This window comes from Elgaria multicarinata, chromosome 6 (genome assembly GCF_023053635.1).
Source record: "Elgaria multicarinata webbii isolate HBS135686 ecotype San Diego chromosome 6, rElgMul1.1.pri, whole genome shotgun sequence".
Lineage (NCBI taxonomy): Eukaryota > Metazoa > Chordata > Lepidosauria > Squamata > Anguidae > Elgaria > Elgaria multicarinata.
Genome location: NC_086176.1, coordinates 98784394 through 99072751, shown reverse-complemented (window position 1 = coordinate 99072751; position 288358 = coordinate 98784394). Strand labels below are relative to the sequence as shown.

At 43.2% G+C, this 288358-nt stretch overlaps 2 protein-coding genes across 4 annotated transcripts; one reads left to right on the top strand and one right to left on the bottom strand.

The window, feature by feature from the left end:
- The first annotated feature begins 78443 nt into the window (after nt 1-78443).
- EGFLAM (EGF like, fibronectin type III and laminin G domains) lies at nt 78444-92852 on the top strand. Its single transcript, XM_063128674.1, has 6 exons — nt 78444-78728; nt 84255-84333; nt 85533-85676; nt 89597-89680; nt 91064-91167; nt 92330-92852. The coding sequence occupies exons 2-6, from the start codon at nt 84260-84262 to the stop codon at nt 92482-92484; spliced, it is 561 nt and encodes a 186-aa protein (XP_062984744.1). The 5' UTR covers nt 78444-78728; nt 84255-84259; the 3' UTR covers nt 92485-92852.
- Nucleotides 92853-96420: 3568 nt separating this feature from the next.
- On the bottom strand, nt 96421-211327 carry LIFR (LIF receptor subunit alpha). Of its 3 annotated transcripts, none has more exons than XM_063128136.1 (20): nt 211273-211327; nt 164895-165051; nt 158108-158231; nt 154492-154655; nt 151105-151268; nt 146384-146558; nt 142398-142688; nt 140081-140210; nt 139053-139210; nt 137408-137553; nt 134348-134525; nt 128579-128649; nt 126337-126547; nt 116657-116833; nt 113604-113705; nt 111947-112114; nt 109298-109450; nt 107123-107216; nt 105335-105410; nt 96421-104031 (listed from the first exon to the last, which is right to left on the bottom strand). In XM_063128136.1, the coding sequence occupies exons 2-20, from the start codon at nt 164977-164979 to the stop codon at nt 103390-103392; spliced, it is 3309 nt and encodes a 1102-aa protein (XP_062984206.1). In that variant the 5' UTR covers nt 164980-165051; nt 211273-211327; the 3' UTR covers nt 96421-103389. The 3 variants fall into 3 exon arrangements, with proteins under 3 accessions (XP_062984206.1, XP_062984207.1, XP_062984208.1); XM_063128137.1 differs by lacking the exon at nt 211273-211327 and adding an exon at nt 201122-201246; XM_063128138.1 differs by lacking the exon at nt 211273-211327 and adding an exon at nt 200336-200396.
- Between the last annotated feature and the right edge of the window lie 77031 nt (nt 211328-288358).

Sequence of the window (288358 nt, the reverse complement as noted above, 5' to 3'; positions counted from 1 at the left end):
GTATGACAATTACATAACCTTAGACATGGCTCAGTAGCTATTTGCAGTTCTTTGAAAACAGATGTTATATCAACATAGCTGAGAGATATCACAACAAGCGCATTCTTTCTTTGGTTTCTATGAAAAAGTGAAGGTAATATGAATCTACATAATGTGTTAGACCTAAAAGGTTAAGCGAAATTCTTGGGCCAGATTCTAGACTTATAGTTCTGCCTCCTTTTGTCCCAAGCTGTTGTTCTGTCCCAGTACAATAAGAGCATAAAGCATGGAATTCCATTGTAAAGTAACAGCACTACTTTATGCATGTCTACTCAAAAGTAAATCTCATTGATTTCAAGTATGTATAGGGTTGCATGCTTAGAGTCCAATACACCAGTTTGCATGATTAAAACACCCCACTTCAGGTAGTTTAAGCCATAGTGAGCCACCGTGTATGCCAACTAGCATTTCATATATTCAAGCCCTAAAAGGTGTGTGTGTTGTTGTGTCATTCAAATCTGGCCACCATGGGTTATGCCAGGGTTAAACAATAGACCATGGATTGTGTGAGGGTTGTTTAACCTCTCTCATAACCCATGGTGTCCAGGTTCGGATGACACAAAAAAACCCAACCCAGTTGGGGGTTGCCTATGCAAAATGCCATGGCTCACCATGGCTTAAACAATCCACGGTGGGCGTTTTGATCGTACAAACCAGGTCATTATATTAAATACAGAGTGTGCAGCTCTAATTCTTTCTTCCTTTTTCTCAAAAGTATACATGGTTCCCCAATCCATATTGGGACCACAGTGCATGGCAGAGGACATTTAATCCTTCCTTTCCCGACTGTAAGTCCCTTGAACAGCCCTCCCTTGAACTTGACAGTTAACAATAGTAAAGAGAAATTCTATTGGTTGTGAAGAGGGGACAGGTTCAAGGTCATGGCTGGGGATGGAATGATTAAACTTCTCCTCTCAACAAACTGTGGTCCCAATCCAACTTTGGTCTCCTGCACTTAAATTTGAATAAAAGAAAGAATCAAAAATACATTTATAATGTTATGTATAGTTTGACCCTGCATCTTTAAAAAATAACAATCATGGAAGTTTTTCATAAAAAGAGAGGAGATGCAACATTTTGTATTCTTCCCCCTTTATTTCCCTTTTTAAAAAAGTTGCACAAAAAGTTTTTGGGTGGATACTCTTATTTCCTGCATCTTCTTATGCTCTGTCATTTCTTTGAGACAGATAGACTGGGTCCTCCTCTGGACATTACACTGGATTCACTGAACTGCACAGCATTCAGTATACAATGGAGAATGCCTCGGCAGCATGCAAGTACCATCACGGGGTATACTGTGAGTATTTATTTATTTGTTACGTTTCTATACTGCTCAATAGCTGAAGCTCTCTGGACACTTCACATAAAATACAGCAGAATAAAACGTAATTTAAAATGTTTAAAAGTTTGTAACTACAATATCAAACCAAAGAAGAAAACCAGCAGCCATGCAAATATTGAAAAATACAGCAACAGATTTAAAAACAAGAGAAAATCAAAGATAAAAATGCCTGGGACAATTAGATGACAACAGGTGCCAGGTGAGCTTCTCTGGGGACGTCATTCCAAAGCCAGGGTGCCACAATGGAGAAGACCCTCTCCTTATTACCCAACCACCAGATTTCTTTGGCATGGGCACCTCGAGAAGGGTCTTTGAAAATGACCTTAGGGTCCAGACAGTTATATATGAGAGGAGACAATCCTTCAGGTAATTTGCCCTCAAGATGTTCAGGGTTTTGAAAGTTAATACCAGTAATTTGAATTGGGCCTAGAAACTAGGGTGACCATATTTTGGAAACCAAAAAGGTGGACAACATGGTTGGCCCCCAAGTGGGCGTGTCCAGAACCAAGGGGGCGTGCCCACCCGAACATAGCCTTGGTCACATGTCTGATTTTACAGCACACATTTAAGACAAATCTACATAGCATCTTAATGTTAAAATCACTGAAATAAAGAACAAGTGAGAGATTCAATGTATCTGAAATTAACTTCACTCACTCCTACTTTTGTAGGTTTTGCTGTACTTTGAAGCTTTTGCTATGCTTTGTGTGATACAGTCTCCCCTTCCCTCAAATATCTTTTCTGACTGTGTCTTCACTCATTGCAAGCTGCTGTTGTTGTTAACAGGGTTTGCTACTGGCCGGCCGGATGGCTGGCTTTTTAAAATTTCATTTTTTTAAAAAAGCTTGTGTATAATTGTCACAAGTTTCTCTACTCTAACATTAGGGTGGGTGTTGTGGCAGTTTACCTAAAGACTGGAGATCCCCTTAATGCCAAGGGCTGAAACTGCTCAATATGCAAAACCCCAAAGAGGAGGTTTGACAACCTGAGTTCGAAGGATATGGCTCCAGCAGTTTTAAAACACAATAATTTTAAAACTTTGAACTTTTAAAAAAATCCTAAAAAAAAATGGATGAACAGATCTGATTCAAACCTGGCATGGCTAAATCTCTCCTTAAGAGCTATCATGGTGCCAACTTTCAGCTCTTTATCTTTTAAAAATGTCATTTATAAAAAATAATTTTAAAACCTCAAACTTTTTTAAAAAATCCTAAAACTCAATGGATGGACAGATCTGTTTCAAACTTGGCATAGCTAAAGTCCTTGTTAAGAGCAATCGTGGTGCCAAGTTTCATCTCTTTATCTTTAAAAATAATATCTTTTTTTAAAAAAATTAAATCCTTAAATTTTAAAAAATTCCTAAAAATCAATGGATGAACACATCTGTTTCAAATTTGGTATGGCTAAAGCTCTACCTAAAAGCTATCATGGTGCCAACTTTCAGCCCTTTATCTTTAAAAATGACGATTTTAAAAATAATAATTTTAAAACCTCAATTTTAAAAAAAATCCTAAAAAATCAATGTATGAACAGATCTGTTTCAAATTTGGTGTGGCTAAAGCTCTACCTAAATCCTATCATGGTGCAAAGTTTCTTCTCTTTATCTTTAAAAATGACGATTTTAAAAATAATAATTTTAAAACCTCAATTTTTTTAAAAAAATCCTAAAAAATCAATGGATGAATGGATCTGTTTCAAATTTGGTATGACTAAAGCCCTTCCTAAGAGCTACCATTGTGCCAAGTTTCATGTCTTTTTCTTAAAAAATGACGGAGTTATAAGCATTTTAGTTAATTCCCATTAGAGCTGCTCTTTGAAAAAAAATCCGGATTTCCCCTCCCCCCTCCCGGATTTGTCATCGAAAAACCGGACAAATCCGGGCAAAATTGGTCATATGGTCACCCTACTAGAAACAGACTGCCAGGCAGTGCAGATCACAAAGTACTAGCATAGTATGTTCATATCAACCATTGACAATCTTGCTGTCCTATTTTGGACCATTGTCAAAGGCAGGCCCATGTATAATCCATCACAGTGATCCAGAGTATTGGATACCAAAGTGTGGATAACTGTAGCTAGGCTATCTCTGTCCAGATAAGGATATCTTTGGTATAGGGATGGGAGAAATCTGTCCAGGAGCGGAGTTCCGCGAACTTTAATAAGCTAGAGTCATGGACCATCTCGTTCCCCTGTGAACTGACCTTAGTTGATCTGCATCAAGTTGGTTCAGTTCAAGGAGTTTTCCTTTTAATTTTTTTTACATAAACAGAAATGTATGCAAATTGCATGGAGTAATTTGTGTGATTTATCCAAATTCTGTCCATAATTTGCATAATTTGTGCAAATTGTGGCTGAAATTTGTGTAAATCATGCAAACAGCAGCCTGCAATTCGCACTCATTTCTATTTATGTATTTTTTTAAAAAAAAAAAAGTGGGGAAACTTCCTGGATTTTGGGAAAAGCCCAGCAAGTCAGTTGCTCACTGGGAATTCGCCGAGCCCCAAAAGGGCCACACTCCACAGCAGTAAATTGTCATAACGGCCTAAGATGATAGTAGGTGGTCCATGCCTCTGGGTCTACCAGTGCCTTTTGTGGCAATGCTGGAACCAAGAGCTCCTCCACCCCACTGGCTAAACATTTGATTTTTGCTAAAAACAGTCTGTAGGAAATAAATCCTATGCACAGCATAAATTCCAACAGCATGCAGCATCATTTAAAATGAAATGCAAGGAAGGAAAGAGGCACATTTAATCTGAGGGTCAAGACAGACACAGGCAGCAACAAAAGCAATTTTAATGGAAAGCTGGAGGTGGGGGTAACGTGGGGAATGCAGCCGTGGCCTGCTCACTTCCCTCAGTGGTGCAATGTCTTGAGCCGGCCTTGACCTGTGGCATACTATTCAAAGTGCAGATACTTCATACAACAGGGTCCATCTTATCTGAGGTCTTAAAGCAGGGGTGTTGTGTTGTTGGACTACAACTCCCAGCAGGCCTAGCCATCATAGCCAATAATGAGTGTTGTAGTCCAACAACACCTGGGCTGCCACACATTCTCCACCCCTTTATTAAAGGAAGAGCAAGATGTGACTTTGATACATAGGGCTCATCTACACCAAGCAGGATATTCCACTGTGAAAGCAGTATATAAGAGGCAGGAGCCACACTACTGCTTTGTAGTGGTATTGAAGTACACTCTGTTGGTGTAGATGTGTCATGGGCCCTAACAGTTGTCAGTGCACTTCAGTACTGCTATAAAGCAGTAGTGTGGCTCCTGCCTTTTATATACCGCCTTCATAGTGGAATATCCTACTTAGTGTATATGAGCCCATAGAGAAGGTGAAACTAACCCAGACATACTTGCCTCAAGAGTTGAACGGCAGGGAGGATTTGAACAAAGTACTCTTTCAAAAACTGCTCTGCATTAATGGAGGAAGGGGAATCTCCAAAGTAATATTTATACTATTAAAGTTATATTTAAACTAGTGCTGGGCCGAATCCTGCCCCCTATTTTTGAGAACTTTCTCCCTGTGTAAGAGGCATTATTTTTTTCTGGGGTGGGTGAAGAAATTCAGAGCATTTTCTCCTTGGGGAGGGGTACAGGCTTCCACATACCTTTTTTAAACTATAGCTGATTGCTGAGGGCTGTCTTCCTATTTTTTAGTTTTTTTAAAAAAACCACCCCCTTTCCCCTTGAGATTTGGAGGAGCCCAGCAGTTCTTACAATACATATGGACAAAACAATGCCCTGCAACTGACCAGCCATAACAGTTTTAGACAAAACAACAACAACAACACATTTACCTCATTGATATAGCAATACCTAATGACAAAAATGTAGTAGGAAAAGAGGAGGAAATGAGAGAAAAATATACACCACTGGTTATTGGCAGTTAAAGAACTATGGCAACAGCAAAAGGTTACACTTATTCCATTAGTCACATCAGTAACTGGCATCACATCATTTTTTTTATTTTTTTTAACTGAAAACCTTCAGAAACTGAGCTTATCAAAATACATCCACACCAACATCCTGAAAGCAGTCATACTTACAGCAGTTCTATAGTCAGGAAATTCCTGAATCAGTAGAAGACAGTATGACCTGGCATTCCCTCCATGAGTGAGAAAAGGGAGATTAACAACAACAACAACAACAACAACAATCCCCATCATTGTTGTTGCTCTTCCTAAAGCACTTTCAAAATCAAAAAGCTGTCCAATAAATCAGCCCTGCCTGCAGGCTTGCAAGAACCATGAAGGAAGGAAACACAACAAAACACAAATATCTGTCTGTAGTTTTGTGTAGGGTTGCCCCTTTCCAGTTCTGAATGGGGATGCTGTCACTTTAAAAATCTGTGCTTTAAAAAAAGCATAAGCAAGTCTGGATTTCTCTGCTTCTGTATATGTGCACATTTGAAGTCTTTGGTGGTCCAGCTGTCCAAACTCTTCGGTGTTGTGCTCAAGCAGTGTTAGTTTTCAAGCGGATGGGATGTAGAGAAGTCTGTTTTCATTTGGACATTGAGGGGCAGAGGAATGCCGACCTTTCTTGCCTTTCAAGGAATGATGGCCCAGTAGTGGGGTAAAGGATGTGGGACCCCCAATTTTGTCAGTGAAATACGTTTGGATTTCCTGTTCACCTTTGCCTTTTAACTAACTAACTGTTCTGACAGAATCAGACAACACACTCACCACCATTTTGGACATGCTTCTATGTGATGTGATAGAATTTAACACTGGTTTTAAGTGTTGTGAAGCGTGCTAGTTGGGTGGAGACATGTCAGTAATTTTAGGTTTGGTTTTCACTCCCCCCCCCCTCCACCCACTTTAAACTAACGTGTCATTATATTTTGATGAAAACTAGACAGGTTTGTCTGGTTATAAAAATCCTGTTAATTTTCTCTTCATTAATGTAGGGTAAGAAGGACAGGACTCCTGTGCCTTTAACAGTTGTGAAGAAGAGGGAATTTTGGCAGGTGCAGCTTTTCTAATCCCTACATGCCAAATTGTATTCGCTGCAGTATCAGCTTCTACACAACTATCAGAGTTACAGGATTCTGTTTTTGTTTTGCAGCTGGTCATTATACTTAATGACCAGTGGATATACACTCAGCACACAATCCTATACATATCTACTTAAAAATGTCTCATTTTCAGTGGTACTTACTCTCAGGTAAGTGTGTATAGGATTACAAGGGAAATGTATTTGTATGTGTCTGATGCTTCACATTTCTGTAGCACACATACATTAATATATTTGCTAGTGGGTTGATCATTTTGGTTACTATCACTGACTTGTATTGTGCTAATTTATGTGAATTCTTATTCCCGTACCTAACTCAACTAACATCTTCTCAAGGTATATTATGCCGAGGTCAAGCCTGATAAACCAATCAGACAGCAGTCACATGATGTGCCTCTCAGTCTGGACATGCTCAGCATGGTGAGTATTTGACATTATGTTTGCATTCTCTTCCCCTCCTTATTGTTTTATTATGATTTTATTAGAATGTAAGCCTATGTGGCAGGGTCTTGCTATTTACTGTTTTACTCTGTACATCACCATGTACATTGATGGTGCTATATAAATAAATAAATAATAATAATAATAATAATAATAATAATAATAATAATAATGTTTATGTACATTGTTTGAGCTTCTTGTACAGCAATCATCTGACCCACTGAGTTTTATCAGCTTTGCTTTTGTCCTCCATTTTTTCGTTTTCCTTTTTAAAACATCGAGTTTGAGAAATTGAAATCTGGGGAACTTTGCTAAATTAAAAACATCTCCCCCCCCCTTTACACATTGACTTTCAGCACGGTATTTTTATTATGGAGAAATCTGCATGCATGTGGAAAATGGTATGAGTAAATGAACAGCCACATCGGGCATTCACATTGAACTGTATCATGTGGCATCAATCAGAGCCCTTCCATGTGCAAAGGTCTTATTAGGGTGTGTTCACACATCCCCCATTTTTGGGGGAGCAGAAATAAAATAGAACAAAAGAGAGCTTTAAACTGTAATACTGCTTGATCTGTATACTAATAGAACTTGAACATTGTGGGTGGAATTTAAAAATAGCAGACTTCCGATGCTTCTGTTTGTTAGAGAATATGAGCTTTTAATTCTTTAAAGGCAGACGCCCCAGTTCTTTCAAGGCAAGTGAGCATGCAAACCCCCCAGAGAGCTTCGGCTATGGGGCGGAATATAAATGCATAAAATAAATAAAAAATAAAATACATCGAGGACTAGAACCACCATATCTTCATTTTTTCTCCTTTGCCTGCTACTTCCTTTCTGAAGGATGGGAGATTTCCTTCACTCTTGCCCTCAGCCTCTTCTTCTTCAGACCTAGGATTGCCAAATAGTCAGCTGCTGTGTTTTTAACAGGTGCTTAATATGCAGATGTTAATAGCAGGTGAAACTATCATGGCACGGAGCTGAATAGTATTACTTGCTAATTTCTACAGAGCAAGCATCCATTAGAGACAGCAACGGAGCTGGTCCAAAAGTTGGCACAGACTGCCCAGATCCCTTCTGATGCTGCAGCAGCATACTTGAGCAAAGTATCCTGGCTACTTTACTTACACCATCCTAATCAAGCCCACATCTTATAAGGGACAGCCCAGAAATATTCTAGTTTCGTTTGTCCTCTCACAGACTTTGGGAGATTTTCACTACCAAGAATAGGCTAATTTTGGGACAGATTGATTGCACTCATCTGATGTCTGCTCTATTTATTTATTTATTTATTTATTACATTTCTATACCGCCCAATAGCTGAAGCTCTCTGCGCGGTTCACAAAAATTAAAATCATACTAAGACAATCAACAGGTTAAAAGCACAAATACACAATACAATATAAAAAGCACAACCAGAATAAAAACCACGCAGCAAAATTGATATAAAATTAAAATACAGAGTTAAAACAGTAAAATTTAAATTTAAGTTAAAATTAAGTGTTAAAATACTGGGAGAATAGAAAGGCCTTCAGCTGGCGACGAAAGGAGTACAGTGTAGGCGCCAGGCGGACCTCTCTGGGGAGCTCATTCCACAACCGGGGTGCCACAGCAGAGAAAGTGCTGTTGAGGGCTTCCCCTCCTTGCTTCTACCATCACTGTTTGATCTTACCAGCACTCCAGAGTCCTGATAAGTTCCTTCCCCACAATCCCCTTTTCAATATTCACCTTTCTTTTCCTAATAATTCCTTTTCTCTCTTTCTGCTATTCATCTTTCTCTTTTCCTTGGCTGACAAATAGCTTTACTAGCCCAGCCCACCTCTGGGAATAGCGAGGTGTAGTTGTTGTTGTTGTTGTTGTTGTTATTATTATTATTATTATTATTATTATTATTATTTATTGCATTTTTATACCGCCCAATAGCCGAAGCTCCCTGGGCGGTTCACAAAAACTAAAACAATTCAAAGTGTAAAACAAACAGTATAAAAACATGAGATAAAATACACACATTAAAACGAATTAAAACATACCATCAAAACATCCTGAAAACATTCTAAAATTTCACTGGATAGGCCTGCCGGAATAGTTGTTTCAGAGGAACAGCAGGGAAGGCAATCTGGTGGCTTCCCGATATTTTGGACTGCTATTCCCATAAGCCCCAGGAACATGGCCAGTGTTCAGGGATTATGGGACTAGTAGTCCTAAACATATGGAGAACATCAGATTTCCTATCCTTGAATTTGCACAGAGGCATCTGCAGCTGTGTGAGCAGCCTGGCTGGCACTGAGCAAATCAATTTCTGTTTTGTACCTGTGAAATGTATAATCCTGGGGCTTTTACCAGCCAAGGTCCCTTTCTTGCAAGGGTAAAACTGCTTTCTGTTAGTGCTATTATAGAAGAAAAGGGAATGATCTCATAACTGCAATATCTTAATTACTTCTTCCCTTATACTCGTTACTGGGCACTCACGGATTCCTCGGAAGTAGCTCACATGACGTCGTCTGCCTCTTGCACACCTTCCGTCCCTTCTGGTCTTCCTTGTGATGCAAGAAAAACCAGAAAAACTACGAAATATTTTTTAAACCGAAGTTGCTGCTCTCTCCTGCTGTGTGTGGGAGAAGCAGCATGTTCACTAGGGACTGAATGACCCTCGTGTACCTTGTTTACTTCCTGTTTGAAAACAGGAAGTAACTGAGTGTCCATGGACAAGCGATGGCAGCCAGCGTTTCTTCCAAGGTGTGATGGAGCTTTTGGTCTCTGATCAAACCTCCAACCCTCTTTGACTAGCCGCAATACTGCTTGTTTAGGCAATCTGATGCCCTCCAGATGTTTTGGATAAAAACTCCCATCATCCCTGGCTATAGGTAGTGCTGTCTGGGGCTTATGGAGGTTGTAGTCCAGTGCATCTGGAGGACACCAAGACTGCCCCTGCAATAGTGGGATGAGTGTACACACATAGGCAATGGGCAGTATCCAGTTGGATATAAATTATGCTGCACAAGTGTACAATAAGGAACCTCTAGCACAACACCAGCGTGTCAGCTGGTGTGATGGGTTTTCTGGGGAATCCCATTGCACCAGTTAATGCTATTGGCATTGCACTAGAAATCTCTTATGTTAGTGTAATGTAATTTACTTTAGCTCTCCTGTCCAATTGGATAGTTTCCAATAATAATAATAATAATAATAATAATAATAATAATATATTTATTACCCGCCTCTCCCTCTGGATCGAGGCGGGGAACGACACTCTTTTTACAATACGTAAAATTAGTTAAAAGAGCATATAAAACCAATACAATATCAAAATAACAATCACAGAATCTTAAAAATCTTAGGTTTAAAATGATGCCCCATCAAAGCTTTTTAAAATCTCTAAAAATGGCTGCCTTCTTTCCCTCATACACCCATAAATTCATTGTTGTCAGGAGAGAGGCAAAGAATGGCCATAGACTCATAGTATTGGAAGGGGCCTATAAGGCCATTCTCCAAACCCCTGCTCCGTGCAGGAATCCATGGCCAGGATTGTTTTCTACCATTTCAGGCTGCTATGTAGCTGTGACCCTTTCTAGAGCAGCAGTTCCAAAGCAGTTTCCTCATTTGTCTGTTACTGTATCTATTCTACATTTACATGATCTACGTAATGTATAGCTGTTGCATTCATTTTGTATATATCACTTTGTAAATACTGGAGCCAGTGTGGTGTAGTGGCTAAGGGGTTGGAGTGGACTAGGCACTGGTTACCTGGCTTCTAGGCACTAGTTACCTCCAGGTTGGATCACCTCAATGCCCTAATGTGAGGCTGCCTCCGAAGATTGTTTGGAAACTTCAATTGGTGCAAAATTAACTGCCTGGATGCTAGTGAGGCCAGAAAAACTACAGCACTTCTACGCCAGTTGCACTGGGTAGAAGTATCTTTCTGGGCCAAATGTAAAGTGTTGATGTTAATTTTTATGGGACCAGGTTACCTTAAGGAATGCCTTTAACCGTCCTTTCTTGACTAACCCAAGATCTTGGGTGCCTGCTGGTAAAATCAATTTGTGACAGGACCTTCTTGGTGGTGGTCCCACAGTTGTGGAAACATTTGACAGTCTCTTGGTCCTTTAAGAGGACTTTAAAATACTACCTTTTTATTGTTGCCTTTCCTAAAAAGCACTGATGACTGAGTGTTCCAAAGCAGTTTCCTCATTTGCCTGTTAATGTATCTATTCTACATTTACGTGATCTACGTAATGTACAGCTGTTGCATTCATTTTGTATATATCACTTTGTGTCAGTGTGGTGTAGTGGCTAAGGGGTTGGAGTGGACTTCAAAAGATCCGGGTTCTTGTCGCCACTCGGCCATGGAAACCCACTGGGTGATTTTGGGCCAGTCACAGACTCTCAGCTCAACCTACCTCACAGGGTTGTTGTTGTGAGGATAAAATGGAGAGGAAGAGGGTTATGTACCTTGAATGAATGAATAACTTCTGCTCATATAGACTATTAGTTTAATCAGCATTTTGTATTTGATGTTGCTGCTTTCTTAAGTTCTTTTTTTTTCCTCTTTTCTTTTTCTTCCAGAGTCAAATGGATGGGCAAGCAATTTTTGTAAGTACTGTATCGCTGGAGATTTATAGCTCACTTCATATGCAAATGTATTGTTAAGGCATAGGAGAAATCTGCGTTCAACCTGACAATGCCAATCAGAGGCGTAATAGACCAGAGGTTGTTGTCTAGACAAAACTTAGTGACCCTGTTCAGGTGACATACTAAGCCATGGTGGTTAAGCATTTTGAGCTAAACATTATGGCTTAGTGTGACCTGTGATTCATGACATAGTGTGTTGTGTGAACCATTCCCAAACATAGTGGCTACATAACTATGGTTTAAACAAACTCACTAGCCATTTGCTGCAAAAACATTAGCAGTCTAACCGTGGCTTAGCACGTTGTCTGAACAGCCCACTGACTGATACAGCATAGTAGGTAAGCATGTACTGTATAGCATAGTGGCTAAGCATGTAAAACGCATATTGGGAAGATCTTAGTTCAAATTCTACTTCAGCCATAGGTGTGGTATAGTGGCTAGAGTGTCAGACTGGGAGTCGGGAGATCCAGGTTCTAGTCCCCACTCAGCCATGGAAACCCACTGGGTGACTTTGGTCCAGTCACAGACTCTCAGCCCAACTCACAGGGTTGTTGTTGTGAGGATAAAGTGGAGAGGAGGAGGATTATGTACGCCGCCTTGGGTTCCTTGCAGGAAAAAAGGCGGGATATAAATGTAATAATAAATAAATGGCATAACATAACATAAGAATATAAGAAATGCCCTGCTGGATCAGACTGAGTGTCCATCTCGATCTGATCCAGCACTCTGTTCCTACAATGGCCAACCAGCTGTTGACCAGGGACCAACAAGGCAGGACATGGTGCAACAGCACCCTCCCACCCATGTTCCCCAGCAACAGGTGCTCACAGGCTTACTGCCTTGGATACTGGAGACAGCACATAACCATCAGGACTGGTAACCATTGAATGCCTTCTCCTCCAGGAATTTATCTAACCCCCTTTTAAAGCCATCTAAATTGGTGTCCATCACTACATTTTGTGGTAGTGAACTGCTAGATGGCCTAAGGCAAATCAGTATTTCCCTGCATCAACCCTCCCACCTGCAGCATGGACATAACAATCCTGGCTTACTTTACAGAGTTGTCAAGATGACTGACACGTTATTTGTCTTTGAAGCAGATTTAACAGATTAAAGCATTATATAAGCACTGTTTTATTAATTTCAAGTTTCATCTGTCAAAGTGAGCTTTTACGATTAACATCCACAGTAGGGCAATACTTTTATTAGGACCAATTAAACTGTCACAAAACAGCGAGCAAGCTTTTGAGTTCTTCATCAGCAAAGATGGAGGTGGGGGCAGGAAAGCTGACATGGTGTTAAAGCCATAAAGTTTGCATTCGTCACAGTCTTAAGATTGCACTTAGTGTACAATCCTATATATGTCTATTCAGAAATAAGCCCCATTGTATTCAGCCTCAAGTAAGGCCAGATCTACGCCAAGCAGGATATGACACTTTGAAAACCGTTTGAAAACTGTATATGGAGTGTGTCCTAGGCCCCAGCAGTTGTCACTACTGTTATAAACAGTATTAAAGCAGTAGTGTGGATCCTGCCTAAGTCTTGTTAGGATTGCAGCCTCAGCTGGATGTGGCTCTCCTAGATGCTATTCAGGTTTCAGGTAACACCTAGGGATGCTTGGACAAAGAAAGATATGAAATGGCTGATTCCCCATTTTTGAGAATATAAAATCTAATAGTTCCTTGGATCTGTCTCCAGCAGACTAAAGCAAAAAATGGTTGCTTATAAGGTGGCGAACAGACGTAAAGAGAAACAGTTCTTACAGTAGCAAAGCTAGAGATGAATTTTAAGTGCGGCACCAGGTTAAAAAAAGAGAGAGTCAGAGGTAGCCAAGTTGGGTAGCTTTACCTAGTGGTTGGAGCAAATGTACCCTGAAAGAATAAAGTCCTGTCATCTTTTGTTGCAAGCCTTTGGGTGGGGCAGGATATCATTCATCTATAATAATTGAAAGAGGATGTGTGTCTGACCATTTGCACCGTAGTGCTGAACTATAACACCTAGACACCTGAAAATTGACAATCTAAGGAAACCCTAGGGGTGAGCGCCTCAGAGTTATTTTGTTTTTTAAAAAATGCATTAATTAATTTTAAACAATTGTGTCTATGTGTTTGAAGCCTGCAGCAAAACATTTAATCACTTGGGGTAGATTTCCTTAAGCAGCAAATAGCTTTGCAATCCATATACTTTGATGCCAGGGGAAATTAGTAGGCTGAGGGATAGAGTTATTTACCTGCCCCCTTGCTGTGGGGCAGCCCCTTCAGGGAAACGGAATGCACCAATCCCGGGGGCCTGCCTGTGGGTGCTAGTGGGCATGGCTTCACTTAGACAAGGTGGGCATAGTGTGTCCAGTCCTGCTAGCTGTGTAAGTTTGGTTGGAGGCTTCACTGTATCAGAGTAAGCATCATTACCCACCCCATGCATAGAATCATAGAATCATAGAATAGCAGAGTTGGAAGGGGCCTACAAGGCCATCGAGTCCAACCCCCTGCTCAATGGAGGAATCCACCCTAAAGCATCCCTGACAGATGGTTGTCCAGCTGCCTCTTGAATGCCTCTAATGTGGGAGAGCCCACAACCTCCCTAGGTAACTGATTCCACCGTCGCACTGCTCTAACAGTCAGGAAGTTTTTCCTGATGTCCAGCTGGAATCTGGCTTCCTTTAACTTGAGCCCGTTATTCCGTGTCCTGCACTTTGGGAGGATCGAGAAGAGTTCCCTAATATTAAATAAAGAAATGCAGAATGGAATAAATGATGCAAACCATGTCTGAGAGAAGTGGTGTCTTCTCCCTTACCATTTCCAACCCCATACGCAACATTTACGCCCAGCAGCTATCCCCAGTTGTGGTAAATGATCATTCTGTCGTTTTCCTTTTCCCCTGTGAGAGATGAATTATTTTCAAAGAGGCAATGTTCCAATAGCTACCGTGTGGCTACTTGAGAGCTTGGACTCCAGAGTTCAAATCCTGGCTTTAGTGAAGGAAGTGAAAAAGAATTCTTCCCTTCATTGTTTTGGTGTAAATGAAAAGCTGTGGAATGGTCTTAATATGCACACCGACGACAAGGGAGCTAACAGAAGGAAAACAATAAAACACAGTGTGATTTGGCAGACAAATCATTAGTTTTCTGCACCTGGAAAAACTATTTCAAGCCATTGCTGTGTTTTTCCATGCACTGTAAGGAAGACTTGAAGTGTGTGGAAATTACAAGGGTGGGGAATGGGGGAAAGATTGAAAAAAACCCTTGTAGAATGACTCTAACATCTCATAATTGAAGTTTCATGTGCTCTTATTTCAAGTTGCTCCAGACATTATTATTTATCTATTTTTAAAAAATTATAAGCTGCTGTTTAAGGTACACCCTCCCAACTCCTAGGCCAATCCTATGGTCTTACTGTGCTGAACAGCTACTATGCCTTTTCCAATGCTGGCGTAATTTAATTGCCATCCTAGGCACTCCCAGAAACAAAGTAAAAAACAAAATAAAAGCTAAATGAAATAAAAAATATAATAAAAGCTGAAGTTGCAACATCAACAGACTCTCCGAAGCATCCTTACACACCCCACTGGTACCCACTCATGACATTGCACACCGATGACACCCTTCATTGGCCGTGCATAGAAAGCACCAATCAATACATAGCACCAGTGCAGCACTATAATGTTGTCATCCTATCCTGTCCAAAACCTCTTTACACAATGCACAAATAGGCTGCTAAATTGAGATGGCTCAATGATTCAGAAGGCAGCAACTTATCTGTGGCCACAAAGTCCAGGAATCTCCTCAGATAGGGGCTTGAATCCCCAGGTAGCCCAAATACCAGCTAGCAACTATCCCTTTTGATAAGGAAAGAGTTAGAGCCAAATGGGGGAAGAGGAGTGGCATTCCAGTTGCAACAGCGAGTTGTAGATCTATAGCCCAGTGGCTTGGAAGACTCCTGTAGCTGTGAAAGCACTCTGAAAAGATGAGGCATGGTACCTCTAAGGGCTCTGAGAAGTCATTCCTCTTTCCTTCCCAGATTCACTGTTCTGCTTAGCTCATTGTGCACAGTACTCCTTTAGTGCTAAACAGTGGAAACTGGTGGGTCCAGTTTCGGTGGAGCTATAAAAACATTCTGGGTTTCAGCCAGAACTATTTTGGGGGTGAGGTTTAGCACCTTAGATAGCTCCTTTAGGGTTCTGGATAGCTTAAATTGAAATCCAGAATGGATTCACAGCCCCACTGAAGTCAGAGCCACCAACCTCCATTGATGCTAAATGCCCCATTGCCAAAGTCCCAACCAGCAGATTCCCACTTTTGTGCACCCTATGGGGAGCAACGCTAAGGCGTAATTTTGAGGTGTCCAAGCCAGAATGGACAGAACCATAAATGGTCAGAATGTGTAGTGGCTGAACTTCCCTGCACTGTCGCATTTAGGGAGTGGAGGGTGAGGTGTCTCTCTGATTCCCTAGTCCCAACAGCCCACCTTCATCCCATCACCACCGTCTTCTCAACCCTTCGCAGAAAATGAAGCCAAGCTCTGGAAATGGAGAGAGTGTTGCACAAATGTAAGAACTGCTAAAGTCCGGGGCCAGAGCTGAAGAAAACTTGGTGAGCTTCACCGCTCAGATGGGTTCTTCCGTCGTCCCTGTGCCTGAGCCTTCCCACCTCGTGCCACACTGAAGCTTCTACTTCGCCTGATAGATGCTGCATATCTTTATTCTGAAATAGCCTTTCCTCTACAGGTTTAAAAGCTGACAAAGGATGTTAGTTGCTTTGACTCGAGCAAGAATGGCCCAAGGCCATTCAAACAAGATGGTGCCCCCTCCCATTCGCTACAAACAAAGGCAGCAGGCTAACTTAGCGGGTGCAGGGCGGGCTCTGTGGCTTTTAGGTCTCTCCCATCCAGCATCTTGCTAACACCTCCCAGCATTTGCCGCCTAAGGTGACTACCTCACTCTGCCTAACGGCAGGGCCAGCCCTTGGCTAAGGTTTTACTTGTACAATATGATTTTCCCACAATATGTTATCAACAAAATATACCTGTGCAGCTGTTAGCGGGTGGTTCTTCTGTCCGGCGAGGTGATGTTTGCCCTGTCCTGGACGGGGTTGCACTCCCCCTAAAGGATCGGGTCCGTAGTTTGGGGGTGCTCTTGGATCCAGAACTGTCACTTGAGGCACAGGTGAACTCAGTGGCAAAGAGCACCTTTTATCAGCTCAGGCTGATATACCAGCTGCGCCCTTATCTGGACAGAGATAGCTTAGCTACAGTTATCCATGCTCTGATAACCTCTCGTTTGGATTACTGCAATGCGTTATACGTGGGGCTGCCTTTGAAAACGGTCCGGAAACTTCAACTGGTGCAAAACAGGGCAGCAAGGTTATTAACAGGGACTGGCCGGCGAGATCACATTACGCCAGTCCTTTTACAACTTCACTGGCTGCCAGTCCAGGTCCGGGCCCAATTCAAAGTGCTGGTATTAACATTTAAAGCCCTAAACGGTTTGGGGCCAGGTTATCTGAAGGAACGCCTCCTCCCATATGTACCTACCCGGACCTTAAGATCATCTACAGGGGGCCTTCTCCATGAGCCCCTGCCAAAGGAAGTGAGGCAGGTGGCTACTAGGAGGAGGGCTTTCTCCGCTGTGGCACCCCGGTTGTGGAACGAGCTCCCCAGAGAGGTCCGCTTGGCGCCTACACTGTACTGCTTTCGTCGCCAGCTGAAGACCTTTTTATTCACTCAGTATTTTAACACTTAATTTTAACTTAAATTTAAATTTTACTGTTTTAACTCTGTATTTTAATCCTATATCAACTTTGCTGTGTGGTTTTATCCTGGTTGTGCTTTTTATACTGTATTTCGTAATTGTGTTTTAAACTGTTGGGTGTTTTACTGTGGTTTTAATTTTTGTGAACCGCCCAGAGAGCTTCGGCTATTGGGCGGTATAGAAATGTAATAAATAAATAAATAAATAAATAAATAAATAGCGTGTGACATGTAAGGCTGTGAAATGCAGGGTGCCTTAGTTTCCTGTTCATACATTTTACATGTAAGTGTTAATAGAAAGAAGGGGCATCCAGTCCCCATTCAGGCATTTAACTTCTGGAGGGCCTGGGAAGGGAGCTAAATGCTGAAAACGAACGCAACTCAAACTAGGAGTTTTAGTGTTGCCGAAAAGACAAGAATGGGGGTGAGGGGGGTGGCTGTGTTTTATCATTGGCAGGTGCTGGAAAATACAAACCATCCATAGCAAATAACATTTAATTCTGAAGTGCAGTTAACAAGGCCTTTATCCAAATCCCCCTGATTATTAGGACAAGCTAAAATCCACAATTTGGTTCTGTTTGGGGAAAAATAATAATCAGAACATCTGTTTCCATTGTGTCCTTGTGGGCGTCGACGAGGTTAGAATTCCACTTTTCGCTGCTGCAAGGTTCTCCTCTCTGTGGGTTTAAAATTAAACCAGATCACGCACTTCGTTGCCTTTTGATGCTGTTGTAGGAGGATGTTGTGTAACGTTGCTTTTAACAGCAGGCCTCTGTGAGCAGTGAACAAACGTTCAGCACCACTGTTTGAACTGTGCTGAGGGATCAGTGTCGGCCAGATTTAGAGCTCTCCTTTGGAGGGAACTTCACAGGGAAAGCACTTGACCTTGGCTCTGTGTATGTGTGTTTTATGGTTGTTGATAAACTGGCTTTCCTGTGATCCTTCTAAGTCAGGGATGCAAACTCTGTCTCTCAGCCAGAGGGCCAAATTCCATTTCAGAGGCGCTTTTCACGGAGCCACGTTCCAATGGTGGTTGAGGACAAAGCCAACGGGACCAGGGCCAAAATATCAAAAAATACTAGTACATTTTAGTTGAAAGCTCTTACTTGGGCAGGATCTACAGTACTGCTTTATAGCAGTATTGAAGTGCACTGACAACTGTTGGGGCCCATGACACGTCTACACCAAGCAAGATATAATACTATGAAAGTGGTATGAAAGCAGTATATGGTATGTGTCAATGGACCCCAACAGTTGTCAGTGCACTTCAATGTCACTATAAAGCAGTAGTGTGGCTCCTGCCTCCATATACCGCTTTCATACCACTTTAATAGTGCAATATCCTGCTTGGTGTAGATCTGGCCTAAGTCTTTGGGGAGGCATTTCAACCTTTTAAAATAGGGGAAACTGCACAAAAACTGGGGAACCACCAAACAGTATGTGGTTGTGGGAAGGGTGTGAGCCCAGGGTAAGGGGGAGTGGCTTCCTGGGGAACTCTGAGGTCAAGCAGGATATTGCATTATGGAAGCGGTATGAAAACAGTATATAAGAGGCAGGAGCCACACTACTGCTTTATGTATTGAAGAGCACTGAGAACTTTTGGGGCCCATTGACACATACCATATACCGCTTTCATACCGCTTCCATAGTGCTATGTCCTGCTTGGTGTGACTCCTGCCTCTTATATACTGCTTTCATACCACTTTCATTGTGCTATATCCTGCTTGGTATTGATCTGGTCTGAGTATCAGATTGGGACCTCTGGAGGGCCGTATTTCACCCTGGGCCTGAGATTCGCCCCCCTATTCTAAGGGTACATCTCTGAAAAATACTAATCACAAGCTGAAGCTAGATGTGATGCTGACAGCAGCAACTCTGCGTTGAATTCTTCTTCCTCTGGCCATAGCATGTAGTTAAGGAAATACAGGATGTGAACTCATCACTCTGCTCCATATTGTTAACTGCTGCTTTTGTTGTGCGCGAAGAGCAGTGAGTTTATCAAGCACACAAGCTGGAACACAGTCTGCCTTCAAAATCCATACATTTCTGAAGTTTGCAATGCAGTTCACAAAAGAAGAATTCAAAAAGGAATGACACTGAAATGGTGTGCAGAAATAAAACTGAAATGGTGTCCATTGACGCAGTGGGGCGAAGTGCATGAATTCTGGAGGCTTCAGGAATTGTGCCCTCCCCCCCTCCGCCGTTGTGTTAATGGTGGCTGCCATTAATGCAGTGGGGGGGGGGGAAGTAGGCAACTTCGGCAGCCAGGGTGGGCTGCTGCCAGCCACTCACTGGGCCAATCCTCAGAAGGGTCTCACACGGCCTGGCGAGTGGTGGGTGGATGGCTGCAGTGAAGGGCGAGCGTCTGCTGAGGTGGGCGCGGGCAGTTTTGCCCACCCCTACTAATATGTAATCAGCATTAGAAAAATTAGAACCTGGGTGAAAATGAGCTTCGCAGATTTGCCCATCCCTTCCTATCATGTGAGTCTTCCTGATCCTTCTCTGATCTCACCACCATCTGAGGTCAGGGAATGCCTTCTCGGTCATGGTACCTCACATCTGGAATGCTCTCCCCAGAGAGGCCTACCTGGCATTCACTGTTATGAAATTTCATTTCCATGAGAAGACTTTTAAAATAAATATATATATATATATATATATATATATATATATATATATATATATATATGCAGATGTTTCATGACATCAAATAGTTATTTTAATTGGTGTTTTATGCTTTCTCCTTGGTTTATTGTTGGTCTCTGCTTTTTCTGCGTTATGTGTTTCACTATGAATGTTTTTATTATGTAGTTTTGTTCTTCTAACGATGTGCTACCTTTGGAGATTATGCTGAAAGGGGACTTATAAATTTCCTAACAAACTCAACGTGGGGTTGCTGTTTTTAGCAGCAAGCCATAATCAGTGTTCTATCTAGTTTTGGCACAAGAGGGTTTTCCTAACCCTGCTGGACTACACAAAATGTTACTTTACTTATAGTTAAATTAAACAGCAATCTATCTCCCTGCGTTTTATTTATTTTTAAAAACCTTAATCTCTCCTTTCCATTCCAGGATGTTGTTATTGGAGATTTGAAGCCGGGCACCCTCCATCGTGTAAGTGTAGGAGCTTATGGCTGGGCAGGAAAGGGACGGCCCAGCATGCCCAGAAATGTTACAACTTTGTCGCAAGGTAAAAGCTGTGGGAATAGCGTTCCATTAGAGATTCCAATGGGGCAGAGCTAATCCCAGACATTTCATTCCCCGCCCCCCCCCCCGGGCAGGTAAACACATGGAAACAGCAAGAAAAACGTCTGTACAATGAGCAAATCGCAGATAGGGTGGGGGAAGTTTCAAAGGCGCTGTTCATCCAAGGGCAAGATGTAGTTGCAATGGCAAAACAGACAGGAGTATTATTAAAAATTCCAAAGGATAAACACAGTGTGATGCAGCGATGGGACAAAAATCCGCCTGGGCTTGCAAGGGCAGTGGACATCCCTGCGTCCAGCCCTCCCGAGCCCCAACAGATGCACCTGGTAGTTTCCCCCCCCCCCCCCAATCGCTGGCTGCAAGACAAAGGGGGCGCAGGTCCATAGAATCAGTTCCACCGGACCTGAGCGCACTCTTTGTCCTTTACCCCGTTGTGTTAATGGCGGCCGCTATTAACGCAATTGGGAAAATATGCAATTTCCCCAGCCTTTGGGAAATTGTATTTCCCCCACCACCACACAGATGGGGGCCTTAAAGGCCCTATTAAGAGGGCCTTTAAGGCTCCCATCTCCCTCCACTGTAATGGCGGCGGTCTTGGGGAAATTGCATTCCCCCCCCCCCCGTATTGATCATGGCCTTAAAGGCCCTTTTGGATTAAAGGCCCTTTTGGCAGGGGGGTGGTGTCTGTGAGGCAAAGCACTCACCTCAGATTTGGGCTGAAGCAGTGCACAGTCCTACTGAAAATGCATTTTAAAAAGTCACAAACTGATGCAGAAGTGGGATAGAATGAACTGAAGACTAGAAAAATGAGAACTGGAGAGAATATAAAATTGACAGATTTGTCCATCCCCAGGGGAAGAAGAGCAGTTGGGCAACAGGGAAAACGCCAGCAACGCAGGAAGATGTGTTCTACTGTTAGACAATTTTACTGTTAGTTTAGTACTTACCCTGAGTGGCAGTGACTTTCCAGGGTTTCTAGCAGGCATATTTCTCAACCTTATTTGGAGATGTCACGGATTGAACCTGCAAGCAAAGTATGATCTCCGCTGTTGAACTACAGCCTTGAACTACATCCACGAGGCCTCGGAAGATAAAAAGGGGTGCAAGAGCTAGAGGCAAAGAGAAGCAAGGAAGAAAGCCAAAAACTTTGAAATGTTGGGGGTTCATTATTTAATTTAAAATAATAGTCTTACAAGTGAGTTTTGATACAGCAAGAAATATCCTGGATTTGTCCAAAAAGACTGTTTACATCAATATATATTGGGATTTGCTAGAACATGCACTTTCTTTTGTCTTAGATAAATGTATGCCTCCAGATCCACCTTATCAGCCTCAAGTCGTTGTTGTTTCTGACTCAGAAGTTGCTCTGTCTTGGAAACCAGGACCTACTGAAGGAAGTTCCCCAATTCAGTACTACACTGTGGAGTTTATCAGGTGATCTCCCCACAAACTTTTTTCTTTTTTTAATAGAAAAAAAAAGCAAATTAATTTGCATTTGAGTGCCATCATGGTTCACATGGGTTGATAATTGTGTAAGGATGTCATTAATCCTGGTGAAGTTGGTTCTCATTTATTCCTTACTTTGAATGGCTTGGACCTGCTGCATCTCAGCTCCAGAATCGTTTGAATGAAACAGATTATCTAGATGTATTTTAATCTGTCTTTAGGCCTATTTTGGAGTCTGAGGCAGCCTTGGTCACCTTAATGGATGACTTATGCCAGGAACTGGATGTGGGAAGTGTACCCCTCTTGGTTCTGCTAAACCTCTCAGTGGCTTTTGATCCCATCAGTCATGGTGTTCTTTCGGCCCAAAAGAATAGGACTTGGAGGCATGATGCTACAATGGCTTAAGAGGTTCCTGAGGGCCAGTTTCAGAAAATGGTGCTACAAATACCTGTTTGGCATCTTGGCCAGTTACCCATGGTGATCCTCAGGATTCTGTCTTGCCCTTCATGCTATTTATCATCTATATGAAACTGTTGGGGAGGTCATTTAGAGTTTGGGGGGTGGGGTGTCACCAATATGCAAATGATACCCAACTCTTTCTCTTTCCTTTTCATCTCATTCTACTGAGGCTTTTGAGATTCTGAGCCATTGCCTGAACATGGGCTAACAAACTAAAACTTAATCCAGATAAGACAGGGATGCTCTGGAAGGAGCTAAACAGAGAATTGTTATTCAACCTCTGTTGGATGTAGTAGGACTCAGCATGAAAACACAGGGTCATGGTGTGGGGATTGTCCTGGATCATAGAATCATAGAATAGTAGAGTTGGAAGGAGCCTATAAGGCCATTGAATCCAAACCCCTGCTCTTGACCCTAATACAATTGCATTTTGCATATTAAATTACCATTAACTCTCACATTGAACTGCATGCCTTTATGTATACACATTGCATTCTTGTGAACAGAGCTTGCTTTCTGCAAGTAGACACGTATATTCATGGCTGGCACTGAAGAGTTTAATTCTCACAGTTTGACAGCTGTTAAAGATGTGTGGTCAAGGTACTTCTCCAATACTCTTCCATTATATCCCATGCATGGCTTGTCTTGTCTTCTGACTCATGTTCCTGGCTGTCATTGTGAATCCTCCCTCTCCCAGTTTAAGGGAGATCAACTGTGTGAACACCCACACATACACACCTGTATTCCATTGTATGTGTTCATTGGCTTGTTCTCTATTGGAATATTTGATGGCGGCCTCATGAATTTTGACTATTAGATGCCAAAATATCCTATTTTCATACTTACTTCGTAATTAAAATATCTTGGGCAGATTTCAGCATTTGAGCTATTGTAGAAATGTCCAAACTATTTTGATATCTCCATGAATCATCCAGTAAAAGTTCAGTGTGTGTGTGTGCGCATGTAAGTGTATATTAATCTGGAAGCCTGATCTATACAGAGCCCAATCAAAATAGATTCTTTGGATTACCAAGATGATACTAGAACACTTGTGAAAGGAGTGACCGTTTAGTGATAGAAAATAGATTCAGAATAAAACTACAAAGAAAGCTCACACATCTCTTCAGTTATCACAGCTGAATATATGCCGGAGGCCCCAATCAACATCACACGAGGCATCATTCCCAGTACCCAAAGTTCTCCAGACTGGTTGTGCACATTTCCCCCCATGGAGTGAGACCAAATTTTATACCCTTTCCCAATATTTTAGAACATGTAGAAAACATGAGACGAAGGTAATGAGTTACCTTTCCTATGACTAAGAAGTTCCAATATTCCAACACTGGGGTGGGAAAAAGAAACCCTCTTCATCTCCCCAGAGAGATAAAACAGTAAAGCAAAAAGAGGAAATTAGACAGCTAGCTTACTAACTTACATGAGGATTATATTCTTATCAGTGTCAGACAGCTAGCAATTCTTAACACGTGCATTGGTGCCTGCTTGATACCAATCTTCCTGTGTAAGAAATCTGTGAAGTTGCCCAATGTATGTGGCCTACTCTTAAGAAGCAAGAAAAACTGACCTTTATTCAATACTTGATAATAAGAAGCATATGGGACACTGTGGCTCAGTTCAGACAACACATAAGTCAATGCAGTGGGAAAACTCCACTCAACAGTTGAGTTTTCAGGGGGTACTCGCCACACAGCATGTTCTAACTCCACCGTTGTGTTACTGTGGGCTACCAAGGAATTGAGTAAAATCTATTGCAATGTTTGATTGACAGTTCCTCCACCTTCTCTCCTCCCGATGGTATCACATCAGCCGTTTCTGCAAACAAATAATAATCCTGGCGACTCTCCTAGAGTGGCATTCCTTTTGCTGCTCGTGCCAGAGAACTCTGTAGACAGTGGGAAAAGTCAACTCAACTCAATGGAGAACTCCACGGAGCCCACCACACACCATACAACACAATGGTTGTGCAGGAACTCTCCTCTGCCCAGCGTGGATATTCTGTGTGAAGTGTTTCCCCCCAAAAAAACCCTCCACCATGGGGTGGAGTTTTCCCTCCAGACAACACAATTCTCAATGATGGTGTAAAAACTCCACTGTGGAGTTCTAAAACCACCGTTGAGAAACGTGTTGTCAGAACTGAGCCTGTGTCAGTTCAGCACCCGACCTGACTCCTCTGGTGTCAAACTTATTACAAGTGTAACATCCATGCATTTCACTCCTGTTTTATTAACATAACATGATTAAGATTTTAAAGTAAATAAAGTAAAGATATCTCATTCTGTCATGCTTTTATAACTCTTTCATTAAATGCACTGAACTAAACTTGACTAAATCATTTCTAATCCAATTTAAAGGCTTGTCCACATTGTGTTCCTGTGTGGAATGCTGGTGCTGTCACACAGTTTTCTCTGCTATCAATTCAACTGCATTCAAGCTGGTTTATTTTTTATTTTTTAGTTCTGCAATTGAATTTATCCAACTGGTTGCCAAACTTTTTGCTTGTGTAACCCCATTCTGAAACTTGCATCTTCCCATGACCCAAGGCAACAGCATGATTTGCAAGCCAAGAAACTGTACCTTAAATATGTTTTAGAACACTGACAATGTTTTGTAATGTGACTCTTGGGCTTTGGTGGTCTGCAAGGATTGGGCTGGATCACATGTGGACGTTGTAACTTTGACCTCCAAATCCTCACCCTGTAGTTCAAAAATTGTGTGCTTTAACATTATGTCAGATGTCTCCAAATCCCTTATTTAAAATGCAATACAAAAAGCACGCAGTCACTGACACAAAGAGCAATTTACACTGTGGTGGCCATGGAACGAAGTCTAGGAATGAAGCTGGAGCTAGTGCAGAATGCTGCAGCTCAGCTGTTATATGATGATGATGATGATGATGATATTTATTTGTATCCCACCTTTTGCCCAAAACTGGGCCTTAAGGCAGCCTTACAAAATTTAAAACATATACATTTTAAAACCTAGGAAAAGAAATATACAATATATTTTTTTAAAAAAATTGTTGTCTGGAGCACACAGTGACTGTGTGCTCTTTCTAGCATGTAACTCCTCTGCTGAGGGAACTGCACTGGCTGCCTATTCACTACCTGACCAGGTTTAAGGTTCTTGTACTAGTGTACAAAGCTCTAAACAACTTGGGACCAGGATACCTGAGAGAGCGCCTTCTCCCTTACCAACCTGCATGGTCACTGAGGTCATCCGAGGGCCTGCTCCCGGTGGTTCCACATAGACCCATCCTCCAATTGGAGTCCACTGGGGATAAGTCTTCAGCGTGGTGGCCCCCCCTCCTGTGGAATTCCCTGCCTATGGAGGTCAGGCAGTCGCCAACTTTGTATGCCTTTTGGCACCTCCTGAAAACGTTGTTGTTCCAGGAAGTCTATAAATGGAAGAGTGGTTCAGTGGGTTGGAGTCAGGTTCTAAAATTGTATCTTTTGCCATAAGACAGGCAAACATTTGCATCTATACAGAGTTCCATATGCACTTTACTGTGTACATGAAGCTCATGAGTATGCAGGTTACCCCCAGTCCATTGATGGAGAGAAAAGGAATGCATATGTACACCTTCCTAACTTAATATAAATGAATGTAGCATTTATTGCTTGTTTATATGGCTTCATGTACATGGGCAGGTCTACAAGGACAGCAGTTGCAGGTGGAGGAGCTCCATGTGTACATGGGAATATTAAATGAGTTTACAGAGCAACCCTCTGGTCCCTGGGAGGGCATCCCAGGAGCCATAGAATATGCTGGATTTACCTACCCCCAGCGATAAAAAGAGCTACAACCCCGGGTGGGGGGAGGATCTACAAGGGGATTCCCACCCACCCTTCCTAGCTGCAACAGAAGGCTCTGCAGTAGTTCCTCTTCTGAGGTCACTGTTGCAGCCTTGGAAGTAGAGCTGCCACTGAGCTTCTTGACCTTGGAAAATGGGCAGGGTGGGTAGAAAGGGGATGTGATGGTGGGCAGACAGGGGAGATGAGAGGATGTAGAAATGCTGGATCCATGTCCCTCTCTGTTCCCATCTCCACCCAGCAGGATAAGTAAGCTAAATGGGCTTAGAGGCCTGTCTAGCTCAAAATAACAAAACCTGTTCCAACAAGAAACTTGCCCTGTCCTGCCTGGCTCTTGCTGGCAAGGCTTGGGATAGGCTGAGAGTTCCTTGTGCTGACAACAATAAGCAATATCTAGAAGCCAGTACACATGCCGAGTGCATTCAAGGAAGCCCATTCTAGAATTAATTTTAATTTTACATTCATTTTGCATAGTCCCATCCTAGGACTGAACTATTTATGAATGGACATGGGGGATGGCATAATTGAAACCACCCCCACCTCAAAAGGTTCCCTGCACATACAAAATTAACATTTGAGGGACAAGATTACTCTTGAACCCTTCTGCCTGACATGCTACTATTCCACGTAGGGATGGGCGAAATCACCCTGGTCTGGGTCACACGCTGCTCACCAGACCCCCACCGGCCAGCTGGCCCTGCTTGCCACATGCAGCTTGCAGGTGCCCAGTGAGTGGGTAAAAATGGCAGCTTGGAATTTTCCACAAAGGCTCATTTGTGCAAGTCGCAGCCATAAAGTGCCCATTTATGTGGGGTTATAGGCATTCATGTACTATTTACACCTGTAATCTTGCATAAATGGCCCTTTTATGAAATAGGCCAAGCTGCCATTTTTATGTTAAATGGTGTCTCGACAAGGGATTGGGGATTCCTGCACGTGCTCAACTCGGCATGTTCTGAGTTAAGCAAGCATGGGAATCCATAGACTAGGGTCTAGGGCTCCAAGCTAGCTATTTCTATACCGCCCAGAGAGCTTCAGCTATTGGGCAGTATAGAAATGCAATAAATAAATAAATAAATTTCTTGCTAGGTCTTGCGCTCCAGCTGGATGGCTGCGTTATCCCTGTTTCCATGGACATTTTTTTTATATATATATATATAAAATATGTGGTTAAACGTTTGGTCATGCCACCCCCTACTGTAGACTCAACAACCAAACAGCAGATGTTGTAACAGATTTCCTCTATTGCTTTTAAAGACTTGGAGTGAATTTTCCTGGACGTAAAAGGTTCAGTCCAAGGGCATTCAACACTTTAATCTGTTATTAAGGTCTATTTCTTAACAGCTGCCACTGTTAAGTTATTAGAGGCCTTGAGATATCTTTAAAATAAACACAGTCCATGGGGAAGAATTGTTTTAAGTTCTCATTATCTGCCCGAGCCAGAATCCTGGATTCCCCTGGCTAATCTGGCAGAAAGCCCTTTCCCAGAAAGCATATAACCAGACAATTTAAGCAATCACAACAGTGGCCACTTCTGCATTGCAGAAAAAGAAGACATGCTTCACCAATAAAGAGGGCAGAAGAGGACAGAAATTTGCATAAAATTTGCTTATGCTAATTTATATGTATGGACAGAAATATAATTTAGAAACTTAGATTTAAGTAGGGATACAGTACATCTCACAACAATGGGAAGGCTGACGAGATGACTTGGGAAGGATGAATCTATCAACTTTGCTTTCTCCCTCAGTTGAATTTTCCAGATCTCTGGCGCTTTCCATCCCAAATATGAAGAAATCTGCAATTTTTGGAAAAAAATTAAAAATGAACTGAAACTAAATTTTCATCCATTAGCACTAGCCAAGTTCAATAGCTATAGCTGTTCAAAGCACGGAAAGGACCATATTATATTATATTTATTTATTTATTTAGAATATTTATATACCGCTCCCCATTGAAAAATTTCGGAGCGGTGTACAAGGTAAAATGAACATAAAAACAGAATAAAACAGTTAAAACAAAATTTAAAAAGAAGCAAAAATCAGAAATCCAAGGCTGCATGTTAAAGAAAGTTAATTATATGTGCCTGTCATGTAGCTGTTAAAGATGAGAAGCATGTTAGAAAAAAGCAGTGGCTTTTTTCACCGCACTAATTTAGCGTTGACATAATTGATCACACAGGGATTCACTCTCAAATTTAAGATCTAAGCAATCAAAACCTTGGGTCTGGATGGATGAATCTGTCAGTTTCTCCCATATTCATTTTTTTTTAAAAAAATCTCAAATTCTCTGTCCTTTATGTGAAGACATTTGCAAATTTTGTGAAAATCTTACCAAAAACTTACTGAAACAAAATTCTCATCCATCCTTATAGATGATCTTAATCAGCTGTTTTCTGAATGTAGCATTGTTGTGAATATCCACCTGGGTCCATGAGGATAGGGGGCACCCTGCATCTGGCCCTCACAGGCCCAGGTGTACCTGCCTGGTTCTAGGAGGGGCCTGTGCCCGAGTGTTCCCAAGCCTTCAAGATCACTTGGGCATGGACCCACCCTGACTTCTGGGACATGGTGGCCCTTTGCTCCTTTCCCCCCACTCCATTAATGGTAGCTGGCATTAATGCAGCAGGGTGAAATATGGGGCTGGGGAAATTGCATATTTTCTTCCTCCACTCTAATGCTCCCTCCACTCCATTGCCATTCTAATGCCTCTGGCTCCTTGAAGTGGGGCCATGTGAGTAGGGGTCGGTGAACTCACAGGGGGTCCCCAGCAGAGCTCTCCAAACCATATTTAAACATGGGTGTTGCGGTCCGCAGGACTCCCAGACCCAGTCGGGCACTCATCATGACAACCCTAAATTTTAATAGGAGAAAAACACACACAACATGAAAAGAGTTGGGGCTCTCAATTTTGAACAATTGCTTCCTAATACTTCAACATGTGAGCTGAGGTTGAATTCATTTATGGTTCACCATTCTGGAATCTTGTTAGCTATAGAGCAGCATATAAATCCTACAAACCTTTTAAAAGCCCTGTGAAGATTTTTTTAAAAACAACAACCACCCAAAAGCAAATTATATAATTTAAGGCGAAATGGCCATTGACATGCTGGTATAATTTTCATTTGACTCACCCATGTTTGGAGAGACAGTTCTATTAATAAAATTGGGCTTTAGCTATATGTTTAATGGAGATATGTCATATCAATAGCCTGTGACTTACACACAGCAGACTATTTTTCATTATATTTGTGAACTCACATTGGATAATTACTATGATTCATAGAAGTGCAAAAATGTTCTCTACCACCACCTCGGCCCCACCCAAGAGCTGTATTTGTTGGTTCAGCTAAGTATAAACCCTGCATTATGGACTTGAGAAAAGTATTACACATTTCGGATTGCTAGCAGATGTTTTTATTGGAAATTATTTCCCCTCATTTTTTAAAAAACTTTAACATTGCACCCTCTTGCAGCAGGAAAAAAAGTCTTTCCAAATTCAGCTAGACATTAATCAGTAAGAATGGTTGTAAAGGGATAAAACAGATGGTACAAGTTGCACTTTCTTGATAGAATTCTCCTCCCAGATACACCTGCAGGTGTTCGGTACGTAGTGGTTAATATATTTGTGCCTGATGCTTTTCAGGACTGTTATGGAATTTCTATCAAAGCCATTTCAGAGGAGAAATTGGTCCTCTAAGCCTTCTTGATGATCTGATCACTGGGGCGTCTTAAAACATTATATTATAATCTTTTGATCTTAAAGACATTGTGTGGGCTGTTTGGTGGACTGGGTTTTTTTTTTTAAAGTAGGCATTTATATTGCTGCTATAGATAGGCCAAGCACTGAATTTGATGCAGGACAGGTGATATGATTTTGGTGGAATTATCAGGACTTCATATAGATTCTTTTCAGCATGCTAGACCTATCCACCAGAAGAGGTGGATAGAAGAGGTCATCTGGTATTTATTTATTTATTGCATTTTTATACTGCCCAATAGCCAAAGCTTCCTGGGCGTTTCACAAGTAAAAGAAAAGAGAATTAAAATAAGTAAAGACATTTACACCAGCTGTTTTTTTCTTTTCTTTTTGGAGACTTGACACATTTCCCTAATGCATCAAGCAGCATCTTAAAATAAGATTGCCCCCAAATATCTGGATCCTACTGTATGTTAAAGAAGAATCCGTTATATGTACAATGCTATTTTAACAAGCAGGAGTTTTAAGCAATGGAAAAATGCCCATAAAAACAAAGGCTGCTGTTAAACAAGAAGGGGAACAGATGCTCCTAATTAAGAGAAACAGAGGAGGCCTCAGTTTGGATCAGAAATAAAAGCTGAGCAGTCAGATAGGTACAGATTAATAGGCTGCCCCTTTCTTATTAGGATGGGAAAGGCATCAGGAGAGCCAGTGTGGTGTAGTGGCTAGTGTGTTGAACTGGGAGTCAGGAGGTTCAGCTTCTAGTCCCCACTCGGCCATGGAAACTCATTGGGTGCCTTTGGGCCAGTCACAGACTCTCAGCCCAGCCTACCTCACAGGGTTGTTGTTGTGAGGATAAAGATAGAGAGGAGGATTATGTACACCGACTTGAGTTCCTTGGAGGAAAAAAGGCAGGATATAAATACAATAAATAAATAGGAGACAGCTCCCTCTTAGAGTAGGCACTGAGGTTTAAGAAAAAGACAATATCTTAGGCTATTGTGTAGAGATTTTTGTTTTGCTTTTTAACTGCTGTGTCTCCGTAACTAAAGAGTGTGGTTTCTCAAGTTCACAAAGTACTGACCGATTTGACCAATTTGGAACGAACAGTTGCAAATTGCACTCTTTATTCCTGTGTCCACCCTGTGTCTTGCTCAGTGGAAATTACTTTCAAATGATTCCATTGTCATAGTATTGACTGATAAAAGAAGTCACATGAGTCAATTTTGGCAGTACCTTTGGGCTACAAATAAATAAGAAATACACATGCTGGCCTTGTGCTATAATTTTCATTAAAAAATACCCCCAGAGTTGTTCCCAGCTAGTTCCATAAACAATAGCAGATCTAAGAGTTGACGGTTATTTCCTGCCATAAATATTACAAGGACATCCAAGAAAAAGGGATAGCGGCTTAATCTTATCTTTAGAAATCACTCCAGTCCCTGCTATTTTAAGAGCCTTTCATATCAAACGCTTTAATGAATTGATGTGGTGTTCAGTCCTGTTGACCCCACACATATACAGCAGCCTGAGGGCTGCCCTATAGAAGACAGTATAGTCTCCTCTGGCTGGGCTGTCTTCATTGTACAGCCTTGCAGGCAGGCTAATCTCATATCAGTCCTTCTACAGGCAACATCCCAATTCCCGGACCTGGGAACCACCAGCCCACAAGGTCTGTGTCTTATTGGGATTTGGCCTCAGTTTATTAGCCCTCATCCAAGCCACAACTGCATCCAGGCACCAATTCAGAACATGCACGGCCTCTCCCGATTCAGATGTTACAGAGAAATAGAGGTGGGTGTCAGCATATTGGTGGCACCTTGCCCCAAATCTCCTGATGACCACTCCCAACAGCTTCATATAGATATTGAATAACATTGGGGACAAGATGGTGCCCTGTCCCCAATAGAGGATGCCTTCAAAGAGAACTGTTCTCTGGTAGCCTTTCAAATAGAGGACTGCTTGTAAAGTAGGACACATGGCCTCACTACCAGGAGAGCAAGAGGGTTGTTTCCTTGGTGTTCATAGTTGGGCTTTTCAAAGTTTTCTTTCTGTTTTGATTGCCTCTGCCCTTGTCTCCTCTGCTCGGAGAGTACAACTTACAGAGATATCTTATTATTTATTTATTTGTTACAGTGTAACAAAGAAAAGGTGAGTATGAGAGACAGGTCTTTTTCTCTCTGGTCTGGTTCAGACAACATGCTAAACCATGCTGCTTAGCCACAAAATGGTTAATAGAATGCATTAAGGTCAATGTATTCCCTTAACCATTTTGTGGTTAAGCAGCATGGTTTAGCGTGTTGTCTGAACCAGGCCATAGTTGTCTAGGAACAGTCATTGTAGTAGAAATTTCTACAGCTCCCCACGCCATAGAGTTATAGGGGTCGCTGCAGTTCTAAGGTGCCACAACTCTCCCTCCAGATTCTGCTTGGGGGAATATTAGGGATTTACAATAATTTTTATTCACTTCACAAATCATCCCAACATTTTTTTTTCACACATTCCTGACTTTGCCAACGCTTTTGAAACATGTGTATTTTTAAAATCAAATGTGTGTTTTGAAATGTGCATTTTTAATTTTAAAACCATGCATTTTCATGCTTTAGACAATGAGGGAAAGTGCACTTTTGAAAATGTGTACTTTTCCTGTTCAAAATGGACAATTTTCTCATTAGAACAAACTAAAAAGCAGGTCACAAATAGGAGCAAGCCAAACAGAGTTTTGAAGTGAAGTTCCAAGAATTTCAGTAAATTTGAACATCCTTCATTCTCCCATTCCCAGGGAAAATCGCCATCTCCTCTGATTGCACCCCACTTCCTCACACAAGAGGGAGCAATACAGCACCTTCCCCCTAGCTGAGCTCTCAAAATTCAGTGCAAGTCTACTGCTGGTCACAAAAAGGACCAGATCCACCTATCTGCCTCATTCAAATTCATGTTCAGTATTTTATTTTTCTACACAATGTGAAAATGTGACAGCTTATGAGACTTAATGTTTGACGATTACCAAAATCAAAATAACAGAAGGATACCAACAAGTCTAAAGCAGTCAAATTTTGAGCTTAAATTTCACAGTCAGATTTCATGTTAGATTTGCAAGTTTGGCAAATCTTGAATATTTGCAAACTTTTGGCTTCCTCTTTAGTTACTTGACTCAGCTAACTTGAATTATACTTTATTCTGTTTGTTCATCCTAATCAGGCCTGATCTTGATACCAATTGGACAGTAATTAAAGAGCAGATCCAGATGGACTCCATGGTTCTGAAGGGGCTAACTCCGAACAGCAAATACCAGTTTGCAGTCCGTGCAGAAAATTCATTCGGATCCAGTCTACCTAGTGCTCCCAGTGACACTATCAGAATGTTCAGTGAGTAGATGACTCTTCTTTAATTGCTAGGCATTCAAATGATGGAGAAAAACTCTGTGGCCACTGAATGTAGTTTGAAAAGGCAACCTCTTCTTCTCCAGTCCCCCAGCCCCTGAATACCCGAGGGCTGGCAGTTTCCAGAATTCTGTAAAAGTCAAGCCATAGGTGTAATTAAAGAAAGCTCGGGGCTAAAGGCAGTCTTACGCTGCTCTCATGCAGCTAAAAGTGTTTCATTTCTCCATCACTACCTAATGCATGTGCGTGTGTGTGTATATATATATGTTTGTGCCAGCTTCATACGTAATTGATAACCAGCATCTTGGGGAGAAGTAATACTGACAAGCATATTGTTCACCTCTTCCTGCAGCTCTTTAAAACGGAATTCTATATCTTCCATGCATAATTTAAAAAGTACCACAGAAAAAGACCAAAGTAAATCTCTAATGCTGAGAAAGAGAGTTGGAGGAACTTGCAGTTTCAAGCGTTGACTTGAAGTTGACTTGGATAATGGCATGAGTCAGTTTGCATCTGGGTTTTGATCAGAGCGAAAGATGGATTTTTTGGGGGAGGGGGCATTAGCTCTTTCAAACTAGGCTTGTGCCTGTTTTGATGTTTTCAGAACACTCTAGAAATCCCTTGACATGCTTGAATTTAGGGGGGACCCATAAGCTTTGATGTGAGAGCATCAAAGTTACGTTTATTAAGTCACTTGGGACAGGTCTGTTGCTGAAAAAGCAACCCCATCTAGTGCAACATACCCCCTAGTCCTCCTGGTATAATTGTTCTGCATTTTGCACTGCCCTTCTCCATGTTTTGATGTTTTCAGAACACTCTAGAAATCCCTTGACATGCTTGAATTAAGGCTGCCATTGGTGGGAGTTGGGAAACACACAGTGTAATGTCATTGGGACATTGAGTAAATTGTACTATATAGGAGGGTGGGCAAAAAGGGTATCTCAGTGGTAGAGCACTTGGTCTGCATGCCGAAGGTCCCAGGTTCAATCCCTGGCTTCTCCAGGTATAACAAGGAAAGAATCCTGCATGAATCCCTGGACAGCCACTGCCAGTCGGTGTCAACAATACTAGGTTGGATGGACCCATGGTCTGACTCAGGGTCTGATTAAGGCAGCTTCTTATGTTCCTATATTCCTAGAGGTAGACCTGGATCTCCTGGTAGATCTCTGGGTGATTTGCAGCAGATTGACAAGGATGCCTGGCACCCAATTGTTTAACAACAGCAGCATCAAAATAATTTATACTGCTGAAATGAAGGAAGTATGGGAACCACTGGAGTGGTTTTTATGTGGAAGGATTGTGAGTTCCATTCAGTTCTGTTACTCATAGCCAATCAGTGAACTCAGAATTCTTTATTTTTAAGAGTATGTCTTTTGTACCAGGCTCCAGTTGGTGGATCTCAGGGTTCTAGTGAAAAAACAAAGTCGATCCCAGAAGCCTGAATTCTGCCCAATATAGTATGGAGAAGTGGGAAGCTCAACACAGTGCTGCTATTTTTCTTCTAACATATCCATTCTACTCTCTCTGTGTATAACAATGAAATCTTGCAAGTTCAAGATAAATGTTGAGTAGAATTCAACAAAATCATGGTTCCCCCAGCTTTTTTTTTTTTGCGGTGGAGGGAGGAAAGCAAGAGTCTGACTGACCAGCATTGCAATATTAAACCTGCATTCTGATATTTGTGAATCTTGACATCAGTACTATTTTTTAATCTGATCCTTCCTTTTATACCAGCTACTTTCATCTCCTTTGGTCTTCATCCCTAGACTCATTGGGACACCTTTGTTGCTCATTTCATTGAATCTTCTGAATTGTTTTATTTATCGAGATTGCCTGGGTTTAAATTTAACTTCTGAACATCATGTTTATGGAAAACGCTGTGAAATTACAATACACTCTGTGAGATTTGTAGTCTGGAGATCTTCACAGAAGGTCATCAAACCTTGTTGCCAGATGGACACTCTTCCCACATCCTGTTTATCTGTAGACACAAATGTTTTGAATCCTTTTGTAACCAAAGATAAAACTTTTTTTTTTTGGCTCTGCTATGTTGGATAGGATTGGCTCTTTTCTAAAACAGAAGCCCAATAATAGCTTATGATACTAAATATCTAGATATAGATATGGATGTTACATTTAAAAGCCAGTGTAACCGAGAAATAGAACCCACTTGGGTCTAGGCATGAAAAAGGTTGATTCATAGTGGTTGGGATCACATGTTCAAGGAACAACTGTAATCCTCCCTCCGCCGTTGCCGCCACCAATGGTATCCCCATGTACATCCCTTTATACAGAAAGGAATTTAGAGGGAATAGTAACAGGCAGATCTTGGAAATTTGGCTACAGGGAAAGAAGAATCTATCCACCCTTAGCCCTGAATGACTTCGCCCTCATTGTCCAAATGTCCTGTGTGCGTGCAGTGCGTCTATGTACGTTCCAGCTGCCCAAAGGTCTTCACAGTATACACATCCTCCCTTCACACATACCACCCATCATGATGATGGACAGTTTTTCAAGTAATAAACGAATAGCAAGAAGGAGATCCAAGAAGATAAGAAGATCCAAGAATGCACACCTTGAAAGTCCAAGTCAATACATAAGCCTTCAACAGGGCATACCGTCTTGGGTGTGCTTTAGCCTTTGTGGAGTAAGCAGCCTGCTGCTACTACTACACTTAGCAAGCGTAATAAGACATTTAGTCTTTCCCAGTTTCAAGGCCAATAAATTTTCTCTTAGTTTCCCCCCCCCCCACAATGAGGCAAAGTTTAGCTGTATAGACTGAGAGCTCAGTGATTTTCCGAATGTAAGTGACTTGAGCTTGCAACAGTGGCCTCTTAATAAAATGGCTTTGTAAGCTGTTGATCAATACTCAGTTGCCACCTAATTAGCAAGAGCAAGAGATTTGCACTAGTTCTTATTTATTTTAACAGAGTTTGTTTGATATAAGCTAATCCTTGATTATTTGGAAAGAGGCTTTCTTTTCTTAATGTCTCCCCTGCAGGGTTTTCAATTCATTATGGGCACAGGATTACAAGGTTGGTAGAGCGTCTTAAATAGGCCTCAAGTCATTGCACACGGAGGACCTGTGTGAAAGAACCTTGTAATGAAATATAGCAGGCCCTTAATTGCTATCGTCCATTGTTTTGGCATTTATAGAATCGCCACTACTTTTACAATAATTGATTAGCTACCCATTATGGACTAGTGAGCTCTTCATCAGTTACATAAAACAGCATCTCATTCTCACTCCCAGAGTAGTAGACTACTTACTTGCTTTCTAAGGAAAGACAATAGCAATGCTATTGATGCATCACATGACATGATCAGACAGGAAAAATGATGGAATGAGAAGAACTGAAAACACTGCAGGGTAACTGATAGTTTCATTTTCATGGGTGGAGACACCAAAATATGGGGACACAACAAAAATACATGAATTTGGCACTTAACAATTGCATTATAGTTTTGGTTTTTGAATATCTCTTTGAATACCACTATGAAGAGGAGCCTTCTATGATGCTGAAACTTTCCCCCAGAGACTTGAAAGAAGTATGATAAAACATCACTACCTGTTATTCATGCTTTCTGTCTTAGTATTGTCTAGCAAGCTTTTGAATGACTGCAAAAACATTTTTTTTTAACTAGAAACCATATAGCAGGATAGGTGAAAAAAATGTCTATAGCGTGGTTAATGATGGACATATTTTTTTTCCTTTTTGCATGAAAATCATATGTATTTTTCCAACTGTATGCATCAATTGTGCACATCTTTGAAACGTGTGAATTCTATTTGTGCACGTTTCAAAATGTATGGATGCTGTTGACCATGGTTTGTTTGTTTTTGTCTGTGAAACACATTGCAAGCTCAGAAATATGCAGACTTTGACTGTAGATTGCATCCAGATCTGTGTTTGGTCTGGAAGGTGCAAACTGGGTAAATCCTGATCAAAACCATTCTGAAACAAATTTCTCATACATCCCTAAATTAGTGCGATATTCCATCTTTTGTATAAGGGGAAGGAGGAGAGAATGGGCCTTAGCTAGACAAGACGAAATCCCGGGGCGATCCCTGGGATCATCCCTGTGCATCCACATGATGCACAGGGGATCCCGGGATCAGGGGAGGATGATCCCTCCCTTGCCTTGGGATCTTGCCCTCGCCTTTGAGCCTGCTTTTTCTGCAGTCTTGGGATGATCCCGAGACCGCGGAAAGTGTGGGTGGGCATTGCGGGTTGTTCCGGTTCCTTGCGGTTCCTTGCGAGGAGCCGGGATCCATGCACCCGCATCAGGGGTGGGGTGGGGGGGAGGGGAAAAATTAAGTTTAAATTTTAAAAACCCTACCTTTTTGCACATGAGCATTCATGCACTCTTCTTCTTTAAGAAAAATAAAGAAATGGCGGCTGCGACGTCCTCTCCCTTTGAGGGCATTGTAAGCCGCGTTTAAACGGGGGGTGGGGTGGGGGAGATCTCGTGATAAAAATATTGCAAGATCTTCACCCTTCTGTTGCGTAGACCGGTAGGTCTAGCTGAGGCCTTTGTTACATGGGAATAACGGTGCTGTTGGTAACTCACTTTTTGTTAAGAAAACCTCATTCAGTATGCAATTCTGCATAAACATTGCTCAGCTAGATTGCTCACAGAATCCTTAAGTAAACAATCCCAAGGAAGCAATACTTTGTATACTTACCTGGGAGCAAGTTCGACTGAACACAGTGGGATTTTTTTAGAATTGCATTACAGTAGCTTAAATTAAACCAAGACTGAAATCCTAAGCATGCTAATTGCAAGTCTAATGAGGCTCCAGTGCCATCTTTGACCCACCTCCGTCCTACCCCAGAATGCCCCACTAGTGGTGTTGCTGCCAGCAGTGGCTTTACACCCACAGAAATTTCCTACTGGCAGAGCTGTTCTCCAGTGATGACGGGTTATTCCACTTCATCCTAATCCCCTTCAAACAGCTGTCTCAACAGGATTGCACTGTAACTCAGGAATAAGCCCCTTTGACACGGTGGTACTTACTTCCAATAAACATGCCTAGTTGTGAAGCTCACAGAGTATCTCAATAAAATGGAAAAGCACATACCTATCCCTATTTTATTTATTTGTTCATTTTAAAATGTCTCACTTTAAGGAAAATCCAAAGCAGCTTATAAAAAAGGTAAAATATACAAATGGCAATAAAAGAAATAGAGCAAGGAATCAAAATGTGGGTAAAATGATCAGACATAACAGTAAAAGCAGAATTCAGATAACAAGAGCAACCTCCCCCCTGCAAATATCTACACTTGCTCCATACCTGGCTATCAAAAATGAAGGCTAAAATAAATTTTGTGCTACAGAAAAATTCATCAGGGTTCTGGCTCGCAAAAAGGAATGGAGCTTTTTAGATCATTTCTAAGGCTGTATCTATATCCAAGTGGACACGTTGAAGAGAGTTTCTTATCCTTTGTGTCAAAGTCTCTTATTTCTTTCTATGAAGTATTTTCTCGAAGAAGGTCCAGAACCTCTTTCTTTTTCTTTTCATAAATAAATCATTGTAAATATATCAGGAACATTTGGCAAAGGGAAGGGGGAATTGCGTGCTGGTTGTCGAGGCTATTTCTCAAAAACAAACCTCACGGGATTCCTGCCATACTGCACCTTGTATGATTACTAGCTCCTGATATGAAGCTAGAAGAAAGGAGAGGGGGGGAAAGATGAGCTGGGAGGGAGCAGCTGATGAGAAAATTTAGTGTGGTTGCTGGGCCAAAGAGGATTAATTTTGGAGGCAAAAAACAGATAAGCGAAATACTGTCCTTTTATTTATTTATTTATTTATTTAAGCATTTTTATGCCGCCATTCAGCCCCAAAAGGCTCTCACGGTGGCTTACAAAAGTATTCCTTGACAGTCCCTGCCCACAGGCTTACAATCTAAAAGACATGGTACAAAAGGAAAGGGGATTGGGAGGGAGGAGGAGGAGGGGGAAAGGAAAGCAAATTCAGGCACTACAATCTTAGTCACAAAGTTCAGCAGTGACAGTTAGCAGCAGGAGGGACGGGGCTCTCAGCTGGAGCTGGACCCAGGCACGATGGAGAGGTGCCTGGCTGCTGCTTCCTCCCTCGTTGGTGGCCTCTGCAGTGATAGTTGGTAGCAGGAGGGAGAGGGCTCTCAGCTTGAGCTGGACCCAGGCACAATGGAGAGGTGCCTGGCTGCTGCTTCCTCCTTTCTGAACTGAGACAGTCTATAGGGCTCTACTATCACATGATGTTCTTTGCAAGGAGCAAAGGATTGATATTTGAGAGCATTTTAATTAGGGTGCCATATGAAAAGGAGGACAGGGCTCCTGTATCTTGCAGCTCTAACTATTGTGATGAAGAGGGAATTTCACCAGGTGCTGCATGCTTACAAATGACACCTGCTGAAATTTCCTTGTCTGTACATGATGTTAAAGATGCAGGAGCCCTGTCCTCCTTTCCATATGGTCACCCTCTTTTAATAGGGGTTAGAAGCCTTTTAATACACTTTAACTGCATTGCTCCATAGCCACAAGCCTAAAAGTTGAAGAGACAGAGCAAGGTGGGTTTTTTTTTTAATGCTTGTGGCTGAAACAGGGTTGTTTTTTCTTAATCCACGTTGATTTTTGTATATGCAGAATTACTCTTCTCAACACGGGGTAATACAAAGTGCCCTTTTGTGATCATATGGCAACGATCCTGTACTGAAACCATATCTATGTGACCATAACAGATTTGTCTTCTCAGGCCCAGAAGAGGTAGGGAGCGGAAGCTACGGGCATCGGTATATCACAGACTCTGAAAATGGCGATGATGATGGAATTGACATTGATGATTCAGACTATGACATTTACATTGATGAGGTAAATCCAAAGGTGTCACTCTGGCATTTCAGTTCCTTAAAGATTTTTTGATGTAGTATTTAGACAAGGAGGTCTGGCAAAGATAAGGTACAAATATATAAACGAAAGCACACTCTGGTGACATATAAAGTTGGTCTCTGTATGTATTCATTTGAGTCCGTCTGAAACTTTTCTGCCTGTGAAACCTTTTCAAACGACACATTTGCATTCACCGAATGTGTGGGTGGAGGGCCTACGTGAAAGATTGAGCAGAGCCTAGACATTAAAAGCAGAGGCTCCGTTCATGCAATTTGGGGGGGGGGCGCCTTTTGCGGGGCTCCCAGCTGTGTGGACAGAACCTACACAAGCATGTATTTTATTCTAGAATTGTGTGAAAATGGCTTCTTGACATTCTCTAACCTATTTGGGGGCAAAGAAACTTATGGACAAGGACCATTTTACTATGGCCCTTTCTACACCTAAGGATTATCCCAGGAAAATGGAGGGATCGTCCCTGCATGCTCCCGGGTTCCACTGTGTGTCATTTGCATGCACAGGGATGGTCCTGGGACGATCCCGGGGGGAAAAGGCAGGTGTGGAAACGGCCTGAATTTCTTGAGGGGATGGAGAAATTCTTTGGATAGTATCTTGGGGGTGGGACTCACCTTTAGCTGAGGAAGTAACACAGCTTTTTTTCCTATGGGAGGAGGGAGCTTTGCAGCAGTACAGGGGTAGCCCTACCATTGGGCAGAGTGAAGCAGCAGTCTCAGGTAGCAGATGGTGGAGAACAGGGACCAACTGCAAGGTGTTGGATAATTGTGTATGGTGCACAGTCTGTTTCTGCTGCCCTTAGATGCAGTAGAGGATGCTGTCCCATCACTAGTGCTGAGGTAATAATTAATTGCCAGTCCAATCACTTTTTGTATATGGAATTGCGGGGGCGGGGGCATCTTATCTATGCCTCAGGCAACAAAATGCTTTAGGTCAGCCCTGCAGCAGCTTAATACTCCAGTGTATTTCTGTGGCACTGTTGGGTTGTGGTGGAAATGATGGCCGCCACACACACACAAGTGTAAAGTGTTTAGAGAAAAAAACCTGCAAAATGGCCTTATTTTTCTTGGGGAGGAGAAATGAAAACAAACAAATGTAAATGTCCTGAAAAAATGTCTTTGGCTCAGCTCTGCACCTCAACACAGAGGTCATGAACAGATACAGCAGGCATAACACATTCGTTCACTGAACATATGAAAGTGCTCTCATGTTAACTTCATAAAGCTCTGGGATAGGCTCACATCTACAGCAAGTGGGATAGGTGCTTAGGGCAAGAGTTCATGTTGAGATAAAGGAGATATTAGGAGCTGCCTTATACTGAGTGAAACCATTGATGTGATATTATAGTATTGTGTATTTGAACAGACACCGGCTTGTTATTCTTTCCTATTCCTGCTATGTGAGATCCTTTAAATAGAGATGCTAGGCGAAGCATGTGTTCCATGACTGAGCTATGGCCCTTCAACTAAGCCAACCACTTGTTCTAGCTAGGACAAGATGGTTGTGCATGCCTGGAGGAGACATTCTTTTCCTGGTTACTATTGCTTGTGTTCTCTGGGACTGAACAATTATAACACATTCTAGACCTGCTTCCTAGTGAGTATTATGGCTGAAACATGGGGCTTGTCTACACCTCGGTGTAGAGGGAGGGAGGGGGAGGATTGTTTACTCACCTGCTTCCGTGATCCTCCCCCAGTGTCTTGACGTCCCAGAATGAAAGAGGGATGTCGCAGCCGCCATTTTTTACCCTCTTCAGCAGTGACGGAGTGCAATTGCACTCCACTGCAACAGTAAGTTTAAAACAAGCAAACAAAATGAACCTGCTCCCCCCCACCCCCATGGGCACAGAGCCTCCCCATTATTATTATTATTATTATTTATTTATATAGCACCATCAATGTACATGGTGCTGTACAGAGTAAAACAGTAAATAGCAAGACCCTGCCGCATAGGCTTACATTCTAATAAAATCAAAATAAAACAATAAGGAGGGGAAGAGAATGCAAACAGGCACAGGGTAAGGTAAACAGGCACTGGGTAGGGTAAAACTCCCCATACAGCTCCGTGCTCATTTTCAGAGCCCCCCTACTCATGGGGAGGAAAGGAAGAGGCAGGAGTGGTGGCCACACTGCCCTCAGCCCACAGGATGCTCTCAGGCCCACTGGAAACATCAGGTTTTCTGCAGTTCCAGATATCCTGCGGAAGGCCCGTGGCTGTCCCCACCTTTCCCCTTGATTCCCTGTGTGTCACATGGACGCACAGCGACACACAAGAGACCAGCCCAGATTTAATGGCTAGTGTAGACATGCCCTAAGTCACTTTTTTCCTGACCTAATAAGTGACTGAGCATGTTCCTTTCCTAGAGCTAACTAGAAAATCCTCGCACAGATTGCAAATCAGTCTGATCAATGGTTGAATGCTAGTAACAAAATTCATCAAAATCTGTAGCATTAGCCTCTAACTCTACTAAATGTATTGTTTGTTTATTTATTTCTATCTATCAGCTCAAACCACTTCCTGCTATCAAAGGAGGAAACCGGAAATTTTTGGTTGAAACCAAGATCTCGCAAGGGTCGAGCGCGAGGCTCCTTTCTAGGCGGCTTTCAACAACTTCATATCCTATTACTTCCCCCACAACAACTACACTCCAACCACGTACCACCAGGGCTCCCAGCATTACTACTAAGGCCACCAGGAGGAACAGTGGAGCTTCCATGGTACGGCAGTCTGACCAGTCCTGCGATGAAACCATCTGCTCTACCGACAGCTTTTGCGTCAATGATTATGAGCGGAGTGGCTCCCGTTGCCACTGCAACCTCGGCAAAGGAGGAGAAAGTTGTTCAGAAGGTTGGTTCACTTGGAAATCTTTGGCAGTCCTTGGGTATGTTTAGCAAGTCGCTTTACTTAAGAGTAGTAAAAACTATACAGCATCCCATATGTTTTGGTTTGGTACTTTAGTTCCTGAATGGGCATGCAAGACACATAGCTGGTCAAAACACATAGAATCATAGAATCATAGAATAGTAGAGTTGGAAGGGGCCTAAAGGCCATCGAGTCCAACCCCCTGATCAATGCAGGAATCCATACTTAATCTGGAAATAAATTATTACGTATCTACTATCTTGCTTGAATAAGCAGCAGACCTTTTGAGAGGAGATATAATTTTAATGTCCAGATGTTTGAGACAAACAACAGAAAATGATTGGGAAAAAAGCTTGGAAAAAGGAGGCCAAGGGGAGACCTGATAGAGCTGTACAAAATTATGCATGGTGTGGAGAATGTGGATAGGGAGACATTTTTCTCCCTCTCCTATAATATTAGAAACAAGCACTGGTTCTGGGGAGCATGTTATTCCTTTCCTATACCAACTACACTGGCCGCTCCTCTGTTTCCAGGTGCAATTTAAAGTCCTAAATGATTAAGAAATTCACAATTTTAAAACTGCACAATTTAAAGTGTGCATTTTTAAAAGTGTGCACACTTTAAACCTTCAACATTTTTTTTTAAAAAAAACGCATTTTCATGATTTAGTCAATGGGGGAAAGTGTGAACTTCTTTAAAAAGCACATATTAAGAAATGCATAATTTAAAAATGCACAATTTAAAATGCATTTTTTAAAAATGTACACTTAGGGGCGGCCAAACTTGGTGATCATTCACCCTTTGGGCACTTTTGCTGCCCCCACGAACTGGGCCTTGTGAGCCCCCGCCGAGCGCTTATGAGGCTCACAGTCAGGAATCATTCCTTTCCTTGTCCAGGTTAGTGTTCAGAACCGTGGAGATGGTAACGGGGAAACCACGTTGATGGGGATCTCGTCCCGGTAGTAGCGATTAGCTTTTGATTGTTTTGGAATTTCTTAAAGCCTATAGCTATTGGCCATCAGCTGTATGATTTTATAGGTGTGTAACCACTAAGCTTTTTGCCGTGAGATTTGCTGCAATGAAGAAGTCTTGTTGACTTGGGTGTCCCGTGTCAGTTTGCCAGAATGTGTGCTTGCCTGAGGGACCGGGAAACCTGACACTCGTGAGCACTTGATACCCGCCCGCACTGGTCCATTGTATCAATGGCAGCCACTGAAGGGGGAAAGGGCGTGATGCCGGAAGCTAGGGTGGACCCATACCCAAGTGCTTGTGGGGACTTGCAAGCACTTGGGCATGGTTTGCCCTTGTGCCGGGCATGCCCGGTTGGATCTGTGAGGGCCGGACGTGGGGGTTCTGCTATCCTTGTGGACCCAATCGACACTCGCAACATCCCTATTTACACTTCAAAAATGCAGTTTTAAAAATTCACATGTTTAAACTTTCACATTTTCATACTGTCATCAATGGTAGAAAAGTGCACAGTTAAAATGCACATATTAGAAATGCACAGGTTGGTTTTTGTTTTGTTTTTAAAAAATACAGTTTTAAAAATGCACTTTTTTTAAAAAAAATGTACAATTTAAAGTGTGCATTGTAAAAATGTGCTCACCTTTGCAAAATGCACACTTTCCCCATTTTAAATGCATACAGTCCCCTTTCGAAGAAACCAAAACAAGCGGTTGCAAATGAGAATGAACCGAGCTTTGAAGTGAAGTATGGAGAATTTTAATGAGCTCGAGCATCCCTGGTTCTCCCATCCCTAGACTTGTTATTTATGTGAGTTACTCATTTCCCAGCAACAAAACCTAGCAGTGGCTCACTTTACAAAGATCAGCAGGATGAGGAACAAACCCAATCTGTTGTGTCTCGGACATGTCCAAGGGGTGTGAAACTGGTGTGGGTTCTTCAACCACAGGTAGAAGAGAATCAGCTGGGAAAATTTAAAGGGAAGTCAGAGACAGGCTGTGAATTGCTCTCGTAAATAAATAGAAGCTGTCCTCTAATGCTAAAAATGAAATTATTGGTTTTATTTGGAGCTTCACTTATCAATACACTGTCATTGTTGCCTTTCAGATGTTAATGTTGAGTATCCTCAGTTCTTTGGCTACTCATACATCACTTTTGAACCTCTGAAAAATTCCTACCAGACATTCCAAATTACTGTTGAATTTAGGGTAAGTGTGCACAGCCTTGAACCAATGAAGCCGTTTTAAATGTGGTATAAAATTTCGACTAATGGAGTAGAATGTGCTTTTATAAGTCTCATTGCGGAGCGCGATGGTGGAATTGCATTGTGCAGAAGCAGGCAGAAAGTGGTGCTGGGAGCTATTAGAGGGTCCTTGAACTGGCAGCAGAGAATGCGGCTTGGCCTAGGTTATCGGAGCTCTGGTACACACATGACTCATATGGAGCAATTCAGCACATGTGGATGTTCCCCACAGTTTTTACACCCTTTTGTATATGGTGTCATCTTGTTCATTTGGTTCGACGTAGAGAGGGTGCTACTTACTATGTCCTGGAAATATATTTGTTTGGGAAAATTTTCCTAGATGTGGAAAGAATTTCTTGCAAAACCTGGGGGGAATCACTGTTGAGAGGCATTGCTGACTCCTGCAGGTGGGTTTTGTTTTTGTTTTTTTTACGTTTTCCTTTTTAATATTTTATTAAATACATTGAACGCAAAAATCAAGAATGAAAACAGAACATTATTATTATTATTATTATTATTATAAAACTATACCCCTCCATCCGGTCCATGCGAGCGCTCGCCAACCCTGTGTTGCCACTCACCCCCTCGGACCCGCTCGCTGAGTGCCCGAGCACGCAGTCCAGAGCTGGCTGTCCCCATATTGAGCTGCCATTTGCATAGAAATGGCAGCTTAGGGATTTCCGTAAAAGTTGTTGTGCAAAAGGCAGCCATAAAAAAGCCATTTACGAAACATTACCTGTGAGCTGTGGGCATGGTGGAAATCTGCCGGATTTCTGTACCCAGTCGGGCACTCGTGACATCCCTAATCTTGACGCACTCAAGACAAAGTGCATATATTTGTAAAAAGTGCATACATTTGGAAAAATGTGTATATTTTGAAGAATGCACACAAAGGTGCTTTGGGTTTTCATATGGACTTAAAAAACACACACCTCACAAATCGATGCAAAGTTTGTGATGGAACAAACTTAAGGTTGAAGAAATGAGAAAATGTAAGAAATTGAGCTTGACAGATTCATCCATCCCTCGGAGTGTGAGTGTTACTTGCCTTGTGTTTGCTTTTGAACACACCAGGTTGAAGCAGAGGATGGCTTGCTTCTTTACTGTGGAGAGAATGAGCATGGGCGTGGCGACTTCATGTCAGTGGCAATTATCAGACGCAACATTCAGTTCCGGTAAGCGTTGTCGAAAAATGGCTGCAGGCTTCTTTAGTCTTCCCAACCTACCTGTTGGTAAAACACACACACACATCATCATAATACTGGGTCCTATCAAGGGCATGTGACTGGGAAACCATGTCATATAATGTAGTCAGCAATGTTTGAAAATCTGCACTAAAAGAGAGCCCAAATTATAGGGATTTCTTATCATTGTAATTATAAACATTGAGATGGATGCGAAATTCTTGTTATGGCAGTAGAACGATATTGCTTGCAGATTGGGGCTTTGGTGTTCTGTTTTTCCTGCACATACTCCAGATATCTTCTGGTGGTCCCCTAACTCTGGAGCAGATTTGGAGGATGTGCGGTGTGTGTGTGTGTACGTACACGGAATAATTCCCCTTCTGCAAGCGGTATCCTTCAGTCATCAGTTCCCCCATGACTGTCCAGAATGATACAGTCCAGCAAGAGATATATTATGTGGGGCTACTAATTGAGTACAGTAAGTTCTGGGCACTAATGGAAAACCGTGACAGTTAAGCTAATGGTGCCTATCATGCAGATGGACCTTCTAACCCTGTTCCAGGGCAATTTCAGAGAAGCTCTTGAGGACCACATTGTTTTATTGAATGCACCCCAAATCACAACAGGTGAAGCCAGAAATATAAAATACCAGCATAATGTATCTTAAGGTTCTTACTAACAGGACCTAAGGCTTAGGAGAAGCATTTCAGTCTTTCAGAACGGGGGAAAAATGGACAAAACTTGGGGAACCACCAAATGACCAGTATGGGGGAAACAGGCTGGGGCCAGAGAAGGGGCATGGATACTTGGGGAAGCCCAGAGGGCCAGATTGGGCCTCCAGGAGTGCTTGATTGGGGACCACCCCTTCTCTAACTTCAGTAGTGATTGCAGTGGATATTCCAGTAGCCACCAAAAACATTTCTTCTCTTGGCACAATGCCTCCTCTCTCCCCACGTTTTGCCTGCTCCTTTAATGTTCACGAGCCCCACCAGTGCCTGTGCACTCCCAACAGTTTGGGAGTGCAAAAAGGGAAGAAAATGACAATGAACATAAGCATTAAAATCAAGTATTGATTTACAAGGGTTTGGATCCAGAATTCTTGTTCTGCTGGCAGAAGGATGCCGCTTGCAGAAGATGACTACCAGTAGGAGGAGTGTCCCACCACCTATGGGTCAATCTACACATGTAGTTTCCCCTGATGGGATGTTTTCCAATGTAAAGCAGCTGTTGGGGTGGCAATTAGGAGTGGGGGAAGGGTGGATGAAAAGAGGTTGTTTGCTTCTTTTCCTCTCAAAATCCATGCCCCATCCCCCCCCCCCAAGTTTACTTCCTTGAGGAAAAAAGGCATGGGGATTTTTATGAAAGGAAACATGGACAGCAGAATAACACGTTAAGCATCCTTTCCCCCATCCATTCTTCTGTGCTAGTGATTGCATCCTAAAAAGAAAAGTCAAGGGAAGTCCACATGGCATGTAATGCAAAAGTTGTTGCAGCCTCGTTATAGTGACAAGACACCTAAGAAAGCAGCTTTTAACTCACCTGGCTGCCCAAGCCACTCACCTGGTGGCTCCTGATGGGTAAGCATTTTTTAGAGGTGGCCAGTCAGAGGAGCTTTTGTAAGCTGGGAGAGAGAGCTGCCTCCCATCAAAACCTTTCAGACTGTCAGAGTGCCACAAATGGTTTCTGTTTGGCATGGTGGGGTGGGGTGCTAGCAAATATTTCTAATACAGTGGAGCTATTTGCAAGGCTGGTGTTGCCTGTTTGAGCATCTATACCTAGAATCTTTTCAGGAGGACATCTCTGTGACTGATGTCTACTACAAAGGTAGGAGCCCAGGCAGCGATCTCCTACAAGTGAAGCAAGAAGGGGGTGGGAATCCATATTTCACACTTGTGCATCTTTGTGTTGGCTGCTTCTGAGACGCCTCACCAGCTGCTTGAATTTCATATATAGAATACCGGTAGTATTAATACAGTTCTGCTTCTCAGCAGGGAGTCAGGAGAATTCTCAAGCTAAATGGTTGTGATGGCAGCAAGTCAGATTCTAATGTTGTGCATCTCCAAGTGATTTCTGGGGGTTGGTGTATTATACCTGTCTGTAGAGGATGCAGAAAGCTCAAAGTCTTCTCTTTGGAAAAAGGAAAGAGACTAAAGAAGATTCTTTTCTTTTTGTCCACATTAAAAGATAGATGAATGGCCTGGAAATGCCATTGCAGCATTATTAAAGCTAAACAGGTGTGGACCTGGGTAGCGAACTGGATGGAAGAGCAGTCAGTATATTGTTAATAGCTAAATATGTATTAACAAAAAGGTAAATGTAAGCCAGGTTCCTGGGCTGTTTTTGAATATTCAGAAGAAGCAGAACACTCACTTCAGGGGGGCAGGATGGGGGAAACAGGGGCTAGGATGAATTAAGTCTGGTCATTTCATAACAGATTGTCTCATTGTCCTGTAGGTTCAACTGTGGTACTGGAATTGCAGTAATTACAAGTGAGAAAAAAGTTAAACTGGGCAATTGGCACAGTGTGACTGTGTTCAGAGATGGACTGGAAGGATGGCTTAGGCTGGATAACAACCCTCCCGTTTCTGGTAAATCACAGGTGAGTAATTTTGCTTGACAAACAATAAAGAGTCTTGTGGCTAAGGAGGTAGGAGACGTTTGTTTCAGTTCGTTACAACTGGGATTTACTCACTTCAAGCCTTCTCAGCCAAACGCAGACTCAGACTCAAGCTGCAGTCAAAGTCTGTACGTTTCGGAGTTTGCAATGTGATTTGTGGAGCCCCCCCAGAATGTGTTCAGCATCATAGATAAATGAGCTAAAACACACTTTAATCAATGGGAGAAGAATGTGTATGTTTCAAAGATAAGCACAATTGCTGTGTACATTTGGAAAGATGCACAAAGTAGTATACACAAAGGCCTAATCTACAGCAAGCAGGATATTGCACTATGAAAGCAGTATGAAAGCAGTATGTAAAAGGCAGGAGCCACGCTATTGCTTTATAGTGGCATTGAAGCGCACTGAGAACTGTTGGGGCCCATTGACACATACCATATACCGCTTTCATACCACTTTCATACCACTACATCTTGCTTGGTGTGGCTCCTGCCTTTTATATACCACTTTCAGACTGCTTTCATAGTGCAATATCCTGCTTGGTGTAGCTTAGGCCTAAGTGTCCCGCGAAAAGGAAAAGAAAGATTGCAATCTGAGATGGACGCGAGATGGAATAAACTTTGAGGTGAAATTTGGAGCCTTGCTAGACGAGGCCTTAGCACGCTGTGAGGCCTGGATTCCCTGCTGTGCATCCAGATGACGCACAGGGGAATCCGGGGTCAGGCCACGCTGAAGCCTCCCCTAACGTGCCATAAGCGAAGTCGCTTATGGCACGCCTTTTCCGCAGTCCGAGAATGGAACGTCTAGCAAGGTCTGTGGCTTTTTGCATCTACTCGCTTACTCGCGAGTAGCTGGGAAAAGCCATGGACTGGGCACAGCGCTCACAGCACAGCGGGCTGGGGGGGGGAAGGCCGGACCCGGCAGGAGAGGGGAGGTAGAAGGCCGGGTACCGGGATGGCATCGGGGGAGAGCGGCACGGGCATGGTATAGGGGAGAGGGCGGGCGGGCATGGGCATGGTATAGGGGAGAGGGAGGGCGGGCACGGGCATGGCATTGGGGAGAGTGGCACGGGCATGGTATCGGGGAGAGGGAGGGCGGGCACGGGCATGGCATTGGGGAGAGCGGCACGGGCATGGCATCGGGGAGAGGGCGGGCGGGCGGGGAAAGAGTGGCCAGGGAGGCATCGGGGATGGCAGGGGGGGGGGAATCAGGAGCAGAGGGGGCTTAATTTTTTAAAAAAGGCACTTACCTTGTCCGGCGGCTTCAGGGCACACGTGGCCCCTTTAACAACAACAACAAAAAATGGCCGACACTGCAGGGCTTCCGTAGTCCCTGCGTGTCGTGCGTCTAGGAGGCAGGGCGGCGCGCCCCGCCTCCCTGCTGGCTTATCCGGCATGGTCTAGCAAGGCCCTTGGAGAACTTCAATAAACTCTGGTTTTGCTTGTATGTGCATTCCCTACTTGTGGCACCTTACAGACTTACAGATTTATTCTAGCATAAGCTTTCATGGATATCGCCACCATCAGATGCATGGAGTGTTATAGAGAGTTTCAGGTTTTATATAAGTACATATTTGTGGGGTGGGGTAGAGGGAGACATTTATAAACAGTGAAGTTTGTAATTACAATACAATTGTGTGGGTGTGAGGGAGAGAGGGAATTTTTAGCAATGAGGTCAGAAGGAAATTAAATGAAGAAAGTACTGACAGTGACAATTACAATATTAACAGCAGTCATTCACAGTACAATCGCTGCTGATAACAGAAACATCCTGACACTGACTTGGAGGAGTCTCATCTCTGTGGTTCCTTCTCTGCACTCCCACAGGCAGAGCAGATTAACATCACAGAAATATTAAATATAGTGAAAACTAAGCTTCTGAGACTTTTTTTTACAACTAATAGAAAATTAGATAAATCACATGAGGATTCAACAGTTCTACTATCACCAACCTCTAAAGTGCTTTCTTCAGTCTGTATAATTTTAAAAAATCAGAGCAAGATGGAGCATTTAAAATTATTGATCTCCAACCTGAGGAAGGACTGGTGGTTAAGCCTAATGCCCCTATATTAAATGCTGATCTTACTTGCTCAAAGAACTGGGTTGGTTTCCCGTTTCTGCACCCTCATGAATTAGGCTTACCTCTTATTTCTAATTCTCCTCCTAGGTCTCTTAATAAGCAAATTTTACCAACTAAGAATGACTAAGTTAATTAACATACATGGTGTCATAAAAATCCTTTATCCGGATTCAAACTTCTGGTGACAATTACTATAATTATTGTTTTTGTTGCTATTATTATTATTGTTATTGTTATTGTTATTGGCCAAGTTTTTGAACTTGGCCATTTCTATTAGATCCTCTATGATTACTTGTCTTTTTAATAGCTAACTGTACGCTCAGTCTTTTTGTATGTAACTTTTGTTGGAATGGTCTATTGACTGCAATAAGTTGTTGTTGTTGTCATCATCATCATCATCATCATCATTAATTTGATTTGTACCCTGCCTTTCTACCAAAAAAAGACACTCAAGGCAGCCTACATAATTAAAATTGATTAAAACAATACATTAAAATACAATAAAAACATAACAATTACAAGGGGGTGAAATAATAATAAAAAGTAAAGAACTAAAAATGGCACCTAACCCAATAGAACCACTTACAAAAATGGTCTTTGCCTGCCGGCAGAAAGAATTAAACCTAACTCACAAGTGGTTTCTGAGTTAATAATCTAATTGCCACTGTCAGTACTTTGTGCATTTAATTTCCTCTGACCGCACTGCTTACAATTCTCTCCTCCCGACCCACCATATGAATAGTACATAAACCTGAAACTCTCTATAACACTCTAGGCATCTGGTGAAGTGGGTTATAGTCCACAAAAGCTTATGCCAGGGTAAATGTATTAGTCTTTAAGGTGCCACCAAACTCTTCATTGTTTTTGTTGCAATAGACTAATGTAGCTACCTCTGGAAATTCTGCTTAGGAAAGTGGGTACCGCTTTGACCATATTTTGTTCTGGAGTAGCTGGAATCACAACCAGGAACAGCAAACACCTGTATTCTCAGAGGGCCGCTCTTTATTTTAGGGACAGAATAATCTAAACTGCTCATGCCTTGTGATGTCCCTGGGGGGTCATTTGTACCCCACCCCAGCCCCCTTCTTGCCCTGGCATCCCAAATGTCACTAGGCAAACCTAATTAGATGAAAGTTGTTGCTTTAGCTTTACTACTGGGACTGAATCCACCCTAAAATATCCCCAAATCAATAGCTGCCACCTCCTACCGAGTTTAAGAGTAGTGCAACAGGTAAGTATTATGGAGGCAAGGGAAAACGTTTCTGGGATACAGCTCGGCCAACTTCCACTCTCTAATCAGCCGACTCCCCTAGAGGGTTAACACAGCCTGTTGCAGTAATGTGTGTGAGAGAATAAAAGCATTAATGTAGGGACGGAATAAGATTAGTTAGAATCTCTACCCCAACCACCCACTCCAAGAGTAAAATGTATCAGTTTTCTTAGCCAAGAGCAATTTGGTTTATGAACGAAATCAAAGGATATAGAATTGCAATCCAGGAAATAAATAGTGACAAATTTTGGTTCTAGCTTCTAACATTTGCCCTAGCTGATATAATACACAGGGGAATTATATCTTAAATGGCTACAGAGATTCCATAGCAAAAGGCAATACTTGAGTCAGAGATAAAAAGCCCTTTTTGGTGTGTAACTCCTTGTATTCTGTCCAGTGGGCATTAGTTATTGGGCAGATTAAAAATGTAATCAATCAATCTGCACTCCTTGTAGATGTTGCTTGCAGTGTCATGCCCAGAGAGCATAGCTTCCTCTAACTCCAACTGAGGAAAGACTTACAGAGCACTTAAGGAAAGACTTACAGAGCAATCCTATAGGGCTGTAAGAGGAAGAAACCATGGCAGACAAACCACTACTTCCTAAATTGGATGCAAGGATGGTGGGGGGGGGGGGCATATCTCCCCTACTGCATTAACGGTATTAGTGGAGGGAGAAAATATGCAATTTCCCCAGCCTTGGGGAAATTTTGTTTCTCTCCCCCGCCCCCTGCACGATGGGGGCCTTAAGGGCCCTCTTAAAACCTTGGATTAAGAGGGCCTTTAAGGCCCTGATTCGCCCGCAGGGCAAAGGCAAAGTGCACTTTCCGGGGCCTCTGGAAAGTGTGCAATTCCCCCTGTGCAGGAGAAAGTGTGCAATTCTCCTGGCTAATGGCGTGCCAGGAGAATTGCGCAATTTCTGGAGGCCGCAGAAAGTCTACCTTGTCTAATGCTCAGCCAGCCCGGCTCCTAGAACAGTGCTCGGTGAACTTGTGGAGTGAACACCCCATGAGTTCTCTATCCCCCAGTGGTGATTTTTTTACCCTTAAAAAAATGTTTTTCTTGCCCAATTGTCTTGTAAAAAAACAAAACCCAACCAACCAACCAACCCCACCCCACTGGGAACCGTTCTATAGTTTTTCCCCTTGCCTGGGGCGCATCCAGGGTATGAGGGGAGCTTTGCATCCAGCAGATCCAAAACCCCTCATGGAATGCCCCCCATTTTTACTTCTTATGCAGAGCCGAGACAGCTTTCTGTCACTGATCAAAGAAGGATGGGATGGGAAACTGACTAGGAACGCTATGTATACCACTGAGCACCATGGAGGAGAAGCAGGATATACAGACAATAAATACATAAGCTGAACGATTTTCTAGCCAGATTTCCTACTTGTGTATTGTCCCCTTCCTCTCTCTTGTAGGGTCAATACAGCAAAATTACATTCCGGACTCCCTTCTATCTTGGAGGTGCTCCTACTGCTTACTGGCTTGTGAGGTCTGCAGGTATCAACCGTGGTTTTCAAGGCTGTGTTCAGTCACTCATTGTCAATGGCAAGATCATCGACATGCGGCCCTGGCCTCTGGGGAAAGCACTTAGTGGAGCAGATGTAGGTGAGTGCAATATGATTTTCATTAAATGTATAAGAGAGGAAGAATGGGTTGCCTGCTCCCATCTGGAAAATCCAACCAGCCTGTCTAAGGCTGACTGATTTGTCTTAAAGGTATATTTTCTTTGCTTTTCAATGGATCTACTTCAAGTCTGTCTCTGGCCATGGCTAGATGACGGGGTTGGAGGGCGATAATCTTGAGATTTTATGATCGCGAGATCGTCGCTCTTGTCTACACGTGGCATGCGACATCGCAGCTGCCATTTTGTGGTGTTTTTTGTTTTTTTTATAGAAGAAGGAGTGCACGTGTGCTTGTGTGCAAACCGGTGAGTTGTTTTTTTTTAAAAAAAAACCCTCGTCCTCCCCCCACCGATGGGCACAGAGCTCCTGAGGAGTTCTATGCCCCATGCCCGGGTGCTGGCTCCTCGAGGTTACTTGCGAGGAGCTGGGACAACCTGTGATGCCTGGTCACACGTTCTGCGGTCTCGGGAACATCCTGAGACCATGGAAAAGTGGGGGAAAAGGGCCTGCTGATATCCTAGGGCAAGGGAGGGATCATCTCTCCCTGCTCCCGGGCTGCCCTGTGCATCATGTGGATGCACAAGGACGATCCCAGGGCAAACCCCGGTATATCGGCTGGTCTAGCTATGGCCTAAGTCTGGATCTAACCCATAATCTTAAGAATAAGTAAAGTAACCAAGCAAGAGCCTTGAGCAAGATTGGACCTTTCTTAGAAAGGAGATGGATTATGGCAAATGCTAATGTACTTGACCCACAACTGAGATAGCACAGAGATTTTGTCTTCTGTTTCCAAAATGTAACTCCTGGAAGTTGGCAACATTTCTCTACTGTCGAAAGAAACCATAATAATTGATTCAACAAATGTTGAGGTGCTTGGGTTGAGGAAGGAAGTCTTTTGATACCTTTCTACTTTCTCTAACTGTATGAGATCTCACGGTTTGTAGAAAGAACCCTTTACCAAACCCAGAATGCCTATGATGGAATTTCTTCAACTTTGTATTTTCTCCATCTGGATTTATATCAGTTAAGTGGATAACCTGGGTGGCTTTAGAGAGATTTCGTCTATGTATGTTTGAAATTATGATTCAGGAGATAGAAATGAGTAAAAAGAAAAGAAAAGCCCTCCAAAGATCGTCATTTTAGAATTGTAACCCAACAAATGAAAAATAACAAGGGCAACAGCCATGAAATTTATTTATTTATTTATTTGAATAAGGTTCACAATTCAAACAATTCATTATTATTATTTTTTAATGGACAAGTAGAAACTAGGGATGTGCTCCGCTCCGATTAGGAGCGTAGAAGCAGTAGCGGATTGGCCTGCTCCGCCTTACCCAGAGGCGGAGTAGGAGCGGACCGCGGACCCCCTAGAAGCAAGGCGAAGAGAAGCGCCCATTTTTCGGAGCTCCGAGTTCAGGCGGAGCGCTCCGGTCGCCATCTTGAAAACATTTCGCCATAGGATTGCATTGCGGCAAATAATCGCGCATAACTACGTTGTTTTTGAAGCTATCATTCTGGAAATTCTTGTGCACAGAGAGTCGTGGATGGGGGTCATTTTGAGACCACTCTCAACTTTTTGCGTTGTCTGGGTCGCGGGCTATATTTTTGTGAAAATCGGGTCAACCGCGCGGCTCAAACTGCGTTTTCGGCTTTTCGCCCATAGGATTGCATTGAGGGAAAGAATCGGGGATAACTGGGGGGGGGGTTACGCTATCGTTCTGGAAATTCTTGTGCACAGAGAGTCGTGGATGGGGGTCATTTTGAGACCACTCTCAACTTTCTGCATCATACGGGTCGCGGGCTATATTTTTGTGAAAATCGGGTCAACCGCGCGGCTCAAACTGCGTTTTCGGCTTTTCGCCCATAGGATTGCATTGAGGGAAAGAATCGGGGATAACTGGGGGGGGGTTAAGCTATCGTTCTGAAAATTCTTGTGCACAGAGAGTCGTGGATGGGGGTCATTTTGAGACCACTCTCAACTTTCTGCATCGTACGGGTCGCGGGCTAGACGTTTTTAAAAAATCGGCGGGAAAAATACCTTTTTCAAAGGGCTGAGGGGCAGAGTCAGCTCCCGGTCATGATGATCCCAAAGTTGGAGGAGGGCATAGGCAAAACAGGTAACTTGGGATTCTGGGAAACTTCTCTTTCTTCATCTGAACGGGCTTTTCCCCGTGTTTTTTAACACAGTAGCCCCACCAAATGCACAAACACAACCTGAAATCATATACTAAGCCAAGAATAAGAGATAGAAACACAGCACTGCTCCCCACCCTAACCTTGGGGAACAACTGAATCGATGTGGTGCAAGGGGATGAGCTCCCCTAGGGCATCTCATCGTGGACGTGCCCCCACTCTCTCCTGCACTGGAAGGCCATTAGAGCCTTCCAAAGAGAGTAAAACGGTGGAGCAATGCCTATCATGAGTTGAAGTGAATGGTCACTTTTCAGTGGTGGAGCAATGCCTGTTCTGAGTCGAAGTGAGCGTTTTACTTCTTCTCAGAGCTGTGGCTGTCAGTGTCTTGAACTGGCAGCTACTTCCCCCGCCCCCGGGCACGTCCCCCTATTGCTGGTAAAAGACAGATATAGCCTTTTAAAAAAAGTTCTTCTTGTTGTTTATTGAGCAACACTGCTGCTTTTAATTCCACCCCTCCTTTGTTTATTGATTGATTTATTCCATTTTATATGCATTACTGGCTTATCCTTGGCTCACTTCCTTATGCCCCCAGAAATGCCAGCTGCATGCCTGCCTGCCTTCCCTCCCTCCTCCCCTGCCCACCTCGCAGGGATGTTGTGTGTGGGGTGCCCGATTTTCAAAAATTCGCCAAAAATCAGGGGATGATGGGATTGCTTTGAAACTTGGCATGCGTGTGTATATCCCCATGAGGTGTCATGGTGCCAAACATGAGGTTTCTAACTTGAACAGAAAAAAAGTTGTATAATTTTTTAGCTTTCAATGCAAGCCTATGGGGGGGGGGGAAACGGAGCTCCGGATCCGGATCCGGAGCTCCGGGCGGAGCGGAGCGGAAGTGGGCGGAGCGGGGGCGGGGCGGAGCGGCCCGATCCGGAAAATGGCGGATCTGCAAGTGAAGCGGAGCGGGGGGTCTGTGCACACCCCTAGTAGAAACTAAACTAAAAAACAAACCAACCCATAGGTTAAGCGTTTTGAGCTAAACTAGTGTGTTGTGTGAACCATTCCTAACCATGATGGCTACATAACCACAATTTACTCATGCTCACTAACCACTTGCTGCAAAAGGGTTAGCGGCCTATCCATGGCTTAGTGTGTTGTCTGAACAGGCCAAAATTGTTCACATGAAAATGGCTGGTTAACAAGCATATCTACAAGTCTGCAAAATGGCTGATGGATCCCAAGTCTCTGGAACTGTTTCCACAAAATCTAGTCACCTGCACTTTCAGTTCCTGAAGGAAGGCTTATATTCGTCATCTTTAATACATTGTTGCCTGGGGACCTGTTGAGTTTCATCAGCATCCCAGCCTGGAACAGAATAGAGTCCCTGGTTTGAGTCCTTGGTTCGCCATAAGGTTTGCTGTCCAGTCAAGTCTTTCAGCCTACCTGTCTTACAAGATTTGCCCTGAGCCATTGAGTTAGGGTGGGAAAGAAATATAAATGAACAAAAGCTTCATATTATAAACTGATCAAAAGCCTTCTCCAAGCGACTGCACTGTGTTAGTGGTTAGAAGCAGATCCAAAGCCTGATTTCAAGTCTAGTATTCCTTAGATAAAAGCTCATCCTTTTTTGTCTTCTGTATTTTCACAGACTGTATCAAAGGAGGGCAGTGACCGGTGTCAGACATATTAGCAATTGCTGCACTGCCCTATGGATAAAAAGACCAGAGATCTGTGAGATATAACAAAACTAATAGAGTGGCCTAGAAAGCAAACACTGAAGAAAATGAGCCCTTGGAGAAGCACAAAGATCAATTTCACGACAGAGTGAGAATCTATGGAAAACACATAGAGCTGGAAACTTATCAAAAGTTCTCTCTGATCTGTATCTCAGTGGGAGAAGTTCCCCAATCCCTTCAGCAAGCACATGCATTTATTTATTTCATTTATAGGCTGCCTTTGAGGGTGTCCTCTTCATACCAGGCACTCGCAGCATATTAAAATGCAAAAGAAAAAAATACAACGTAATACAGTTCTATGCACTTAAAAGGGAACACATTTTTTTGTTTGCTTTTGGCCATGCATGATCATTTATCATCCAAATGATGCACAGGGACTCCCGGGGGCATGGGTTTTCCCAGGGATAAAGAAACCCTGGGAAAACCCAATTCTTCCCGCGGTCTCGGGACTATCCTGAGACCGCAGGAGGTGTGGGCACCCATCCCGCCTGGTAAGCATGGCACCAGACATGGGCACGGAGCCATGTGGCGCGGCTTCGTGCCCATCAGGGGTGGGAGGGTGAGCAATTCTGCCATCCCTGCAATGGCGGGGGGGCAGTTAAGGGGTGCGCAGTCAGGGTTTCCCCCCCCACACACTTACTTTTTCGCTGGATCGGGGCCCCACTCTTGTGCAACCGGCTAATCGGGAAAAAATGGCAGCTGACTGCTGACATGCCTCTTTCCTCCCAGCACCTCACGTGCCATGTGTGCACCCTGGGGGAGGATCTTGCGAACAGGATCTTGCGAGAATCTCCCCCCTCCCTCCCGGAAGGCTGGGAGGTCTAGAAAGGGCCTCAGTCCCCATCCTAATGTAATATAATAAGAACAGGGACAAACCAGGATTTGAGAACTCACATTTTCAAGTTCAGATTTCTATCTTTCTCAGATTTGTGAGCACTTCCCTCTTCAAAGTAGAACCAGGTTGGCTTTAAGAATTCAAAGACAGACTTTCAGTTCATATTTTTGCAGCCTTCATTAAATTCAAAAGGAGACCATGTACAGCCCATGTTTTATATTGTCCAAGGAGTCTTGAGTGCCCCAGTTTGAAGATTAAAATGCTCATGTTGATTGACTGAACAGATGGGAAAAGAAGAGGTGATCAGTTGATGGCATATGTCTCAAAATGTCTTTGATTGAATTAGTGGGCTTTTTTATTCCTAAAGCTTGAGAACTCAATTTAGTCTCCTTGATGTTTCCTTTTCAGCATGTTATCAAGGCTGTCTTTCACGCTGAAGGATTTGTTGCTAATGGCATTTATATCAACTTCACTCATCAATCTTCAGTTATGTGATGAGCTGTATTTTATTAGTGAATAGGTTGACACCCTTTGGCTGCAATCCTGTCTATGCTTACGTGGGAGTAAGCCTCATTGAACGCAGTGGGATTTACTTCTGAGTAGATGTCCATTGGTTTGGGCTGTGAGTCATTCAGATTGGCTTGAATTGGGTGCATGGGACTGCCAGGGGTGATGACTGATGTGTGTAACCTATGAGTTATCACTGCAAACAGGGTTTTAATAGTCAGTATTTTGGAGCTGTCCCATTCCTTTGGGAACCATCCAAGAGAGACATTGTAAATACAGTGTTTTCCCTTCCCATACCTTGGGAGGGAGACAGTGTAAAATCCAGCTTTCTATCCCGATGGAAGCCCTTGATGAAAGGTTGCAGCATAGACTCTGATCGTAAGAGGGAAACAGGAGGTGTGAGAGACTCTGAGGATGGTGCAGCTTTAAAGTTACTAGCAAGTCCCTGGGGTGACAAGTCCTAGTCCAGCTCAGATATAATTATGGAATTTTCTCAAGGGAAATTTTCCTTCGCTGCAAATAGAATTGCTCCTCCGAGGAATTTGAACCAGTTTCAGGTTTGAGATTGATTTCAGAGATCAATTACGGAAGAACATGAGCTTTATTGTTGCTGTCATATGTGTACATTGCCATAAGGTAATCGAGAAAACTCAGACCCAGTGCGTATATTTACCAGGGCTTCTGCTTACTTCCCGTGGTAGAGATGTGCACTCCCCGTCTCTTCCTTCCACCATTGAAATAATGGCAAATCTAAGGTCTAAGCTACACATAAATGAGGGACAGAGAGATCAGGCTATTTCTGGTCTGTGTGAATTTGGTGAGTGTTCATTCATAGGTCTGTTCTGTCCCTTTTCTTCTTTCCCTTTCTGTATTAATGTGTGTGTGTGTGTGTTTTAAAAAAATCCACCCAAATATTTGTATTTAAATACACATTTTAAGGCATCTTCTCCAAAAATATACATTTCAAAATGTATTTTCTCTCAAAGTATGCATTTATAAACGCATTTTGTCCTAAAATGTGTATTTATATGCATTTTGTTGTTGTTTGAGCTGAAAAATCCATATCGCAAAATTTGGAGAAATGCAAAATCTGAAAGAGAACTGGGCGCCAATCTGCACATTTGTATGGGGACGTGAGGATCACATTCAGATTGTATAGGAATTCACAAAGAAGGAATTCCTCAAGCATCCCTTATTATCCCATGGGAGACCCATGAATACATCTTCTGTCATCTTTTTAGGAGTGGGTGAACTCCCCCTCAGCTGCCACAGCATTGCTGCCACCGTCCACCCCTACTTGCTTGGCTGCAGAAGACTGTTCTGAGGCTTGGCTTGGCCGCCATTAATGTGGGGTGGGGGAAGTGCACAATTTTGGCAGGCAGGGCAGGCTGTTGCCAAGCACTCACGGAGGCCTCATGTGCACTCAGGCTTGTGCCAAGTGCGTCCAACTGGGTCTGGGGCATGGACATTTATTTATTTATTTATTATTGCATTTATATCCCATCTTTTTTCCTCCAAGGTGGTGTACATAATCCTCCTCCTCTCCACTCTATCCTCACAACAACAACAACCCTGTGAGGTGGGTTGGGCTGAGAGTCTGTGACTGGCCCAAAGACACCCAGTGGGTTTCCATGGCCATGTTGGGACTAGAACCCAGATCTCCCAGCTCCCAGTCCAACACTTTAGCCATCACACCACACTGACATGGGGTGTGTGTGTTTCCATTAGACTTCCAGACCTAGTTGGGTGCTTGCAACATCCTTACATCTTTTATTTTCTCTAAAAGTAGTCATGCTCAGCCATTGGTTTAGGGGCAAGATTCAGAGGAGAGGGTTGGCGGTTATATGACTCGTGATTCCCATGGGGAGAATTTTTTTTAAAAAAAGCCCTCCCTGCCCGTAGAAAACTAGATACAAGGAGCAGGACTGGCTCAAGATATTTTGCTAACCCAATGCATAGAACCCAAATCAAAACAAGTTACCTTGGCATGTAAGGCAGAAAAGCACAAATAATTCTCCCATCTTTGACATAAAAATACAGCAGCAAATAATGAAATAACTAAAAATTTGCTGTCCTTTTATGACAACCAAACCTGCTGCCTGAGGCGGCTGTCTCACTTTTCTTGTAGGAGGGGGAGAAAAAGCAGGATTCTAAACTATTATTGTGCTGCGTTTTGCTAAGTTTAGAGGTGCTGAACTGTCTAATGTCCCCAATGTTAACTAATAAACATATCTGACTGTAACTAAAGTAATTTGTGATGCTATTTACTCTGAATTGAAATAATACAGATTTGGAATGCCTATATAATATGTTTTTCCCCCAAGCCACATTGGGGGCTTGGATGTCTCCCTCCAAATATGGTTCAAGATTAGGCTTGATAGTCTAAATTACACATGGTCCCCTGAGCTTAGATATTCAGCCACTTAATTCTGCATTATCCTGACTTTTGGAATATGGCACTTGGAAACTTCTACTCAATTGGTGCCTTTAGATTTAAAAACGAAAGCCTTCGGAAATTTTCAGCCCATGTAACAATGGCTCTTCAGAGGGGAGGGAAGGAGGCCAGCAGAGGGCCATAACAGCTTGTATCTTGGCCTCTCTGGTCTTCTCCCCTCCACACCTACTGGAACGCCGCCTTTCCCTGTTTCTGAGGTGGATTTTCTGACCTCGGAGGTCAGCTGGCACAATTCTTTCTGCACCAATTATGAGGGGACAGGGTAGATCTGACCCCTCCTTCCAAGGTCAGGGCACTGTCTCTGCCCTCAGAGGGGGGAACCCCCAGTATCTTATGGCCAGACAGACAGTGTCTGGGGGCCATAGGATTGCTCCCTTAGAGACTTAATATTAATAGCATTTTTCAACCTAGACTTTAGTGGGCATAAACTGCACCAGAATATTGTTGGACCAAGGACATCTCGGATCAAATTCCTGCTCAGTGATAAATCTTCCTGGGTGACTTGGGCAAGTCACACACTCTTAGTGTAACCTACCCCATAGGGTTGTTGTGTAAACAAAATGGGATGACTTCCCTGAGCTCCTTAGAGGGAAGGGTGGGATGCTGTTTTGAAAAATAATAAGGAAAATTCCTAAGCATCAGAAGTTAGCTTTTAGCCCTCACCCAGCATTTTACCTTCTCAGACCTTTAGGAATTAAAATGTACATTTTAATTCCTACCGTTCAAACCCTTTTCACTGAGGCGTATTACTAGAATGAAACAAACTGCTTCTATTCATATTTCTATTGATAGGATATTCATCTGTGGAGCTGTGTCTGCTTTTAGTTACTATGCAGTGTGGGGAGAGATGGTGTAAATTACTAGTACTTTTTTTTTAAAAGAATCACCTTAAATGCACATTTTGTAAGGCGGTGCGTGCTGAAATATTTAAATGCTCTTCAAAAGTATCTTTGAGGCATTCAAATCTGTCAGTCTTTGACAGTCTCCATACTGTTACCTGCAGCCATCTTCCTGTTAAGATGGCAAGATGATAGAGAGGTTGATTATAAAAGCCCGTATGTTCGCAGTATGGATTACCTGCCATGCAGATGGAGCTGTTAACAACAAGCAGTGTAGCAACTAATAAGCTTAGACACTGTGGCTTAACACCTCCAGCTCTTACTGGAGCTTCCCCTCAAATGTGGAAGGAACAAAACTGCACTTAAGATAATTGAGGTTAAACAAAAAGATGGTACTTATAACCTAAACAGTCTGGTGACGTTTGAGGATTTGAGCAGGCTGTTCATGAGAACAAGAAGCTAATGAAAAGTGGAGAACACCAGTCAGTCTGGGCAAGTGATCACTTCTAGAAAATCAATGTGATTAGCTCCTATTGGTGCCATCTTGTGAAGCCTCCTTATGACCTGGAGCTCTGTCACTTAGATTTACATGTTACCCAGAAAGAGTTTCATTTATATGGCAGATTTGATGTTTGTGTAAGTAATCGAAAACAAGTAGCTGAATTAACCCATCCCTCGGGTAACTTGGATGGCATATAGTGCAAAATTGCTGCTAGAAGGGCTAACACAATTCTGAGCTGCACTAGAAGAAGCATTGTATCAAAGATGCATGAAGTCCTTATTCCTCTCTACTCAGCACTAGTGAAATCACACCTGGAGTATTGTGTATGATTCTGAGCACCACATTTCCAGAAGGACATTGGCAGGTTAGAACAGGTTCAAAGGAGGGCAACAGAGATGATGCAGGGACTTGAGGATATGCCCTGTGAGGACAGGCTGAAGGAACTTGGGATGTTCAGTCTGGAGAAAAGAAGACTGAGGGGAGACATGTTAGTATGCTTCAGGTACAAAGAAGGGTGCCACAGGGAAGACGATCAAGAACTATTTTCCATTGCCACAGAAATTAGGACCCAAAATAAGTCACAACTATTTAGATTTAGAATAAATATAAGGAAAAACTTCCTGGCGGTAAGATCTGTACAACAGTAGAATAGTCTACCTGCAGTGGTTGTGGGTTCTCCATCTCTGGAGGTTTTTAAGAAGAACTTCTCATGGATGGTTTAATTGGTTTTCCTGCACATTGCAGAGCGTTGGACTAGATAATCCTTGTGGTCCCTTTCAATACCATAATTCTATGATTCTGTGACATAGGAGCTCATGTTCTTGCTCTGTTTTTAGGTGAATGCAGCAGTGGCATTTGTGATGAGGCTTCCTGCATAAATGGTGGCACCTGCACAGCAAGCAAAGCTGATCGGTACATCTGCCTTTGCCCACTTGGATTTAAAGGTCGCCATTGTGAAGAAGGTGAGAGGATGACTAACTTCTGGTGTCTCAAAATACATTGCGGTGTTTGTTATGTTTCAAAGCAATGTGACGCCTTCCAGATGTTTTGGACTACAACACTCATCAGTCCTAGCCAACATGGCCAATGGTCAGGGATTAAGGGAAGGGTACTCCAAAACATCTACAGGGCATCCAGTTGCCTACTCCTGTTTTATAGGATGTGTCCAAAACAATTTTAATTAGCATCTATTGAATATTAGATGCATTCCAATGCTCAACTAGCTTGCACAATCTATGCTGCTGAGCATTTGCTAAGGTCTCGCGCCTCACTTGCTGCCAGGGCGTTCGACTGGGTTTGTTAGCACTGGATGTGTGGGGGGGGGGGGCGGGCGGGGAGAGTCCGCTACCCTCACAGATCCAGGCAGACACTCGCGACAACTGTAGATTAGATAAACAGTATTGACAGACGCTATATTGCCCATCACGGGTCAATCGGAGTAGCTAATCATGAGGTTCCTGATTTCCTTCTTAATGGGTAGCAAAGTCTTATAAACGACTAACAGGTCTAAAAGTAAATTTCAACTTTGTGTTGTTAAACATCATTGTTTATATGTTAAAAGAAGGTGATATACACTTTATAATAAACCACTTGGTAGGGTGACTATATGGTAAGGAGGACAGGGCTCCTGTATCTTTAACAGTTGTACAGAAAAGGGAATTTCAGCAGGTGTCATTTGTATGCATGCAGCACCTGCTGAAATTCCCTCTTCATCACAACAATTAAAGCTGCAGGAGCCCTGCCCTCTTTTGTATCTGGTCACTCTAGTATAGCTCCTGCAGCTTGCACTGTTGTGATGAAGAGAGAATTTCGCCAGGTGCTGCATGCATACAAAGGACACCTGCTGAAATTCCCTTTTCTATGCAACTGTTAAAGATACAGGAGCCCTGTCCTCCTTTTCAAATGGTCACCCTAATCTGTTGGCTAGTTTGACTGGGTATCGGCAGCAACTCTTACTGTTAAAATTATCTAAATACTTTATCACTTGGTTGGTAGCTCTCCTGCCCTTTTGTTAACATGCAAATAAAAATAGCAGGGAATCGTTCAAGCTAATTGTGAGGCATTTAGAGAATATGTGTTTACTTCACATTGTACAGCTTCTGGAATTGATTTCTGCAGTGAAATGTTAACTGTATAATGTAGAGAGAAAAAGTGGCACAGCTAAGGGAGACTCTTTTGCTTTCTTGAAGTCTTGAAATAATGTGCTTGTTTGTCGTGCTGTTTCAGCTTTTGTCCTCACCTTACCTCAATTCAACGAGACCTTGAAATCCTTTGCTACCATCCCTTGGCCTTTACAACCACAGAACTACCTTTCCTTCATGGAATTTGAGATCACATTTCGCCCTGATTCAAAGGATGGCGTTTTTTTGTACAGCTATGACACAGGCAGCAAAGACTTTCTGTCCATTAGCATGGTGAACAGCTATGTGGAGTTCAGGTTTGACTGTGGTTCAGGAACTGCTATTATCAGGTAAATGTGATGTATTTATTATTTATTTAGGACTAATTAATACCATATACTTTACCATAAAGAGCATCTGAAGCAGCATAGTGTGTTTTTTTTTTAAAAAAAAAATCTATTTGAGCTCATTATAGCTATTGTTCCAAATTCTAGAAAACTGGGCATACTAATGAGTAGGATTCATGACAAAAAGCCACGTGCCACCTTAAGGTCTAACTAATCTATTATGGAATGATCTGCCTCTGTGTGTGTGTGTGTGTGTGTGAGAGAGAGAGAGAGAGAGAGGCCATAGCTAGACCTAAGGTTTATCCTGGGATCATCCAGGGTTCGCCCCTGCCTGAGCACTGGATCCCCTGTGTGTCACCTAGATGAACAGGTTTGACCCCTGGGTGATCCAGGGATAAACCTTAGGTCTAGCTATGGCCAGAGAGACAGAGAGAGACAGAGAGCCAACTCAACCCCACCCCAAATCTCTCTATGCCAGCCAACTCACCCCCCTCCGTACCCCCATGGACTTGGTTTTCTTCTTTTCCCCATGCCCTCTTTTTTATCCCCCATTGACTCCATCCACTGTTTCTTCCTCTCCCCTCAAGGCCCTTCCTCCACTCTCCCCCATCCTGGTGTCTTGGGAGTGTTGCCCTCCCCCAGACCCTATCCAGACTTTTTCCTACTCTTTCCCACCCTTTCCTTCTTCACTCCAGCCCAGCCACCACTGGTCTTTCTCTCTCCCCTCCAACAGTGCGCCAATGTCCAATCAGGGTGGAAGTGGGTATGTGCAGCAAAGGCCCAACAGGGAGCAGCACAGGATATGGCATCCATTTTAATCAGTTTTGAAAATAAATAAATAAATAAATAAAGGAATTTGGTGCAGAGGGGAGCAGTTAACACGGGAGGGTGCTATCACAATGTCGAGTAACCCCAGAATTTCACTGTAAAACTGCTATCTTCATTTATATTACCATATTATATTATATTTCATTACATTGCATTATGTTGCATTTTCTGGGACAGAAAACTTTAGAATATAGTGTGAATGAATGAATAGTTTATTTGTTTGTAGCACAAAGACCATTACAAAATACAGAATTGCTCACATATAGCAACACACATTATTTAAAATATTCAAAATATTTGAGGTACAATCCTTTCTCAGCCAAGGAATCAGTCAGTGGGTCACTCTAGGGGTGCTCCATTTGTCTGAAGCACCCACCCTTTGCTATCACAATAGTGACATACATGCCAAAGTCACAAGGATAATTTCAGTTATTACATTATAATCTAAAATGCTGGCAGTCAATATTTTTAGAATATATTAATTTTGTCAAACCCCTGTCAAACTATATTCTGGGAATATAGTTCCCAGAATTTTATAATGAATTCAAGTCATAGGAAATTGTTTTATACTATTTGTCCATCTAGTATCATCTGCTCTGACTGGCTGGCTGCTGCTCTCCCAGGTCTCGCAGTTTGAGGACCTTTCCCATCATTTTAACTTGGGGCCTTGCTAGACCTGCCGGCTTACGCCGGCAGGGAGGCGGGGCTGAGGCGTGCTAACGTTAGCTCGCCTCCCCCAGGCTACCACACGGCAGACGCGTAGGGACGTCGCGTCCCTGCGGTGTCCGCCATTTTTATTTTATTTTAAAGGGGCCGGGTGCGGCCCGAAGACGGCGGACAAGGTAAGTGTTTTTTTTTTGTTTTTTTTTACGGGGGGGGGGGGGCGAAGGCTGGGAGGGTGGGTGGCAGGGTGGGTGGCACGGGGGGAGGGCGGGTGCGATCGCGCCGCGCGCTGCCCGAGCCCGGGCAATGCCTGGCATGGGGCAGCATTGCCCGGGCAAGCGCCGCCCCATGCCAGGCATTGCCCGGGCGGCACGCGGCGCGATCGCTCCCGCCCTCCCCCGTGCCACCCACCCTGCCACCCACCCTCCCAGCCTTCCCCCCCCGCCGATGGGCACAGCGCTCCTATGAGCGCTGTGCCAGGTCCGCGGCTTTTCGCGGCTCCTTGTGAGTAAGTCCCTAGACATTCCCCAGCTCCGGCCTGAGGCCGGAGCTGGGGAAAAGGCGCGCCATAAGCGCATTGGCTTATGGCGCGTTGGAGGAGGCCTCAGCGCGGCCTGCCTCCGGATTCCCCTGTGCGTCATCTGGACGCACAGCAGGGAAGCCGGGTCAGAAGGCACGCTAAGGCCTCGTCTAGGAAGGCCCTTGGAGATTCCAAGGATTGAATCTGGGATCTTCTGCATACAAAACATGGCCCCTCTCCCTGATCTGTGGTCCTAGATAATGAAAACACTAATTGTGGAAAGCAGGAAGTCTTTCATGACAAAGACCTGTGCTGGAAGGAGGACATAATGTACATATTGTTCCTTATTAAATAATGAGCCTCATCTGCTTTCTTTATTACATATTGATCTGAGGTGATTATTATCCTATTATGTATTGATTTATCCAAGGTAATTAAATCCTAATTGTTATTAAACAAAGGCCAGGAGAGGAAAGAATGGCTAACGCTGGCAGATACTGTAATTAGAAAAGAGACAGCAAAGGGGTTGTTTACTAAAATGTTTTCTAGCATTTCTGAGGAGATATTTATATTTGGAGAAATGTTAAGCGCTCATCAGTGACAAGGTGTGAAATACAACATGCATTTGAAATTTAAATTTGTGCGTTGTTAAAACTGAAATGTCATTTCAGCTTCTTCCGCAAGACTTTACTAAATGTAACATGTCTAGCGGGAATTAAATTTACATCTCTTCATTATATATTGGCTGTGGAGTCTTTTTCTGTTCTCAGGTTAGTGACAATTTATAAAGATTACCTCAGTACTTTTCAGATTCTTCCTGTGGGATGCCTGGCACTGCCATTGCAAATTACAGCTCTTTCTCAAGGCCTCTTTTCATAATTAGGATTGTGCGGTGACTGGGCATCTCCAGAGAATGCCTAATGTGCATTGATATGGATATAACAATAACAGCTTCTGTAAAACATATGGCACAATCATTCCACTCCAGAAGATCCCCGTGAGGAATCTTTTGAGTCTTCCCACCCCTCTTCCTCCATTCCACTTCTTGCAAGCCATTAGGTAGGCATGCGTGGTGCTGGTTGCACTTAGAGATGTCACGAGCACCCAACTGAGTTCAGGAGTCCAACAGACACCCCGGGGTCCGTCCTCCTGGACCCAGTCAGGTGCCTGTAGCACAAGCACAGACCCACGCTCGAATGGTTGTGAGGCCCAGCAAGTACTTGTTCACCTACCTCTCACTCTGGCCCAGACAATGGTGATGGTGAACAGGAAGCAGAATAGATTCCACAGCTGATTTTCTCCCTGGCTTTCTGCCTGTCAAGCAAGGAAGTGGTAGCAGTGATGACAAAGAGTAGGAGAAACAAGAAAAACTACTAACCATATGAGAAGCTGGTGAGAAGGTAGACTCACTGAGGGAGGGGCCCCGTTCAGAGTGTCTTGCCCTAGGCCCCTGAAAAACCTGGAGCTGGCACTGATGGCCCTAGCAGACATGTTACTCTGATGATGATGATGATGATGATGATGATGATGATTTCAATTTATTTTTGGTATTTGGGCCAAAAGGTCAACAATGTAGGGGTTTGGCAGACCTCTCTATGGAAGGCATTCCTCATTCTGGGGGCCACCCTTGAAAAGGCCTGCTTACAAGTAGCCGTCTACCAAATCTCAGTATGTGGAGATTCTCGGAGTAGGGCCACAAATCATAAATTCAGAGCATAGTAAAGTTCTTGCATATTTGCTTGTAGTCCTGCTTTTGCCAAGGATAGCCACCAGAGAAGGTAGTTCTATACTACAGTGTGAGGCACAGAAAAGCCTTACCATGAAGGGAAGACCCAGGCCATATGTGGAGAGCAACAGCAGTATGAACCAAGATGAAATTATTAGGGAGGGAAGCATCACACTGACTCTTAAAGGAGGTGTTCCATTCTGTGCTGCTCTTCTGGAACCTGTTGTGAAGGCATGGAGCTGTCTTATAATGAGCCAAGGCATTAATCCATCTATTTATTATTTATTATTAACTTACCTGCTAAAAAGCCATCAAGGTGGTGTACAACAATTTAAAACAATACAGCCAAAAACAATTATAAAAAAGAACATTAGAAGACATTAAAACATTAAAACTACACATTTTAAAAGGCAAAAGGAGGAAGATGCATCTTTTCACTCTTTCTAAAAGTCAAGAGAGTGGGGACCAGTGGTAGTTCTTAACGGAGCCCATTCCATCATTTGGGGGCAACTCAGGAGAAAGCTCTTTCACATGTGTCTATGAAACAGGATTCTGAAGGTAATGGGGGCCTCAAAAGGTCCTCACCTGCAGATCTTAACACCTGGGCAGGTTCGTAGCAATACAGGCAGTCCCTTAAATATCCAGGTCCTAGGCCTAGTGCTTAAAACCAACACCTTGAATTATTCCTGGAAAGCAATTGGTAAACAGTGCAGATCTTTCAGGACAGGTGTAATATGGTCCCAATATTGTGCACCAGTTTTGCGGTATTGTTGACTCTGGCAGCAACACTCCATGGCCTCTGGAAGAACCTTTTCTTACTTACCTATCTGGTGTTCTTTAACTCGCGATGCCAGGATTGATCATGGAACTTTCTTATGCAAGCAACTAGTTCAGGACATAAAGTTAGAAGAGCAGTGCTGGACCAGGTCAAAGGCCTAGGTAGTCTAGTATTCTGCTTCTACAGCGACCAATCAGATGCCTGTGAGAAGCCCCAAAGCACGGACTGAGAACCATAGCACTTTCATCCTAACACCGGTCACTGTTGAGGACTGCATCTCACACTTTTGCTACTATGTAGTACATATCAATATTCTGACAATTCTGTATCTTGTGGAAATACAAAAAGTCTCAACTTCTAGATGTGAAAGATGGTTTTTACAAATGGAAGTGAAGGTATGGCATATTGTGAAGTTCAATATATGTAAAATTGTCAGGGTTCACCTGTTCCTTGGTTTGCTCACTACTATGTTACAATCCTGTTATTTTTCATTGCATGCAAACGTGTAACTCTTTCTTTCTTTCAAACGTTGCAAAATCTTTAGGCTTAGGATATATTGTTCTGTTCCCTTTTTTATAATAGGAGTGAAGAACCCATCAGTTTGAACCAGTGGCATGAGCTCAAAGTGTCTCGCACAGCAAAAAATGGCATATTGCAAGTTGATCAGCAAAGACCAGTAGAAGGAATGGCAGAGGTAACTAGGGATGAACAATCTGTCAAACTGTCAGTTTCTCTTGATTTCTCATTTTGCCAGTCTTCAGTAAGGTTCATTTCAAATTTTGAGATTTTTTTTCAAGTTCTCATTAAAATTCATATGCACGTCAGTGTGCATTTCACTTAATATATGCATTTTTGCAAGCGTTTTTTATAATATAATGCATTTTGAGAATGTTATTTTTATTAATATATGTATTTTTGGTGGGCACTTTCCCGAATATTTGCACTTTTGGGCATATTTCTTGATTGGAGAATTCCATTGCAAAATTCAGTTTTGTGACTTTTGTAGGGTAACTGAGCTTTGGTTCGCCTAGTGCTTCATTGAAAATGCTAAATTAGGTAAGTTCGCATTAAAATGTGAATCAGATGAATTTCTCTTCTTAATGGAAGGTTTTATTCGTGTATTGCCCACCACCACCACACCCACACTCACAGAATGACTTGATTTTGAATCTTGGCCTTATTCATGTTTTGTGTCTTTGTGTTGGAAGTTTTTTGCTTTGCTAATCAAAAATAAAACAAACCGTTCAACACGTTTTTATCAAAATATAATTATGCTGTGACAAAATAAGGCCAGTGACATTGGGTTGTGATAACTGATGCATTCTGTCCAAAGTACAAGGGGAAATTATAACTGTATTACTGACCCCAGCAACTCTCATGGTTATTTATGGTACATTTTTTAATTATTATTATTATTATAGGGAGCTTTCACCCAAATTAAGTGCAATCCTGACATATTTATTGGTGGAGTGCCAAGTTATGATAATGTGAAGAAGAACTCTGGTGTCCTGAAACCCTTCTCTGGGAGTATTCAAAAGGTATGTGTGTTTCAAAATAATGTATTTGTTATTGGCTGTTGGTTTTGCTTGTTGGGCTGCGTGCAGACTTAGCCATTGCATAGCAATTGAAATCAATGGGATTTTAGTTAGTTGTTAAGTCCCATTGATTTTCCCACTGATAACTAGGTCTGGATCCAACCAGTAATCTGCCCTTCCTGAAAAGAGTGCAAAACTGACTTGAGGTGGTGGGGTTCTTCAGTTGTCTCTTATCTAAGGTACTAAGCAAGCCCAAATCCATATTAATTTTAGAGTCAGAACTTCAAAGCATTCTGTGTTACAAATATGCTGTATGTTAATTCACTTATTACTTAGGCCTTAGCTAGACCTAAGGTTTATCCCGGGATCGTCCCAGGGTCATCCCTGTTCATGTAAATGACACACAGGGGATCCTGGGAGCAGGCAGGGATGACCCCGGGATGATCCCAGGATAAACCTTGGGTCCAGCTAAGGCCCAAGACTACCACTGAATATTTATTTTTTGGCACGTAAATCCTGAAACACTAAAGATTCTTCTTGATACGTTCTTTTAGGATTCAGACAACCAAATGTATCTATTCTTTTATTTATTAATCAAATTTACATACTGCTTTCAAGGGGCGAATATAAAGTACAGTGGCATCAAAACAACAGTAACTAGAACAATAAAATAATGCAATGCAAAATTAATCAGCAGTGAAACTTGGGATGTGAGTCACTGGGAAATCCAGCCCTTTTGGGGCTCGCCAGATTTCCGTGGTGCCCCCGACTCAGCTTTCATTTGCAAAGCAAGCTGCGGGTTTCTTCACAAAATTTGGAAATCTCTTCATATTTTTTTACATGTGTGTAACTAGCAATTTGTGCAAATTACGGCTGCAATTTGCACAAATTGCTATTTCATAGAATCATAGAATCATAGAATAGCAGAGTTGGAAGGGGCCTACAAGGCCATCGAGTCCAACCCCCTGCTCAATGCAGGAATCCACCTAAAGCATCCCTGACAGATGGTTGTCCAGCTGCCTCTTGAAGGCCTCTAGTGTGGGAGAGCCCACAACCTCCCTAGGTAACTGGTTCCATTGTTGTACTGCTCTAACAGTCAGGAAGTTTTTCCTGATGTCCAGCTGGAATCTGGCTTCCTTTAACTTGTGCCTGTTATTCCGTGTCCTGCACTCTGGGAGGATCGAGAAGAGATCCTGGCCCTCCTCTGTGTGACAACCTTTTAAGTATTTGAAGAGTGCTATCATGTCTCCCCTCCATCTTCTCTTCTCCAGGCTAAACATGCCCAGTTCTTTCAGTCTCTCTTCATAGGGCTTTGTTTCCAGACCCCTGATCATCCTGGTTGCCCTCCTCTGAACACAACACAAATGGAACACACATACACACCCTGAACATCTGCAGATTGGCCTGACTCACAGAAAAATGAGCCAAAGTCCGGGGTGGGGGGGCGGGCTGAGCTGATAAAAGCTCAGCAAGCTCATCCCTCCAGATGTATTCCACTGACATCCCTAAGTGAAACTACACTCTCTACTGTGTGCTACAAACAATAACTGGCTGAGTCACGCTTCAGGGAGGGCCTGTGTGAAGAGATAACTTTTAGGAAGGTGTCTAACATCAGAACTGTGTGTGGGGAGGCCCGCTTCCAGAGGGTGGGCACTGCAACAATAAGGCTAGATCTACGCTACTGTTTTATAGCGGTATTGAAGTACACTGATAACTGTTGGGACATGTTACGCATCCCGTAACGTGCTTTCATAGGATTATTTCCTTCTTTTTATTCCATGTTATCCAAAATACCACCACAACAAGTAGCATTGTGTGTCCTACGAGGTATGATTGGATATTGATTTAACACAAGGTGTAGATCTGGCCTAAGATGACACGCTAAGCCATGGTTAGACTGTTAACCCTTTTGCAGCAACTGGTTAGTGAGGGGTTTAAACCGTGGTTATGCAGCCATCATGGTGAGGAATGGTTGACACGGCATGCGAAGTCATGGTTCACATGACACGCTAAGCCGTAATGTTTAGTTCAAAATGCTTAACTATTGTGGTTTAGGGAGTCGTCTGAAAAGGATCTAAATGATCTACTGCAACCTCAGAAGTTAATGATGTTAACATCGATAGGCTTATCTGGTTAGGTGTATCAACTTGAGAAGATGTCGGTTTACTTCTCTTTTTTAAAGGCTCTGAGAGGTAAGTTATAAGGCGACTGCAATATTCCATTTGGTTGCACGTGCCCCTTGCAATGAAGAATTAAAAACTTTGTTCATATGAAATTCTTATCTCACTTGTACAAGATAAGCCATCAGAAATAGTCCTTTAGGCTTGTAAATTGCTAAGCATTGGGTCATTTGGAACTTTATGAAAATTGTTAGAATGTCGTTTCTGTGTTGTTGTTTTGCCTTTCAGACCGTCATGTGTGCTAGGCATGCAGGCTAGCCGGCTGTAATGGTGGGAATTTCATTTCAGTTCGGTTTTGATAAGAGTTTACCAAAATTCAAACATGTCTTCATATTCAGGCAGAAAGAACTTGAGATTTTTAAAATTCAAATACGGGAGAAACCAAAACTGACAGATTCATCTACCTGGGCACATGGCTTTGAGTGGTTAGCTCTTAAATGCCTGGATTTGAATCTCGACATGTTCAGCCATGTTTGTAGCACTGAATTAGGATTACCACCCCTTTTTTTCTGACAGACTGCTAATGTTTAACAGCTATAATCTTTAACAGCTTTAAATGGATACTGTTGTTTTTATACTGTTGTTTTTATGCTTCTGATGGTTTTTAAATTTTGTATACTTTTTAATGTTTACTGTTTTAACTTTTGTGAACCGTCCAAAGAGCTTCGGCTGTGGGGCGATATATAAATGTAATAAATAAATACATAAATAGCAGGCAGGTACAAAATGGTTCCTCTCCATGTACCTATCAAATTTGGCCGGTATAGATGGGTAAAAATTTCCAATCAGTTCATTTTTCATAAGAATTTACCAAAATTCGCAAACTTCTTTATATATGTGATGGAAAGAACTCAGGATTTTAAAAATTCAAATACAGGGGAAAGTGAAACAGACAGATCCATCCATCTTTACTTGTAATATTGTTTTTGTGGTGGCTAATAAATATTGTGAAAGTATTTGAGGTGGCTGGACTCAGCTGCGTTCACCTCGGTGGGCGCTCACCCTGCTGCCTCAGCCACCCACCCCTGCTCACAAAGCCCCAGCGAGTGGTCCGCAGCAGCCTGACCATGCACCAAAATTGTGCACTTTCCTTTCCTGCATCAATGGCAGCCATCAATGGCAGCCGTCATGCAGGAAGGAGAAATGTGTTATTTCGGTGCATGGATGGGCAGCTGCCTAGCACTTGCTGGGGCTTTGTGAGTACTTGTGTAGGAGGTCTATGTTCATGTCAAAAGTGCCCATCTAGGTCCGAGGGGCTGGACCCAGATGGGGTCCACAATCAGGTGCTTGTGGTATCTGTGGCGTTACCTCACAATTGATGGCATTGTATATGTCTGGATTAGTATGTCTGGTAAGTAGGGAATGTTAGAACTGAGTGGGTGTGGTTTGTGATGTACCGTATTTGTTCGATTCTAAGTCACACTTTTTTCCCATATAAACATCTCTAAAAACGGTGTGCGTCTTAGAATTGCGGGTGAGATTATTATTCTTAGAATCAAAGCTTTTTTTTCTGTTGGTAGTACTGAAATTAGTGTGCGTCTTACCATCGATGGCGTCTTACAATTGAAGAAATACGGTAATAGGTGGAGGGAAGAGGAATATATAGGGAGTGTGTTGGGAGTTTGTGGGTGAGTGTGTTTTAGGTTTTGTTTTCTTGTCTTTATTTGTAAAGTATTTAAAGTAAGGAGTTTAAATTCTAGGGACTGAGAATTGGTGTAAACAGGGAGAGGTGGTTGGTGTGGGGAGAGTTTAGATTAGGCAAGATTGAAAGTATTATACTTTTTATTTAAAGCTTTTAAATAACAATAAACTTATTATTAATTTTTTAGGTACCAAATACCACATGTCAGCTTGGCATTATTTGCCTGCCTTACAGTTATGAAACACCCCCACCAAATTATACCCACAGTATATTTAGAGCAGATCCTGTATTAAACCTGTTTCCCTCATAGCTAGGGGAAAGGTTTTAATTAACCCTCCCTCAGGTTTTCAAGTGGTGGTGCTTGGCCTGAGAAGGGTTTATGCGACAGGCCTTGTGTAAGGGTTTGTTACGTCACAGCATCCCTGTCGTATAATTTGCAGGGATGCTCAAGTGGAAGGCAGTATCAAAAACTGAGTCACATAGCTGCTTTAGGAGGACAGATTTATTGTATAAATATGGCTCAGGAGGAAGTCTACTATGAAAAGAGCATCCACCAATAAGTTTCTTCCGCTGCAGTTTTGGCTCACAGCAAAACCACAAAAAAATGCTCTGAAGTTCAGGCACAAAGTTCATGAATCTGACTCAACTTTAAAAAAGAAAGAAGAAAGATCTTAAGTAGCTTTGAGTTACACAGTTCATGCATGTTGTATCCTCTTTTCCATCCCCTTGAGAATAAACAATGGAATCCTCTGGAAGGCTGTTCTCAGGAAACATACTGATGGAAATAAACAGATGTTAGACCAACCTCTACAAACAGTCTTTTCCTTGAACAACAACCAACCTTTTTAAGGTTAAGATATTGAGCAATAAATACAGTAAGAGAACAACCTCTTGAAATAGAAAACCTTTGAAACTTTTGTCTTGTCTCTTTAACAAAGATGGTTCTAAATGATCGGACAATAGACTTGAAGCAAGATTTCACATCTGGAATCAACCTAGAGAACACAGTTCATCCCTGTCTGAATGCGCCCTGCACCAATGGGGGCTCCTGCGTGCCCAAGAAAGATAGCTATGAATGTGATTGTCCGTTGGGTTTTGATGGGCAACACTGTCAGAAAGGTAGGAAAAGATGTTATATTATTATTATTATTATTATTATTATTATTATTATTATTATTATTATTATTTTGCAGGAAATGTAGCATTTCTATCTTGTCAACACAAGGCGATAAATTTCTGTAATTCTTTCCTGAATTTTGTCATGAGATTGGAATGCCCTCCCAAATGTTGTGTTTCTTTTCTGGGTCCTTCTCACACCAAAATGGGCATTTTACAACTTGAAAAATACAAAAACATTGATGCTGATCCATAGGCCTGTGTTGCATTCGAATATGAAGAATTCATATAATCCCAATTGCAATGATTAAGGGATAAAACCTATGCATGTTCAGACAGAAAAATGTGCATCATATATTAGCATTCCCCAGCCAGCCATGCTGGCTGTGAAATGCTGGCTGCTCCGGGAATTTTTTTCTGTCCAAACCTGTATAGGATTTCATCCTAAATCGCTATAGTTCTGTATAATATAATATGTATATTATAAATTATATGCTATATATAATATATAGTATGTGAAGTGCCTGTACTCTTGTAGTAGATTGAAGTTTGAAACTTCCAGTGATAGAATTAAAAAGCTCTGTGCCAACGCATCAGAGAGAGAAGATTTATCTTTTCTTATTCAGTGGGACTTAACTCATGCCCTTAAGCAAGGGGATTTATAGGCCTTGTAACTTTATCCTCATTTGTGTTAACCGCCAGTGCTGCAATGCGACCTCTAATCCTTTGCTACACTTTGGCTTCCTTGTAATTTGACAGCAAGAGCAAATCCTTCCTCAGTCACACATCAGAGACCACCAAAGAATTATTTACAAAAGGAAAAGGTTTTCTGTTCCTCTGTACACAGAGGAACGAAGAACTGACATATTTCTTTGGAGCCAGAAAAATTCTGAAGTCCGTTGAAATTCTCAAAATGAAGCCGTATGAGAATTTACGCCACTAGGTGGCCTCCTCCTCCTTCCATATGTGTATGCATCTCAGCTGAGCAGGACATAAAAGTCTGTTGATCTCCAAGTGGTTTTGCATTGAGTGGCAAACAGGTTCCCTGCAATAAACACATGGACTATGAAGAGCAGGGGAGTGCTCCCATCGTATCCAGCCCACATGGTTGATGGTCAGGGGTTATGGGAGTTGTAATCCAAAACATTTGGAGGGTGCCAGCAAGTTGCCTAAATATGCACTAGTAGTAGATTGCAGTTTGAAACTTCCAGTGATAGAATTAAAACACAGTTTCCACATGAAGGCAAAGCCAACTTTAAAATTCATGAAATTCTTTTGGCTTTGATTAATTAAAGCTGAATCCATTTGAAAATGGTCTCCTTGTTTAGATAAAACATTGGCCTAGTTCAGACAAATAGTAATCCCCCACCATCACACGAACTTTGTGAAGCTGCAGGGGCCTTGGCTGGGCTTTAAGTCCAACAGTGCTGGCATGAATGAACTTTTATGAAAAGCAGCTCTGCCACATTGGGTGGGGGGACATGTGCATGATCTACACAGTCCTGGTGGGCCTTTTTGGGCTACCATGATTGTGCAAGTTGCAGCTGGGCTATAAACCGCACAGAAATTCTGGTTCTCACAGATTGCGCCGTTTCATAGGGATGTTGAAGAAATCTATTTCGGAGGCAGAGTTCGACTGGTTTTCCTGGACTTTGTTTTGGTTTCTGCTGCAATGCTTGACTCTACAGCTAGTCAGGCCAGTTCGTGAACTCTCTGGGAATTTTGCTCATTTTGGGGGGGAGGGGGCTGGACTTCTGCAATTTCCCCAATTTTTCAGCAATTTGCACAAATTGTGGCTGAATTTGCACCAATTGTGACTGAATTTGTGTGATTTATGTAAAGTCTGCCTTGATTTGCATGAATTGCCCAGAAATTTGTGCAGATTGCAGACTCAGCCTACCCACCCCAACACTAAAAATGTGCAAAAAGGTTTCCAGAATTCAGAAAACAACCCATAGCTCGGCTTGCAGACATAAAGTGAGTCATACATGGTGCGGAAGTCTGTCAAGCCAAAACAGACCAGATTTCCCAGCGATGGACCTCGCTCCCTCTGCCTGAGTGCTTCAACGCCACAAACGGCAGGCTGCTGTTTTTTTGAACTGTACCCTGTTCTTATTCCATTCTGTAATGATGCCATGTTTCATCATTATGAAAGCAAAAAGTCTCAGCTCTTTAAAACTGGCTTACTTAAAACTAGACTTTCAAAATGAGGATTCTTTTTTTCTTTTGAAAAGTAAAATCTGAATGTTCTTCTGCTTTATGCTGACACACTGCAGAATGTGGAAATTACTGCTTGAACAGTAAGTAAGAGCTGTGAAACGTGTTTGTAACTGTGTGTGTGTCTCTGTGTGTCCCTTGCTCCATAAAGTTAGCAGCATGATTAAAACTGCTTTGTGTGAACTGTCTCTAGATAACAGTACAATGTAATACTGCAGCAGTGTTAGGATTAGACTTATAAATAGACATTTGCCTTGCTGTCTGTGACCGGTGTGAGAATTAATTCCAGTAAATGTGGGCAACTGGCCTAATCACCATTGTAGAAACTAGTGCTGAATCTGCACATCCAATTTAAAGCAAAAGTACATTTTAGGGAGAGCTGGAACTGGCTAGGTAGCCAACCCCTGGAATTGAAAGTCAAATATTACTCATGCTAAGAGTACTCCAGAAATGTGTAGGTTTGCTGTGGGTGCATGGAAGCCAAGCTTGTTTTGGAAAAGGTTTTCTAAGATTGGTGACAGCAGAGAAAACAGCTTAAACTCATGTGGCTCCCATCTCATAGATGTAATTTAATTCCTTTCATCCATCCCTTCCATCTGTCCTTGCCAAAGAATTCAAAACCTGAATCTTGGGATCATATGGATGAAAAAAAGAGAAATGTGCTTAATTTTGTATAGTGTGGCCTAGTCACAGAATCTGAAGTCCATGAAATGGGAAGGTTAATAACTTTTAGCAAGTTCCTGCCACTTTCAATTCCCATTGGTTTTAGAGTGACAGCTACAAAAATGTGCTTAATTTTCCCATTGCAATCAGTGGGATACCCATGTTTATTTAAGCCCTACTGTTTTCAATGGAACTTACCCTCTATGAGTATGTTTAGGATTGCAGCCTTTGGAATACTTATGTTTGGCTTGAATTATGCTCAAAATATAATGGAAATTCTTATCCTTCTTGCTGAATAGCTCTCCGTGACTCAAAAGCATTCATGTACCAACACATGGGCAGGATGTACACTACTGCTTATAACGGTTTATAATGGCTTTGGCAACTGTTCAGGCCCAGGAGACATTACATATACCGTTTTAAACCGTTTTTAAAGTGTTGTATCCTGCTTGGTGTAGATCTGGCCATGATGTTCCAGAAATACATTGTTCCTTAACAATGCCATACCTTTTGGTCCTGAACTCACATTTGGAGAATTCCCTGAAAATTGCTGTCTTCTCCATATTATCTATGAGATTAACCCAACTGCAGTACAAACATCTTATTTTGTGCTGTATTGGATTGTGGCGTTTATACATTGGGAGAGTGGCAATCCTCAACACTATTTGCCAGTAAGTTCCAATGAATGCAATGCTATATGGCAGGGATGCAGAACCTTCGGCCCACGGGCCTAATCCAAACTGCGGTGCCTCCGCAACTGGCTCCAGGAGACTTGTGACACCTCAGTGGACCCTGCTGAATTGGCATTTCAAAGCCCCGCCCCCTTCATAAACTCAGCTCCTGCCAGGAATTGAGGAGGAGGCGGGGAGAGGAATACCCACTGTTATCAGAGATCAGAATAGTGGAGGCTAGTGGCTCCGATTTCGGTAGGGCTGTGAATCCATTCTGAATTTCAGTCAGAGCCAGCCAGAACGCTAAAGGAAATATCCAACATGCTGAACCCATTTTGAGGATAGGGTGCAGCAGCTTGGACACAAACCGGGTTTACAGCCCCACTGAAATCAGACCCACCAGCCTCCACTGGATTTGCGATAAAAGTGGGGATTTCCCTGTAGTACTTTGCTGTAGTTTGGCTTTTAGACCCCCCAAACTTTCACTGGGTTGCATTCAAGGACAAGGTGTCTGGCACTGCAGTAAGAAGCACAGCTGTGCTATGATGTCTTGCACCACAGGCAACTGAATGCATAAAAGTAATCACTCATGTGCTCCCTCTAGCCTGCACATGCCAGGTCCGCAATCTCTTGCAGAATTTGGCATGCTTAAAGCCATTGGTTTAAATTGGCTTAAATGTGCCTACCTTGGTGCTGAATTGCGGCTGTTCTAGGGGAAAGGGACTCATTTATGCCTCTTGCACATCTGGTCAGAAAGTGCTTGGCGCACGTTATCACCCTGGACGTAGAAAATGCCTGGCTCTGTACAACCCAGAACAGAAGAGAAAATGTTCTCAGGTGCCTGCAAAAAACCCACCCCTTTTATTATTCTCAATGCACTTCAGAAAGGACTTTCCTTTCTCAGGGGCTGCTTATCTTTCTCCAAAGATATCGCAAAGAATTCCTTCCAATGCTTCATTTTAAGATGAAAGAAACATTGGAAGGATCCTTTCCTGAGAATATTTTCTCTTCTGTGCCTTCCCCTCATGCTGTTTCCTCTGTACAACCCAGGCCTTCTCTTGAAGCCTGCGAACAGCCATGCACAGTGTAGCCTGTGTTGTGTGGATTGCATTGCGTTGTGACAGAACTTAGTTTTGGGAAGTTCCTGCTTCAGCCACATTGGACATTTTCCCTAATTTCATTGCAGATGAAACAGCCATTTGCCTACCAGGTATTTTCATATTTTGTTACCATGCTTTTTCTTCCCGTGCTTTTACTCTGTAGCTGTTCAGAGAATGGCAGTATTTTCAGTGCAGAGGAAACCCAGGAGCAGCAGCGGCAGGCAAAAGCCCAAACCAGATAACTTAGGAAGTACGCTGAAGGCCAAACTGTACATGATGCAGAAGATTTAATTATGGGTCTCCTGCTGTTTGTTGTGTTTTATATTAAAACAGGCCTACAGTTCCAAATTTGATCAGGGCAGTGGCACACGATGTTTAACCCTATGCAATTTTGTGAACTAAATCATCCACTGAAGCTGTTATATGGCCCTATGGGGGAACATCAGAAGCTGCCTTGTACCAGATCGGAGTATGTGTCCCTCTTGCCCAGTATAGTTTACACTGACTGGCAGTGACTCTGTCCAGGGTCTCAAGCAGATGTCTTTTCCATTGAGCAGGGGGTTGGACTTGATGGCCTTGTAGGCCCCTTCCAACTCTGCTATTCTAGGATTCTATGATACCTGCTACATTATTATTATTATTATTATTATTATTATTATTATTATTATTTATTTATTTTATCTAGAGATGCTAAGGATTGAACCTGGGACCTTGTGCATAGGGATGTTGCAAGCACCCAACTGAGTCCAATGGACTTCCCCGCGTCTGCCCCTCCAGTTGGGTATCCATGATGCTCAAGCGCTTGCTAGGCCCCAACAAGTGCTTGGCCGCCGGCCGCCCTCGCTACCCAAAATAGCGCACTTTCCTCCACTATGTCAATGGGGCCTTTATGGCCACCATTAACACAGCGGGGGGGGGGAGTGCGCAGTTTCAGGAGCTTCCATTGTGCACACAGCCAAGCCTCAGAAGAAGCTTGCATGGCCCAACAAGCAGGGGTGGACAGCGGTGGTGATCGGGCAGACACAGGTGAGTTTGCTCACCCCGACTTCTACATGCAAAACATGTGCTTTATCACAGCTGTATAGATACAACAGCTTTTGTGGAGGAATTTAGATTTGGGGAACAGCATGGGGAGAAAGGGTTAAATACCCACACAGTCCTGCCAAACAAATTTGGAGCACCTTCTACCTGTCTTAAAGGAACAAACATCTCTCCAAAGTAACAGGAAATAATCAAATCTTCACAAGTCCTCTGTGGCTTTTGGGCTTAGAGATGGGCAGGAAAAACAGGGAAAGTCTGAAAAGGGAGAATAGAACCATTAGACATTGTTTTTTCCTCCCTTTTTTGTTGTTCTATTTTTAGTGTTCCCATAAATGACTAATGGTCGGTATGTGTAACTGACCAGTTGAAAACCAGAGATGAAAGTCTATGGTTCATCCTCAACATATTGCTAAAATGACAGTCAGCCCCAATAAACTGAAGTGGAGGCAACAAAAGCAGACATAAAAATAAGTTAGTTTCACTTTGAGGAAGAGACAGCATTAGCAGATCATGTTGTTGATAGATCTTGGGTTTGGCAGGCATCCCGGAGGGCGTGGGGTGGGGTGGGAAGATGGGATTTTGAACAGCTACCAATTGAAAAGTTACTCGCTTCCTTTTTGAAGAGGGACTTGCTTCCCTGTACGGTGTTTAAGGCATTGTGAGAAATATTGCTGCCCATCATGAGCTGCAGCTTGCTGAGTGTGAATAGCTCCATTTGAAGCATTCCATAGTGTGGTGTAGTGGCTAAGGTGTTGGACTGGGAGTTGGGAGATCCGGGTTCTAGTCCCCACTCGGCCATGCAAACTCACTGGGTGACTTTGGGCCAGTCACAGGCTCTCAGCCCAACCTACGTCACAGGGTTGTTGTTGTTGTGAGGATAAAATGGAGAGGAGGATTATGTACGCCACCTTGGGTTCCTTGGAGGAAAAAAGGTGCGATATAAATGCAATAATAAATAAATAAACCCTCCCTGCCAATGGATGTACCAAGAATGATGCACAGACTCACGGAGGAGGAGGGACATGGAAAAAATAGCTTTTGCATTGCCTTTTCCTGGAAAGGACTGGTGTGGTTCTTCAAGCACTCGTGTGTTCAGCTGAGTAGATTGTTAGGAGAGCTGAGCAGGAGGGTTGGGCAGCTTGTGGCCCCCAGATACCTTGGCTTACAACTTCAATCATCCCTCAACATTGGCTCTGCTGGCTAGAGCTGATGAGAGTTGTAGACCAAAACATCTGGAGGGCAACAAGTTGGCCACTCCTGGATTAGGACTTGGGGCAATGCCTCATCTTGAAAAAAGAGGTAAAATCTGACCAGTGCCTGTGACAGTGCAATTGCTCTTCCATGCCATGAACCACAGTACTGACTGTTAATTCCTGGCTGGACTGAGTTATTATTTTACTTGGAACTCTATTTGCAGACGATACGTTGCAATTTAAATGGGGGCAAAAGGAGTCTGGGATTGTACAACTAACATATGTGGCACTGGAGACTACTCCTATCTCTTTTCCCAAGAGCCATCTGTATGCCTGCTCCCAAACACGCATACATGGGTATGGTATTCCATTGACCTCTTCAGATGATTCTTCATCTCTGAGTACTTCCTGGACTGACATCAAGGGTGGGTCTAAAGATGATGCAGATTCTCATTTTTCCCCCCCTGTTACTCTCACTGCAGATAGAACTAGTGGAGACCTCCATGTTTATTTGAACATGAGAAGTTCATCCCCTTGTGAGAGAGTACCCTCTTTCTGTCTCATGGAGGGATGGAGAGGAAATAAACATGGGATCTACCTAGTTCACATGTTACCTTCTTCCTCTGTTGAGAGGAGAAGGAAAGGACTGTGGGAAGACAGCAGGTAGTCCCCGGTGTCCTCCATTCTGTAGAATCGTAAGGGTGAAAGTATTGGCCTGTCTGAACAGCTCCATTACTCCTAGTGGCAAGAGATTTTTCTTGCCACTGTAGCAGGATGGCACTTTGGGTCACATTAACAGGAGCATTTTGACTAAATGTCTTGTGCAGGATCATGGTCGTTGTCCTTTCTTCTTACCCTATTAATAGGAACTTTTTTATACATACAACCTACTTTTCCATACAATCTAATGTTTTAATATTGGCCTTTCTTTTTTTTCCTAGCTGTTATGGAAGCCATTGAAATCCCACAGTTCATCGGCCGAAGCTACCTCACATACGATAGCCCAGATATACTTAAAAGGTAAATTGATATGACCAGAGCCTGCACATTTATTGTAGTGGTATAATCCAAGTAGTCCCGTGTGGGGAAATCCTTGTTGTTTATTAATTCTCCACTCAAGCGATTTATTGCACACTCACGATTGGTCACTCACTGAAGTTTGCCGGTCCTTTGCCTGATGTTGTCAACCTCCGATGCCTCGCCTACTGTCTTCAACTGGGAATCCGTCATTTTATAAAAACCCTGAAAATGCAGTAATCAATAGAAAATGTACTATAAAACAGCACCATCTACTGGCAATAGAGTTGAATCATGTGGGAAAGTATTGGCAAAAACAAGAGGGGGAGAACGTGGCCATGGCTAGACGAGGGGGTTTGAGGGTAACGATCTCGCAATTTTATGACTGCAAGATCGTCGCCCTTGTCTACATGTGGCGCGTGACATCACGGACCCCATTTTGATTTTTTTTTTTTATGGAACTTACTACCACAAGATGTAGTGATGGCCACCAATCTGGATGGCTCTAAAAGTGGGTTGGATAAATTCCTGGAGGCAAAGGCTATCAATGGCTACTAGCCCTGATGGTTGTATGCTATCTCCAGTATTTGAGGCAATAAGCCTGTGTGCACCAGTTGCTGGGGAACATGGGTGGGAGGGTGCTATTGCACCATGTCCTGCTTGTTCATCCCTGGCCGATGGCTGGTTGGCCACTGTGAACAGAGTACTGGACTAGATGGACCCTTGGTCTGATCCAGGAATGCACAGGTGCTCAAACAGAAATCGTAAGGTTGTTTTAAAACACACACACACACCTCGCCCCCACCCCTGATGGGCACAGAGCCCCATGCCTGGGTCCCGGCTCCTCGTGGTTACTCGCAAGGAGCTGGGACAACCCACAACGCCTAGCCACAGGGTGATATCCTGCACCAAAGGAGGGAAATCAATATTCTTCAAAGGGGGAGGGCACTTCAGCTCCACATTTTTTTAAATCCAGTTGTTAAACACTTTTCAAACCAAGCAGTGCTTCGTTGTTCTGAAAACTAAATGGCTAAATCTAGATTTTTAGGTAGGGAAGTTCCAGCTAGAATTGTAGCAAAAAGACCTTACTGAATTAGCCCTTGTATGTTTGAGGAGGGGTGATTGATTTCAGAGGTACGTTCACTGCACCATCCAAATCTTACTATATACATCTCAATAGTATTTTCTTCTCTACTAAATAGAGTGTCAGGATCGAGAACAAATGTATTTATGAGGTTCAAGACTACACTGATGGATGGTCTCTTGCTGTGGAGGGGAGACAGCCCCATGAGACCCAACAGCGACTTCATCTCCCTAGGTCTCCAAGATGGCGCCTTGGTCTTCAGGTAAGTGTGTTGCAGCCTTTGTCTACCAGTTTGCTCAGGTGCACATCTGCAGCTCTGCTAGTTACACAAGACCACCCGTTCACTTCAATTGCAATGTGTGTGCAAGCATCCCTTCATGTATAATTCAATTGCCAATTTCACTGAAGTGAATTGGGCAGCACATATATGAAATCTCTCTCTCTCTCTCTCTTTTATTTGCTTAGAGAAGGCTTGTTCAAAAAGGGTCAGAAAGGATTCAAATAAACCTAGCTTTTCTGGTTTTGGGTGGTCACTTCTCACCATGGTGAGAGGAAGTAGGTGAGTAAGCAGTGAAAGAATACAGGCCTACTCCCATTCTTCCCCTGGGTACAACCTTAGGGTCTAATAATACATGAATGGGGGCACATAGAGTTCTGGGTGGTAGAACTTAACTGCCCTTGAATTTCCTATTTCCTATTCATACAAATCTCCTACAGGATCAAGAATGAAATGAGGGGCAAATGGATAGAGTACATACGCTTGTTTAGTCCCATGGGAAAGCGCAAGAAAATGAGACCTACCTTGCCATTTGTTTTTACTTTATTTAATCCCCTCCCTGTCTCTGTAACTTAACAGACCATTTTCCAATTCATTCTCAAAAGCAGTTGTTCCTTCTTACAACAACGAAATGTAAATTCAGGAAACGACAGACAGTAAAACTAGCACTTTGTCCTCCGGGGAATTTTTCCAACCTACTTCAGTGCCTCAGGAGATTTTTGAGGTGGCACTCCCTCTGTTTTCCTGATGAGATTATGAGTTTGTCAAAGGGCCTGCTGTTGCTTTTTGTTTATTTTCTTTTTCAGGTTAAGTAACTGCAGAGTCTTTGGGGAAAGCAGTTGCCTGTTAATAGTATGATTAAATCAGGAAACAATGCAGTAAAATGTGAAGTCCACGGTGCAGTAAAAATGCACTATAGGATACCTCTCAGGCAACTTAATGTGTGTACAAAGATATTCTTACGTGTGTGTGTGTGTGTGTGTGTGTGTGTACGTGCGTGCGTGTACACACCTGAGCGGTGCGCCCGAGCAGTGAGAAGTTTCAGGGATTCTAGTGCTCACTTGAGAAGGTTGATTGATTGCTTATAGCACTAGAGACTTATAGCATTTTTGTGATAAAAGGTTTATTTACACATATATACAGGCTGAGAATTATATGAGTGTTCATAGCATCAACATTCCAACAGATTGCTGGTTCCCATCAGACTTCTAGAGTGCCATAGGATTCCCTACAGAGACCAATGTCAGCTATCTGCCTCCTTTTCACACATCGTTCCAGCACAGACTGACTTATTGCTGCACACTCAAGACAACAGTTGTCCTCTCACCTTGTCTAATGAGGAAAAATATTAGTCTTCTCCACAATCACTGATGACTTCTTGTGCAATCCTAGAGGTATTAGATCAGAACACCTACACAGATAGCTTTACTTAGAGAAATCTTGGTGCCAAGGATTACAGAATTGGAAGGGATCCTGCATCTCTTTGTAGTCATAAGCACTGGGCTTTAAGGGACCCCTGAAAGGTCATTCAGACCAATCCCTAACTCATAACAATATATTATGAGCACTTCGTGATTAAAATGATAACTTCTCCACTCCTCTGAAACTCTCTCCAATTTTGGCATAATAATTTACAGTTTTTTAAGAAGCCTAACCAAACCTGACTTAGATAACGTTCGTTCTCAGTGGAACTTAGAACTGTTTCCCAATTAAAAAAAATGACCCAATGGCACAAAACACTCAAGTTCATTAAATTCTCTTTTTAAATCCTCTATTTTAGAGTTGCTAAGCCTTATTCAACAGAAAACTCTTTTACAGGTACATTGATACACCACTAAATTCCGTAACCTTGGTTTTAGTAAGAATGATGTCTGTTGCAGCTGCCATGCACCAGGCGCCAGTCTGGCTCACATGTTCTGGGGATGCCCCCAGATTGCTCAGTTCTGCAGGACATTGTAATTTGAATCAATGTGATATTATCTGCTTCACTGACTCATACAGCTAATAATGTAATCCTGGATTATATACCAGCTCTACTGGCACTTCCCTAAGCATCAAGTACAATGGATCCAGCGGGCAGCTCTGGTTGCCAAGAGGATCATTTTACAACACTGGAAATCTCATATCTCTCCCTTTGTGGATAACTGGGTCAGCGATATGCTGGATCTTTGTAGATGGGATACTCCTGACACCTCCACTTCCATTTGGCAAAAGTTTCCATATATCTCTGCGCAGTGGCTTCTTATCACCTTTATTTCATTCCTAAGATGATTGTACAGTTGCATTTTCTCCCCTCCTTCTCTTCTTCCTCCTTTTGCCCCTTAAAAGAAAAACTGCCTAGATTGGTAGCATTTATTTTTATGTCATTCTGTATGGTGAGTCACGGATGGATCAAAGGACTCTTGTTGGCTTTCCTTGTTTTGTACTCAGTATTCCGTTTGGAAAACAATAAAAAATTTAATCATTTAAAAATAATAATGACAAAACTGCACACATTAGGAGAAATAAGTACAACAATTACAATGAAATGTACTTGTGCTTCAAAGGGTTTGAAAGTTGTAAGAGATTTGCTGTCCTTAATAATAATACATCATTTATAGAAGAGCCCATAAAGATGTCCTGGGAATGAACTCCCTCTTCTTGGCAGAATAGCTTGGTGGTCATTATCAGCCTTCCAAATGGTAAAGAAGATTTTACCACACAGAACTGGTGGAGATATGTGGTAAAACCTCAGTTATGATGGGCACAATGCCATTTTCTTGCGGTTTCCTGTGGTTAATATTTCAAAACTTCTAGCTTTCCACAAAAGAGGAACTGAAACTGCGCTTGAAATCAGCCAAGGATAAAATACTCAATGTTGCAAGAGCCATAGTCATGTTTTTTCATGAAATAACAAATGTGGAATCTTAATTTCAGAAAAATCAGGAGCACATCTGCTCACTTAGGGGATGAGAAATTCTCTTTGGGTTCCTTGTGTTGCTTTTTTTTATTTTTTTATTTTTTATGTATTATATTTATATCCCACCTTTTTTCCTACTTAAGGCCCAAGGCAGCATACATAGTATCATAGAATCATAGAATAGTAGAGTTGGAAGGGGCCTATAAGGCCATCAAGTCCATACCCCTGCTCAATGCAGGAATCCACCTTAAAGCATACCTGACAGATGGCTGTCTAGCTGCCTTTTCAATGCCTTAGTGTGGAAGAGGCCACAACCTCCCTAGGTAATTGGTTCCATTGTCATACTGCTCTAATAGTCTGGACATTTTTCCTGATATCCAGCCAGCTTCCTGTAACTTGAGCCCATTATTTTGTGTCCTGCACACTGGGATGATTCTCCTCCTCTCCATTTTATGCTCACAAAAACAACCCTGTGAGGTAGGTAGGGCTGAGAGTCAGTGACTTGCCCAAAATCACCCAGTGAGTTTCCATGGCCAAGTGGGGACTAGAACCCAGATCTCCCAACTCCCAGTCCAACATTCTAGCCACTACACCACACTGGCTCTTACGAAAGACATCTGGATTGCTGATCTTAGCTGCATATCTAATTAAGATTATACTGGCAAAAAATATGTAATGTTTTAAAAGTAATGCAGAAAGGAAAAATTGAAGATATTCAGAATCAAGTTGACTTTTTAGAATTTGTAAATGTTTTCTTTGAGCATTTGTGAATGCTAATGAATATATGCAGAACCCAATTTTGAGTGAGAACCTTAGTTTTTGAAGTTGAGGGACTCCAACTTCTCCCTTCAGTGTCCAAAATGCCAAACTCAACAATTACCAGGATAGTTGAATCATTATGGCAAGTATCTTTTTTTTTTTTTACTTGAGACCTGTTAATTGACTAATAAATATAACTGATGGTGAACTTTCTGGAATCACATGAGCATTTTCCCTTTGGTTTCAGCTATAATCTGGGCAGTGGCATTGCTTCTATACTAGTGAATGGCTCTTTTAATGATGGCAGGTGGCATAGAGTGAAGGCAGTTCGGTAAGTTGTTTGTATATGACATCCGTGGTGCTTTACTAAGAAAAAGAAGTGCAGTGCTAAAACCCTCCCTTACCTTCACCAGATCTTTCTACCAAAACAAAACTGACACCTTCTCAGTGTCATCTAGTGGAGCTTTGCTGAGTGGTTCGTGGTTAGGGATGGCATGAGCATCCCTCACGGATGCAGTCGGATGCATCTGGATGCAAGTGCAGACCTGTGCCCAAGTGCTCGCAGGCCCCCTATAAGCACCCGAGCATGGGTCCACCCTGGCTTTCAGGATTGTGTCTTTTCTCCATGCTGCGTTAATAGCGGATGCCATTAATGCAGCGGGGGGGGGGAGAGAATGTGCACTTTCCAGAGGCTCTGGAAAGCACACTCCCCCCTGCCCCCGTTCATCACAACTTGGACACCACCGTTAAATCAGTACCATCTGTAGAGGTATCCAGAACACTGACTGGATGAGTTTCAGTCCAGTCGATCACCTGTGTGCTTGGCCTTGGGCATTTTTGGCTTATTAATTAATTAGGGATGTCACGAGAAACTACCTAGGGGTGGTGTCTGACAGATTCCCCTGTGCCTGGCCTCCCGTACCCTATTCACCGAGCTGCAGTGCACTCATGGACCTGCTTGGCAAGTGCCCTGTGATTTAGCAAGATCCCAGCAGCCGCCCATTCTCCGCCATTGTTGTGAAACAGCGCTAGCTCGGGAGTTTCTGGGAAGGTCATGTTGTGTAGATAGTGGCCATAGAGAGGCCATTCATGCAATATTGCAAACGTGAATGGAGCATTCCACAATTTATGTAGAAGTAACTGCTTTGTGGATGCAAATGGCATAAAATATACAAATTGCAGCCATAATTTGCCCATGTTCTCACCGTTTTTTGAAGCCAGAAAATGCCCTGCAAAATCCGGAGGATGCACCAGGGTTCCGGGAAAATCTGGTGAGCCCCAAGTGGCCCAGATTTCCCTGTGACCGACACCTCCCCCCACCCCCCAGGACCAGACGTTGAGGGTTTCACCCATCCCTAAATTAGCAGAGATTAAAATCAGAGCTGGAGAATTCTCAGTTTACCCATCCAGTCCCCAAAGGCCCTCCCCCACCTTCTCAAAATCCCCCCAAAGCCCTCCTTCACCCTTGCTTTAAACAAGATGTAAATGGCTTGAGCAATAGCTGTAATACTTGGAAAGGCTATTTGTCTGGAGAGGTACTGGGATTTTTTCATGGTATACTACCAGCTAATAGCAATTTCTAAATACGATCACCCGATACAGGAATAACTCCCTACTATAGTACTGCATTTGATGTGGAAGCAAGAAACTTTGATAGTACTTATTCATGTTAAGTTACTAAGATAAAGTATGTATATATTTTTGTTAATTTAAGGGATGGACCGTCTGGGAAAGTAACAGTGGATGATTATGGTGCTAGAACTGGCAAATCACCAGGAATGATGAGACAATTGAACATCAATGGGGACCTATATGTTGGTAAGTTTATCCTAAGTTTTCTTATCCAACTTAATTGCAGAATTATGAGGCTGGTTCACACAATACATGCTTATCACCTGATGACTAGCCTCACAGATCAACCACAACAAACAGAAATTTCATTTCACCTTCAATATGATCACTTTTTTAATGGAGGCAATTCACACATGCATGTATATCTTGATATCAGTTCGGTGTCTCATCTCTCGCAGTTGAATGTGTGGATCAGTCTTTAGTGCTTTGAACAATTGGCTAAACCAGGTTTCCTTAGCCTGAGTCCTTCCAGTTGTTTTGGACTGAAATTCCCATCATCCCTGACCATTGGCCATGCTGGCTCGAGCTGATGAGAGTTGTAGTCCAAAACATCTCATGGGACCCAGGTTGGGAAAGGCTGAGCTAGAAAAATTGTATGTAGTCATATTGTCCCACTAGAAAAGTAAGAGCATGACAGTACTTTTATTAGGACCAACTAAAACACCACAGTATATAGTGGGCATCCTATCAGGTACTTCAGAAGATTTTGTTATTGAGCAAGTTAAAAATATAGGGTAGAAGCCAACACTCCCAGTGCGCCAGTGGGACTCATTGCTAGCACAATGAGAAGCTAGCAGTTCATAGAGTAACCCTGGAAACAAGCCAAAATCCTTGTTTCTGGAACGGAACAGAACAGGCCAGCCAAGCTCGTAGAAGGGAGTTCCGCTGACCTGTCCCATTTTGGAAACTAGCATTTCAGCTAATTTGCAGGGTTGCTCCAGGAAGTGCTCATTTCCTGTTGTGCTAGTGGTGGGCTCAGCTGTTGCAACTCAATAAGCAGAGGTGCTGCAGCAGTGTTGGATACTGCCCATTATAATTTTAAAAAAAATCTTCTCTGGGTCAATTTATAAAAATGAACAGATTTGTAATCTATTTCACCATGGCAAAGTCACAGAGGACTTGTGAGGATACTCAAGATCAGAAAACTGTCACTTCTCCATGTGCCTTAACAATAGGATGGGCCTTCGGTTCTGTTCTGTTCTGATGTTGGTTTTTACCCTACTTAATGGATTTCATGTTTTAACTGTTCCGTTATGAGGGCCCCTTTCATGGCCAAGAAGTGGCATATGAAATTCCCCCCACGCCCCACAAAATACATCTTTATGGACTCCGTTTCTCTCTTTGGCAGGTGGAATGAAGGAGATAGCGCTGCACACAAACAGACAATATATGAGGGGACTGGTGGGTTGCATTTCCCACTTCACGCTTTCCACAGATTATCATATTTCACTGGTTGAAGATGCAGCTGATGGGAAGAACATTAACACCTGTGGGGCAAAATAATGGATGGAGGACCTTCGCAAGGAAGAACCTTCCTTACACGAACTGACCTTGCACACAGGACTCCTGAACGAGGCTTGGAAGCAAGAACCCAAACGGAAATGAATGCATACAAAAAGAGGGGGACCACTTTCTACTCTCCTTTCCTTTGGATATTGTGCTCTCTCAATCATACTGAATGAGCCAGGAGCATCACACTTTACCTCTACTTGTAATTAGAGCACAGTCCAGCAAATCCACCATGTTGTTGCATAAGGCTGGTGATTTCCCTGCTGGGCCCCATGTAGAAAATTTACATTTCTGCCAGATCTATCAGCCAGTGCCAGCTTCGGACATGTACAGCTGATAAGCCACTTGCATCTGCAACAGACAACACATGCGCTGAGTTAACAATGGATGTGCTGCAGCGTGTATTGGCTCACCGGCTACAAAGTCTGGGCTCCTGTGGGTTGGAGCCTTACCCACAATGCTTCATTGCAGGGAGAGATCTGAGGCCACTATCTAAACTTTTCCAGTGTTAACCTCTCCATTTCCATCTGTTCCCCAGTACCTCTGTTTAGTAATACTATGGACTGTCCAGAGTTAGAAGGTGGAACATAGATAGCAACACCTGCTGGGAGAATCGGGAGTCCGCCACATTTGGGATGTTACCTCCAGCAACAGCGACTGCAGACTAGCATAGTCTGTTAAAATCACAGTGCTCTGCTTTGAAGGAGAATAGAGCTCCCCCATTCCCATATATGCACTGAGGTCACACCTTCTACAACCTACTACTCCTGCTCATTACACCCTAGCTTGATTAATTGGGACAGGGGAGACAAACAGCAGTTCCCATGGTCAATTTCTGGACTGTTCCACAGGTAACAGAGCTTTGCATGCTTGAATGATCCTCTAAGTTAGCATGATGGGGAGAAGGATTGTAGTTTTCTACATATAGGGGATTTTTTTATATAGAGATACATGGGGAGAATTCATTCATGCAATATCCCTCCCCCTTTCCTGCAGGAACAGGTTTAACTATGTGTAATGCTGATTGTTTAGTCTAAGGGCTCATCTACACCAAGCAGATATTCCACTATGAAAGTGATATGAAAGCAGTATATAAAATGCAGGAGCCACACCACTGCTTTATAGTGGTATTGAAGTGCACTGGCAACTGTTGGGGCCCATTGACACATACCATATACTGCTTTCATACCACTTCCATAGTGTTATATCCTGCTTGGTGTAGATGTGTCATGGGCCCCAACAGTTGTCAGGGCACTTCAGTACCAGTATAAAGCAGTAGTATAGATCCTGCAGTGCACTTCAATATCGCTATAAAGCAGTAGTGTGGCTTCTGCCTTTTATATACCACTTTCATAGTGGAATATCCTGCTTGGTGTAGATGAGCCCTAACTCTTCCTTTACTTTCACTCTTATCACTGCACGATGAACATCACCAGAGAATGCTGGCTTGTCCTCTTAGCTCTTTAGTCCAACATCCAGACATAAATCTCATAGTGAAGGAATTGGTATTTTGCAGTGATATTGAGGCTTTGAAGGAACATGTTGTTGGCCGACAGAGAAGGTTCTGCATCAGTCCAACTTACAAATATATATATATGATGTCATGAGTAGCTGAATGACTGTGCTATGCTTCACAAAGAACTTCTTTCTAACTGAAGGAGCAGTGTTGACACTCCTAACCTTTCCAGCGTGTAGTGGCACAATGACTGTAGCATCCAGCAAACGGAGTGGCGTATTTTGAAAGAGCTGTATTTATGTATCCATTATTCTACTCCAGACACAAGTTGTAATTCTACAGAAAAAAATAACGATTTACAGTTCCGTTCCATCCTAATGTAAAATACACAAAAGTTAAATTCCCTTCCAGATCATGCTGTTTGCTGAAGAGAAAGGTTCTATTTAAAAACTCTACTTTTTTAATTACAAGCAATGAAGACCAACCACCACATTTTATAGCACTAATTTTGTACTTGTATATTTTTATATAGTATCAGCTGCAGCATTGGTCAGCTAGATAATTTTGCAAAAGGATTATGTTTCTGACACAGTTTAGCATGTACATTTCCCACCCCCAGAGGAGAGAAAAGTGTAGTGGGGCAAGGAAGTTTTCAATTTGCTAATTCTACAGTTTCAGTGAAAATATTTGTGAAATGTAACTGGTTTTACAATCTGTCTGTTTTGGAGGTGGGGAAAAGTAAATTTAGACAGCTGAAAATGTACATTAATGGAGCTTTACTGGCTTGAAAGTATTGAAAAGCTGTTAAATTGTGCTATACTATTATACTTTGGCATCAAGTCTCTTCTTTCCTTTTTTTTAAAAACAAAACTAACAAACGGGGCAAAGGAACTTTAGGTATAACTGAAGATGTGTGGATTAATTTCAGAAGTATAACTACAATGTTGAATGATCAATGGGATGCTATGAAGTACAGGAATATTTCAAGACAAGACTTGGAAGGTTTTATTCCATTTTTAAGTCATCAGGATTGCAGTGTGAACAGTGGTTTTAGATGGAGTCGCCAGGAGAGGCTCTGAAAGCCAAGGAAAAAAACCTGGAAATCAACAGCCAGACTTCATGTTCTGCAAAGGGTAACATAAGCTCATAGCTTAGTGAGCTTGCCAACGTTCATGGTTACCCAATTCAGAATACACATTTGTGCAGCTTCCAATACATGAATGTATTACAAATCGAACAGCATTTTGGTGAGAAGTTTTCTTCAACAGCTTGAAATGTACAGGATCTTGTTTAAAAACATTCTTCACCTATAAATCTTAAGTCTATTTTTCTCCAAGTCATAGCTCAGTTATTGGACCCAGAAAATGACTCCAAAAGGATCCATTTAAGGATCCAGAAATCTGTGGGCAACTCCTGGCCAGCTCCAGAGCCTTGAATAAGGCTAGTTATGCAATTCAAGCTTCCCCAGACCAGACCAGTTTCCTGGGCTTCAAATCCCTGCTGAGTCTTGAATCATAGTGAGTTGCCTTAGGCAAGCAACTATGAGGGGTTTTAGATGGACTAGCGGGTGGGGGAGGAGTCACATTTCCTTATCATTGCTCTGTTTCCTGCTTCTCTTCCGCAATAGGAATGAGCAGAATCACATGGGGAAGAAAGCAGCAACCACATGGCCCATGCGGTTTAGTGGGACAGAGCCCTCTAGTGGGTGATTTATAGCGCAATCTCTCTTGCACACAGCAGGAAATAGTGAGAGATATTGTTATAGTTCAGAAGAGTTGGGTTTTCGGAGACTTCTTTTGTAACAAAAACAAACACCAGTAGCAGCGGCAGACTGGGCAGGAGGCTCATTGCATCATCAAAGTGACCCACGAATATCCATGAGTGTCCCGTCACGAGCGTGCTATAAAATGCTCATCTAAAGGAGCTCTTATAGCCCTTTTCAAACATTCCCCCTGGAAGTGTGGAAGAGGAAATGGAACTGGGCAAGCTGGTTATGTCAGATGAATGCTTATGGATGTAGATTAGTGAGTGTGGCACACTAGTCTTGGGAAGGGAAGCTCTAGGCACAACCCCCTCCCCCTCCACTGAAGATATAGGGAGAAACTCAGGCACTCTGTCTAACCTACCGCATACAATTATTGTAAGGATAAAGTTGAGATGAAGTTCAGAGGAAAAGATACAAGTGTGATCATTTATTTCAGCATTCTAAATTTCTGGAAGTTGTCCAAAACCTACTTTCAGTCAATTCTCTATACTTGGTAACTAAACAAAAATAAAGTGGTTTCTTTGTTTGTTTTTGGGGGGGCTAGAAAGGCGTGGGGTAGAACCTGCTTGAAATTACTCAGTCTAGAGATATGATATTACAATAGGAAGATATTATTTCTACGACAAATTTATTGAGCTTTCTGAGGTTAGCTATTACTCTCCCGCTGAGACCAGCATGAATTGAGAAGATTCTACATGCACAAACAGAATGAGGAAAAGTAGATATAATCTTCTGCAGGCTGTGTAAGAAAATACATTTATTAAACTCCATGACAATATTCTAGCCAAATAATAATTATAATGATACATGCAAATTACAGGGATAAGCAGTACATTGCCATACAAATAGACAGGCAAACTGGCTTTCTGTTCATGCTAAATTTCGTATTTTAGTACTATATCACTTATACAGTTCGCTACTCCCTCCTCCCAATTGTGTTTCCCCAATATTATCCTCCACTCTAGGTGCCTACTTAAGTGATTTTACCAGGAAATACATAGTTGCTAAATGTCTGGTTGTCTCATATTGATGGTTACAAAATACACTGACCCTATGCATAGATGCCCTGTGCACACATACTGAAGATATTTAGCACAGAAACAAGCACCAATCTCCTCTTTAGCAGGAGGCACGGAACATGTTATTGGATTGCCTGTATGTCAGTGAAAGTCTGGGTGTCATGCATACCCACAGTACTAATTTTGCACTAAAGTACTCAGCTGGGAGCTCCTGAAATTCGCAATTGGGCATGCCCTTCTGTTCTTGGGGTACAAGACAGTAATGAGTTACCAATCTCTGAGGGCACAGAGTGAGATTGAAAATAGTTTCAAAAAGACATCTCCGAGATTGAAATATACACAGTAGAATAAAGAGTACATTCGTTTGTATACATGATATAGGTTTGCTTAGGAGACAAAATTATACCTGAGCCATCTGGCAGCAAATCGCCAAGTATAGCAGCCCAATTTACACAGATAGGAAGCAAGGCTAGGTATGGTCAAATTGGTTGCAGAGTAATAATAACAACAACAACAAAACATAGGCAACTTTGAGTTTTCCAGTCTGTTCAGTATTATAATATCATTTAATATTTCGAAAAGCATAGAGATTAACTTCACATCCATTGCATATATTTAATGTGCTATTTACATTCTTAATAAAACAATCAGAATTTACTGAGCTATATAAAACATGTATTATACAAGTAACAATTCTGTACTTACAGTGATCTTCAAAAATCCCACCCCCATCCCATTTCTGCTCCCACCCTAACTCCCCACCCGATGTCTTTCGAGTCTCTGCTTCATCTCACTGCAGGAGATTTCACATTCACCATGGAAGCCCTCAAGGAGGCCACACAGCCACAGGGAAAAGCATCAAGAGAGAATTTCAAAAATCTCCCTATGCTTAGAGTGGTCAATTCACAACCCATTCACAGTGCTGTAGTGCCACTGACATTGGTGCAAGGCAGTGGCTTGCAAATGGCCGACCCATTAGCAAACGCGTTCCACATTGACAGATCTGCCGAGGAACCCCTGTGAGCCTTGTAGACAATCCTGTGGCATATTTTAATGGCCAGGGTTGTTCTCAGTTCGCTCAGAGCATATCCCTGTTTGGTATCACCCCATGTGAATTGGGAGCACAGCCATTGCCAGGAATATCAATAGCGGATCTTCAGGGAACCTTGCCCACCACAATAGCTGATATTTTAACTTGAGGAACCATAGTTTGAAAACCACTCTTATAAGTGCTCTGAAATTTGTTCCCCTTTTAAGGGTTTGTTTTTATACTTCTACATCTGAACACGCCAATGACGAGCTAATCCACCCCACAAGCACAATCTAAACAGCAAGTGTTGAAACACAGCGACCCCATGGTTCACAATGTAATTGAAATCTATGGACACAACTCATGACCTTTAGTGGCCCAAAGCGCTAAAGAGACATGTTTACATTAAATCTTGAGTGCAATATATAACAAGCCCTACTGAGCTGAACGGATACTGCCCAGCAGAGTACTTCTGGGGAAATCAACTTTTTCAGTAGGGCTTTTCTGAAAGAGCGGAAGTTACCTCTTTCCTATTTCCCCTTTCCTTCTTCATTTCCATACAGGAGAAACCTCTAAGACAGGTGAGCAACGTGTAGTCCTCTGGATGTTTTAAGCTTACAACTTCCTCATCATTGGCTATGTTGGCTAGCGCTGATGGGAGTTGTAGGCCAAAACATCTGGAGGGCCACAAGTTGCCCAACTCTGCTCTAAGAGATGAGTTGCAAAATAATCTGCATGCAACTCTATGGCAGCTTCCACATCTTTTTGTGTAGCATTTTAGTAGCCATCTTTAGTAGCCAAGTACAGAAAGCATCTAGGGGCATGTCTACAACAGTTGTTCTCCTGGGGATCGACATGACGCACAGGGGATCCCGGGGGCAGGGAGGGAAGATCCCTGCATTTCCCCGGGATAACTGGGACAGCTTTAATCCCAGACTGTTCCCGCAGTCTCGGGATTGTCCCGAGACTGCAGGAGTTGTGGGCAGCTATCCCGGTTTTGTCCCTGCTCCTCACGAGTAAACGCCAGGAACTGGGAACCAGGCACAAAGCATGGAGCTCTTCTAGCACTCCGTGCCCATCAGGAGTGCGGAGGGGAGCGGGTTGTTCTTTATTTACCTTTTTATTTTCACTGGAGCGCTCATGCACTCCAGCTGTTTTTTTTTAAAAAATGGCTGCCACAACAGGCATGATGCAGCTGTGTGTGGACTGAGGAGGAGGATCTCATGATCAGAAAATCACGAGATCCTCCCCGCTCCCTCCCGGAACACCAGGAGGTCTAGACATGCCCTAAGAGAAAGACAGGCAGACAAGCCTTTTTCCAAACACTTCCTCCCAGCTAGTGAACGCCTAGATGTCTGCCAAGTAAATGAACAGCTTGTGTGGATGCCCTACAGTGCCTCTTCTCTACCCTGTTGGGAGGCAGAAACCAGTAATGGGCTGAAGTTTCCATGAATGTTGACATCCAGGCCAGAAATACTCTTGGGCAACTTCTGATGGTACACTCTAAAAATAGTAGGCAATAATAAACAATCAGAGGTATAATGCACATTGGTGTAGCCCCTCCTGCTTACAGTAGTAAGGGCAGCCCAAAAGTTTTGCAAGTGTTAAGTGGCGGAATGTACTGCCCCACCTCTCTTGAATAGTCTCCGCTGTTGCCCAGTTCACGGTTGCCCAGAACTGAGAGGCAAATGGATTGTGCCACATTGCAAAATGAACCCAAGATGGTTACATAAAAGGGAAGAAAGCAATCTGTGGGGGGTGAAAGCACACAACGTTGTTTTCAAAATTATAGCTTACTACATCTGATAAAATCATTTTTGTGAGGTATATCATATGCAGGTTACTAAAAATGTACATCCTAAACACTTCAAAAATGCCATTTCAAACAACAACTATCCCAAACTGGATTCACAGTCCCTTCCCTCCCCATTAGTCAACACAAAGTAACAAAGATATGGTTTTCTCATAGTGCCATTCAAAGTAAATTCTTAACCAAAAACAAAAAACAAAACCCCTATAAGACATATGGCTCAAAAACAAACATACTAAAAAGCCAATAGAAGCTCTAGAATTTTACTGAATGGTATTCTGTATTATATTTAAAAAGTTTAAAGAGTTAACAAAAGGAATTTCGGAATACAATTGCCCCTACCCCCTGAAATAAGTGCAGCAGATTATATAGAAATATGCTTCTCAGAAGTGCTCTAGAAAAAACAAGTATTCCAATTCAGTCCTTTGGTTTGGTTTTGGTTTGGTTTTGCTATCTAACACATTCTTCAGAAACTAGAGAACTTTTAAGGACAGAAGGCAAGAGAATTAAGGCCTTGCATGAAGCATAGACCAAGGCTTCAGGATTTCTATTGATGCTGATTACCAAAGTTAAATAGCACCTCAAAAAGAATAAAAACTTGGCATGGAAGACTAGAGGAACATTTTAATCCCCCCCCTCCCCAATATTTCACAAACTAGTTCAAAGAATACTTGTACTGTGCCCCAAAGTAGTCCTGTAGGCACTGTTTTTGTATTGACTTCAATTGAATTGGATAAGTTGGTCAAGGATTGAGTTAGGGTGACCATATGGAAAGGAGGACAGGGCTCCTTTACCTTTAACAGTTGTATTGAAAAGGGAATTTCAGCAGGGGCCATTTGTATGCACATAGCACCTGGTGAAATTCCCTCTTCATCACAACAGTTAAAGCTGCAGGAGCCCTGCTCTCTTGACCAGATACAAAAGAAGACAGGGCACCTGTAGCTTGAACTATTGTGATGAAGAGGGAATCTCACCAGGTGCTGCATGCATACAGATGACACCTGCTGAAATTCCCTTTTCTATGCAACTGCTAAAGATATAGGAGCCCTGTCCTCCTTTCCATATGGTCACCCTAATTCAGTTCAACTGGATTGGGGGTGTATTTTGCAACATTTTAATATTATATTAATTGTGTGAATGCCATTCACGTGCAAGTGCTTTGTTGTACAAATAGCAGCCCCAGGGAAACCTCAGGACCATGGGAGGGGAATGCAGGGAAAGTTGCATGTTTTTCCCCCCTGCAATTCTCTGAAGGTACCATTTGCATTTCATCAAAGAGCTTCCTTTGAAATGCAAATCAGTACCTTCAACTAGAAATGAGTTACTTTCCACCCAGCAAAATGATTTGAGACTCCTACTGGGTGAATTGATGGTGATTTCGTCACACATTTTACCACAGAAACACCAAAATGTGTGGTAGAATTCTCCCAAATCCAATTCCTGAAAAAGCCCTGGAAAAACTGTATTAAAAGTAGATTAAAAAAATAAAGGACACTGCTAATTAAATACACCAACAACAACCTTCAGATTTCAAGGAACGTTTGCTGTTGCCATCAGCCAATGTAGGTAACTCAGCTACAGTCCCTGAAAATAAGATCAACAGACTACAGTTCAGCTGAAACAGATAACAAGGATATTGATCAATACTGGAATCCGAGAGTGGGTTTCCCAGTCACCTCAAGTAACGAAGGAAGAACCCCCCACATTAAAGGCACTCTGAAAATGTGACCACTTTCTGAAGTATATGAATAAGGGTAGGAAGTATATTGAGCCAAAGGTGGCCTGTAGTGGTTCCCCATCCAGCCCACAAAGGCTTGAACTGGATTTATAGTATAAATCAAACCTAGAAACGTCCATCAAGTGTTTGCTGTATATCTTAAAATGATCATCCAAATATGGTAAACCTGAGCATTAGCTAGAATAAATGAAATATCTCAGAAAGCAGCTGGAAAACACGGGGCCATCCCATAGTTTACAAGAAAACCTCCAGCACAGCTGAGCTAACATGCAGGTTTCAGGAGCTCAAAGTAGAAGGAGGCCTAGCCCAATGGTCTCTTAACTTAATTTCTAAAGAATCTGCTACATCCATAGTGCTGAAGGGCCAGTTGCCAATGAGGAAATCTGAAATAATGCTGCAATTCAAATGCACATATATCTAAAAATGCCACTTCTGTAAGTAGTGTGGAATTAATTACAGACTAGCAATAGCAAGAAATATATTGTAAATGCCTAAGATATTTGATTTAGCTTTGTTTGAAGACTGTAGTCCATCTGATGGTATCCCAAAGGTCTCTATTTGAAATGTTCGGTGACAGTTTTAAAGGACAGTTCAATGTAGGATTTTCAGAGTATATGTATAGAAGCAAGACCTGCCCTCCACTTGTTATACCTGGAAATATTTGCACGGAAATTCAAAGATGGCGGTGGGGACTCCATTTATGGCGATTCATAGCTAAAAGTATTCATGGCTTGCCATTGCCTCATGGATAATGATTTTCCACGGAGACTACAGATGAAAACTGTTCCAAGTTTGTCCGGGTGATTTTAAAATGGAGCATGTGCAGAAGATTTTTGGAAGACTGTTCCTAGGCAGTCTCGCTTGTAGATTTCCCCTGGAAACAGACACTGATGGGATGGAGAGGTTTCTTGGAACGCATACATCTAACTAAGGCCTAGTGTTCATCAGGGCGCTACACCTGTATCTATCCTAGCGCCTGTAACCACTTCAGACTGGAGGTTTAGGCTCACATAACTGAATGATCCTTGAAACAACAAGCAGATTATTCCACAGCATAGTAGCATCTCAGGGAGAAAGTGTCTAGCTTTGCATGATTACTTGAGGTCAGAGATACAGCAGTTATGTTTATATTATTATTTTTTTTAAAAAAAAAAGATTGGAAAAATAAGATTGCTTTAAAAAAAAAAAGCTAGAAGTTAAACATTTATCTATTCCTGTCTGAGATTTCAAAATCAGTGTTTCACTTGTTTTTGCACCCCTGAGTCAAAACTATTGCATATTCATCTATACAGTAGGTACAGAAACTAGGACCCAGGCTTGTAAAATGAACACCATAGACAGTATCCTCAGCCGTAGCTGAGGCTGTGACTGGCAAGCTACCTAAGCTGGAGATCCCCCATGCAAACTGTTTTAGTCCTGCAGACATCAAAAGGGAATGAATTGCCTTAAGCAACAGGGTGCTCTACAGAGCGATTTTGAGGACTAGCGCCTTAAAAACATAAATCAGTGGAAGTACTGTAGTGTTTGGCTACTGTAGTGTTTGGATGCCCAAAATCTTCAAATTGTTTTTTAAAAAAACTACTTGATTTAACCACAAGGGCCCAGTTCTCGACACACCTACATACACCCATACCTCTGAAAAATCCACATGGTTGTGTCTGAGGCAACCGGCCATGCTTATAACAATACACACACCCTCCATCCCAGTCTCTTATTTAAAATAGGAAACCATAGAAGTAGTCATAAACACAGATTGTTATGCCCTACTGAAAGTGCAGCAGGCAGGGGGAAGAACGGACGGTTGAAAGGTAGACACAGACCTCTTGCTGTTCTTTGGCTTCAGAAAGGGTTAACCCAAAACACCGATCCTTAAATGAGGTGCTCTGAATTAGCATCTTTGCCATCCATATAAATGACCGTTGCCATTTCCTCTGCAACTTAAGCAAGGTTAACATTCAATTTCACTGAAATGAAATGATAACCACACACACACACACACACCCGGGGTACAGTGTCTCCGAGGCTGTTAAAGCAAGTTCCAGCAACCCCGTACTTCCGGGACTACTGCGACCACCCTAACGTTAATCGTTTAGTTTGTTGTGAAAGAAGTTAGTGAAGGACCAGCCTGTGTTAATGGCTTTGGGAGAGTCTTCATCCTCTTTGGGAGGGATCAAAAACTGCCGGGAGTTGATTGAACAAGGGCTGCCAAAGGAGGCGTTTTCGTTGTTGCTCTCAATGGAGCCTGGCGAATCCGGACCGCCTGCGTTCCAGGAGGGTGTATTCACTTGAGGTCTATAGCCTGCAGCGTTGTCCAAGTCCTCTTCTTCTATACATGAGGTTTCCTCCACCTTCCTTAAACTATTAACGGGCAGCTGCATCTGTGGTTTGTAGCCTGCTGCAGCCACACAGTCGACTTCTAATTCTTCCTTCGGTTTAATCTGATCCGGATACATCGACTGGATGTCAATATAAATAACCTGGGAAGACCCTGCAGATTCATCTGCTGGTGGATTTGAGATCTCCTCCTCGATGATCGGTGGGCAATAGGAGACAACGATGTGGCTCTCTGTTTCTGAGTCAAAGCCATCTTCAGGATGGTCCTCCACCACCGGTGATGTAATGGCGGTGTCCTCAATCTTTAGGCATGAGGACTGTGTTTCAACAACTTCAATGTTATTGGGAGTACATGGATTCATCTCCAAGGTTTTAGAATTAGCATTCCCCTACAAACAGAAAAGAAAATTAGCTAACCATGAACATCTGCAAGTTTTAACTTCCTTTCTTTAAGACTTCTTATATAGAGGTCTTCTCTTCTGCCATACACAGAAGGAAATACATTCCAAATCCAGATGTCTTTTTCAAATGTTAGTCTTACATAAAGCTAACAGTTAAATTCTATATGTGTCTACACAGAAATAAATCCTATTGTATTCATTGGGTTTACTCCAGGTAAATGGGTATAGGACTGCAACCTAAACACTGCAAATTTAAGTGAATTTAGAGGTGCACAAAATTATGCATGATGTGGAGTATGTGGGTAGGGAGACATTTTTCTCCTTCTCCCATAACACTAGAACACGGGGTCATCCCATCAAGCTGATTGGTGAGAGATTCAGGACAAATAAAAGGAAGTATTTCTTCACACAGCACATAGTTAAACAATGGAATTCACTACCACAAGATGTGGTGATGGCCACCAATTTGGATGGCTTTAAAAAGGGGTTGGATAAATTCCTGGAGGAGAAGGATATCAATGGCTACTAACCATGATGGCTATGTGCTACCTCCAGTATCTAAGGCAGTAAGCCTATATGCACCAATTGCTGGAGGAAATGGGTGGCAGGGTGCTGATGCACCGTGTCCTGCTTTGTTGGCCCCTGGTTGATAGCTGGTTGGCCACTGTGTGAAGAGAGTGCTGGACTAGGTGGACCCTTGGTCTGATCCACCATGGCACTTCTCAGGTTCTTAAATTTCACACCACCAGTTACAATGGAGTTTAGGACAATGAACAAGGGGAGGAACTCTTTCATCAGTAAATATCAAGAACAATTTTTCTAACATAGAGTGATCAATGTTTGGCCTCATCAAAAATCCAAGTCTCCAGATCTGCCTTATACTGAGTCAGACCCTAGCCCAGTATTGGTGACGCTGACTGGCAGCAGCTCTCCACGGTTTCAGGCAGAGGTTTCACCAGCTTTATGTGGAGATGCCAGGAACTGAACCTAGGACCTTCTGCATGCAAAGCATGTGCTCTACCACTCAGCTATGGTCCTTCTGTACTTTAGGCCAGGCCATTGTACCTTATTCCTTTTAGGTGTCTTTTCTGTTCCTACCTCCATCTCCTCAAGAGCTGACGCCATCTTTTCCAGCTCATCATGATCATGAACAATCTCATGTGAAATCGAGCACAATGTCCTTCAACACTAAAACTGGACTCACAGAGATTTCCTCAATTCCTGCTCCCTCTACTTACATCTCCCAAACACCTTCTAATCAAGTAACAGAATGGAGAAATTGAACAATTACCTCTGGATCCTTCGCAAACTCCAAAGCTTTGCAGTTCTCAGGGTTTGGAATGTCAGGATAGAAAGTTTCTTTAATCCTTTGGAAAGAAGAACACGGACGTTAATATCAGGAATCTCCACCAATTTGTTATATAGTATCCTGTGCATCATAATTACAGTGATGTTTTGATTTCTTTCTCCTGTCATGGCATCAGCATCTCAGTTTTAAAAATGCAGCATGCCATTTATATTTCAACCCTAACCAATAATTTTGGCTCTCCCATCCCCCGGGAACTGGAAGTTTCTAAAGGTTACTGTGGGTGGACACAATTCAGTGAGCTTTAAGGGGTGGAGGGTTTGGCTTACTTTTCTTAAATAAAGTGCTGAGCTTCCCCAGTCCCCACCCCGCCCACTGCTTTTAAACTTTACATAAAGGGCTTGAGTGGACTAGAAGGCATCTTGCTGCTTTTGATCATTTCTGAGGTTCAGAGAAAGGTCTGTGACAGCCCCAGAAAGCAACAAGAGACATCACACAGCCTTCTGAGACTTTGCAAGGGTTGGCGCTAGAGAGAGGAAGCCCCCAGAGCAGAGGGAGATTTCCCCCATGGTCACCCTGGGCTTCAGAAAAATTTAGTGTGACATCACACTATGGTCAGTATCTAAGGTCTTCCTCCAGGTGCCTACTCCGAGGGCAGCTCGGATGATGGCAACAAGGGAGAGGGCCTTTTCAGTGGTGCCCTCCCCCAATTATGGAACGATCTCACTGACGAGGCTCACCAGGCGCCAACATTGTTATCTTTTCAGCGCCAGGTCAAGACTTTTCTCTTCTCCCAGGCATTTAACAGCATTTGTTGAGTTTTTAACTGACCCAGAATAGTTGTTTTAAATGGATATTATCTGTTCTGTTTTTATGCTTTTTATGGTTTTAAAATTTTGTATATTGGTTTTTAATGTTCAGTGTTTTGATCTTTGTAAACCACCCAGAGAGCTTCAGCTATGGGGCGGTATATAAATGTAATAAATAATAACAACAACAACAACAATACTAATAATCACAGACAAGGCCAACCTCTGGGAGAGAGGCAGAGTAGTTAGCAACCACAAATGTTGGTGGGCTGCCAAGGCCAATCAAACCTGTGTGGATCCCCCTTTCTGGTACAATGAATATGAGAAAAGGTAGAGAAACAAGAGGCTGGCCTGACTGCATAATTCTCCCAACTGGAGTGCACGAATGAAGCCGCATGAATCCAAGAGATGTGCTCTAAAATCCCTCCCAATGCCAGATAATGTATTGGGGTGAAACAATGCAGGGAAAGACGAACCTGTCAATTTCGCTTTCTCATTTTTCTAATCTTAAATTCAATTCATCCTGAACATTGAGATTTTTTTTTTTTTTTTAAGGTGAAAATCTGTATGCGTTTTTGGATGCATTTCTCCTAATACATGCATTTTTGTCCCAAACTTTGCCTAATACGTACATTTTTTTTTTTTGCAAGCAGTTTTCCTAGTAGAATGCATTTTTGAATGTTGTTTGAGAACTCTGCGAAACTTCAAGAGGTGCAAATTTCAAAACATAGTTTAGTTTCAGTTTTTTTATATATTTGTTTAAACATGTGAAATTAGGGAAGTTCATGTCAAAATGTGATACGAAGGTATTTCTCCTCCATTCCTACAAGAATGTACCTCTTGGGCTGTGTAATATCCATTTAGTTTCACTGCTCATCTCCCTGTTTCAGTTTTATATAGCACCAAGGGTTTAACGGACAACATCATCCAAGACAAAAAGTTTGCTGAATGCAATTATAGTTACCATTCTCTCTTCCGGTAGCAAAAGATACTGGTCACTACTGCCAATGCAACAACAATGGCCACTGGGATGAGGATGGCAATGATTAATCCCACAGCTGAAAAAATTAACAGACAAAAACTCATAAGACAGCGATATTTGAAATAGCCAATCTTGTTTGTTAGTCACACAGGTCCAAATTGCAGACTTCCTACAGTGGCTTGAAAACTTAAGCAAATTTCCCAAGAAATGGCTGATCGCCTGTTATATAGCTTATTGACTGATGAAAATGGCATATTTCCCACCTGCTGCCTATGCACTGAAAACATTCTAAACTACTGCATTATTCTAAGCATTACCTGCTAGAATTATTTGCCCAATTCTTGAGAGATGGCCACTACTAGAACTCAAATGAACCACCTAAACACACACACACACACATACGCAGGCCCGGTGCTGCCATAGAGGCAACTTAGGCGGCCGCCTAGAGCGCCAAGCAAACGAGGGCGCCGAACAGCGTACCCGGAAGCTGCTCTCCTAGAGCGGCTTCCGGGTGTGCTGTTCCAAAGCTGCCGCCCCAGCCTCTGCCCAACCCCAGCGTCCCGGCTCCTTCGAAGCCAGGATGCTGGGGTTGGAGGCGGAGGATTCAGTACGGCGCGCCAGGAAGCCACTTCCAGGCGCACTGCTTCAAAGCCTCTGCCCTGCCCCCCAACCCCAGCGTCCTGGCTTCAAAGCCGGGAGCGGGAGGCAGCGGGCGGTGAGTGGGCGAGCAAGGGGGGAGCATAGCGGTGAGCGAGCGAGCGGGGGCGGTGGGCAAGCGATGGGGGGAGCCGGAGCATGTGAGCGAGGGGGGAGCCGGAGCAGCGAGCGGGCGGGCGCGGCAGGCGAGGGGAGCAGTGAGTGAGTGAGCGAGCGGGTGGGCAGGCGAGTGAGGGGGCGGTGAGTGAGCGAGCGGGGGGGCAGCTTCAGAACGCGCCTGCCTAGGGCGCAATATAGTCTGGCGCCGGCCCTGCACACACGAATCATCTGGAGAACAACTCCTCCACAGAAGTCCATTGCTTAAACTTTATATTCCAGTAATATAAACTATAGAGTTCTGGATGCAAAGTAGAAAGCTTATGGACAAATCTCTCTCTCTCTCTCTCTCTCTCTCTCTCTCTCTCTCTCTCTCTCTCTCTCTCTCTGTGTGTGTGTGTATTTAATACAGAGGACAGTTTTACACTCAGTGGGCTTTTTCTGTCTATATTGGATGGAGCATTTATCAAACTTTCCTGGACTGTTAAGTTATTTCTCAGCCTTCTGTCCTAAACAGGACTTACAGCTTTTCAATATCAATACAGAGCAGGGAACTCCGGCCCTTTTGGATTGTTGGACACATTTGGAATTTTGTGAGCATGTCATGGAAACGCTCACAAAATGGCTGCCATGGGGAGGGGGGAATCACCCCTTCATTAAATGGCTGACAGGGTGGTCACGGTTGGTCACAAGGCACTAATTTAGCAGAAGGAAAACTGCTGAGACGGAAAAAAAATACACCAAGGGAGTAACTTGCCCAAGAAATGAAATAATGGCAGCGGTGAATCTGAGGTCCAATACACAAAACCACTATTTTGAAAGCAAATAGTGATCAATTTGAAGCACGCAGGACTCATATATATATATATATATATATATATATATATATATATATATATTCAGGAATAAATTAGAAATCAGGAGAGGGAAATACCCTGATGGATGCCAAGAACTGGTGGCCACAATCATTACATTAGACACCCCATAAACAAAGACATCTCTTATACAGAGCATGTATGATCTCTACTACTTTCTCCTCTGTTAAATTCCTCCTCAAAAGCCACTTTTTCTGCGCAGCTTTTGGCTTAATACTCAACACCGAACTGTGATCAACCTTAAGTATATGCAACTGTGCTCTCTCCCACCTGTCCCCTATTGTCTCCCTCACTGCCCGTATTAGATTGTAAGGTCCTTGGGACAGGAACCCGTCCACTTTTGTCAGAAATTCTACAGAGTGCCACTTACACTGATGATGCTGAGCAAACACAGCTTTCACATTTTAATAGATTTAACGGCTATTCCAGAATGTAGTGATGTTGTACTGGGCACCATGCCATTCTCCCAATAGTGCCAACTGGTCACCATCATCCCCAACCCCAACCTACAAATGCACGGACCACTGACCATTCTCCTTGGTAACCACATACAAGTTCCTGGCAGGCCCAAGTCCTCCTGCCGTGTAGCTTCTCAAATTCAGGTGGTAGCTGGTTTTCCCTTGAAGGCTTGAGATTTTTAACGTTTTTTGGTTTGGGTCCGAAATGTTTGTTACTCGGTGGCCTGGTGAAATAAAACCACAGGGAAAAGAAATGGGGAGAATAAGAATAAAACAGTAAGAATTGGCAAGCAAAACATATTAGCCATAAGAACAGACTGACGTGGTATTTGGTAAAATGAGCTTTACGGGGAGGTTAAGAACATAAGAAGAGCCCTGCTGGATCAGACTGAGGGTCCATCTAGTCCAGCATTCTGTTCACACAGTGGCCAAACAGCTGCCGACCAGGGACCAACGAAGCAGGACATGGTACAACAGCACCCTCCCACCCATGTTTCCCAGCAACTGGTGCACACAGGCTTACTGCCTTGGATACTGGAGGTAGCACATAACCATCAGCTTCCTTTTATTTGTCCTGAATCTCCCACCAGTCATCTTCATGGGATGACCCCAGGTTCTAGTATTATGGGAGAACGAGAAAAATGTCTCCCTATCCACATTCTCCACGCCATGCAGAATTTTGTACACTTCTATCATGTCTCCCCTTAGCCTCCTTTTTTCCAGGCTAAGCAATCCCAGCTGTTGTAACCTTCCCTCAGAGGGGAGATGCTCCAGCCCCTTAATGCACACATTGCTAAAAATGCAGCAGCAACTTGCCTCTTTGGCAAGCCACCTGGAGGGGATGATCAGCATGATCCCATTTTGATGTTTGGCCACTAAATTGGCCCTGTTTACATGCATTTGACTGACACCGAAAAATGCAGGATGGTTCCAAAAATCTCCTTCTCCAAATTACTCCCCAGATTTGGGGGTCCTCAGTTGCCTGGCCTTTTATCTGAAGGGGAACCAATGCAATACGGACCCACAATGGCACAGAGTGGTGTGCATGTGCAGTTTGTCATAAGCTTTCCTTTCTTTCATCTCCCTCTCCTCTACATTACCATTGCACACATACACAAAAAAACCTCCGTAGAAAAGTCATCTGGATGGTATGTACCAGCCTCCCCCAACCTGGTGCCGTCAAGATGTGCCAGACCAGAATCCCCAGAATCTGCCAGCCAGCCATGCAGCTGGGGGGTACTGGGAGTTGTAGTCCAACACATCTGAAGAGCACCTGGGCCAGATCTACACCTTGCATCAAATCATTATGAAAGTGGAGTAAAAAGCAGGAATTAACACTATGACTGTGGAATGTGCAGGTTGGGGAAGCCTGGTATGTAATATCGTGTCAAGGTTCTTTTTCTGTGGTGATTCACCATTGCCCAGCTGCACTTGTGCGCATCAGTAGTATATGCTACATACAATCACGCATCAGAGATTGTATGTGGTCCTGACCCAGAAGCAATCAAAATGTGGTCATTTATCCAACTGAACTAGAGTAGCATGGCTAAAGAACAAGTTAAATTTGTCAGGGGCAAGGCGCAAAAAAATAGCATCTCACCACATGTTACATATACACCTTGCAGTAATTTTTATGACTTCTTATTGGATTGGACACTACCATCACGTTGGACACTACCACCTCGTTCTGCACAGGAATTAGCAGGGCCATGGCGATTCAAAATGTGATGATATTGCTTCTTGTAATAAGCACTTGTAAATGTCACAGTGGGGGAGGGATACTCAGGCGCATATAAAGCAACATTTTCAGCAGCAGCCCAGTGACTTGCTCTGGTCCTCAAATGAAAAGTTTTGTTGCCACACGAGCTGAGGATTGTTATGCATATTTCTACCTCTACAGTGAATATCACCAGACAGCAGCCCTTTTTGAAACATGGGGCCTTGCTAGACCAGGCCTTAGCGCGCCTTCCAACCTGGTTTCCCTGCTGTGCGTCCAGATGACGCACAGGGGAATCCGGCGGCAGGCCACAGTGAGGCCTGGTCTAGCGCGCCATAAGCTAAGTCGCTTATGGCATGCTTTTTCCCCAGCTCCGGCCTCAGGCCGGGGCTGGGGGAAGTGTGGAGACTTCCGCGGCTTTTCGCAGCACCTCGCTTACTCGTGAGGAGCCGCAAAAAGCCGCGGACCTGGCACAGCATTCATAGGAGCGCTGTGCCCATCGGCGGTGGGGGGAAGAAAGGGGAGGGCAAAGGATGGGAGGGTGGGTGGCACGGGGGGAGGGCGGGTGCAATCGTGCCGCTTGCCGCCCGAGCAAGCAGCCGAGCGGCGCTTGCCCCGGCAATGCCGCCCCATCCCGGGCAAGCGCAGCTCGGCTGCTTGCTCGGGTGGCGGTGGCGCAATCGCACCCGCCCTCCCCCCGTGCCACCCCCCCCTCCCAACCTTCACCCCCCCCGGGTTTTAAAAATAAAAATAAAAAAGCGACTTACCTTCCCGGAGTCTTCGGGCCACCCGCGGCCCCTTTAAAAAAAAAAAAGGCGGACGCCGCAGGGCTTGCGTCCTCCCTGCGGCTGCGCCGTCTGGAAGCGTGGGGGAGGCGCGCTAACATTAGCACGCCTCGGCTCCGCCTCCCTGCCGGCGTAAGCCGGCAGGTCTAGGAAGGCCCATGGTTTGTTAAGAATCATATTTTGCAAGTGATAAGAGATGGTCAAATAGTATCATTTACCTGGCTCAAAATCCTTTGGCTTTGCGATGCCTTCCTCTCCCTTGCCAAACTGAAGCACATAGCCTTTTAAAAAGCCCCGGAGATCTTTGACAGGTATGTCGTCCCATTTTATTAAGACAGAATCTGAGGTGGCAATCTCCACGTTACAAAGAGGTGCAACTATTGGATCTGGATAGGAAGCAAATACAAAAGAAAAGATAGATTTTGTTAAAAAAGAAGAAGATACTTGGACCATAAAAATACATCATACAGAAAATGTCCTCCATTGGATCATCTTAAAACTGGGAGTGTCTATACTGAAGTAATAAATGCAGTTGGAATACAAGCCAGAAACAATTCTGGATAGGTTTATTATACATAGCCCTGCATACCCATGGTTATTTCAGAAGTGGTTGAATTCTGAAACAAAACCACCACTACCTTCCAAGGTGAGGAATAACAAAGTTCCTGGTGTTATTTCATTGCTCATTAACTCAAGCTAGCATTTACTTGCACTGAATTCTAATGAGATCAGCCCACGCTAAAATAATGACCATACGTTAACCTAGCAGGATACATCATGTTATTAAAATGTAGTGAGTGGTGAGAAGAACCTTACTCCTCCTCCTTTTAGCTTGCTTTGCTCAGTCATTACAAACTTGAGTATATCTACAAAAACTGATGGTTCTTATTTAAAACACTTCTCCAGACTCAGGAGCCAATTTTATTCCAACCTACAATGTATGAATTACTTTTAAATTTTTGTTTTATTAGGGGTGGACTAAATTTCATTCATGGGAGAAGTCCTTCAATAAACATAATGGCAACTTTGGATCCAATCTATATATACTGTACATGAACTTCTACTACATCTATCTGCTCTCCTCCTGTCTCATTTTCAGCGTTCACCTCTCTCTTGGTGTCAAATCTCTCTCTGCTTCACATGGGGCCTTGAAGCCACAAGGGCAGATATGCAAATCACTCATGTTTCCTGGGTTGCCATTCTCTGGCCCTGTTCAGAAGACACCTTAAACCATGGCTTTAATCACAGTGACTAAGCCAGAAAGCTGGGCTGTGTTCAGAAGACACCTTAAACCATGGTGAATAAAGCAAAAAGCCTTATTCAAAGATGGTTTGTTTGTTTGTTTGTTTGTTTGTTCATAACATTTCTATACTGCCCAATAGCTGAAGCTAGGTTTGGCCTTGCTGGTGCAAACCACATTAGGTAAACTCACAGTCCAGTTTTTGATCAAGCTGCTGAAGACCAAAAAAACACACCTTAAGCAAAGGGCAAGGAAAATGCACTTTTATATAAACCAACGGAATGTCACCATGAAGAACCTTGACGGCGGGCATCCGCCATCTCGAAAAAAAACCTTGTGCAGTTTGGGAGGAAGAAAATGTAACATCCTTTAAATGCCTCCCGAAGAAACATCTTTTCACACCCTGGGCTTTAAACTTTTACAGTTTTATATTATGTTTTGATCTGGTATATTTTATGCTTTTAATTGTGAACTGCCCAGACAGCCTCAGCTATTGGGCAGTATAAAAATGTAATAAATAAAATAAATAATAAATAAAATAAACCAATTTGTTCTTATTTCACATCCTGGCTTTTGTTCAATAAAACCCAACCATATTAACATATACTTTTTAACAAAAAGAATAACGTGCTTACTCAATTCTTGTATGTAGCCATCTATATATTTCAGTAGCTGATATCCATTGACATTGCAGCCATAGACAGAAAAACGGTAGCGGACTCCTGGCTGAAAGAGAGCTGCAGGAGAGAAACAACAATAAAATATCTCTTTTCTAGTGTCATCATGAGCCTAACATGTAAATGCACATTTTCATGAGAAATAGTTTCAAACCCCCTGCAATACATGGAATTAGTAGAACACTGTAAATATGGATATATTTTCACCACCTATTTGAGCAGAAGTAATAGAAAAAGCAGTCCATTGAGGATTTTAATTATTAAAAGGAGGGATTTACTTCTTTAAGGGTAAATATTGCCATGCGCAATGAAAATAAGATGTCCCAGCTTCCCCCAAGCAAATTTGAGATTCATCCTTATTTATTTTTTGTTTGTTTGGTTTCTATTCTGCCTTTCTTCAAACATAACTGCCTCAAGATTTAACAGACTCAATAATTTTGTTTGGTCCACATTTTTAAGTGAACTGACCTGAATTTCACTTCCCAGGCTAATGTGCAAATAGCAACACAATTATCCCCTCAGTTTTCGCACTAATGCAAATTTTGCAATATAGTTCTCAGCTCCAAAAATGTGCATATAAAAACGTGCGTGTTAGGTTAAAATGCTTACACAAATTTATTTATTATTTAAATGTGTATTTTAGGATAAAATGATGTGGATTTCATGCGGGATGTTTTTTTTTAAAAAAAAATCAAGATTACAGGTTGATGAGGAAAAGGGATAAAATGGACTTTTGAATTTATACATGCAACATGACATGGACTGAAGATGTTCTGGCTATCACTAGGAAATGTTTTTTTTTTTTTGAAAACTCACATCAGGTGATCAGAAGTCCTACAATAGCTGCTTAAAATTTACTGTGCAGTGCAATACAGTAGTCGCCTGCAGACCTTGGCAAGTGGTAGAACCTGCTTTTCCCATTCGTGCATTTCTTAGTGACTGCAGAGGGCTTAGCAATACTGGGATTAACTGGGTGGCCACCCTCCCCATGCATTTACAGCAGTCTTCCCCAACCTGGTGCCCTCCAGATGTGTTGGACTGCAGCTCCCAGCATCCCCCAGCCAGCCATGCCTGCTAGGGAATGCTGGGAGTTGTTGTCCAGTGCATCTGGAAGGCACCACATTAGAGAAGGCAGAGTTATAGGGATCATGTAGTAAGCTTATTTATTTATTATTATCTTTAAGGAAAAGTTCAGACGTGCATATCTATTAAAGATACAGTAAAAACATAGTGAACAACATAATATTAAATATTCCTTTATAATAATCCCAATATTGTGTAGAGTTGTACATCTTCAACCTTACTGTTCCAATACATTATAAAAAAATTGTCCATCAATAAAGCAATTTTCTTGTCTTCCTTCTCTAATTTTAACGATGTTTGTTAATTTAATCATGCATACAGTCCCTTAAATTCTTTTCCATTCCATTTAAAAGTGACACATCCTTTTGTTTCCATTTCTACATCACAGCCATTTCAGCTGTCAACAAGAGGTAAATTATCATTTTCACATCTTCCAATAAAATGTTCAGTTTCATATTACGGAATACCACCACCAAGGAATGCAAAGGTAACTGATAACCTAATATTTCTTTAGAATCTCAAAACACAAGCTGAAAAAAAACCCCTAAAATTGTAGCGTTTCCAAAAATTATGATATTTATGCATCAGATAGCAAACTTTTAACTGGCTATCACTCAATTGTCTGATTTGAACCAATGTGTCATTTGAGAATACTGAGATGCCCATCAACTTCACGTTGATTTCACTCACCCACAAGCTATAAAGCACCCCCCCAATAATCAGGGGCACATTAGAAAGGTGTGTGGGTGGGAGATGCAAGTAAAGTGAAGAAAGAGGCTGAAAGCTGTGGCAAATGGTGCATGCTCCAGTTGCAGAATTAAAATTTCAGAAATTCACTTAGGTAACCTTTAGCAGTGCACTTGCATGGCAGAATGAAGCCAAGAAAGAAAGAAAGAAAGAAAAGGGAAAAGGAGGGGCAACGAAGATGATCAGGGGTCTGGAAACAAAGCCCTAGGAGAGACTGAAAGAACTGGGCATATTTAGCCTGGAGCTAAACATCAAGCCTGAAGCTTGATGGGAGACATGATAGCACTCTTCAAATATTTGAAAGGTTGTCGCATAGAGGAGGGCCACGATCTCTTCTCGATTGTCCCAGAGTGGAGGACACGGAATAATGGGCTCAAGTTACAGGAAGCCAGATTCTGGCTGAACATCAGGAAAAACTTCCTGACTGTTAGAGCAGTTACCTAGGGAGGTTGTGGGCTCTCCCACACTAGAGGCATTCAAGAGGCAGCTGGACAAGTATCTGTCAGGTAGATTCCTGCATTGAGCAGGCGGATGGACTCGATGGCCTTATAGGCCCCCTTCAATCTCTACTATTCTATGATTCTATGAATGGGGAGATCTGGTTACCCCATTCTGTTCTTTCCTTCCCTAACCCAATACCTTTTGTGCCTTATACCAAGTCAGATAATGGTCCATTTGGGCTACTCCAGTCCATCTATCGTAGCAGTTCTCAGATAAGTCTTTCCTATCAATACTATCTGAGTGTCAGGATACAACTTGGGGTTTTGTGCGCCCAATTACATGTGCTACCAACACAGGGATAGCCCTACCATTGGGCAGAGGCTGCCATCTCAGATGGCAGATGCTGGGAGACAGGGAGTGGCAGTAAGGCAGTGAAAGTAACTGCTCTGTGTGTGCCACATGGCCTGCTCTGTGCTCGCAAAGCTAGCCTGCTATCCTCTGGTGCAACGGAGGGCTCTGCTCCATAAGATGTGTTGAAATAAGATTCAATTAAACATCCGGTCAGCTTCTAGACATGAAAGGTCAAGGGAGGCATCCTCTCATCCTCTGCTTCAGCCAACAAAATGTCTTGGACCATCCCTGCACTCAACAATGGATCTTCCTACAATTCTCGCTTTCATTTGCAAACACAGTCCTTCATCGGAACAAAACGCTAAACAGTTTTTTGTTTTTTTTCTTACCAGATCTGACGACAGCATTTGTCACATTTGACGGAAACCTTTCCCAGTAGACAGTGTCACAGGGCTCGGGCCCATGACACCACCGCACCGTGTAGCCACAGGTCACGCTGGGGTCAGAATGCCAAGTGACGTTTATTCCATCACCTGTTGCGACGCCATTCCCTGTTGGGGCATCATCTGCAACATGGATCAAGTTAAAGGTTATTCCCTGGGGCACACCCAAATTTCCCAAATTGTTCAAAACTGCTTATTATTAAAATGTGCGTAAGAACCCAAGAGCATCTCCCTTTGGCCTAATACAGGAGTGGGAAACATGTAAGTGACCCCCTGGTTTTTATTTTATTTTTAATGAGCAAAGGGTGCACCATATCAGCTACAGAGGACTAAAATGGTCAAATACTCTCTATTCGGCCATGGTTAGGCTTCATCTAGAGTACTGCATCCAGTTCTGGGCTCCACAATTCAAGAAGGACGCAGACAAGCTGGAGCGTGTTCAGAGGAGGGCAACCAGGATGATCAGGGGCCTGGAAACAAAGCCCTATGAGGAGAGACTGAAAGAACTGGGCATGTTTAGCCTGGAGAAGAGAAGATGGAGGGGAGACATGATAGCACTCTTCGAATACTTGAAAGGTTGTCACACAGAGGAGGGCCAGGATCTTTTCTCGATCCTCCCAGAGTGCAGGACATGGAATAACGGGCTCAAGTTAAAGGAAGCCAGATTCCGGCTGGACATCAGGAAAAATATCCTGACTGTTAGAGCAGTACGACAATGGAATCAGTTACCTAGGGAGGTGGTGGGCCCTCCCACACTAGAGGCATTCAAGAGGCAGCTGGACAGCCATCTGTCAAGGATTCTTTAGGGTGGATTCCTGCACTGAGCGGGGGGTTGAACTCGATGGGCTTGTAGGCCCCTTCCAACTCTGCTAGTCTATGATTCTATGATTCTATGAAATTTAGCTTCTGTGCATTTTGGCACTCAAATTTAACCCTTTTAGAGCTTCTGAGAGTTATAGAGCAGTTTGCTTCTGAATTTTGGTGGCAAAACAACTATTTAAACTATCATCATCATTATTCCCATCGCAGTCCACTAGAGGACAAATTGTCCCTGGACCTCCTACCACTGGACAAAATAGATCCACTTCCTGACATTAAAGCTGTACAAAATCTAATTCCAAATATGATGAGGTGGGCTCCTCCATAACCTCTCATCCGTTCTCTTAACTGTTCCTTTGATCGCTTCCCCTCCTCCCCCAATGTCTTTTCAGGTGACCTTAGACGAAAAGGACCATGTCACTTGAAGCCACTTTGTCAGTAACAGTAGGTGCTGCGTCCATCTCCGCTTGGAGACAACCTGAATTTGAGAAACCCCTGTGTGAAATGGATAGAATTGCTGTGATCATATTTTTCAGCTTTGGACACCTTGCTTGACTCCATGAGCAGGAGCTGCAGATTTGCATACTACCACATTTTAGAAAGATTCAAGCATTATTAGTCCCTACCAAGTATTTAAGAAAATATTGTCATGGGGAAAGCTGTCTTATTATTCTGTCTCTTAACAGCTGGTTTTGCAGGCTTAAGAACACACTCAACAATTTTTTTCAGAAGTCATTTGGTACACCCATCAAAAATTTGGTTATGTTGGGGAAACTTGCAAACAACTGGATTTAGTTCTAATAGAATAGACTTCCTGATCATGGTTCTCTCCAGATATTTAGGACAGCCACTCCCATCATCACTGACCACTGTACATGCTGGCTGAGGCTGATGGGAGTTGCAGTCCAAAACATATGGAGAGAACTAGATTGGAAGGTTAATGGGTCTACACTGGCTTAGAGAATCAGTTCTCTAGCTCAGCATTATGAACCAGCTGATAAGAGTCACAGTTCAGTTTAACACAAAAGTGCATGGAACACTTCTTCAGCCTTACCCAACCTGGAGCCCTCCAGATATGTTGGACAACAGCTAGCTGGGGAATTATGGGAGTTGTAGCCCAATACACCTGGAAGGCACATCTGGAAGGTACCAGGTTGGGGGATGCTGCACTACCTGAAAATAAGTCAACTGAAATCAATAGAACTTCCAAGTAAACATTTTCATGATAGAGATGTTAACAGTATGAACATTTTCCCCATATGGCTTGGCTGGTAGCTAAAATAATATGCTAGATTGCTGAGTCATGCATGAGCTGCTTAGCTTGGAACAGCATCAAATACCAAATATAGACCTGAACTGGCATACTACAGAGAAGAGGAGGAGGGAACACTGGTTAGCTATTGAGCTGAATGCAAAAGTGAGTTCCTTTTGACTAACTGTTGCAGAATTGCAGGTAGAAGTTTGTAAATCACTCAACCACACAGACTAGATGGACCACGTCAGTCCCACAGAGTTCAATGGGGCCTAATCACAATGAACAGGTATAGTATTACTTCCTGAAGAATCTTCCCTGCACAACCTAGATAGATCCCTTCACAGATGGAATGATTTTCACTGCCCCTGCTCCACCTGGGGTGCAAGAACATCTTCCTGGGTGATCGGACAACTTCTATATGTTTTGAGTGGTGGTGGTGTTCCAAATGCAAACTCTCCCCCCTACACACGCACATTTGAAAACGCATGCCTTATTTGGGTTCATTCCATAGCCCCTTTGAGTTTGAGGGCTTACTCAAAGTGGGGTTTTGCCATCATCACCACCTCTGCTAATAGCTCTTCTTTGCCAGTTTTCCCCTTTTCCCAGCAAACTCCCTTTAACCTTGCAAAGTGAGATGGGTTAAATGAGGGCAGGGCAGGCTCTCAGAAAAGTGCCTGTCTAACCTATACCAAGCTGAAAACGATGTTCCCGGAGATGCTCAGATGCATTATTTTCTGCCAGTATCCCGGCAGATTAGAGTTAAATGGGCACCTGTCTCTGATCCCTCCTCACCACCAGTTACTCCACCCACTTGGGCACAGGTTAGGTAAAGGGGACTGCCCAAAATCCATTGGTTTTTAAAAACTATTATTAATTTTCCTTTTGAAGGGACAAAAAACAAACACCAACTCTTTTCCATTCCAAGTTGACACTTAAAAGAGCCCAAATTGTTTTCAAGGTGAGATGAGGTGAGTATTACACTTCACTGCTTCCACAGGCATATGATATCCACCTACGACGTCCAGCTATAGTATGTCACTGATAGCCAGAAGTGAAATATTTTGGTCTTTACTTGCTGTTTTATTCCTGCCCTGATGAGACTAACTGCAGCAATAGCACTCCTTTCTAAGTTAGCCACTTACATCTCAAATGAAAACTCATACGATCACACACAAATACACCATTATCTTTTGTAGGCATTCAAAGCACTTGCAGAATGCAAAGAACCCAGTCTGAAGCGACTGCCAGCTTATTTCTCACGCAGCTTTCTGGATGAGTCACCTTCCACGACTACGATCCATGACTCACAATGCTTCAGAATTGAGTTATAGCATGAGTAACACAAAGAGAGGCAGGCAGTCATTCAGAAAGTCCTTTCTAAGAAGCGTAAGACGAGGCGTGAGGATTGCAGCTGTTCACTTCAGTCAGAGACACAGAACAACATGATGCAGAGCAACCTACAGCTTTGCCAGAAAGAAAAGTTCCTGGCTGCATCACTCAGCAAGGAAGTTACACGACTCTTGAGGAGTTGCGTTGACTTGTGCAGCTAATGTTTGCGAATAAACGAAACAAAAACTCATGCTTCAACGATGTCAGAACATATGCAGGTATACCACAGCTTTTCTAACATTCTACATCAGAACATTTTCCCAGACCCAACAATAACTAACCCTGAAATGATTAAGAACGTAAGAGGAGCCATGATGGATCAGACAAAGGGTCCACCGCGTCCAGCATTCAGTGAACACAACGGCCAGCCAGCTGCCCACAGGAAACTCACAAGCAGGACATGAGTCAACAGGATCCTCTTCCCCATGTTCCCCAGCAACTGGTGTACATAGGCTTCTGCCATGAAATCCCCACAAGTTGCTGGGATGTGTGCTAGGGGACATGGTCATTCAGGTAGGCTGTGGTAGTAAGCCTGTCCTTAGTTACAAGAGCCCATAACCTAAAAAGAATACTCAGCATCAGTAATGGGCCAGCTAATAAGAGACATAAACAAAGGAACCAGGTCCAGTCATGATCCCATCTGTCAACCTTCTTCCTGTATCTATTCAGGCAATACCATTTGCATCAGGCATACCACCAAAGAAGTAATGTGACGGCCTGGGGCAGGGTGGGCAAAATGGGGAAATAACTTTATTATGTGGTGATAATTTCATCTTTAATGTGCCGCAAGACCCCTTCTCCTTTTTGCGTTTGCTTTAATTTATTTATTTATTAAATTTATATACCGCCCCATAGCCGAAGCTCTCTGGGCGATTTACAAAAGTTAAAAACAGTGAACGTTAAAAAGTATACAAAATTTAAAACCATCAAAAATATAAAAACAAAAGTATAAAACAACAGTACCCATTTAAACAACGATAGTTCTGGGGTCCATTAAAAAACAAACAAACTTAGCCTATGTTGTTAAATGCTGTTAAATGCCTGGGAGAAGAGAAAAGTCTTGACCTGGTGCCGAAAAGATAACAATGTTGGCTCATACAATTACAACCCATTTGGAATCGGAAGTACATGAATGCAAATCTCTCTCTCTTGAAACAAAGGATGTCTATTGTCATCACAGAGAAAAACTGTGAACTGCGTCTAGTGATACGTACACATAAATGGGATGTGTGGAGAAAAGGATTTGGGTCTCACACAAGTCACAGCTGGAGTGGAGGCGAGATAATTTTTGGATCTCTTCCTCCCCTGGGATGCAAGAAAAAAAAAATGTGAATCACAACAACCATTGCAGCTGAGCAGGAGTTTGGTTGGGTCAAAGCTACAAAAATAAATGGAACAGAGGAGAGGAATGGCATTCCCCCCCTTTAAAGTCCACATCTGGCTTTCAAGCCATACTCATTTGGTCTGTAAGCTGTCCAATGTGGCCGGAGAGCTGCAGCACAGATGTTATTTTCCAAAATAAAGGATTTCTCTATGGTTTATGGCATAGACAATAGCCTAGGTAGATGTCCAGATGTTTTAGGCTTCTACTCCCAGAAGCCCCTTTCAGCATGGCCAATAGTCAGGAATTCTGGGAGCTGAAGTCCAAAACATCTGGAGATGTAATTCCTGCCCATCCCCTGGTCTATGGGACACAATGTTGAAGTTCGAGGGTATCAAAATAGAGCTCTGGACCAAAATATTCACATGGGGGAACTGTTAACAGGACACAAGGTACCTCAGTGCTGCTGCTTCTCTCTCAAGAACAACCCACAGCCCCACAGCCAGTTCTACCATCCCACAGGCACACTGTTGCTTCTTCCTCCTAAGGGATGGAAAGGTCACCTGAGATTGGCTCACAGAAATGGATTGACCCTGGTCCTTTTAATGGTCACACGTTGAAGTAATCAAAAAGCCAAATCCTATAAAAGCGTTCTTTCCCAGCTCCTATAAAAGCGTTCTTTCCCAATGCAGTGCAGTCTTGATGTCCTTATGCAACCCAAGTGAATCTGAACTTGGCTACGGCCTGACAAGAGATGATTTCCTAATTATTTAATTAAGAGAAGGTCCTATGCTTAAAGGCTGCCCAAAAATAATGTATTGAGTTAGTTTATTTAAAATCATTAAGCAGCACCCTTTAATTACATGGTGCTTTACAAAAAATATGTCTGACAGATTTTCTATTTGCTTCTGTCAGCCGAACCCATCACCTCCAAATACTTGGATCCCTTGGGTCCCCACAGATGCTACTGCAATTCCAATCAGCTCTTCCACTCAGGCTTTCTTGCTCCTTCATATGGTAGCACAAGTGAGAGTGAATGGTGGAATGGCAAAGAAGAAGTGATATTTAATGGGGGGAAGAGTAGGAGTTAAAGGCACCTGGAAATTAGTCGGGGGGGTTAGGTTTCAGCAGAAAGGGGGAGCCATTGCTCTTGTGACTCATCCAAAGAAGATTCTGGGGTACGGCTCTCTGAGAATGAGAACACTGGCCAAGCCTTTAGTTCCATACCTCACAAACACAGAAGTCACATCCAGAATTCAACACTCTTCCCTTTAAAGTAAAACAAAACACAATGGAACTTTGTAGTCCTTAAGCTGCAAACACAGACTTGAAAACCAGCCCTGGGAAATATTTATTAATTTATTTAGCTCTCTGGGCGATTCAGCAGGAATTCTAGAAAGTCAGGGAGATTGAAATGTGGTCAACTTATTGACCCTTGTCATGACTAGCTGAAACAGAATATTCGATACAGACAGCAGAATTTCTCAGTACAAACTGACAAAGTGTAGATTCATTATTTACTTTTTTAAGGCAGAATATTTATTTATTTATTTTAGCATTATCCCACTTCTCCCCTCCCCCCAAAAAGGATCTCCTATGAAAACATAAACACATAATAATTAAAACACCTTAAAAAGCTAAAAGCAACAGCAAAAACCAAAACTAACAATCAATCAATAACATTAAGCATCAGCACAGTCAAATGCTTCTTTAAAGAGTGGGGCAAAGCACAGATAAAGCAGATAACTAATGCCTTGGGGCAGTAGCACCACCAAGAAGGCCTTTCACATGTTGCCACCAGGAATCATGCCTCTGAAGGCAAGCAAGTGGGGCGCAGCAGCTGATCTTCAAAGAAAAAAAGACCTTGAATGGAAAACTGCTGCAACAGCACTGTACAAAGACCTATGAGCCTTTTAAGGAAAACTGGAGAAAAAATAGACAGCTAAGGGGACAATCCTATGCATATTTAGACAGAAAAAAAGTTCTATCACTCCCAGCATTCGCCAAGCAGATGACACCCTAAGCCCCCCTAATAGCAAGAACTAGACTATAGCTCAGTAGTGAATAGGGATGGGGGAACAAGCAATATTCGAGTTAGGGATGGGCAAACAAAGTTCAAGATGGTCAGGATTCTCTGAACGTAGGCTCATTGTTTGTCTTGTGCCTGATTCCTGCTTGCATCTGGAATCATAGCTTGTATTGTGTGAACGGGAACTGTCGACCAAGGAACCACAAACAGGACATGGTGCAACAGCACCCTCCCACCCATGTTCCCCAACAACGGCTGTATACAGGCTTACTGCCTCAGATACTGGAGGTAGCACAAAACCACCAGGGCTAGTAGCCATTGATAGCCGTCTCCTCCAGGGATTTATCCAACCCCCTTTTAAATCCATCCAAATTGGTGGCCATCACCACATGTTGTGGTAGTGAACCCCACAGTTTAACTATGTGCTGTGCATCTCCCACCAATCAGCTTCATGGGATGAGTCCGGGACGTGCAAATTGAGCAGTGCTTGAACATGATATTTGTGCAACTTTTCCAGTTCAATTTACGCAAATTTCCTAAATTTCCTCCGCAGGCTAAAGCAAGGCTGATTATCTATGGGGAAAATTTGCGGCTATTACAAAATTCACAGAAATTGAACACAGGCACACGTCCGGCAATTTACAAATATTTTTGACAGACAGGTGCTCGCACTCGTGTTCAATGTTGTGAACAGGGCAAGCTCACATATTTTGTGAGCAAAAATGAAATTCTCACACACCCCTAGTGATAAAGTGCATGCTTTGGATGCACAAGGTCCAAAGTTCAATACCCAGAATCTCCCTTATCAGATAGCATGGCTAGGAAAGACTGCTGCCTGAGATCTAGCAAAATCAGAGTTAGGCCTTAGCTAGACCAGCCTTTATCCCAGGGCGAACCCCGGGATCATCCCTGTGCATCCAGATGACGCACAGGGGATCCCGGGATCAGGGAGGGATCATCCCTCCCTGGCCCTAGGATACAGCCCTACACTTTGGGACCATGGAAGGTGTGGCCCGTTGCCGCGGATACAGGAGCTGCGCCCATTGAGGCTGGGGGGGGGAGCGAGGAAATCAATTTTTTTTTTAAAAAAAAAACCCCAACTTACTTTGTATCGCTCGAGCACTCGTGTGCAGCCGGCCCTTTAAAAAAAAATGGTGGGCGCAACGCCACCATTGGCGTTGGTAAACGGGGGCGAGATCTCGTGATATTCACAACACAAGGTCTCCCCTCCTCTCCCCCAGACTTTACAGTAGGTCTAGCGAAGGCCTTAGTCAAGACAGACAATATTGGGCAAGATGGGCCAATGGTCCGACAACGCAAGGCAACTTGGTACATTCTACAGACGCTGAGGGAAAATACAACTACTGTACACATCTTCCAAGCATCATTGTAAGTTGAATACCAACTCTGCTTGAGTCATTGGCTTTCCAAATAATATTGTATTACAAATACCATAACGGTCAGTTCTATTAATATTTTTTGGTTCTGTTACAAAAGTGACAGGTTACAAAAGCAGCACATGTTCGAAGCCCCTCAGGAAGGGAGGGTGACTGTTACCAAGGGAGCTTTCATCAATGGCTAAGAAGGACAAGCTTTTTTTCTACCTACCAACCATAAGGAGGGCAGACAGAGAATGGGAGGCAGAGCAAGGACATGTATCTGCACAGCCAAACGCCAGGTTTATCTGTATACAGGATTTCCCTGAGACACTATTCATCTATGTATTAAAACATGGAGACAAAAAGTAATTTCTAGATAGATCCTGGGTAAAGGAAAATGACAGCATTTTGCTAGTTAAGCATTACTTACTAGCCACAATAACTGGCTACTTAGCCACAATAATGGGGCAGCTGCAAGCTGACTGGTTTGAAGTTTGCTTACTATTCTAAGAACGTAAGAAGAGCCATGCTGGATCAGACTAAGGGTTTGTCTAGTCTAGCACTCTCTTCACACAGTGGCCAAACACCTGTCAACCAGGGAACCACAAGCAGGACATGGTACAACAGCATCCTCCCACCCACGTTCCCCAGCAACTTGTGCACACAGGCTTACTGCCTCTGATACTGGAGGTAGCACAGAGACATCAGGACTAGAAGCTATTGGTAGCCTTCTCCTCCAGGAATTTATCCAACCCCCTTTTCAAGCCCTCCAAATTGGTGGCCCTCACCACATCTTGTGGTAGTGAATTCCAGAGTTCACCTATGCGGTGTGTACAGAAGCATTTCCTTTTATCTGTCCTGAATCTCCCATCAATCAGTTTTATGGGATGACCCCAGGTATTATGGGAGAGGGGGAGAAAAATGTCTCCCTATCTACATGCTCCACATCATACAGCATTTTGAACAGCTCTATCAAAAATTTGTGCACCTCTATCCTGGCGTATTCCACAGCTATTAGCTATGGCCAGGGAAACTATAGTTAAAGAAAGACTTTCTGGTGTGCTTTCTTGCTTGCTTGCTTGCACAAAAGGAAGAGTGATTCAGCTACGTGTGCAGCCAAACAACTCATTCATATCTCAGCTCATTAAGCTGTAGATCATCTGAATTCTTCCCATCTTTCCCAGGGAGTTGAAAGAATGGAGACTGAAATGCCAAAACTCCTACTTGCAATGACTTCTTATCAGTTTAATATCTATGTCCTCTACTTGAGGCCTATATATTAAATGGATGAGGGTTTTTTTCTAAAAACAATTAATTTAACACAGAAAAAAGCTATTTTTATTTTTAAAAGCAATTCCCAGTTTTCTCTCTCTTATGAACCGCCCACTCTCACGCACGCAGCTTTCCAAATTCTCCATTTCATCTCGTACTTACTGACTGGGATTTCTGCACTATTGATCAAAGATGGACGAGAGGGGCCAGCCTTATTTTTCGCCAACACCTTAAATACGCAATCATTTCCCCCAAGCTTTATTTTGGTGCTGTTCGAGGGTACAGGAACCAGCTTGTTAATGGTCATCTCTGGTAGGAAACAATTCACTTCATGTTCCGTTATCACTCCATTGCTTTCCAAAATGGATAGTGGCTGTTGAGAAAGATATTGTAAAACAGGCAGATAGTTAGTCTGGAGATACTGGGAAAAGGAACTTTGAGGGAATACAAGCACTTAAAAGATCTTTCACAGCTACTGTTTAAAATCCTGTAAGATGGGTCTTGCTGCAGTCCATCTGCTGAGCACTGGACAACCCATTTATGCACTGCTAGAAAACTATCTGGCAGTGGGTGGGGGGAAGACTCATACAATAGCAAGGACAACTGAGAGGGTGCAGCTCTTATACCATGCTTACATCTCAAGACAAGTTAGCTGCAAAACAGCTTCTTCGTTAGGGTAGGGTGACCTTATGGAAAGTAGGACAGGGCTCCTGTACCTTTAACAGTTGTACTGAAAAGGGAATTTCAGCAGGTGTCGTTTGTATGCATGCAGCACCTAGGGAAATTCCCTCTTTATCACAACAGTGAAAGCTGCAGGAGCCCTGCCCTCTTTTGTATCTGGTCAAGAAGCCAGGGAACCTGCATCTTTAACTGTTATGTATTTATTTATTTATTTATTTATTACATTTATATCCTGCCTTTTTTTCCTCCAAGGAACCCAAGGTGGCGTACATAACCCTCCTCCTCTCCATGTTATCCTCACAACAACAACCCTGTGAGGTAAGTTGGGCTGAGAGCATGTGACTGGCCCAAACTCACCCACTAGCTTTCCATGGCCGAGTGGGGACTAGAACCCGGATCTCCTGACTCCCAGTCCAACACTTTAGCCACTATACCACACACTACACCTCGCTGTTGTGATGAAGAGGGAATTTCACCAGGTGCTGCATGTATACAAAAGACACCTGCTGAAATTCGCTTTTCTATACAACTGTTAAAGATACAGGAGCCCTGTCCTCCTTTCCATGAACATGACATCCCATGACTGGGAACCTGCTCATGGGGAGGCTGCTGCACATGTTTAGCCAAACTCACATGGAAGCACCCTCAAGGACTTCCCACTCAATGTGGGAAGGTCAGGGTTAGAGTGGCAGGAAGGAGGTCATTGAGGGTGGTGCCAGTGTGTACAGCATTCTGATCCCTACATAAGTAGAAATTCCCAGTTCAGGAATAACACCTGAATAGGGCTATTGATTCATCAAATTCAGAGGTCATCACATGAAGATGATTAGTGGGAGATTCAGGACAAATAAAAGGAAGTACTTCTTCACACAGCGCACAGTTAAATTATGGAATTCACTACCGCGAGATGTGGTGATGACCACCAATTTGGATGGCTTTAAAAGGGAGTTGGATAAATTCCTGGAGGCGAAGGCTATCAATGGCTACTAGCCCTGATGATTATGTACTACTCCGGTATTCAAGGCACTAAGCCTATATACACCAGTTGCTGGGAAACATGGGTGGGAGGGTGCTGTTACACCATGTCCTAATTGTGGGTCCCTGGTCAACAGCTGGTTCATGACTGTGTGAACAGAGTGCTGGACTAGATGGACCCTCGGTCTGATCCAGCAGGGCTCTTCTCATGTTCTTATGTTCTCTTCTTACTGAGTAAGCCAGAAGGGAATATACTTCTGACTCTACTGGGATTATCACATGCATGGTTGAGAACATCATAGGGTGGGGGGGATCCCTGCAGGCAAGTCATGAATGCACAGGAGAGGGACAAACAACACCGCTAGTCCTACACAAAAATCATTCTCCAAAGTAGATAGACAATTCACACAACCAACTGAGACATGCTGGAATAGTATCTCCAAAGAAGCACCCCATCCACCAACTTACTCCCAATCACATGACAAACAGATCCCATGTGGCAGCAAAACAAGCCACCACCTTCTACGTTGCCACAAGAGTATGTTCATGGTAACTTTCCATCTTACCACATGGAGGTGGTTTAAAAAGCCATTCCTCCTGTGAATATTGAGGGAAGAAAATAACCCTTATTGTGACTATCCTACTCCAGAAATGGTTGTGTGAATCAGTTCAGAGAAATTTGTTTTGTAGGCAACTAGTGCTGGGAACCAGTACATCTAATGAGAAATTAAAACAAGTCAATCCATACCTTCCAAAAGATTATTACAGTTTTCCCATCAGCACTTCTCTCTCGCCAGACATCTAGCTGTCCCTCTGGTGCTATAAGAGGAGAGATTTAATTACACCAGCAAAATTATTACTTGTTATCAATTGACATACATAGTACAAAGCACTGCCTTACTGGGTCAGACCATCTATTTATGACCAGCTGCTGCAGAATCCCCTTGTTATTATTTCCAACAGTCCTATGTTTAAGTAGCCTTCTTCCAAATCTTCAGAAAATAGATGATTTTGCTTTATTAGAATTGCTGGGAAGGCTACTGAGGAAAAACTGTTGAGAAACTATGGGCATGTCTACACCTAAGGATGTAGAGAGAGGGAGGGGAGAGAATCACGAACTTACATCCCCCGGTGACTAAATGGTCGCACGACATACGGGAAGAGAAGAGGAATGTTGTAGCCACCATATATATATTTGAGAAGAGGCAAGAAAGATAAGTAACCCCACCCCCACCCCGCACCATCCCAGGGATGGCAAAATTGCTGCCCCCACCCCCATGGGCTCAGAGCCCTTCCACGCAGCCCTGCGCCCAACCCCACTACTCACGGGGGAGAAGGGACAACCCAGGAACAGCAGCCACACCACCCGCGCTCCTCGGGATGGGCCCAGGACCATGGAAATATCAGTAAATCTGCGGTCCAAGATATTCCGAGAAATGTCCCTGGTCATTCCGGGTTGCCCCCGGGATTTCCTGTGCATCATAAGGACACACCGGGATGACCTAAAGATGACCCCAGGATATGTGGCAGGAGCAGACATCCCTTCCTCTCTCAAAGCAATATAGGTCTTAAGGAGATGTAAATAAGTGATTGTATTAAAGAGAAGGCACACAAAGACACAAGCAAGCCCACAATGAATTCTGTACTGAATTTGTCAAGTACTGACAAAATGGTCTGGATAATGCTGCCTTGAGTGCCATTCTTCTGGCAGAAAGACATGGTACAAATCAAACAAGTAAAAAATAATGCCTAAGGAAAGAAACTGAGGAAGCCTATCACAAAATGTCAAGGGTTATTTGAAGAATGAAGCATTGTAAAACATTGTGTTTGGTGTCAAAGTTTATTGTAACAGTGTTGGAATGTAAAACTTTCTTATTTTGCTACTCAACGTCAAGAATGCAATTAGACTATTTGCTTGTCAGTTGATGGTTGATAATTAATGGGCAACAAATACTGTATAAACCAGTGGTTCCCAACTGGTGGTCCATGGACCCCAGGGGGTCCACATAACCCACCTAAGGGGTCCGTGGCACCATTCACATATTAGCTCTGCAAGGTCTGCATTTTAATAAAAGAAAATAGCCATCTCCCGCACTCCGTTTGCTTCGACGGTGACATCATGCACGAAAGCACATGCGTGATTTAGCGACTAGCTTCAGAGATTACTTCCCTGCACCTAATCCTGGAAACTCATGGATAAGTTAACATGTTGGTTGTTTTATTATGGTTTTAATTTTTGTGAACCGCCCAGAGAGCTTCGGCTATTGGGCGGTATAGAAATGTAATAAATAAATAAATAAATAAGGAATCCTTTTGAATGTGGTGATGTACAACTAAGAGCTCTATCTGCGGAAGAGCAAGATGCACTTGTTGACGTGAGTTGTGATGGTTCATTGAAATCATTTGTCAAAGAATATAGACTGGACCAATTCTGGGTGAAGGTTTTTACTGATTATAAGAAGTTAGGTGAAAAAGCTTTGAAACATCTAGTTCCCTTTTGTTCCCCATATCTTTGTGAACAAACATTTTTGACATTTTGTTTTATGAAGAACAAGCATAGAAATTGGCTTGATGTTGATCCAGATTTGAGATTATAAGTAGGAAATATTGAACCGGATGTGGAAGGGATTGTTCGGGACAAAAAGGCATGATTTCTCCCATCACATTTAGGTTTAGTAGCTGCTAGACATGACATAATTTGTTCAATTGTAAACTAGATGTTAGTAAAATTAAATTCGTCATTATATTCCTAACTAAATCATTGTCATTTTTCTGTGGTAATATCACAAATATCACAAATTTTATGGTCTGTTTTTTAGTATACCTAAAATCCTTTGCTTATTAGGGGCTACCCCTTATTTTCTCCAAAAAATTGCTTCGTACAGGTAACTACCATAGAGATAACAAAATTTTCAAAAGTAGGGGGTCCTTGGCTTGGAATTTGAAACACAAGGGGTCTGCAGTACTTAGCTAATTGGGAACCACTGGTATAAAGTATAAACGCTATAAAACCTGATATTTGAGATGTCTAGAAAAGTTTGATACACATAGGCTAACATAGTAAATTTCGAGTTAGTTATTTTCTCACAGAAATGATTCAGAATTAATCTAATCTAGTCTGCAAGCTATATGCGTAAGCCTTTTTTATATGTTTTAATTTTATAGGAATTTTTAAGGAATAAAGACTGAGCAAAAAATCATGGGATAGTAGACAATGAAGTAATACCATAGGAAGTATATAAATATGCTCTGATGTCATGACCATATCAGTTTCTTTACCATCACAAGCTCAACAAGGCCCTCAACTGAACAGCTTATGTTTGAATTTCTAAATTCTGAAACTATAGATTGACAATGATCAACAAGGCCAAAATGTAACAACTTCATTCATATATATATGTAACAACCTCCTAGGAGGAGGGCTTTCTCCGCTGTGGCACCCCGGTTGTGGAATGAGCTCCTCAGAGAGGTCTGCCTGGCGCCTACACTGTACTGCTTTCGTCGCCAGCTGAAGACCTTTTTATTCTCTCAGTATTTTACACTTAATTTTAACTTAAATTTAAATTTTACTGTTTCAACTCTGTATTTTAATCTTATATCAATTTTGCTGCGTGGTTTTATCCTGGTTGTGCTTTTTATACTGTATTTTGTAATTGTGCTTTTAACCTGTTGGTTGTTTTATTGTGGTTTTAATTTTTGTGAACTGCCCAGAGAGCTTCGGCTATTGGGCGGTATAAAAATGTAATATATATATATATATGAGGTTGATATAGATATAGATATATACACACACACACACACAGAGAGAGAGAGAGAGAGAGAGAACGGTGCAAAAGTCTTAGGCTACTCTGAAAAATGCAAATGAAAGCCATTTATCTAAGCAGTACATGTTTATTTGTTCGGAAAAACACCAAATAACATTAAAATAAACACAAAGAAACATCCATACAATGTAAAATAACAAAAACTTCTTGTGTTATTAAAACAAGATTTTGCATGTCCTCCCTTAGAATGCAAAAGTGAAACAATTTGCCTTTGTGCAATTTTTTCAAGAAGTCCTGAGGTAAATTCTTCCAAGCTAATTGTAGGATTTGCCATAACTCTTTTTTTGACTTTGGCTGCTTTTTGTTCTTTTCCCTGTCCAAGTAAGCAAACACAGCTTCAATTATGTTGAGGTCGGGGCTCTGAGGTGGCCAATCTAATGCTGTGAGTGTTCCATCTCCAGACCATTTCATGGTCGAAATCTGTACTTTGGTGCCACATGATACTGCCAGATGTTGAGGAAGCATTTCACTGGATTTCCTTCTGTCCCTCAAGGTAGTGACCTTTAAGTACTGTTCCTCAGATGCAGACAGCTTTTTGGGTCTTCCACTGCATTTTCTGTCTTCAACGTGGCCAGTTTCTTTGAATTTCTTTATGACCGCTTTAACACCACATCTTGAAAATCTGGTTAGGCAGGCTATTGCTCACTGAGAATTGCCTTGTTGATGCAAAAATATGGTTTTATATCTGTCAAACTGTGTTAGCTCAGCCATTTCCAAACCTCTTCTCGAGGTACCCTGGGCATTCCATGTACTGTATTTATTAAATTCCACCATCAGCACACCTGGTTCAGCTAATCAGTAACTCGTTAAGTCGAATCAGTTGTGCTGGTGGTGGAATTTAACAAATATAGTACATGGAATGAAACTGTACATGGATTGGCAAGAGTGGCTTGAGGAGAGGTTTGGGAAACAAACTTCTGTTCTTCTAGCCATCTCATTTTTCTGAGCAAATAACTTTAAACATAATTTTCTTGGGTATCCTAAGACTTTTGCAAACTAGTGTGTGTGTGTGTGTGTGTATACAGTAGTGTGCAATATAGAGAGAGGGGGCTCAGTTCAGTTCAGACAAATGATTTCTCAACACAGTAGGAAAACTCCACTCAATGGTTGAATTTGTAGGGGGTACTCCCGACACAACATGTTCTAACTCCACTGTTGTGTGACTGTGGGCTACCGTGGAGTTGAGTAACAGTAGGGTGACCATATGAAAAGGAGTACAGGGCTCCTGTATCTTTAACTGTTGTACTGAAAAGGGAATTTCAGTAGCTATCATTTGTATATATGGGGAACCTGGTGAAATTTCCTCTTCATCACAACAGTTAAAGCTACAGGTGCCCTGCCCTCTTTTAAATCTGGTCACTCTAGTATAGCTCCTTCACCTTTAACTGTTGTGATGAAGAGGGAATTTCATTAGGTTCTCCATATATACAAATGACACCTGCTGAAATTCCCTTTTCTATGCGACTGTTAAAGATACAGGAGACCTGTCCTCCTTTTCATATGGTCACCCTAGTAAAAGGCAACGTGATGTTTGAATGACAGTTCCTCCACCCTCTCTCCTTCCCCAGTCCTCCTGATGGTATGTTTTTAGAATGTTTTTAGGATGCTTTTTAGGATATTTTTTGACAATGTATATTACGTTTTAATTCAGTTTTATGTATTTTATCGTTTATTGTTGTTCCCTGCCTCGATCAGAGTGGAGAGGCGGGTAAGAAATATATTATTATTATTATTATTATTATTATTATTATTATTATTATTATTATTATTATTATTATTACAATCCCAGCGGCTCTCCTTGAGCAGCACTCATTCCTTTTGCTGCTTTTGCCAGAGAACTCTGTAGCCAGTGGAAAAGTCAACTCAACACAACAGAAAACTCCACGGGGCCCTACACACAACACAACGGTTGAGCAGGAACTCTCCTCTGCACAGTGTGGATATTCTGTGTGGATTGTTTTCTAAAAAAAATGCTCCTTACAGAAAATCCACACAGAATATTCCCTCCAGACAACACATTTCTCAAAGGTGGTATAAAATCTCCACCGGGGAGTTCTAAAACCACCATAGAGAAATGTGTTGTCTGAACTGAGCCAGAGAGAGTGCAGTTATTGCTTCATTATCCCAGACTTTAGTTCAACCCAAGATATTTTTTTTACAAGGCATTATTTAACCTAAATAAGCACAATGTCTTTTCTTGTTCATCTTATAGCTATTATGAACTGCAGAGTGGGGCTTCTTGAACATGCCCAACAGCCTTTTATTTTTCCGTTTGACATCTAGCCTGACGGAAGAGTTCTAGTGAACTGAAAAACTTGCTCACTACTTCGTAATGTTTCAATTCATTCTAATATAAATATTATATCATGATCACATTTGGAATTCTTTTAATGGAGCAACGTCTCTACCTGCAATTTTTTGAAGCCTGAGTTATGGTTTTGGAATTCTAACTGTAAAATTGACATGAAAAATGATTTTTTTTTTAAAAAAAAAAATAGCCAACTATGTGAACTATTTCGGGCCACAGATTTGAATTCTGTAAATTCATGTTTTAAATTTTAGACTTCAAGTGAGTTTTAATCAAGGAAGAGCTTTCCAAATGGCCTACTAATGTTTCTGCTTACTTTTTTCTGGCTTATGAATGAACGGGCCATGCTTGTGCTTTGCTACATTCCTTAACTCAATAGACTTACGGGCTTCCCGCGTTGTGTGTGGTCTTCCCTCGCTCCAGTTGCTCCATTTCCAGAAGAAGGGCTCAGCAGATGAACAGCGAACTTTGAAAATATAATTTGTGTAGGGACGCAATGTACCCACGGAGGTCGTGTAACGTGCATTTTCTGCCCCAACCAGATGCACTTTCCGCAGTTTTTTCTAAAAGAAAGAACAAAACAAAATCCAAAACATTTCCTTGTGATGAAAGTACTGTACTGTTAGAATTATTATTCCATATTTATATAGTGCCATCTGTGTACATGGAGCTTTAGGATAAACAAAACAAAAAAGCTCATCCAAACAGGCTCTAGCTCCACTAAACATATATGTGTATTTCATATGGGGCACAACGGTATGGATGTGGCTTTTCCTCTGGGGTGTAGCCCCACACAGTTGCAGGCTGCATGCAAATGATTCAGTCAACACAGGCAGGGTCAACTTGAAGGCGTCAATCCAACCTAGAAACCACAAGCGAAAAACCACACTTGCCCTTAACAAAAAAGCACTGATTGACTGCAACAGAGTTAAGGAAAACAACGTAAATGGCACCAGCAGTAACAACTTGGTTGCTATATTGGCAGATATATGTACAAGATATTTATTACGTTAAAAGGTTTAAAAACAAATCACAAAGAGGCCAAATGCATTTGGACAATTTTGTCTTCCTCTGTGGCCCACAAAGACACAATAAAAAGATAAAGAAAAGTAAATCCAAATAATTACAATACTCATCCTCCATTTATTTGTTTATTTATTGCCTTTTTATACCACCCAATAGCCAAAGCTCTCTGGGAGGTTTACAAAACTTAAAACCATGAAAAGCATTCAAAATATAAAACAAACGGTATAAAAGCATAGTATAAAATAAAATATAAAAAGGCAACCAGGATAAAACTGAGCAGCAATGCAGAAATTAATACAGATTTAAAATACAATTTTAAAACAGAAAATTTAAAATTAAGTAGATAGGCTGTTAAAATGCTGAGAAAATAAAAAGGTCTTCACCGGGCATCTAAAAGAGTATAGTATAGGTGACAGGCAAACCTCTTTAGGGAGCTCATTCCACAGCCGGGGTGCCACAGCAGAGAAACCCACCCCCCTCCTGGTAACCACCTGCCTCACTTCCTCTGGCAGGGCCTCATGGAGAATGACCCCTGAGGATGATCTTAGGCAGGCGTTCCTTCAAATAGCCTGGCCCAAGCCATTTAGGGCTTTGAATGTTAATACCAGCACTTTGAATTGGGCCCGGACCTGCACTGGCAGCCAATGAAGCTGGAAAAGGACTGGTGTGATGTGTTCTCATTGGCCAGTCCCTGTTGGTAAACGTGCTGCCCTGTTTTGTACCAGCTGAAGTTTCCGGACCGTCTTCAAAGGCAGCCCCACATATAAAGCATTGCAGTAATCCAAACGAGAGGTTATGAGAGCATGGATAACTGTAGCTAGGCTATCTCTGTCCAGTTAAGGGTGCAGTTAGTATATCAGCCTAACCTTGATTTAAATCAAGGTTTAAACAAAAAGGGTAAGATTCAATTTGGTCAAAACAGCTTTGATAACATAACAAAACATATATAGATATTGTGTCATTATTTGCAGTTACTTTTCTTTATCTTTTTATTGCGCCTATGTAGGCCCCTGAGAAAAACAAAATTTTCGAAACCCATTTGGCCTCTTTGTGATTTGTTTTTAAATCTATTAATGTAATAAATATCTTGTACATCTATCTGTCAACATAGCAACCAAGTTGTTACTGCTGATGCCATTTGCGCTGTTTTCCTTAACTCTGTTGACATCAGTCAATCCAACCTAATCAGCAGCCGGCAGCACCGAGGTACCAAATACACACAAGTCCAAAGAATCATCTGTGTCCCGTGTCCACATGGCATCATTCACTGGGCCCACAGCCCAGTGGCTTTGTGTCACAAGGAAGAACCTCTCATGCCACTGTGGCCATGTGTAACAATGTCCTAAGATTTAACAAAAGGGAAAGAACACAAAGAAATGGTAAGAAGAAGAAAAAAAAGGATTAATGGGAGCCGGCACAAAGCGACTGAGGAAATAAGATTATGCAAAAAAAAAAAAAAAAAAACTGGCGCAGATGTACCGTATTTCTTCGATTCTAAGACGCCATCGATTCTAAGACGTACCCCATTTTTAGAGATGTTTATTTGGGGGGAAAGGGCATCTTACCTACCCTGTGCCTGCTTACCCTACCCTGTACCTGTTTGCATTCTCTTCCCCTCCTTATTGTTTTACTTTGATTTTATTAGATTGTAAGCCTATGCGGCAGGGTCCTGCTATTTGCTGCTTTGCTCTGTACAGCACCATGTGCACTGATGGTGCTATATAAATAATAATAATAATAATAATAATAAAGAAATACTTCCCTCACCGCCCAGCCAACCTCCCCCCCGCACGCTTTCTTCTAATGGTTGTGTCCTTTTCTTTTTTCCCTCTGTGAGAGAAGAAACTGCCGTTTACACAGGAAGAAGGGGGGGTGTTGAAACAAAGAGTAAACTTAACTCTCCAGTCCCGCTCTTTACTTGTCTGTGCACCAGGGGATGACAACACGCGAGTAAGTCCCATGGAAATCGATGGGACTTACAAATAAATTTGCCTAACAAAAAACCAGGCGCTTACCCAACCAGCTCCTTGCTCGCATGGCTCAAGGCTGCTGCAGGAGCTTCCTCTTTTCCTCTTACCATATTGCTTCGATTCTAAGACACCATCGATTCTAAGACGCAATCCATTTTTAGAGCTGTTTATTTAGGGAAAAAAGTGCGTCTTAGAATCGAAGAAATACGGTAATGCACTATGGTGTGCTCAAAACAGGAAGCGGGGGATTCATACACAAGAGAAGGAAAGGAAGAAGAACCACCAGTGAGGTGACCAGGCCCTCCTGGTCATGAAGACTGAGCAGCATTATGTCTCTGTAGGACCTGAAAGGATGCTTGTCCATGCCATTCCCATTCAGAAATGGCAACAGTTATATTAGAAATGTACTCCATGCAATCACAGAACAATGCAAACCAAAGGACACCTACCAGTTTTTCTTGGGGTACGCTGGTCAAAACTTGAACTTGACACTGAAGTTTGAATCCCATGAAATTGCCAGGCAAATTCCAAGACAAGTTGACATTTGTTGGGCTATTGTCACTCACAGTTAATTCTACAGGAGGCCGCGGATGAACTAGGGAGCAAAAAAAATTCTTTTTAAACTCACACACACTTTCTTTTGTGTATTTGGTTACCGTTGCTATGAGCCTTCCTTGCCAACTAACCCCCGTTATTATTTGTTATTATCCTCCAAGAGGAAGAGTTTTGTGGTGACCTAAGTTAGGGATGGGAAAACTCACTTTGGAGCTCACAGGGCCCAACAAGTAGTGACGGTGGTTGTTAGGACAAGCATCCGATGGACCGGCTGCTTGCCCCACCACCACTGCTCCTCAGGCTGCACAAATTTCTTTCAAGGGCCACACAAGACCCAGCAAGCTGTCAGCAGCCACCTGTCCTCACTCCAGTAATTGCGCGGTTCCACCTATTCCCTCAGTTGAATTTTAAGACGCCTTTTAATAATGTGCTGCTTTTAATAATGTATTAGTTTTAAATGTTTTAATTACATGTATTTTATGGCATTTGCATTTATGTTGTACCCCACCTCGATCCGAGGGAGGGGGGGTAACAAATAAATAAATAAATTATGATGATGATGATGATGATGATGATGATGATGATGTAAAGGCCCATATTATGTAAAGGAACATATTATTATTATGTTCACACAGTGGGGGAAATACACAATTTTTGAAGCTTCCGTTGTTGTGCATATTGGGCTGTGCGGGTGCTCAATCTGCAGGCCCGTGAAAACACCACAGGTGCCACACTGGGTCTGTGGGGGACGGATGTGGGGGAGTCCATCGAACTCCTCGACCCAGTCGGGTGCCCACAACATGTCTAGTGTAGGGGTGTGTGCTCACACATGCACATGAAGAAAACATCCCACAGGTTCAGAACCGGAGAGGGGCAGAGGGTTATTCTGCCTTTGAGCCCAACAGACACTTTGATCATGGAGCGTCCACCAAGCTCAGATCAAGCCCAGGCATCTCTACTTCGCTCAGAGAGGGAGAGGCACATAGAGAGGCACATAGGCTTCTGCGCATGAGTGACTGTCAGGTGCATTTCCCCTCTCACCATGGAAAAGGTGGCGAGAAAGATTATTGAACCCCAGGCGTAGCAAGTTCGGTGACAATGTGTTCAACTGAACTGCATCAAAACTTTATTCCTAGATGACTACTGTATTGATTTCAAATGCAAACAAGCAACACTTCAAGGCCTTAGCTAGACCAAAAGTTTATCCCGGGATCGTCCCGGGGTCATCCCTGTGCATCTAAAGAACACACAGGGGATCCCGGGAGCAGGCAGGGACAACCCCAGGACGACCCCGGGATAAACCTTAGGTCTAGCTAAGGCCCAAGTAAGGCAGGTAAAATAAGTTCTGGGTTAGTCATAATTAAGAAATAGAATAGCAGAACTAATTATTGAGTCCTAAATATATGAATGGAAGACCTCTTTTTAAAACCAATTACATAGATCTTTGGAATTTTTTGGTGAGAGGAGAGAAACTGATTACTGATTGGTAGCTTATGAGATGAACTCATTCTTTGTCACTATATATAAATAAAGTCTTACCTCTATGCATTATATCGATTGAAAGAGAAGCTTCTGACTGGCCAAGAACATTGGAGGCATGAACTGTGAAGTCATATATTGTCTGATTGTTCTGAATTGGAAAAGTACACCGATAATGTGTAGAATCTCCTGCATATGTAACATTTTCCCCAGATATTCTGCATATGTATAGAAGAAAAGGTGGTTAAAATGCAAGCAATGTGATGCATGAAAAGTAAATCAAAGCCTTCTGTCATCTCTTGAAGTTGGAACATAATCAGAATGCATCATAATTAGAATATATCAGAATTGGCTCTAGCAAAGTACAAAGGACACAGAGTGACTACGTAATAATCATCATTAGGTAATAATCTATCCATAAACAGGAGCGTCAAAGTGGCACTGTGGAGACACCCCCTAAGCTGAAGATTTCAAGGGCTGCTCTTACTTGCCTCTCCTTCGAAATAAGTCTTACCAAGTTCCTAAAGCACATCTCTGAGCCTAATGAGGGTTGCCAGCACCTCTAGAATGCCAGCTAAGGCCTTAGCTAGACCTAAGGATTATCCCAGGCAAATGGAGGGCATTTGGATGCATAGGGATGAGCCCGGGATATTGGCCTGGCCTAGCCATGGCCAATCTCTCCATAGATCAGAGCTCCAGGAATCATAGAATAGTAGAGTTGGAAGGGACCTACAAGGCCATCGAGTCCAACCCCCTGCTCAATGCAGGAAGCTTCAGTTCTCTCCCCTCAGCCTCACCCATTCCCCTTAGCTTGTATCACCACCACCATCATCATCATCATTGGGTACCCCAAATGTGTGAAATATTCAGCTCCTTGAACAGTACAAAGAATTTCTGGCTTCTTAATTTCATTTTCATTTTCATTGTTTAGTCCCAAAAAACCAATTAGAACAAATGGTCTTTCTTTTTACCACCACAACTATTCCAAAAAACCCTCCACAACATGCGTTTGTAAAATATGTCATATTTGGACAGCCTGATAAATACTCTCCGCCCTCCCTCCGCCTGCAAATGAAAAAAAAATTCACCGTTCAAATAAAGTGTATCTTGTTTTTTGGTCTCCAGACAATAAAGTGGGCCTTCCCTGTTCCCATTTGCATACTATTTCCTTAAAATCCTCTGTTTCGCAGCTAACGTTTTGTGGAACATCAGGGGGATCTAGAGAAGTGAGAAAAAGAAAATGTAGTTGCATGTCTGGACACACACTTGTTGAACCCTAAGCCACAGCAGTCTTTGAGGTTTTCAGGGGAGTAAAAGGATGCATGTTCACTGTGCACAATTTCTACTGATACGGAATGTGTGGCAATCCATCTACAGGAGAAATAGACTACATGGTGCCCATGAACGCCAACACATCCTCACCCCCACCACCAGACACCTGCCTTTCTGCCCACTAAAATGTCTTCCCCTCCCACCGAGTTCCCTTTGAGTTTAGCTGCAATCCTCAGAGTAGCTTGTGGGTGGAGGCGGAGGATTGATTTTTGCAGAAGCAATATACTATAAGCTATGTGATGCACCCACATCACGCACACACACAGAGAAAGAGAGAGACCGAGGGCATGTCTACACCAGGGAAGGATCTCACGATATGCTAATCGCGAGATCCTTCCCCTCAGTCCACATGGGCCGCGCGATGTCGTGGGCATTGCGCCTGTCATGGCGGCCATTTTTTATAAACAACAGCAAGAGGAGCTGGAGCGCGTGAGTGCTCCGATGAAAATAACAACGTAAAAAAACCACACCTGATACTGCTCCCCTCCCCACCTCTGATGGGCACGGAGCGCCTGAAGAGCTCCGTGCCCTGTGCCTGGTTCCTGGCTCCTCGCGTTTACTCGCTAGGAGCTGGGACAGCTGCCCACACCTCCCACAGTCTCAGGTCGATCCCGAGACCACAGGAAAAATCAGGCTAAAAACCATCCCGGTAATCCCAGGGAAATGGAGGGATCATCATGTGGACGCCCAGGGATGATCCCGGCTTGATTCCTGGGATAAGGCATCATCTAGACATGCCCAGAGAGAGAGTGCAATATGGATCAACACAGCTACCTGCATTTTTGGACTCTTTTGTGTGTGACTATGAGCATCATCAGATGGGAGAAAATTGTGTTTCCTTACTGCCACTTTTCCCCTGTTTTTGTCCCATGATACTTCCTCTTACTTCACACAGAGGAAGAAAAAGAAAGTAAACAATGACCACAAAGCCCATTCAGTGGCCGTTTTTATTGTGCTGCTTTTCCTGCACACAGCAGGAAATGGTGGCACATTTCACTTCAAAAAACAAACAGATTTACCCGGGGTCTTATTTGTGGTGGAAAGGAGACCAGAAGGAGTGGGAGATGTGCAGGAGGCGGACAAAATGACATTTATCCCACATGTACAGATTTCTTGTGTTCCACTGTATGTCAAACAAAAGCCTTCACTGGCATTCCTCCTCGTAATCTATTTTTCAAAAGCCTTTTATCTGCCACTTCCGCTGGAAATGGCACCTGATGAAGTAACTTCTTACCTCATTATCACACGAGTGCCCATTTCTGCTATATTTTCAACATGTAAATAAAGTTAGGCAGCCTGAGGTCTGGGATTGTCAAAAACTCAAAAAGTTGAAGGGGTGCCCACTTTACATTAAAGACTCAATGGCCCAGTTCAGATGACACGCTAAAACATGCTGCTTAACCATTTTGTGGTTAAGCAGCATGGTTTAGTATGTTGTTTGAACCAGGCCAAAGGCCCTGTTCAGAAGACACCTTAAACCATAGCTTTAACCACAGTGAATAGGGCTTTTTTGCCTTATTCAACATGGTTAAGGCCACGGTTTAAGGCTTCTAGCCTGATTTTTCCACGGTCCTGGGCTGATCCCGAGCCCGCAGAACATGTGGTTGGGCGTCGCGGGTTGTCCCAGCTCCTCGCGAGTAACCACAAGAAGCCAGGAGCCGGCCACGAGGCACAGAGCTCCTCAGGAGCTCTGTGACCATCGGGGGTGGGGTGGGGGGGAGGGTATGGTTGCTTTTTTTAAAAAAAAACACAACTCACAATTTTCACACGAGCGCTCATGCGCTCCTTCTCGTTTAAAAAATAAATACAAAATGGTGGCTGTGATGTCGCACACTGCATGTAGACCAGGGAAACGATCCCAAGATCATAAAATCATGAGATCATCTCCCTACCACCCCTGTCGTCTAGCTGAGGCCTTAGTGATACTAACCAACGCACTACAACCTAGGCCTGGGTTTCAGAGAGGGTACAAGCTTGGCTCAAAATACACCATGTACTTCCAAACTGGGGGAGTTCACATTCCAAAAATTCCTGAAATGGCCTTCAGAGAAGTGTCCATTCACCCATACTTACAGTCTACAAACAGAACTGTTCCACTCCAGTTTTCACCACTGGGTTCCGTCGGGTCCATCATCATACACCATGCATTATAGTTATTTTTTAAACCAGTAACGTTTTGCACATGGATGGACATGCTCCAATTAGAGAGAGCAGCAGTCGAGCAGTGATGAGGAGGACATTTTTCAAAATGTATGCTCTCAAAACTTTGTTCTTTCTTCCACACACAGCAGAAAGTCACATTGGAACCGACTTCCACCACTATGTCTAAAGGGTACATTTCTTTGTAAGCGCCTGTGTCGAGTCCTGCAATGGAAAGGGTAGGAGTGAAGAGGAGAATGATCTGCAACTCTGGGTCATTTTCCCTAGGTAACCAGCTCAGCTTCAGCTTTGAATACTTTTATAGCCACAACCTCTTAGGAATTATTCCTAAGCACGCCCCATACGAATGAAAGAAAAGCGTTCCAGAACAGATGCGAAGGAACCATTCCCAAACAACTGCATTCCTTGTCGTCAAGCCAGCCAGACGCTCATCATTTCCTCCAAGAGGGAAGTGGGTGGCCCCATGTCCATCAGTAAGGCTGCAAAAATGCGGCCACTCACGAGAAAGAAAGAGATTTCAGAATGACTGGGGAACCCCCAAGGCATGCAGCTTATCCCTTCACCACCACCACCACCAAAAGAGCACCTTACTCCCAAATTGGAAGGAAGAGGACTGCAGGTGTGCACTGCTCTAATGCTGCATGAGGACAGAGGGCAGGTGCACACCCTCACCATACCTGCTGGGCATTACACTGAAAGAAAGGCTGTGCCAAGTAGGGGGTGTGCTCCGCTCCGGACTGCAGCGGCAATGGCAGTGGAGCCAGGTAAGTGGGGGGGGGGTGCTACCAGGCTCTGCCGTCCGCCACTGCTGCGGTCCATGCAGTGGCGGACGGCAGAGCCAGATAAGTGGGGAAGGGGGGCTTATTCGGATGCCATTTTGTCCCCCCTTCCCCAATTACCTGCCTCCATCATCCGCCGTGGAGGCAGGTAAATGGGGAAGGGGGGCAAAATGGTGTCCGAATATCAATCTGGACCTCTGGATCTCGCTCCAGATCTGGTTCTGGAGTGGGATGAGGAGGGTCCAGATTGATCCGAACTGGTTCGGGCCCGATCCAGACGATACGAAGCAGTTCGGGGGGAGGGGGGGCGTGCACAGCCCTAGTGCCAAGGGCACAGTGAAAGGACAACGGTTGAAGCTGGAGCTGCACAGCAGCAAGCTGCCTTCCTGCTTTGCAAGGCTCTCAGGTTGAGGTAGGGGAAATTCAACCCTTCTCCCCTCTCTCTGCAACAAAACGTTGAGGGAGGAAGCAGCAGCCAGGCACCTCTCCACCGTGCCTGGGTCCAGCTCCGGCTGAGAGCCCCCTCCCTCCTGCTGTCACCTGTAACTGCTGAATTTTGCAACTAAGATTTTAGTGCCTGAATTTGCTTTCCTTTTCCCCCTCCTCCTCCTCCCTCCCAATCCCCTTTCCTTTTGTGTCATGCCTTTTAGATTGTAAGCCTGTGGGCAGGGACTGTCAAGAAATACTTTTGTAAGCCGCCGTGAGAGCCTTTTTTGGCTGAATGGCGGCATAAAAATCCTTAAATAAATAAATAAATAAATAAATGTTGCAGATCCAGCTCATCTTGTAGAAATCACTAAAACTATGAAACTTTATCATCGTGGTTGTAGGGACTCCAGTTCCTGGACAAACATACCCTGGGGGAAATGGCAACTTAGAAAGAAAGCTCATTGAATTTTTCGGCTGAATGAACCATCACAAATAACAACAACAAAGATTAGGATAGCGTTGGCTTGCTCGACAGTTCTTTGAAATGAATTCTAACGCAAGGTCTTTCATTTAGCAATCTGCAAGGTATTTGTTTTGAAAAAGCTGCCTTGCTTCTCCTTCACCACAAACCAAGGCTACTTACAAAACTGTCAATGTTTACAACACTAAAATGGTATTTTGGACATATTATCAACGTGTCGCCATGAAATTAAAAAGCAGTCCATCAAAATGAGCCAGAAGCCTGATGAAACAGAAATGTTAATATTCTGGCTTGTTTCAGATGTCACACCAAGTAATGCTTTTGATACTACATAAATCAGCCTCGGGATTATCTGCTTTCCCTATTACATCCAAACCATGCAGATCACGATTTGTCCACAAAGTTGAGAAAATCAGAATTAGAAACCAGCTTATGATCACAATTTCCAACCCCTTTCACATTTGCAAGAAAACGACAGTTTGCACAAAACATAGTTTTTAAATTTATTTACAAGGTTTATAGAATTGAAATCAGTGCATAAAATAAGGCAAAAAGAGCCCACAAGCCAGTTTCCCCCACCCCCACTTAACAGCAGACCATGGTTTCGTATTACTTCTTTTTTAAAAAAATTAAACTTTATTTCAAAATAAGTTAAAGGCCACAGCTAGACCTCGGTTTTATCCTGGGATCATCCAGGGTTCACCCCTGCCTGAGCACTTGATCCCCTGTGTGTCACCTAGATGAACAGGTTTGACCCCTGGACGATCCAAGGATAAACCTTAGGTTTAGCTACGGCCAAAGTTACATTAACGGCATTACAACAAGTGCGGTGGTTGTTTCTTCATGATGAAAATACATACTTACAAGAATATTTCGGGCTGAGCGGTTACATTGTCTGTATTGGATGAATCCATTACCCATTCCAATTTCAATCAAGATTCAATAGTTAGGGTGGCCTGGAGTGGAGTTAACAGGGGCCTGGATCTACCAGCAGTTTCATTAACATAATTGACAAACGGGGACCATATCAGATCATGTCTCACTTGACCCCACAAGAACCTATGATGATACATTCGTTTTTCAGAAAGAGCTACGTCCCACACTTTCCCTTTCCAGCCATTTAGCGTGGGGCCCTTTGGGTCTTTCCAATGCTCAGTAATTTCTAAACGCGCTGCCGTAAGCAATATAGTTACGAGTTCGTTGTGAACGAGGGATGGGTTTAAGACAGGGACAGGGACAACAAAGCCAAGCTCGGTTCTGGCAGAATTCTTTGGCCTGTGGCCTCTGAGATTGCCTTAAAAACTAGTACCCCAAACTGCTTTAAGGCTTTGCAGTCCCACCACATGTGCAAAAAGAAGCCCCTCTCATTGCACCCTCTCCAGCGCCATGGGGAGATAGAGCTTGTTATGCGTGAAAGTTGGATTGGGGTTTTATGCCATCTTAGTAGCACCTTTAGGGCTGCCTTCCTGAATATGGCACAATATAGTTCTAAGTGGAGGGTTTGTCTATATTTGCTTCCACATGTCATCTTTTATATACATGTGTGGCTCTGCTTCCCATATATTTTTCAGTGCCAGGGAGGAGCCTCCCACTTTATCTAGCAATAAGTCATAAATTGCTGAGGTCAAACCCTTATCTTTTTCTTTGGGGCCGAAACATAAGTGTTCAAAAGCAGTGAGGGGGCAAAGATCTACTCCCTGGCCAAACCTGGAATTTAGAAAAGTTCTTACTTGCCACTACTGGAACCAGGTAGGTTTAAAGCCGTTTGACTTTTCTTTTAGCTTACTATCATTAATTACTCGTATTACTTATGAATCAGCCCTTTAAGAAGTTCTTTTGGGGGGAAAGGTATCAGAGAAAGGTTAGAGACAATAACACATAAGGGCCCTCATCTGTCTCATTTTTTATTTTCCCGTTTTCGTAAAAATCAGACACCTTGATCCTGAAAAAATCCCTTTAGAAACACCCTTAATATGAAACCAGTAGTTTTCATATTTCTCCTATAGGTTTTCATATTTCTAGCAATAGCAAAGATGGATGAATAAGATACAATCCTAAAACCACTTATAAAGCAAAAGATTACAGCAACTCCTGATACACAGTGTAGTGGGTAAAAAAGATCATTCAGTCTGTACTTCACACTATCAGTGTGATGCACATTTGATAACACACTTTTTCTTCCAAAGTTGTGGTCAATAGCATCATCTTACCAGGAATACTCCCAAGTTGACTCCATTCACTCCACTTCTTGCTCCCAGTGAACATATTCTCATGAAGAAAGCAGCGAATCCTGACGTAGTGTGTAGTGCAATTAAAAGGCACGTCTGACTTCCAGGTCCAGTGGAGGAGAGTGTTTTTACCAGTTAATTTTGAAAGATAGGTCTCCTAAAAATGGGAAGGAGATGTTACAAGTCTCCATTTTTAAAAAAGTCATTGTCTGAACATTTCAGCTTCTTACTGGTACTGATAGGTCATGTTTAAGGTCCTGGATATAGTAAACAAACATGGAAGGCACAATCCTATGGAGATAGTCGTCATCCTATGAACCCAGAGGCTGCTGACTATCCAATGCAGGGTGGCCGAGAGATGAGGTGATCCCCCACCTCCATGCTTCGGTCACCCTGAGATTTTGCTTGTCTAGCTGGGGAGCTTCAGAGCGGGAGCGGAGAGGTTGCATGGTACATAGGAAGCTCCATAAAGCCCTTCTGAAGTCTCCTCCCCTCTGTGGCCCCAGGACCGCCCCTCTTGCCATCTCTCTGCTCCTTTTCCAAGTGCAGAGACATAACCGGCATGGAGAGAACCATGCCAGCCATGGCGGGACAGGGAGGGGAGCGCAGTTTCTGGGCTCCCAGGTCTCAGAAACTGAAAAAAATTAAGTCCCCACATGCTGTCTAGGGGACATAAGATTGTGTCCTAAATCACAGATCCCCATTTTGGACATCGATCCAACTTGCACGTCACACTAAACAAGTGTTTAGCAACATGTGCACAAACAGGAAGGCACTACTGCAATCTTTAGCCTTGTGTTCTTCTCCAACCCTGCTACCACATGGCCAGGATGTTATTGCCAGCATTTAGTTTTACTTTCCTGAATCTTGTCATGTTGTCCAGACCAGGGACTGAAATTTACAGCAAACTTCTGACAGTTTCAAAATAAGCCAACCAAATTGTAGGCCTCAGCTAGACCAGGGGATTGTTCCACATCGATATTGTGATTTTATGAACACGAGATCGTCACACTGGTCTACATGTGGCGTGCGACATCGCGGCTGCCATTTTCTTTGTTTTAAAGAAGAAGGAGCGCACAAGCGCTTGTGTGCAGAAGTTAAGTTTAAAAAAAAAATCCCCCGCTCCCCCCCAATGGGCGCACTGCTCCTCAGGAGCTCTGCATCCCGTGTGCAGGTCCTGGCTCCTTGCAAGGAACCACGAGGAACCAGGACAAACCATGACGCCTGCACACACATTCCGCGGTCTCGGGATCAGCCTGAGACGGTGGAAAAAGCAGGCTCAAAGACGAGGGTGAGATACCGGGGCAAGGAAGGGATCATCCCTCCCTGATCCCAGGATCCCCTGTGCGCCCTGGGATATCACCCCATCTAGCTATGGCCATAGTTTCTGAAGTTGACTCATTAAACTAACCAGAGTTTGCTCTAAACCACAATCCCAGGTCTGGAAGATACAAGCTGTCTTTGGGAAAAGCGAAACTAAATGCTCCCAAGGTTCAACTTCTGGTGGAAGGGAGGATGGGAGAAGGAACACGCAAACCTGAGATTTGCTATGGTTCCTTCCTGCTCATGCACATCTTGTTAAACCATAATTTAGCATGATGTGCAAGCCAGCCCAACAAAGGCCTGTACTTCAAAGAGACCAATATCACAGCACAGAAACTGGTGCACAAGTGGAGGGTGGAGCAAGAAAGAAGTACATGATCCCAAGCATTTTAGGAAGCCAAAGAACATCATAAGAACATAAGAAGAGCCCTGCTGGATCAGATCAAGGGTCTATCTAGTCCAGCACTCTGTTCACACAGTGGCCAACCAGCCGTCAACCAGGGACTAACAAAGCAGGACACAGTGCAACAGCACCCTCCTACCCTTGTTCTCCAGCAAGTAGTGTATACAGGCTTTCTGCCTCAAACATAGCACATAGCCATCAGGGCTAGTAGCCATTGATAGCCTTCTCCTCCAGGAATTTATCCAACTCCCTTTTAAAGCCATCCAAATTGGTGGTGATGCACCCAAAGCTTAATATCACCGTTTGAGCGACCTGTTTATGAATGTCACAATCTCCAGTACACTAAAGGTTGCAGTCCTACACACATATACACACACAATTTGGAGTAAGTCCCATTAGCGTTTACTTCCAAATAAAGATACATAAGTCAAGTTTCTAATAATTTGAAATGCATTGATCCAGATAATTCTACAATATGCATAAATTTAAGCAGGCTGCTCAATTTGGAAGCCTTCTTTTCTAAAGTACCCACAGTACTCTGAAGACTGAGGCCTTAGCTAGACCTAAGGTTTATCCCGGGATCGTCCCGGGGTCATCCCTGTGCATCTAAATGACATACAGGGGATCCCGGGAGCAGGCAGGGACAAACTTGGGTCTCTCAGGTCCTATTCTAGCACTCTAACCACTGCACCACACTGGCTCATATTCTGACTTTATAACCTTCTGAAGAGTGCTGATCTCCTTCCGTTTCATAACCTCCAGCTTTGCACTGGATTACATCATCTAGAATGTAGCTTTCAATTTACCTCCCTGGCTCCTGCTTCTTCATCAGCACCTCCCGTCTCTAATCTTTAAACATGTTTTTATTCAAGTACAAAATGACTCATTTTTAGTCACAGGCTATTTTTGTTACAAAGGTTTTTGACACATAGCACACAGGGCTCCATTCCAGAGTCCTTCGCCTCGAAAGCAAACAGGTTCAATATCCTGCCTTAGGAGAGATCTTCCCACTTCCGATGGACAGCCAGTGTGGTATAGTGGTTAGAGTGACTGGGGAGACCCAGGAACAAATCCTTGCTTGGCCACAAACTCAGTAGGCATTCTTGGGCCTGTAAAATCTTTCATAGGGTTGTACGAATACTAGGGGTATGCAGAGTCGGTCTTCTCTGCCTCGAAATCTGATCTGGAGTTCTGGAGAGTTCCTCGATTTCAGAGCCCCTCTCCTCTCTCCGCCTCATCGAATTACCCTCGAAGAACCGTTCAATATTCAGGTAACTGGTATTAACAGAAATGCTTACAGCTCCCTCATTTTTAAAGATAAAGAGATAAACCTTGGCACAGTGATAGCTCCTAAGGATTGCTTTAGCCCCACCAAGTTTGAATCAAATTAGTTCATTCTTTGATTTTATAGGATTTTTTTTTAAAAAAAATCCCCACTCCACCCTTCTCCAACCTAGGCTCCTCCAGATCTATTGGTCCCTTGCACCCAGGCACTGAAATAAAGAGCATGCCTGTGCCTTACTCAGCTGTAGAAGCTTTCTCACTCACCAGCCATCACAGCAGAACTTTCACACTGTGGAAATGTGGATATTTGAGTTCTATGAGTCCGAGCAGAAACACACTCCCTTTCAGCAGCCACCAATTAGAGTCTCCCACTTCCCTGAACACTGCGATTGGAGGAGAACACTGCTGTGGCTATTTCTATTGGTTAGCCACAGAAGTCAATATGAAAGCTACCCCTCACCCAACTCAGTGTCTTCCAAATATGGAGATACACGCACACAGCAGGTTAATTCCGGAGACTTTAGAAGCTCTGATTAGGCACGTTTCCATTCCGAGAGTATTCTATGGGTTTGGAAGCGGCCAATCTCTGCTCTGGAAGATCAAATGCTCCGCAGATTTTCGCGGTTACCAGATAATTCCGAGGCAGAGTGCACACCCCTAATGAATACAAATGGGGAAAGCAGGGGACCATATGTGCTCCCCCAGGTTCCTTGGGAGAAAGGACAGGATAAAAAAGTGATAAATAAAAAATATATAGAAGGGCAGCAACGTCAGTGGGAAACTCAAGGACTGTCTGCTTAACAATTTTTTTATTATTATTTTATTTCATTTTTATACCGCCCAATAATCGAAGCTCTCTGGGCGGTTCACAAAAGTTAAAATCATGAAAAGCATAAGAAAACAACCAACAGTCTGAAAACACAAATACAAAATACAATATAAAAAGCACAACCAGGATAAAACCACACAGCAGAAGTTGATACAGGGAGCATCTACACCAAGCAGGATATTGCACTATGAAAGCGGTATATAAAAGGCAGGAGCTGCACTACTGCTTTATAGCAGTATTGAAGTGCACTGACAACTGTGACACATACCATATACCTCTTTCATACCACTTTAATAGTGTTATATCCTGCTTGGTGTAGATGCGTCCTGGGCCCCAACAGTTGTCAGTGCACTTCAGTACTGCCATAAAGCAGTAGTGTGGCTCCTGCCTTTTATATACCACTTTCATATCGCTTTCATAGTGGAATATCCTGCTTGGTGTAGATGAGCCCATAGATTAAAATACGGAATTAAAACAGCAAGTTTAAATTTAAGTTAAATTAGGTGTTAAAATACTGAGAAAATAAAAAGGTCTTCAGCTGGCGACAGAAGGAATACAGTGCAGGGGCCAGGAACAATTCTCAACAGAGAGAATTCTGTAAACCGCCCAGAGAGCCCTGGCTATGGGAGCGGTATATAAGCTTAATAAATAAATAAATAATAAACAGTCCACAATTCCCAAGTATTCAGTCCAACCACTACACTGTGCTGCCTGTTTATACACATCCAGAAATTCTAGTGATACACTTTGCACTGCATTTTGCTGCAGCGCCTCTTTTGTGTGTGTTTATAACGGATTGCCCCTCAAGGTTGGGATAGATTTAAATATGCACACATAATCAATGGAATAGTATGGTAAACTTACCAGAGCTACTTCCTCCATGGGGTCTTTTCGCAGGATCTGAATTTGCCAGGTGGCATCCATTTCATATGGAAAGTCTGAACCCCCATCATACCACTCCAGTTCAAATGTGTCAGAGAAGAAGTTGGGAGTCAATCTAAGAATCACCGGAGCACGAGGAACCAGTGCTGGAAGGAGGGGAGAGAACAAACGGCCCAATTCACATGAATTTGGTTAACATTATTTAATTGCTACATGTCTCTTGCCCTAAACAGATGCAATCCCTCCTCATTCGGAATTCTTAAAATCTTTGAATTTATTCGTAGTTCAGATTCACTCAACTGCTCTTCTCCTACCATGAGGAGAATTTCTGTTCTTGTCCAGTGAAAACAACTGTACAGAAATGAGGTTGTGTGAAAAGTAAAATAGGTTTTCTCTAGCCAATATAAATTTCCCAAAACAATTCTTTTTTTAGATTTGTCGAATACGTATTCATCAGAATGCATTTGACCCTTTACAATGAGCCAAATCGATGCAGCTCTCACTAAAGACATGTAACATTGATAAAATAAAATAAAATGTTTTCAGAGAAGGGAAACCAGAATGATCAGGGGTCTGGAAACAAAGTCCTATGAGGAGAGACTGAAACAGCTGGGCCTGTTTAGCCTGGAGAAGAGAAGATTGAGGGGAGACATGATAGCACTCTTCAAATACTTAAAAGGTTGTCACACAGAGGAGGGCCAGGATCTCTTCTCGATTCTCCCAGAGTGCAGGACACGGAATAACGGGCTCAAGTTAAAGGTAGCCAGATTCCAGCTGGACATCAGGAAAAACTTCCTGACTGTTAGAGCAGTGCGACAATGGAATCAGTTACCTAGGGAGGTTGTGGGCTCTCCCACACTAGAGGCCTTCAAGAGGCAGCTGGACAACCATCTGTCAGGGATGCTTTAGGGTGGATTCCTGCACTGAGCAGGGGGTTGGACTCGATGGCCTTGTAGGCCCCTTCCAACTCTTCTATTCTATGATTCTATTATTATATGTACTATAAGCAACTGGTTATGTCGTAATTGATGACTAAAAAGGACTCAAAAGAAAATTGTCTGACCAGATCAGACATCAGTTTTTTTATACATACGCACACACACATGCACACTTTTCAAATCTTGCTTCAAGGAGTTCCACATTCTAGGACTCAAGTTAGTTATGCCAGGCAATCTGCGAGATGCATCTCATATAACTTGGATATGTTTGCTCATTTGCAAGGACAATCTTAAAGCAGGTTTGCTTTTTTTCGGAACACAAAATTACTTAAGGAGCAGTGTATTGGCACTACAAGATACAGCTACATTGAGAGAACAGAAGATTAGTGGCAATGCCACTAATGCCACTAAAGTTCCACTTCCTTCAAATAGGAAGAAACCATAATTTAATGGTAAAATATATGCCTTGCATGCTGAAAGCCCCAAGTTCAGTCACTCATATCTATAATTAAAAGTAGGTATAGGACAGAAATTTCCCACTTTTGATTTAATACGTGAACCAAATTGCAGCTGTCCCTTAAATTCACATTTCTCTGAATTTTGCAACGTAGCTCTCCAATCAAAAAATGTGTACAGAAATGCACATATTCAGGAAAGTAAACAAAAACACATGAAAACGCAGGACATTAGGGGAAATTATTTACAAAAAAAGCATTTATTAGTGACATGCACATGAAAATGGATAACAAATGTTTGAGTACATTAAAAACAAATAACAAAAGAATTCTCAAACTGATGCAAAAATGGGATGAACCAAATCTCAGATTAGAAAAATGAGAAACCGAGAGAAAGAGTGATGTGATGGGAAGGTTCTTCAAAATTGATAGATTTGTCCATCCCTAGTTAAAAGGATTAGGTGACAGGAAAGATTTCTGCTCTAGGCCCTAGAGAGCTGCTGCCATCTAGACAAACTCGCTAGATGGACTCTGACCTAACATAAGGCAGCTTTCAATGTTACTTATGTTCTTCCTTAGATTAGACAGTTTCAGCCTCACTACTATAATCTTCCTATTTTTAATACCGTGATCAAGGCGAAGTTAAGCACTATTAAGTTTCAATGATTTCAATAGAACAGTGATTGAAATCTATGAGGTTTTCATGTGCTTAACTTTAGCTACATTCTTTTTGGCTGAGTATCAAGCCAGCCTAATTCATTTATTTATTTATTTTATTTACAATATTTATATACTGCTCCCCGTTCAAAATTTTGGAGCGCTGTACAAGATAAAATAAAATTAAAACAGAACAAAACGCTTTAAAATAGATTTTAAAAGAAGCAAAATGTACAAAATTCAATACACATCTGCCCTGAATCCCCTTGAAGCAAGCAGCAACGTCCAAGCCGTGTCCTTATGACAATGCGTTGAGAAAATCTGTACAGTTGAACGTTACTGTTTGAAAGCTTGTAGTACTCAATATTGGGCTGCTTCCAAACATATAAACAGAGGCCAAATTATTATGAAAGATGAGATGCTTTTGTGGAAGATTACTGCCTGGCTGAATTCCAAGATAGGAAATACTTCTAATTCATCCCCAGTCCCTTGTATGCTCAAAATGGAGAGCTCTCCCTTTCAATTCTCCAAACAGAAATAACAGGAGGACTTTATGCAGACAGCAAAGTTCTGAAGTAGGCTATATTTCTTCTGGGAGACAGACAGATATAGATGTAGATATAAACACACACACACACACACATTTCTGTCTCATGCAAGACAATCATACATAATGAAATGTAAATACAATAACTTTTCTTATGCATTACCCTAGTTTCCTTCCTATGCACGCAATGAAAGAACTAGAAGATCAGAAACCTTATTTATTATCAGAATTAGAAATTGTGTTTCCTATATGGATAGAAGTGTTCAAATTGGATGGAAGTGGCCCTGATTAAAATTCTGCACGGACAGAAAAAGCGTACTGAGCTCTAGGTACATGAGAAGCTCTGCATAGTGCCTTTATTTTAAATTGTTGTTAAAATAATATTAAGAAGGTTTAAGGCCTTAGATAGACCTAGCGGTCTAGTGGAATGGAGGCGTGAAGATCTCGTGGCACACTGCACTGCCCGGCCACACGTTCCGCGGTCTCGGGCCATAAGGGGAGGGCGAGATCCCGGGGCAAGGGAGGGATCATCCCTCCCTGATCCCGAGATCCCCTGTGCGTCATGTGAATGCACAGGAACGATCCCGGGGATCACCCCGGGATTTCACCCCGTCTAGCTATGGCCTAAGAGGGAGGCATATGTGAGCCTAAGGCAAATCTAGACTACTTTATGCTATGCTAAACTATATTTTGGCATGACATCCAAACACCATAGTTCAGTTAAAAGTGAGAAAGTAAGGCCAGTTGCTGGATAAAGGCAAAATATACTTACAAATATCTTTCTCAGTCAGCGGAAATGACTTTTTAGTTATTGGGTTTTCCACTTCTCCAGATGAATTCAAGGTGGAGATCTCTACTCTAATAGGGTCAAATGAGATAAATGGAAATGTTGCCTTTTTACCCTCAGTTATTGAACATTTGTCATCGGGGGAAGTGCTGAAAAAGATAAATAATGGAAGATAAATTTGAGCTATGTTTCGAATTCATCATGGGTACTGCAATGAAAGCGTTCAAAATTATGTCAGAACATCAAACGTCAGAACAACAAAATTATGTCAGAACAACAAACATCTGGCAATAGGAAAATTATCTTTCTTGAAATCTGCCCAAAGGAACCTTTGGATTATCATTAAGAAGCATCTTTACTGCTTGAATGATAAAGTCACTGGCTGTGTTGTGAAAAGAAAAAAAGCCTGGAATTAGCATTGAATAAGGACCACAGAACAAAGAGACCAACATTATTTTCAGCCATGGTCATACCCTACACAAAAGACTCCCAAAATAGCACTGGGATTATTCAGTCAGCATCTCTTGCCCTCCTCCTTGTGTCACACTTCACTTTCAGCCTACTAGGCAGCACAGCCCACCGGAAATTCCAAGCAAGAGTAGTGAAGCAAAGCAGCTGAAATTCAATGGTCAAGCTACATATTACTTTTAACAGGTAGCCTGCAGCCACTGCAGTTTTTTTTCCTACTCAAAGGTATGCCAGGGGTTGGGCTTTCTGGATCATAGCCCTAGTTTGATGGGTAGTGGGGATTTGTCCCCCATTATGGTCCCAATCAGTAGGCCTGCACCTATACATTGGCTCCAAAATGAAGGGACGGTTGCTTTTTTAAATCTATGCAATTGAAGGCAAGGGGATGGATGGACAAGGGGTGCGGGGAAATGGTTAACGCCGCACACATTAGGATCCTGATCCATTTCAGGTCTCTACACTTAAGTTTTGAGCAAGAAAATAGAACTGATATAGCTGCATGCGACATAGAATAGCAGAGTTATTATAATAATTATTATTCATTACATTTATATACCGCCCCACAGCCGAAGCTCTCTGGGCGGTTTACAACAATTAAAAATAGTAAACATTAAAAGTATATAAAATTTTAAAAACATAAAAACAGTATAAAAACAACAGTATCCATTTAAAAACAACAATTCTGGGGTCCATTAAAAACAAACTTAACGTTGTTAAATGCTGTTAAAATGCCTGGGAGAAGAGAAAAGTCTTGACCTGGCGCCGAAAAGATAACAATGTTGGCGCCAGGCGAGCCTCATCGGGAAGATCATTCCACAGTCGGGGGGCAACCACTGAGAAGGCCCTCTCCCTTGTTGCCATCCTCCGAGCTTCCCTCGGAGTAGGCACTCGGAGGAGGACCTTAGATGTTGCGCGCAGTGTACGGGTAGGTTCATGTTGGGAGAGGCGTTCCATCAGGTATTGTGGTCCCAAGCCATGTAGGGCTTTATAGGTTAAGACCAGCACCTTGAATTGGGCTCGGAAACATATAGGCAGCCAATGCAAGCGGGCCAGAATCGGTGTTATATGCTCAAACCTCCCTGTTCCAGCTATCAATCTAGCCGCCGCATTTTGCACAAGCTGCAGCTTCCGGAACGTCTTTAAAGGCTGCCCCATGTAGAGAGCATTGCAGTAATCTAATTTGGAAGTTACCAAAGTATGGACAACTGAAGCTAGGTTATCCCTGTCCAGATAGGGGCGTAGCTGGGCCACCAACCGAAGTTGGTAGAAAGCACTCCGTGCCACCAAGGCCATGTGAGCCTCAAGTGACAAAGATGGTTCTAGGAGAACCCCCAAGCTACGAACTTGCTCCTTCAGGGGGAGTGCAACCCCATCCAGAACCGGTTGAACGCCCCCATCCGATCAGAGGAACCACCCACCAGCAGCATCTCAGTCTTGTCTGGATTGAGTTTCAGTTTATTAGCTCTCATCCAGTCCATTGTCACAGCCAAGCACCGGTTCAGCACATCCACAGCCACACCTGATGAGGATGAAAAGGAGCAGTAGAGCTGCGTGTCGTCAGCGTACTGATGACAGCGCACTTCAAAACTCCGGATGACCGCACCCAACGGTTTCATGTACATGTTAAACAGCATGGGGGACAAGACCGACCCCTGCGGAACCCCATACTGGAGAGTCCACAGGGCCGAGCAATGTCCCCCAAGCACCACCTTCTGGAGCCGTCCTGCTAAGTAGGAACGGAACCACTGCAATGCAGTGCCCCCCACTCCCAGCTCAGCCAGACATTTCAGAAGGATACCATGGTCGATGGTATCAAAAGCCGCTGAGAGGTCGAGGACAATCGACAGAGTCACACTCCCCCTGTCTTTCTCCCGACATAGGTCATCATACAGGGCGACCAAGGCTGTTTCCGTGCCAAAGCCAGGCCTGAAAACCGACTGAAATGGATCCAGATAATCAGTCTCATCCAAGAGTGTCTGGAGCTGGCCCGCCACCACCCGCTCAAGGACCTTGCCCAGGAATGGAACATTTGCTACCGGCCTGTAGTGACTAAGATTTTCCGGGTCCAAGGAAGTTTTCTTCAGGAGTGGTCTCACTACCGCCTCTTTCAGACGGTCTGGGACCATTCCCTCTCGTAGAGAGGCATTAATCACCTCCTTGGCCCAGCCGGTTGTTCCATCCCTACTAGCTTTTATTAGCCAAGAGGGACAAGGATCCAGTACAGAGGTGGTTGCACGGAGTTGGAAGGGGCCTATGGGCTCATCTACACCAAGCAGGATATTCCACTATGAAAGCAGTATATGAAAGGCAGGAGCCACACTACTGCTTTATAGCAGTATTGAAGTGCACTGCAGGATCTACACTACTGCTTTATAGTGGTACTGAAGTGCACTGACAACTGTTCACTATAGTGGTACTGAAGTGCACTACTATAAAGCAGTAGTGTGGCTCCTGCCTTTTATATACCGCTTTCATAGTGGAATATCCTGCATGGTGTAGATAAGCCCTATAAGGCCATATATATGGACTCAATGGCCTTATATATAGTATATATACTAAATAAATTGCAGTTCAATGTGGAATCGGGACAGAACAAATTTAATACTGGAAAAATGAGAACCTGAGCAAAATCATATTCAATAGATCTGCCTATAACTCATTGATTGATCTTTTAAGGGTACAATCCTATGCATGTTTCACCAGAAAAAAAAGTCCAACAACTCCAAACATGCCCTAGCCATCGCTGGGTCATGCTGGAGGTTATAGGTCTTTTTTTCTGTCAAAACATTGCACCCTACATCTTCTAACCAAGACACAGCAGATAGTGGAAACCTATTGGTGGTTTGGAATAGATATGCCATCATGAATTACAAACCAAACCAGAGTAGGCATAGTGGTGATCAAAGTGTTGAACATGCATTACCTAATAGCAATCCTGTAAATTATGTTAGAATTATTATCCCCCATATTGTGGATGGGCGGGGGACCAACGGACAGATGAAGAATGTCATTTTTAAGCTCACCTACTAAGTTCATAGCAGAGGAGAGATTTGAATCATCTCCTTAGACACCATAGTACACCAGTTCACCAACAAGAAGTACAAAAAATTGTCAATAAACAATCAGTTGTTACCTGACATCATAACAGAATTTATAACTATATCCAAGGCTAGCTGTTGAGGCTGTAGTCCAAGTGCAGGTAACTTCAGTAAAATTCTGTGTTATGCATGTCAAGTTCTGAAGCATATGTGAAGAATCTGGAATGACAACAACATTAATGTTAATGAACAAACAATATAAATCTGTGCTCTGAAATATGTAAAAACAATTAACACTAATCATTAACATATAAATAAGCCAACATTCCTGTTTTCTTGGACACATTTCGTAATAAAAGCACAGTCTTAAGCTTTAAACACTTGCAGATGTTTAGCAGCCTAGCCAGACTCCTCAAAACATTCCAAACACATTTTAGGCATATTTACACCATGGGCAAACAGGTTTGTTAATCCTTCCCTTTCCCCAGACAGCTACAGTCTTGTGAAGGGAAGATGGGGGTCTTCAACAGGTAATACTCAGCACCTCTCCACAGTACAGTTTCCCAGAATTCTTTGAGAGAAGCCATGATCAGGAAAACAGCTATAAAACAGGCACACATAACTAAAATCACAACAAGGATCTGAATTTTGGACACTGAGGCTGCAATCCTATGCATGTTTAGACAGAAAAAGTCCTACAACTCACAGCCTGCTCCAGCCAGCCAGGCTGAGAGTTTCAAGACTTTTTCCTGTCTATACCATGCAGAGGACTGTGACTTTAATAAATCTGTTTTTAAAAACCCCCAACATGCATCCAGATCTTTTAAAGGAAGTTCAGATTGAACACCTCAAAATGAAGATGGTCTCTAAAAATGCTTGCCAGGGGGTGTTATGTACAGTCAAGTTAAATTACCTAATTTAACTTGACTGTACATAACAGTCAAACCACTGATAGTTAAACCACTGAATCCCAAGAGTCTTCGTTTACTTGCATCAGCTAGGGATGGGTGAGATATTTGCTTTGTCAGTTTTTGTTTTTAAACAGGTTTATCCAATTCATACCTCCCAGAATCGAATACAGAAGTGAACACAATTTGTCATAGGAAATTGATACATTTCTCAGCTTGCAACGCATTCCACAAAACAAATAATAAATGTGATGAACAACATGCCCACATTTTTAAAATGTGCAAAGAAAACTGTGCGTTTCTATACTGGGCGCAAACAAACTTTAGTCAAGGGCTGCACAAATGCAAAAAAATGTATACAGTAGAAAAATGTGCGCAAAAGCAAGCGCCATTTTTTTTGTTTGGGGAAAAGAAAAAAGAAAAGCACATACAGAATGCTTTATTAAAAAAACCCTGCTACACTGCATCTCTGTTTAAAAATAGGCACAGATATCATCAGGAATAGTCTACCTTTAAAAGCCAACTGGCACGGGTACGTAATCCCAAAACATCAAATCAAAACACAAGCCACAGACCACTAAACCATAAACCACGACCAAAAGTGTTAAATACAGGAAGTACTTTATTATCAGCTTTATGTGTCTGATTTATCTGATGAACATGCACAAGTAGATCCAGCCAGTTTCATTTTCACTAGGGCAGCAAGTTTTAGCCAACTAAAATGAACCAATTTAAGCATCAATTTTAAAATGGGAGCCAGGTTGATTAATTGGCCAGGTCTCTGCTCCCAACCTACACAGAGCTCCACCAAGAGTGTGTTTAGGTGGGAAACTATAGGGCTCGGGTCCAGGTTACTTGAAAGACCGTATTCTCCCTTATAAGCCTGCCCGTGCTTTAAGATCTTCTGGAGAAGCCCTTCTTTCAGTCCCACCATCTTCACAGGCGCGCTTGGTGAGAACATGGGAGAGGGCCTTCTCGGCGGCTGCTCCAGTGCTTTGGAACTCTCTTTCCGCGGAAGCTAGACTGGCTCCCTCCTTGATGGGCTTTCGGAAGCAGGCTAAAACTTGTTTGTTCCAGAAGGCCTTTGGAGAGTAATTTGGTCCTCCATCTATGTTAATGACTTATAATTTTGTTGTGTATTTTAAACTTCTTTTTTTTTACATTTCTTTTCCTATGTTTTAAAATATGTTTTAAACTTTGTAATACCGCCTTGAGGCCCAGTATTGGGCAAAAGGCGGGATAATCATCATCATCATCATCATCATCATCATCATCATCTATGCTAGAAGTTCTCTGGCAGCTCCTCACCTTGGAGAGTTCAGCAGGAAGCCAGATGACACAATGGAGCAGCTTCAATGTTTCACAGAAGTGTGCTCTTGAAGGATTATGGCAATGCTAGAGAGGGTGATGGTTGAGTGGAACTAGTGACTGTCTCCATGCCCTGTTTGGCCCCAAAGTGGGCACTCAATTCTGGTATCAGTCTGTGAAAGTTCCTGAAGGGCCAGCAACCTCACTATCCATACCCACCTATTGACTTTAAGGTCACAGGCTAGAGCAGTGTCCCTAGACCCTCCATGGTGGAGGTGATAGGGTAGCAGGGTTTTATCGAGAACTATGTGACACAGTCCCACACCCTGAAACTCTGTTTGTAGCCATACTACCAACATAGGTGTGCTCAGCACATTTCATCAGGGTGTGCGGCCGGGGATTTTTTTTAAAGGCAAACATTTACTGAATACTCAATCATAAAGGACATTAAACACTGTAGACACTGTGGAGACACAGTGGAGACACAGTGGAGACACAGTGGAGACACTGTCGACTCCACGTATGGCTTGCCTGACCATGGGAGGGCCGTTACAGGTGAGGGGGAGGAATGAGGAGACGCTCTTCAAGCCCCAGCATTGGTGGGACTTTGTGGTGACACTGGCCAGAAGAAGGGCTTAGGAGGCGATACTGGCCTTGAGGGGGCCTCCTCCTGGCCTCTTTGAAGTACAGCTCCTGGCAAAGAGGTTCCCAGCAGAGCGATTCCTTGAGGCCAGTTCACACTCCTACTCTCTAAACCTCTTGAGTTCAGTATTAGAGCAGTATTGCTCTAATACTGCCTTCCCCAACTTGGAGCCCTCCAGATGTTTTGGACTACAACTCACAGCATACCTGACCACTGACTATACTGGCTGGGGCTTATGGGAGTTGAAGTCCACAATATTGGAGGACATCAGATTGGGGAAGTCTGCTTTAAAAAGTTGCTATTCTGTGCACTTACCAAATGTCTCAATCTATCAAAACAGTGAACGAATGTCTTTTGGCTTCCAGCACCTTGTCAAATGACTCATTCTTTTTTTAACTCACAGAGAGAAACCTGGCTATAATTTAAGGAGCCAAATCTTCAGTGGTGCTGAACAAATTCAATGGTTGAAGAATGTGATCAAAAGACTAGAGGCAAATTTTAAAAGACGCCCTGCAACTCAGAGGCTCATTATATCAACAATAATATTTTAAATTAATTTTCCAGATAATCTTCATCTCCTCTTCTATTTATATTAGCTACGTCTATCAGATAGCTAAACATTATCTTCCTATCTAGAGGCAGAATTTCTCTGAATTACAGGTGCTAGTGCAAATAGGAGAGGGCAACAGAATGCAGCATCAGAATGCATTTGGACTGACCTAGTAAGACAGACCATGGTTGAATTTGGATGCATGCTAAACCATGGTTTAGTGTTACAAAGATGAACCTGTGCAAGCTTTGGGTTCAAACACTTTCCTCTCCTCCTCCAGTGCAGCCATAAGGAGGAAATTGGAAGCTTCCACTTCAGGGACTGTGCTTTTAAAATTAACTGTGGTTTGTTGTAACCAGCTTCATAAACTATGGTTCGATGTTGGCTTATTTCCAACATCGAATTTTACTATGTTTTATTTATTAAACATAGTAAAATTAACCACACAACAGACTGTGGTTAATCTAAATAGAAGCAAGAGCTTCTGAATTCTACCTTCTGGCCACGGCAGGGGGAAGGAGAAGCACACAGTCAAGGATCATTCTCTTAATGCTACACCCTGGTTAATCATTAAGTCCAAACAAGACTGTGCTCATATGATCATGGTACAAACATTTCACAGGACAGCCTATGCACGTTTCTTTACCAAATATTCTACATGACTGGCAAAAACATGAGAGTTTCCAAAGCCGCAGGTTTCTTTTCAGCTGTCAAGAGACTCTTAAGAGCCCAAAAGGAAGCAAGAGAAAGTTTAAAAAAAAAGTTATATTTCTGATTTATAGCTGGCCACATCACTAGGTCTTAAAAAAATAACCCAGGGCACCACAATGAGTCACTAGCAATTACGCAGCCTCCCCACAATGGCTTTGATGTGCATGGTGCAGCCTGAGCAACCTTTCAGCAGGGAGGCCTGATCCACTCATCATACCAGCCTAAACTGCTTTTGCTCCTCAATGCACGAGGGACGCAGCTATCCCAGCAGCTGCAGAGAACTAAACTGCACGTAGAAGACGCGCACGAGAAATCCTTCCATGCAGAACTGGCCTTTCCATATGGTAAGTCGAGGCAAACTATTTCAGGAAGCAGATTGGAGGGACGGCAAATTGCACCTTAAAAGCAGCTTCCCCGGCTAGCCTTTTTACACCCTCCCTGAGCGCCCCATTGATTTCCCCACCAGCTCGAACCCTTGCCGTGTCATTCTGCTCTCCTCTTCTCATGCCCATAACATCCATTTCCTCCTGGCTTCGTCACAATCTTTCACACATCGTCTCATAAGGATTGGCAATTGGCACACTGTACAGAAAGGGAGCTAGCGCCATTTTGGGGCATTGCAGCTTGCAACTGTGCTTGTGCATGCATGCGCCTGTCTCCAGCCCGAAAAGAGGAAAAAGCTCACACTTAGCCCCAGTGCTGACTTCCCAATCTGTTCCAAAGGGGAAGCTTTAAATCACACCTTCCCCACAACTTTCCAGAGCTACCCAGAGAAGGAAAGTAAGATGGGGGCAGTATCTGGGAAGCACATGCCCATAGCTCCTAGGCTGCCTATGGGGCTAATTTCACAGAATTGTGGAACTGAAAGGGACCACCAGGATCATCTAGTCCAACCCCCTGCAATGTGCAAGAAAACCAATTCAACCATCCATAAGAGATGACTGTCCAGCCTCTTGCGAGCAGAGAAGGAAGTCCCAGAAATAAACAAACAGACACCAGAGTTTAGGATTAAATAGGGCCTCTTTATTTACACATGGAGATTTTCCCCTCCATGGATCTGTGTGTGAATGTGCAGGACTCAAGCTTATTTCCTCAGGCAACTAGCCTGCCCAGCAGGGCAACCCACTCAGCTGAAAACAAGGGCCGGGTGACCTGGCCCCCTTTTCAACTACACCTGCATGTTTGGTGAGACCGACCCGCGTCATCAGGCTGCATAGCCAAGTAGATGAGACAAGAAAGTCCCCAAAGGCAAACCATATCCTGACACGAAAGCTGCAAAGCCCCTGAGGAGCAGGACCTCTGGATTGCCAATCACCATAAAGATGCCAAAGTGCTCACCATCCCTAACCTGACTTTCCAAAATTCCTGCACAAAAATGGCTTCATAAAACAATGGGGAGAACTCCCCCCCCCCTCACTTTTCTGTTTTTTTTCCTGGGCCTTCATATCTCTGTGAGCCTCGTGTGGCGCAGAGCGGTAAAGCAGCAGTTTCTGCAGCTGAAACTCTCCCCACGGCCTGAGTTCGATCCCAGCAGAAGCTGGTTTCAGGCAGCCGGCTCGGGTCGACTCAGCCTTCCATCCTCCCGAGGTCGGTAAAATGAGTACCCAGTTAGCTGGGGGAAAGGTAATAACAGCCGGGGAAGGCAACGGCAAACCACCCCGCTATAAGGCCTGCCAAGAAAACATCAGCGAAAGCTGGCGTCCCTCCAAGAGTCAGTAATGACTCAGTGCTTGCACGAGAGGTTCCTTTCCTTTCCTTCCTTTCATATCTCTACACACATGCATACACGCACACACAAACACACAAATCACACACCTCTTTATATTATACTTCCACACAGCCTACATTACCGCACGATCCGGAATGTGATTTCATTATTAAAATTTATTAAACAAATGTGACATACTTATTAAAATTTATTAAGCAAAACCATAACTTTTGTTAAATAAAATGTATTGTTTATTATTCAATAATAAATAAATTTATTATTATTCCATTTGAAATTTATTTCAAATTTATTAATATAAATTTCTCTCCGTGTTTTACAGAAACAGAATATGTGCATAACATGCATATTATTGAGACAATCCACATTTATTAAAAGGTGTGTTATGCAAAGGAACCTATACGAAAATAGTCAGTTTTGAAAATCTTTGCTAATAAAGAGTCCTATAATCAGAGAAACAGAATTCTGAAAACTTGCATGGATCTTGCAAATTAGACTGCTTCATAGAAGTTTCCCTATTTCTTTCTTGCTAGTCATAAGGTGAAAGAGCTATCTAGACTGCAGTCAATATCTGTAACTTTCCCCTTAATAGTTTGTTCAAGTACCTACTACCATCACTACCCTATTTTTGTTTTAAAAAAATCCTGACTCCTATCATTTTCTACCCTCTTTCAAGAACTCAGTGCTTAGAAACTTGAAGAAGGATGGAAACCTAAGAATTTCCTCAGAAATTGCAAATGCCACTTTTAATGATTGTGCAGGCTGACTGCAGAAATCATGAAGCTCTCTGCCAACAGCAAAAACGGATGAATACATATTTTATCACATTTCTACCCCGTCGCTAAATGCTCAAGGCAAGCTGAGAACATCATAAAAAATCATCTTTGATCTTTCATGTCCTAAGAGAAATAGGCGACGCATAACACTTACATGAAGCAATACCTTACAGCGTGCGCATCAAATGAAATGAGATACGGAACTAGCGGGGAAACCATCACAGCAAAACTGACAGCGAGACACATCAAATTGTACCAACCTGTTTCCTGACAGTGGCCCAAGTGGTTCAGGAGATACAGATGTGCTACTGCCAGTAGACAGCAGGGAAGTCTGTTAATCCACATTCTTTTACAATTCACTACGAAGAACTGGTCACCTTAAGCAGGAAAGAGCATCATCGTTTACTCCGACAGGATCTGGTAATTAAAAGGAAGAAAAAAAAATGGTAAGTTTTCCAAACAGTGTTATTGGCTTCCGTTGCTGGAAGATATAAGACACCAATGGATCAATGCCAGTGCATCTGTGGACACAAGCCGTGGAAGACGCTATGCATTACGTATTGCATTGTCCTCCTCTTTGCAGAGCCCCAAAGGAGCCCATGTCTGGCTGAAGCCACTGAGAGCCTTCCAGGCAGAAGCACCTTTGACAAAAAAATCTCTTACTTATTGTCAGCGCAGTTTAAATAGGTCACACTACGAATGTTTATTCAGGAAGCAGCTGCACAGAAAATTAATTCTAATATGGTAGCAGATGCTGAGCCTTCCGCCCGCTTCATTTAAGAGTTAAATGGCTAGTAAATGACTAGGTAATTTTGTAGACTTAGGGCCAAGACCGATGCAAAATCAGTGATTTTTAAAAAACATAAAAAGCACTGGGTGTGGAAGAAGTGGGGCAGAGGAAGCCTAAATTGCATTGGGTAAGCAGCATTAAGAGGAAGAGTGATCTAACCCAAGAGGTTTCCCCAACCAAAAAATCATCCATCTCCTGGTTCTGAATTTTGAAAGGGTAGGGAAGAAGAGAAAGGAAGACACGTACAATATAGCTTCAAGGGAGAGTTCAGTCAAGAAAACTGTGCCAGAGGAAGGCTTTAAAAAACCCACCTTCCCCTGTACTGCAGCTCTGCCCCTTGATCCATTTTCTCTCCCCCACTCCACCCAATGTACTTACTCTCAGTGGTGGTTTTTGTTTTTTCGTTTTTGAAAAATGAAACCCATCAGGAGACCCAATCAAGCATTTCCACATCTGTTTGACCATTGCTTGTAAGGCTGCAGTACAGTGTGTTATATTTTGTTTCCACAGGCAGAGATTGTATTTTCTTTTACACCCCTGCCAACAAAGCAAGTGTATTTGTGGTTGGCTCTTTTCAACCTAAACATTTCTTTGCAATTAGTTGAGTCAACTTTTGGCTTTCAAAAGTCATCTGAACAGAGGATAAGCATGCTACTTTTAAGAACCATATAAAATGACCTTATAAAAAATTGATTATTTGGCAGTTAGTCTGGAATTACTCCTATTTGGCTGTGTTCTTTTAACCAGATATCTACTGTGAGTTTCCAAAAGCTGGAAGCTTACTGAGGCCGTAGCTAGAACTAAGGTTTAACCCAGGATCATCCCAGGTTCATCCCTGCCTGAGCGCTGGAAGCCCTGTGTGGCACTTAGATGAACAGGTTTGACCCCAGGACAATCCTGGGATAAACCTTAGGTCTAGCTATGGCCTGAGACTTCCGTCCTTCCGTTCCAATTAGACGACATTCTCCTTCCTCACAGAAGTGTTGTGAATACCTAACATCTGGCTATCAATAACTTTATTTTATGTATGATTGCAAAAGACATACATACAGAAGCATTGATACATCTGACTATATATTGCAGGAAAAATCTGTAGAATTTAACTCCCCACTCCAATTTTGGGGCAACTTTAAGTCAAGAACCACATCCTATCAAATCTGGATGCTGGAACCGATGGAGCCTTGATACGAACTAACAGAATTTTTCCTAGATTGCTTTATTTTAATGTAGGCCTGGATTAGCACTTTAACATCCACAACTATGTGCAGAAAACTAAACTGAGTTTCAGTCTTACTAATATCTTTTCAGTTAAATCAAACGGGGGTTATCTCCACTCTGATATCAGGAAGAGCTACGCAAGAAAAATAATCCACTCAATCTTTCTTAAATTGTTGTAAACCGCCCAGAGAGCTTCGGCTGTGGGGCGGTATATAAATGTAATAAAATAAATAAATAATAAATAAATAAAATTAACTGGGTACAAGCCTCTCCCCCTTCCCACCTCCCTCCCAAACATGTGAAGTGCCAGAACATACTTTTATTATATTCACAAGAGCAGAGTTTTAATATTTTGTAAACTGCTCACTATTTGACCTAGTGGTGTTTTACATCTACGTTTAAGATTTTGTTTCCCACTTGTCTTAAATTAGTCATCCTCAAAATAGCCAACATTATTCTCATTTTCCATTTTTAGACAGAGAGCAGAGTCAAAGGCCATGTCTAGATCTCCTGGCTTTCTGGGAGGGAGGGAGGGAGGGAGGGAGGAGGATCTCACAATTTTAAGATCACGAGATCCTCCCCCTCAGTCCACACGCAGCCACGCGACATCCCGGGAGGAAGGGAACGTCACGCCTGCCATTTTGGTTTTTTTATATATATTGAAGATGGGCGCACGAGCGTTCAATCGAAAAGATGAGGGTTGTTTTTATTTTTAAAAAAGACCCCACTCCCCTCCTCCCACCCCTGATGGGCACAGAGCTCCCGAAGAGCTCTGGGCCCGGTTTACTCGCAAGGAGCCGGGACTAAACTGGGACCGGCTTTTTAATAATGTATTAGTTTTATATGATTTTAATCATTTATATGTATTTTATGGTGTTTTGTATCCAGAGGGAGAGGCGGGTAAGAAATAAAAAAATAAAATTAATTGCAAGGTGCCAATGACATTTTCTAAAGCCAGGATCAAATTTTTAGGTGCGAGGGTGGTTTGTTTACAGACTAGCCCTTTAGCTGTGGATTTGCTTTTCAAGGTTGGAGAATACACTTCCCGTCAGAGGACAAGCAGGGAACCCGAGTTGAAAATTATATCATGTCTTTGGCAGTGTTTATAGCTAATGAGAAACCGCCCCCACATAAAATCAGGTTCTTTAAATCCCTCCCCACCGCACACACATGACTAATAGTCTGCAATGACAATACATGATCCTTCAAGCAGTATATTTTGCAATTCATTGAAAAACAGACAACAAGACGAGGCAAGAAAGAAAGAAATCTCTTCATGCACGTGTTTGTCACAGGGTGGAATGGGGAGGCATATATTGCATGCCTCAACAAGTGCCCTGCTCAGTTAGAAACAGAAACAGAAATTGTCCAAACAAGTAACAATCTTGTGCTAATATTTGCTTTTGCTTTTTGTTTTGGCCTACACGTAACTACAGCACTGACACCACGAGTATACAAAGAGTCCACTTTACCTCAAGCCCAGCTTGTAACTCAGCTCTTATTTACTTTTCCCCTATTTGACCCACTTTCTGCAGCTTAGCGGTGTTCTAGCTTAGGTAGGCTTCATTGCGAGCATGGCCCACCTCTTTTCCTCCAAGGAACACAAGGCTGTGCACATAATCCTCCTCCTCTCCATTTTATCCTCACAACAACAACCCTGTGAGGTAGGTTGGGCTCAGAGTATGTGACTGGGCGATATCCCAGGGAAAGGGAGGGATCATCCCTCCCTGCTCCCGGGATTAACTGTACGTCATGTGAATGCACAGGGATGATCCCAGGGCGATTCCTGGGATATCACCCCATCTAGCTATGGCCAGAGACTCCACACACTCCCACATTCTGAAGTGGACAGTCTACCACCTCTTACTCCTAGCCAGACACAAAGGTTGGCAGGATGGGGCACCTGCTGAGGGTCCACACTCCTCTTCTTCGCCATTGTAACCTGCATCTTTATCTGCCTCTTGCTCTGGCCCAGGCAATGGCGGTGGTGAGAAGGAGGAGCAGAAGATGCCACTGCCTACTTGCTCCCTGGCTCTCTGGCTGACAAGCAAGCAATTGATAGCAATGATGAAAGAGAGATTGAGGACATAAGAACATAAGAAGAGCCCTGCAGGATCAGACCAAGGGTCCATCTAATCCAGCACTCTGTTCACACAGTGGCCAACCAGCTGTCAACCAGGGAGCCACAAGCAAGACATGAGTGCAAAAGCACCCCCCCACCCATATTGCCCAGCAACTGGTGTATGTAGACTTACTGCTTCTGATACTGGAGGTAGCACATAGCATCAGGATACCCTTTTTCTCCAGGAATTGATCCAATCCCTTTTTAAAGCCATCTAAAATGGTGGCCATCACCACATCTTGTGGTAGTAAATTCCATATTTTAACTATGCGCTGTGTGAAGAAGACCTTATTTTTATTTATTTATTTATTATATTTTTATACCGACCAATAGCCGAAGTTCTCTGTCCTTCCTTATATCTGTCCTGAATCTTCCACCAATCAACTTCATGGGACGACCCCAAGTTCTACTATCCTGAGAGAGAGAGAAAAATGTCTCCCCGTCCAAATTCTTCACACCATGTATAATTTTGTACACCTCTATCATGCCTCCCCAAAGCTGAACAATCCCAGCTGTTGCAACCTATTTTCATAGTGGCGATGCTCCAGCCCCTTGATCATTTTAGTTGCTCTTTTCTGCACTTCTTCCAACTCTACAATGTCATTAAAAACAAGTTAGTGTTTATCCAGGAACTGGAAGGTTCAAGGGGTTTATCATATAGAAGATTGGTACAAAGAAATATGGGATATTGCTATTAATGATAAATTAACATGTAACATGAGAGTCAGAAGAGGAATAATAAAAACGAATGATTTTGAAGTAATATGGAAACAGTTTTTAGACTTTGTATTATTAAAGGGGAGAGGGAAAACACCTCCAGAGGAATTAATGAGATTTTGGAAATCAGAATAAGATCCCGGGGTTGGGGGAGCACGTTAATGTTAATCAATGATTATATTAAATGGAATTAAGTTAAAATATATGTTTATTAATTTGTTTAGTATGTATTATTATGTATTATGGGGTAGTGTTTTATACTGTATTGTTTGTATTGTTTGGAAGTTTAGAAAAATAAAAAATTATTAGGAAAAAAAAACAAAATAACAAATTAGTGTGGTGATCAGAGCTCTACACAGTACTCTAAGGCCGTAGCTAGACCTAAGGTTTATTCCAGGATTGTCCTGGGGTCAAACCTGTTCATCTAAGTGCCACACAGGGCATCCAGAGCTCAGGCAGGGACGAACCCGGGATGATCCTAGGATAAACCTTAGGTCTAGCTATAAATAAATACATAAATAGCTATGGCCTAGGTGTGGTTGCACCATAGATTTGTATATAAGCATTATGATACTAGTAGTTTTATTCTCAATAAAAGAGCAATAGCAGTGGGTGACAATGGTGGTGAGAAGGTAGATTCACTAAGAATGGGGGTCCACTGAGGGTCTCTTTTCGAAAAGCTCTCCAAAACTGGAGCCAGCATTGCCCATAGACCCGCTTTTCCCAACCTGGTGCCCTTGAGATGTGATGGCCTACAATTCCCAGTATCCCTCAGTCAGTGCCGCCAATTGTCATAAATAACATGAGATATAGGCCAAAACAAGTGGATATGTCTCCCAAACCATCTGGCCCATCTTTGATTGGCAGTAATGGACCTAATCTGCACCAAGCAGGATATTGCACTATGAAAGTGGTATGAAAGCAGTATATAAAAGGCAGGAACCACACCAAGCAGGATACAGTGGTATGAAAGCAGTATATGGTATGTATCAATGGGTCCCAACAGTTGGCAGTGCACTTCAATACCACTATAAAGCAGTAGTGTGGCTCCTGCCTTTTATATACCACTTTCATATCGCTTTCATAGTGCAATATCCTGCTTGGTGTAGATTAGGCCATGGTGTGGTGGTGAAGAGTATTGGAGCAGGACCAGCAAGACCCAGGCCATAGCTAGACCTAAGGTTTATTCCTGGATCATCCAGAGGTCAAACCTGTTCATCTAGGTGACACACAGGGGATCCAGTGCTCAGGCAGGGGTGAACCCTGAATGATCCCAGGATAAACCTTAGGACTAGCTGTGGCCCCAGTTTCAAAGCCCTGCTCAGCCACGAAACTCACCGGGTAATCTCTTTACACCTAACCAGGGACATTGTGAAATGGGATAAAGCGAGAAAGAATGTGCATTGCCCCGAGATCTTTCGGGGAAGAGCCTGATGAAAATATAACTTCCTTCGCTGCCATATGACATAGGCTTTTGATCTTGAAAAGAAACTCCCCCCTCTATTCACACACACAAAATTTGTTTTCCCCCCCCCCACTAATTTCTGTGCCTTGTTCTAAGTTCTACTCCTGTGGACACAGCCCATTCTTACAGCATTTACTGAGCACTTGGAACTGAGCAGGGAAAACAGCTAAACAAATAAAAATGTGCAAAGCCGAGCAGGCATATGGCATTGCTTTCGCCGCTCAACTCAACATTGACAAGCACAGCATTTATCATGACCAATCTTGGAAGCGAACAGGCCTGGATGACGAGGTACTGATGAACAGTCATGGCAATTTCCCCTTCAGTTCTGACTTGGATCCCTTTTGAATGCCATCGAGTGAGATAAATGGGGAAATGGGAAGAGGCGAGAGGTGATAAGCAGCCAGTAGTCCCACACAAAGGCAGGCAACACAGAACAGAGAGAAATGGAGTGACGTGCCTTTCGTAATAGAAGGTCAAGCCATGCTGATAACTCAGCTTGCCTTTGGCTCAGAAATAAGCCACGCCGGTTTATTGCGGAGCCATTTTCCCCAAGACCAGGGAGTTGCTCAGCTTGGGTCCAAGCCAAAGTTGAATTCGCGTCCACCCCCAGTGAAAAGTATGCACGGTGTGGAGAACGGGGAGAGATTTTCCTCCCTCTACCATAAAACTAGAAGCATGAAGCTGAATGGTGGGAGAATGGTCCATCCCATGAAGCTCAATGGTGGGAGCTTCAGGACACCATTGTCCTGAAGCTCCATCTTCACATAGCGCATAGGAAGTCCATCTTCACATAGCGCATAGTTAACTATGGAATTTGCTACCATATAATATAGCAATGGCTACTGCTTTAGATGGCTTTAAAAGGGAATTGGGACGATTTAGGCTATCAGTGGATACTAGTCATTATGGCAATATGGTACCTCAAGTATCAGAGGCAGTAAGCCTATATACACCACTTGCTGGGAAGCATAGGTGGGAGGGTGCTTGTGGGTTTCTGGTAGACACAGCTGGTTGGCCACTGTGTGAACAGAATGCTGAATTAGATGGACCCTTGGTCAGATCCAGCATGGCTCTTCTTATGTTCTTAGACTTCCCTTCCATGCACCCACATCCTCATTCCACAATTGCAACTCCATTTCTTGGCCAGATGAGTATCAGCAGAAGCACTCCCACTATGGGCAGGGGTGAAGGTGGAGGGAAGTCTTTCCCTCATCCATCTGATGCCTGGCATGCCTCACAACAGTAGGCCAGTATGAAAGGCTGTGGTGGCCCTTGAGAAATGTAGTTTCCCCCAAGGTTACTGGCAGCGCAATAGACCTTAGACTAGGAAAGGAAAACTCTTGACCTTCCAGATGTTGTTGTTCTACAACTTCCATCTACCCCAGCCAATGGTGAGGGATGAAGGGACTTGAAGTTCAACAATATCTGGATGGCCACAAGCTGCCCATCCCTGCCTTAGGAAAACTACATTTCCCAAGAGCCACTAAAGCTTTTCACCTGGTGCAGGAAAGGGGCAAGAGGAAGAGCCCTCCCTATACCCACAGCTGAAGCACTGCTCCTGCCACTACCCCACCCCTCATCAGCCTTGCTGGTAAGTGGAGTTTACAGGGAAGGGAGAAGGGGTGGGGGCATGAAATTGGGTGGAGGCAAGCCAGGAATTCCCCTCTGGCTCAGATCTTAAATCTGGGGTGAAGGATGTATAGCTTCCAATGCTCACCACTACTTTGGAAGGGGCCATTGCGGGCCTCCAAAGCTTGAGTCAGAGTCCCAGATTAATGAACTTTCAGGGCATGTTTTTTTTTTTTTACAAATGTTGCCAAACTAGACTAGGGTTTACATTTTTGTTGTATTCTTGTTATCTGTTTGGAATTACTGGAACAGTTAATTCCACAGGCAGATCATTAAGTAGGCAACAATATTTATATAAGACCATGTTGGAGACATAGCTTTTAATAGGCCATAGGATGAATTCACAAGGCCTGCTTCTTGCAGGGAAGGAATGCAGATCCAACACTACATAAATAGCTCAGCCTGCAGAAGGCCTTAAGGTTGATCCCCAGCATGTCCAGGCAGAGGTGGAAAAATGCTTGCCTGAAGCCCTGGAGAGTTGCTGCCAATCAGTGTCAACAATACTAGGCTAGATGAACCAAGGGTCTGACTCGATATAAGGCAACTTCCTGTGTTCCTAAACTGAGATGGCCAGGAAAAAACCATTTTCTCCAATAAGAACAAAGGAGCACAGGAAGCTACGTTATGCCAAGTCACACCACTGGCCCTTCTAGTTAAGTGTTGTCTACAGTGGATGGGTTTGCACATCACGCTAAGCCACCCTGAGAATAAGCCACCATGGGTTGGTTGTTCGTTCACTAGCCCAACAGACAATCAGGTACTCTATGGCTTGCTATGGCTTGTTTCCCCCCCCACCCCACTCAGTCCTCCCACCAGCTTCCAGGATGTATCCTCCGTGCTTTTGTGGCTGAACTCATTTCATCAGTCCCTACATCAGCACCATATCTGCAATTAGTCTGCTGGGGTTGCCGGCTCCTGAGGGAAACTTCACAACCACACACACACACACACACATTAGATCACCAAACAGAATTAATTTTCTGAGCCCTGATGGATCCAGTAATACATCTGCAACCTCCTACCACCGCCACTTTTTTTCAAGGTCTTGTACAAGTTTCCCTGCCTACCATTTAGTCAAGCACACCCATATCCCCCATTTGTCAATGTCCTTGTCAATTTCATCCTCCTTTCTGGCGCTTCCCTTCCTAGCAAACACCTTTGTTTAATAGGCTGCTTCCTATTGTACTAAAGTAATAACACCCACCGGAAGGGGAAATTGCAAAAATTTCAAGGCAGAGAGGTCAAACTGAGGGTTTAGCCATGGTGAGTTGCTGTGTTGTGCGAACCAGGCAGTTGCACAGGGTTGCAGACAAGATTCTCACCTAGCCCCTAGACTGGATGCCATGGATTAAATCTCGAACCTTTTGCATGCAAAACATGTGTTCTGTCACTGAGCTGTGGCCTTTCCTATCTATAGTACATGTTCCTTTCATTGTGCACAGCCAGAAGAAAGATCACAGAACACCTATAAAACTAGAAATGGTATGGTCAAAGAAGATTAGCAAAAAGAAGGGCAGAAACCGAGAACAACACAAAAGGATGAAAAGAAAAAAGAATTGATAATGCAGAGGATTATGAAAAACAACCCAGCAGCAGCTTCACGCCTGATCCCCTGCAGAGTCTAGTGAAGAGAAGGCTGCCTTTGCAAGGATTGTGTGGCATTGTTCTGTCCATTGGCATATGAACATATTACAGAGATCAGCTATGGACCTATTATTATTATTATTATTATTATTATTATTATTATATCCCACCTTTTGCCCAATGCTGTGCCTCAAGGTGGCATTACAAAATTTAAAGCAAATACATTTAAAATCTATAAATAGAAACATACAAAAGTTAAAAATATATTAAATATGTTCCAATATTAAAACCTTTAAAATGACAATTTAAAAAGTCCTTGGCACAAACAGAGCTCCAGATTATTCGCCAAAGGCCTGGTGGATCAAAAAAGTTTTTGCCTGCATGCAGCCAATGGATGATTTTGGCCAAATCGATATAAAGCGGTATGAACCTGGAGGCAACAGAGGCTTAAGTGCTGAAGGAACCACTTTTGTAAATACTGCACAAATACCAGACAATATCAGAGATTCTCCGGTAATATTATTGATCTTGTTTTAACACAGATTATGATCCCGCATTGTGTTCCCATTGCAACAGCATATGAACTCACTTTAAAAAAGAAAAAAATTGGCAAGACAATTAAGACTTGACAATAAACTAGAATTAAGCACAAATGTGTAGCTTGGCAGCAACATCCTCAACACTTATCAATGACAACTATTTAATTGGGACAAGGAAAGACCCTAACAGTCACAATTTGCGACAAACTGTAATGCCCAAATTCGCTAATTTTTCATGTGCTTCTAATAATGACGTTTCTGGGCAATGGAGTGGTTAAAAATATAGGCTTGAAAGAAAAATTGTGAAGACAACAATATTTCAAGAACTGCTAAAGAAATTTGATTGCTGTGCATGTGTAAACATACACACACACACACACACACACACATACAGGGCCTTACTAGACCTACCTGCAAATCTGTGCGGGAGGAGGGGCCAGCCCACGCTAAAAGTAGCGCGGGCCGTCGCCCCGTCTACACGTAAGAAGTGACGGGCTGCAGGAAGGACCCGTCATGTCCACCATTTTTTTTTTTTAGTTTAAAGTGGCCATATGAGCAGGAGCACACCAACGATAAAGGTAGGCTTTATTTAAAAAAAGGGTTCCCCGCTCCCCCTGCCCCCAATTCCCCCCCCCGATCTCCGATCCTCCGCCCACCCGCCCACCCGTGAACTCCGATCCCCTGCCTGCCCGGGATCTCCGATCCCCTGCCTGCCTGGGATCTCTGATCCCCCCCTGGCTCTGTTTCCCCCCATCTCCCCACCCTGCCTTGATGGCCACAGTGCTCCTGCGGCTACTCATGAGTAAATGCAGTAGGTGGAAAAGCAGGATACATGCCTGCGGGCTCAGCCCGAGACTGTGGGAAATACCAGGCCAGAAGCGGTGCCGGTTATCCTGGGCCAAGGGAGGGTTACCCCTGCCTGAGCCCGGGATCCCCTGTGCTTCATCTGCCCCGTCATCTAGCAAGCCCCCCCCCCACGCACACACACATTTTACTGTCCTGGACAAATTCTGAAAAATATACTGTTCAATGTCTTTCAATTTGCATTGGAGTAAAACTGGCTGTGTTAGGAAACAATTGGTTAGTGCCTGTAACATCACTAACTCATCCCTATAATACGTTTGCAATCATTTTTAAAATGCTTCTGAATTTATTAAATTTTTCAATTAAAAACAAATCTTTGATCCTGAGAGACTAAACCAATAGGGATCGGTATTTCTTACATCCCCGAAAGGATCAGGGCTGATTTCCAGTTAAGGTAATGTTAATATAGATATGCTATATGACCCTTTCAGAAAGATCTACAAGATGAAGGGGAGATTCAGCAGGAAAATCTATACCATTATATAATACAGAATTGCATGTGTATGTATGAGATAGACATTATTTTAGCAGGGAAGCGAAAGCACTCAAGAGATGCATGTATCACATTGCACATCCTGTTATTATTGCCAGAATAAAAAAGCTTCCAAAATTTCCCCCTAATTACAAGTCCATGCCAGAAGTAGCGCACATTTCTGGGAAACTAAAGCAAATTGCCAATTTGGCTGACAGTGCTGATAAAGATACAGAAATAGAAGATGAAATGATTTTCTTAAGAGCAAACCCTGCTGACCTACAGTTTTGAGGCCCTGACTTCTATTCCTTACCACCCCAAATTTAATTTGTGCTCTGAATTGTCACGACAATGCACTTCTCTTATCGTTTATTCAATGGACTGCATTATTTCAAAATAAATCCTAGAGTGGAAGACGACATCTCCTTTGGCAGTTAGATTTCCCCCTCTTTTGCAGTATGACAGCATTTCAGATGAAGTATAAGTGTCTGAGAACAGATTTCCAAGTGGGAGAAATTCTAGCCCAAGGGTGGGGAATTCCACCACCCCCTCCCCATCAAGGGCTGCATTCCCTTGGTTTAAATATTTTTGGAGCTGCATGCTAAATGTGGGTGAAGCCAGTGCACGTCACTCATACACACATATCATCCATCAACACACATCCATAACTCGGTGCAAAGGAGCAGCTTCCAATCCCTCACCCCATATACTTTTTTAAAAAATCCATACCTAGCACTGATCCAGCCCTCTTTTCTCAGTCCCACCTCCTACTATGTTCCACCAGCATGTTCCCCTCCCCAATTGCTTCCTCGAACAGAACGAGAGAGGGGGGAGGTAGGGAGAGAGAAAGCAGAAAGCAGGCAGTAAAGGCTTAGGTCACAGCTAGACCTAAGGTTTATCATGGGATCATCCAGGGTTCGCCCCTGCCTGAGCACTGGATTCCCTGTGTGTCACCTAGATGAACAGGTTTGACCTCTGGACGATCCAGGGATAAACCTTAGGTCTAGCTATGGCCTTACACACCCTACCATAGAGTGTGAAGCCTGCTGTTGGCTCTTAAAAAGCATGTGAAATAGGTTTCTAAACTAGGCCTTAGCTAGACCTAAGGTTTATCCCGGGATCATCCCAGGATTGTCCCTGCCTGCTCCTGGGATCCCCTGTGTGTCATTTACATGAACAGGGATGACCCCAGGATGATCCCGGGATAAACCTTAGGTCTAGCTAAGGCCCTAATCTACACCAAATGGATTATTGCACTATGAAAGTGGTATGTATCAATGGGCCCCAACAGTTGTCAGTGCATTTCAATACTGTGGCTCCTTCCTTTTATATATCGCTTTTATATCACTTTCATAGTGCAATATCCTGCTTTGTGTAGATTAGGCCATAGATTATTACCTTCCTGGAAAACCAGCACTAAGATTCCACTGATGTGTTGGCACAATGGCTTCTGACCCATTTAAAAGAAGCTCCTCAGTGCCCAAAGTAGAACATAAATAATGCAATGTGATCATATACATCAAAAAAACACATCAGAGCATCCCTGCTGGATCAGATCAATGGCCTATCAAGTCCAGCGACTTGCTCCCACGCTGACCAAACAAATGCCTAAGGCAGCCGTCCCTAACCTGATGCCTTCCAGTTGCATTGGACTACAACTCCCAGGATTCCTGAACATTGCCCATGCTGGCTCAGGCTAATGGGAGTTGAAGTCCAAAACATCTGGAAGGCACCAGGTTGGAGAAGATTGGCTTATGGAAAGCCTACAAGCAGGGCACGAGCAGAAGGGCAACCAACTGGTATATTTTCTATGGAACTGGAGGTAATTTATAGCCATCACAACTAGAAGGCATTGGTTGCCTTTTCCTCCATGAATATGACTCATTCCCCTTTAAAGCCGTCAAAGTTGGCTGCCATCGCTACATTTTTGTGGCTGCAAATTCCATTGTTTGATTATGCCTTGGGTGAAGTAGTACTTCCTGTTGTCTGCCCTGATCTCCCACAATTCAGCTTCATGGAATGAGGTCGGGTTCTCGTATGATGATGAAGGAGGGACGAAAACATCACTTTCCCCAAACCAAACATACTTAATACACATCTATCATGTTCTCCCTCATTCCCAAGTGGTGTACCCTTTCTTCATAGGAGGTCATTTTGATTGTCGTTTTCTGCACTTTTCCCAGCAATATAGTATCCCTTTTGATGTGCGGTGGTGACCAGAACTGTACACAATGTTCCATGTCGCATCATACATTTCTATAACGGCATTAGGACACTGGAAATTTTATTTTCGTCTACTTTTGATGAAGGATGGGGGTGGCATTTGCTCTTCCTCATCTCTATTGAGAGGCCCAGTAGTGGGCAAAAGGCAGGATACAAATAATAATAATAATAATAATAATAATAATAATAATAATAATAATTTCTCACAACAACCCTGAGAGGTAGATGAGGCTGAGAATCAGTGATACGCTTAACTCTTTTGACTTTACATAAAGCATAAAAGCTGCCATACACTATTTTCCTCATTTCACAACGTGAGTTTATCACAAGTTATGCAATAAAAGAACTCAGGGGTTAGTTTCTGCCATTCACTCATTCGGTGAGAAGCGGACTTAGCCAAAGCGGTTCGCGTGTAAATTCCAAAATGTAGCTGTGAAAATAAAAAGGCCCTTTTAATTCTTAAAGTGAAATAAGTTTTAATATCTTACCCGGTATTTTCCTGCCTTACCAATTTCCCATTTTTCTTCCACATAGCTTCCTGTGTGTTGAGATAAACTAATCCATCATCGGATTTCTATCTGAGACAGAGTCGATAAGAGCTAATTATAGCAATGATAAGAGAATCTGCCTCGGGTCCCCAGGGCAGGCCAATGGACATGAAGCCACAGTGACTGAAGCCAGGGTGGAGGAAGACAAAAAAAAAGAAAGAAAAGAAGACGGCCCTCAAACCTAACTGCTGATTTATTTCAGTGAGATGCCCATGATAGCAAGGCCATTTCCAGCTCTATTTTTCTGTCTTATGAACCAAGTGGGTCACACAAATGAAAGGAACCTGAGGATTTGGCAACAGGGCACAGCTCATGGAAAAGGGTTCGGTCAACAGGCTGAGAACAAATTGCACACCTTTTTTGTCTTCCTTCACCAGACTCTCCACCGAAAGAGCAGCGGTGCAGCTACGGTTAGGCCTTGGGGACAAAATCCAGGCCTTCCGCACGATGATGGGACAGTGGGAAAGAAACCTGGCATCAGCACTTAGGCTGGTGTGGGAATGCCAGATTCCAACAGGATTGATGCTCATACAATCCATCTTTCCTTATTTTAAAAGACAAGTTGTCATTGCGGGGGGCTGGTAGTGGAGGCTGGTGGCCCAAAGTCAGTGGATTTACCACACCTCTGCAATTTGGAGCCATGAGCATCCACTGGTGGCTGGCTAGGCGTGTACCGTACATGGCTAAAAATGCTCATTGTATTGTTTTACTTGAATATATATATTATCCCTTTGTACAACAAAAATGATGCGAATTCCCAAGCAGATGTGTCAAGCATCAGGGCAACAGAGGATAACTCCATTTTATTCCTGTCATCATGATGGTGCTATGATTTGACTGATTTTAAAACTGCAAATGCTCAGAGTAGATTTTTTTTATCAGTGTTGCCAGGGTTGGGGTATGTGTGTGTGTGTGTGTGTGTGTGTGTGTGTGTGTGTGTGTGTGCTGCTCTAACATATCAACATGGCTGGGCAGAGGGGGGGCAGTGGGGCCAGTTGGCATGAGCCTACGATTTTGAGGGGGCCAACTCCAAGTCCCCCTAGTAGAGGTTTGGTAAAGATTTGTTACAAAGTAGCTCTGAATGTGAAGATGTGATGGCTTATATACATCCTGAATAAAAGTGCTTGCCATTACCTTTTTTATAAATCATTCTAGTTCATATGTATTTAGAACTGATTAAAAAATACTGAATGAGCAGTTTGAAATAGGGCCTACATTTCCCATCTGGCCTTCGCCTATTACCAGCTTTGCCTGGCCCTGAATATCAAGAAGGTAGAAACAGTTGTAAAGCATGGAATGGCAATGGGGCAGACAAGGACAAAGCAAGGTTAGTGGTGAGCTTCACAAATGAAGTAACACAACATATCTGTCTAAAGGGTGTGTGTGTCTGTGTGTGCATTAAACCATTAAGTCCAAGGTCTAGAATTATCTAGCTGCACCATGAAAAATGAGTGCTTTTCGGGCAAGGTCAACTCATTCTTTGTCTCTAAGTGTTTTAGAAACTACCTGGCACTGCCACAGGCGTTGGCAAGACCAATTCCAACATTGTTAATTGACCGATTCCCATTTCCAAGACGATTACATTCCAAAGAAACAAACAAAACGTATGCACTGCCTCAGCTAAGAGGCTAATTTCCTTCTGCATAGACAAAATGTCCTGATAAAGCAAGTCATGTAGGAACTCCAATAGAAGTTATCCATGAGACATTTTGTTCAAATGGCTGAAATATTAACTCCTCCTAATTGTTTCCTGCCCAAAGACCACAAGAGCTTTCCAAAAAGAACAGCGACACACGGAGCTACTAGTTCGTGCCAAGCCAAAGAATCACCGTGGCAAAAAGAACTGTAGCAAAGTGTAAAGGAGGAGTCAGAAACGATTAGCAAATTCATTCGTTATGCAATGTATTATTATTATTATTATTAGTAGTAGTAGTAGTAGTATTGCATATTTACTCCAGGGGGAGAAATGCTTATGGTAGGGTGACCATATGGAAAGGAGGACAGGGCTCCAGTATCTTTAACAGTTGCACAGAAAAGGGAATTTCAGCAGGTGTCATTTGTATACAGGCAGGACCTGGCGAAGTTCTCTCCTCATCTCAACAGTTAAAGTTGCAGGAGCCCTGCCCTCCTTTGTATCTGGGCAATCTAGGCAGGGCTCCTGCAGTTTAAACTGTTGTGATGAGGAGAGAAATTCACCAGGTGCTGCCTGCATACAAATGACACCTGCTGAAATTGCTTTTTCTTTACAACCGTTAAAGATACAGGAGCCCTGTCCTCCTTCCCATATGGTCACCCTAGTAACTGAAGGCATTTTCTGCCTCAGGTGCCAAAGTAACTTGGCTGGTGTCGGGTACTATGCACCGTGACTAAGGGCAGGATTGTGGAACTTCTTTCAGCCTGAGGTCTGAATTCAATTCTGGAGAAGCTCTCAGGAGCTGCATTTCTGTGATGGGCGGGATTGAAGTCTAAAGGGGTTGGGCCAGAAAAACAACAAGCCAGGGTATTTTAAGTTCGAGCTCTCGCTATGAGGCTAAGCCTTCGGGGAAGCATTTCGAGCTTTTAGAAGGGAAATGCACAAAAGGCACCACCAAACCATCAGCAGTCAAGGAGAGTGGGCTGAGCCAGGGGACGGAGGCATGTCCACCTGCCAAATCCCGGAGGACAGGTGTAAAGCAGTAGAAATGAGTATACACCACCCGGTGGGGGGAGCAGGGAAAACATGCCCTAACATGAAGGAGCTCATTTGCATATAGTGTTGTGCACATCCCTTGCTGGGACTGTTGAAATAATGAGTGCAGACTGAGTGCTGGCTTGCCCTCAGTCTAAAAGACCCTTGGAGGTCTCTGATCAGAAAGAAGAGCTGAACTTTGACCTGATCGGTGTTGGAAGTTGTTCCTGGTTTGGAGCTGCTGAGTCAGCTCTCTTTGCAGCGCACCCCAGTTCCTGTTGCTGCTTGCTGGTGGAAGCTCTCTTTGCAGCGCACCCCAGTTCCTGTTGCTGCCACATACCATCCACCTTATTGCATGCCTGGAGGATCCCTATTCTTCATTCACTGTCTCCTGGGGTTGTGAGAAAGGCTAAAGGACACAGGCTTCTATCGGCCTACCTAGACCTTGGGAGGGAGATGTGTTGATCAAAAGGTTGTTTTCTATGTTCTATTTTTGTTGCTTGTTGTCAAACTGAATAAATACCAGTACTGATACCTCAGGTGGGTTGGTGAGGTTGCTACTCAGACATCTCTAAATTGGTGTCCCAGGTTTCCTGGGTGGGGGCTTGAGCCTGAGCTAAGCTTAAGGGAAGAACAAACAACCCCTAGACATAGGACCCAGCCCTGGGTACTGACCCAAGGGTTACACAGGACTGGGACACATAGTGAGACCCCCTGGCTTAACATTCAACACCCCCATATTGGGTATCAGGGCTGACATTTGCTGCTCTGTCTCAAGTAGAAAAACAACTTGGGCTCCCTCACACCCCACCCATACTAGTTAATATGACACATAATTTGTTGCTGCAATGAGCTATGCCACAGGAATAAGTTGATTTCCAAATTCCCCAGAATGTGTTATACTTTTGAGCTTTCCAAGAAAAAGCAGGATAGAGCAGCTCCTGCAGGGCTCTCATCCAAACACAGAACAGCTTCAACAGTGCTCCAGCGTTCAGCGTTCCAAAACCATGCAACTAAGTTCTCCTGTTCAAGGATAAAGCACCTAAGAAAAAATTTAAATATGAAATATTGTATTCTCTAGCTTAGTCTAGTTCACGGTAACTTACTCAACAGCTGTATAACCATAAACAGAGACACACCATTATATGCAAATATGGTAATGATAAAATAAATGGCTTTTTCCAAGCTTGACTAATCTAAATAAATCTTAGCCAACCTCTAGAGAAAGCAAGTTTATAATTGGCAAGCTTGAACAAAATATTGTGTCTTCTGTTTTCGTTTTAGTTGAAAAGCTATTGAACAAGCAGAGCCTCGTGTGGCGCAGAGTGGTAAGCGGCAGTTACTGCAGCTGAAACTCTCCCCATGGCCTGAGTTCGATCCCAGCGGAAGCTGGTTCTCAGGCAGCTGGCTCAGGTCAACTCAGCCTTCCATCCTTCAGTAAAATGAGTACCCAGCTAGCTGGGGGAAAGGGAACTGCGACTGGGGAAGGCAATAGCAAACCACCCCGCTACAAAGTCTGCCAAGAAAACGTCAGCAAAAGCAGGCATCCCTCTAGGAGTCAGCAATGACTCAAGCGCTTGCACGAGAGGTTCCTTTCCTTTCCTTATTGAACAAGCTCATCTGCTCTACAATAACTGTGATATTGATAACAATATTGTTTTCATCCTGGGTTGGTTAGCATGGTTGAAAGAGACCTGCACTTGAGAACAAGGGCGGTGTAGTGGTAAAAGTGTTAGACTAAGAGGGGATCTACACTAGTATATGAAACGTTGTTTTTACGGTCATTGAACGTTTTGTTTTTGAACGATTTAAAATGTAGCAGTTTTTAAAACATTTACTTACTTTTCTCTTTCCGTGGGAATGCATTCCCTTTGGCCAAACTAAGAAAAGAAATCCATTTGGGTTTTTTCCCCCCGTCTGCCAATTTCCACTCCCACTTCCTCTTATCTCTGAGAATTCTTCACTGGCAAACAAACCAGCAAGCAGCGTCCCAAAAGTGAAACTAAAAAATGTCTGCAAAAAAGAGGCTTGAAAGAAAAAAACGGCTCCAACTTTGGTCACAGAAATTACATAAACGCTCCCAGGATGCGATTGGCTAATTAAGAACTACAGGAAACCCATTTAATACGATGAAATCAGCCACATCATACCAAATAGAATGACTTATTTCAGAGAAGCTCAAAATAAAACCAGAGAACAGACAACAATAAAACGTCACAAACTGAACATCATGTGGCGAAATACTACCAAACGCACACTTAAAAATGGTAAGACAAGTTCTAACTTGACTAGTATAGATCCCCTCTAGGAATACAGAGACCAGGGTTCTAGTCCCCGTTCAGCCATGAAGCTTGCTGACTATTTGCCTAACCTACCTCAAAGACCAGTCACTGACTTTCCACTTAACCTACCTCACAGACCAGTCACTGACTATCTACCTAACCATCCTCACAGGGATGTTGTGAGGATAAAATGGAGGGGGCTCTTCTTCTTTTTTAACTTACATTTTGGTTGGAGCACATGTGCACTCAACTCCTTTAAAAAAAAATTTTTTTTTAATGGCGGGCTCGACACCCTCCTTCCTCCCGGGATGTCGCACTTACATGTGGACTAAGGGGAGGATCTCATGATCAGAGTATCGCGAGATCCTTGCCCCTCCCTCCCTCTACACCAGTATGGTGTAGAAAGGGCATTAGTTATTCACACTATGTCAATCTGCTTTCTACCGCATAGATTTTACCATACCCCTAGTAACTTAATTTTATTTGCAACTCTGCAGGCCAAATTATTTTACTCCATGATATTTCAGATGTAGACTTTTAACTAAGTAAATCTGAAAAACTTATTCTTGGAGGGTAAAGCAAGGACTTTAAATTTAATTTTAGTGCAAATCGTTCTGTGTGCTTTATTATTTATATTCACTTCTTTGCCACATTTTATGCTGCAAACAGTACCATCCTAAAGCACAGTATGATAGGCAACTAATTTTCTGCCTTGGAACGCCTGAATAATAATTATCAGTTATAATAATACTGAGTAGAATTATTAAAAGTACTGCTGCATTCTTGTATTTCGATAGATGCATAGTTTGTTAGCATGCACAATGCAATCACATATAGTAGCCTTTTAAAAGATGTTTCATTCTTATGTTTCCCTGATAGGAAATGTATTTTTGGAAATATATTCATATGTTATAACCAGATATATTTCCAAAATGCATTTCTCATCATGGCAAACCTTGGAATAAAACATATTTTAAAAGATTAGCATATGTGATTACATTAAACACTCTAGAAAATTATACATCTGCCAAGGTTATTATTTACAGTGCCGTCATATTTCTGTATACTCAGAAGTAAGCTCCATTGTATTCATTACTCTCAGGACTGCAGCCTCAGTCTGCAAACACATGGCCCATTTCCTCTAATTTCTTTGCATACTACACAATCCACTCACAGACTGAATTACATATACTTAAGAACCAGAGAGGTTTCTTTTCTACAAGAAAAAACATCAATATATAAGTGCAAGTCAATCACATTGAAAGTACATTGCATTTGCCCCTTTTAAGACATCTCAGTGCATTTACTTTCCAGAATTTCAAATATTAACCTCTTCTTGTAGCAAGTACCAAATCATTACGGCTTGGTTGGAACATGATACTAAGCCATGGTTTGTTGAAATCTGGATTGTCTGTGGGCCTGTTCAGAGGACACACTAAGCCATGGTTAGGCTTCTAATACTTTTGCAATAAATGGTTAGTGAGAACATTTAAACCATGGTTATGTAACAACCATGGTTAGGAATGGTTCACACAAAATGCTAAGTCATGGTTCACGTGGCATGGTAAGCCTTAATGTTTAGCTCAAAATGCTTAACCACTATGGCTTAGCATGTTGTCTGAACAGGATCTATGTCTGAACATATCCCTGTAAACAAACTATGATTTGTTAACCAGCTATAAAACACAAATAAAACCCATCATTTGTTGTTAGCTTATGAAGTCTGTCTTGTTTAAACCATGACTTGTAATGATGTCTGAACCCATAACCATGGCTTGTCCCTGGCTTGTTTGTGTTGCTCACTGCCCTGAAACAGAAGTGCCCAGCAAGAACAACCTGAAAATGAAACCACCCTGAAGGCTAACAAAATGGGCAAGAAAGAAGCAAATAAGAAATAGGGAAAATAAATGATGGCTTGTTTGCTCATCTGCAAGACAATTCATGGCTAATGCAACAGACTATGGTTAACACAAGCCATGGCTTAGCATTTTTTGTTTTCACCTTTGCTGGTTAATTTGTAGTACCTTTAGTTTAAAAGAGTTAAGTTGTTCAAGTCTCAAGAGAAATGGGTAAACCTATTTTTATCCAATCATTCTCAGCCCCCTTGGTGACACAGGATTTGCACTAGTTGAATGAAAAGCTGCTGAAAACTAAGGGAGCTGTTATTCAACATTGGAAAAGGACTGAAGTTTCTATTTTATTATTTATAGGTGGGGCATCAAAGGGACAATGGAAGAGCCAAATAATGAGGAACAAGTAAGCTTAAAAAGAAAATACTTCCACAATCAATTAACAATGAATCATTGATGTCCACTTCAGTGTTTCCTCAAACCTTTTGAACCTCAGCCTCCTCCCAAACTTGGTTTCCTCCTGAGATCCTGAATCCTCCAGCCATGATCTCAGTGGTAGACAAATGAGCAGAATTCTCATTCATCACTAGTATGTAAAACTGCCACATCGGACCAGGGAGACGAAGCTGTGGGTGAGATTCAAAGTGGGCTACATACGGTCCACAGACCAGCAGTTTCCCACCCTGGTGTAAATACATCTAATATTAGTAAGGATGTGTGGATTCAGGCATTAACCAATAAAGGAGACAGAGAAGGAAGGTTAGTTGCTGTAGCTAAAAGTTCAAGAACAATCTCTGCCTGTTGGCAGTGTCTATGATTAGCAGAGCAGTCTAGTTAATAATGCTTGCTCTACTTGCTGCAAGAACCTCTCTTGCTTCCTGGAACTTTGCTTTTTCTTCCCCCACTCCGGGTGTCATGTGCCCCCTCCCAGGGTGAAGGTGGGCATCCATAATTTATACTTACTTATAATCAATAGGCACAAGTGAATTATTGTCTAGGGTGATTGATTCTTGCCATGTTTAAACCCACTTCCTCAAATGCAAGAGCAGGTAAGCATCACTTTTCAGCTTTGGGAGACACTGAAAATATTAAGCCGACAGTAATTTAGAAGAAAGTATAGATCTATGCTTTCAGGAATCTTTAGAATACTAGGAAATCAATTTAATTCCAGTAAGTGGCTCTTATTCCTTAATAAGACTTTAAAAACCACTTTCAGCTAACCACTTTCCATGACCACAATGCCCCATCCACAATAAATTATTTAGATTTTTTAACACATGTACAAAAATGTGAAACAGCTGTACTATACAACAGCTGTACAGCACTGTTACTGCCCAAATGTCTTAAAACGAGAAACCACTATATTTTAAGCCAATAATCTGGTCTTCATTATTTATACTGGCTTTTATTTATCCTGCTTTATTCACACAAGTTACTACTGGTGGGTCCGTAGTCTGCAGTTGTCCAGTAGTAACTTAGTATGAAGGTCCTACTGAAAGATCTAGGAAGAAAGGTTAGAAAAGGGAGTGTGTGTGTTCAAACAACTCAGTAGTTCAAGTAAGACTTCTATCCTCCTGGCCTCAAATGACTAAATGGTGATTGCCCAGTTGAAAAACAGCCTTCTGCAAACATCTCACCTCAATGCAAGGGAATAGCAAGTGTACATAGGCAAAAAGCACAGTTGAAATGAATTAAGTAACACTCATCAAAGTGGCAAGATGAACCATATACATGTGAACTTAATAGAGCTAATGCTATTTGGCAGATGCAAACCAGGGATCCACAAAATTGGTGCTTGCTATGACTCTGTTCCAAAGGAGTGTGGCCTTTTTGCTGATGTCATGCTGAATTCTAAAAGAAAGTCCCTCTGAAGGCCAGTGCAGAGTCAGGGGATATCTCTTTGCCCATTCTCCAGCTCCAAATGCAGAAGGATGGGGTATTATCCATGCTGCACAATGGTTGTGAGATGATAATACCCAATAGTCCTCCTAAGCTTGGAGGGCTGCTGCTGCCTCTTCCCATTTCTGTGGTCACCATCCTCCTTCCTTCCCAGTTCCAGCAGGTGCCGCAGCACATGGGCATAATGTACATGGGAAAGCAGCATACATACAAAGCAACCACAGCCATGACATGAGCCACTCCTGGCTTGCCCAATGAGCACCAGCTACTGGTGGGAAAAGAAGAGAATGTGGTGAGAACCACCAGACTTCAGTGAGTGTACTGGCTGGTCACCATAGATCACTACTGTCAAAACACCTGAATTTTAAAATGAAATATACTAGCAAAGTTCTTGCTTGGAGATTAATGTTATCGGCTCACCACACACTATCCACAAGCAATGGAGTAAAAGGGATATGTTTAAAAGTTATTAAGAAGAACCATTGGGTGCTTCGAGGCAAGACTTTTATCTCACCACCGCCCTGCCTCCTTCACGGAATTTGAGAGCGGGGTCATCTTCCAGTTCTAGCCCTCTGGTGTTTTCCTACCACTTCTGCCTTTTTCTGTCTGGGGAAAATCCATGTGATAATACAACAATGGAACCAGTTACCTAGGGAAGTTGTGGACTCTCCCACACCATAGGCATTCAAGAGTCGGCTGGACAACCATCTGTCAGGTATGCTTTAAGGTGGATTCCTGCATTGAGCAGGGGGTTGGACTCAATGGTCTTAAAGCCCCTTCCAACTCTACTATTCTATGATGATTCATTTATAAGAGAGAAAAGACTGAATAGCTACACAATGCCTTCTGATCATTAGAACTAGGACCACTCCACTGGAAACCGAGTGTATACCTTATCTATGGAGGACAGGAGGCTAGGTTATAGGCTTAAAACTAGAGGAGTGGAAATTTAAGAGCCAAGCAATATGTTCTGTAAACATATTTCCTGAGATTGTATAAATGCAGGGAGCAGGCTTGAGTAATCACATGTCTGGATGCTCCCCAAACTTCAAGATCAACTACACAAAGAACATTCCAAGCAAGGAGTCACCTAGTATAGCATTCTTGTTGATATGTTGACTTTCTACATAGATTTTTAAAGGGAGTATTTTATTATACTGACACCATGGGCATAATAAAACTGAGGACAGCATTATTATGAGATGTGACAGAATACGCACAAGCACAAAGTTAACCACTAGGAAATATAAAAAAAGCAAAATCAACAATGGAGTAAGATGTCAACAACAGTTGTGAAATCTTCTTTCTCGGAAGATTCCAGAGAAAGAGGGGGAATGTTTTGATGATGTACAAACTTAATCAGCAGCTAAGGAATTTCAATTTTAAGGAAAATGTTATGGTTCCATGGTTTCAATTTTTCTCCTGTTTGGAAGCCCTTCAAGCTTCTTATCACATTCCAGTCAACTACTGGTATTTTTTTTCTGACTATGATCCAACTACATAAGTTACACGTCCAAACTCAATAATTAGGAAAAAAACAGACTAAGGAAAAGCTTTCCAATAATAAACTACGGAGTGTAATCAGTAAGCTAACTTTTGCCTTTTCTCTTACTTAGTGTTCTTATTATATCATTATGTGGCATTTTCCCCCTTTTTGTAACCTGGATTTTTAGCTTAATTTCAAAATAAACTTTCATGTTAAATGTGAAAAAAGAGAGTTTTGAATATTGCACAGATGTGAAATGCTTTAGGTTATATTTTATGAGAAAGTTAGGAGAACCATACTAAAGGAGAAGACACATGTACTTTTCATGTAATTTTTATGCTTTTCATTGTTTTAATTTTTGTGAACCGCCCAGAGAGCTTCAGCTATTGGGCGGTATAAAAATGTAATAAATAAATAAATAAATAAAATACAGAAAAGTCACAGCAGATTTAGTGCCCAGCTTCACAAGTAGCATGAGATAGACTTTTTGTCAAACAAAACAATGAATCAACCATCAGTTTTCCACAGGGAAACTTTTTGAGCCATTGGCACATTTGGCAATTTGAAGGCTGCTCTGGGCATCACCAAAAATGGCTCCTATGGGAGTTGTTGTGTCAAAGGACAACTAACCTGCACAAAAGACTGAGTATTATTTTTCTTTTAAAATTATTATTATTATTATTATTATTATTATATTTATTTGTATCCCGCCTTTTGCCCAATGCTGGGCCTCAGGGTGGCATTACAAAAATTTTAAAATATACAGTTAATATGGTGGTGGTGGTATTATTATTATTATTATTATTATTATTATTATTATTATTATTATTGTTCCCATCTATTGTTCATAGCTCTGAAACCTTATAAATAAGAAAATAAAGTAGAGGTGGGGTCTGAGCCACAACACACGAAACAGCGCCTTTAAACAAAGTTTTCAGCAGCTATTTCACAGCAATCCCACCTGATGCTAAGAAAAGGTATTAATTTAAAAAATAGTGAGAGGGGTAGGTGTGGCGTTACACCCCACAAGTCAATTCCAAATGTATGTCTGCAGTTTGTAAGTCTGTGGTTTTTAGAATGTTGGCCTGAGTGGGCGGAGTTAGAATGTCTTGGGAGGAGGGAGGAGTGATATATAAGGGAATGACTGAGGGGATTGTGAGTTCTTTCCAGGGAGACTTGTTAGGGACTCTTAGAGTCTGTAGTGCTCTCTGTGTTTATGGTACTTAAGTTCTGGGAAATTTGAGAGTCAGTGTAGTGAGTGGTGTCTTTAGAGTGTGGTATGCACGTAGTGGATAATACTACACGTATACTGCACGTATACTGATACAGCACGTATACTGATAATAAAGAAAGTTCAAGAGTGATTGTGTGAGAAAAAGGAAAGCGCGTATGTGAATGAGTGACAGGATTGTATGAAAGGTTTCAAAAAGGTTTTTAAATGTTGTTATTTGAAACAAAGCTTATGAACTTTTAAAAATAAATTTTGATTGTTTTGTTTTTAAACTACCACAAAAAGCCCACGTGTCTGTTTGGCATTTATCATCTTAAGTTTACACATATAACACCCACTCTGACAATCATTCACCTAAGCAGATATAATTCACAGCACATTATTATATAAATTAAAATCCATTCTCCATTTTAAACCCCTTTCTCCACATAGTTTAGAGGAAGGTGGCTTTTATCCCTTGCCTCAGGCGTATCAAGCGGTAGTGCTTAGCTTGAGCAGGGAGTAGCCACGGCCGGGTCTGTTGTTCAGAGCCTGTGTCGCCCCATAATAAGTGGTGGCAGCCGTGAGGTCTGGTGTTCAGAGCCTGTGTCGTGGCAGTAGGTACCTAGGTGGGTACCAAGGTCTCCCAGGGGTGCATTGGTACGTGTGGGCACCATGCTACCTACCCCTGGTCTTCCACATTCCCTACGTTTCAGGTAGGACACCTGGCCTGCCTTTTTCTAAAAGTTCTATCAGTACATTTAGTCAGTATATTATTACACCTTATTAAAGAAAACTAGAAACAAGTTGCAAAACTGCCAAAGCACTTGGGGAGACACCTTGGTGGCCTCGTGACTATTAGCCAAGCAGCACAGCTCACAATTGGTTTCATGGAAGACTTGCAGAATTGTTTGGTTTTCTCCCCCAGGGTTTGATCCTGGACCATAGCAAGGTATTAATACCAAAACAGGTGAGGACACATCCAAACCAACATCGCTAATTTCAAGTATTATATCAGCCATCGACCGTGCACAGACTTTGACCTGGTAAACACATGCCCTAAAACTGTCTTTAATTACAGAACATTTTCTGTAATTCCTTCTCGCCAAGCTTCTTTGTTGCAACACTAGGTGGCAATATTTAACGTCTCAGGTACGCTTTAGCTTAGCCGATACTGAAAACTTTAATCCCTTCTTTGCTGACTAGTTGACAGAATGAACTACCAAAACAGAGTCGCACTAATTATAATGGGATCAAAAAGTCATTTTCATAGTTCAAGGCCTGTAATTATTTTCATTTTCAATGTAGAATCTCGCACAAACATTTTGCATAAAGAAAAAGTGAAAGTAGCAGCATTCAGCTCAAGAAGGACAAAGGTTAACAAACAAGGTCTAGACAAATGTAATACTTTACACTGAGCTCTTCTTTCCGAAGACAGCAGCAGCCTAATTGCTACACTGAAAAAATGTATTTACTGGTGTAACAGCTGCTGTTGCTTATGATTTCCCTTAAAATACTATTATATACACAAACACACTCACACTGAAACTGATTTAGGGTGTGATCCTTTTTTCTGTCTAAACATGCATAGAAACTTTATATTTCTGGGGGAAATCAGTAATGGTTCAAAGTATTTAAAACTAATTTTACTTTAGTGAGATATGTAAAATGGTAAGAAGCCCAAACCTTTTGGCTACAGTTATTAAGAAAAACTATTCTATGTCAAGATACAGTTAGGACCCATCAGTTATAAATCTGATGCCAGCGCTCCAATCTCATGATGCCTTGACAGAAAGAACACAGATAATACAATGATTAAAAGATAATAATGCTCTAATAAATGGAATAGTCACTAATCATTGAATTGTTGTTTTCTAGTAATCATTCCACTTATGGACCCATTTATGAGACTGTTTTTGAAACAGTCTTATTCCGAAACGAATTCCAAGTATGAACTGTCTACAGCAGCCTTCCCCAGCCTGGAGCCTTAAAAATGGGTTGGACTACAACTTCCATAATCCCCCATGCTCTTGCACATTGTGGAGGCAGCTGGTGACATCTGAACTTCATAGCTGGTGGAGCTATCAATTGGGACCTCATTCCTGTTACAGGCTAGTTCACAGCTCATGAAACTACACTACTACTTTATATCCATTTATAACAGCATTGACAACTGTTGGGGCCATGACACATTCTATATACTGTTTTCAAACTGCTTTCAAAGTGATATATCCTGCTTGGTGTAGATCTGGTCCTTCAGAAGTGGCGTAATCACTCTGATGGCTTCTTTAAAACAACAACAACAGCAACAACAGTGACAACAATGGAAAGTCAAAAAGTTCAGAACCTCTGGAAACACAAGAAACTGGCGTAGGACTTTAGTGATACTTCCTTAATACCCAGACGGTCTCACCCATCTCTATGCTTTCATACAGCCGAGTTGTTCAAGATCCAACCTTTCCTTGCAAGCAAAGTCAGTGGGGGAAAAAAGAAGCAGGCAGAAACTACAGGGATCCACTAGAAAATTCCAAAAGTAACTGGGATAGTATCCTTGCTGGTGCGAAACTAGACGTGAGCAAGCTTTTCAAGATGTGTTTACCCTTTCTGAACTTTTACTTGGCTATAACAAAAGTTATGACTTTTGAACAAAAAAAGTTGTGATCCGTAAAGGTGTGTGAGGAAGAATGCCAGTCTCAAAGTTATAGTCAGCTCAAAGGCCGTACAATATATATATATATTAAAAACCAGTAATCTCAAAAGGACCAGAATGAAAAGGAAAACCAAATCCACATGAAACAGTACATGTTGTCAAAAAAATATACACGCTCCACATAGCATAAATCTGTAGTTGATCAGTAGCATATACCAACATTCTCAAGATCTCTAGTTTAAGTACACACACACACACACACACACAAGCAAACTTACAAGCTACAGTCCTATGCACACTTAGCTAGTAGTAAACACTATTGAGCTCAAAGCAGCTTACTACCAAATAAAAAGGCCCCTCAGAATTTGAATTTAAATTCAATCCATTATCAGCAAGTGACTATTTGCATAAACTTATTCCAAACCTGTCACTCAGTGTTGTCGACCGGAAGCAAGCCCTTTAAAAGTGGAGTCCTATTATCTATTAAAATAGAAACACTTTTACAGGATGCACTGGATGATTCAACAAGATTAATAATCACTTGCACATTTCCCTTTGTTCTTTGATGCCACTGTAAGCTTTGCTAGCGAAGACAAGAAAGGAATTGCCCTCCATGGGAACGGCACTGCATTCAGTTTCCGCAGAACCACGTTATTATGGCAACCCTGTGCTGTTTCATACCAAAAATTCAAGGCAGCAAAAATACCAAAGCCCTGGATGGTGAAGGGCATAATTCCCAGGCTTTTTGAGACAAAGGTACTCATTATCCTCCTCCTATTTTACAGCTAAAGTCATTTGCAGACCTCAGAGGCTGGCTACACCTCCTTTCACCACAATTACCAAAACTATTCTCGGGCGTTTAATTATATACAAGAGCCATTTTGGGCTTTTGTACTAAGACATTAAAAACATAATCTTACTGAGCATCACTGCTAGAAGTCACTTTTCAAGTTTATTTTACAGGCCATGTCCTATTACATTGGATTTCATCATTCTTGCCTTCTCTCCCTGCACCCCAAAAGTTATTTTTAATCCAACCATGAGCAGTTCCCAAGTTTCTGCCCTCGGGCAGCAGCATCTGTTAGTCATTGAAGTTGCAACATGCTGCAAGTTCACCAAGGTGATTCTAGAGGTTAAGCAGGCCTGCCCAATGTCCAAAACATCCCCAACTCTGCACCAACAAAAGCTCTGTGTTCAAAGGAGTCAAATGTATGGATAATCATAAAGTGACTACTTGCATCCCTTATTCTGGACTGGACAGCCAGTGGTGAAAATAAAAAGGCACAGTCCTAAACTCACTAACTAGAGCATACATCACAATGAATTTAACGAGACCCACATCTGAGTGGAGATGCCTAGGAGTGTGCTGAAGGTCTCTGAACATTAGAAGGACAAGGTTGACCTAGGGCATGTCTAGACCTCCCAGCGTTCCGGGAGGGAGGGGGAGGATCTCACGGTATTCTGCTCACAGGAACCTCCTCTTCAGTCCACATGGGATGCGCGACATCCTGGGCATCGTGCCCATTGTGGCAGCCATTTTTTAAAAAAAGACAGAAGACTTGGAGCGCATGAGCGTTCCAGTGAAAATTACAAAGGTAAAAAAACAACAACGATCCCATTCCCCTCCCCACCCCCAATGGGCATGGAGCGACCTGAGGAGCTCTGTGCCCCGTGCCTGGTTCCCAGCTCCTTGCGTTTACTCGCAAGGAGCCAGGATGAAACCGGGACAATACCGACACCACGGGGAAAGTCTCAGTCTCAGCCTGCCCCCATCCCTCTCCAACAGAGGTGGAGAACTTCAGGTGCAAATGAGAAAGTAAATAAAATCAGCTCCCATTCACAGTTATAGTAAATCTGAATGGTAATTTGAATGCATTTTAACTCAGTTCCGCTGGAGACGTTGTTTTGCATTGTAGAGCTAGGCTAAAGTTCTATAAATGGTTTGCAAAGGTCATGGTGAGTTAAGTGGGAGAGAGAGCATGGTGAAATTGAGACCAGAACATTCTATTTTAGTTTTTAATCTGCCTTTATCTGCAAAGCAGGCACAAGGCAGCTTACAACAAAAACAAAACAACAGCAAAGGTTGTAAGGGTAAGATACAATAAAAGAGCAGGTCCTATCAGAAATAATGGGTGGACATTACAAGGAAACAGATTTCAGCCAAACGTTAGAAGAAACTTCCTCATGGCAAGTGCTATTCAACAACTCAGGAGGGGCTCTCCTTCACTGAATGCATTTAGGCAGAGGCTGGAAGGACATCTGTCAGGGAGCCTGATGTTGAAAGATTCCTGCAATAGCAGGGGGCAGTGGAGGCTGGCAGCTCCGATGCCAGTGAGGCAGTGGATCCACTCCAGGTTTCAGTCAGAACCAGTCAAAACTCTAAAGTTCTACTTCTGCACCCTGGATCGCTCCTTTGGAGTTCTGACTGGCTCTGACTGAAACCCGGAGTGGATTCACCACCCCAATGTCATCAGAGCCACCAGCCTCCACTGGCAGGGGGTTGAACTCAATGGCCTTCAAGGTACCTTCCAACTCTTAATTATGATTTTATTAGATAACAGTTAGGCTACAGATTTTTGTTTAAAAAAATCCCTGTAAAATAGGAAGCTTTGTTCTATCAGTTTGGGATTTGGCAGGTTTGATGGCAGGAAGGTAGAGTGACCATACGAAAAGGAGGACAGGGCTCCTGTATCTTTAACAGTTGTATTGAAAAGGGGATTTCAGCAGGTGTTATTTGTACACTTATATGAAGAACCTGGTGAAATTCCCTCTTCATCACCACAGTTAAAGCTGCAGGAACTATATTAGAGTGACCATTTTAAAAGAGGGCAGGGCACCTTCAGCTTTAACTGTGGTGATGAAGAGTGAATTTCACCAGGTTCTCCATATAAACAAATGACACCTGCTGAAATTCCCTTTTCTATGCAACTGTTAAAGATACAGGAGCCCTGTTCTCCTTTTCATATGGTCACCCTAACTAAGGTCAAAAAAATAGATTTAATCAGGAAATGTTTGACTGTGGTAACTAAAACTGGAGCTGTATTTTATCCTCTCAAAAAGCCAGGCCAGCCTTTCCCAATCTGGTGCCCTCCAGATATGTTAGAGTACAGTTCCAATCATCACCAGCCATGGGGATCTAAGACCCAAGGTCATTCATGGCAAAGAAGAATTTGAAGCAATGTTTTCTCAATCCCAATGCAACATTCTACCCACTACTATAATGCAATACTGTCTCCACCACCACCAAAGAGGAAAAAACTAACAGTCGGCTCAAAGGTAAATTTAAGTTTGTATTTAGAGAGCTCTTAATTGATACAAGCAGGAAGGGGGAATCCAAACCAATACATAACCAGAATCATGTTTCACTTGTTTGCATAGAAATGTCTCCAGCAGTCGGTGTACAGTTACACTAATTTACTATATTCATTTTTGGCTCCGGTCAGGCAGTAGCCCCAGAACTACAATTTTGGCCGGTTGGAAGGGAACAAGAAGCAAACCAAGTTACGGTTTTGTTTCCAGATGCAATTCAAGGTGCTGGTTTTCATCTTTAAACCCTCTACAATGGATTAGGGACAGGGTTTCTTGTCCCGTATGAATCCGACCAGGAATTACATCCAGTTTCAGAAGTCCTGCAGCCCCACCACTGACAGAGAATTAGTGGGTGGGAATGAGCAGGCCTTTGCAATTAAGTGGGCAGAAGAAATGTAATAAATAAATAAATAAATAAATAAACAAATACAGTGTTGTTTCAACAGGCATTTTGTCATTAGAGCTTTTTAAGACGTGCTGTTCTCTGCTCTGTATTGTTCTAATTCTCCACTGCTTTTAATGCATTTTAAACTGTTGATGGTTGTTAGGCTGTTCTATTTCAATTGTCGCCCTGCCTTGCAGGGAAAGGCAGTATATACACTGTATAATTCAAATGCCGTGCAGAATTAAAGTAAACACATGCACATTCTGGTGTAAATATCAAAGGAAATCTCTACTGAGTGAATTATAAATATGAAACTGATTTTAAAGATCGCTGTTATCCCCAAGTTATAGTTAATTACAGATTGGGGTGGGGTACGTGCAGTCCTCTAGATGCTGTTGTACTACAACTCCTACCAGCTGTTGCCAGCACAGCAATAGTAAAGGCTGATGGGGTTTTTAGTCCAGGAATATCTAGAGAGCCACATGTTCCCCATACCTGCCAATCCCATCCTATATGAAAAAATAACATCCTATTCCCTTGCATATATCACTCCCTTAATACATATCTTAGTTTTGTTCACCTTGTTTCTAGTGGTACCCTAATAACCCACATTTATTGTTCTGCCACGTTTGGTGGCAGCACAGGCTCACCTGAGATGTTCTGCCACAGTCTGTATTGTTTTGATCATTGTTGGCAGCTGCCTTGTTTCTAATTTTCTATCTTATTATTCATACATGCCTCCTTAGGGGCACTGCATAAACAGGTATCTTTTAAACTAATACACACAAGCCTGCTTTTGTATATAAGCAAAGACCTCGCTTAACGTTGGCTGACATTATGGGGGAGAGCTAGGTTCAGAAAATGAAAGTCCCAGGGCCAAGTCTGAGTCTCCGAGAGCACAGTCTTCTGCATGCCAATGGGACTTACTGCCAGATAAATGGGTATATGTTCTCTTAGGCTTTAGCTAGACCTAAGGTTTATCCCGGGATCGTCCCCGGGTCATCCCTGTTCATGCAAATGACACACAAGGGATCCCAGGAGCAGGCAGGGATGAGTCTGGGACGATCCCGGGATAAACCTTAGGTCTAGCTAAGGCCTTAGTTTTTCAACTTTGCTGTTTTAAATCTGTATTTTAAATCTGTATTCTCTGCATTGCTGCTCAGTTTTATCCTGGTTGTGCTTGTATATTGTACTTTTATACTGTGTTTTTATACCGTTGTTTGTTTTATACTTTGAATTGTCTTCACGGTTTTAATTTTTGTGAACCGTCCAGAGTGCTTCAGCTATTGGGTGGTACAGAAATGCAATAAATAAATAATTAAATAAATAAATAAAATACTTCTCAAAGCCGCCTTCTAAAAAAATCAGTTGCAACTCAGCTGCTTAATAAACATTGCTCTGAGCCCATTTTCTTAAGCCAAATCTCCCCTCTTCTCTTTTCTTAATTTTAAAATTTGGAGTCAATATTTACATGCATTCATTGAAAAAGCTTCTCTCTATGACATTCTGTCCTGCATTAAAAGCATTCACAAGCGTTAAGGTGCTTTTGGTGCCATGTGGGGGTGGAGAACGGAATAAAGTTCTGGAATTTAAGGAGGCGGTAAAGACTCCTTTACATTCCATGGCAACTGATCACCTCTTAACACCAGTATTTTGAGACAAGGAACATAAAAGCAATGTCCAGACCATTAAAAAGTCCTTGGAAGATTTATTAAAAAATGTATTTGCCTGGTGCCAAAATAACATTAAGTTAAGTGCCAGGTAAGTCTCCCTAAGGAAAGCATATTTCCAAGCACTTAAACATGAATAAGTTCTTTATTTTGTTTTAAATGGATATTGTATCTAACCTGTTTTCATGCTTTTTATGGTTTTAAATTTTGTAGATTGGTTTTAATGTTGTGTTTTAATCTTTGTAAACCGCCCAGAGAGCTTTGGCTATGGGGCGGTATATAAATGTAATAAATTATTATTATTATTATTATTATTATTATTCAGGATTCAATTATAGCAACCAAGAACTATCAAAAATACATCATAAAAGATAACAATGTAACAACAGAGCTATGCAGGAAATGCCATCAATTCCAAGAAACAAGAAACCATGTAACAGGAAGATGTAAAATTCCGACAGGAATGGACTATACGGACAGACGTAATACAGCTGCAAAAAAAATTCACCAACAACTGGCCATCAAATTCAACCTTATCAAAAAACCTACACCATATTATACATACTCACCCAAAACCATCTTGGAAAATGCAGATCAAAAAAAAATACTGGGACAGAACAATTCATACCGACAAAACAATACTTTGCAACTGACCAGACATAACGGTCATAGACAAAAAAAGAAGAAAAAGCATACCTCATCGACATAGCAATACTAAATGACAAAAATGTTGTTGAAAAGGAAGAGGAAAAGAGAGAAAAATATACACCACTAGCCATGGAAGTCAAAGAACGATGGCAACAGGAAAAGGTCACAATTATTCCGTTAGTCACGTCAGTCACTGGCATCACATCAAAAAACTATACAGAAAACCTTCAGAAACTGGGCCTATCAAAATACATCCACACCAACATCCAGAAAGCAGTCATACTTAAAACATGCTAATTGTCAGGAAAGTCCTGAATCTGTAAAAGATAGCATGACTTGGAAATGCCCGTCATGTCTTTCTAGAAAAACTGCCATGAGCAAGAAAGAGCTAATAATAATAATAATAATAATAATAATAATAATAATAATACACTTCACTGTAAAAAATGTCTGCTGACTGCTTTGATATCAGCCTTTTATATCTTGGCATTTAACTTTGTTTTAATGTTTTTCTTTCTGTTCCTTCCATAATAATTTTAATTTTCTGTTAAGTTGCCTGGAGAATATGCCAAAGGACAGCATATCCGTCAAACAAATGAAAGGCAAATGTAAATCTTACAGCGGTGACAATACACATTCAATTCTCCACCACCTGAACATAGCATTCACATGTGGCCTAAGTAGCACGAATGCTCTCACTCTGCTTTTGATAGCCCAGTCCTATACTTAAAAGTAAGGGCCATTGAATAGAGCTCGCTTCCCTAGATATGAGGGCTAGGAACCCAAAATCCTCACCAGTTATCAATGCTCCACCTTTTCAATGATTAAGCAAATGGTTCACTGCAATAGCCAGAAAATATTTTCAAGAATCTCTGTAGCTGTTGTTGGAGCCAATTGCCATAGGCAATGACCTTAGATTACTTTCACTAGAAGTTCTGCCAATACCACCTCCACAGGACTTTTCTCAAGAAGAGGACAAAAATAAAATGGAAAAAAAAACCCACCAGAACGAAAACCAATCAATCTGAGTCATTTCTTTGCCTTCTCATTCTCTCCAAGATGTCATGGTCCAGCTGCAATCCACAACTACCATGACACAAAAACGCCCCTCCAAAATTCCCAAACGTTAAAACAAAATAAAGTAACCTAAAGGAGATCCAAGTTCTGCATCTAAAGAAAAAAATCTCCCTCCGCCACCAACATCCCGAGCAAGCAATCACAACCAAAACCAATATAGTGGCACGTCTAAAGTGCTGTTTCATTCTACCAGGTCCTAAAAGGGCTTTTCTTTTCTCCTTTCTAAATCGGAAGCAAGTCCCCAGTGGGATCCAGCAGGCTTTAGGGACCCGAATTTGCCGATATCCTAATCCATCAACCGAAATTATTCCTAAAAGAGCAGAAGCGATTTGTGGATCGTATCCTTCACGTTGGGTGGGGGTGGTTGGGGGGAGAGAAATAAACCACCTCTACCTCTGTGGCAGCAGTTGGCAAGACCATTCCAGAGGATCTTCTCAGCTGCGTGACATTGAGGGGCAAACGGGCAGAGAAGTCTCTCTTTCTGTTCTGTTCTGTTCTTCCCAGCTGGCCACTAGGTCATTTCACTGCGTGGGGAAGGCCGTGGGAAGCACTTTCCCTTCTAGGAAATCACGCACAGCAGGGGGGAGGAAGCGAAGGAAGGGTGAACGAACAGGAGAAGTTTGAAAGCGAAAGTCAAGGCGGGTGGCTCTTTCGCTGGAAGTGGGATCCGAATCAAGGAAGCGCGTGCCAACGCAGAGGAAGCAGGTTGAGGTGACCAAGGGCAGGAAAGGCTGGTGGCTCCAATTTCGGTGGGGCTGCGATTCCATACTGGGGTTTAGTCGGAATCAGCCAGAACTCACCAAAGAGCTTTCCAAAGATGCTGAACACACAGAGTTCAACATCTTTGGAGAGCTCCTTTAGAGTGCTGGCTGGTTCCGACTGAAACTGAGCATGGAATCGTAGCCCCACGGAAATTGGAGCCACCAGCCTCCCCTGATCGAGGCGTCCCTCTCCACCAGGCGCAACTCGAACACGCCTGACCTGTTAAGTCCCGTTCGCATCAACGGCACTTACTCGCGAGTAAACAGGTTGAAGAGCGAGATGTCCCCCGGGGCAGGAGGAGACCGATTGCCCTGCCCTGCCCATCACTTCCAAAGCCAGGCTTCCCCACTTTAAACCCCGAAAAAGCTCCTCCACCACCACCACTCCCCCCCCCCCGTGTATCCCCCTCACACTCACCTCCTAAGGCCTCTTCTCCATGCTCGCTCGCGCAGTGCTAGGCGGGCCGGGCCGGCCCAGCCCCGACCTCCGCGCCGCCGCGAGTGCCGAGGCTGAGCGGCCCCAACAGGAAGCCAGAGACTGCGAAAGGCAGCAGCGCAGCGGTGGCGCCTCCGCCCGGGATGGGTGAGGAGCGGAGAGTGTGCGCGCTTTGGAGCCCGGCCCTGAAGCGAACCCGATCCGTTGCTCAGAGATCGTGGCGAGATCGGCTCTGGAAAGGAATGGCCGGGTCCCGGCGAGGGGGGCTGCGAGAGGCCTGACGCGCCCGAGAGGGAAAAGCGTAGTTCGTAAAAGCAGCGGCGGCGGCGGCGGCAGCAGCAGCCTATGGAAAAGGTTCGGCTTCTGGCTACGGTGGCGGGAGGAGGAGGAGCAAGAAACAAGCGCCTTCTGTGCCGCTGCCGGTGGCGTCAAGCTGCCCAACGCAGCGAACGCCTGCCCTGGCCTTGGCAGCTCGACTCTTCCGCTGGCGCAACCCCGGACTTCGCACTCTGGCCGAGGATGCACATCTCCCTCATAGCCATTGCGTTAAGGCGCACTCCTGATTGCAACGAAGCCAAAGTTTGGTGGCATTTAAACCATCTCCACTTCTTCCCCTGCCAACCCCCCCCCCCCCGCGTCTCCGTTCCCACGTACACGCGCGCGCCCTTTCCCTCTCTTGGTTCCCAGGCTCTGTTTCAGATTGTGAGCCCTTTGGGCCAGAGACCTGCCGTGACTGTGAAGCCCCATGTACATAGTTGGTGCTATGACAATGAATTTTAGGCGCAGTCCTATGCGTGCTTGTACAGATTTTAAAAAGGCGTACAACTCCCGCATGGGTGGCTGGGGAATGCTGGGAGATGTAGGTCGTCGTCCGCGTCCCGCCCCTCGTCTAAACACGCATGGGATTGCAGCCTTATTTTCTTAATACTGTGTGGAGTTGGAGTGTTGCATTAGGAATCGAGAGGCCCGAGTTCAAATTCCCACACAGGTGACTCTGGGCCAGTTATTCAATCTCAGCCTAATCTACCCCTCAGTGTTGCTGTGTGGATGAAACGGAGAGAAGGAGGCTCACGTACACTGCCTTGGGTTCCTTGGAGGAAAGGTGTGGTATAAAGGTAACAAACAAACAAATTGTTGTTGTTAATTCCTCAGGAGAGTGATCCTTTTATCTCAATGGCTATATAACTTTGGTTGGAAAATATGATTTCACCCCAAATATTTTTTATTAGTTTTCCATACCAAGTTGGTATAGTAAATATTAAGAACATAAGAAGGCCCATGCTGGATCAGACAAGATCCAACTACTCCAGCATTTTTGTTCACATAGTTGACCAGCCAGCTGCCCATGGGAAAACCCACAAGCAGGACATGAGAGCAACAGCTTACCATCTCAGCTACATGAGATAGCACATAGCCACCATTATTAGTAGCCATTGTTAGCTTTTCCCTCCAGGAATTTAGCTAACCACCTTTTAAAGCCATCCAAATTGGTCGCTATCACTATACCTTGCAGTAGTGAATTCCATGCCTATGCGCTGTGTGAATCTCCCACCAATCAGCTTCATGGAGTGAACCTGGTTTCTAGTGTTATGAGAGGGAGAAAAAATGTCTCCCAGTTCACGTTCTCTCCACTGTGCATAATATCGTACTTCTCTCTTACCTCTTTTCTAAACTAAACAGTCCCAGACTTTGTAACCTTTCCTTGTAGGAGAATTGCTCCAGCACCGTGATCATTTTTAGCTGTCCTTCTTGCACGATTTCCAACTCTAGAATTTCGTTTTTTAGTTGTGGTGACCAGAACTGTACACAGTATTCTGAGTGTGGTCACACCGTAGATTTGTCTAAGGGCAGTATGATATTGACAGATTTATATCCAATTCTTTCCCTAATTATACCTAACATGAAATTTGCCTTTTTTATATAGCAGCCACACACTGGGTCAACATTTTCAGTAAGCTGTCTACCACATCCCCAAGATAAAAATAATAAATAACAATAATCAAACACTAAGTAAACTGCATACTATCAATGTCAATTTACAATTAATTTGGGGTTAAACTGTACATAATGAAGTTCAATATATCTTTGTCCCTGAGTACCTGAGTATTGACCATATTTATTATAATCTGAATACATCTTTACAGCATGATCCATGTGAATATAGAGGCCCAATGTTATCATTATTATTTGCATAGTTGATGAAAGCATACTATTTTCATAAAAACGATCTAATTGTTTCAGATCTAATTGTTTCAGATTGTTTCAGATTGTTTCAGTTATTGTTTCAATAACTTGACCCAGCAAGTTATTTTTTCCATTAGAGCAATGGACCAAAATTTATTTCTCCGTAGATAGGCTGACCACATGAAAAGGAGGAAAGGGCTCCTGTATCTTTAACAGGTGTATAGAAAAGGGAATTTCTTTGATGGAGTTCCTATTTCATGCTAGCCACTTACATAGCAACACTCCTCTGCAAGATTGCCTGCATTTCTAATTAAAAGTCAAAGGTTGCATTTTAGCTCACCAAAAAGCTTTCATTAAAGCTCAGTGTGTTTGCTGAATGTGTCAGAACTTGGAAGCAAACATCACAGAGTTCAGTAGAGCTTACTCACTTGCAGCTATGCACAAGATTTCAGTCATGCTGTTCCTTTGGTGTGCAATACAAGAATGTCCAGATGCAAAAGAGGGCAGGATTCCTGCAGCTTTAACTGTTGTGATGACAATGGAATTTCACCAGGTGCTACATGCAAACAAATGATACCTGCTGGAATCCCCTTTTCTGTACAAATGTTAAAGATATAGGAGCCCTGACCTTCTTTCCTTATGGTCACCCTACCCTGTGCTTACTTTTGAGTAAGGTGCAGGCTATCTATTAAATTCTACTTTTAGTTTGTGTAATTGTTGTTGTTGTTTATTAAATACAGTTCTATCCCACCTTCCTATCATTGTGGAACTTAAGGTTGCTACATGTTGTTCCCAAGTGGTCTGTCCTCCAAGTACTGACCAAACCCAAGCCTGCTTAGCAGCAGCAAGGTGACTATTTCATGTTCCTTCAGACCGTACCCTGGAGACCCTAAATTTGACCCTCAGTAATCCCTATTCAAATGTAGTTTCTTGGAGATGCACTTAAATGTTTTTATGTATAATTATAGTTCCAATGGTAAGTCTCAAGTGTTTCACAGTACAAATCTGTACTTGTCTACTCAGAAGTAAGCTCCTTTGAGTTCAATGGGACTTAATACCAGTAACTGAGTATAGGATTGCAGACATTTCCTGAAGCAGGTAAATAGTGTAAATTGGGAAATCCTTGATTCTAAGGGACCAGCTAGGAACAAATTAGGTAGCCTGGGAAAGTGATTCTTCTCTCCATGTCATATCCCTTTGACATGGGGGAAAATAATGTTGATTTTCCTTACGGGATTGTTATGGGATTGAAGGGAGAATGTGCATGAAGGTTTGTGAATACTTGAATATGTGTTATTTAAATACTCATCAGATTAAAAACTAATCAGGTAAAAAAAATGCTGCAGATTCTTTTCTTTTAAACACCTATGGGTCTTTTGTTTTCTTTTTCTTTTTAAAATATGAGTGCTTATAAAAACTGCAAATGGCAAGCACCATCTTAAAAGAGGCATTCTCCATTCATCATTATTAAAGGACATATGCTTTGTTGACCAGTCTGATGTCTTTTAATGAAGGACAGTTTATAAATATCCAAATAAATGAAGACATGTTTTAATAAATAATTATATACCAAGAAGGAACACTTCTGTTATAGAGACAGACGTCTGGTTTGTAACCAGTGGAGGCTGGTGGCTCTGAGGTCAGTGGGGTGGTAAATCTGCTCTGAGTTTCAGTCAGAACTCTAAAGGAGCAATCACATAGCTCCTTGAGAGTTCTGACTGGTTCTATCTAAAATCCGGAGTGGATTCACCACCCCACTGACCTTGGAGCCACCAGCCTCCACTGTCCTTACTGTAACACTCATGACCGTGATAATGGTATCAAGGGCTTCTAGTGCCAAATCAGACAATTAAAATGAAAACTTTCTGCTTATTTCTATCATCCTGCTGCTCCTGATCAGCAACAAATAAGCTCTCTATTCTTCTCTTCCCTCTCCCACCGCAAAAGACCACAGCTGGTGCAATGAATGCAAACTCAGTTGTGCATATTGAATTTCATCCTCAGGCATTTCAAAGCAGAAAGAAAAGCTTCCACGTCTTATCTTAAGTTTGAGATAATTAAAGGTTTGGCTGGCACAAAGGACTAGAACAATCAGAAAACGTATTCCGATGATTAGAAAAGTGTCTGATGTACAGAAATGATGGGCCCAGAGATTTTGATGGCTAATAAGCAATGATCATATGCCCAACAGTGCCCAAGATAGATGGGTGACCCTTCCTCCAAAGGAATCTACATTAAAAGAAAAGAACGAAGCCAAAATAAGAAATGGTGTGTATGGAACTCTTAGGTAGCAGCCAATGTTAGTCCTATGTAGAAGAAACCCATTGAAATGAATGAGAATTAACGTAGCCATGATTTATGTATGTCCCATTCATTTCAGTGGGCCTACTTTATATAAGACTAACTTTGGATTCTACCCCTTACTGGCATAGCCTAGCACAGTCCTTGTGCAGCCCTCCAGATGTTTCGGACTTCAGCTCCCAGTATTCTTGACCAATGGCCATGCTAGTAGGTGCTGATGGGAGCAGAAGCCCAAAGCATCTAGAGGGCAGCTGTTTGGGAAAGGCTGAGGTAGCAGCTTCTTTCTCGTATTGGCCATGAGGCACTCTGGCCTTCAACGGAATACAGGAAGCTCCCTTATCATAAGAACATAAGAAGAGCCCTGCTGGATCAGACCAAGGGTCCATCTAGTCCAGCACTCTGTTCACACAGTGCCAACCAGCTGTCGACCAGGATATGAGTGCTAGAGCACCCTCCCGCCCATGTTCCCCAGCAACTGGTGTACATAGGCTTACTGCCTCTGATACTGGAGGTAGCATATAGCCACCAGGGCTAGTAGCCATTGATAGCCTTCCCCTCCAGGAATTTTTCTAACCCCCTTTTAAAGCCATCCAAATTGGTGGCCATCACTACATCTTGTAGTAGTGAATTCCATATTTTAACTATGCACTGTGTGAAGAAATACATTCTTTTATCTGTCCTGAATCTCCTTCATGGAATGACACCATTGGGTTCTAGTATTATGGGAGAGGGACAAAAATGTCTCCCTACCCACATTCTCTACACCATGCATCATTTTGTACACCTCTATCGTGTCTGCTCTTAGCCTCCTTTTTCCAAAGTAAACATTCCTAGCTGTTGTAACCTTCCTTAATAGGGGAGATGCTCTCCAGTCTCTTGATCGTTTTAGTTGCCCCCTTCTGCAAGTCTTGCCCCTTGCCAAGTCTCAAAACTGGGAGGTTCTGCATGCAAAGCATGTGCTCCACCGTTGAATTACTGCCCTTTGCCTTAGGTTGACTCAGGACCTCCATGTGGCTTACATCACTCTATCATCTGGGTTCCACCCCCCTCCACCAATATAGAAGATGGAATGATGACAACTGCAGAAGTAAGAAAAACTGAAATAACTGGGAGAGCATCGAAAGGACCATAGACCTTGGAGGAGCTCAAGAAACTCCTCCAAGGTTAGAGGCAGCACTCTGGCCTCGGAAGCAAGCATCAGATATCCAACCCCAGCCCCCTTCCCATTGCAGCTGGTGCATAGAGAACCATGCTAGTTGCTTCTGTGAAGACAGAAAAGCAACCTTGGAGAAGGAAGAAAGGGGGGTGCTCCAGTGGGCAGGGAGGGGAGGAGACTGGAGAGACCCGCAGCCACTTTCCTTTCCCTTCCCTTCCCTTCCCTTCCCTTCCCTTCTCTTTGGAAATACTCTCGCTAGATGGGCCAAAAATCCCATCTAGCAAAAATCAAGGAAGACAAAGGACTGGGAGATGAAGATCACCTCTGCCGTTCCTCCTGCCCTGCTGGCTTCAGCCTGGCAGGGGATGGGAAACTCTGAAGCCTCCAAGGACTTCTCTATATTCTCTCATGGCCCTGCAGTAGTGCCCCGTTGTTTATATGACACAGCCGCCAACTCACAGCCACATCATGCTATTCCCTGCAAAACTCCACTTTTTGATCAATCGTATTACGGCAGCTGATTACATTGCTCCAATGTCACCATGGTTGTTTGTTGTCTGTCAGTAGTGGCTTTAGTTTCGATTAAGAGAGTGGGTGTAATTAGGGGTGGATCCCAGTGCAAGGTAGGCGTGGGAATGCAGGGCAGGGGCAGGCTCAACAAGCCTAATATTTTTGTGAACTGCCCAGGGAGCTTCGGCTATTGGGCGGAATAATAATAATAATAATAATAATAATAATAATAATAATAATAATATATTTCTTACCCGCCTCTCTGATTGGATCGAGGTGGGGAACAACAGCAAGCATAAAATACATAAAATACTGGTTAAAAACATAGTATACACTGTTTTTAAAAAATCCTAAAAACATCCTAAAAGCATATTAAAAGCATCCTAAAATTCCGCTGGATAGGCCTGCCAGAAGAGATCAGTCTTCATAGCTTTCTTGAATGCTAATAGACTGTCAAGTTGATGATTCTCCCCTGGCAGGCCATTCCACAGTCTGGGAGCAACAGAAGAGTAGGTACTCTGGGTAATACCTGTCAGCCTAACTTTGACTGACTAAAGTAGATTCTTCCCAGAGGACCTGAGTGTGTGGGGCGGATTGTATGGAAGAAGGCAATCCCGCAGGTACCCTGGACCCAAACCATGTAGGACTTTAAAGGTGATAACCAACACTTTATACTTCACCTGTAAACCAATTGGCAGCCAGTGAAGAGATTTTAAAACTGGTGTGATGTGGTCACCCCTAGATGTACCGGTGACCAACCTGGCTGCAATAAATAAATAAATAAATAAATAATAGCCACCATGGCAATATTAAGGTCTTGGGAATGAAAGTAAGTGGAGTTATGATGAATATCACACAAATTCAGTGAACTGTAGCAGTGCATCTGAGCAGTTACAGGCTTTCAAAGTTGATCAGAGTTGCCAGAAAACAGCAGCAACAAAAAGGATGTTTGCTGACCATTACCGCCATCTGACAACGGTGCTGTGATTTTTCCTGCCTGGATAGTCTGCTCTCCCTCCTGCTGTATAACCCTTTCACTGCTGTTGCTTGGCTGCAGCAAGACTGCAGGATTTGGGAGGAATGAGTAGGCAAAGCGGTGTTATAGATGGCCCCCAAGTTCAGGGCTTCCGAGAGGTGAGGGTGCAATGGTAACCTCTTGTCCATGCATATGGACGTATAGGGACAAAACAGTAAAATGAGTCAACAACAGCTAAGTATCATAGAATCATAGAATAGTAGAGCCGGGAGGGGCCTACAAGGCCATCGAGTCCAACCCCCTGCTCATTGCAGGAATCTACCTTAAAGTAATACCCTAGTTAATCAGAATAAATTTCTCAGTGGGTTGTACTGTCATTTCAGTGGAAAGTGAGAAGCACAGGATATTTTGCACTGCAAGAATTCCCTGGAGACATTTTGTCTTGGCTTTTAAAGGCATGCGGACTTGGAGATTTATTTACAGTAGTGGAGGGGAGGGGACGAATGCCTCCACAGAGAGGGACATTTCCTGTCCGTAATTGTTTTCCATTTCCGCAGTTTTTATTTGGTGCCTCCTTTCCTCGAGATAATGAAGGCTATAGGAAGCCTATTCTTGAGTAACAAATCCTGTTGTATACTCATTTCTGTGTTTCCTGTAGGCATTTTATAGATACAAAGGGCCCGATCCATTGGAAAGTCCTTGATCTCAAGCCCATTGAAATAGGGTGACCATACAGAAAGGAGGACAGGGCTTCTGTATCTTTAACAGTTGTATAGAAAAGGGAATTTCAGCAGATGTCATTTGTAAATGTGCAGCACCTGGTGAAATTCCCTATTCAACACAACAGTTAAAACTGCAGGAGCCCTCCTCTCTTTTGTATCTGGTCAAGAGGGCAGGGCTCCTGCAGCTTTAACTGCTGTGTTGAAGAGGGAATTTCACCAGGTGCTGCATGCATAGAAAGGACACCTGCTGAAATTCCATTTTCTATGCAACTGTTAAAGCTACAGAAGCCCCGTCACCCTACATTGAAATAAATAGGAGTGGCAAGCCCGTGTTGCTCTTGTTCAGCTCTCATCAGTGATGCTATTCAGTAATTTTATACTTAATGGTCTTACTGGAAGTGGGAGGTTCTTATGAGAGCCTCCTCTCTTAGATGGCAATGTGAATTGCCCCATGTACTTCAAAATATGGTAAACCAGCCCTGCTGCATACAGGGGCCCTGAGCATGTGCCCCAAAGTCCTGCCCTATGGTACTACTGACTCCCATTCCTTTCCACAAAGTTTTTACATTTGAATTTTCCAATAGAATGTCCAAACACACTAAAGTGATTATAGAGAGGTTTGGATGTTTTGTTCTGTTAAGTGCTCTTCCTTGAAATGGTTTTATAATGTTGAAAGGAAAAAGGATGGTTAATAGGGGTGTGCAAAGTGGGTCTTCTCCACCTCTTAATTTGATTCGGAAGCTCCTAATTGGTTAGCCACAGATGTCAATAATATCAATTATCAAAACTGCCCCACCCCATCACCCCATGTTCCTTATTGGGAGGTTTTCAATTAGACACACCACACACACACACAAAACAGTTGAATAATTTCAGGGACTTTAGAAGCACCGATTGGGTGCATCTCCGCTCTGATATTATTTGATGGGTTTAGAAGTGGCCAATCTCCGCTCTGGAAGATAAATGCCCCACGGCAGACTGCACCCCACCTAAAGATTAACAGTCTGATCCTATGCGTGTTTATTCTGAATATGCATTTATTTATATGTAGTGATATTTAGTCTGCTCTTAAGTTTAGAACCTTCATGCACAACTTTCATGCATTCCTTCATCCAGTGTGAGTGCCAGTACTAGACATACTTAGGCCAGTTCTGGGATCCCTGCAACCTAGGGGCTGCACTGCTGTTGTTCTGCCCCCTTTTCTACCTGTTCAAGTAGGAAAGAGGAGTCTTGTGCAGGATCTACACTACTACTTTAAAATGGTTTATAACAGTATTGACAACTGTTAATACTCCATATGCAGTTTTCAAACCGTTTTCAAAGTGTCATATGCTGCTTGGTGTAGATCTGGCCTTGCACACGGATAGGGGGGCATGTGTGGGATGACCACCCACCTGGTGGGAACTGTGCCAGGGGCTAGCTTAGCCTTCATTATTTACAATCGTGCCCAATGGGATTTACATTGAATATGAGTTTTAATTAGAACTGCCAACTAATCTAGTGAGGTGGCAACTTGTGGCTAGTTTTCTCCTCCCTCCTCCTCCTCCTCCTCCTCCTCCTCCTCCTCCTTCAAAACAATAAGAAAAGTTCTCAAATCTAAACTCTTCCTGGGGTCTGTCTTCATGGCACTGAATTGGTGCCATTCTGCTACCAAACTCCATTGTTTCCCTGGTGCAGGGTGACGGCAAGTTATTCAGATGGAGAGAGGCAGTGTGGGCTTTTCAGTGGCCATTAGGCTCACCGGGCCTGCCCCTCCTCCTCTTGTGGCTTCCGGTGACCAATGGCAGACTGCCTTCCGCCCAGGAATGCCCCTGGAGCAGTGCCCAGGCAAGGACAGATGGGGAAATGTCAGGGTAAATCCTCAATTTTTCTGTTCCACATCTTTGGCTCTTTGCCCCAGGGTGGCTCCGAATTGGTGGCTGTGTCATATAACCGATGCAGTGCGGATTTGGAGCCACCCCAGGCAAAGACAACATATAGACATCCCCCTGGTTATCCACAATAAAATGAAGGAAGACATCATATAAATGTAGTGTTAAAATTACACATTTGAACAATGTCTCACAACACGCCAAAATAATAATAATTTATAGTTGGAAACAAACTAGGGCATCCCTTACACCCACACAACATTGCTGCAGACAAGGGGAATACAACCGTGACGATATCCCATTAATGACACATTCACATAAACTCGTTATAATGACATAAATCTGACCATTTTCAAAAACCATTGATGATTAAACAACGGTTTGAAGAGAGGCTTACGATTTTTGTGACTTACAATTCTGCAATTCCTATGCTGGATGGATTCAACCTGTGTTGTGTTTCATTCACAAGGAAACCGCTTTTGCCCAAGGGGTGTAGAAGTACTGGAAACAACTAGTGTTGTCAGGCTGGGCCCAGAAGGAACCTCTGTGAGGTTGCTGTTATCTCTCGGGAGTTCTAGCAGGGAATGTTTTGTAAAGACGTGGAACTCTTCGTTCATTAGCTGTCATCTTGCTCAACATGATTAAAAGGAGCATTCCAATCCCCCTGCCCTGCTCCCAGAATTTCCTCTCTGAGAAATAATTGAGCAAATAAAACAATTTCCTTCGTGAAAGTATCTGCATGTTTAAGAAAGCAGTGACGTCTCCTTAATTAGGTATAGTCTGCATTCAATGCCCGGTTCTTCTTCTGTGTTTTCTTTTCCTCTTTTTTTTAAAAAAATCTATAACCTATCCCAATCGGGTCCTCACTTGATGTTTTGGACTACAAGTCCCATCATCTGCAATCACTGCCCATGTCATCTTGGGATTGCAGGACTTGTAGTCTAAAACATCTGGCGGAGGGACCAAGTTAGGAAAGGCTGGTCTATCCCATCTCAAGATCTCAGGTGGATTATTCGTTTGTTTATGTGGTAGATTTGTATCCTATATTTTTATGTCCTCAAAGCAGCTCATAATATCAAGAAAATGCTAGGAATACATTAAAAACAAGACACTTAACAATAAAACTAAATAAAACCAGCCAAACAGGAGCTGGTTCTTGGTGTTCCCTTCGTCCACCCGCCTCTGTGTCCTGCTCGTTCCCACAGGGCAATTGGTGGTAGGGAGCTCCATGGTGCAGGAAGAAGGCTGGAACAGCAATTATATTAATTAATTGGTGACCTAGCTAGCTCAATTCCAGCAATTCTTGCTCTCTTTTACATTTCTGAGCCGCCACTTATTCTTTCTGAGGTTGTGTTGTAGGATATCCCTACCGTGGCCATATCCTTGCTCATCGATCTTCCAGGGTTTTGCCCATAACTAGCATTGCACCCAGAACAGTGAATCTTGTTGCACGTAGCAACCCTCTATTTGCCATTTTGGCGAGCAGTAGTAGTGGATTTCCTACATGGCGTATGGGTTGGACTAGATGACCTTTTGAGATACCTTCCAACTCTCTGGTTTTATGATTCTATGACTCCAGTTCCAGTTCTCTATTCCTTCTATTTCCTATGTTTAGGAGCATGTAGTCTTGGCTTTATATTTGATTCCTCGCTCTCCTTTATTCCTCATATCGAGGCAGTAGCTAAATCCTGTCGTTTCTTCCTGTATAATATTGCCAGGATTCGACCATTTTTGTCTGTCTCTTCTGCCAAGACTCTCGTTCACGCACTGGTTATCTCTCGGTTGGACTACTGCAACCTTCTTCTCTCTAGCCTTCCTTCATCTCACATCAATCCGCTGGTCTCTGTCCACCACTCTGCCACTAAGATCATCTTCTTGGCCCGCCGCTCTGACCATGTCACTCCACTTCTGAAATCTCTTCATTGGCTCCCAATTCACTCCAGAATCCACTATAAACTTCTCCTGTTGACCTTCAAAGCTTTTCACGGTCTAGCTCCTGCCTATCTCTCCTCTCTCATCTCACACTATTCCCCCGCTCGAGCTCTCCGCTCCTCTGATGCCATGCTTCTCACCTGCCCAAGGACCTCCACTTCCCTTACTCGGCTTTGTCCTTTTTCTTCTGCTGCCCCTTACGCCTGGAACGCTCTTCCAGAACACTTGAGAACTACCAACTCAATCACAGCTTTTAAAACTCAGCTAAAAACTTTTCTTTTCCCTATAGCTTTTAAATATTGAGTTTGTTCTGACTCTATACTGTTAGCTTCACCCTACCCGGTGCCTGTTTACACTTCCCTGTGCCTGTTTGCATTCTCTTTCCCTCCTTATTGTTTACTGCAACTTTATTAGATTGTAAGCCTATGCGGCAGGGTCTTGCTATTTACTGTGTATAATCTGTACAGCACCATGTACATTGATGGTGCTATATAAATAAATAAATAATAATAATAATAATAATGGCTAGGATGACCATATGGAAAGGAGGACAGGGCTCCTGTATCTTTAACCATTGTATAGAAAAGAGAATTTCAGCAGGTGTCATTTGTATGTATGCATATTATTATTATTATTATTATTATTATTATTATTTTCTGCCTTTTCCCCAAAACTGGGACTCAAGGCAACTTTACAAATTAAAACATGTACAGTTAAAACAAATAGAGATATACAAAAAATAAAACAATAATTAAACAAGTTACAATATTAAAATATTTAAAATATGAGTAATTTTTAAAAATCCAACATAATAGAGGTCCAGACTACTCCCCAAAGGCCAGCCTGCTTTCAGAAACACATCAGGGAGGGAGCCAGCCTAGCTTCCCTGGGAAGGGAGTTCCAGAGCCCTGGAGCAGCCACTGAGAAGGCCGTCTTCCATGTTCCCACCATGCATGCCTGTGATGGTTGTGGGACTGAGAGAACAGCCTCCCTGAAGATCTCAAAAGACAGGCAGGCTTGTAAGGGAGAATATGGTCTTTCAGATAGGTCATAACCAGCACTTTGAACTGTGCCCGAAAACAGACTGGAAGCCAGTAGAGCTGTTTTAACAGGGGAGTTGTGTGCTCCCTGAAACCAGCCCTGCCCAACACTCTGGCTGCAGCTCTTTGAACCAGCTGAAGTTTCTGAACACTCTTTAAAGGCAGCCCCATGTAGAGCGTGTTACAGTAATCCAATCGGGATGTAACTAAGGCATGTGTCACCATGGCCAGGTCTGACATCTCTAGGGAGAGGTGCAGCTGGCACACTAGCTTTAACTGAACAAATGCACTCCTGGCCACCACTGAAATGTGGGCATCCAGCCTCAGGGCTAAATCCAGGAGTACATCCAAGCTGCATACTTGTGTCTACAGGGGGAGTGAAACCCCCTCCAGCACAAGCTGAATCCCTATTCTGTGATCTGCCTTACAACTGACCAGGATTACCTCTGACTTGTCTGGATTAAGCTTCAATTTGTTTGTCCTCATCCAGTCTATTACTGCCAACAGATACCGGTTTAGCACTGAAACAGCTTTCTTGGAATTGGGTGGAAAGGAGAAGTAGAGTTGGGTGCCATCAGCGTACTGGTGGCACCACACCCCAAAACTCCAGACAACCTCTCCCAGTGGTTTCATGTATATGTTAAATAGCATGGGGGACAAAATGGAACTCTGAGGGACTCCACAGGCCAATGGCCAAGGAGTTAAACAGAAGTCCCCCTGTACTACCTTCTGGCTCCATCCCTCAAGGATGGAATGGAGCCATTGTGAAACAATGCCTCCAAGTCCCATCCCAGTGAGGCGGCCCAGAAGGATACCATGGGCTATGGTATCGAACGCTGCTGAGAGGTCCAGCCGAACCAATAGGGACACACTCCCCCTGTCCGGTTCCTGGTGTAGGTCATCTACCAAGGCAACTAAAGCTGTTTCTGTCTCATAACCAGGTCTGAAGCCAGAATGAAATGGATCTAGATAATCTGTCTCATCCAGGAATACCTGGAGTTGGGAGGCCACCACACACTCCAATATCTTGCCCAGAAATGGAATATTGGAGACTGGCTGGTATTTGTCTAATGCATTGGGGTTCATTTGTATGCATGCAGCACTTGGTGAAATTCCCTCTTCATCACAACAATTAAAGCTGCAGGATACAAAAGAGGGCAGGGCTCCTGGAGCATTAACTGTTGTGATAAAGAGGGAATTTCACCAGGTGCTGCATGCATACAAATTCCCTTTTCCATGCAACTGTTAATGACACAGGAGCCATGTCGTCCTTTCCTTATGGTCACCCTACACATGGCTCTTCATCCTGCAGAATTTGTGGCAGCCTACAATCTTATGAACATACAATTGCTGTTTTGGACTTGTTTTGAATTTAATTCTTACTTATTTCAGGTGTATTTCATTTTGTGTTTGGGGGCGAGAAAATATTGTTGATATAGGGCAGAATTCAATGGGTCACTTCTGCCTCCACCCACTGATTGTGTTGCTCAAGTGGCCTCCACCACTTGCAAAACAGCATTTCAGAGCTTCTGGGGCAATCCAGACTGAATTTGTTTCTGGAAGGAGGCAGGTTAGTCGAACTCACCCACTACTTGTGCAACAGAATCAGTGGGGCAGAAAAGAATTGGTGGGGGCCATAAGTGCCCCATTGGATACTGCCCATAGGTATTCTTGTGATTTAGGTATCTCTTTTGTATCCTACACTTTCTTTTTATTCCACTCAATCCTTTCAGCAAACCAAGAAGTAGATTAGACTGTTGGATTGTGGTCCTTTCTACACCTAAGGATTATCCCAGGAAAATGGAGGGGTCGTCCCTGCCTACTCCCGGGATCCCCTGTGTGACATTTGGATGCACAGGGATAATCCTGGGATGATCCCGGGGTAAAAGGCAGGTGTAGAAACAGCCAGTGTCTACTCCAAGGGCTGAGCAGGGGCTTGAACCCAGGTCTTCCACATCCAAGTCCATTATCTACTCTATCCACTATTTTTAAAAAATATATATTTATTTATTTCATTTCTATACCGCCCAATAGCCGAAGCTCTCTGGGCGGTTCACAAAAATTAAAACCATGAAGAGCATAATAAAACAACCAACAATTTAAAAACACAAATACAAAATACAATATAAAAAGCACGACCAGGATAAAACCACACAGCAAAAATTGATATAGGTTAAAATATGAGATTAAAACAGCAGAGTTTAAATTTAAGTTAAATTAGGTGTTAAAATACTGAGAAAATAAAAAGGTCTTCAGCTGGCGATGAAAGGAAAACAACGTAGGCGCCAAGCGAACCTCTCTGGGGAGCTCGTTCCACAGCCGGGGTGCCACAGCAGAGAAAGCCCTCCTCCTAGTAGCCTCCTGCCTCACTTCCTTCCTTCACTTCCTATTATATTTATTTATTATAATTAAATCATTGGAAAATGCCCAAGATTTCCATCCCCCCAAAATAAAAAATACAATACATAAAAAATACGTAATTCCCATTGAACTCATTGGGTCTTGCTTCTGAGTCAATGTGTAAAGCAGAGGTGGGCAGAAGGTAGATCTCTAGATGCTTTGGACTTCAACTCCATGAAGCCCCTGCCAGTATGGCCAATGATCAAGAATTCTGGGAGCTGAAGTACAAAATATCTGGAAATCTACTTTCTGCCCAACCCTCATGTAAAGGATTACACTGTAAGGCTGCAGTCCTATGCACAAGGGGTGGGCAACATGTGGGCCATGTGCCTCATGCAACACCCACCACCCCCATCCTTGCCATCTAAATGTAGCCCATTTAGTAGTAAATGTAGTAAACAATCTAAATGTAGCCCATTTAGGGGGCCCAAAAATGTTCTACTCTGTACAGCACCATGTACATTGATGGTGCTATATAAATAAATAATAATAATAATCATCATCATCATCATCATCATCATCATCATCATCATCATCATCATCCCCCAAATTTGCCTATCCTTGCTGTACACACTTAGGGGGTGTCTTCATGGCACTGCCTTGGCCTCATGTTCCCTTAAAACCCTGCGGCATTGCAGCTGCGGGGTGGGGACCGTTAATCCACACAGCAGGAGGAAGCATGGGGTCTCCAGGCAGTGCTGGTGGCCATTGAGCGCATAGAGCCTGCTCCCTTCCCTCTGCCCGGCCCTCCCGTATGTCCCTTTAACCTACCGTGAGGCTTGATCCACTCCCAAAATACCCCCAGCTTCACTGCGCAGCGAGGTCACCGCCAACAGATGGTGCGAAGAAGGTGGTGACCTCGCATTAAAAGGAAAAGCCACAGTAAGTCGGTGTGTATGTGTTTGCGTGCAATTTTACAGGTAACCCCTGTGATGGGCATGAGTTGGTGGCTGCATTGTATACACAATGCAGCGCCAGTTTGCAGCCACCAAGGGGTACACAGGGCATATAAACAGTCCCTTAGATCCTTTTCAGATGACATGCTAAGCCACAGTGGTTAAGCATTTTGACCTAAGCATAACAGCTTAGCATGTCATGTGAACCATTCCTAAACACGATGGCTACATAACCATAGTTTAGACACCCTCACTAACCATTTGCTGTAAAAGGATTAGGGGTCTAACCATGGCTTAGTGTGTTGTCTGAACTGGCCCTTGCCAAGGAGTAAGTCCCCTTTAACTGAATGAGGAGACCTCAATAGGAATGCACTATAAAAAACACCAACACTAAAGCTACAACCAGAGGAAAAACTAGACGGTGTAGCATTGGCCCTCCGTGTTGTCATTCTCCCAGTCCTAGACCCAAAGCTGCTAGACACAGAACCCCTAGTAAACCTTTTCAACTCAGCAAATAACATAAACCACTGATATTTAGCAATGTGGGAAAAGATACGATGCGCTCTCTGTCCTGTGGGAAAGTTGCCCATCTTGCATTTCAAGAATTGAAGGATGTCATCGTCATAAAGTTAGATACTTTCCCCCCACCCCAGCCTTCCTCAACCTGGGCCGCTCCAGATGTGTTGGACTGCATCTCCCAGAATGCCCCAGCCAGCTGCTGGGGCATTCTGGGAGTTGTAGTCCAACACATCTGGAGCGCCCCAGGTTGAGGAAGGCTGCCCCACCCCACTAGGCCCTCATTGACTGCTGTAGAAGTAGCATTCTGTGCTGTCAAACACTGAAGGATACAGCATTCCAGCCCACTTCATGGAGTCCCCTTGATTTATCCTCTAAAGTTCAGACCTTCACCTTTAAAGTTCTTTACAACTCTGCCTCACCCGGCTTATCTGTTCTTGTCTTTTATTGTCTCCAACAATTTGCCAACATCTGATAGGACTGCTTTCCTCCCCACCTTTTCCCCAAATGCATGGAATGTCCACTTATGAAAAGCATCCGTTTGTTTCACTCCCACAAAAGCAGATCGGACTGGAAAGTACTTTGACTGGACCCAACTGTATGAGCTGAAATCGCACCCTGCGAATTTTCTGGTCCCCAACATGGAAATGTAGGTACTCATTTCAAAATAATTTCCCTCATTTTGGAAACATTTATTTGCCACTTCCTAAAAAGAGGATTGTTCTCACTTTTTTTTTAATCAAGTCCCTTTTAAACCATCCTATTTATTTCGGGACAGCATGACATGGCATTGTATTGTATATATTTGTGAAAGTGCCCAGTATTCCATATTCATGACAAAGGAACAAACTGATTTTATTAGTGCTGTGCTGAAAAATTTGAGCATTCAGTTTTTGGCATTTCATGGGGAGGGGGGGGGAGGAAATGAAAATTCAGGTGAAAAAGCTGGGAGAGGTGAGAATTTTGGAGAATTTCCTCCTTGGAGAGGGGAACGGGTTTTCCGCATACTTTTTAAAATATAGCAAGTTGTTGAGGGGTCTTCTTTTTTTTCTTTTTTCTCTTTAGAACACACCCCCCCCCCGGCATTTTCAGGAGCCTAGGAATGCTTACTCAATGCTTATTGGAGAGGGAGAGGTCACATGGTCGCCAATAGACCTTCATTAAGAACTGTTGGGCTCATCTGAATGTTAGAGGAAAGGGGTAGGTTTTTGCTGTGAGAGAGAAAGTTCCCCAAAATAAGGGAAAGGTTTTGGCCCATCTATAGTTTTTGTGTTTACATCCATCCCTTCCTTTTTATCCTCAAAAACAGCCCTAGGGGTCTCTAATAATTTGGGGCTGGTAGGCACATTTGGAATTTTGCAAGAACGTCTTAGGCAGTCTCACAAAATGGCTGCCATGGGTGTCCATTGACAAAATAGCTGTTATTTTGTGGGTGTTGCCAGTCACAAAAGGCAAACTAATGAGGCTAAAAGAAGTAACTTGCCCAGGTCAGAGTTGGGGTCTGAATTCAAAAACATAACCCCCCTTTGGAATCAACAGTTTGCTGCTCCAACACCCATTTCCCCAAAGGCTCAGAGATGATGAGACTCAGAGACGAGTAATATGATCAAGTAAATGAGTGCAAGGAAGAATTGGGGTCTGATCCCCAAATGCCATATCATATTTACCCATACAAAAACATAACTAAATGCACATCTCACTGAAAGCGAGCTGATAATGCTCAGAGAACTATACACACAAGGAAAACACCCATCCACCCACATATTGGCTGCGTTCGAACAACACAAGTCAATGGTGAGTTAATAGTCAACTCCAGGGTTGATTATAGAGGGGGTACTCCCCACACAACATGTTCCTACACAACTTTGGAGTAGTTGGGGCTGGCATAGTCAACTCCACCCTGCAAAATACTCCACTGAGCCTGACAGACAACACGCTAACCAACAGTTGTGCAGATAGTCAGCTCTGCAGAATGTTGGCTATCTCCGTTGCTTATTTTGAGGATAAAATAACCGTGGAGTGGTTTTTACCCGACAGACAACCCAGTAATCAACCGTTGACTATTTAACCAACGGTTGACTACTTAAATCACCATTGACTATTGTGTTGTCCGAATGCAGCCATTGTTAGCTGTGGCCTTGATGAAATATACCCTAACATGAGGCAGAGTGAAGGAATGGCCTCAGGCAGCAGGTTTTGGATGTCATGAAAGGGCAGCAAATGGTTAGTTATTTCATTTGTTTTTATGGTGTTTCTACTGCCAGGGATCAGGAGAGGTGCTTATGGGATTCTCTGCCTCATATAGCAGAGTAATTTGGCTGGAACTGGATACTTTGCACCTTGACTTGGATGGGTGGGTGAGCTGCCAGTTGCTGCTCTACCCCAGGCAGCAAAATGTATTGTGTGCAGCCCTGCTGAGGGATAGCAAATTGTTGTCCAAATGCAGCTATTACGGCAATTCTGTCTGCCCTCAAAAATCATGTTTTCTACCACCCAGCTAATGTTTTATCTCCCTCATGGATGTTGTATTCAAAGCCGTGCTGGCTCCAGGTTTTGGAAGGTCCTTAGCCAAGACACCCTCAATGGGCTCCTTCCCTCAGTGAGTTGACCTTCTCACCACCATTGCCACCAGCTGCTCTTGCTCCTCCTCCTTTTTCTCATTGTTGCCGCCACTTGCTTCCTTGACAGGCACAGAGCCAGTGAGCAAGTAGGCAGTGGGGTTATCTGCTCCTCATTCCCACCACCTCCGTTGTCTGGGCCAAAGTGAGAGGCAGAAGAAAATGCAGGTTGCATTGCAGAAGAGGAGGAGCAAGTCCAGGGGGCTCTAGCTAGTGGGCCCTTATTGTGGTGTGGGCTCTTGGCAGGGATCTAACCGTACCTACCCTCGATGCCACCCCTGATCCAAGGGTCATATAATGGAGCACCCATGACTCATACCTTTGAGGCACTGCAGTGACAGTACTAGAAGAGCCAGATTGTGCTGACAAATTTCCCACATCTCCTAAAGCAGTGGTCTTTAACTGGTCCAGACCTGAGACCCACCTTGGGCTCCCAACCTGCAACATGGGACCTATTTTCACAATTGCTTAACGTGGCAGCAACAGCTTTCCTGTGTCCTATCTGGACTGATCTCGCAACCCACTTTTGGGTCGCGGCCTCCCTGTTGAAGACCACTGTCCTAAACCACTACTTGGAGAATTGCAAAGCCTCGTGAAATTGCAGCCGATGACCACCCCTAAGCTACAGTATGCATAATAAGATCAAAATTGTTACACTAATGGAAATGTGTGCAGCATGCATAATTCTTGGAAACCAAAAGAGAAAGAACAAATCAACTCTGCTGTATGCTATGCACCCTTGTATAATAGAGTTGGGGGGTTGGGCCTAATTAGGATTTACAAGGTCTGGAGCGAGCAGAAGCGTGGCTTTGGGTGTTCAAAACTCCATTTTGCAAAAAGATAAATGGAACCGAGACGAGAGAACTTCACTTGAGAAAAATGGGATTGTGCTCTTTCTCACCCTGAGTTGTGCCACATCCATCTTGCGATAGTCTTCTTTGTTGCTTTATTGCAGCTCAAATAGATCCTAAAAGCCAATTAGCTTGCTTTAAAGATGATGCTCCAACGTCTGGTCTTGCAAGCATAATTTGTTGTAATTGGACACACACAAAGAGCTCCTACCACATGAGGATGTGCAGCAATTAACAACAGTCCGTTTCAGCGGTCGTTAGCTCTGATATTAACGGATCGTTTTACATTTATTATCATTTACCAGATCGACAGAATGCTGCCTGCTCTTGAGGAAATATGATGTCATTTATTTCAGTAGAACGTTTATACCAAATAAAAAATGGAGAATGTCAGAGCTAAGGAAGATGAATTGCTTCTGGAGATTAGACAGGGGCAGTGCAGATACTGAAACAATCCTATTATGATGTTTGATTTCTTTTTCCAGCTCTACCATTCCATGCCCCGATGCGACATAGGATTCTTTCTCTTCTCTGTCCTGTTCACTGCAGCTGTCCAGGAGGCATATCAACTTGGAATAGAAATGCCTTTCTAAAAATAAGATGTGCCAAAGTTCAAGTTTACCTTGGTCTCTGACTAGGAAACCCTCCCTTTTAATGCTAGGAAGATCTGTAGGGCAGGAGCCACGCTACTGCTTTATAATGGTTTTGAAGTGCACTGAAAACTGTTGGGGCCCACTGACACGTTCCATATATTGTTTCATAGTGTTATATCCTGCTTGGTGTAGATCTGTCCTAGGAGACTGTTAGTAGTTATATAACACTGGAAAACACTCTGAACATGTTCTGAGGCAGGCTGAGATGTCATTTGTACTTGATGTAGAACATCCAAATTATGACCACGAGCTCCAGATATATGTCAGGACCTAAGCCATTGTGTAGGGCAGCATTAGCAGGTCCTCTCAGAGATATTCTAGACCTCTTGTCTCAATTTACATGTCACCCTCTGTTTTAAGAGTAAGTCTCTGATGCTTTGACATGTTGAGAGATAAGCAAGAAAAAGTGCAAGGAGTATTCAGTAACTGTACTAATCTCTCTGTCTATTCTCTGGCATACAGATATCTATGTACACCGGTTGCTGTGGATCATGGGTGGGAGGATGCTGTTGCACACATGTCCTGCTTGTGGGTTTCTAGTTGACAGCTGGTGGGCCACTGTGTGAACAGAATGCTGGACTAGATGGACCCTTGATCTGATCCAGCATGGCTCTTCTTGAGTTCTCCCATAAAGTACATTTCTGTGGCACAAGCTTTGTCCCACATATTAGATGTATGAAAGAGGAAGAATGGTAGATTTTACATTAGGGCCATGGCTAGGCCTGGTGATATCCCAGGGATCGCCCCGGGATCATCCCTGTGCATTCATGTGATGCACAGGGGATCCCGGGGGCAGGGAGGGATGATCCCTCCCTTGCCCCGGGATAGCTGGGACAGCTTTAATCCCGGCTTTTCCTGTGGTCCTGGGCTCGTCCCGAGGCAGTGGATGTGTGGGCAGCTGTCCCGGTTTGTCGTGTGTAGACTGAGGGGGAGGATCTCACGATCAGCATATCGTGAGATCCTCCCTCTCCCCCTCCCTGGTCTAGCCATGCCCTAGAACACGCATCCCATATTCTCTCTGAAGCAAGTCCTATTGGTTCCAATGGAGTTACATTTCATGAAGGCATGGATAGAACTGTAAGCTTGTTTTATTATCCATTTTATGAATCAGGTATAGTCAAGTAACCATTTAGGGCTTAATGAAGGGGGCTGCAGTGAGTGAGCTCATTCTCTCTCCTTCCCATGCTGCCTATGGTAGATTTCCTCCTGCACCATCATGGTTCAAGATAGTTTTGGGGGATCCCTACCTAACTCCTCCTTCACAACATATCTTGGGAAAATTTGTTACCTGCTCTTCAATATAAAATTATCCCCAAGCTGGATACAACCAATAAAACACAATAAAAGCATTCAACATCACACACATCCTAAAGAAATCAAACAAGGAAGAACGGTAACACAATAAGTAACAATTCATCATGTTTCTCCATTTCAATGTTTCTTTGGGGTCCCCACTTTCCCCCACCAAAAAGCCAAAGTGTTTGGATGTTTTAAGGACTTTCTTTTAAATGGGTGGGAGGGACTTTGTAATTGGCACGGGAGCCAGCCAAATAGCACTCTCCATAGCCAGCTTTTCCTTGAAATAGGAGAAATGGGTTATTCCCAGGCACAATTCACTAGAAAGGTTTTGTCAAAAAAGGGATGCCTTTAGATCCACTGCAGACTTGGCCTTCAAGGTTTGTATGCCTGTCTTGGCCCATAATGTTTGGGGACTAGTAACTTTTGTGGACACGTTTGCTGCCATATGCCAACAGATTTACCATGTCTTCTGCCCTGTTAATATACGTCCTGTGGTCTTTCTCAATTAGTACAACACCTGATTTAGACAGATAAAATCGTTATATATTTGAGACTGTGTTAATAATTAGAGCCATCCAAGATTTTCTCTGTGTAATGTTTAACTTGCACAACTGCTAAATATGCAGGTGATAAACTGAGTCTCTGGTCTTAATATCACTGCAGGACAGTCTCTAGATAAGATAGAACAATTTCTTCATTCGGTAAGAACATTTTTTGTTTATTAACAAGCAATTTTATTTAGGAAACTTCCTAACCAAACCTGTGCTTGGACAATTTGTGTTATTATTCTGCGGTAGCACTTTTCGCACAGCATGGTGCAATACAAGTGCATGTATCAGCGTGGGTTGGCTTTTTTCTTCTTTGGGTTATTCAACTAATATAAAGGTCAATGAAGAAGAAGAAAAGCAAGATAATGCACTGGAAATCCATGGATCAGCAATCACTACAAATGGTTTTAGCTAATGTCCATTATCCATGATGATTTTCACTTGAAGGGGGTTCCCCACAATTGTATTTTGCTTCAGTGAAATTTACAGGTGCTCAGTGCCTAGCAAAAATAATAATAATAATAATAATAATAATAATAATAATAATAATAATATACCTGATGAACCACAATTATAGGGGACATACTCTGAAAAACAACTTGTGGACAGCCTATAGGAGGCTCTGCTCTTACATGTGATTAATTAATTAATTAATACTCCCTCCCAATAGCTTTGGCTATTGGGCGGTATATAAATGCAATAAATAAATAAAAAAAAAGCTCATCACCATTCAGAATCCCCCATAAAGCATTTTTTTTAAAAAAAAAACATAAAATATTTTTCAGATCACAGAAAGGCGAGAACAGCCAAATGCTGTCTCAGAAAGAGAGAGAGAGAGAGAAAGAGAGAGTCTTATGGCCTTTCAGAAACCCTAACAAGGTGGTAGCTTCTGTACTCTCTTCAGAGTTTGGGCTGAAAGGACCATCTTGATCTGCTGCTGAGATAGGATGTTGAGCACCAGGACTGCCACAAGACATTTTGCTGCCTGAGGTAAAGAACAAGATGGCGCTTCTTCTGATTCCATGTAGAAAAGCAACTGGATTGCCAGTGGAATATTTCTTCAATGCTAGCTAGGAAACAGCATCCTCCACTGCACTTGAAGAAACACCTTACTGTTGACACACACACACACACATACATCACACACACCTGCAACTGCTGCCTGAGGCAACTGCTTCACTCTGCCTAATGGGAGGGCTGGCCCTGTTGAGTCTTGCCTGTGCTGATTAGATCTCAATTGGCAAGTGAGTTCATATAGGGAAAGGTAGCCTTCCTCAACCTGGCTTCCTCCAGATGTTTTTGACTACAACTCCCCTTATCCCTGCTCACTAGGCCTGATTTCTAGTCAAAAATATCTGCAGGGACCCAAATTAGGGATGGCTGCTTTAAGGTGCATCTCTGGTTCCATGGTTCTCATATTGTGGAATAGGCTTTCCCAGTTTAAGAGCTGTATGGCTCTCAGGGAAGGGCCATAGGTGAATGATAGAGTCCTATGTTTCGTCCCTGGCATCTCCAGTCAAAAGCACCATGTAGCTGGTAATGGGAAGAGCTACATGATAGGGCCACATGTCTCTTTTACAGAGGATAGTCCTCCCTTTGAAGGACTAGAGGATTGCCCTCCATTTGAAAATGCCCTTTATTTGAAGGGCTGTCCAGTCCAATTCCAGTTTAAAGAGAGAGAATCATAAGAACTGTGGCCCATCAACAACACCTGAACAGCAGACTGGAGAGGAAGGTGCCCAGATCACCTGGACACAGCCATTCACATTATGTTGAGATGTACTGTAGTTCTATTTAAATCACAATTATTATTTCTAAGTTTGCATCAATGAGTAGTATCCTATTGCGTAGTTGTAACCCTGTGCCCACCGCTTGCACAACAGGCATTTGGTGCTTCTAAAAATTACCCAAGCTGAGCAGAAGAGAACTCTGTTGACCTGTGCCAATCCAGAAACAAGTGTTTCCACTCGCTTCCGGGGTTATTTTTAGCAGCCTCATGGTGCAAGTGGTGAGTCCCATGAGTGCAACAGAACCAGTGGGAGTAGAGTAACACAGTTGGATAATATAAACATAAATTAATATAAATATAAATTAGTATATGTACACCCTATGCAAATCGCTATCCTCTATTGTCCAGTGAAGGCTGGTGGCTCCACTTTCAGTGGGTTTGTGAATCAATTCCGAGATTCAGTCAAAACCAGCCAGAACTCTCAAGTAGCTATCCAAGGGACTGAACCTATGTTGGGGATGGGTTTCAACATATTGCATAGCTCCTTGAGAGTTCTGGCTGATTCTGACTGAAACCCATAATGGAGTCACAGCCGAAATCGGAGTCACCAGCCTCCACTACTTTTGTCCTCTGTTTTAGTGATGCATTTCCTTTTGGGAGGCAATTCACAAGTGACCACCATACTACCTGTTCTAATATTCTAATAGGAGTAGACAATACTACACTAGATTTGATTTGGTATTGCCGTTTGATGGCAGGCAGAGAATACCTGGAAGGAAAGGCATGAAGTTCCAGAAAGAGATACTATCCTGAAGCAAATGCAGCCTTTGCTGATTATTATTTTTATTTATTTGTTGTATTTTTTAATCCACCCAGTAACCAATGTTCTCTGCCCACCTGCAGTCCAGACATAAATAAATTAAATTAGCCACTGGCAAAGATCTTCAATGACCCACTGTGGCATTACCCCACAGTTCTGTTCCCTTAGGTATGTCTGGACTTTGTATGTCTAGTGAGTGCAGAATGTTGGACTGAGTGGGTGTGGCTGATGATGCTGTGAAAGGGGAGGGAGGAGTGTAAAAGTGGGAGTCTAGATCTTGGGGAGTTAGTTGGTGGGGAGTTGGGAGTATAAGTTAGGATTGTCAGTGGTGTGGAGAGTGAAAGGAGATAAGATTTTAAGAGATTTAGGATTACTGTTATTATTAAAACTAGTAGATTAAGCAGATTAATTTGAATTTGAAGTAACTAAGATCTGTTAAACATTTTTTTTTTTGGTTATCTCATGTCTGCTTGGCTTTATCACCTGCTCTACAGTAGGGTGACCATATGAAAAGGAGGACAGGGCTCCTGTATCTTTAGCAGTTGTATTGAAATGGGAATTTCGGCAGGTGTCATTTGTATATATGGAGAACCTGGTGAAATTCCCTCTTCATCACCACAGTTAAAGCTGCAGGTGCCCTGCCCTCTTTTAAATCTAGTATAGCTCCTGCAGCTTTAACTGTTGTGATGAAGAGGGAATTTCATCAGGTTCTCCATATATACAAATGATACCTGCTGAAATTCCCCTTTCAAAACAACAGTTAAAGATACAGGAGCCCTGTCCTCCTTTCTATATGGTCACCCTACTCTACAGTGACTATCGTAAACGCCTTATATATAACCTTCATCTTATTACATACACAGTAAAAGCTTTTCAGATTCTAGCCTTTATCCTCTCTTATGAGGGAAAGGTTGTGTTTTACCCTACCCTCAGGTTGTTCAAGTGGTGGCGCTTGGCTTGAGGAGGGTTTGTGTGCGACAAGGCCTGGTGTGTGAGGCCTGTGTCGTGACACCCATGTTCGGATTTGGCGAGAGGACTCCTCCTCCAATTGCACCATCATTCCAATCTGATCTGGGAAGCATCGCTGCTCTCCTTTATTGATGCTTCCCTGTGTGTGGTTTTAGGAAAGGGCAGAGATATCTGATTCCACTCCTCTCCTAATGGCAAAGTTGGCCTGGTGCCACAACTTCCCACACTTCCTTGCAGTCAGCTTGCAAGTGTGTACAAGAATCTCGGCATGCTTACTTGGAGAACGGATGCTTGGTTGGGGGACTTAAAAGCCAGGAAAGGGTTTGATCTTGTTCCAATATATGCTAGAAAAATCACAAGTGTCCTATCAACAAAAGTGAAATATACCTCTCAGCAGCTGTGGGGCATGAAATCCTTTTAATATTCATTTTTAAATGTATTTTTATTTATTTATTTATTTATTGCATTTATATACTGCCCCATAGCTGAAGCTTTCTGGGCGGTTTACAAAAGTTAAAAACAGTAAACATTAAAAACAAATGTACAAAGTTTAAAAACATAAAAAGCATAGAAACAACAAAAGCAACATTATTTAACTCCATTTTGGGGTACATTTATATCCCACCACCATCATGGAACTGAGGATACATGGGGTTCCTATCCAGGCACTGATCTGACCCAGATCTGTTCGGTTTCAAGTGGGTGCACTTGAATTGCAACTCCACTCAAGGATTGCTTGAGGTGATTTACAATGAAACCATAAAAAGCACTAAAATAAATACAATAAATAAATACAAGTTTCTTTTTTAAAAAAGTGAAAAATAAATAGTTAAAATGCATGCATTGCCATTAAAGAGAAGAACCCTCTAAAATCAAGTAGCAGGATTAATAATTGAAAACTCAGTAGAACAGTTATTATTATTATTATTATTTATTTATATAGCACCATCAATGTACATGGTGCTGTACAGAGTAAAACAGTAAATAGCAAAACCCTGCAGCATAGGCTTACATTCTAATAAAATCATAATAAAACAATAAGGAGGGGAAGAGAATGCAAACAGGCACAGGGTAGGGTAAACAGGCACTGGGTAGGGTAAAACTAACAGTATAAAGTCAGAACAAAATCAAGTATTGTGTTGTTGTTTTTTAAACCAGCAATATAAAGACCAGTAGCTATTGGGCGGTATAGAAATAAATAAATAAATAGTGAGAAAGTCAATCTAAACGCCCCATGGAGGGAGTTCAGCAACTAGGGTGCTCCTACACAAAAGGCCCTGTCATGAATCCTGTCCCTAAGAAGCGGGACATAGAAATGGGCGAACAAGTGATTTTTGAGATTGTTCGGATTTTCCTAACACCATTTTGCTGCTCGCCTCTGGCCCGATTCCTGTTTGTGATCGCTACTTACTCTGAGCGAAAAGCAAAATTGTGCAAATCGAGCAGCAATTGAATATGAAATTTGCACCACTTCCCCAAATTTGCAGAACGTTCCACCATAAACGAAAACGGGGCTCATTCAGCCCACAAGGGCAACTTGAGGAAATTAGCACAAAATTGAATTGTGAAAGCTGTGCAAATCAAACACGAGCGCCTGTCTGCAGTTTGTGAACATTTTTGGTGGACATGTGCTTGTGCTCACAGTCGCATTTGGGGTTTCGAACAGAGCATGATTGCATGTTTTGTGAGCAAAACTGAAATTTTCACAGTGTGACATGTCATAGGTAAAGAAGACAGACAAAGAACATAGGTTCTAGGCAGGTTCATAGAATCATAGAATAGTAGAGTTGGAAGGGGCCTACAAGGCCATCGAGTCCAACCCCCCCCCCCGCTCAATGCAGGAATCCACCTTAAAGCATCCCTGACAGATGGTTGTCCAGCTGCCTCTTGAAGGCGTCTAGTGTGGGAGAACCCACAACCTCCCTAGGTAACTGGTCCCATTGTCATACTGCTCTAACAGTGATGACTTTTTCCTGATGTCCTGCTGGAATCTTGCATCCTGTACCTTGAGCCCATTATTCCATGTCCTGCACTCTGGGATGGTTCATGCAGATGGAGGTGGTCTTTCAGATAACCTGCCCCCCCAAGCTGTTTAGAGCTTTATAAGTAAGAATGAGTACCTTGATTTGGGCTTGGAAACAAAAAGGAAGCCAGGGGGAGCTATTTTAAGATTGGGGTTATGTGGTCTATAAACTGCACAGCAGAGAAGTGTTGCACTAGCCATGGTTTCCAGATACTTTTCAAGGGCAACTCCATGTAGATAGGGTGACCATATGAAAAGGAGGACAGGGCTCTTGTACCTTTCACAGTTGCATAGAAAAGGGAATTTCAGCAGGTGTTATTTGTATATATGGAGAACCTGATAAAATTCCCTCTTCATCACCGCAGTTAAAGGTGCAGGAGCTATACTGGAGTGACCAGATTTAAAAAGAGGGCAGGGCACCTGCAGCTTTAACTGTCGTGATGAAGAGGAAATTTCACCAGGTTCTACATATATACAAACGACACCTGCAGAAATTCCCTTTTCAATACAACTGTTAAAGATACAGGAGCCTTGTCCTCCTTTTCATATGGTCACCCTAATGTAGAGCATGTTACAGTAACACAGTCACAAAGTGATTATGGTAAGGGGCACTGTGGGAGGGTTTGGGAGAAGGGTTCCTCTGCTGGCCGGATTGAGAACCTCTGTGGGTTTGATTCAGCCCATGGTCCAGATGTTCCCTACCCCTGTAGCAGGGACTGGCAACAAAAAACAGGATCCCTGCCGTAAATAGGGATAATTGCAGCATGGGCCCAAGGAGAAGAAATTTAAAGTCCTTAATGGAAGTATGTTATGTTTGTACAAAGGATAGTAGGATCTTTTCTGTAATGCCCCCCTGACTTTGAAATCCCTCCAGTACTACTGTGCCAATCTTTTCACTGACAGGTTAAGTCATTCTGCGCTGCATTTTTGCTAGATGGGCAATTTCACCCATCTAGCCACAGTGCTTCAGAGTGGTAGGGAAGGAAGCTGGGGTGAGCATAGGAAGCTGTGTAAGGCAGCTTCCCTGATCTCTTACCCTCCCCACACTCAAGACCACCCCCTTTTCCCCATCTTTGCACTCAGGTTTCCGAGTACAGAGATGTAGCCTCCACACCGGCTAAAAGGGGGCGGGGTGGGTCCGAAGAGCATGATTTACTGGCTCCAAGACTGGAGCCCTGTCTAGGGGCCATAGGACTGTTCTCTTATTTGCCCAGGCATTTTAATTGGTATGATGCCTTTGCCTGCCTTATAGTTTTTGTGTGCTGCTTCTCATTATGTTTGAGTGCTATTAAATGTTGTGGCTTTATTGCATTATATTGTAGTATACGTCATTTTTATTTATAGCTGCTATACAACTCCCTTAAATCTGAATGGGTGTGTGTGTATGTGTGTGTGTGACTTTGGGTGCAAATCTGAATTTATTCTCATGGTATTATCTCATTTCTTTTCTCTTTGTTAAAAATCTAATGTATAATTCAGTAACTCAGCACTCAAACTAAGAATTTTAAAGACCCATTTTTATCATAGCTTTGGGAGTATTATCTGCAATGACATTTTACATTCAGAAGGTGCCATCCAGCCAAAGTGAAGCAGTTTTAAAATCCCGTTGAATTTCAGCAGACCGTGAAACATATGCTTAAATCTTCTCCCTCTAAGCTAACAGGATTTAAATGTGCTTAGAATTTGTTGGGCAGGTCCATAATATACAAAACTGTGTCTTGTATAAATAAATAAAAAATCTAAATTGAGTCCTGTATAAATAAAATAAAAATCATTTGATCAACTGATTCTTCTTATCTATGCTCTCTGTGAGCGTGTAAAATATTAACATGGCCCCATAAACAATCAAACCATAATAGCTATTATAGGAAAATACCATTAAAACATTCCATGGTAGGCAGGAACCCTGCTGGAGATCAGTGTACAATAAACGTTTTTGTTAAGTGCAGTTTAGACTATTTAGACTGTCTAACTACTTCTGTTTGGGCCCCTTCAGTTTTGTTTGCTTGTTTGTTTATTGGCATCAGCCATCTCCAACTTGGTTTCCTCCAAATGCATTGGACTACAATAACCATCATCCCCCAGCCAGCATGTCATTGGCTGGGGAGAGATGGGAGTTGCAGTCTAAATCTGGAGGGCAACTGATTGGGGAAGGCTGATGAATGTGGTATTAGCAAAAACATCTTGCATTTTGCAAGTGCAAGTACAATCCTAGCTGACACTGGAAATCCCCTAAGAGCAGTTGTTGATATCCCACGAAAAGGGATGTGTTCTACTTGGAATAACTTGGCCCCTTTTCAGACTTATCTGTAAATATCTTCTCCCCTGATGCGAGACAGCTCCAAGGGTCTGGATGGGGGAATTTCCAGCATTCCTTCCCTGCTTTTGCAAGTCATCATTTCCTATCTTTCTTCCCTCATAGAAATGAGGTGAAATTGTTCCATTTCCTACTTATTCTACTAATTGGGTGTGCTAGATTTCAGCTTTCTATCTGTTGAGGAAATACCTTAAAAAGACCCAAGGCCGGCTGAAGATATTTTGCTGCTTGTGGCAGAGCACAAAATGGCACCTCACTTACCCAAGTCAAGGTGCATTGTATCCAAAGCCACCTGAGTTATTTTGATACACAAGGCAGAAATTCCCATGAGCACCTCTCCCCAACCCTGGCAGTAGAAATACAATAAAAACATAGCAAATAACTAACCATTTTCTGCTCTTTCATGACACCGAAAATCTGCCGCCTAAGGCCACTGCTTCACTCTGTCTCATGTGAAGGCCAGCCCTGTGGAGAACTCCTAGGGTTAGGTCAGGGGACGCAGAGTTATAGCTTCATCCACACCCCTGCTGGCTCAATGCCATCTGTTGGGCCCTCAATGCTGTGAGGGCCCAACTCAGCTGAGCTATAACCATGAAGGTAATTCTGCATTAGGCTGGAGGAAGGTGAGAAATACCTTCAGCCTAAGACTCTGGAATATTGCCACCACTGCTGGTAGCAACAGTGCCATAGCATCCCTGGTGGTTTGGGAGATGTGCGCAATGCTTGTGCCACTGTCATGCTGCCATTGAAGTTTGGAGAAAGGTTGTGGCATTTATCTTGACCCTTCCCTCTTGTTATCGTTGCCCTGCAACAACAGAGCTGAAGGCCAGTACATGCTAGCCTCATCCATTGGCCAGGGGCCACTGGGAGGCTGCACCTTGAGGAATAACATCTTGGCAAGGGGGAGAGGAATTAGCCAGAGAAGGAACAGCTGCAGGGAGCTTCCTTCACCCTTTCCCTTCCAGAAAGGTCATGTGTTGGACCTGTGACCACCTGGGCCTATCCATCAGCCAGAGAAGGCATTGCTGCTCCAAGGCTTGCTTTCGTCTTCCCTCCCCTTTCCTTTTTCCTTTTGCATCATGTCCATTAGCTTCTAAGCCTGCAGGCAGGAGCTTATCTTCCAATATCTGTACAAACCCATTCCTATCTATGCTGTCTGTGATTGTATAAAATATTACATCTGTACAGTGCTTAGAAAAGTTTAGGCTATCGCTATCATCATCATCATCATCTCTCTTTTCTTGCTTGTGTTTTTTTTAGATGGACATGACGGGCTTTGCCAGCTCATGCTGTTTTTTGGTTTTTTTTAAACTGATTCAGGAATTTCCTGACTATTGAGCATGTTTTTAGTACGACTGCTTTCTGGATGATGTATTTTGGTAGGCCTAGTTTCTGAAAGTTTTCTGTAAAAAAAAAAAAATGGACGTGATGCCGGTGACTGATGTGACTAATGGAATAATTGTAACTTTTTCCTGTTGCCATAGTTCTTTAACTTCCATGGCCAGTGGTGTATATTTTTCTGTCTTTTCCTCTTCCTTTTCTGCAACATTTTTGTCTTTAGGGATTGCTATGTCAATGAAGTAAATGTGTTTTTCTTTTTTGTCTATAACTGTTAAGTTTGGTGGGTTGCAAGGTTTTGTCTTATCCATGTGAATTGTTCTGTCCCAGTATATTTTATGATCTACATTTTCCAAGATTGTTTCAGGTATGTATGTATAGTATGGTGTAGGTTGTTTGATGAGGTTGAATTTGATGGCCAGTTGTTGAATTATTTTTGCAGCTGTATTGTGTCTGTCTGTATAGTCCATTCCTACAGAATTTTATATCTCTCTGTTATATGGTCTATTGTTTCTTGTAATTGATGACATTTCCTACAAAAATCTGTTGTTACACTGTTATCTTTTATGATGTATTTTTGGTAGCTCTTGGTTGCTATAACTTGTTCTTGTATAGCTATTAGGGATCCTTCTGTATCAGGAAACAGCTTGCCATTCATACAATTGTTCTTTGTTTATTTGTGGACCATCATCACCATTTCTGCAAGGATAGGTGGTCTCTACTATTTTATGAATTGCTTGTCAGACACTGGTTAAAAATTGATAGAAATTAGTGGTGTCTGCAATCAAATGTTGCAGTGTGATGTGTTCATATTCAGTGTTCTAGTCAGCCAGCCATCCCATCTCCTTAACACTCCTTGCAACACATCCTCCCCCCATCCATTTTCCATTTTTTCTCTCTCCCCATCCCCACCCCACAACAGTCATTGGGCTGCTTTGCAGGTTTCCCCTCCCCCTTAGGGTTTTCTTTATATTAAAAAAGTCTTTATAATTCTGCAGACCTTGGACTGAAACTTCCCTCTTGGGTGTGTTGTTGGTGCTGTTGTAGTTATAGAAGGGCCAACGCTCAGCTCTGAACATTAGAAAGAGAAGGGACAATAACTTATTGATAGATTTATAACATGCCATCAAGGGGTTAGGGCACTTTACAATGTAGAAGAGGTCCCTGCCCCAAGGAGCTTACAATCTTAAATGTGACACAGGAGAAAAGACAGATGAAGCAAAGGGAAATGCAAGCAGGAGCAGTAGGTGGTTACCAGTGGTGGGTGGACTTTGTTAAATCCATTCCATCTGTGTTTTGCGAGTCATCAGACATCTTTCATTCCATCATCTACTCATTGGCCTGGTTCAGACAACACGCTTAAACCATGCTGCTTAACCACAAAATGGTAACCATTTTGTGGTTAAGCAGCATGGTTTAGCATGTTGTCTGAACCAAGCCATAGATGGCTTTTTTAAGGATTGTACAAGAATTTCATTCTACTTATGCAAGTGCTCATTAGTGGAACTGTGCACTTGCACAAATGTACATTAGTGCAAGTGTAAATTTTATTTATTTATTATATTTGTGCGTTAGTGCAAGGGTAATTTTAATTAATTTATTATATTATTATTTTTCTCCTTAAGGAACCCAAGGCACTGTACATTATCTTCCTCCTCTCCATTTTTGTCCTCACAACAACCACCCTGTGAGGTGGGTTGGGCTGAGAGCCTGTGACTGGCCCAGAGTCACCCAGTGAACTTCCATGGCTGAGTGGGGACTAGAACCCGGATCTTCCGACTCTCAGTCCCACACTCTAGCCATTACACCACACTAGCTCTGATACTGGCTCAGCACAATTCCCACCCACCCCTACAAAAACACTCTGCAAGTCCATGTGAGTCGGAGAAAAACAGTCCTCTGCAAAATCCGCAGGTGAAATTCATAGAAATCTGAACTCATCTGAATCCCCTGGGGATTTCTCTGATATCCCTAGGGTGGCATGTGCTTAGGCTAAATTGCAGGCTCATGACACCTGCCTTGAACTGAAGATAGGATGGGACAGAAAGCTCAGAAATTACACTGTGCCACTGCATGCACATTGTATTTATCCCTTCATAGGAGAAAAGCCTCAGAGAAGTTAATGCTCATTGGACCAGCTATCGCGAAAGCCTCACTTTGCAAAGCCCGCAACAAATTAAAGGGTTGAGCAGCGGTGTTAAGTTAGCTGGGTGGACTCTGCGCAAACTTTGCGGCTACCTTTGATCCCACATTCGGTACTAGTGACTCACCCGAAAATGTTTTTAAATTCCAGAAAGACCATTTTTAAGCTGCCAGTTAAAGTTTACATTGCTCGGTTTTTCAGCGCAGGACTGGGATGAACAACAGATGTCTAGTTCCGTCCTCGTGGATGGCTGTGTGGAATGCACTTTTGACCCAGTTTCTGGAACGGATTGCAGACTCTCCATGGGATGTGCCACAGACGCTGCTGGCCAAATCAGGACCCACAGGCCCTCTTGAGCAGCTTATGGTGTCAACCTTGGCATGGACAAAAAAACCCTGCTCTCTGCTTCCCCTGGATTTCATTGCATCAAAATGGAGCCGAATCAAAGTGTCCAGCTTGGACTGTGTGATCCTGGTTTCTCGTCCCTAGCAGGACTGTGCCTTTGTCAACAGCAGTGTTCCCAAATTAAAATGTGGAGAAGGCTAACCCAAATCCAACCTGCCAGCTCAGAGACCATCACTTCTCTCTGGCACCTGGTACTCAGTGTGACTAGGGATATAAAATCTGTGCCATCTGCAATCCCCATATGGTCAGGTGCCTTTCATTCTGCCATCCACTCTGACCGATTCAGGTTTTTTCCAGTTTCCCAAATTTGTGCAGATTTGCATTTGCACAAATTCATATTTGCGGAAATGGTCCAATTCCCCCATGCATAAATCCCCCCCCCAAAAAATGTACAAAGCCCCCCAAAATACAGATTTTCATGGTTTAGCCTATGGGGCAAATATGCGATTTTGGCTGGTTATTTTGTTTTAATTGTATAGATTTGGCTACAACTAATTTGGTGTAAAATTCCAGACAGTAATATAACAGGCCTGCAACCTTGCAGAATCTGTGTTACTCAGGAAAATCTGGTCTGCTGCAGAATCCACAGGTCCGATTCATAGAAATGTGAACTCATTTGACTCCACTGCAGGTTTCTCTGACATCCCTAACAGCAGATTCAGCTAGGGCCATCCCAAGACCTTTTGCTACCGGAGGCAAAGGACAAAATTGTCCCTCCACCCTTTCCACATATGGAAGCCAATGGGACTGGTGTCTGAATGTTACTTTAACGCTGTGAATGATTTTGCGCACTCCATCACACCTGAGAGCAGCAGGTTAGTTTAGGGGGTGCAGGGCACTCTATCCACCAAGAGAGAGAAATGCCCCAGAGGGTGCAGGTGTAATGGTTTGGGGAGTAGCTGCCTTTGCTGCCTCACCCTCTAGCACCTGCTATCTTAGACAGTTGCCTCACTCTGTCTTATGGTAGGGCTGGCCCTAGCTCAAGCCACCATCTTTGGTTGTGGATTCCACTTGTTCCCAAGCAAGAATAGTTTGTTGTTGTTGTTGTTGTTGTTTTCCATTTACCAAATTACCTGATAAATCAAAACAACAACAACAACAACCAAACTCCATGACCATCCCAAGTCATTCTCTTGTGGTTTGCAGATGTAATAGCTCAGATCTTAAGGCAATTTAGCTTCAGGAATTTCATCCAAGTAACATTTCCTGTGCCCCCCCAGCTGCGTACATCCCCACTCTCAATCTGGTAAGACGAGGGGCCTTCCTGAACAATGTGTTATGGGCTGCAAGTGGCTGCAGTGACAAGGAGAGGATGGGAAATTTTAACTTCCTGAAGTTAACTTATCTTACGATCCAGGCCAATAGATCTAACGTAGCTCATCATTGCATGATGCATAATTTCCTGTAGTTAGCAATGACTCTGATGAGGTCTTTGGACAGGTCACCTGAGGCACAAACAAACAAAATGGAACTTTGCTCCTTCTACTCTCTGAATTTTATTACTTTAACTAGCAGTGGGTGGAAAATAGGTCTCCAGATGTTTTGGACTTCATATCCCAGTGTTCCTAACCATTGATCATGCTAGCATGGGCTTCTCAGAGTTGAAATGCCAAACATCTGGAGATCTACCTTCCAGATTTAGATCTTAGCCTAGAGAGCAGTACATCGTCAACAATTTCTCCTTCCAAGCTGGAAACATCTTCAAGTTGTATCGCTGGACATTAGAATCCACCCCAAGAACACTGAAGAGCCACTTACCTAAAGCAATGCATGCAAAACCAGGTGCATAGCCTTAAGTACAGAAAAGCTGTCAAGATGCAAAGTATAGTTATTGCTGGCAGATTTCTCTGTTTTTAGCAGTCTACCACATTACAGTTTTTAGGCTTGTTAGTAGCATGTTTAACCACTACAGAGTGTATTGCACAGCTGTGGTGTGGAGATGCAGATGATGGTATTGAGTTAATATTTCAGAAGCCTAAGAATCTTTTCTCCTTTCTTTCTTTCTTCCTTCCTTTCTTTCTTTCTTCTGTCCTTCCTTCCTTCCTTCCTTCCTTCCTTCCTTCCTTCCTTCCTATATACATCCAGAGGCTGCCTATATGTGGGGAAAGTCCCGAGGTGTCTCCACAGTGGCGCTGTGTTGTTTATACACAGCTTTTCCCTGCAGCTCCAAAATAAAAAAGTCAAGGACTTACCCTGACGTTTTTCTCTGGAGCGAGGCAACGATGGCACATCTGCTGTTCGTTGCCACTCTGGAATCACAGTGCAGTTGTGGCTGGGCAGATGGAGAGCCTCTGGTCACCATCTTCCCAGAGTGTGGAGGGGGGCAGGCCAGCAAGCTGAATTTCCACTGGAACACCTCTGCACTTACCATAGAATCATAGAATAGTAGAATTGGAAGGGGCCTAAAAGGCCATTGAGTCCAACCCCTTGCTCAATGCAGGAATCTACCCTAAAGCATACTGACAGATGGTTGTCCAGCTGCCTCTTGAATGCCTCTAGTGAGGGAGAGCCCACAACCTCCCTAGGTAACTGGTTCCATTGTTGTACTGCTCTAACAGGAAGTTTTTCCTGATGTACAGCCGAAAACTGGCTTCCTGTAACTTAAGTCCATTATTCCATGTCCTGCACTCTGGGATGATCGAGAAGAGATCCTGGCCCTCCTTTGTGTGACTTCTCCGGCATGGGAAGAAGGAAATGCTTGGTGGGGAAAGCCAAGGTGGAAAAAAAGGTAAAAACAATTACATGGAGGGATGTGTGGATGCACTCATGCAGCAACACACAGTACTACAGAGGTGCTCAGGGTAGGGGCGGCTCCTCCTTCTCTGATGCAAACCCCACACTTGCTCCTTAGTGTGGGGACAACCCTGCAGGAGTGCAAGCGTGGGGTTTTTGGGGCCACACCAATGCATTGTTGTCAAGACACCCCCACAGAAGGCTTCTAGCCTTTATAAAAAAAAGTTTGAGAGGTGATGTCTGGTGAAACTGCAGAACCAAGAGTGTACTTTGGGTCACAATCTATCCATTGATTTTACTCCTTAAATCATGGCTTTAACCATGGTGGCTAAGGCAAAAAGCCATGGTTAAAGCCATGGTTTAAGGTGTCTTCTGAACACAGCCTGGCTTTCTGGCTTAACCACCATGGTTAAAGTCATGGTTTAAGGTGTCTTCTGAATGGGGCCAATAGCAGCAACATCATGACCAACACATACCACCATCCTGTTGAAATGAAGGGAACTTGGGATAACTAGGAGAAAATGTTTGAGTTCGAAGGTCTGTGAGCTCCATTCCAATTTCTGGTCCTCAAAAGAAATTCCTGGGCTCAGAATTCTTTAATTAATCTTATTCATTCAGTGTATGAGTCACCCTATAGCCAAAGCTCTCAGGATAACTACATAATAATAGCAAATATAAAACCAACCATAAATTCAGAATTTAATTCTAGTGTGAGTCTTTTGTGCCGGGCTCCGGCTGGTGGATCTTGAGGTTCTAGTCCAAATCAAATTAGATCCTGCAAGCCAGAAGTCTGCACCTGGATCTCTGAAATTAAATGGGAGTGGGGTGGGTGGCAAGATGCCTGTTCTGGTGGACATGACCAGAAATTGCTCACTGCTGCTCCTCCATGCCTCTCCCCCCACTGACTTCCTGTACAGATAATAAACATTGCTAAATACATTGGGCTGCATCTAAGCCATAAAATATCACCAGATCCATTGTGAGATTACGATATTATCAGTTTAATAACGCAGACTGTTTTAAAAGCCAGTGCAGTCCAAGCAACTGCAGAATAAATGAATGCCATTTACAGCCCACAAGGAAACACCTTTTAACATCGCACGAGGAAACCAGACGTCAGTCTCCAGGGTGAATCAGACAACTTGTCTATGCGATAACTGGAACTACTAACTCCTTTTCCCCCTGTGGTTTCAATGTTTATTTGCCGAAGCAAATTACACCTGCTCAGATTGTGTTGTTACAAGAAGCTCCTTGTAATAAAAACCTTGCAGAAGGTACGCAACTCATGCTTGGCCGGCGTTCCTGTCTGGCCATCGCCATGCTCCATGAGAAATGCATCTCACTTCAGGGTGAAGGCAAACCTAACATTTGTAGACTAATGATGTATGAATCAGCAAAACCTAAGCTAGGTGAAGTTTTCTGAATTCCAGCTCAAAGCGTGTTCTGACTTGAGATCGTATATCATTATTATTTTGCATGAAAATCTGTGGGTATTTTTCCAAATGTATGCATCGATTGTGCACATCATTGAAATATACACATGCTTTTCCCATCAATAAAAGCATATTTGTGCGCATATTTTTCAAACGTACACATTTTTATGTGCATTTTTCAAATGTAGGCGTATTGTCAAAAGCAATTATTATGACTATTTGTCTGCGAATCATATTGAAGTCTTGGAAATGTATGGACTTTGATCAGTTTGTGTCTGAATCTGCATTCAGTCTGGAAGGTGCTCCCTATTTTAGAACAGTGGCAGTGGGACAACTTCGAAAGCGCCTTCACCAGGGCCTCATCTAGACCCAGCAGTCTAGCGAGATGGAGGGGTGAAGATCTCGCGATATTTTTATCACAAGATCTCCCCCTCTGTTTACACACGGCACGCAATGACGTCGGAAAGCAAGGACGTCGCGGCCGCCATTTTAAAAAAAATTAAAGAAGAGCGCACAAACACTTGTGAGCACAAAGGTAGCGTTTTTTAAATTTAAACTCAATTTCCCACCTCCCCACCCCTGAGGGGCGCAGAGCTCCTGAGGAACTCTACGCCATGTGCGCGGGTCTCCCATGATGCCCGCCCACACGTTCCGTGGTCTCGGGATCAGCCTGAGACTTCGGAAAAAGTGGGCCTAAAGTGTAGGGCGAGATCTCCTCCCTGATCCCTGGATCCCCTGTGCATCATGTTGACGCACAAGGACGATCCCGGGTATTGCCCTGGGATTTCGTCCTGTCTAGCTACGGCCCTGGTTTAGCCTAAATTTATTTATTACATTTGTACTCCGCCTTTTTTCCTCCAAGGAACTCCAGATGGCATACATAATCCTCCTCCTCTCCAGTTTATCCTCACAACAACAATCCCGTGAGGTAGGTCAGGCTGAGAATCTGTGACTGGCGCTAAGCCACCCGTGAGCTTCTGTGGCTGAGTGAGGACTAGAACCCGGATCTCCTAACTCCCAGTCCAACACTCTAACCACTACACCATACTGGCTCTCACTAGTCCAACATTCTAACCACTACACCACACCTTTCCTCTTGGTGGTTGGCCTCTGAAACGGAAGCTGGCTGTGCACTGGTGCTAATTCGCTGTCCCCTTGTGATGTCACTAGGGACACTTCCCCTTCTGTAGAGCTGTTTTGAAAAGAAAAGAAAAAAAGCTCCATGTTTAAAATTAATAAAGGAACAAAGGAATGGATAAAGATCCATGCGAAGCGTTTAAAGTTTAAAAGAAGTTGGCAGTTCACCTGGCTTATGAAGGAACATGCAAGAAAACAAAGCCAGCATTCAATTCAATGGTAAAAGCCAGGAGGACGCTATGTTTGCTCACCATTCCAAGTACCCACTGTGACTTTTGTTATTATGTTACCTCTGCCTTAACCCTTAGTTAACCTCATCTGTTCATTTACCATTTACATCCTTTTCTGACAACTAATTTTTAACAGGTGGTCATACTTTGACTTGGGAAATGGCCATGTGTCTTCCTGTACAGAGGACAATTCTTTACTGAAGGGCTATCTGAGGGCATCCCTTTATTTGAAGCCTTCTTCTGTTTGTAGTCTGGTTCAACAATAAAGAACCAGAAGAAGCGAGAGCAGAAGCCTAGAAGTCACCCATCAACAATTAGCACCTGGTGTATAGCAGACTGAGCAGGTACTCAGGGCAACTGGTCACCGTTTACTCCACTGTAATGAAACATATTTGTATTAGGGCTGTGCAGGGACACCCACCCACCCCCAATCTGCCTTGGAGTCTGATTCGGAGTTTCCAAATTGGCCCTAATCTGCCTTGGCCCAATTTGGGCCTGGTCCAATGTGCTTTGGATCCAGACCTGAAGTGAGATCTGGAGATCTGAAGCAGGTCAGGTGTTGCTGGGCACAAAGCCAACCCAGGGCACGATCTCCACTACTACTTTAAAGCACTTTATTAAGGTGACCCTATGAAACGGAGGACAGGGCTCCTGTATTTTTAACAGTTGCATAGAAATGGGAATTTCAGCAGGTGTCATTTGTATATATGGAGAACCTGGTGAGATTCCCTCTTCATCACCACAGTTAAAGGTGCAGGAGCTATACTAGAGTGACCAAATTTAAAAGAGGGGAAGGCACCTGTAGCTTTAACTGTGGTGATGAAGAGGGAATCTCACCAGGTTCTCCATATATACAAATGACACCTGCTGAAATTCCCATTTCTATGCAACTGTTAAAAATACAGGAGCCCTGTCCTCCTTTTCATATGGTCACCCTAGCTTTATAACAGTTTTGTTGGTGCCCAGGAAACACTCCATATACTGTTTTCAAAACTGTTTTAAAGCAGTAGTGTATGTAAAGGAAGCACGCCCCAGCAAAGCTGGCCTTTCCACTGGATTTTGCACAGATCCCCAGAACATACGCACACGGCTCACAATTTGGAGGTTTAAGGCCAATTTTATTACAGGATAAGTGGTAGGTTACATGGGATTAGCATACTAAAACTATAAAACATGCATATATATAAGAATCCAGAAAAAGCAAGCTAGAAACTAAGTTACAACTCATACATCACCCAACCTTGAGTCAGCCAGCTCAGACCAACCCCGCTTCCCAAGAATAGCCTTTATAGTTTCCTTTTTCTCGCTCCTTCCCCCCTCCCCTCGGCTTTCCATACAAAGATCTTTCACACCTCCACCTGAGATGTTAATTTTTCTCTCAAGGCCGGCCGGCCTTGCCCCAAGCGGTTCCTGGATGTGCCAGTATGCCCCCATGCAGCTGGCCGCTTATCGCCCAGTTCCTAGGAACCATAATAAAATTTAACATATTAAAAGACAGACCATTCCCAGTACCATTCACCCATCCCTTACAGTGTAGATCCAGGACTCCCCACTCGCCACCTGCTCGCCCCTCCCACTACATGCTTGCCCCCCCAGCTCAGCAAGCCACTGCTCTGCCCGCCCATGGGACTTACCTGTCCTGTCCAGCAGCTGCCCATCCTCGATAAGAACCATCATTTTTGAGGAAGATGGCAGCTCTGTCATTTCCTAGATTGAATGTTCAAACTTTGGCCACAGTAAACAGCCATTTGGGGCCTGGTGTGATCCACTCCAGACCACTTTGGCCTGATCCCAGCCCAATCTGGATTTTGGAATGAGGAGGATCAAATGAGCCCACTTCAGTACGGGATCCGGATGCAAACCCAAGGTGGTGCACAGACCTAATTTCTATTTAAAATATAATTATTTCTAAATGTGTGCCTATACATATATTTTAGCATTCACATGTGCAAGTGTTGGAGGATGGCATCATGACAAACACCACTATTCTCTTTTCTGGTAGTGCATTTCCTCTCTGTTTTGAACTATTTATTTATTTATTTATTTTCATTCATAAATTGCCCTTTGTTCACAAGGGATCCCTGGATAGTGTACATAACATTATAAAAAGATAAACGAATCCATCATTATTATTTTTTAAAAATGAAAAATTAAACTGCAAAGAGGGCAAAAAGGAATACTTTGATTTCACGCAGAAAAGAAAGCAAAGTTGGTACCAATTGGTTAGGCATTCTGATGCCAGGATGCCACCACAGAGAAGGCCCTGTCTTTTGTGAGTACATAATGTATTTCTCCCACTGATGGTACTTGGAGAAGGTCCTTCTCCGAAGACCTTATTGCATAGACAGGATGATATGCAGGACCGGCTCTCCCATGAGACAGGGTGAATCTCCTGCTCAGGTGGTGGATTGGGAGAGGTGGTGGATTCTGCCCACCCTGCTGCTGGAAGGGCCCCTGTGGGCACTGCTCCCACCACCACACTAGCCCCACTCCTCTGCTGCGGCAAATGCCACAATGGAAGAGTGGCAAGAAAAGAGGTCTCATTGGGGGAGCAGCCATTATCCCAATCTCTTCCTCTAAGCCCTCTCCCAAAGTGGGAGATCAGGTGTCCGGGCTCTCCGGAGAGGCCACCCACCCAATCTCTCACTTTGTGAGGGGGCTCATAGAATCATAGAATAGCAGAGTTGGAAGGGGCCTACAAGGCCATCGAGTCCAACCCCCTGCTCAATGCAGGAATCCACCCTAAAGCATCCCTGACAGATGGTTGTCCAGCTGCCTCTTGAATGCCTCTAGTGTGGGAGAGCCCACAACCTCCCTAGGTAGCTGATTCCACTGTCGCACTGCTCTAACAGTCAGGAAGTTTTTCCTGATGTCCAGCCGGAATCTGGCTTCCTTTAACTTGAGCCCGTTATTCCGTGTCCTTCACTCTGGGAGAATCGAGAAGAGATCCTGGCCCTCCTCTGTGTGACAACCTTTTAAGTATTTGAAGAGTGCTATCATGTCTCCCCTCAATCTTCTCTTCTCCAGGCTAAACATGCCCAGTTCTTTCAGTCTCTCTTCATAGGGCTTTGTTTCTAGACCTCTGATCATCCTCGTTGCCCTCTTCTGAACACGCTCCAGCTTGTCTGCATCCTTCTTGAATTGTGGAGCCCAGAACTGGACGCAATACTCTAGATGATGCCTAACCAGGGCCGAAAGTGAGAGATTGTACAGAGAAGGGCTTAGGAGAGGCTGCCTGCTCACCTGCCCGTCCGCCCACCCAATCTCTCATTTCGAGGACTCTCCCAAAGTGAGAGATCAGGTTGGCAGATGGCCTCTCCAGAGAGCCACATCAGCCGCACAAAGAGGGCGATGCACATCGTGGGACGGGCCACCTGCTAGATCTCTCATTGCAGAGGGAGAGATTGGGCCGGCAGGAAAGTCCTTCAACTGAGAGTGATGCCCAGACCTGAACGCGGCACTTTGAGGTCTCCTTCCACAAAGCGAGGCATTGTAAGGCCACCCTGGAAACTGCCTCTACTGCTTCTTGTTTGTTCTTAAATTCTATTTATTTGATGTATGAAAAGGGTACTTAAAGGATGTAACGTAACGGAGCCTCAGTTGCTGGCTAAACTGTGGGGGACGGCCCCAAAAGCCGAGGCCCCTTGCCTGTTGCTTCTCAGTTCGTGTGTGAGAACGTGGCTCAGAGCCAAGCTAGGGACTAAACTAGATACTGTGTCTCTTTTCCCGAATGCTTATTTTCGATGAATTTTAATGAAAAGCAGCCGTGCAAGGTTGCAATCAGGCAGCAAAAGGGGATGAGGAGAGTCTGCTTAACCCTTTCCCTTCCTGCCATTGCCAGGGGGAAATTGCCATCTCCAAGGTATTGGCTTATTTATTGTATTTCTCTGCCGCTTCCAAATGAGGATGTTTCCAAAAGGGCCTCTCTGACTGATCTTAATAGCCAAAATAGGCAGTTCCTCAAATGGCCAGGCCCTAAGACATTAAGAGCTTTAAAGTTTAAAACCAACACCTTGAACCGAGCCCAGAAAACAGCTGGCAACCAGTGCAGAGCTTTCAGTAGTAGAGTGATGCGATCATGATGCTGTGTGGCAGGAGCAGCCTGGCCACTGCATTTTGCCCCAATTAAAGCTTCCGGACGGTCTTCAGGGGTGGCACCATGTAGAGGGCATTGCAGTAGTCTAACCATGATGTAACAGAGGCATGGATAAATGTTTCCAGATCAGACTGACTGAGGAACAGTTAGACACAGTTGCACAAATGCGCTCCTTGCCTAAGCAATTTTATCAACGAAGAATGAGACAAATTGTTCACAGCAGGCCTCCAACTGTTCTGGTTTCTCCACTCCAGCATCCTGGTGAAGAAGACCTCATACAGTGCAGAAAAGCATCACCAGTATATTCTATACAGGCATGATGGTGGTAGAGATAGATGCCTCCTTAGCTGCCATCAGCACCAAATGGGGGAAAGCCCATATCTTCCTATGAGAAGCCCGTACCCTTTCTCCCACAGATAGAAAAGCAGTTGTGGGGGGGGGAGGAGGGGGACTGAGCTGGAAAATGACCAGTGGGGAAGGGATTAAGCAGCTCCTCCCCTCCCTCCCCTCCCCTTTTGTAAACCACCCAGAGAGCTTCGGCTATGGGGCAGTATATAAATGCAATAAATCAAATCACTTCCATTTTAGTTTCCCGAGGGTGCTTTTCATTAAAATAACAAGTCATCGGGGAGAAACATTCAGAACGCAATGTCACATCTAGTTTGGCCCTAAGGCCATGTGAAATATGCGAAATCTTTGATATCAAGGGATATGCTGGGGCCAGATCTGAAGTCTCTGGAGTCTGGATTAGGCCACCAGGCTTTCCCTTGTCCATCTCTAAAATGTCTCAAACCCCTTACACGTTATTCATATATGCACCACACTGATTGCTACCATAAAAATAAAGTGTCAACATGCACGTAGTGCAGCCGCACCCAACCTGTTGCCCTCCAGATGTGTTGGACAACCATCTGTTAAGGATGCTTTAGGGTGGATTCCTGCATTGAGCAGGGGGTTGGACTAGATGGCCTTGTAGGCCCCTTCCAACTCTGCTATTCTATGATTCTATGACTATAGATCCAATGCTGGATCTATATGTTGGACTATAGATCCAATATTGGACTATAGATCCAATGTTCTATATTGGATCTACAGACTATAGATCCAATGTTGGACTATAGATCCAAGGCAAATGCTATTTTGGGCTGCATTAATAGAAGTATAGCTTCCAAATCACGTGAGGTACTGGTTCCACTCTATTTGGCCCTGGTTAGGCCTCATCTAGAGTATTGCATCCAGTTCTGGGCTCCACAATTCAAGAAGGACGCAGACAAGCTGGAGCGTGTTCAGAGGAGGGCAACCAGGATGATCAGGGGTCTGGAAACAAAGCCCTATGAAGAGAGACTGAAAGAACTGGGCATGTTTAGCCTGGAGAAGAGAAGATGGAGGGGAGAAATGATAGCACTTTTCAAATACTTAAAAGGTTGTCCCACAGAGGAGGGCCAGGATCTCTTCTCGATCCTCCCAGAGTGCAGGACACGGAATAATGGGCTCAAGTTAAAGGAAGCCAGATTCCAGCTGGACATCAGGAAAAGCTTCCTGACTGTTAGTGTGACAATGGAACCAACTGCCTAGGGAGGTTGTGGGCTCTCCCACCCTAGAGGCATTCAAGAGGCAGCTTTGAGAACCATTTGTCAGGGATGCTTTAAGGTGGATTCCTGCATTAAGCAGGGGATTGGACTCGATGGCCTTGTAGGCCCCTTCCAACTCTGCTATTCCAGGATTCTATGATCCCATCATCCTGAGCCACCATGATTAAGGGGATGACAGGAGATCCATGGAGGCTGATGGCTCTGTTGTGTGGGGCAGTGAATCTGCTATTGGTTTCAGCCAGAACCAGTCAAAACCCTCAAGGAGCTATCAGAGGTGAAGCTTGGTTCGCCCCTTTAGAGCTCTGACTGGTTCTGACAGAAACCCAGAGTGGATTCACCATCCCACTGATGTCGGAGCCTCCACTGAGCAACAGATTGGGCTGGGCTTACTTTATGTTGGTGGCAAGGTGGGTAGTCACAGGTTGACAGAAGTCCATCACATTTTCTGTGTGGCTGAATTAATCTAGGATGCGTGTTTTTACAGTTGTATGTAGGAGAGGGAATAACCTTGTGAAAGGCTAGCTAAACCTGGGCCAAAGAACTTTGACTTTTGTGGGACCATTTGTTCCCTGTGGAAAGTGGAACAGGATATGCAGTGACTTTTGAGAGTGGGGAGATACCTTACCTTTACTAGGTGGCACCAGGTGTTTCTTTGTTTTTCTTTCTTTTAACAATAGCATCAATGTCAAAAGCAGCTGGCAGGATAAGAGAGAGAGAGAGAGAGTCGAGGAAGAGAACCATGAGACCATTGCCATCCAGAATCTGGGGTCCTGGAGCAATGAATTTATTTTTTGGGGGGAGAGACACAGACACAGACACAGACACAGACACAGACACACAGACACACACACACACACACACACACACACACACACACACCAACCATGCTTTTTTGGGGGGAATGCTGTGTGGGAGCCCAGGGCAAATTGTCCCCCCTTGTCCCCCCCAAGCAGGCCTGCACAATACGACATGATGGAGAATGCTTAGGCCAGAGAAATAGACGTTCCTGAACAGGATAAGTGCTCCATCTGCAGAATTCTCAGGTTGTAACAAACAGCACGATAAAAAGAGCAGGCAGTCACAGGGTCATAGCAAAGACAGTTATGCAACTAAAGTAAACAGGATTAGCTACAATGCGATTATCAATTCTTTCTGGGTGTAGGAGTAAAACACGAGAACACAAGGAAGCTGTAGAAAGTCTTATTAGGTTTCGGGCATTAACGTATCCTGAAAGTCTGAAATGACCAAATGTACATATATAACACCTCTAGCTGTTTGTTGTCCCAGATTCAGAAGCATGAAGGGAATTTGGGGGGTATGCTCAGTGTCCAAACTGTATCAGGTTCTTCTACCCCAGTCACTAAAGTTTCTCGCAAGGCTGAGATATGGGACCAAATAATAGAGATGCGACTGAACACCGGAGCTAGTATTAAGTTGTTTTCTAAGCCCTCTTGTACAATTTCATTTATTTTTATCCATTGAGGTAATTATTTTTATTCATCTAAGCATTCGTGTCCTGCTTTTCAAGGCTGAAGCCTTCACACAAACAGGCTCTCAATATATGAAATTATGCAACTGTGTTAAAACATGTTAAAAACAATTATGTTCTTATGCAACTATGGCCGTAGCTAGACCTAAGGTTTATCCCTGGATCGTCCAGGGGTCAAACCTGTTCATCTAGGTGACACACAGGGGATCCAGTGCTCAGGCAGGGGAGAACCCTGGATGATCCCAGGATAAACCTTAGGTCTAGCTGTGGCCTATGTTAAAAAAATTCAATAAAAATAAGGAACAAGCAACAAAAAGAATCCAGAAAGCCAGAGCAAAACATACATCAGCCGTTCCACAACCTGACACCATCCAGATGTATTGGAACACTTCAACTCCTATCGTCCCCAGCAGCTCAGGATCATGAAGTTTGGAGTCTAAACCTTCTGGAGGCTGTGGAGTTGCAGGCGGTTGACACATAGTAGAAACCTGAGCAGCAACAGAATCAAAGGGTTGTTAAAGGGAAAAGCCTTCAATTATAATCTTGCCACAACCATTGATGGCAACAATTCTGCTGTTAATTTTTTTCCGGAGAAGAGCTATCAGGATGTTGCAGTTCTGCAGAAGTACAGAAAAACTGCGATGTTTTCCAAGAATCTCAGCTTTCCTTTTAAAAAAATAATCCACTTTTGTAGCTCTTATGTTTGTGAAGTGATGCCTGGAGCTATTTAATCAATGCCTTGTGAAATCTCTGAAGCCAGAAGAGTTGCTAAGTAAGACTTCTATGGCTCAGGGCAAGACTTCAAATCCTGCTCCTTGCCTCCTCCCTGGCTAGTCAGTCAGCAAAATAAAACACACAAGGTAGGGGGAGGGGAAATGCACAATAAATTATATGAAATAAGAGAAAGCATGTAGATATGGTTAATTTACAGACATATGATTTACATGTACGTATATGCAGGCCACAGAATGTAACTTTTGTTGTTTATTTAGTACATGTGATAATGCTTAGAGCAGTGCACATAATTCTCCCCCTCCACACACACACATCATACAACCACCACCACCCCAACAACAACCCTGTCAGGTAGGTGGGGCAGATAAGAGAGTGATTGAAGGTCACCCAAAGAGCTTCAAGCCTAAGTAGGGATTTCAACTTAGGTCTCTTTAGTACTAATCCAACACCCTAACCGCTGTACCACATGGGGTATGAGATTCCTTGGAACCAGTGGAGGCTGGTGGCTCTGCTGTCACTGGGGCAGTAAATCCACTCCGGGTTTCAGTCAACTACAGAGATGGAACCCCGTGAACCTCTCTGGAATTGCTGCTCCATAACTACTTAAAAGAGAAGGACCAGAGAAGAGTAGAAAATTTTAGGGTACATATGAGAGAAGGCAGTATTTAAGGTTATCTGGTCCCAAGCCATTTAGGGCTTTACAAATTAAAACCATCCCTTTAAACTGGTTCCAGAAATGGACTGGGACCCCACCACCACCATTTTTAAAGGTCAGCCCCATCTATTGTTGTAAACTAAAAAAGAATTTACCAGGGCATGGGTAATGGTGGCCAAGCTATCTGCATCCAACTGTACCTCCATCTTGTGTGGACTGATTCGCATATTGTCAATGCTCATCTGTATCCACTCCATTGGCTCAGGACAGGTACAGCTGTGCCTGTGTCTGATAAAGAATAGAGATAATTGCTCCTCACAGGTGGGCAAATAATCTCATGATGATGATGATGATGATGATTCAATGTGTGTTTACAGAGTAGAAGAGGACAGGTGGAGCTAATAATCTACAATTTGACAGGGGAAACCACAGAGGAGAGAGAAAAGGAAGGGGAGGCAGGAGTAAATGAGAAGGACCTGTGATTCTTTCAGTTACAGGCTTACTGATGGAGTAGAGTGTGGGAATTTGGGGGTTGTTGTAGTACGGCGCACTTCATGCCAGACACAAAGATGGAACAGGATTCTCTCTAGGGCAGACGTATGGAATGCGTAGTCCTGCAGATGGTGCAACTTCCATCAGCCTTAGCCAGCGAAGCCAATGGTGAGGGATGGTGGATGCTGCAGGCCAACAATATCTGGAGGGCCTGGGCCACCCATTCCCTATCCCAGCTCCAGGGATGGTAGTCCAGGAACGTAAAGCTTCATCACACCTAGTCAGATGCATGGCTCCCGTCGCTTCTTCTGCCGCTGCTTCCACGTCGCTTCCTGAAAACAGGAAGTAATTAGGAGAGAGCAGCAACCGGACATAATGAGGGGGTTTTTTTGCATCGCAATAATGGCCAGAAGGGGCGGAAGATGGGTGAGAGGCAGATGACATCCTGTGAGTAATCTGTGAGTGCTCAGTAATGAGCGTGCAGTAAAACACTAGTTGGATGAAGCTTGTAGTCCCATCTCATTGCTGGTCTCAGTTGAAATACATGCCCACGTTGACAAGGTTGTAATCACATTGGTGTTATTCCACAGCGCTCAGTATTCAAAGTAGAATAATGTATGCAGAATATTTTCTTAACATACATAATTTATTCCGATTGCAGAATTTGGATTTCCATGGTGCAGAATGTGGAGCAGGGCAGGGGTGGGGCAGATTACGGACAGCCCAGCCCTCCCAATTCAGTTGCAGAGTGAAGGTCATAATCAGGGAAGGTATACACTCGTACGTGAGTGCCGTACGATCTTGGAATCCAGCAGGCAGCTCCACCCGCTACGGCACTCTGCACCTGCCAGCTGCTCACTGTGCCAGCTGCTGAACCCATTCTCATGGGACTCCACATAGTTACATGTGCCTGAGGCTGAGTACAATTACATTGCACCAAGTGTACACCATCACCTCTGCACACTTTCATCTGGTATGGTATGTTGTTGAATCCCCAATGTTATCTTTCTTATCTTTCTGGTTGTTAATTAGAACAAAGAGAACAGGGAGTTATTCCCCCCCCCTCCCCACTGCAGCTTAGTAAATACTCAAAATCTCTGCGAATAATCTCACGGGAAACTGGTTATTTGGTTATACTGAAGGATGCATATCTCCGGGAGTGCATCAGGAAGGGATCTACCATGTATTCATATGTTTCTGCTTTACTTTAGAGATCAAGTTATAAGTGGAATCCATAGCTTGCATAAAAGTTTTCATTATAATTCTTAAGTATATCAAGTTTATATTGAATGTATTACCCTCTGTCAATAATTAGATTTAAACTTAATGTATTTAACTTAATGTATTTCTAGTTATGTTTACTTTCATTCCCCCCCCTCCTCCTCTTCTTCTTCTTCTGGTTGATTTTGTTTTAGAAAACTAATCAAATCATTATTTACAAAAAGAAAAAGAAAAAGGAAGGGATCTAGCAGCCTGATCACTGGATCCTATGTGGACTTACCTGGGAGTAAGCCGTATTGATCCCAGATGGACTTTCGTCTGAGTAAATGTGCATAGGATTGTGTTGCTGTTGTGTTTGAAAGATTTGCTCACCTAGGTGTGGGCAAATCTGTCAGTTTCACTTTCTCCCACATTCAGGTTTCTCAGGTTCTTTCTCTTCCAAATGTGGAGAACTTTACACAGTTTGGTATATTCTTATACAAAATGAACTGAAAGGAAATTCTTATGCATCTGCACTACCCAAATTCGATAGGTACAGCTATTTCCAGCATGGAGAGGACCTTGATATACCTGCCTGCCATGTAGCTCTTAAAGATGAGGAGCCTCTCAGAAAAAGAAGAAGTGGTGACCCTAAATAAACACTAACAAAGTTGAATGCGGCAGGGTCTTGCTATTTACTGTTTTACTCTGTACAGCACCATGTACATTGATGGTGCTATATAAATAAATAATAATAAATAATAATGTGCAGGGATTCAAACCCAGACTTTTCACAACAAAACCCTGGGCCTGGATGGATAAATCTGTCAGTGTATGTCTCTCCCACATTCAGATTTTTTAATGCTTAAACAGCGGTTGGCGGAATCGCCTGCACCCATCTTGGCAGACATTCGCCCTTTGCCGCCGCCGCCATCCACCCTCTGCTCATGGAGCCGCTTGAGCCTCTTCTGTGGTTCAGCTTGGCCTGGCGAGTGCTCAGCAGCCCCCCATCCCAGCTGCTGAAATTGCACCCTTCCCCCTGCAGTAATGGCAGCCACCATTAATGCAGCAGGGGGAAGTCCACAATTTCTGGAGCTTCCAGAAACCGCACACTTTGCCCGACTGTATTAATGTTTTACTCTTTCATTAATGCATTAATGGGACCTTTACGGCTGCCATTGATATAGAGGGGTGAAGTGCATGATTGATGGAGGCTCTAGAAATCATGCACTTCCCCCATTGCGTTAATGGCTGCCACCATGGAGACAGTGGGCGGAAATGCACAATTTTGGTGCTGGGGGGAAATTGCTGAGCACTTGTGAGAGGTCCTCACAAGCACTTGGGCACGGGTCCATGTGCACACCAAGTGCACCCAACTATGTCTGGGGGACTGGATGTGCATGTGTGGGGTACGTAGGCCTCCTGCTTGCAATAACCCTAGTCTTAAGGTTTTTTTGTCCCAAATTTTGCCAATTTGGGTAAATTATTATCAAAACTGGACTGAAACATGACCCTCACCATCCCTATCTTGACCCGGGGAGCATCACATTAGGGAGGACTGCTCCAGGCCCGTCCTGTGCATTCTTTAGCTTGTAGTGCCAATGACCTTTTAAAGAAATAGTTCAGTAAACAAAGGCTAAGCCATTTTCAAAGCAGCTCACTGGCAGCCCCTGGCAGGAGCTGGAAGTTGGCCAAAGAAAGTTTACATCATGACTCTGTGCACTAAACACAGCTGACAGTTTATCAACTCTGCTCAGCAGTTCCAATTCCTCTGACTACAAGCTGTTCCTTAAGCCAGTGCAAAGGTGATACCATCGCAGAGATTATATAACTCAGATCAAGATGCAAAACTAGTAAGGAGCTAAATCCTGCCCTCTGCTGAAACATGTTTTTTTTAAAAAAATTAATGGACTGAAAATTCACTTAAGCCCAATTAAAAAGGTGGGGCAGGGAAAACAACAACATGCTAAAGTCATTTGGTGTGTGAATCACATAAAGCAGTGGTTCTCAACCTACCTAATGCCGCGACCCTTTAACACAGTTCCTCATGTTGTGGTGACCCCCAACCATAAAATTATTTTCGTTCTTCTCTACATGATCCATTGTCATGGGATGGTTTGCTAATGAAAATAATACATAACAATAGCTTTAATAATACAAAAGATGATACATGACATAGTTCAGTCAATACAGTTTCCTTAAACCATCGGAAATATGTGTTTTCCGATGGTCTTAGGCGACCCATGTGAAAGGGTCATTCGACCCCCAAAGGAGTCCCGACCCACAGGTTGAGAACCGCTGACATAAAGCACTTTCTGGTGGCTTCATCTCAGATAGCAAAATGGAAAGCTCTTATAAGGCTTCCAACAGATGCTTAAGCTTTGGCAATCTTCTAATGAGAAGAAGTGGCACAATTGCCTGTCCACTATTTCAGAATTTCATCTCTCCCAAAGTTTAAAAACCACCACCACCTCCTTTTGATTTTGCAAGATGTTGTGGAGTGAGATTATTGCCCTGCCCTCACTGCCTGTGTCTTTCGCTGCCAGGGCCACCACAGAGGAATGGGATGGGGCTGCGGATTGCCCCTTTTCCTTCTTCAGCCTCTTTCATCCATTTGCTATGGACAAGGCTGGCCCTCCCATGAAGCAGGGTGAGGTGCGTGTGTAATGTTTCAGGTGATTACAGTCACTCTAGAGACCAACAAAATAGGCATTTAACAGAATTTGTTTATTTATTTATTTATTGCATTTTTATACCGCCCAATAGCCGAAGCTCTCTGGGCGATTTACAAAAATTAAAACCATAGAAACCATTCAAAATATAAAACAAACAGTATAAAAGCATAATATAAAATACAATATGAAAACACAGCCAGGATAAAACCAAGCAGAAATGCAGAAATTAATGCAAATTTAAAACAGCAAAGTTAAAATTAATATGATAGACTGTTAAAAGCCTATGCGGCAGGGTCTTGCTATTTACTGTTTTACTCTGTACAGCACCATGTACATTGATGGTGCTATATAAATAAATAATAATAATAATAAAATGCTGAGAGAATAAAAAGGTCTTCACCTGGCATCTAAAAGAATATAGTGTAGGTGCCAGGCAAACCTCTTTAGGGAGCTCATTCCACAGTTGGGGTGCCACGGCAGAGAAGGCCCTCCTTTTCTCACCACACATCTCATCCCCGATTTTTGTTCGCAGCTTGCTCTCGCAAATGCTCAAATTGTTCAAATCGAGCAGCGATTAAGTGTGAAATTCACACAGCATTTCTCAAATTTATTTCCAGTTGCAGGGGAACATGGGTGGGAGGGTGCTGTTGCACCATGTCCTGCTGGTGGGTCCCTGGCTGACAGCTCATTGGCCACTGTGTGAACAGAATGCTGGACTAGATGGACCTTTGGTCTGATCCAGCAGGGCTCTTCTTATGTTCTTAAGGGACCAAAGGTAATTGCAGAGAAAAAGGCAGTAACCACAGTGATTCTCAAACAGTTTTTGATTGGGCCTTATCCGTTCCTAGCTGGATGCTCCATGTGTGTGTGTGTGTAGCTTCTATGGACTAGGGTGACCATATTTGGGAAACCAAAAAAGTGGACACCTAGTGTGTGTGTGGGGAAGCAGCTTTCTGAGTCCTGCAGAAAGTACGTTATTCCCCCGCCACCTTACAGAACTCGATTGGAGTGGAGGAGGGGAAAGGATTTCATTCTGCACCACCACCATCCACTCCAATTGGGGCCTTTTCTATAATGTCCACGAATGACCCACTTTCCCCTTTAAGACCTCAATTGGAGCTCGGGGTGGGGGAATGATGTGCCTCAAGAAAGCATGTCATTCCCTCCTGCCATGCTAATGGCAGCCTTAAAGGGGAAGGTGTGTCATTCCAGGACATTATTGAAAATGATAGAAAATCCCCCCTGACACCATGGAAAGAACAAAAACCAGGACAAATCCGGGGAAATCCTGACAGTTGGTCACCCTACTATGGACAAAACCCTGTTACCCCACCCCCAATAAGCACTTAATGATCCCTGCAACCCCAAAACTAGCATCTAATCTGCCAAAATTGTGCTTGATTCCATAAAGCCTCTAATACAGGGAAAGATCCAGAAACCTGGTTTGAGCACTTTGTGATCACATAGAAGCACATGGAATATTGAAAACAGTGTTAACTGGTGTCCGTGGAATTGTAAGCACCTTGCTTGGCGAGTTGCCGTGTCCAGAATAGAAATTGCAAGTTGTCGTTCTGGTTCCTAGGGATGTGATCCTCTCTCACTGTCCACAACCACCCCACGTCTCATTACACTGGTTTCTTACAACATCCGCAGACAGTGTGGCACCGACGAGGCATTCTCTCGTGGTCTTTCTCATTGCCAGTTAAGTATTTATAATGTCAAAAGGACTGTTAAGTTCCTGTGTTGCAGTTCTTTTAAAACCATGCTCTTTATCTGGAAAAAAAATAGTAGTTTATTTTCAGAGTTGTTATAATCGAGCATTGCCAAATTACCCCTAGAGTGCAGATCTTCCAAATCAAGGCCATTTATGATCATACTATTAATCTGCTTTGTTCCTTAGAAAGAAACCATGTTTTTTGCACAAGCCACAATCCAGACTCAAAACTTTTGAGTTCGAGGCTCTGAAATAGAAACAGTTTTCAAAAAGCACTTACTCCTGGGGGAATAAGACTGTTCTTTTCCACTTGCATAATCTCCAATATTGGACAAGCAAAAACAAGGAACGTTTGTTTTTCAGTTAAGTGGACAGGTGGTAGAATACTGGGCAGGCCACTTCTCTGTTGCCCTGCGCTATGCAAGAATTATGCTATGTGGTTCGAGTTGCCAATCAATTGATATTTCAGTGACCATGTTCAGATGGCAGGCTAAGCCATGAAGGTTAAGCATTCTGAGCTACCCATGCTGTCTTAGCGTATTGTCGGAACAGCCTTTTTCCTAACCATGGTGGCTACGTAACCATGGTTTCGCCACCCACACTAATCATGCCCTGCAAAAGGGTTAGTGGCCCTAACCATAGTTTAGCATGTTGTCTGAACAGGCCCACTGTCTCAACCTGTAAAACCATGTTCTGTCCAGTATGAGGGACTGAAGAGCCAGGAAAATCCAGGCCTTAGCTAGACCTACCTCATAGTCTGCGATGGAGGAGGGAAGATCTCGTGTTGTGATTAACGTGAGAGCCCTCCTCTGCTTACACCTGAGGCGCGACAACCTCAGAAGGAGAGGTGTCGCACCCACCTTTTTTTTTTTAAGAGAAAGGAGCGCACGAATGCTCATGTGCTAAAGGTAATTGTTTTTTTAATTTTAATTACTTTTCCCGGTCCCCCCACCCTACCCCCGATGGGCTCAGCTTCCGGCTCCACGTGAGAAATCGCACGGAGCCAGGCCAAATGGCAGCAACAGGCCACACGTTCCACAGTCTCAGGCTCAGCCCAGGACCGTGAAAAAAGCGGGCCCAAAGGGGAGGGCAAGATCCCAGGGTAAGGGAGGGATCATCCCTCCCTGATCCTGGGATCCCCTGTGCATCATGTGGACGCACAGGGACAATCCTGGGGTTCGCCCCAGGATTTTGCCCAGTCTAGCTAAGGCCACTGATTCAGCCTGGCTGTACCCAAAATAACCAACCAGGTTTTGCCATATTCCCCCAATTGTCCTGCCAGATTTTTGTCTGGGACAATATCTGACACTGGAGGTGAGGTAATGAACTTGTCTTCCTGGTTGTTAAAGCAGTATAACAATGAAACCAATGACCTAGGGAGGCCATGGGCTCTCCCACACTAGAGGCATTCAAGAGGCAGCTGGACAGCCAGCTGTCAGGGATGATTTAATTGTGTAACCCAAACAAGAATAATTGACATTAACTTGTCCATAAATTTTTGCATTGAGACTTGACCACTGCAATTCCGACCTGCAATTTTCCATCACAAAACCGGCAGATGGATAGAAAGTCCTATATTAAGCCCTTTCTTCTTTGCTGCTATATGTGTAGGAAAGAGAGAGTACAACTTGACACTAGATTTGTTGTGATAGGTTTACCCTGGAAACAAAATATCATATTCTCTTCTTTATTTTGTAAACAGCCACAGGCACTATGTCTGGCTGCACCCTTCGATTCCACAGAATCAGAGAGGATGCTGTTCTCCAAACTCAGAGTATTATGACCCATGGGGAAACTGCAAATCCTCCAGGTGGCCATTTCTGGTCTTCTCGCATTATTCTCCTCATTTTTCAGGGATGCCACAAGCCAGAACAACCACACAAATTGATTACTGGCACTCTGCAGAAGAGAGATTCCGGTAAAGAGGTGCAGAAGTGCATGAGTTAAATAACAGCCATGATTATCACAGTGGGAGCCAAGCATAAAAGCCTCCCTAAACTGTCCTTCAGACCTGTTTTGGTCTGGCTCGATTGCCCAAAGTACTGAACCACACTGCTTACCCCCAACTTCCCCAAGCCAGCGCAGTGAGTCCAGTGCAGGTAATTTATTGTCCTTTTCCTTGCTGTGTTGTTCGATGGTGCTGAAACACAATGGAGAATCTCTCTTCCCTCCATTGCCCCTTTTCTTTTCCTGGGCCCTCCTCTTTCATTATTGTTCTGTGTGGTCTGAGTGGATCCAGATATGCAGTTATTTTATTGTCCCCCCCCCAAGAAGAATTCCTTCAAAACTATGAGAAACTAATGCCCAATCTTCACATGTGATTTAGCGCAGAGCGGAAGCAGTTTGAGGTCATTTGTGACACATGATGTTGTGTCCAATCCGCAACAATGCCACTGCTTCTCTCTGTGAACTCCACATTTTTGCAGAGCGGTTTTACTGCATTACCCCCCACCCTTTAATGCTCCCAAGTGATTCAGCTGTAGTGTGCCTCCTTTCTCCGGATTAAATCTGTCATGATGGGTATGCCAGAGGTGTGTCTTTCATCTGGCTGTGACCTTGTTCAAGGGGTGGTGCCCTCCCCTTTTTCTCACTATTGTTTTGATTCTTTGCCGTCACAGTAGTGTGCCTAAGAGATGGGTTTGGTTCCTTTCCTGCACTAGTTATTTGCTGTATTGGTGTTTCTGGCTTGAAATGGTGCTCAGTGCTTTGCCATTCACTTAGAATGGTAAAGCACAGGCTATTTCCTACCACTTCTTTCAGCTTCTTTGTTTTTTTTTAAGCTGGGGAAAAATTGTTAAGGAAAAAGATGGAATAGCGGCACAATGCCTTTGAACTGTTAGTGTTAGGACCCTTCCATCTGGACGTTTGTGCTAGGACCTTTCCATCTGGACGTTTGTGCTAGGACCTTTCCATCTGGAAGTTTGTGCTAGGACCTTTCCATCTGGAAGTTTGTGCTAGGACCCTTCCATCTGGAAGTTTGTGCTAGGACCTTTCCATCTGGAAGTTTGTGCTTGGACCTTTCCATCTGGAACCTTGTGCTAGGACCCTTCCATCTGGAAGTTTGTGCTAGGACCTTTCCATCTGGAAGTTTGTGCTAGGACCCTTCCATCTGGAAATTTGTGCTAGGACCCTTCCATCTGGAAGTTTGTGCTAGGACCCTTCCATCTGGAAGTTTGTGCTAGGACCTTTCCATCTGGAAGTTTGTGCTTGGACCTTTCCATCTGGAAGTTTGTGCTAGGACCCTTCCATCTGGAAGTTTGTGCTAGGACCTTTCCATCTGGAAGTTTGTGCTAGGACCCTTCCATCTGGAAGTTCGTGCTAGGACCCTTCCATCTGGAAGTTCGTGCTAGGACCCTTCCATCTGGAAGTTCGTGCTAGGACCTTTCCATATGGAAGTTTGTGCTAGGACCCTTCCATCTGGAAGCTTGTGCTAGGACCCTTCCATCTGGAAGTTTGTGCTAGGACCCTTCCATCGGGAAGTTTGTGCTAGGACCCTTCCATCTGGAAGTTTGTGCTAGGACCCTTCCATCTGGAAGTTTGTGCTTGGACCTTTCCATCTGGAAGTTTGTGCTTGGACCTTTCCATCTGGAAGTTTGTGCTTGGACCTTTCCATCTGGAAGCACTCCTGTTGACAAGTTAGGTGTTCTACACTAATAAGTGGGACCTGCAACAAGATGTTGCAGCTTGGAGTGCTCCCTTTCAGTGTTTCAATCAGACCACCATGCTGTCATCCATGATACTCCATTTCATTCCTCCTACTACCTGATTTTCTATTCTCCTTCCCCCAAGCCTGCTGATACCTCCTTGCTCTGCCAACTGCATTGGTGGTGCTGTTTTGGCTACATAAGCAATAGCACTCACAACCTGAACACTGGAAAACAAGGGAAGACCTCCCAGAAAACCTAGTTATCTGTGGATTCCATCTCTCCAATGGGTTGGATGCAGAATTTCCCTTCGTGGGAAGTTCCTATGCCCCATTTCCAAAGGATTCACCCTTTTCCCCATACCATATCCCTTCCCATTCAGCAGGGGTCCCTGACACTCTATGTAGTATTTTAAGGGGGGCAGATGGGGCACCATGGGGAGGAAACAGAGAGGTCCACTTTCATGAGTCCAGTTGCACACACCTAAATCTGGATCCAACCCAATGATTATATATATTTAAGAACATAAGAAGAGCCATGGCGACTTATTCTAGTCTGTAAATGCCCATTTGCTCAAACGGTAGCCTTAAAGGGGCTATATATGCAACATTACAGGCGTTTCATTTCTTGCCAGGCTTATTTCTTGCCAACCAGTCCCCTGCACCATCCCTATTTTTCTATGTGAAGGGAATTCTCTTCATAGAAAGCATGCAACCACATGATTTCCCTCTACTTTGCAGTTTGAAATCTAGTTGCAATCCAGGAACAGTTTGACCATGTCTGCTGCTGTTTACGTGAACTAGGCCTAACTCTCCATGTAGTGGCAGATGCCCCAGTAGGGTGGCCACTTATTTGTCCCCAAAAGATGGAAGGCACGGCCAAAAAAGAAGACAAAAGAGGGCAGCGATTTGCATGACATTAGTATATGCTAATTTATATGTGAAATTTTGACATAATTATTCTAGGGCCATAGCTAGATGGGGCGAAATCCCAGGATGATCCACAGGATTGTCCCTGTGCGTTCAGATGATGCACAGGGGATCCTGGGATCAGGGAGGGATGATCCCTCCCTTGCCCTGGGATCTTGCCCTCCCCTTTAGGCCTGGTTTTTCCACGGTCTCCGGCTGAGCCCGAGACCACGGAACGTGTGGCCGGACGCTGCGGTTTGACCCAGCTCCTCGTGATTTCTCATGAGGATCCAGGACCTGCGCATGGGGTGCAGTGCTCCTCAGGAGCACTGCGCCCATTGGGGCTGGGGTGGGGGGAGTGGGGGAAGTAATTATTTTTTTAAAAAATAACTTACCTTTTGTGCATGGGCGTTCGTGCGCTGCTGGGCCTTTAACTATGGTGACCATATGAAAAGGAGGACAGGGCTCCTGTATCTTTAACAGTTGCATAGAAAGGGGGATTTCAGCAGGTGTAATTTGTATATATGGAGAACCTGGTGAAATTTCCTCTTCATCACCACAGTTAAAGCTGCAGGTGCCGTGCCCTCTTTTAAATCTGGTCACTCAATTATAGCGCCTACACTTTAACTATTTTGATGAAGAGGGAATTTCAACAGGTTCTCCATATATACAAATTACACCTGCTGAAATTCCCTTTTCTATGCAACTGTTAAAGTTGCAGGAGCCCTGTCCTCCTTTTCATATGGTCACCCTACTTTAACTGTAAAAAAAATGATGGGCGTGACACCTCTCCATCTGAGGTCATCGTGCGCTGCATGTAAACAGAGGGTGCATTCTCTTCCCCTCCTTATTGTTTTATTATGGTTTTATTAGAATGTAAGCCTATGCAGCAGGGTCTTGCTATTTACTGTTTTACTCTGTGCAGCACCATGTACATTGATGGTGCTATATAAATAAATAAATAATAATAATAATAATAATAATAATAATAAAGCCATCGCAAGATCTTTTTTTGTGAACCGCCCAGAGAGCTTCGGCTATTGGGCGGTATAAAAATGTAATAAATAAATAAATAAATAAAATCTTCAGCCCTCCGTCACGGACTAAGAGATAGGTCTAGCTAAGGCCCAAGTCAAATGGAAATACACTACATCTCCCACTTGTGTAGAGATGTCTTCAACTGGTTCAGACCCAAGACCCACCTCACACTCTCAACCTGCAACATGGGACCCACTTTCATAATTTCACAGTTGCCCAACATGACAGCAACAGCTTTGATCTGACCCATCTGGACTGATCTCGTGACCCACTTTTGGATTGTGATCCACCAATTGAAGACTACTGGTATAGAAAACTCTGACCTGGTGACCTGTGTGCCTGCCTGTCCAACCTGCTGCCCAGGTGTTAACTCTGGATGGTCCTCTGGTTGCCCTTCAAATAGAGGACTGTTATCTATAAATGTGGATTCATGGCAACTGTATATCCCAGGCAGAATTTACAGGCAGCAACCCATATGGGAAATTGTTCTACGTATCTAATTTAACCAATGGTTCATTTGTTAGAACTCCTTAGTAGCAGCTGGCAAAAGAGGGCCATGGTGAGAGGGAGGGAGAAGAGACTTTTTAATTAAAAATGGAAAAGTAATATGCTCAGTATAATTGGTGATGATTACCAATCAAACGAGTGTAGGACATTTTGATCTCTCCTTTATCAACCAGCTATGAGGGCCTATTATGCAGGTGAAAGAGCCTTAGGCTGAAAGAGGAAAACACACATTGTACTGTTGGGATTCTATGTAAAGACTTATCTTTAAGAGCTGACAAAGGACAGAAGAAGGTGTTGCCATAGTGAGAAAGCACACTACCAGAAAATGTGCTTTGAGGGGGCCTCATATGACACTGTGGAAACAAATGCACATTGTCAGGGAATAGGCATTGGTAGGAAACAATGAAAGATAAGATACATACAACCCGATATTTTGAAGTATAATGCTGTTTGTTATAGTAGGATTAGGATGACCATATGAAAAGGAGGACAGGGCTCCTGTATCTTTAACAGTTGCATAGAAAAGGGAATTTCAGCAGATGTCATTTGTATATATGGAGAACCTGGTGAAATTTCCTCTTCATCACAACAGTTAAAGCTGCAGGAGCTATACTAGAGTGACCAGATTTAAAAGAGGGCAGGGCACCTGCAGCTTTAACTGTTGTGATGAAAAGGAAATTTCACCAGGTTCTCCATATATACAAACAACACCTGCTGAAATTCCCTTTTTAATGCAACTGTTAAAGATACAGGAGCCCTGTCCTCCTTTTCATATGGTCACCCTACCTATACCTATTCTGTCCATTTAACCTATGTTTATTTATGATGTACATAGCTCACCCAAGAACAGTGGTTGCCTCACCGAACATAAAATTCTAAGGTACAATAAACAAAACTACGTACAGCGTCAGTGTTGTTGGTTTTGTTTTAAAATAACAGATAAAAACGGTGTATTAAAAATGCACAGCCCTAAGGTCACAATTTTTAAAAGACTTGAAAAATAAAACCTTGGAGCCGAAATTACTTTAAAGATCGCATCAGGCAAGCTTCTCTAGCTTGCCTGATGCGACCTGGGTGCAGCCATCATTAAAAAGCCCTGCTCCCTGATAAGTCACGCCTCATTTCCTTGGGTGGGCGCACCCCAGAACAAGATCTCTGAAGGGGATGTCAAGATTTGAATAGGTGTATATGGGACCAGTTTGGCAGTGGTCCATAGAACTGGCTCATGTATCTCAGTAAAGTTATCTGACTCAGTATAAGGTGGCTCCTGTTACCTTTGAAGTGGTTGTTCAGGAAAGAAAGTTCTTGGTGAACTTTGTGGGTTTCCCACATTTTTCAGAATTATTTTGCAGGTCCCCGGCTTCTTAAGATCCACGCTGTGAAGGTGGAGCATAGTGTTGGACTGGGAGGAGCTGCATTAATGTCCCTGCTCAACCACAGAAGCTTGCTGGGTGAATTTGGCCAGTGACTGTCTCTGAGCCGAACCTTTGTTGTGGGGATAATATGGGGGTCAGAGAGAGAACCGTCTAGTACACCATCAGGAGCACCTTCGAAGAAGGGGGAGATGGAGAAAACAAAACACCTTGTTGTTATTGGATGCTTGTAGCATTTTTTAAAGTCCACAGTGACATAGAAAATGCCTTTTCCAATCCGGTGCCCTCCACATGTGCTGGACTGCAACTCCCATCATGCTGACTGGGAATGATGGGTGTTGTAGTCTAACTCATCTGAAGGGCATCTGGCTCAGGAAGGCGGACATAGAATAACAACCTAGTAAGAAACTCAAGTCCTATATTCAGTTCAAACATGAAAACAATGACTTAGGGCAGTGATTCCCAATTAGCTAAGTACTGCGGACCCCTTGTTTTTCAAATGCCAAGCCATGGAACCCCTAACTTTTGAAAAAATTGTTATCTCTATGGTAGTTATCTGCACGAAGCAATTTTTTGGAGAAAATAAGGGGTAGCCCCTATTAGGCAAAGGATTTTAGGTATACTAAAAAACAGACCATAAAATTTGTGATATTTGTGATATTACCACACAAAAATGACAATGATTTAGTTAGGAATATAAAGACAAAATTAATTTTACTAATGTCTAGTTTACAACTGAACAAATTATGACATGTCTAGCAGCTACTAAACCTAAATGTGATGGGAGAAATCATGCCTCTTTTTGTCCTGAACAATCCCTTCCACATCCGGTTCAATATTTCCTACTTTTAATCTCAAATCTGGATCAACATCGAGCCAATTTCTAAGCTTGTTCTTCATATAATAAAATGTCAAAAATGTTTGTTCACAAAGATATGTGGAACAAAAGGGAACTAGATGTTTCAAAGCTTTTTCACCTAACTTGTTATAATCAGTAAAAACCTTCACCCAGAATTGGTCCAGTCTATATTCTTTGAAAAATTATTTCAATGAACCATCACAAGTCACGTCAACAAGTGCATCTTGCTCTTCCGCAAATACAGTTGTTAGTTGTACATCACCACATTCAAAAAGATTCCTTATCCGTGAGTTTTCAGGATTGGGTGCAGGGAAGTAGTCTCTGAAGCTAGTCGCTAAATCATGCAGGTGCTCAGTGATGTTATATTTTACTTCTGGTAGGAATTCGTCATCAGTGGACTCCAGAAATGAATGGTGAATATGTGAATAGGGCCACGGACCCCCTGGGTGGGTTACACAGACCCCCAATTGGGAACCACTGACCTAGGGAGGTTGTGGGCTCTCCCACACTAGAGGCCTTCAAGAGGCAGCTGGACAGCCATCTGTCAGGGATGATTTAAGGTGGATTCCTGTACTGAGCAGGAGGTTGGACCCAATGGCCTTATAGCCCCCTTCCAACTCTACTATACTATGATTCTATGAGCACAAAGGGTGTAATCCCATGCCTATTTAGACAGAAAAACCCTACAGCTTCTAGCATTCCCTTGGGGAATGCTGGCAGTTGTAGGACTTTTTTTCTGTCTCAACAGGCATAGGATTGCACCCAGAGTCTTAACAGGCTAGCTGACTGCCCGCCCCCCACTGAGCTGTGCAATTTATAGCAATTAGACTACTCAACACCTATTTGTGGATCCTTTGGGATTAGACATATTTCTCCATATGCTATAATCATGTAGATGCTGCCCCCTTCATCTTCCTTTATTGTCATTTCTTTATTGTCGTCTTTCTTTATTGTTGTTCCACTGTACTTGCCATTTTACTGACAACTCCATGTATCATACAATGCTACATTGCTTCTATTTAATTGGTTTTATTGGCCATTATTTGTCAATTTATGGGGAGGCTTTGCAGGGGAGAGGGAGGGTTTCACTTGCATGTGAGCATTCTTTTTCTCTCTGCTTGCTGTTTTTCCATTTTCTGATGCTGGACGCAATACACCCTAAAAGCAAGCCAGCACTGTTTGCAATATGAAACTTGGCATTCATACATCATGCTGCAACTCAGCCAAATAAGAACCGCTGAGAATATCTCACATGTTGTTCATGCTGTTGATAGTCAGTTGTGGGTGGCCAAAACAGCATAGTATTTAAATTTGAGTAGTTCAGCTTTTTCTCCCCCATTTTAAAAAAAGCAAACTACTTTTCCTACTGCTGGAAAATATCTGCAAGCAACAATGTATTTTGAAATAGATTTGCTTATGTATAATCTGTGCCAAATGGGGGGAGGTGGCAATTTCCCTTCACAAAGTGACATGCTTCTGGACAAACAGGAAATGTTTAGAGAGCTAAATGAAGAATAATGCATGTTTTTATTTAAACATAGAAGCCAAGTTCTTGTTTACTTGGAGGTGGTTCTGTTGTATAACACACACAGAGGGTTATCTGCTTTCACGGTCCTTGGAAGAATGGCTTGGGATCTCTCACGGCCCTTCAACACATGGAGGGGCTTTGCACATTGAGCCCCTTCACATGCAAACTGTGCATGTCTGGATCTGTGGCTGGTATTTTCATGAGTACCAGGAAGCATAACCACTGGGTGCAATCCCATTCCTACCTGAATGCCTGAGGGGTGTTCTTGTCTTGCACACCACTACATTAATAGAAGTATAGCTTCTAAATCGCATGAGATACTGGTGCCTCTCTATTCGGCCCTGGTTAGGCCTCATCTTGAGTATTGTGTCCAGTTCTGGGCACCACACTTCAAGAAGGATGTAGACAAGGATGATCAAGGGTCTGGAAACAAAGTCCAATGAAGAGAGACTGAAACAACTGGGCATGTTGCTGGTTCTTGCATGTTGATCCCTTTATGGTTACCGGATCAAATGGTGATGTGCACATGTGAACAAGCCACCAGAGATCAAAAACATAAGAACATAAGAAGAGCCCTGCTGGATCAGACCAAGGGTCCATCTAGTCCGGCACTCTATTCACACAGTGGCTAACCAGCTCTCAACCAGGCACCCACAAGCAGGACATGATGCAAGAGCACTCTCTCACCCATGTTCCCCAGCAACTGGTGTATATAGGCTTACTCCCTCTGATACTGGAGGTAGCATATCACCACCAGGACTCGTAGCCATTGATAGCCTTCTCCTCCAGGAATTGATATAACTCTCTTTTAAAGCCTTGCAAATTGGTTGCCATCACTACGGGCATAACTAGACCAACCAATATCCCGGGGATCACCCCAGGATCATCCCTGTGCATCCACATGACACACAGGGCATCCCGGGAGCAGGGAGGGATGATCCCTCCCTTGCCCCAGGATATCAGCACGGCCTTTCCTCCTACTTTTTCCACGGTCTCGGGATTATTCTTATTTTTTAAAAAACCTGACTATTTCAGTGGAGCACTGGTACACTCCTGTTCCTTTAAGAAAAATAAATTCAAAATGGTGGCTGCGATGTCACACTCCATGTGTAGATGAGAGCGATGATCTCGCGTTCATAAAATTGCAAGATCGTCGCTGTACAACCCCCACCTCTAGCCACGGCCTACATCTTGTGCTAGCGAAATAAGAACATACACAGTCCAAACATTCATCACTGTCTGAAAGAGAATGGATTTTCAGTTCACATATTCAGCCATGTGTTAAGTATTAAGTAAACGAGGTAGTGTGCATTCATGAAGAAACTGCCCCCTGTGAATCAGTTATGGATGTGTGAACTGGTTCCATTAGAAAGTATTGTGTTTGAGTTGAGAATGGGTAATTAATCTGGTATTGGGAGACATTGCAAACCAGGCCCAGACCCCTCCAAATTCAAGTCTGACTTGTGATGGGGTTTGTGCAAGACACCATCTTACCCTTCCTGCTCAGAAATGTACACGAAACCTTTATGTGAGAGAAGGTGAGAAGATGGGCCAGATCTGCACCAAGCAGGATGAAAGTGGCCTGAAAGCAGTATATAAGAGGCAGGAGCCACACTACTGCGTTATAGCTAGGGTGACCATATGAAAAGGAGGACAAGGCTCCTGTATCTTTAATAGTTGCATAGAAAAGGGAATTTCAGCAGGTGTCATTTGTATATATGGAGAACCTGGGGAAATTCCGTGTTCATCACAACAGTTAAAGGTGCAGGAGCTGTATTAGAGCGACAGATTTAAAAGAGGGCATGGCACCTGCAGCTTTAGCTGTTGTGATGAAGAGGAAATTTCCCCAGGTTCTCCATATATACAAATGACACCTGCTGAAATTCCCTTTTCAATGCAACTGTTAAAGATACAGGATCCCTGTCCTCCTTTTCATATGGTCACCCTAGTTATAGCAGTATTGAAGTGCAGTGATAACTGTTAGGGCCCATTTACCACTTTCATAATGCTATATCCTGCTTGGCATAGATCTTGCCTTAATCAGCAGCTGGGAGGGCTTCCTAGATAGTGAAGAGACCAGCTTGCAGGATTTGCCCTTAACTGAAAAATCACATTTCTTACTGTACAACATGAATTATTTAGTTTCCCATGCCTCCCAAATTGAATTGAGAGGCAGAAGAAACTACACACCCATCCTCCCTTGGGCAATTTATGCTCAGTAGCATAACTGAGAGCCAGAGTTGTGTAGCAGTTAGAGTGTTGGGCTTAAACCATGGAAACATGGATTAAAATCACTGCTCAGCCATAAAGCATCCTGGTTAACCCTGGACAAGTCACTGTCTTTCAGCCTAAACTATCTCATAACTTCATTGTGAGGATAAAGGAGGGAGGGCATGAATGTGGCCTTAAACTCCTTGCAGGAAAGGCAGAATTAAAACGTAATAATCATGATTTACCTTTATAGAAAAGCCCGCAAGCCTTTGCTATCTCTTACAAGGTCTCCTTGCTGCTCTACCCCTTTCTCCAGGTAAGACTTGACACACGTGTCTCTACATTAAGGGATATTGTGTTGTTTACCCAGGGCTTTTGTGCTTCCTGGTTCTTTGGTGCAAATGTTATGGGCTCCATTACATGGGAGTAGAGGCACGACAAGGGGCTTGAATTGAATACTTCCTCTCTGTTCAATTCCACTCCGTTTTATCGAGACAGCGCCATCTAGCGGTGGAAGATCCTGCTGTTTCCCAGCTATTGCCACTTCAGAAGTGGTTCTTTTTATCCCTAGATTTCCAGAGGATTCTGTGGGAGATGTCCCAGTTGTTGACAACATCATGAAATTGACCCAAAAACTTCCATGAGTGGCCATCATGAGTGTGCGAAATCAATGGAATTTCTCTTTCCAGACCTACATGGCACAGCTGATTATGCCATGTGAGAGCCATGACACTATTTGAATGGGATTCAGTGAGAGCAAGTTCCCTTCCCTCATCCTTCCATGGCACTGGCATCCCATTTTGGCCCATTAGAGCCAGACTAAAGGCAGTTCTGCCAAGACTATTAGTGAAAGAGGTCTGGAGCATTCTGAGGCAGCCAGCTTGGCTTTGCCTTCCAGACCCACTTCAGCTGTGGTCATTATTTGTGTCCCCAAAGCTTTTTGCTGATCCATAGAATAGGGTTGCCTCCCTCCTGCCTGGCACCTATATACCAGCCACCTCTAGTATGGGCCAGGTGAGTACATGGGGTTCACAAAATGCCATTGCTTTTCCTATACTTTTGTCTCCTGCTCTTTCTTAAGTCACTGCTAACATTCTCATTCTCTGCAGTGGGGAATGGGGACTCTAGCCAACTTCACAAGATTGATGGCTATTTGTTCATTTGTCATCAAGAGGCTTTTCATTATTTCATTCTGCACGAGAACCCGAGTGGTACATTCCAAGGCCTGCACTCAATCATCCTTTCATGGCCAGAATGACACTCTGCTGGGTCTACTGGAACTTTCTCTCTTGCTTCAGAATGTTGGTTTTGTTTTCTATGACTTCCTTTTTTTGGATGAGAGAGAGAGAGAGAGAGAGACTTCCTCCTTTCAGGCATATCCCAGTTAACTGTTGCAATCATAGATATGAAATGTGTTCCTTGGCCCATTTTCTTTCTTAAATGAGCCTCATTTTAGATTCTTGAGCCTAAATACATTTATTCTTAAATGAGCCTCATTGAAATCACATAGATTTAAAACTATGGAGTATAATTACAGCACTATTACCCTGGCAGGTGTTAGCATTTATACTGATTAATCTGGGATTACTCATTCACATATGTTTAAATCATCAATTGGGGCTGACCCCTCAGCCATAGGAAGAGAGGACGTTGCCCTGTTGGTCAAACCATTGGCTCATTTAGCTCAGTATTGTCCACAGTGATTGGAAGCAGCTCAGTCACTGCTGGGTGGAGCAGGGGGAGGGAACATCTTATCCTTCGCCTCAGCAGAGGCTGGTGGCCCTAATGTCAGTGGGGTGGTGAATCCACTCTGGGTTTTCAGTCAGAACTCTAAAGGAGCTATCCATGGTGCTTCAATGATCTTTGGTCAGTCACTATGTTTCCGTCTAACCTACCTGACAGGATTGTTCTGGGGTTGAAATGGGGAGGGGGAAGAAAAGAATACAGGTGCATGTGTGTGTGTATGTAGTGAACTCATGCTGCAGTCCTAGGCAATTCACTTAGCTCTGTTGAGTTCACTGGGATTTGCTCCTGAAAGAGCATGTTTAAGATTATTTCCTGCCTAAACTCCTATGCCTTCAACAGCACTCTAAAATGCAGAAATTAAGCAAACAAGAGTTTCCCTACCACTTTAACACCACAGTAAAAGAGACAGGGCCTTGTTGATGGAGACACCATATTTGTCAAACTTCCTTCCAGGCCCAGCCCTACCATTAGGCAGAGTGAGGCGGTCGCCTCAGGCAATAGATGCTGGGAGATAACAGCAAGGTGTTGCAGATTGCTGTGGGCCACACAGCCAACCCTGTGCCCCCTAACCTATTCCGCTGCCTTTGGATGCAGTGGAGGATGCTGTCCCATCACCAGTACTGAAGAATGGTTCAACTGCCAGTCCAGTCAGCTTTTGTACGTGGAATGGAAAAAGGCACCATCTTGTCCTTCACCTCAGACAGTAAAATACCTTGGGCCGGCTCTGCTGCCTTCCTAGGGAGAAACTCATACCCCCAATTTAACTTGGTTTTAAATGGATCTGGAAAACATTTTTATTTCAAGATGATTTTTAAGGTGTGATGCTGTAAAATATTTTAAGTGCTGCTATTTTAATGTATAATGTTTTCGTTGTATTACAGAGCAATCCTATGGATGTTTACTTAGTGGTAAGTCCCACTATGTGTTTACCCCCAGGAAAATGTTCATGGCATTGCCGTTTTAATGGTTTTAGTTTTGGCTTGTGGTTCCATTGATATTCGATGATCTATGTGTTATTGCTGTGATGTGAGCTGACTTTGCACTGAAAGGATATCAACCTTTGAAATAAATAAAATGAATAAATGGCAAAGTGTGGGTAATACTTCGCTGTCTAAATGTCAAGTAGCTATTGAAGGCATTCCTAGGAACGACAGTTGTGTGGTACAATATGTTTCTTGTAAATAATCCACTGTCAAGGGATTTGTATCAGCAGATAATAATTCATGTGTCTCTTTTTCTCAAGAATAAAAGGATATTTTAAGTTCATAACAAACTATAAAAGTATCAACCTACATTTAGCTGTTAATTTGTAATCATTCCATTTTGACTTCACTTTCTCCAACCTCTTTCAACTCCCGGGCTAACCATTAACAGAGATATAAGTCTTCTATTCATTATAAGCACATAATTCTAGTGAGCGCTGCCCTCATAGCTCTTGTAGATAGATAGTTAGATAGATAGATAGATAGATAGATAGATAGATAGATAGATAGATTTAACTTATTATTGCTGCTTTACAGATCAGTTATTATGACTGATTTTATCTGCTATATTGCATTGACTGTTTTGATTTCATTTACCTCAATTTTATTATTGTGGGCAGTATCCAAAGGTATACTATAGAAAACTAGGTCCATTCACCTCAATGAGTCTCCTCTACATAGGAATACCATTGGATACTGTCCAATATTATTTTATTGTGAGAAGCTCTGGGAGCTGCTTGCCTGAAGGGCAGTAGACAAATAAAGTCACTGCATAACTACCAGGCATAAGACAGCCCCCTCAATGGTAATAGGTGTCCCCATGGCCTTGGGAAACTAAGGCCTCCCCATTAGGCAAAGAAGGAGGCCCACCCAGAGACAGGGACATCCACCGATGGAGGTCCTTCTCAGATGTTTGAACATCTTTCCACCACCATCAGTGCCCTGTGGGCAGTGCTTTGCTGTGGCGCATCTGAAACCACATGGTTTGGGGGAGTTTCTAGGATGGCTGAGTCTGCACAGGATCCTAGGCTCCCTGACACAGAGCCAAACAGAGTGAGAAAATTCATCCACCCAAGAGCTGGCATAGCAAATTCCCTCCCATTGGAACAGAATTTTTCTCATGGGGAAAAACAGACAGCAAGTCTACATATACACCCGAGCAAACATTGGACTTGCATTTGCAAAAGCTAAGCCTGAGCAAACTTGGATGCACATGCCTGGATTTGAATAGTCAACCTCCAAATAACTCAATTTCCTTAATGGCTGGATGGTAACTTTATGGTACTTCAAGCCAGCAAATGAAAAAGAGAGGGATTTGAAAGGGACTTTATCGTGTTAGTCATAAATTCAAGAGCTTGGTGCAAACATTGCGCAATAGGCCATGCCAAGCACAATGAACATTAAAAAAAAAGATATACATATTTTTTAATCACAGGAATGATTTTTACATTCTCTGGCATCATGCCACCAGTGGCTTCTTGCCCTGCCCCTAAACCAGGGGTGGGGGACCCTCTTTCAACCTGAATGCCAAATTTGTAGAAGCTCTCAGGAGCTGTATTCCAATAGTGGGCGGGGCAGAGACAACAGGGGAGGGTTCAACATATCAAAACTACCAACATATTTTTTTAGTTTAACTCTCTTGCCTCCAGTGACTAAGGGCTTTCCTAGATGAGGGTTTAGCCCGGTGCGAGGCCCAGGCTCCCTGCTGTGCGTGCAGATGACACACAGGGGATCCCGGGGTCAGGCCGGGCTAAACCCTCCCTGGACCTGGGATAACCAGATCCACTTCTGGCCCGGTTTTTCCGCAGCCCCGGGCTCAGCCGAGGTTAGCACAGGCTCGCTGCGCCTGAAGGCCGGATTTAAAGGTAGGTCTAGCAAGGCCGTAAGCCTTAGAAGAGGTGTTCCAGCCTCTTAGCATGAGATGAAAAACTGCAAAAAGCCAGCAACTACCAAATGATTGGTGGCCGAGGGAAAGGAGGTGGGGCCATAGGAAGGGGGCGTGGCCTTCTGGAGAAGCTGATGGAGGGCCAGATTTGCCCCCTCAGCCTGAAGTTCCCCACCCTACCCTAAACCGTTATTCAGATTTTTTTCCCATCCCAATTGCATTCCAACACAAAGTGACTTAAGCACTCTGATTTCAATGGGTTTAAGCATGCTTAATTCTATGTTGGTATGTGGCCACTTGTGATGTCTGGCTAAGCAATGTGAGTTGCGGTGCAGATTGGTATGCATATGGTAAATATGCATACCATATTTGTGTAGTGTTAACCGCCCAGAGAGCTTCGGCTATTGGGCGGTATAGAAATGTAATAAATAAATAAATAAATAAAAATAAATAATATGGTAAGTTAGTTAAGATGGGGTGGTTGGGAGTGAATGGAATGTTGGTGTGCTGGCGTATGATTGGTGGAGAGCATGGAGTGGGTGGGATTTAAATACGGATGAGTCAGTTATTAAAGAGAGACAGTGGGGTTTAGAGCTAGAGCGTGCAGCGAGACAGTAGGCCCATTCAGAAGACAACTTAAACCATGGCTTTAACCACAGTGAATAAGGCTTTTTGCTTTATTCACCATGGTTAAAGCCATGGTTTAAGGTGTCTTCTGAACAGGGCCTCTGTTATTTTGGGATAGCTATTGGGAGGTGTAAAAATGCAATAAATAAATAAATATAAAGGGAGGCGTTAGATTAGGCTAAGAATAAATGAAAGATTAATTTCAGAGCTTTTATTGAACACACAAATAAATCTTCTTTACCATTGTATGTGTAATTAATAAATTATAAGTTCTTTTGTTCACAGCATACAGTGTGGCATCTTTCATTATATAGGATGACCCTATGACTGAAGCAACTGGGCATGTTTAGCCTGGAGAAGAGAAGATTGAGGCGAGACATGATAGCACTCTTCAACTACTTAAAAGGTTGTCACACAGAGGAGGGCCAGGATCTCTTCTCAATCCTCCCAGAGTGCAGGACACGGAATAACGGGCTGAAGTTACAGGAAGCCAGATTCCGCCTGGACATCAGGAAAAACTTCCTGACTGTTAGAGCAGTATGACAATGGAACCAGTTACCTAGGGAGGTTGTGGTCTCTCGCACACTAGAGGCATTCAAGAGGCAGCTGGACAACCATATGTCAGGGATGCTTTAGGGTGGATTCCTGCATTGAGCAGGGGGTTGGACTCGATGGCCTTGTAGACCCCTTCCAACTCTGCTGTTCTATGATTCTATGGAAATGAGGACAGGGCTCCTGTATCTTTAACAGTTGTACAGAAAAGGGAATTTCAGCAGGAGTCATTTGCATGCATGCAGCACCTGGTGAAATTCCCTCTTCATCACAACAGTTCAAGCTGCAGGAGCCCTGCCCTCTTCGATATCTAGTCAAGAGGGCATGGCTCCTGCAGCTTTAACTGTTGTGATGAAGAAGAAATTTCACCAGGTGCTTCATGCATACAAATGACACCTGCTGGAATTCCCTTTTCAATGTAACTGTTAAAGATACAGGAGCCCTGTCCTCCTTTTCATATGGTCACTCGACATTATAGGTTGTCTCTCAGTGAGACCAAAAGTATTAAATAAAATTTATATAGTGGTAGTGGTACTCAGGGTGTGGTCGTATCGAGTGGGGAAAACAGTCTTCCACAAACTGGGTGTGAGTGTGTATAAAGGGAAGTATAAAGAGACACCCCTCTTTTACCCAGATCATATGTACCCATAGCCTCAGGGAAGGGATCCCAACACCACTCCCAACCCCCCACCCGCAACTGCTCTTTACTGACTTCACTGTGCCAGAAGGAGATGGAGAAAAAACAGTTCCTGGCTTCATTTTTCAAGGGCAGTTGCTGCTCATCAGTATGCCGGCTTGAGTGTGTCTCATGTTCTGGGACAAGGAGTTCTGCAGCTAAGTGTGGGTGGCAGGGGGGCATCATGATTTCAAGGTCCGTTTAAAAAAATGTAGTGCATCTTTTAAGAAATGGTGTATTTTATTGACTTTCACCATGACCTCAATCGAACGCCACCCCAAACCAAAGCCAGATCGACCCCAAGCAGGATATAACACTTTGAAAATGGTTTGAAAGCTGTATATGGAGTGTGTCAGGAGCCCCAACAATTGTCAAAACCATTATAAAGCAGCAGTGTAGCTCCTGCCCAAGTTGCTATTTTATTCAGTCTTGAATTCAGGGTTGACAACTTTCCCATTGGCTTTCCCTCGTGAGTCTGATTTTTAAAAATATTTTTAACATTAATAATATTTTTCTCCAGGGAGCTCAGGGCAGCACATGTGGTCCTATTCTTTCCATTCACACAGGGCCAGTGCTACCATAGAGGCCACTCAGGCGGCCGCCTAGAGCGCCAAGCTAAGAGGGGCGCCGGGCACAGCACAGCACTCACGCGCGTTGGCTGTGAGCCGGCCGGGCCCGAGGATTCAGCCGAAGCGAAGCCAGGGACGCTGGGGTGGGGGTGGGGTGGCTCCACATTTGGACTTCCAGAATACGCCTGGAAAAGAGAGAGAGAGAGAGAGAGAGAGAGAGAGAGAGAGAGAGAGAGAGAGAGAGAGAATGTATGGGTGAATGGGGCACATGGGGTCTTTGAGTGAATGCATGTGTACATGCGTGTGTTTGTTTGGAGTGAGTGCTGCTGAGTGTGTGTGCACGCATGTTTGTGAATTGGGGGGGGATGATTTGGAGGTGATATTTCTATTAAATTATGCATTTTAGACCCATAGATGTTCCTTTCCAATTTGTTTGCTATAATTGGCATGACGTATTTCTTGCACTTTAAAATAAATTTAGCAGTTTCAAGTTTTGTGCTTCTTATTTTTTCCAGGAAACATATATTCTTAAAAATCAAAGTTGGCATTTTTTTGGTGTGTGTGTGTGTGAAAGTAGCTCACCTTGCCTAGGGCGCAAAATCGTCTGGCACCGGCCCTACATCCACAACAACCTTGTGAGGTAGGTCAAGCTGTGAGACAGTAATTGGCCCAAGAATAGCTGCAAAGTGTTGCGGCTGAATGGAGAATTGGACCCTAAAGTCCAAGTCCAACCATCTAACCAGTACAGAGCAGGACAATCATGATGCTACTGGGTTGGATTCAGAATTAGTTGGATGGCACTGGATGGGATCCATCCATATTTAGAGGGACTGCACACTTTCTAGAGGCTCCAGAAAGCACACATTTCCCCCCCCATGCCAATGGGGGCCTTAAAGGCCCTATTAAGGGGGCCTTTAAGGAGTACAAGGAAGTGGAAGATGTGGACTTTCCAGATGCTCCAGAAAGTGTGCCTTTCCCCTGCTATTAGCATAGGGAGAAAATGCACACTTTTCCCCGCTGCATTAATGGCAGCCACCATTAATGCAGCAGGGGAAAGGAAGGGCCAAAAGCCATGGCGGACCCATGCTATAGTGCCTGAGGGGAGCTCACAAGTGCTCAGGAGTGGGTCTGTGCTGGAGCCAAATGCATTTGACTTGGTCTGCGAGGGTTGAACGTGGGGTGGGGGTGGGGTTTGCTGCCGTCACAGACTGAGGCAGATACTTGTGCCATCCCTAGCTGTAAGAGAAGCAACTCAGTCATCACAAACCCTGGGAAATGCAGTTTTCCTAGGAGGATTCCTGAGAAAAGAAAAGAGCCAGTGTGGTGGAGTGGCTAAAGTGTTGGACTGGGAGTGGGGAAATCCGGGTTCTAGTCTCCACTCGGGCATAGAAACCCACTGGGTGACTTTGGGCCAGTCACAGGCTCTCAGCCCAGCCTACCTCACAGGGTTGCTGTTGTGAGGATCATGGAGAGGAGGAGGATTATGTACACCGCCTTGGGTTCCTTGAAGGAAAAAAGGCACAATATAAATGTAATAAATAAATAAATAAATAAATAAATAAATAAATAAATAAATAAATAAATAAATAAAATACCACTGCCTCTAGGGATCTGATTTGGCTTGGAAACAGTTGAGTTGTTTTTCTGACTTTTTAGGGGTGGGGACTTGATTGGCTGAGCCCAAATACAAATCTGAGCCCAGGAGGCTTCACTCATCACTAAACATATGGGGGGGGGGAGGGAGGGAGAGAGAGAGAGGAGTAAATAATTGGCAGCACAAGGAAAAATGATGATCTGTGGGGCAGTTGTGGAGTTATGGGGCTCTGGCCCTCTGGTTCTTTGTGTTTTTCCATCTGACCTAGCAGGAAGAAGCAATACCATTCAAAGTGATTCACACAGGCATTATCCCAATAATCCTTAAAAAAACTTTGTAAAGTAGGCTGGTATTGTTATTCGCAGCTCATGAGGTGAGAAGAGGTTAAAGAGGCAGGAATAGGGGCTTGCCACCTAGTAAGGACATGGCTGAGGTAAGACTTTAACCTGTGACTTGCCACTTTGCATTCTTTCAGCCCTTAGACTACATCACACCAGCTCTCAAAGGTGTGGGCAACACTGCCACAAAGGCTGGGATTATACATTTTCCCTAGGTGATTTTTCTCATCAGCTCCGTTGCAGTCTCTGCAGCAGCCAACCAGCCTGCTTACTGGGCCTTTTTTCACTTAGAGGATCAATTCCACATTATCAAGAGATAATGAAGTTTTGTTTTTTAGGGACAGAGTCCTGTCTTGCACAGGTTTTGCTGAAATTCACAGACCTTGAAATCCATCTGGTTTTGCTTGATCAGCCAAGTCCTACTGGAGAAGATACTTTAAGTCCTTCATGCCACAAATATGTTGATGACGGTTCACAGAGGTGAAATCCAAAGACTCTTCTCTGAAACAGAGCTGCTGAAAACCAGCTATGCAACAATCCCACAATGCTGTTTCGCTCTGTGATTTTGAAAGCGATGGGGTTTAAGGATTTTTTAACTTGCTTGGCTGGAAATAAGAGTTGCTATCAGAGGGGAATGCATTTCTGGCCCAAACTATATCATGGAGCAATGGTGAAGAACTAATTCAAAGTACATGGTGGGGCCTGCTTTGTTTTCCCCCCACAAAGTTTTACAGAGCTCAATAGACTGTTGTCAAATCATCACAATAAGGCAATGGGGGGGTCTCTGAGCAGGGTCAATAGCAGTGAGGCTGAGGTGCCTTAGCTCCCTGCCCCACTGTAGTAATTTGCTGCTGATCTAGGGTAGGGCCGGCACAAGACATTTTGCTGCTTGAGGCAGAACAACAAATGGCAGCTCACCCACCCACCCACCAGACTCAAGATGCAAAGTATCCAAAGCCAGGCGAGTTATTTTCATGACACCCAAAAATCTGCTACCTGAGGCCACTGCTTCACTCTGCCTCATGGTAGGGCCAGCCCTGATCTAGGGAAGCCACTTCTGAATTAGCAAAAAAGAGGACACAGTTCTACCTTAAATTTGCATATGCTAATAGATATATGTAGACGTAAATTTAGAGATAATTATTATAATTTATGTAGAAATGCAGTACATCTCACCACAGTGGTGGGGATTGTGACTAGGTGAACTGTGTGCCTGACTGTTCAGTCTGCTGTCCAAACTCTTTGGGCATAGCTAGACGAGGTGATATTCCAGGGATTATCCCGGGATCGTCCCTGTGTGTCCACATGACACACAGGGCATCCTGGGAGGAGGGAGGGATTATCCCTCCATTTCCCTGAGATGTCATCCTACCCTTTAATCTTGCTTTTTCCGTGGTCTCAGGATGATCCCGAGATTGCAGAACATGTGGGCAGGCATCGTGGGTTGTCCCAGCTCTTTGCGAGTAACTGCGAGTAGCCAGGCACTGGGCACAGGGTGCTCTGTGCCCATCAGGGGTGGGGTGGGGGGAGCGGGGAAATTAATTTAATTTTTTTTAAAACTGAACTTTAGGGTTAACATAGAATCACAGAAGTAACCAAACATTCAGCAGAAGTCCTAGTTTAATTCAGATTCAGCCAGATTCCTGCAAGCTCAGTTAGTATTTTGGAGAAGTTAACTGGAGGGCTAGTTAACTAGGTAACCAGTTTCCCTATATAATTCACCCCTGATGTATCTAACAAGTTTTTCTACTTTTCTTTCTTTCTTTCTTTCTTGTTTAACTTTAACAAATCTCCTTCTTTATCCAGAATCATTAGTCATGGGTAATACATTTATTTAATGTGTCAAGGTTATGACAGCAATCCTCACTGAGACATTAATCAGCACATTGGTTCTGTAAAGCAAACAAAGCATAAGCAATTCAAACATGGTATAGACATAAACAAACAGTCAAGCTGTCTGGTAAACCTCATGTACTATCTTTACTGTAAGAAACGAGATCAGGCTTTCTGGCCAAATTGTGGTTGTGTATCTTGGATGCTTGGATGCATAAGCAGCCTGGCCAAAAACTGGTAATCTGGCACTTCATAAGAAAAACTTGGTGACCTCCTTCAGCATCAGGTTTTCCAAAGTGGGAACGTGATAGGCCTAGGAACTTTATATCACACAGTGACACTGGATTGGCCCTCTGGAGTCACCTGACTCTTCCAGTAAAGAGGATTCTGGGCTGCCTGCTGTGCAAATAACCCAGTTGGAACTTCCTGTAGTTTCTTCTTCCGACCCACAGTGTTGGTAGTGAAGGAAATAAAGATTCAGTGCTTGATCTGTGCACAGCATGTGATGTGCCAGTTTACGTCACTTCAAAATAAGAAGTGAGAGCTGGAAGGTTTTGCATCGGATCAGAGGACATATTGATATTAGGGCTGTGCATGGACCCTCCCCCCCCCCAATCTGCTTCGGAGCCTGATTCAGACCTTCCAAATTGGCCCGATCTGCGTTGGACCAATCCGGACCCCCCGACCTGCCTTGGACCCGGATCTGAAGTGAGATTCGGACCTCTGAATCATTTGAATGATTTTCCCTATAGCCTTGCATTGGGAGAATAAAATGTCTATACCTTTTTTACTTTTTAAGATAGAAACATGAAACTTGGGGACCTAACGGAAGGAGTCATGATTGTGACATGTGTAAATTTTCAGAAAGCTCTGTCCAGCAGATTGGTTGCTATATTTTTTTTTTCAAATATGATTTTTTTGCCATAGGCTTGCATTGGGATAAATAATAAAAGGCTATGACTTTTTTATTTTTTTGAGATATAAACATGAAACTTGTTGAGCTTACAGATGGAGTCATGATTGTGATGTGTGTAAATTTTCAGAAAGATCTGCCTAGCAGTTTGGTCGTTATAAATTTTTACAAATGTGATTTTTCAAGGAAACAGCAGCCACTCACGAAGAGCAATTTCAGAAAGTGTCTTATCTAACCAACGATCAGTACACACTGTTCCAGAAGTGCTAATCTCCCCATCTTGAGACTTTTCAAGTTAACTCATGCATTTCCCATTAAGATAAGAACCAATTGTGTATTCTGCAATACACACTACCAGGCTGGGAGCAATATGGGGAGAGTAATATTGAGGGGGAAAGCTTTTTAAAAATCCTAAAAATCAGGGGATGAACTGATGTGTTTAACACTTGGCATGCCTGAAGCCCTATGTAGGTGCTATCATGTTGCCAAAGTATATGCCTTTAGCTTTAAAAATGACAGTGTATTTTAAAAATAATAATTTTAAAAACTCAAAAATTAACGAATTCCTAAAAAATCAGTGGATGAACCAATATGCTTCAAAATTGGCATACCTAAAGCCCTACTTAGGACATATCATGGTGCTAAGTTTCCTCTCTTTATCTTTAAAAATGATAGCATATTTTGAAAAACATAATTTTAAAACCTCAAATTTTAAAAAAATCTAAAAATCAGGGAATGAAGCAATATGCATCAAACTTGGCAGAGATGAAGCCCTACTGATGCCCTATCATGGTGCCAATTTTCATTTCTCTATGTGCTTGGGAAACGGTCTGAATCAGTCTGAATCGATTTGGTCCAATCCAAACCGCTTTGGAGTGGTTCAGATCTCCCCCAAACTGCTTTGGATCTGTATTAGGGAGGTCTGAATCATCCCAATCCACCTCAGATTTGGAATTCAGATCTGAAGTGGTGCACAGCCCTAATTGCTTTGGCTTCGTTCACTTTGCACTTAAGAACAAAAACAAATTCTGCCCCAAGGTAATCTAAATTGAGTAACAGATAGGGCAGCAGCCCAATTAAAGAAATGTCAATCAATTAGTCATGTAGGTTTTAACTGATTAATTGGGTACATTGGCATAGGGGGAAGCCAGTATTTCTGAAGGAGTATGTTTCCTTTGTTTCAGATGGGGATGTTGGAGGAATCTGGTTTGGGGGTGTTGCTTAGTGAGTTTTTTGCCAGCTCTGCACCCCAGATACCAGCTCATTGATCCCAGAGCTGGCTCGACTCAGTGAGTGCTGAGTTGGGCAAGTTTGTGGTTTCTCGCTTTTTAAAAATGTGTGCAAACCCTGATTTGTGCAAAATCAGGATCTAAGCAAATTCATGGTGGGAATATTTACAGAAATCATGATTTATGCAAAATTGCAGGTGTAAATTCTATACATTTCCCATTTTTCATAAATTGTGCTATTTATGGCCACCATTTTGTGCAAATCCTGATTTCCATAAATATTTAAAGCCATGGATTTGTGCAAATCATGGCTCGTGGACAAAGAAAGAAAGAAAGAAAGAAAGAAAGAAAGAAAGAAAGAAAGAAAGATGTAAGCTTTCACCAGGTGCCACGGACCATTTGGTGGCTTGCCCGCCAGGGTTGGGAAAATTGTGGGAGTCCAGCGAACAGAGCCCAAAAGAATGCAGGGGAGTTTGCCCATCCTTAGTTTCAGATTATTTGTACTTGTGCACAGAGAACTTCCAGGTGTGCAAGAGAAGAAAGGATAATGCCTTGTGTCGTGAAGATGGTGTTACGACCTGTTCCCATCAGGAATACATAAGACATGGTGCTGAGCGTCTCAGCCATTGTCCAGGAGGAGGTACTTCAAGTGAATCAGGCTCCGGGGAAGGTGTCAGTGAGGGTCCTGACTTGAGGTCCACACGTTCAGCCTGAGATTCAGTTCCTTAGCAAGCAGTACTGTAGCCCTGGGGTGCTTCCAGATAGAGGGCTTGTACCTAGTGCTCCCTATCAGAAATGTGAGAAACACAGAAGGCTTACAAGTGGAAGACGACTATGTCTGGACTCCCTATAAAATTTGGTGAGCAAGGCCGGGTGAGGGCACTCTAAAAGGCATGTCTGGGAGCCCCTCCAGACTGAAACAGATGTGTCCTCCTTTGTCAATGAGCCTTGGTTATTGCTTGAGACTGGAGCTGTAACAGACGGTACCTACCACCTGCAGCTATTTATTGTGTTTGTTTGTTTACAACATTTAGAGGCTGTGCAATCATGAAAGGATCTCTGGGTAGGTGACAACAAAAATGAACAAAAAAATCAAATGCACAAATAAAATCATATAACCATAAAGTCTAATATGGCATAATACCAGTAGTTTTTATAAACACTCAATAGATAGATAGAAACACACACACACACACACACACACACACACACACACACACACACTGCCTGATGAATCAGGGGCAACTTTTTGTCAATTCAAAATTCAAAATGGATCTAACTGATTAATTGATAAAACATCCAGCCCTAGGGTCAAGAAATATAAATTCAGAACCTGTTCAAATTAAGCAGTTCTGCTTATATTGATTGCTGCCCTGAGTGCCATTTTTGGGTTGAAAGGTGGGCTACAAATAAAAATGAAATACAAAAGAAAAGAAATATTACACAAATGTTTCCATTTTTGTTTGCTATATAGTTGTGGAAGGAGTTATTCAGAACATTGTTACCTGCCCAATGTCTGCCTTTGGGACTCACATTTTTTCTCTCCTCCACCCTCTGCAGCAAATTTAGATCCCCAGAACAATGAGAGGAAGAAAGTCCACTGTAAGGTACTATCCACTGAGCACGAAAGGAGGCATTCAGAGGCGCTCTGAGTCATATGGGACTCTTCAGGTTCCCGATTTTCTGGAATCTCCCTCACCTCTATTGATGTTGCATCCGCTATGTCATCAGCCAAGATACTGATTATAATTATATTGTCTGCCATGTTATTATTGTACTGAAGTACTTAACTAATTGGATATTAGTTGAATATAAAATGGATCACGGAATAGAATTTCTTTCTTCCTTTTTCTTCCTTTTTCTTTCTTTCTTTTTACACTACCATCTAAGAATTATTTATTTATTTATTTATTTTATTACATTTATATACCGCCCCACAGCCGAAGCTTCTATAAGAAATAGAAGTTTGGCCAAGAACCATAGAATCATAGAATCATAGAATAGCAGAGTTGGAAGGGGCCTACAAGGCCATCGAGTCCAACCCCCTGCTCAATGCAGGAATCCACCCTAAAGCATCCCTGACAGATGGTTGTCCAGCTGCCTCTTGAAGGCCTCTAGTGTGGGAGAGCCCACAACCTCCCTAGGTAACTGATTCCACCATTGCACTGCTCTAACAGTCAGGAAGTTTTTCCTGATGTCCAGCCGGAATCTGGCTTCCTTTAACTTGAGCCCGTTAACTTGAGTCCATGACCTGCACTCTGGGAGGATCGAAAAGAGATCCTGGCCCTCCTCTGTGTGACAACCTTTTAAGGATTTGAAGAGTGCTATCATGCAAGACCATGCAATGAGCTCCATGCTGTATGGAGAATTTGATCTCAGGTCATCCACAGATTTGCATAAACATCACGTATGCTAATCTAGATGTCTAGATGCAAATGTAGAAATAATTACTGTAATTTATTTATTTATTTATTTATTACATTTTCATACCGCCCAATAGCTGAAGCTCTCTGATTTAAAGAGAAATATCATATATCTTACTGTGGTGTGACCAGGCGACCTGTGTGCCTGCTCAGTGTGTTGTGCAGGTGCCAACTGTTGTTGGGGCAACTTCAAGCAGTGGAGGCTAGTGGCTTTGATGCCAGCGGGGCGGTGAATCCATCCCATGTTTCAGTGCTTCCGTACCTTGGATCACTCCTTTAGCATTCTGACTGAAACCCGGAACGGATTCACCAAGCCCACTGACATTGGAGCCACCAGCCTCCACTGGCTTCACGGTATCTGCTTTCCCTTCTTACACTTCTTTATCTTTAAACTGGACTTGGATCTGGACAGCTCTTCAGACAGGACAAATGGGCCACCCTATGCCCGAGGCAGCCACTCTTTCTAATGGTAGAGTTGGCCCTGTGTGCGGTTGACAGATCCCTGGCCTGGTTTGGCATGGCCTTACCATTTCCTGCTTTGTTTCCTGGTTAAGGATGAAGTCTTTCCTAAATTCTTCAGTCCCCCTGCGTCTTGCCGTCCTTGCGACTATATTCTCTGCCTGGCTTGTTTCCCACCCAACCCCTGAATTGACCGCAGGCTGCTTCTGGTTAACGAGCATTGATAAGGATCTCATTAATTTGCTTTTCCTTCTCTCAAAGAAGCAGAGGTCACACAAGCAGTGACCTCCTGCGACGGCTATTAAATAATTGGCTCATTCTGAAACCCAACATCTGGGAAGAGGCAAGTTGTTGTTACTGGAAAATCAGCGCGACCTTTTCCATCGGTCGAAGTTTCGGTCTGTCACATGCTAAATGTGATTTTCCCCCACCCCCCACCCCTGAAAAAAATAGATGCATATGTGGCCATTTCTCAGGATTTTATTTTTAAAAATCCCATGCATGGTAAGGAAATGGGGGCATAACAACATCATCAACAACAACAACAACAGCTTATTTCCAGGAAAATGTATTGGGTAAATTAGGCCAGGACATTATCCAGCCAATTTGCATTTGCTTCTACTTCAGTGCAGCAGTGGGAAGGAAGAAGTAGTGGATGGGAAAATCATTCCTCTACCTGTTTTCCCCATGCAACTTCCCCCTAAACTGCTTCCCTGCCCCCCCCCCCCCAATCCTGGGGTTTTAAGTTAGGGATGGGAGAGAAATTCATTCAGTTCCTATTTTAATGAGACGTCCCCTAGTTTTGTATGTCTGAACCACTTTGCAAACTGAAACTTAATTTTTGTGAACTGCCCAGAGAGCTTTGTCTATTGGGCGGTATATAAGTGCAGTGAATGAATGAATGAATGAATAAGTAAACTCAGTTATCCTTTAGAATTCACACTTCTCTGAATTTCACAATGGAGTTCTCCAGCAAAACCTGCGTTCCAAAATGCATATTTTAGGGGAAAGTGCATACACAGAACTGGGTACATATTGCACTAAATAATGCTCAAACTGAATGATCTTAGGGGAAATTGCTTGCAGTAATACTGTGCACATTTGGCAAAACTGCACACAAATCATGGGAGCAATGTGCATGAAAATGTGAGTGGGATATCATGCATTTTTTTATATAAAAATAATCCAAACTGAGAGCCAAATTTAAGACTGAAAAATAAGAAACAGAGAGAAATCAAAACTGACAGATTCATTCATCCCTAGTGGACTTGCTTCTTTGGCATGTCTGAAACCTTGGTTGGGAGAAAAGCCACTGGAGGGTGAAGATATGCAAGAGGAATCAGTGGACATAGTTAGACAGGGCAATATCCCAGGGATTGTCTCATTGAAAGGGAATTAGTCAAATGAGAGAGAGGTCTTCTCAGCAAGTATTGGTCATGATGGCTCCATGCAATCTTCATGTCCAGAGGCAGAATGCCACTAAAGACGACTAGTTGCTGAGAGGGCAACACCAGGGCAAGGCTCTTGCATTTGTGCTCTTGGGCATCCTGAAAGGGTCTTGCTGCCCACTGTGATACAGGAATTTTCTCCCTCTCTCATAATACTAAAACCCGGGGTGGGAGGTTCAGGACAGCTAAAAGGAAGTACTTCTTCACACAGAGCATAGTTAAACTATGGAATTCACTACCACAAGATGTAGTGATGGCCACCAATTTGGATGGCTTCAAAAGGGGGTTGGATAAATTCCTGGAGGAGAAGGCTATCAAGGGCTACTAGTCCTGATGGCTAGGTGTACCTCCAGTATCAGAGGCAGTAAGCCTGTGTCCACCAGTCGCTGGGGAACATGGGTGGGAGGTTGCTGCTGCATCTTGTTCTTCTTGTGGGTTCCTGGTTGACAGTTGGTTGGCCACTGTGTGAATAGAGTGCTGGACTAGATGGACCCGTGGTCTCATCCAGCATGGCACTTCCTATGTTCTTAAAAACACCTTGTCCTATCCAACCAAGAAAAAGAGATCAAGTCACACAAGAACATAAGAAGAGCAGTTCTGGATCAGAACAAGGTCCATCCAGCAATCTAATCACATAGTGGCCAACCAGCTGCCCATGGGAAACCTATAAGCAGGACATGAGTGCAATTGCACCCTCTCACCCATGTTCCCCAGCAAGTGATCCTGGAGATGGTATATCGTCATCAGGACTGAATGAAAGAAGTACTTCTTCACACAGTCCATAGTTAAATTATGGAATTTACTACCACAAGATGTAGTGACGGCCACCAGTTTGAATGGCTTTGAAAGGGGTTGGATAAATTCCTGGAGGAGGAGGCTATCAATGGCTCCTAGCCCTGATGGTTGTGTGCTATCTCTAGCATCTGAGGCAGTATGCCTGTGTGCCCCAGTTGCTGGGGAACATGGATGGGAGGGTGCTATTGCACCAGCCATCAGGACTAATTGCTATTAGTCCTGATGGCTATATGCTACTTCTAGTATCAGAGGCAGCCTGCCTATGTACATCAGTTTCTGGGGAACATGGGTGGGAGGGTGCTGTCACACTCATGTCTTGCTTGTGGGTTTCCCATGGGCATCTGGTTGGCCACTGTGTGAACAGAATGCTGGACTAGATCTGGCCTGATCGGACCTTGGCCTGATCCAGCATGCCTCTACTTATGTTCTTAGAATGCTGGACTAGATGGACCTTTGATTGGACTCAGAAGAGCTCTTTGTATATTCTTAAGTGTGGTGCACAAAACATGCTATTAGATGGACAAGGTGGACAGGAATCTTATATGGTTACCATCCATCACGGCATCAACTGCCCTTCTCATGGAACATATATAGGCATGACAGTGTTGATCACCTATTCTGGTTATAGTACCCCAGGCTTGCTCCCTTTCTGCCCTCCATTTGCAATGGTGTGGCTGATGGATATTGTCCAAATAATGCTGAGCAACAGTTCAAGAGAGAGGTGTATTTTATGCTTGATGTTGTTCCCTGCCTTGATCCAATTGGGGCAGGTAAGAATATTATTATTATTATTATTATTATTATTATTATTATTATTATTATTATTATTATTTACAGATATCTTCACATACACTACTGTCTTTACAGGCTACTGCTGTGCATGAGGACCTATGGATTAGGGCCATTATATTTAGTCTCACATATAAGGCTGATTGAAATCTCGTAAATAGGAGACTTAAGCTCGACTTTGGCCTTTGCTAGACCAGGCTATATCCCGGGGTGATACCCAAGATCATCCCTGTGCGTCCAGATGACGCACAGGGGATCTTGGGCTCAGGCAGGGATCAGCCCTCTCTGGCCCTGGGATATATCCTACCCCTTCAAGCCTGCCATCCTACCCCTTCAATTCCTGCCATCTCGGGCTGAGCCCGAGACTGTGAGCGTGTGGGCCGTTTTTGCGGCTTTCCCCAGCTCCGTGCGATTATAAAAAAATACTTTTCCCTGGGTGCACGAGCATTCGGGCGCTTTGTTCCTTTAAAAAATAAAAAAATGGTGGGTGCGACGCCTCTCCTGCAGAGGTCACTGCAGAGGAAGCAGGTAAAAGGGATGATGGTCTTATTACTTGCAACTTGCACTGCATTATTTTGATTTATCTTGTTTTATCACATAAGAATTCTAAAAAGTCTTTTGCATCTTTTATATAGTTCTACATGACAGCCTTGCATGTGCATTGTATTATTTTTAAGAGTCACCTGTTCGGGCAGAAAGAGGTGTAACATTTGTAGAGCAGTCCGGCCGGTTCTGAAGAGCCCTCACTAGCATTCAGTACAAACAAGCCTCTGTCTCTCTTCAGGGTTAAGTTCTGCAAAAGAAAAAACCTGTTCTGCATGTTTACAACAAAGGCCTTCTGTGCATGGGGCCAAGTGGCTAGCACCCGTGATGTCATCCAGACCCCACTCCCAACCCTTGGAGCAACCTTCCAACTGTTTTTAAAACATTCACACTTTTCAAAACAGGAAGCAAAGGATGAAAGTACCATAAAGCAAACATACACATGGTACTTTTATTTATTTATTTTAAAAGTGGGCAATGCCACCTGGAGCATGGGAGCCGAGTGAGCTTTGTAGGGATGGGCGAGCTCAGACAGGGCCCACACCATGAGCACTCTTACACACCCACCCCTGCTTGGTCCGCCTCAATGAGTAGGGCTGTTTGAGGCTCTTGAGCTCCCAGAGCCCTCAGCAACCACCTGCCCTTCCCCCCTCCATGCTAACGGTGGCAACTACCTGCCATTAGCATGGAGGGGATAAATGCACATTTTCCAGTGGCTCCAGAAAGTGCACGTTCCCCCCTCCCCAAGCCAATGGGGTCCTTAACGGCCCTATTAACACAATGGTGCCCTTGTGTTAAGAGGGCATTTAAGGCCCCATTGGCTGGGGGCCATGAAAGAGCACTTTCTGGAGCTTCTGGAAAGTGTGCAGTTCCCATGGACAAACCATTGGCATCTGCCATTAGCATGTCTGTGGGAATTGTGCACTTTCTAGAGGCTCCAGAAAGCATGCTTTCCCTCATGAGTACTTGTGGGGTGGGTCTATGCTTGTGCCAAACATGCCCCAACTAGGTCTGGGGGCTGGATGCGGGGGGCTCCGTTGGCCCTCCCCAAGACCCAGTTAGGTACTCATGACAGTCCTACTTCCAACATTGAGCTTAGGAACATAGGAAGTTGCCTTAGGCTGAGTCAAACTATGGGTCCATCTATCCCAGTACTGTTAACACTGTCTGGCAGCAGCTCTCCAGGGATTCAGGCAGCATTTTTTCCAGCCCTACCTGGAGATTCTAGGAATTGAACTTGGAACCTTCTGCATGCAAAGCATGTGCTGCACAACTAAGCAACTTGATGGAACATTGCTCAGGAACATGGGCAGGAGGGTGTTGTTGCACCATGTCCTGCTTGTGGGTCAGG

What these genes read in the sequence shown, in the direction of transcription:
- EGFLAM (XM_063128674.1), top strand. Translation starts at nt 84,260, where the DNA reads ATGGAAGCCATTGAAATCCCACAGTTCATCGGCCGAAGCTACCTCACA. An exon ending in AGCCCAGATATACTTAAAAG is followed by an intron (nt 84,334 to 85,532) that starts GTAAATTGATAT and finishes TCTACTAAATAG; the next exon opens with AGTGTCAGGATCGAGAACAA. An exon ending in CATAGAGTGAAGGCAGTTCG is followed by an intron (nt 89,681 to 91,063) that starts GTAAGTTGTTTG and finishes TGTTAATTTAAG; the next exon opens with GGATGGACCGTCTGGGAAAG.
- LIFR (XM_063128136.1), bottom strand. Translation starts at nt 164,979, where the DNA reads ATGTGGATTAACAGACTTCCCTGCTGTCTACTGGCAGTAGCACATCTG. An exon ending in ACACACAACGCGGGAAGCCC is followed by an intron (nt 128,650 to 134,347) that starts GTAAGTCTATTG and finishes CTCCTCTTATAG; the next exon opens with CACCAGAGGGACAGCTAGAT. An exon ending in CTGTAATAATCTTTTGGAAG is followed by an intron (nt 126,548 to 128,578) that starts GTATGGATTGAC and finishes CTTTCTCAACAG; the next exon opens with CCACTATCCATTTTGGAAAG.